Source organism: Neoarius graeffei, chromosome 7 (assembly GCF_027579695.1).
Source record: "Neoarius graeffei isolate fNeoGra1 chromosome 7, fNeoGra1.pri, whole genome shotgun sequence".
Lineage (NCBI taxonomy): Eukaryota > Metazoa > Chordata > Actinopteri > Siluriformes > Ariidae > Neoarius > Neoarius graeffei.
In genome coordinates, this window is record NC_083575.1 from 66,471,024 (window position 1) to 66,701,632 (window position 230,609).

General features: G+C 42.6%; 5 protein-coding genes and 1 long non-coding RNA gene across 10 annotated transcripts; 3 read left to right on the forward strand and 3 right to left on the reverse strand.

The window, feature by feature from the left end:
- The first annotated feature begins 30,463 nt into the window (after positions 1–30,463).
- opn3 (opsin 3) lies at positions 30,464–53,796 on the forward strand. Its single transcript, XM_060924818.1, has 5 exons — positions 30,464–30,782; positions 37,398–37,717; positions 52,979–53,230; positions 53,434–53,554; positions 53,651–53,796. The coding sequence occupies exons 1-5, from the start codon at positions 30,464–30,466 to the stop codon at positions 53,794–53,796; spliced, it is 1,158 nt and encodes a 385-aa protein (XP_060780801.1).
- Positions 53,797–56,790: 2,994 nt separating this feature from the next.
- On the reverse strand, positions 56,791–85,662 carry LOC132889594 (kynurenine 3-monooxygenase). Its single transcript, XM_060926261.1, has 12 exons — positions 85,341–85,662; positions 84,371–84,419; positions 83,995–84,082; positions 83,616–83,781; positions 79,966–80,037; positions 72,235–72,356; positions 65,521–65,668; positions 64,538–64,595; positions 64,130–64,212; positions 58,939–59,040; positions 58,792–58,851; positions 56,791–57,936 (listed from the first exon to the last, which is right to left on the reverse strand). The coding sequence occupies exons 1-12, from the start codon at positions 85,467–85,469 to the stop codon at positions 57,784–57,786; spliced, it is 1,230 nt and encodes a 409-aa protein (XP_060782244.1). The 5' UTR covers positions 85,470–85,662; the 3' UTR covers positions 56,791–57,783.
- Positions 85,663–91,924: 6,262 nt separating this feature from the next.
- On the forward strand, positions 91,925–178,736 carry LOC132889596 (phenazine biosynthesis-like domain-containing protein 1). Of its 5 annotated transcripts, none has more exons than XM_060926265.1 (10): positions 92,542–92,585; positions 116,406–116,465; positions 131,359–131,458; positions 140,102–140,200; positions 140,281–140,390; positions 153,674–153,703; positions 153,848–153,936; positions 154,218–154,393; positions 169,486–169,548; positions 178,313–178,736. In XM_060926265.1, the coding sequence occupies exons 3-10, from the start codon at positions 131,398–131,400 to the stop codon at positions 178,423–178,425; spliced, it is 741 nt and encodes a 246-aa protein (XP_060782248.1). In that variant the 5' UTR covers positions 92,542–92,585; positions 116,406–116,465; positions 131,359–131,397; the 3' UTR covers positions 178,426–178,736. The 5 variants fall into 5 exon arrangements, with proteins under 5 accessions (XP_060782245.1, XP_060782246.1, XP_060782248.1 ...); XM_060926264.1 differs by lacking the exon at positions 92,542–92,585 and adding an exon at positions 108,018–108,103; XM_060926267.1 differs by lacking the exons at positions 92,542–92,585; positions 116,406–116,465 and adding an exon at positions 131,082–131,261.
- On the reverse strand, positions 132,004–154,448 carry LOC132889597 (uncharacterized). Its single transcript, XR_009655074.1, has 3 exons — positions 154,296–154,448; positions 153,801–153,885; positions 132,004–132,443 (listed from the first exon to the last, which is right to left on the reverse strand). It is a non-coding gene; the product is annotated as an uncharacterized LOC132889597 (long non-coding RNA).
- On the reverse strand, positions 178,675–212,913 carry LOC132888900 (DNA replication ATP-dependent helicase/nuclease DNA2-like). The gene is made up of 13 exons (XM_060924992.1): positions 212,612–212,913; positions 210,739–210,930; positions 210,344–210,574; positions 206,011–206,127; positions 205,779–205,888; positions 205,486–205,595; positions 202,134–202,355; positions 196,510–196,703; positions 192,274–192,363; positions 190,546–190,747; positions 190,136–190,225; positions 183,107–183,289; positions 178,675–179,732 (listed from the first exon to the last, which is right to left on the reverse strand). Exons 1-13 carry the CDS (start codon positions 212,911–212,913, stop codon positions 179,670–179,672), a joined length of 2,106 nt encoding a protein of 701 aa, XP_060780975.1. The 3' UTR covers positions 178,675–179,669.
- Positions 212,914–213,680: 767 nt separating this feature from the next.
- LOC132888901 (uncharacterized) lies at positions 213,681–228,133 on the forward strand. The gene is made up of 4 exons (XM_060924994.1): positions 213,681–214,181; positions 227,316–227,567; positions 227,771–227,820; positions 227,890–228,133. The coding sequence occupies exons 1-4, from the start codon at positions 213,681–213,683 to the stop codon at positions 228,131–228,133; spliced, it is 1,047 nt and encodes a 348-aa protein (XP_060780977.1).
- The last annotated feature ends 2,476 nt before the right edge of the window (positions 228,134–230,609 follow it).

Below are 230,609 nucleotides of genomic sequence, written 5' to 3' on the forward strand. Positions count from 1 at the left end.
GCGCTAACCACTACACCACCGTGCCGCCCAAATCTATTTTTTTTATTTTAAATCCTTAACAATATTCCTAATAAAGCTTTATCAGTTTAATATTATCAAAAAGTACTTAATGAAAAATAACCTTTGATTCAGAAACATTTACATTTCTCTTGGAAACAAATCTCAACCATAGGCCTTTCTCAAAATGTCTTTAAGACAATCAAAATCATATAGTCAAGCATGTCTAAATAATATATATGTCTCAAGATATTTAAATATTGTAGCAGTTTACAACCCCAGATAAAAAAAAGCTGGGATGATATGTTGAAATTGAAATTAAAACTGCAAACAATGATTGGTAAATAAGCTTTGACCTGTATTAGATTAGATTAGATTAGATTAGATTAGATTAGATTAGATTAGATTAGATTAGATTAGATTAGATTAGATTAGATTCACTTTATTGATCCCACATTGGGGAAATTCACGTTACAGTAGCAAGAAAAAGTCATACAACAGAGCAGCACATTATTTGATGTTTTACCTCATTAATTTCAATTTTGATTATTGTCATCTTTGTCATATTTTTTGTTACTAAATGCATATATATATATATATATATATATATATATATATATATATATGGTGGTGGTGGTGTAGTGGTTAGCACTGTTGCCTCACAGCAAGAAGGTCCTGTGTTCGAGCCCAGTGGCCAGCGAGGGCCTTTCTGTGTGGAGTTTGCATGTTCTCCCCGTGTCTGCGTGGGTTTCCTCTGGGTGCTCCAGTTTCCCCCACAGTCCAAAGACATGCAGGTTAGGCTAATTGGTGGCTCTAAATTGACCGTAGGTGTGAATGGTTGTTTGTCTCTATGTGTTAGCCCTGCGATGACCTGGCGACTTGTCCAGGGTGTACCCCGCCTCTCGCCCATAGTCAGCTGGGATAGGCTCCAGCTTGCCTGCGACCCTGTAGAACAGGGTAAGCAGCTACAGATAATGGATAGATGGATGGATATATCTAAAATTAGGTTCGAAGTTATTTGAACTCGTGAATCAAGCCATTAAAAAGTATCTATATTTCTAGTTTTGGACTATCCTCAAGACTTTTGCATGCAAACTGCTAATTCAGGCCATCTACGGTATGAGTAGATTGTATGCCAGTCATTCATTAGAAAGACCGAAGACCAGCAAAGGCAGCAGTCACCAAAGATTTGTCACATGTCTGGTTCACCGTCATTCAGGGTTCCTGGGTGCCAAGCGTTTCACAAAAAAATTTTAATTAGCAGTAAGAAAACTAAAGTCTCTTTAAAAAGAAGCGGGCCAAAAGAGAAACAATTGCTTCTGTTCATGTGTCAGTTTGTGTGCCAGACAAAGCTGATTAGAGTGGCTTGAGGATGTATTACAAACACATTTATTTTACTTCTGGGAAGCTTTCCAAGAGAAACAAAGCAAAGAAAATCTAAAATACAGTGGGTTTTATTGAGAAACTATGAACTGTTCATCTGACATGCCAGGATTGAGAATCTACAGATGCTCTCATTATAAGCAACAGTGGATTTTTTTTCTTTTACACTGTGGGAAAATATCCAATTAATCAATACCTTTTTTTAATGACGTGCAATACATTGTTTTTCTATTCAATCCACAACCTGTACATATTGCTTGATTTTCATATAGTTTCTGTTAAGTGTATTTATGTTCATTTGGTACTGTATATATTATATTTATTTATTTATCACCTTTCTTAGCTCTCAGGTATTTGCTAAGTAAGTGCTGTGGGGTTTGTTGTTGTTGTTGTTGTTTTGTGGGTTTTTTTGTTATATTTTTGTCTTAATTTTTTGCACCTTTGGGACTAACACAAAAGAATATGGTTAGTTTTTTCTTTTTTATCAGACATCTAGTTTTAGGTTTGTTTACCTGACATGTTTCGACGTACGTAACTGTCATCTTCCTCAGAGTGTCACCGGATGTTGTTGGTGACGCATCTTATCAGCTGATGTTTCCAAAGGCGTGACCTTCCTGTCTGGTTTGACAGGTCGGTCACGCCTTCTACTGTCTGTTCGTCCCCTGCAAAATGGCACTCCAGGTATGGGAGAGCATGTATGCTCCCTCATCCTGGTTGATGGTCCTCGGGCTTCGCTTTTGGATCTCCATGGCCTCCCTGATCCAGCGCTGATGTTTATTATCTTCTGTGCGGATGACTCTGGCATTCCCCCAGTCCATAATGTGATTTTCTCTTTTGCAGTGATCTGTTATGGCTGACTTGTAATTTTCCTGTTGTGCCTTTTCTTTTATTGTTTGGGTTTGTCTTGTAGCTGTCTCCTTTTCGCACTCTTTCTTATGTTCATTTTTCCTTGTGGTGAAGCTCCTTCCTATCTCCCCGATGTAAGTTTTATTGCATGATTGGCATGGAATCTCATATATGGTGTTGAATTTGTTATCCGGATGTATTCTGTCTTTGGGATGAACCAGGATCTGACAGAGTGTTGTGTATGGTTTGACAGGTGTGTTAATGTTGTGTTTCCTCATAGCTCTTTGAATGCATTCCGTTATTCCTATGATGTATGGTAATGTTACTACTCCCCTGTGTTCTTGTTTGTTGCTTTGTTTTTTCTCTTTCTTCTGTGTTTTGTTGTTCTTGACCTGTTCTGCCCCTTTGGATATTGCCCACTGTGGATATTGACATGCCTTCAGAGCATGTTGTATATGTTGTTCCTTCTGTTCTTTGTCCTGTGGATCTGCAATTATTGCTGCGCATTCATGTAATTTAGAAATATAAAAAGAAAGAGTGTGAAAAGGAGACAGCTACAAGACAAACCCAAACAATAAAAGAAAAGGCATAACAGGAAAATTACAAGTCAGCCATAACAGATCACTGCAAAAGAGAAAATCACATTAGGGACTGGGGGAATGCCAGAGTCATCCGCACAGAAGATAATAAACATCAGCGCTGGATCAGGGAGGCCATGGAGATCCGAAAGCGGAGCCCGAGGACCATCAACCGGGATGAGGGAGCATACATGCTCTCCCATACCTGGAGTGCCATTTTGCAGGGGACGAACAGACAGTAGAAGGCGTGACCGACCTGTCAAACCAGACAGGAAGGTCACGCCTTTGGAAACATCAGCTGATAAGATGCGTCACCAACAACATCCGGTGACACTCTGAGGAAGAAGACAGTTACGTACGTCGAAACATGTCAGGTAAACAAACCTAAAACTAGATGTCTGATAAAAAAGAAAAAACTAACCATATCTAATATAAGACATAATGAACATAATTGAGAGGTAACACAAAAGAAATTTCATTGCGCCTTAACAGTGACAATAAAGTGTTTGAATTTGAACTTTTCTGCAGTGCAACAAGATATGACTTACATAGATGTACAAGTAACTGTCACTAATCACTGTATCTGATTATGTTTCAACAACTTGAATGCAAGAATCTCCTCATATAACCATTTTAAGTTGGCTCTGGAACTTATTCAGGGAACACTGAGCACTAGGTAGTAATGCACCCTGTATGGGATGCCATTCCATCACAGAGCACCATGCACACACATTCACACACTCATTCATACCTAGGGGCAATTTACCATAGTCAAACCACCGACCTGCATATTTATAGGAGGTTGGAGCAAATCAGAGTAAATACAGATTTACTCAATGAAGGGTAATGTTAAAATAAAATGTATTTTATTCATTATCAGTGACAAACTTTTTCTCCAGCCACAGCTCTCAGATCAACTTTTTAATCATAATACTACAAACTATGAGCAAGAAAATAAAACTTATTCTTTGCATGCTAGATGATCATTTTAAGCTCCTAAATGACCCTAAATAATACATCTATCCTCAATTCAACCCAGCCTCGTTTGTGTATTTGGAGCTATCCTTATTGCCTCTGTGGGGAACCTTGAATTTTGATGCTCTACCGCTACCTACTGGTAAGATTTTAGAATAGAATAGAATAGAATAGAATAGAATAGAATAGAAAGCCTTTATTGCAAGGCCGGATTAGCTATATGGGCCTGCGGCACAGTGCCCAGGGGCACTAACCACTCACAGCCAGTGGGGGGGGCACCACATGACAGAAACTTTAAAAATATTTTTCGTGAATGTTTGTACACTTAAAATGGTTATACACTTGACATTGTTAAATAGTCATATATAATTCATTATGAACACTAATTTCATAAGAACAACAACAATAATCATAATTCTGAGAAAGAGTGTCCTATGTGACCATTAACCCCCCTTTCCTCAACCTGTCAGTTGAGCCAGTCCACCTACGGTGAAATGCATCAATTTTTTAAAAACCGCGGTAGAAATGAAAAATGGACAGACATCAATTGAGTGGTTGTGCGAAGAGAAAATTAAAAAAAGAGAGAGACTCCAGGCGTGTAGCTGCAATTAAAAATGTTCCAGTGTTAGATCGTTTTTTTTATAAAAAACATCGACAACTGCTGTCACTACCAGCGTTGAAGCCGAAGCTAGTGAAATCAGCGATGCTAGTGAGGGAGATGGCCCTGCTAGCACTAGCCGGGGAGATGCTACAACCACAGCCAGTGTTAGCCGAGGGGTCGGCGACGACGAGGATCCCCTTGAGACATACAAATATATGCTGCTCATTTTTGAATAAGACATTTCAATATGCCTACATGCATATCGTTGGTTGTTTGCATTGGCTTAATACGGCACTCCTTTATTGTCATTATACAAGTACAATGAAATTTAAAGCTTCACCATACAGTGCACACATAAATACTAAAATAGACATAGGAAAATATGTACAATGAAACTAATATAAAACTACTACTAAAAAACTACTACTAAAAAAAAAACCTACTGACAACTATACCTAAACTGTACATAAACTTGTGCAAGTCCCTGAAGGAACACAGGTGCATAACAGTAACAGGGTTGAGAATAAAGTGACTAGCTGCATCAAGTGATAGAGATAGCATTGGCATGTACAGATGCCTATTTTCAGTATGTAGGCAACCCCCCCCCCCAAAAAAAAAAAAGATGATCTGACTTGATATGATAGTGCAATAAGACAGTTTACAGATAGCTATGATATTAATAGTGCAAATATGACCGTTTACAGTACTTAAAATGACAAGAAAGTGCTCAAACAACATACAAGGAATAGGCCAAATGAAAAGTTCAAGCTTGAAAATTATTGTAGAATATATGCTGAACACCGTCTTTTGAGAGAAACTGGAAATTTCTTCATAACCATAAATACAGTGGGGCATGCTATCTGTCCCTGTTGGTTTGGTCCCTTGGTATTATGGGCAGACAGATGACGATATCATAGCAGTTCAGGAAATGGTCCTGAATGCCAGAAACCTCATATGAGGGCTTTGTATACTATGAGATCAAGGCAGCATTTTTAATGGTGACTGGATGGTTCAGGGCTGAATTTGTGGTTATATAGCTCATGTTTTTGAACAAAGTGATGAACCTTGCAGTGTTCTACAAAAGTCAGCCTGCAGAATGTTCTCTACTTTGTCCAGCACACGATACTTCCCTACAGGATACTATGAGCTACCATTCAATTACTGAATAAGTTATTTATCTGTCACGGTGCCAAGGCACGTGGTATTCCTGTGTCAAAGCAGAGATGAGCCCACTGGGTGACAGATCATCACCACAGCCTAGAAATGGACTAGAAGCCCAATCCTGCTATGACATACCATTCCACTAAGAGGGTTTCATCTTCATGGGCACTTATCAAAGATGTGCTGCTCCAGGAGGTATATACTGTGGTATACATTTAATTAAAAATGAAACAAACTTGTGAGCATATACTCAGACAAAAACACTTAGCTTACTAAATCTATACATGTTTATTATTGCGAGTCTCCTGAGGCAACTTGTTTTTCTGTAGCTAATGTCAGATGAGGGACACCACTCCAACCTATCCCTTGCACTGGCTTGGGCAACTCCAGTGACTGGGTGTTTTTACCTAATCCACATGTCTTTGGACAGAAACTGGAGCACCCAGAGGAAACTCACACAGACATAGGGAGAACATGCAAACTCCCATCAGCTGTGAGGTTCGAACCTGGAAGCTTCTTGCTGTGAGGGAACAGTACTAACCACTGCATCACCATGCTATGGCATAGCATGGTACATATTCAGCACCATGACAATACAGTAAACATCAACAGTTTTCTGCATCAAAAGGCTATTTTGCAGGTCAAATAATACACAATACATAAATATTACAACTGGACCTGGGATTTGAAATATGAGTGCATGTTTGGTTTGAGCATGTCTTTGTTTAAACTGCCAGTGAACATTTAGGCTACAGCACCATCTGCTGCCACATAAGAAAATAAAACATAAGTATGAACACAAGCACAACCTCACTTTCATCTAGATTATGGATTATCTCCTCGTAATTGATCATTATTTCTCCCAGTGTCTCCATCTTAACAAAACCTGACACTAGTACAAGAAAAAACTCTAAGAGCATGTCCCAACCCTTATGAAAAACAACATGCTGTGTGATTTTAAGGAATTCTATAAAATAAATGCTCATTTTGAAGTGAATTAAATAAACACATAGCTGGTAGTTGCTGTTTGTTCAACTTCTAATACATGTAACTGAAACTGGGTCTTACTGCCATTGACTGTAATTTGTAACAAACTCCATCCATCCATTATCTGTAACCACTTATCCTGTACAGGGTCACGGGCAAGCTGGAGCCTATCCCAGCTGACTATGGGCGGAATTTGTAACTTATGATGCCTTATTAATTTGTGATTAACATAAAGTTACATGCAAAATTCCTGATCGGATTTCATATTCATATGATACACCCTGGAAAAGTCACCAGGTCATCACAGGGCTGACACATAGAGACAAACAACCAGTCACACTCACACCTACACTGCAAAAAAACTGAAAACTGAATTTGAGTAGAAAATTCCTTAATAGTATTGAAATTATCTTACTGCATGGACAGATCATTTTACTTGATAAGACATCTTTGAATAAGTTGGTTATAATTTACAGTGGTGCTTGAAAGTTTGTGAACCTTTTAGAATTTTCCATATTTCTGCATAAATATGACCTAAAACATGATCAGATTTTCACACAAGTCCTAAAAGTACATAAAGAGAACCCAGTTAAACAAATGAGACAAAAATATTATACTTGGTCGTTTATTTATTGAGGAAAATGATCCAATATTATGTATCTGTGAGTGGCAAAAGTATGTGAACCTCTAGGATTAGCAGTTAATTTGAAGGTGAAATTAGAGTCAGGTGTTTTCAATCAATGGGATGACAATCAGGTGTGAGTGGGCACCCTGTTTTATTTAAAGAACAGAAATCTATCAAAGTCTGACCTTCACAACACATGTTTGTTGAAGTGTATCATGGCACGAACATAGGAGATTTCTGAGGACCTCAGAAAAAGTGTTGTTGATGCTCATCAGGCTGGAAAAGGTTACAAAACCATCTCTAAAAAGTTTGGACTCCTCCAATCCACAGTCAGACAAATTTGTGTACAAATAGAGGAAATTCAAGACCATGGTTACCCTCCCCAGGAGTGGTCGACCAACAAAGATCACTCCAAGAGCAAGGCATCTAATAGTCGACGAGGTCACAAAGGACCCCAGGGTAACTTCTAAGCAACTGAAGGCCTCTCTCACATTGGCTAATGTTAATGTTCATGAGCCCACCATCAGGAGAACACTGAACAACAATGGTGTGCATGGCAGGGTTGCAAGGAGAAAGCCACTGCTCTCCCAAAAGAACACTGCTGCTCGTCTGCAGTTTGCTAAAGATCACGTGGACAAGCCAGAAGGCTATTGGAAAAATGTTTTGTGGACGGATGAGACCAAAATAGAAATTTTTGCTTGAAATGAGAAGCATTATGTTTGGAGAAAGGAAAACACTGCATTCCAGCATAAGAACCTTATCCCATCTGTGAAAGATGGTGGTGGTAGTATCATGGTTTGGGCCTATTTTACTGCATCTGGGCCAGAACGACTTGCCATCATTGATGGAACAATGAATTCTGAATTATACCAGCGAATTCTAAAGGAAAATGTCAGGACATCTGTCCATGTACTGAATCTCAAGAGAAGGTGAGTCATGCAGCAAGACAACGACCCTAAGCACACAAGTCGTTCTACCAAAGAATGGTTAAAGAAGAATAAAGTTAATGTTTTGGAATGGCCAAGTCAAAGTCCTGACCTTAATCCAATCCAAATGTTGTGAAAGGACCTGAAGCGAGCAGTTCATGTGAAGAAACCCACCAACATCCCAGAGCTGAAGCTGTTCTGGCGTGGAGGAATGGGCTGTAGGACTGATCAACAGTTACCGGAAACATTTAGTTGCAGTTATTGCTGCACAAGGGAGTCACACCAGATACTAAAAGCAAAGGTTCACATACTTTTGCCACTCACAGATACGTAATATTGGATCATTTTCCTCAATAAATAAATGACCAAGTATAATATTTTTGTCTCATTTGCTTAACTGGGTTCTCTTTATCTACTTTTAAGACTTGTGTGAAAATCTGATGATGTTTTAGGTCATATTTATGCAGAAATATAGAAAATTCAAAAGGGTTCACAAATTTTCAAGCACCGCTGTAGGTGTGAATGTGAGTGTGAATGGTTGTCTCTATGTGTCAGCCCTGTGATGACCTGGCGACTTGTCCAGGGTGTACCCCACCTCTCGCCCATAGTCAGCTGGGATAGGCTCCAGCTTGCCTGCGACCCTGTAGAAGGATAAGCGGTTACGGTAATGGATGGATTATCATCATGTGGCATGGTGGTGTAGTGGTTAGCACTGTTGCCTCACAGCAAGAAGGTTCTAGGTTTAAGCCCAGCGGTTGATGGGGGCCTTTCTGTGTGGAGTTTGCATATTCTCCCCATGTCTGTGTGGGTTTCCTCCAGGTGCTCCAGTTTCCCTCACAGCTCAAAGACATGCAGTTAGGTTAACATGGGGTGGCCTTGGGTTGAAGTGCCCAAGAGTGGCGGCGTGCACATACGCAGTGGCTATGATGAACTAAATTTTGTTGTACATTTGTGCAGTGACAATAAAGACATTCTTCTTCTAAAATTTTTAAAAAGGTGACTTCATATCCGTATTCATAGTTGGAAAACCTGTGCCCAACACAAAAGCCTTTTTACTCACACACCTTTTGAATGGCTTTCAAAGTAATACAGCCTAATGATCTTTTCACGATTGCTGGCTGGTTGTATGAGAATCCGTGACCTGGCTGCCTTAGTCCCAATGCATGACCCGCATTCATAAATATATATGAATCAATAAATCTAACATGGGGCGAACCTGTGAAACACACAGACAGTGTGATTTGGAAAAAGCTGGCCAGTTTTACTCACAAATTATGTTTCTGTATTGTTAAAAACCCAACTTCAGTATATGGTCAGTTATGTTATCTGAAGTCCTTGAATTCAAGTTGTATGCCAAGACTGTAGCCTTATTTCTTGATCCACATCTGGTCATGTTTAACTACATCAAACTAATTGTACCTAATGAGCAGATCTGTGTGGTTTGGAAAAAATCAAAATGCAATTTGTGTCATGGGTATTCATGGTGGAAATTAGGTTTGTTTTGGCACAGCAACTCTGGCTCAACTCAAGTGGGAGTGAACACCTATTGGTATCATTACATGAGCTGCTAATTGGTCAAATATGTGACCTGTTAATATTATAAACAGGACTGAGATTTTCCCATTAAACATACAGTTAGGAAATAACTTTTTATTACCCTGAAGCAAAGACTGTTCTTTGGCACTGAATGATGTATGATTAAATATGATCTTCCTTCCTTTTATATATATATATATATATATATATATATATATATATATATATATATATATATATATATATAAAATCTGAAACTTTTTTTTTTTGCTCAAAAAATATTTTTTACTAAAAAGTCTTTGTGGTTTACATCATCGCAAATAAGCTCACTTTTTTTTTTTTGCAAAACACAATTATTGGGTTCACTAAGTATAATGCATAATACTGTGAGTTCACATGACATACTGTATGTGTACTGCTTTATTCCCTACAACAGTAGCACAAGAATTTTACTGTATTCCTGGAATATATGTGACAATAAAGAAATTGTAACTTTACAATTCTTTAGCACAGAGATTCCTCAGCAGGTAATACTGCTAATTGGTGACAGGAACAAAATTAATTCAAGTCATTTGTTCAATGGCCACACATATGTAGAGTGCTTTTGTGAACTCCTGTAAACCTAAGCACCTTATCTTCTAAAGAATCTGCATGTCCACAGCAATCCCATGCTCTGGATGCAGGATGGAAAACACAGAGAAGGATTCAGTTAAGAAATCTAGGTCAACAGTCTAAATGTTTTTACCATTTAACACATTTTTCCCCATCCTAATTGAGAGTCTAGTGCTTATTCCACTAATACAGTGAAAGTCTTCACTAAGACCTTGTCATCAAGGCAAGAGGCAGGCGGATGTAAAAGCAGTAAAGAAAGAGTTTACTCAGAAAAAAAGCAGGGTCAAAAAAACAGGCAGTGGTCAGTTGAGGCATAAACAGGATATCAGAGGAAAGAACAACAAGTCCAAAAACATAAACTAAGTCATAACCAAAATCTCAGCACAATAATCAGAAGGCTTAGTAAAGCCAAGCAAAGCTACACTAAGCATTTACTTCACAATGAACATGCGAACTGAACTGAAAGTCCTTAAAGCATATACGCAGAGCCATGGCCTCACTTTCATTTATAAATGCCTTGAGACCTCAAGAATGGTACAGGAATAGTTTTAAGCATTAACAATAAATCTAATATAGTAATTTTTATGATTAAAGTGATTCATATAGGTAGCGGTCTGAGTGAATGACCTTGACGTCCATAATGTCACAGCAGGAAGTCTATCGGTCTCATCGCCATTTCCGCTATACTAAAACACAGAGCTGACTGCAACTACGATCCTCCATTTTGAGCTAATTTATCGCCATGCCATGTAGAGGTGCTGCTGGCGGGTGCAGCAACACGACAGAAGGTGGATTTACGTTGCATTTGTAACAGTGTGGTACGTAAGTTTAGAAATTTGGTATTTGACCGACTACGCCACCTAGGGTGGGGGAAGGCCCCTAGGAACCTCAATATCACACCAATGTATTACAAAAACAGGACACAGGTTTGAAAGACACTCTTAGGCCAGAGATATGTTCACAATCATATTTATTAAAATCACAAGTTATGCAATAATTAAAACACTATTCACAGTTCACGAAATTGACAACAGGCACAATGTGCAAAATATGCAGATAGGCTGGAACGAAGAACCAGGCTGTCAGGTCAGCTTGGACAGACCCTGAGCCACCATGGGAATCCAAATTAACAACCAATACGATACAATAAACACATCACAAGGACATCAAACAAACATTTGAGGCTGTGCCATACAGGGGCATCACCATAACACTCCAGGGCGCGTATGGCCCATTCAACAAAAGGGGGGGATGGGAACAGAGGGAGCCAGGTGACATACGCACGTGGCACACTGGGGACAAGGCTGCTCTCTGCTGTTATATTGCTATTAGAAAGGGGTAAGAAGAATAATGAGCTAGGGTCAGAGTTGGGGCTTACCACAGGCAGCACGGAGGAAAGGGACAGCAGAGACCCTGAAAACACCACACATGAAAGAATAAACACAAATTAAGCAAATAAGCACTGCAAGAGAATATAAAAATCACCAACTGTGCACGCAGCAAAGGAAACGTGAAGGACTTCCACCACCTGGAGACCGGCTGCTCTGGACAGAGCTCCCAGTACCTGCCCAAAGAAAGAGAAGAGAGATTGAGCACAGGGTAATAGTCAACAATGTTGGCTACCAAATCTCCAAACCGAGGGAAAACGAAATACTTATCCTATGCAGCAGAGAGCTAGCAAAGAGTTGACATGGACATACAGGACCAGCAGAGGAGGGAGTGCAGCCGCCCTGGTTGCCACACCTGCATACAACCACTCACTACTAATATGCTAACCCACACACACACACACACACCTCACAGACACTCAAGAGCAATTAGCTGGTGCATGCAACACCAGAGGCACTACACAACCCCAGCCACTAATCACCAGACAACAGAAAGTAAATCAAAACACAGACAAGACGTAAGTAAATTAAATCACACAAAAACACAAATACATAATCGCAAACATAGCCCGCGTTAATTGTGAAAACAATAAAAATCAACTCATAGACAGGGGACCAGACAGAATAGCCAACGCAGAGATGGAATGGCTGCCCCAAACGGACGTGGACCAACACAAGATGGCAACGGAACAGCAACTTGCCGTCGGTGTGGGAAGCCGTGGCGAGTGTACGATTCCATCGCAGATACCGAACGATGCTAAATGAAAACACGCTCACTGATTGACGAGACCGACACAATTAGACCGCTCGCTTCAGCTGGTTCCGGTGTCGTTCAAGCCACCGCTAAGGCTTGCCCAGACCTCGATCATAAACCTCGACTAGACCAAAAAGAACACTGAAGGCAAAGAACCCCTGGCAACACTACTCCCAGCTGAAATGGGAGACTTCACGCCAGCCACCACACAGGTGCACTGGCTACAATGCCACAGCGGAATGAGAGGATCCTACGGCACTCAATACTGACTTTTTATCAGAATAAAAGTCGCGCCAGTACTCCCCTTGCTTGTGGCTCCGCCAACCACAAACCTGGAATAATCATGACTCAGATTGAGGGGTGTAACCCAATCGGTCACACATTCATGGCCAAAGAATGTTCAAACTGCAAAGATTTGGATGCATTTTGCGAGAAGTTCACAGACACATTGGGCAGCTATGAAGTTGTCTCTCCTCTGCTCTCTGCACATTTTACTGAAGACTTGTACAAGACCTCTGATCTGTTGAGGAGTGTTGGCTATAAGCCCGTATTGAAAGAGGGTGCAGTACCAACAATTAAAGAAAAAAAACTACAAGAAAAGGAAAGTATTTATTTATTTTTTAAAAAGAAAGTGAGTTCAGTTGCACCAGTTCTCCTGGAGTGAGACGAGGGTTGTTGCTAAAGCCCTGGACGGGACGGGATGGGACATATCACTCAGGCAGTGACCTCCCCACGGTTGTTGCTAAAACTGATGATGTCTTGTTCCGTCCCAGGTTTTAGTAATTGCCTGAGCCGAGCAGTAATGGCGGAGTACACAGTATGAAGAAAACAGTGAATGAGTGAAGCAGCTGTCTTATTTCTAAACTGGATATTGCTGCCATCTCGCCCTTACATGGAAGAAGTGAATGAACGGAGAACTGAAAGTCAGATTGTTTCAAAAACAATCGGTCACAAGATCGGCCTTCAAGAAGCGAGAACACAGACGGGTAAGCTCCAACTCTCCTTTGGATATAAAACAACACATTGTTTACCTGCATTTAGATTAATACATGTAACTTGTATTGTGTGTTTAAGTTACCAGTATAAGATGATTTAATTTGCTTCAGAATGTGATTGTCTCAGTTCATCTGATTATTTAATTAGCCTTTTACGTTTTATCAGTGAAAATGCATGCATGTTGCATAAGTTATAACACCTACCGGTATCTTGTTTTAATGAGAGTCAACCCACAATCAATGAAGTCAAATCAGTCTGAGTTGAGCAAGTCAGTAACGGTATTTCTTACTTTCACCATAAATTTTTATTGATATGACTTTGGTCTATAGCTGTCAAAGGCCTCGGCCTTAAAACCGGTTCCCGCTGTGACGTCACACACTCAGGGCTGGCTGGCTCAGCAGGGCAGCTCGAATGCCAACTTTGCAGTCGATTTTAACTCTCAAAAATATATATTTTTTATTCCCATTTATGCAGCATACAAGAGTCAAGGATGGAGATACTACCCACTCAGAAATGTATTTAAAAATAAAGGTTCTGCATTTCTGCTTTAAATACTTGAGTTGTGATTGTGGCTGTGATCAGGAACAGGTAGGTGTGTGTGTATGTGTGTGATTAGAACTTTGAGAATGGTGAGATGTAGGGTGGATGGGTGCTGTAGCCCATGACAGACATATTTGAAAGCCACTGTGAATGCTGGGAAAGGGCATCTTGAGTGCTCGTAGGTGCAGGTGTGACAGACCTTCAAACTATAACTGTTGGCTTGTTGTTCAATTATTTATCTTGAAGCATATTAAGCGCTGCATCAAGAACCATCATTCATCTATAGCTGATATAACTACATGGGCTTAGGATTACTTTGGCAAACCTTTGTCAAACACTACAATACAGAGTTACATCCACCAATGCCAGTTAAAACTTTACTGTGCAAAAGTTAGCCTTATGCTAACTGTGTCCAGAAGCGCCATCGACTTCTCAGAGCTCGGACGCATCTGGAATGGACCATCACACAGTGGAAATGTATATTGTGGTCAGATGAATCAGTATTCCAGGTCTTTTTTTTTTTTTGTCAGAAATGGATGCCGTGTGCTCTGGACCAAAGACAAAAAGGACCATCCGGACTGTTACCAGCAACAAGTCCAAAAGCCAGGATCTGTCATGGTATGGGGTTGTGTCAGTGCTCTTGGCAAAGGTAACTTACACTTCTGTGATAGCAGCATTAATGCAGAAAAGTACACTGAGGTTTTGGAGCAATGTATGCTTTAGACCTGTTTGCTGGGGCAAAATAACACCTGAATCGCTTCAGTTCTTGGTGTCTTCAATGTTGTGAGAAATAATGGCAACATTATACATTCCCTTACAAAAAAAGAAGTTTATTCAAGTGTGCTTCTAGTACACTTCTTTTAAACTAAAAATAAGAGGGTATGCTTTCAGTTTACTTTTTATTTACTTATCAGAGATATACTTAATAAAGTTATACATAAGTATACTTGGCTTATACTGAAAAGTATATAGAAAAGTCAAAGTATATTAAGCTTATACTTAAACTTTTGATCAAGATATACTTAACAAAAGTGTAATAAAGTATTAAAATATTTGTGCCTTATGTTTAAGTGTACTTGCCCTGTAGTTGCGCTTATCCTTTTGATAGAAGCCTATAAAATACTTCTTTTTCACACATATTGGCTTCTTTGTGATATACAGCAGCATGTTTAAACAAAGCACTTAAGTTGTCTACTGATAGTGTGCATGAGGTAAGGGTTAGGGCTAGAAAACTAATAGTATATCTAGAAGGGTAATTGCAGTATACTTCAAAACTAAAAAGTGGACTAGATGTATATAACCAGTAACTAATAGTATATTTTCAATAGGCTATAAAGTATACTTTTATAAACTAAAAAGTGGACTAGAAGTGTGTAACGAGTAAACCAATAGTATATTTCCAGTATACTACAAAGTATACTTTAGTAAACAAAAAGTGGACTAGAAGTATAAAACAAGTAAACCCATAGTATATTTCCAGTATACTATGAAGTATGCTTTTGTAAACTAAAGAGTGGACTACAAGTATAGAACTAGTAAACCATTAGTATGTAAGTTTACTTGTGGTATACTTGCAGTACAAAATAAAAAATATTAGTTGTATACTCAGAGTTTACTTCTCTTAGACTTAAAGTATACTTTTTATAAACTAAAAATAGGCCAATTGGGTCCCAAGAAGTATTAGATTAGTTTACTTACAAGTATACAGTAGGTACATTGATATCAGTATACTTGTTACACAAAAGTATACTTAAGGAAATATACTTTACTTAATATACTTAATAAAATGAACTTGAAGTATACTTCTTTTTGATAAGGGGTGGTAAGTGCTTTATCATCCCAACTTTTTTTGAAATGTGTTGCAGGAATTGAAATTGATGTTTATTTTGAAAAAAAAAATCATGAAATAAACATCAAATAATGTGCTGTTGTATTGTTTTGAGTGCAATACAGGTCAAACATTATTTATAAATCAGTTTTTATTTTTAATTTCAATTTCAACAAACTGTACCAACTTTTTCTGATTTGTAAATCAGAAAAGGGCAGCAGGCAATTGTATTCTTTCGAGAGCATCTCACATCTTGAAATACAGTGGTGCTTGAAGGTTTGTGAAACCTTTAGAATTTTCTATATTTCTGCATAAATATGACCTCAAACATCATCAGATTTTCACACAAGTCCTAAAAGTAGATAAAGAGAACCCAGTTAAACAAATGAGACAAAAATATTATACTTGGTCATTTATTTATTGAGGAAAATGATCCAATATTACATATCTGTGAGTGGCAAAAGTATGTGAACCTCTAGGATTAGCAGTTAATTTGAAGGTGAAATTAGAGTCAGGTGTTTTCAATCAATGGGATGACAATCAGGTGTGAGTGGGCACCCTGTTTTATTTAAAGAACAAGGATCTATCAAAGTCTGATCTTCACAACATGTTTGTGGAAGTGTATCATGGCACGAACAAAGGAGATTTCTGAGGACCTCAGAAAAAGTGTTGTTGATGCTCATCAGGCTGGAAAAGGTTACAAAACCATCTCTAAAGAGTTTGGACTCCACCAATCCACAGTCAGACAAATTTGTGTACAAATGGAGGAAATTCAAGACCATGGTTACCCTCCCCAGGAGTGGTCGACCAACAAAGATCACTCCAAGAGCAAGATGTGTAATAGTCGATGAGGTCACAAAGGGCCCCAGGGTAACTTCTAAGCAACTGAAGGCCTCTCTTACATTGGCTAATGTTCAGGAGTCCACCATCAGAACACTGAACAACAATGGTGTGCATGGCAGGGTTGCAAAGAGAAAGCCACTGCTCTCCAAAAAGAACATTGCTGCTTGTCTGCAGTTTGCTAAAGATCACGTGGACAAGCCACAAGGCTATTGGAAAAATGTTTTGTGGACGGATGAGACCAAAATAGAACTTTTTGGTTTAAATGAGAAGCATTATGTTTGGAGAAAGGAAAACACTGCATTCCAGCATAAGAACCTTATCCCATCTGTGAAACATGGTGGTGGTAGCATCATGGTTTGGGCCTGTTTTGTTGCATCTGGGCCAGGACAGCTTGCCATCATTGATGGAACAATGAATTCTGAATTATACCAGCGAATTCTAAAGGAAAATGTCAGGACATCTGTCCATGAACTGAATCTCAAGAGAAGGTGGGTCATGCAACAAGACAATGACCCTAAGCACACAAGTTGTTCTACCAAAGAATGGTTAAAGAAGAATAAAGTTAATGTTTTGGAATGGGCAAGTCAAAGTCCTGACCTTAATCCAATCGAAATGTTGTGGAAGGACCTGAAGCGAGCATTTCATGTGAAGAAACCCACCAACATCCCAGAGTTGAAGCTGTTCTGTACGGAGGAATGGGCTAAAATTCCTCCAAGCCAGTGTGCAGGACTGATCAACAGTTACCGGAAATGTTTAGTTGCAGTTATTGCTGCACAAGGGTGTCACACCACATACTGAAAGCAAAGGTTCACATACTTTTGCCACTCACAGATATGTAATATTGGATCATTTTCCTCAATAAAGAAATGGCCAAGTATAATATTTTTGTCTTGTTTGTTTAACTGGGTTCTCTTTATCTACTTTTAGGACTTGTGTGAAAATCTGATGATGTTTTAGGTCATATTTATGCAGAAATATAGAAAATTCAAAAGGGTTCACAAATTTTCAAGCACCACTGTAGGTGTGAATGTGAGTGTGAATGTTTATGTGTCAGCCCTGCGATGATCTGGCGACTTGTCCAGGGTGTACCCCACCTCTCACCCATAGTCAGCTGGGATAGGCACCAGCTTGCCTGCGACCCTGCACAGGATAAGCGGTCCATTTGTACACAATCTGTCTGACTGTGGATTGGAGGAGTCCAAACTCTTTAGAGATGGTTTTGTAACCTTTTCCAGCCTGACGAGCATCAACAACGCTTTTTCTGAGGTCCTCAGAAATCTCCTTTGCTTGTGCCATGATACACTTCCACAAACATGTGTTGTGAAGATCAGACTTTGATAGATCCCTGTTTTTTAAATAAAACAGGGTGCCCACTCACACCTGATTGTCATCCCATTGATTGAAAACACCTGACTCTAATTTCACCTTCAAATTAATTGCTAATTCTAGAGGTTCGCATACTTTTGCCACTCACAGATATGTATTGGATCATTTTCCTCAATAAATAAATGACCAAGTATAATATTTTGGTCTCATTTGTTTAACTGGGTTCTCTTTATCTACTTTTAGGGCTTGTGTGAAAATCTGATGATGTTTTAGGTCATATTTATGCAAAAATATAGAAAATTTTAAAGGGTTCCCAAACTTTCAGACACCACTGTAATACATGGCGTTATTCCCCAGTGTTCTCAAGGTTCTCCTCAAACATGAGAAGAGAAAGTCCTTAGTGTGGCTTCACACATATACACACACTTGGATTTTGAAAACGACATTTCTAATGGCCACAATGCCCAGACTGTTTTGGTGAGAGGTTTCAAATATGTTGAAAGTTTGTTCACTTTGTTTGTGCATTAGTGTCATAGGTTGCCTCTGTAGCCCTGGTCATTATTAAATTCAAATACATGTAATTATTTTTCTCATCACTTTCAGTGGAGTCCAACATGAAAGTATATGGAAGAAAGCTTGGATACAGAGACAGGGTTACACTGAGTAATCAGGTTACAGCTTCTTTCTCTCACATCCTCCCCCCCTGTACGGAAATGTGAGCCACCGAGTGCATTCATTCACATGCTTGAGAGGGAGACAAGAGGATTAGAGAAGCCTCTTTGAGATGATTTAAAAAAATGTTAACTCTAATTTTGTAACAAAACAAATGTGGCTAAGACAAACGTAGACAAAAATGGTTGTTAAACTTCTGTCATTATTACAGTTTATAATTAACATTAGATATTAAAGGAAGTTTAGAGTTATTGATTCAATTAGTAAACTATATTAAATGCCAAATGTAATGGCTGAGGTGTGGATTTATACATCTTAAGGATATAATACACATTATTCTATTCACATTCACTGGCTATGAGCAATCACACACTCTGATTGGCTACTCTACTCCTAGGATATCAGCTCATATACCATGAGTAGAGAAAAACAAAATGGCAGGGTGTGTTGTTCAACTGAGGATGAAATAAAAACTCTACTTGAAGACAAAACCCAAAAAAATACAAAAAAGGAACAAAACATGGAATGAAAATATTTGATGGTAAGAACGTATCTTTTTTATTTTTCAAGAATTATTATTATTATAGCATTTTTCACAAATTGCTACTGTCATTTCGCTGGTTTGTTTACATTCTAAGCAGAAATTATTTTGTCAGATGTTTTGTATAAAGTTTTTATTTATCGAATTTGCAAAAAATAAAAATAATAAAAATGTTCTGTTTCTCAAAATCCAGTGAATTTGGATAGAATAAAACAGTTATTCCACTCAATCTCGTCGTACAGGGCTTATAGCCAACTCGGTGCTACGCGCCTCATCGGCTATCAGCTCATGTATGACTTGATTTCATGGAATAACTGTTAAATATATACAAGAAATATTCTAAAACATGAGAAAAATTCCTATTCCTATTTTAAAAAATTCCTATACTGTAATAGTGCAGATGTTATCAGTGGTCAGTTTTCAGATATCCTCTTGTATCCTCCCTCAAATTGAGTCCTGGATATTATTCAGTATTTAAATGAGTTCAGTAGTCATAGTACAGTAATGTACTAATGTACCTTAGCAGTCAATATGTTCATGTGTGTGTTTGTTTTTTCATCACAGTAAAATAGTAAAAGTGGTGTAGTAGAGAATAGACATTAGACCTTCTCATGAAAACATTAAAAGTACAGATTTTATCATCACTGTGTGCCCAGGAAAGAAATATTATATTCATTACATGTCCTCACCGGCACGGTGGTGTAGTGGTTAGCGCTGTCGCCTCACAGCAAGAAGGTCCGGGTTCGAGCCCCGTGGCCAACGAGGGCCTTTCTGTGCTGAGTTTGCATGTTCTCCTCATGTCCACGTGGGTTTCCTCCGGGTGCTCCGGTTTCCCCCACAGTCCAAAGACATGCAGGTTAGGTTAACTGGTGACTCTAAATTGACCGTAGGTGTGAATGTGAGTGTGAATGGTTGTCTGTGTCTATGTGTCGGCCCTGTGATGACCTGGCGACTTGTCCAGGGTGTACCCCACCTTTCACCCGTAGTCAGCTGGGATAGGCTCCAGCTTGCCTGCGACCCTGTAGAAGGATAAAGCGGCTAGAGATAATGAGATGAGATGAGACATGTCCTCACATATAACCTTTCCATTTCAGTTGATCTGAAGTACATCGTTTTATGTTCCTTAAATGCTTGGCCTTAATATAGGGTTCACTGAGGCAACGCAAAAAGGATGAAAGGGTTAGTCGGGTGTTCAGCTGAGAGTCACACACCGCGCATACTTCATAAATGTTTCATCAGAAGTACTCAGACCTCCCCAGTGGATTGCTGCACACACTTAAGTAGTCTGAGAACAGCTGTAAATGGGAAAGTGGAAGTGAAAGTGGGAAAGTTTAACATTTAATTACTTATGTGCCTACAAATTGTGCGCTCACAAGATCAAAAGATTAATTAAGTTTAAATACCGTAAAATACCAAATAATAGCCGAGTTCCAATTAACCGCCGAGTTCCCTTTAACGGCCGGGTGTACGCGTGTGTTGTGACAAATAAAGGCCGGTTCCGAATACTCGCCGGGGTCTAAAAAAAAAAAAAAAAAAGCGTCCGAACGTTCTATCTAGAATCTTGAGGCCCAGCACTTTTCTGGTTTTCTGGTGTTTAAACGATTTTGCATTGCATAGTTTTCTACCGAAACAATATGAATGAATGAATGAATGAATGAATGAATGAAATTATTTCTATAATACTGTTTACAACATTTTGTTACGTGATAATAAACATGCCATTTCAATGTTATAATCTTGGTCTACCGTAATATTTCTTGAGGAATGCAACTCCGTAACTTTTGACAGATGTCTTAGCCAATTACGTTTGACATGGGTGTGTGGGATATCACTTACGTCATCGAATGAGGAATACCCCTTTGGGGTATTCACCCAACGAAAACCAGCGTGTGTGGTGACATTGAGGACTGCGGGTTTCCAAGATTGGACTGCTGCTTCTGTTAAACGACCTAAATTGCCGAATGCATGCGTCAAAGCACACACTGAGTTTTATTAAAGACCTTATACCATTTCACTTGCCCTTACCCATTCGGATCTGGAAGACGCTTTACAAAAAAGGTGAGAGCGTTCTAACATGCATTTCAGTCTGCTCGCGGCCAATCTAATCCAAGCGGCCTTTTCAACAAGTAATCTGTCGTGCAAGTTGGGCAGAAGCACGCGTCAGGCAGGCAACATGTAGGCCTACAAGTCAGTAACCTATTCAACTAACTTTCATCCGAACTTTAAGTTTTCTACGGGGTCGAGCCACCGTACCAACTCACTCGGGGAATAGGCTCATATCGGCCAAATAGGGAGACGTCTTGGAGAGAAACGTGAGAATGCAAGATGACAGTATGTAGCCACTGCAGGTCACTTATTTTTCAGCATAAGAAAAAACCCTTTGGTTTGACACTTCGCACCCTAATTATGTTGCTTCAACGTCGCGCCCTCCATGCAATTTCAGATTGACAGACATCGCGAAGCGCAAAGGGTGGAGGCTGCATGGGTGAGGGTGATAGCAAGTGACCATAACTTTGCAGAGTAATTAAATCACAGTGCTGCGCACAGACAATAGTGTGGTTTCTTGATTATTTTGTAAAGCATGCACTTAACTAGTCATTAACAGGAAAAGGTGTGTGATTTATCCTTTATCCACCCCGACTGTGCCATGCGAAGATGCATTCTGCGTCTTCAAAATTCCCCGAAGTCGGCACCGTGCTATCTGTAATCTAACTCTAAACAAACTGTAAGTTATACTGGTTAAAAGTAGGCCTATCTGAGAATGATTTTTTCCCCGTTTTGAGGTAGATTTTGGGGAAGGTGTTTGTGAAGAAGGAATTAATCGCCTGTTCCAAATAGCCGCCTAGTCTCTAATACGCGCCGGGTCTCTTACGCGATTGAGACAAATAATAGCCCGGGCTATTATTTGGTATTTTACGGTATATACACTGATCAACCATAAACTTAAAACCACTGACAGGTGAAGTGAATAATATTATCTCATAAAAGCACACCTGTCATTGGGTGGGATATATTAGGCAACAAGTGAACAGTCAGTTCTCAAAGTTGATGTATTGGATGATGAAAAAATGGGCAAGTGTAAGGATCTGAGATACTCTGACAAGGGACAAGTTGTGATGGTTAGTTGACTGGGCCTGAGCATCTCCAAAATAGCAGGGCTTGTGGGATGTTCCCGGTATGCAGTGGGTAGTACCGAACAAAAGTGGTCCAAGGAAAGACAACCGGTGAACTGGCAACAGGGTCATGTGTGCCCAAGGCTCATTGATGCATGTGGGGAGCAAAGGCTAGCCCGTCTGGTCTGATCCCACAGAAGAGCTACTGTTGCGCAAAATATTTAGTGGCCCTAAGCAACATCCTTCTCCATCTTTCAGGGTCTGCTTCTACGTCACAGTGGACCAGCGCAGATACATGAAATATAGACACACTTTATTACAAACTTCAGTTCTTATTCATCATCTTACCTGCTGTCATAATATAGATCACACCACATCAATATCTTGCATTATTTATTTAAGCCAAAACTGAAACTGTGATGAATACCAAATGGGTAACTAAATAGATAAATGTAGAAGATGAAAGGCAGAAGAGAGACTTCAGTAAAAAGAAAAAAGCCCTATATGTGATTTTTTTAAAGGGAAAAAAATTATTTATATGGCTATATATTACACTGTAAAAAATTTTATGGGCGGGTGTTGATTGAACATAGATTTTACATATCATTTGACTCAGAAATGTAATTTTCACTTACAACCAACTAAACCAGGTTGGCCTAATACACTTTCTCTCATTGTGATATCATGTTGAGCTATCAAGAATTTTAACATCCAAATATCAAAGATATCCTTGTTGATAGAACTAGCTGCAACCTGTTGCAACGCTGCATGTTGGTATCCTTGTTGGTAGAACCAATGACGCATATATACACGTGCTGTATCACTGTAAAAAAAAAAAGTGACCATCTCAACTTAAATTTTCTAGGCAACATGATGCAAGAGAATTTTGTGTTCAGATGGTCAACAACAAAAGGTAAGTTGGTTGAACTCAAATTTAAACACGAAAATCCTTCTTAAGTCAACAAGGATTTCTGAGTTGAAATTTGAGTTCAACCAACGTACTATTTGTTGTTGACCATCTCAACTCAAAATTCTCTTGCATCATGTTGCCTAGAAAATTCTAGTTTACTCAACCTGTCTCAATTACTGTTGACCTAACAAGGATTTCTGAGTTTAAATTTGAGTTCAGCCAACTTACCTTTTGGTGTTGACCATCTCAACACAAAATTCTCTTGCATCATGTTGCCTAGAAAATTTAAGTTGAGATGGTCACTTTTTTTTTTTACAGTGTAGGTCATTCTCCACCATTTTAACGCCACTTTAGTCTAAGGTGAATTAAACCCCTTTTAATTCATAATAGTGAAAACATAACACTGACTGGGCGGCACAGTGGTGTAATGGTTAGCACTGTCACCTCACAGCAAGAAGGTAGTGGGTTCGAGCCCAGCGGCCAGCAAGGGCCTTTCTGTGTGGAGTTTGCATGTTCTCCCTGTGTCTGTGTGAGTTTCCTCCGGGTGCTCCGGTTTCCCCCACAGTTCAAAGACATGCAGGTTAGGTTAATTGGTGGCTCTAAATTGACCGTAGGTCTGAACGTGAGTGTGAATGGTTGTTTGTCTCTGTGTCAGCCCTGTGATGACCTGGCGACTTGTCCAGGGTGTACCCCGCCTCTCGCCCATAGTCAGCTGGGATAGGCTCCAGCTTGCCTGCGACCCTGTAGAACAGGATAAGCGGCTACAGATAATGGATGGATGGATAACACTGACTGCCATAAAATATTTTATTAGTAATAAGTGGCATATCAGGACATTGATTTGTTTGATTTTGTAGTCAGAGTGAGAATATTTGGCACAGTGAGAACACACACTCCGCTTAGACTGTTGTTATAGCTTCCACACAAGTTCAAACGAAGGACACATATTAATGTAACAGTGTGTTTGAGTTTCAGTTCTCACCCCCTGCTCGGCCTCCTGCCTGACCCCCTGCAAACAAAGCCATAAAACACTCTATACAACTTCATTACATTTAAATGAGCAGACTGAACCCCCACTGACTCCTACATGCATGTTGTTTGCACATCTGTCATTCTGACACTTCAATATTTAATTAGTGTTAAATCAGTGATCAATAATGAAAATCTGAAGCGATCCAAAACACCAAAGAGTAACAGTTTAAAAGGAACTCTGTGGCAAGACTGATAAATAAGGAAAAACACGATAGGCCGTACTGCTATACGAAAGTACTGCACGTGGGGATCCTGCACAATGTGCAAATGGAGTACCACTAACGTCCCAAAGTGACAAGTTAGTTCCTGTTTTCACCGATATTTTTCTTCTTCACCCATCCAGTGTGTTCTGGGTTGGGTCCCTTTCTTAGAGTTTCTTGGCTCAGTAAATACAACCAGCTAGCCACTCCTCTACTACACTGCTTTTGGTCATGGACAATTTAGAGTAGCCAATTAACCTAACTGCATGTCTTTGGAGGAAACCCACGCAGACACGGGGAGAACATGCAAACTCCACACAGAAAGGCCCCTCAACAGCCGTGAGATTCAAACCCAGAACTTTCTTGCTGTGAGGCAACAGTGCTAACCACTGCACTACTGTGCCACCCATCTCACAACAACAAGAACAACATTTATTCATATAGCACCTTTCAAGGAACCCAAGGATGCTTTACATTGTGGTTACATTATGGCCTGGATTAACATCTATTTCCTCACCAGTCTCTCTCTCTCTCTCTCTCTCTCTCTCAAAAAAGACACAGATGATCAAAAATTATGACAGAGCTTTGCTGAATACTTGATTCTGATTGGTCAGTTGAGGCATTTGATGTTCTATTATTTCTGTATAACAGACCATTGCTATGAATAACAGACCATTGCTATGGACCACATCATAGGCAATACATTCATTCTTTAAATCAATAAAATCATTTGAAATCAATATTTTGTGTCAAATTATTGATTGCTTTCGTAAGTAGCCATGTAACAAGCAGGATAATGTACAACAAGCCGGTCATTATGACAAAATAAACCCCAGGAAGTTCTCCTGCATCACCTTGTCAGGGTTTACTTTGCGGTAATGACTGGATCACTGTACACTATTCTTTACATAATGCACAGCTTCTGATCAATCAGATTTGAGCATTCAAATGTACTGTGATATAAAACCATGTAAAACCACGTGGGTACTTCTGGTGATGTAAGAGTGTCATGTTATCTGTCATAAGTTTTAATTCCATAACGACTTACATCATCTGCTCTTTTTTTTTTTGCTGCTAACTGTATTCAAGTTAGCACGTTTTACAGATGTTTGACAGATGTATACAGAAGATACACATTACAGCCAAAAGTATGTGGACACCTGACCATCACACCCCTATGTAACCCACTAATGGGCCCCAGCCCAGTGGTTGAGAAACACTGCAATAAAATGAAACTGAGGCACATCTAAGCAATTTAATAAATAAATAAATAAATAAACTGTTCACCTAAATAGACCAAAAGAATGTAGAAGCTGTAACAAAGCATGAATTCTCAATGTTGGTTCTTGACTTACAAAGACTTTGCATGAAAACTCAGTGTATTTGCAACAGTACGTTTTCTGTATTTGTTAGCATAACAGCAAACCTTGCCTATTAGTTTCAAATAATAATATGCTTTAAAATCAATAACTCAATATTCTGGGGGTTTAAAGGGTTAAATATGCATAATTTCATTTTTAAGTCAGGATATTTTATAGTGCTTTAGTACTTTTTGTTCAAATTAAAGGAACATAAAGTTATGTACAGTACATGGTTAAAAACAATCACTTCCCTGCATCTTAAAAAGGATGCCAGGTCCTTTTAATTCTTAATTGAGGTGAGTGGTTTCAGAAATTGAAATGTATTAGCCTTAATAATCAGTTAACACTGAGTTAGTGACAGTCACATGTTTGGGGGCAGTGCGCTGTTATATTCTGCTATAGTATAGCATTAATCATAGCAGGCTTGTAGTACTCGAGTCTGACTCGTGCCCTAATTTTAAGGACTCGTGACTTGACTTGGACTTGAGCACTGATTACTCGGACCCGTGAATTAACTGCATTCAGACTTGTAAATTGGAGATGACTCTGATTTTTTACTTTATTTTTGTAACATGCCATAATAATTTGGCCTAAGATATTTATATCTACATTAATTTTTATACTAATTTGGTGCAAGAGAATGCACATTCATTTGTTTATACTTCATGTTCAGGAACAAACTAACATTAATGGCACTAAAATGCCTGGAGAGAAGCCCCTAGGATTGTCTGCTTTGCTTATACAGACTTCTCGTGCAGTGGGGAAAAAACGCACTGCTATGTGTTCCATATGTAGAAGAACTATCAAGGGCAAGACTCCACCCAGAGAAGTAAGTGACATGCTATGTTCATTGCTCTGTTGATAGCGGGGTTTGCTTGCTGACCAATGAACTTAGCAAGTGTTAACCCTCTCTCACGTTACAGTATTTGCCCCGTTGATAGCGGGGCTTTTGTCGGACTCAACTCGGATCAGTAGTGGACTTGACTTGCATCAATAGTGGACTCGACTTGGACTCAACTCGAAATTTTCTTTAATGACTTGGACTTGACTCAGACTTGAACACTGGGGACTCGAGACTGGACTTGGACTCGAGGTTTAGGGACTCGACTACAACACTGAATCATAATATGTACACTTTAGAAAGACTGTAACAGTCTATTACTATCGTATTATTACAGTCACACATATCACCACCTAATATGTGCTAATAACAAATTAGCACATATTACAAATTGGATCAGCCATGGCCTAAAGGTTAGAGAAGCAGACTTGGGACCAAAGTGTCACCGGTTTGATTCTCTGGACCAGCAGGAGTGAATGAAAAGCACTTTCCCTCTACATGCATGGCTGAAGTGCCCTTGTAGTGCTGCCCACTGCTCTGGGTATGTGTGTGTTCACTTGTGTGTTAACCCAGATGGGTTAAATTCAAAGGATCGTAATTTCCCCTCAGGAAAAAAATAAATAAAAATAAATTAAAAATAAATTAAAAACGCAATAGTATCCTGTTCTGCCAGCACTACTATAAATTATTAATCTGTTCCTGGTACTTGATAATTGTCTCTTGAACAAATGCATTGCAAGGAAAACAGTTCAATGCAATCACCTTCCAAGACACCTAGTTCTCATGGGTATTGGGTCTTTATATAGATCATGGCTCGATGCATAGAATAGCTAGAATAGCTCACTGTACCTAATCCTATAGATATTCAGCTGGACTGAGAGTCTGACTACATCGAAAAATATGCATGAATCAGGGATGAGAGTGGGTGGTCACCAAAAAAGCAGAAAACAAGATGGCGCCCGAAGCTGGGGGTCTGGGAGGGATACCCCCCCAGGAAAATTTTGAAAAATAAGGCCTTACAAACCACTTTTCCTGCAATCTGAGCTGTAGTAGATACAAAATCTATTGTCTTTTTTATATATTTACATGAAAATATGTTTCAAATCAATAGGAGTATTGTTTGAATTCAAAATAATATCACATTCTACATTCAAGGGTATGGTTATAATTTATGATCAACAAAAATGACAAACTAAATTCACATTAAATGTAAGTTTTATTAATTATCAAAATGTTCATATATTAAATAAAATTTCTTAGGGAGAAAAGGTCAGTCACCCTATGTCCTCATTAGTTGCATATGATTTCAAAGTCTTTTGAAATATTTAAGTTTTCAAAACTGTCAGCATTAATTCAGATTTACTGACCATCATATACATGTTCAATGTATTAAATCAAATGAATGCTAAGTTTATGGGATAATGTCTATGTACACTTTATACAATTATTTATAGTTCACAGTCACTTCTCATTTTCATTTAATCATTTCAACTTCTTCTTCAGCCTTTTGGCCAAAGACAAAAGCTTGTCAGTCCTCTCTCTGTTTTTTATACCAGCATCGATTTCACGTACCTTCGCTTCGTCTCGCTTGTCAATTGTATTCGGCATTTTGAGTAAAAAAGCCGATACGAAAGAGAAACGTATTTTTGAAGCGCACCCATACGAAAAAGAACAGTAAAGAACTTATAAGAATTTACCACTGTCTTAGTAGTAAATCCTTATAAGGATTTATAAATAAATATATATGCCATGTATGATTTACTCCTGAAAGTGGCCCATTTTGCATTTTCCTCATACAAATTTTTTATGAAAATCTAGTATGTATGAAGTGAACATTGTGCATGGTTTTTATAGATAATGTGTATGATGAATTACACCGTCTTTGTATGCTTCATGTAATGTTTGTAGTTTTAAATTATATTTTACAGTTTAAAATGTACATGCCTTTTATATGTAAATCCAACACAAACATATGTGGATTTGCATATAAAAGGCATATACATTTTAAACTCATCTCATCTCATCATCTCTAGCCGCTTTATCCTTCTACAGGGTCGCAGGCAAGCTGGAGCCTATCCCAGCTGACTACGGGCGAAAGGCGGGGTACACCCTGGACAAGTCGCCAGGTCATCACAGGGCTGACACATAGACACAGACAACCATTCACACTCACATTCACACCTACAGTCAATTTAGAGTCACCAGTTAACCTAACCTGCATGTCTTTGGACTGTGGGGGAAACCGGAGCACCCGGAGGAAACCCACGCGTACACGGGGAGAACATGCAAACTCCACACAGAAAGGCCCTCGCCGGCCCCGGGGCTCGAACCCAGGACCTTCTTGCTGTGAGGCGACAGCGCTAACCACTACACCACCGTGCCGCCCACATTTTAAACTGTAAAATATAATTTAAAACTACAAACATTACATGAAGCATACAAAGACGGTGTAATTCATCATACACATTATCTATAAAAACCATGCACAATGTTCACTTCATACATACTAGATTTTCATAAAAAATTTGTATGAGGAAAATGCAAAATGGGCCATTTTCAGGAGTAAATCATACATGGCATATATATTTATTTATAAATCCTTATAAGGATTTATCCTTATATTTATAAGGATTTACTACTAAGACAATGGTAAACTCTTATAAGTTCTTTACTGTTCTTTTTCGTATGGGCAGCGACGATGAACATGTGCAAGTTTCAATAAAATAGAACGATGCGGGTACTTTTGTAAGAACTGTTAAGATTGGCTTTTGTTCTCTCCCACACTCTTGTAAGAACTGTTATGATTGGCTATCATGCTCTCGCCAGCGATGTTTTGGCCAATTACATTGTAGATAACACGTATTCTACCGCGAGACTTAGCGAGACTAAAGATGGCGAAAATGTAAACATGTAACATCGTCGTACGCTTGAGTATCACGAAGGAACATACCCCAACCCCCCTCAATGAAAAAAACATATCAACGGATTTGGCATAATGTCGATTTTCGCTCAGAAAAAGCGGAAATCCACCGAAAAGTGGAAAACTCTCATCCCTGATGAATTTTGATTTGCACATGACCAAGTCTGAATAATCTTGGTCCTGCTGAAAAAATGTATTCATAGACTCACTGTATCGAGAAGGCATGCACATGATATGCAAGATCATATCCTGTTCATTTCAGACATTAAAATGATCATCATAGAATTAGATATAAGAGCAAACAAAAATACTTTTCTTTTTAATTTTCAGTTTTCTCCAATCAGTTGCAGTATTTTTCTTTCAGGTCAGAAATAGGCATTCCCTCTAATCTCTAACAAGGAAAAAATGAAGAGCTGATCTACAGAATCCGTTATAAATATACCATCATAAATGTAATTTCTTTCCATGATTCACCACTCCATTTTGAATACAGACTAAAAATATGCAAGGTTATAATAGGCAATAGAAAAGCTGCTAAGACAATGACATCCTGTGACTGTATAAACATAAAGTCATGAGAAAAGGCCAGCTAATTTGCAGCCACAGAATATGTCCCCACGCATAATAAATAGTAATATTATTAATTCAAGTTTATTTGATTGTTTGTCAGTGCTCACATGTACGGCTGAATGCTGTATGAATATACGCTGCAACACTGTAAAATCAAATCATGTTATTTTGGGAAATGCTATAAATTATGTATGGTCTGTAACAGAAGAGCATGCACATCAACATCTCAGCTCGTGTGCATCCAGTGTATAGTGAGCTGTGCAGCCAGAGGACAGTTGGATGGTGATGAAGGACAGCCGAGTGAGGAGTTTCACGCATACTTTGTGTTAGGTTTCCCCAAGCGGTCACCAATCCAGCCAGCAGTGGCACATCAGAATGGCAGACACAAAATGACTCCTGCAATGACTCCTCTGAATGACACCGGGACTCGGATGCATGCAGACACCTCCCTGTTCCCTGTTGGGATGTACAAACGTCTCACCTTTACTATCGGAACCATTGGTGTGCTGGGTTTCTGCAACAATCTGCTTGTCCTCACACTTTACTACAAGTTTAAGAGGCTGCGGACGCCTACCAGCTTACTTCTGGTGAACATCAGTGTGAGCGACCTGCTGGTGTCTGTGTTCGGGACCAATTTCACCTTGGTCTCGTGTTTGGAGCGAGGATGGGTGTGGGACACCACCACATGTGTGTGGGACGGATTCAGCAACAGTCTGTTCGGTTAGTCATGATGTTTTGTTAACTTTTGGAGAATACAGAGAGATCTGTTTAGATGAATATACCCAGTTTCCAGCATGTCAGTACCATACACTCGCAGAAAAAAATGGTGCTGAACTATACCTTTCTTTGTGCCTTTAATATGTATCTTTCATCTGGAAAATGTGGACATATTATAGCCTAACATAAACTATAGTAGGTAAGGTACATAATTGGACTGTAATTACATTTAAAAGTAAAGCTTTACATTAAAAGATAAATGGTACAAACACTGTAAACTTGAAGTTACCACCCCAGGAACAAGGAAGGATACTGGTTAGTACTCCTATTTTCTGAGAGTGTAGAGGTACAATTTTTATGTGCAAAATTTGTAACTGAAACCCATTTAACCACATCTCATGCCATTCAGTATAAGAGGGCTACCATAGGACCACCTCTGAGCAAATATTACTTGACCCAGTCATGGCGGTGTATCTGAAACTATACTTGTAGCTACTATGCCAGTTTTGGGTGGCAGAGTGGTTTTAGTGGGCTCTGGTGCCCCTTCACATCTCCAGGGTCCTTGATTCAATCCTGACAAGTTATGGTCTGTTCTTCTGTCTTGCCCAGTGTTCCTGGCTCCAGATTCACCATAACCCTGACCAGGATGAAACAGCCGCATTATTCTTATGTCAATGATGAGACCTTGTGATATAATGTACTGCACAACTAAGCTATTGACAGATATTAGATTTTAGCCTCCAATCTACCATCATGACCAGCTGTCACTCTCTCTCTCTCTCTCTCTCTCTCTCTCTCTTTCGTATATCATCAGATGGGCAACTCAATGTTGTGCAGCCACGCCATCGTCTCTGGTCCTAAGTCGAAGAGGCCAGCTTCTGAGGGTGGGCTGTATAGGGGGCAACCGGTGATTATGTGCTCGGCAGTCTGTTCAGGTTCGCCACACTCACATGCCGCACTGTCCAATAGGCCCCACTTCTTCAGAGATGACTTGAAGTGGCCGACCCCAGTGCATAGACGGTTCAGCGAGGTCCACAGGTGGCATGGCAGGTCTTTTCCTTTTACACCACCTCCTAGGTCCCTGATGTATCATTGGATGCGGGAGGGCCCAGCTGTCTCCCACGTCTGTTTCCAGGATGCTGCCAGCCAGGTGTCTCTGGACAAGTCCTCAGGGATAGACTGTAGCGTCTCTTGTGCTGCCTTGTTGTAGGGATGGTGAGACTTGAACCTGCCTGGTGGAGCCGGTGTTATTGTGGCTTTGTGCAGGATGTGCCAGTTGTACTTCTGGGCTTTTCTTGCCAGGGTGAGGGTAGCTGCATCCTGTCAGAGACTGGCCGGGGCGATTCCAACAAGGACTGGCAGGTGGGACACAGGGGTGGGTTTCAGACAACCAGTTACTATCCGGAGGGCGCTGCTGATGGCAGGATCTACCTTGTTCGCGTGTGGACTTCTGCTCCAGGTAGGGGCACAGTATTCGGCTACGGGTGGATATGCGTGGATATGCGAAGGGTCTGGGGGGAAGCTCCCCAAGTCGAACCCGCCAAACGGCGGATGAGCAAGACCCTTGCTGTTACCTTGGCCTTCACTTCATCCAGGTGTTGCTTATAGGACAGTGTCCAATCCAAGCATACACCAAGGTACTTGGGGGCTTGCTGGAACTCTAGGCGGTTGTTGCCAACATACATATCCAGTTCCCTTGCTTCCCGATTGCTGAGGTGGTATGCTGCAGACACTGTCTTGCCCACGCTGAGCTGAAGGTGCCACTTCTGGAGGGAGTCTGCCAGGATGCCCATGTTTCGGTTGAGACCATCTTCCATCACCTTCCATGTTGGGCGTCAAAGCATGATGGCCAAATCGTCCGCATAGCAGTACTTGGTAGATATTGTATCCGGCAGGTCGTGAATGTAGATGTTGAACAACATTGGTGAGAGGACGGAGGCTTGCGGGACACCGTTCTTCAGCCTTCGGAACCTGCTGGTCTGGCCATCGCTGGTCTGTAGGATAAAGCTACGGTTCGATAGCATCTCCATGATGAACCTCACCATGTGCCGGTCTGGGATTGTTCTCAACAGTTTCAGATGTAGTCCACGGTGCCACACGGTGTCATAGGCAGCTGTCAGGTCCAGGAATACTATTCCAGCTTTCTCGTTATCCTGAAAGCTGTCTTCGATGTCCTGAGTGAGTAGGGTTACCTGATCCACTGTTGACCTGCCTTGGCGGAAGCCGGTTTGTTCCGGTGGGAGTTGTGGGTCCACCACTGGCTCAATGCGGCTGTGAATCAGCCTCTCCAGGATCTTATATGGGACACAGAGCAGAGAGATGGGCCTGTAGGACTTCGGCTCTTCAGTGGGTTTGTTCGGCTTTGGCAAGGCTATGACAGAAGCATGGCGTCAGGTCTTTGGAAGCTTGGACCTCCGGAAACATGCTGAGAAGAACTAGCATAGCCAGCAAGATGTTCTTTCACTTTGGTGTATGACAAACTCTGGGTGGATATTGTCTCGACCTGGTGACTTGCCTGGCTTCAGTTTATTAATTGCTGCACTTAGTTCGGCTGCTGTGAAGTCTCCTGAGAGGTTGGCATCGACGTTGGCTGCCCTGGAGAGAGACGATACCTCACACGAGATCAGTCGTGTGAAGTTTTTGTCTGCAGCTGGGAAGCAATGGCATCTGCTGTCACTTGACACCTGCGGGGTGTTGTTTTTCTCCTTGAAAGCAGGTTGATGGTCTGCCACGCCTTCCGGCTAGAATGGGTGAAGTCGATAAATTCCACTACTTCAGTCCACCTAGTCCTTTGGGTGTCGTCCAGCTTCTGCAGTAAAATTGTTGCTGTTGTGTCCATTTCTTCCCTGGAGCTCGCCTGCTGGTGTTGGCGCAGCAGGTAGCTGCACTCCTCATCCCAGCCCGGGATATAGTTCTTGTTGTAGCCACACAGGATGTTGTGCTTTGCTGCCCTTAGGAGGACTTTACAGTAAGCGGTGTATGCAGCGTCCACATCAGCTGCTTCTGGGTCCAGCAGACCAGCAGTTCTTCTTTCCGTTTCTGCCATAAACAACTTCCAGTTCACCTTCCTGAAATTCCATCTCCTGACCGGTCTGCCAGCTAGTGGCTGTACCAGCGATGGTACTTTGATGGATGGCCAGTGGTGTGAACGAGGGAACCTGCCCAAGACACGTCTCTCCAGTTTCAGGTCGTTACTGTGGCATACGGCGAAGGCCAGGTCTGGGTTGGTGTAAGAGTTCCAGCGTGCAGAAAAGAAGCTTGGGGGCTCTTTTGGGTCAAAGAGCAGCAGTGCTTCAATGTTAGAAGCCCACTCACTCAGCGCTTCACCATCATGTGAGGTGTGGTTGTAACCCCAATCTGTATGTTGGCAGTTGAAGTCACCTGCATAGATGGCGGGAGCAGGCACAGGTGGAAGTGATGATACAGTCAGCGCTGTTGGTGGGGGCTTGTATACATTCACAACAGATGTTTCTTGGATTTGGGTGACCAGCCACTCAATGTTGCAGCCAGGTGGAGAGTGGCTGGTGGCTGACCAACTTAATCCTTCCCGGACAAAGGTTGCCATTCCATGCATCTTGCTGTGGATGGACCCAGCGAGGAGGAACCCAGGCAGCTTGAGGTTGTCATCAGAAACGCAGTGTGTCTCTTGCAGGAGAACAACTGCCACTTTATTGGAATCGGCGAGATGTCTGATGACTTCGAGTTTGGTGATGGTAAGGCCCTCGACGTTGAGTTGGAGCACTGACAGGCCTTGGTTTTCGACGGTAGGGGTATCCGCCCATCCTAAGCAGGACGTTCTCTGCCTTGGTCTTGACCTTGGCTTGTACCTTGGTCTGCCAGCTCGATGATTCTTCGGCAACATTAGTTTCATGAGTTGGTCTTGCACCATTTCTCACTACTCGCAGGGGAGGCCGTGTAGAGGCTGTCGTCTTCAGTCACTGATATTGACTAATATTAAATTACCAGCAATATATATACACTGCCTGTCCTTGCCCTTTACACAGCAAAATTCCTCTAGATTCCTTGAATCATTTAATGATATTATGTACCATAGAGGGTGAAATATCCAAATCCCTTCATATCTTTGTCTGGGGAATATTGTTTTTAAACATTTTAATAAGTTTCTCATGCATTTGTTGGCAAAATTGAGATCCTCAACACATCTTTGATCCTCAAAAACTAGCCCTGTGTCCGAAATTGCTCACTCATTCACTACTCCCTAGCCCCTATATAGGGAATTACTAAATAGGACTACCGTATATAGTGAGCTCACTGGTAAAATGAAAAAAAAAAAAAAACGCTTTCGGACACTCATCCATCGCGCTGGTATTTATGTCATTACTGTTGCACAATTAAAATGTTCCAGATCAGCCGGCTGGTGGGTTTTCAAAATAATAAATACATGCATGTATTTTTGTGATAAATCCATATTATACTGATCATATTTCCCACATTAATCAATACAAAGTGCCTGCATCTTTCAGGTTTTTTAAATCAAGGCTGAATACTTTCTTCTTTGCTGCTGCCTTTTATTAAATCAAATTTTAGACTTTTAATTTGATTTCTTTCAGCTCAACCGCAATGCATGATGAGATATATTGCTTTGGTTAGTGACCATCGTTGTATACTACTTTTCGTGATGCATTGTGGGATACTTTGAGTGCATTATATAGGGTGTAAATAATCCTCACTAAGGTTTCGGACAGCACTACAAAATGGCGTCCTTGCTATATAGTGCCCTATATAGTGAGTAGGGAGCGATTTCGGATACGGTAGGCCTTTTCAGGATACTGATTTTGTTTCAAATCATGATTACGATAACCTGTTGACATCAGCTGTTTCAAATCACATCATTATTTAATTGTTTACTCATTACTAGCCCTAAACTGCCCCATCACAGCTGTTTTGGGAATGTGTTGCAGGCTTGAAATGCAGGAATGGATGTATATTAACAAATGAAATGAAGTTGATCAGACAAAACATGAAATATATTGGGTTCATACTGTCTGCAATGAAATACAAGTCAAAGTAAATTTAGAAAATGATGCTTTCTTTTTTTATTTGTATTTTCCACACCATCCCAACTTTTTCTGATATGGGGTTGCACATATTGTGATCAGAAGATGAGCTGGGTCTAGCTTTGACTAAAAGGGAAAGCCAGAAGCTAGGCATGAGAGCATCCTGGTATATAATTCATCTCCCAACCCTACCATGAACCTGAGTGATTGCCTTGGGGATGATTTTCCATAATTCTCTGTGCCAGGGAATGCTCCACCCCCACATATATGCCTTTACCTAATGGAAAAGCATTAGATATGCCTGACTACATAAACAGATTTTCAACCTAAGCTGAGAAGAAAATTAAGACTGTGTCTGAATCCTGTACACCAATTGGCAGGTGTTTGGAATAGAAGATATCTACTCCTAATGTAGTCTTCATTATTCTACATTCTGATAAAGAATACATGTTGAAGTTGACATGATGGATTATGATGAAGCAAAAGTTCACTTCAGGACTGGTGGGCCAAGCCAATCAACTCTTTATAGGTCATTAAAGTAATGGATTTTACTGGTATCCACTGCAGCCATAAGGAGAAGGGTTCGTTGGGTGTTCTTTGAATAGACTCTTCAAAAAAAAAAAAAGGAAACTCTACAGGTACTTACTTTTGAGGTTTTTTACTTTGTCCCTCTGGTCTAACCTTTAAATGTTCTATACAGAACTGTAAAACAGAATGTTTTTATATCAGGAAGGATTCCAGGTAGAATCATATTAGTCAGCTAAGAACCAATAACTATCCAATGGAGTCTTGAAGAGTCCTATTTTCTAAGAGTACAGTTAAAGGTTTTAATTCAAACTCTATTACTACGTTTACATGCACAACATAGTCCAGATTTTGCCCTTATTCTGAAAAAGACAATATTCTTATTAAGCTGTTTACATGGCTAATGAAAATGAATATTCACTAATATTCCCATTTACATGCAGCCATGCATACTTCCAGCTTTGAAAACTGTTGTCTAGTTGGTTTGTGTACAACACACAGAGCTGACCGTAAACAGTCCAGAGGCTGTGTGTTGCAAACTGCCGTAAAAAAACCCAATTGAAATGCAAATTCAGACTGCACAATATACATGTTCAAAGAATGCTGCTAAAACCCCAATAATATCAGCATATCTCATGTGTTAATCAGAAAATGCTAAATTCTGAATAAGGCCAAATTCAGAATATCCAAGCAGAAATGCTGTTTACATGACCCATATCAAATTCTGAATATTGTCATATTCATTTCTGAGGATCACAGCAACATAGTTCCAACCTTAGAACCTGCAGAAGTCTGGTTTGCAAGGCCATTGTAAATCATACTGTTCCCAGGTTGTTCCTCATTGTAGCACTCTGCCCCTATACTGTGCATCATGTAGTCACAATCTGTGGTTGACCATATGTAATGTCAATCAAATAGCCTCATCCTGTGAAAGTAGGCAGTTCTTGGCCATGAGTGATGAAAACTGGAAATCTAGCAAAAACTAGAAGTATGACATGCAGTGCAAGGCTTCCAGTATCTGATATGCATCAGATTTCTTGTTGAACCCATTCTGGCCTTTATTTATCAATCACAGGTATCGTGTCCATCATGACCCTATGTGTCATGGCATATGAACGCTACATTCGAGTGGTACATGCCAAGGTCATAGACTTCCACTGGACCTGGAGATCCATCACCTTCATCTGGCTCTACTCACTTGCATGGACTGGTGCTCCTCTCCTGGGCTGGAACAGGTACACCCTGGAGATCCACCAACTGGGCTGCTCTTTGGACTGGGCCTCTAAAGACCCCAATGATGCCTCCTTCATACTTTTCTTCCTCCTTGCCTGCTTCTTTGTTCCAGTGGGGGTTATGGTCTACTGCTATGGAAATATTATGTACACAGTGCATATGGTAAGAAACAAAACAAAGTTCTTACATTGACACAATGTTGGATTGCTCCATGCCTTTACTTTGATATCATAATCTATTTATATGTTCAATTCTGTTAGTTTTTCCACACCAACATTGCCAAACCATATCTTACAAACCATATCAACACATATCACTTATCCATCAAGGTTGCTGAAGGCAATCCCAGCTGACTTTAGGTGAGTGGCAAAGTACACCCTGGACAGGTTGCCAGTCTATTGCAGGGCTAACAAAGAGACAAACAATAATTCACACCGATGGGCAATTTAGAGTAGCCAGTTGACCTCATCTGCATGTTTTTGGACTGTGGGAGGAAATCAGAGCACCCAGGCAGGGAAAGAACATGCAAACTCTGCAGAAAGGCTCCAGTTAGCCATGAGGTTCAAACCCAGAACCTTCTTGCTGTGAGGCAACAATGCTACCACTGCACTACCATGCCACCGCCCAATTCAAATAAAGGGAAATTTTAATGTTACAATGTACAAAGATGTTCTAGATAACTGTGTGCTTCCACCTTTGTGGCAATGGTTTGGGTAAGGCTCACATATGGATGTGAAGGTCATGTGTCAGCCTACTTTTGGCCATATATCTGTCTGTCAAAACCAAATCCATCCATCCATTATCTGTAGCCGCTTATCTTGTACAAGGTTGTAGGCAAGCTGGAGCCTATCCCAGCTGACTATGGGAGAGGGTACACCCTGGACAAGTCACCAGGTCATCGCAGGGCTGACACATAGAGACAAACAACCATTCACACTCACATTCACACCTACACCTCCAGGTGCTCCGGTTTCCCCCAAAGACATGCAGTTAGGTTAACTGGCTATTCTAAATTGCCCATAGGTGTGAGTGCACAGAAAGGAACTGGCCACCTTACTGCTGCAATTCTGGCCAAGTCAACCAAACATGGTTCTCCTCAAGCCTGGATCAGTTTCGGCAGGGACAACAATGTTATTCTACTCATTTTTGCTTGCAGAATGTGTATACTATAGGCAGAATATTTTGTTCAGATCTGAATCTCCATGTTCAGATATGTCTTGAAGTTTATGAGTTGGTGTTTCAAATATAATTTAATTGTGTAAAACTTTCTTTTGGGGTGACATGGTGGTGTAGTGGTTAGCACTGTTGTATCACAGCAAGAATGTCCTGGGTTCGAGCCTAACAGCCAATGGGGGCCTTTCTGTGTGGAGTTTGCATGTTCTCCCTGTGTCTGCATGGGTTTCCTCCGGGTGCTCCAGTTTCCCCCACAGTCCAAAGACATGCAGGTTAAGCTAACTGGTGGCTCTAAATTGACCGTAGGTATAAATGTGAGTGTGAATGGTTGTTTGTCTCTATGTGTCAGCCCTGCGATAACCTGGCAACTTATACAGGATGTACCCTGCCTCTCACCCATAGTCAGCTGGGATAGGCTCCAGCTTGCCCGCAACCCTGCACAGGATAAGCAGCTACAGATAATGGATGGATGGATGGATGGATGGAAACTTTCTATAGTCTAAACCACTTTTCAGATGTATTCAGGTTACTGCAGTCCGTCCACCTGCACAGGGACAGAGACATTCTCATATACATGCACTTGTGTACTCATGAACATGCAACAGCACATCATATTTAATAAGATTCCTGATTCATCACTCCATTCATACAACCCCGATTCCAAAAAAGTTGGGACAAAGTACAAATTGTAAATAAAAACGGAATGCAATAATTTACAAATCTCAAAAACTGATATTGTATTCACAATAGAACATAGACAACATATCAAATGTCAAAAGTGAGACATTTTGAAATTTCATGCCAAATATTGGCTCATTTGAAATTTCATGACAGCAACACATCTCAAAAAAGTTGGGACGGGGCAATAAGAGGCTGGAAAAGTTAAAGGTACAAAAAAGGAACAGCTGGAGGACCAAATTGCAACTCATTAGGTCAATTGGCAATAGGTCATTAACATGACTGGGTATAAAAAGAGCATCTTGGAGTGGCAGCGGCTCTCAGAAGTAAAGATGGGAAAAGGATCACCAATACCCCTAATTCTGCGCCGGCAAATAGTGCAGCAATATCAGAAAGGAGTTCGACAGTGTAAAATTGCAAAGAGTTTGAACATATCATCATCTACAGTGCATAATATCATCAAAAGATTCAGAGAATCTGGAAGAATCTCTGTGCATAAGGGTCAAGGCCGGAAAACCAGAGGTGGGACAAAGTCGCTAATGTGCAAGTCACAAGTAAGTCTCAAGTCCTACCACTCAAGTCCGAGTCAAGTCACAAGTCAAGGCACTTTTGACCAAGTCAAGTCCAAGTCCAAGTCCTACCCAAGCCAAGTCGAGTCCAAGTCCAAGTCCCATTTTTTTCCAAGTCCCTAACAAGTCACCATTTATTCTACAGGCAATCAACACATTTTTGATCACAAATGTATTACCTCTCCACACTGCAGTGTATGTCCTCCTTTTCCAGTCACCTTGGATAAAAATGTCTGCTAAATGTAATGTCAATGATTCATAGAGGCAGCACAAGTAACTACAGTACACCCATTCTTTTCCATTTTAAAATGTTTTAGAGCTTGTGCCCCAAGACAATCAAAGAATCTCAGAGGAGACAATGATTAGTTAGTTAACGTTAGTAAAGCATCCTAAATTTTCAGTGAGTTTAGTTTGAGTGAGTCAGTGTACATCTGAGGCTAAGGGTGTGAGAATGAGTGAAAGTATGACCATTTCCTTAAATTTTTTATTGGAAAATTAGTGAGAAATTAAAACAAAATTCTAAACAAAACTAGTACTGGTACTGTGTAACAAAAATCATTTTCTTTTCATTTCATTCATGTCATTTTTCACATAAAAATGCTTTTCATGTGCATTTTAAGACATGAAACTCAAAGTCCAAGCTAACAGATGATCTGTGTACTTTTAGAATCAAAGAATGGTTTTCCTTCTGAAGTTAGGCACTGTCCCAACATACAACATGACATGCCTTTAACACAATACAACGTGACTTGAGTATGTTTCTGTGTGTGAGAGAGACCAACTAACTGACAAAATTCCAGAAATATCTGTTCTCCACTACTGAGAGAGGGATGTTGCATCCAATGACCAAATCTGTTAGTATTGAATTTGTGATGGCTTTTTGTTGTGGGTGGGTAGCATTGTACTGTCTGTCTTTTGCAGTAAGGAATCCAGAAATGGACGGCTGCTCTGTCTCACTTGGGATGATCTTGTTCTTCAGATATTCTGCAAATCTAAACAAGAAAAAAAAAGTAAAATTAGTAGGCCTACTTGTTTTCTGTTTTTAATCATGTAGACATTAACATGCTTTTATCATTTTCAATATCAAAGTCTGAGTTCATTTAATCCGAACATATTTGTTTATACACAGTATAATGTTTAATACAACCCAGCCAGGATGTTCCCTTAAGCAGTTTAGCTAGACCACAATGCATTCACTAAACACTCGCTAAAATACCGGTAGCCTCAGTAAACACAGAACGTTGTGACGATGTAGCCAGAATCAGAGTCCTCTAGGGCTCTGGCCAGAATGTGAGAATGAAGCCCTGGCAACATTCTAGAGAGCCGTATAATAAAGTAGAATAAACAGTTGTTGTGAATTTCAGAATGTTCAGCGGAATCCTCCAGATCCAAGTTGCGTGCTTTTGGCGAATTTGGTTTCTCGACAGAGACTAATAAATGCACTGGTAAAGCCACGCTATGTAAAGGCATTGTGTGCCCTGTCGTTTGGGTAAGACTGTGGGATAATGCTTCGCGTCGGAGTAGGCTACACTCCAATCTGTCGGGATGTACTGCGCTATAAAACGTCAGCTGAGCTTACATTTTACATAGCCCAAATGGCCCATTATTCACATTGCCTACATGACACCAGAGAGAGGAAGAGAATAGAATTGAATGTCTCTGATGACACGTAATCCCAGCACTAATAACACACATCGCACAGCGTCCATGACTTGGTGCAGTACGTAGCAAACAGTTAAACACCTGGTTTAACTTGCATTGCTAGTCATCTCGTCTCGGTGGTTTAAATGCCTTTCATGACGAGCACTGACTTTCCCATTGCAAAGAGCGAACTTCTGTTTTACATACTTAGTTTGCAGTCTGGGTAACTGTTTATTTGATTCACGTTTTATCCTTTGCTGTCCGGTTCTTATCATAAGTCTGTGTCGTTCTGACCAGAGCCTTTATAACAATCTTGTAAACTTTCTCTGCTCTGACCAAATCACCACCTTCTGGCTATGCCTTCCCAATGTGTGTTAACTGGTAGCCTAGTCCACATAACCTAACACTAGACTGAACACAAAAGCAATCCAAAAAAAAAAAAAAAAAAATCTACTTCACTATTTTATATTCAGCAAAGCAAAACAAATCCTTGACAGCGTTAATACATTAACACATTCCACTTCTAGCCACCAACTAGCCTGTACAGATTCTTGCTACCTGGCTTTGTTACTTACTTGTCCTTATGCAGCCTCAGGTGACGAGCGAAGTTTGATGTGGTTGACTGGCTGTCCGAAATTGTGGCTCCACATGTTCTGCACGTAGCAATGCGTTTGTCATCTGTATTGGAGTGTTCTTTAAATCCAAAGGAAATTACGCGGGGAATCATGTTTTTATCCGTCCGTTCATCATTCAGCGTCCTCGTTGCCCATCACCGTTTGGTTTTTCATTTGAACCAGTTGAAGTGCTTGAGCAGGGCCGGAGTGGGCCCTGTTTTCACTCCGGGAGTTTAATTCACATTCAGGCCACTTTGAAATGGAGGAGGAATTTGAGTACATTAAAAAAGATAAAACAAATAACTGTTCTTTCACAATGCTTTTTATTTGGTTTAAATTCAGGTAGTGACAATGTATGTTGTTCGTCGTTCTCTGCATTACTTTAGGGTTAATAAAACTTCCATTACGCGGTAGTTTAATGACCACAAACGTAATGCAGAGACCGACGAACGATTTCATCTAGTATGAGACGGGGCTCCACTTAAAATTGGATGGTGTGTGGCCGCGTGTCTAATCCGCATATACATTTATCTGTGTCACCAACATGTCCCAAAGTTCCTTAGTGAAAATATTTGAAAACACATCCAAAGGACATGCATCTTCAGAAATCGGCATCTTCGGCCTGGGTGTGGGAATGAACTTTTACGTCGGGGGCGAAATCCAGCTGACTGCCACTCCAAATAGCAAAGCAGCGAGTATGGCTGATTGTTTCGTGTTATTTAAGACGAATTACACAACACTTTTTTAGTCACATAGTCTTAAAATAACGAAAGCACCCATCTCGCGTGCATTTGAACCAATGCTTGTGCATTACATGCCGCATACGCCTCGAAAATAATGGCAAATCAGCAATGCTGGGTACTCAGCAACCGGCAGATAAAGCGTGAGGGCGCATTAGGCAACTCAAACATGGTTAAATGAAATGTAGGCTAAAGCAAGTGTTCGATTCTGCTTAGAATATTGGCATACGCATACACCTCTTCTAAGTTATATATTTAACAACAATTATTTAACATCAAATATGACTTCTAGGCCTGTGTGTTCATAACCACAATGTGCGCACGCCTGTGGAAATGCACGGTGTGACAGCGAGATGAAATAGGCTGGATGAGGAAATAACGCGCAACAGCACATTTGGGACCTGTTCATCTAAAATTGTTAATAACTGGGATGTAAAGCAATGTCCAGTTCTTCTTAGAATTAAGACATACACCACATCTATACCGTGTAAATTGCGAGATTTCACATGACATCAAAAAGCTGAATTGACATCGCAAACTATCGACACATTATAGGCCTAGCATAGACTGATAAAATCGACAAACAGGGTTATCATGCTCCATATCTTTCGTAACCTACCAGCTGGTCTTGAGAACATATCTGTCAATTTGGCACATTTTGCTGCCACCTTTTTTAAGCTCCGCCCTTTCGGTTCCACCTGGCCTCTTTCTGCCCTCCATCACTGACGCGCGCTGTTTCGCGCCAATGTTGTTTAAGTTCCCCGCAATACAGAGGAGGAGTCTTGGACCAAACCAACTGCAATAGAGGGGAGGGGAGAATTTCCTTATTTGGTAGCGCCTATTTAATCTGCTGCGATGCTGTCGGCGTCTGGGCTGCCATGTGAAAATGGAGAGCGCAGTTGAATTGATGATTAATGCAAGAATAAGATCAGTGACCAAAATTAGTGAAAATTATTTTCCCCATGCTCCAAGCAGGCCACCATTGATGGTTTGGGCCGGGGATGGTCCCGGCTAAATATAGGGCCACCCCGGCATTGTGCTTGAGTGACACCTAGTGCTAGTGGATTGAGTTGCCGTAGCCTAGGACAAGGAGCTACACCGCATTCAAATAATAACGAGTGTACTTGGATTCAAAATCGGGGGGGAAGAATATTTATACCTGATACGCCAAGTCATTGCAAGCTAAAACTGTCAAGTCCAAGTCAAGTCTCGAGTCAACAGCGTGCAAGTCCGAGTCGAGTTGCAAGTCATTCCTCATCTAGGGATTTCAAGTCTCAAGTCATCAAAATGGTGACTCGAGTCTGACTCGAGTCCAAGTCACATGACTCGAGTCCACATGTCTGCGGAAAACCATACTGGGTGCCCGTGATCTTCGGGCCCTTAGACGTCACTGCATCACATACAGGCATGATTCTGTATTGGAAATCACAAAATGGGCTCAGGAATATTTCCAGAGAACATTATCTGTAAACACAATTCACCGTGCCAGCCGCCATTGCCAGCTAAAACTCTATAGTTCAAAGAGGAAGCCGTATCTAAACATGATCCAGAAGCGCAGACGTCTTCTCTGGGCCAAGGCTCATTTAAAATGGACTGTGGCAAAGTTGAAAACTGTTCTGTGGTCAGACGAATCAAAATTTGAAGTTCTTTATGGAAATCAGGGACGCCGTATCATTTGGACTAAAGAGGAGAAGGACGACCCAAGTTGTTATCAGCGCTCAGTTCAGAAGCCTGCATCTCTGATGGTATGGGGTTGCATTAGTGTGTGTGGCATGGGCAGCTTACACATCTGGAAAGACACCATCAATGCTGAAAGGTATATCCAGGTTCTAGAGCAACATATGCTCCCATCCAGACGACATCTCTTTCAGGGAAGGCCTTGCATTTTCCAACATGACAATGCCAAACCACATACTGCATCAATTACAGCATCATGGCTGCGTAGAAGAAGGGTCCGGGTACTGAACTGGCCAGCCTGCAGTCCAGATCTTTCACCCATAGAAAACATTTGGCGCATCATAAAACAGAAGATACGACAAAAAAGACCTAAGACAGTTGAGCAACTAGAATCCTACATTAGACAAGAATGGGTTAACATTCCTATCCCTAAACTTGAGCAACTTGTCTCCTCAGTCCCCAGACGTTTACAGACTGTTGTAAAGAGAAAAGGGGATGTCTCACAGTGGTAAACATGGCCTTGTCCCAACTTTTTTGAGATGTGTTGTTGTCATGAAATTTAAAATCACCTAATTTTTCTCTTTAAACGATACATTTTCTCAGTTTAAACATTTGATATGTCATCTATGTTCTATTCTGAATAAAATATGGAATTTTGAAACTTCCACATCATTGCATTCTGTTTTTATTTACAATTTGTACTTTGTCCCAACTTTTTTGGAATCGGGGTTGTAATTTCAGTTACTTTTACATTTCCCAGGGTATTAAAATACAGAGACTGAACTATTCCCACTGTGCTGGAGAGTTTTTCTGCCTGATTAGTGTGCGCTTATAAAATATCTTAATGGCTAATAGAAAAAGTCAGGAGCCAGATAGTCTCTGAAGCCAAAAGTGAGCCACAGTACGCATGGAATAACAGACACAATGAAAGAGGGAATTTTATAAATAAACTGAACACTAAACTTGAATGAACGGCGGAGCAAATTACAGCTGTTAAAAAGACACCTGCACACAAGAAAAGTCCTCATTAGTGTACACTAATCACAAATGGACCCTTTTACTCTGCAAACAGAACTGAAGGGAGTAGTGGCAAAGCATTAACCTAACACTCTTTGATCTACTCTTTTTTAAAGTACTACCCTACCACTAGGTGGCACGGTGGTGTAATGGTTAGCACTGTCGCCTCACAGCAAGAAGGTACTGGGTTCGAGCCCAGCAGCCAACAAGTGCCTCCCTGTGTCTGTGTGGGTTTCCTCTGGGTGCTTCGGTTTCCCCCACAGTCCAAAGACGTGCAGGTTAGGTTAATTGGTGGCTCTAAATTGACTGTAGGTGTGAGTGTGAATGGTTGTTTGTCTCTAGGTGTCAGCCCTGTGATGATCTGGCAACTTGTCTAGGGTGTACCCTGCTTCTCGCCCATAGTCAGCTGGGATAGGCTCCAGCTTGCCTGCAACCCTGTCCAGGATAAGCGGCTACAGATAATGGATGGATGGATGAATGAATACCCTGCCACGTAGTGGTTGGGTTTATTTGTTTGGGGGTTTGGTTTTATAGTTTTTTATTGCCAGTTAAAGGACAAATCAGATTTCACTGGGCAAATGTGATTTCAGCACAGACGTGAAGGAGGATGTCAATGCTAACTCAGGTGGAGAGGGCTCAGGTTAATTGAAAGAAACTTTAGCTCCTTGAACCTGAGCAGGGACTCTTTGATAAAACAGACTCTTTAGAGCATACAGACTCTATGGGGTCAGATTTGATTTGGGCGAACTCACCACCATTAGATTTTATGTATTTTTCTATCAGACCCACTGGGCCGAGATCACCAAATTTCATACATGAACATAGAGCACATGAAGTCTAGTTTGTGAATAAGAGGATGTCAACAGGATGTCACCAGATCAGTATTTTTATCAGCCAATATTGGTATTGTATTGAAAATAAAAAGGGGGATATATACGTATCCCTATCCCAAATGATCATAAAAGGTTAGAAAAATTGGAAAATATTTTTTAAAGGTTTGCCTCAAGCAGTGGTCCATTATAATTACAATGCTTATCATGGTAATTATTACTGTTTCTTGTCCTGAGCCAAAACTATGTGAGAAAGCAAGTACATGAAAACATGTGAGTAGCACTCCTACTAAAGTAAATTATTTCTTCCAAAACTATGAAATTTGAGCATCAAAATATCAAACGTGTATATAATAGAAGAAATGAACACTTGCACCTCACCACCTCTGAACTAAAAGCATATTTCTGACATTTTATACTTCCTGCATCCCAAATAATTTTGGCAAATCCCTATAAATGTGCTGTTTGAAAGATCATTAAGTAGCCAGTTTGATTTCTAAGAACCTTTATGAAGCAAATGAAAGCAAATGGGATCACCAGTGTCTCATTTCACCTACAGTGGTGCTTGAAAGTTTGTGAACCCTTTAAAATTTTCTATATTTCTGCATAAATATGACCTAAAACATCATCGGATTTTCACACAAATCCTAAAAGTAGATAAAGAGAACCCAGTTAAACAAATGAGACAAAAATATTATACTTGGTCATTTATTTATTTATTGAGGAAAATGATCCAATATTGCATATCTGTGAGTGGCAAAAGTATGTGAACCTTTGCTTTCAGTATCTGGTGTGACCCCCTTGTGCAGCAATAACTGCAAATAAACATTTCCGGTAACTGTTGATCAGTCCTGCACACCGGCTTGGAGGAATTTTAACCCATTCCTCCATACAGAACAGCTTCAACTCTGGGATGTTGGTGGGTTTCCTCACATGAACTGCTCACTTCAGGTCCTTCCACAACATTTCAATTGGATTAAGGTCAGGACTTTGACTTGGCCATTCCAAAACATTAACGTTATTCTTCTTTAACCATTCTTTGGTTGAACAATTTGTGTGCTTAGGATCATTGTCTGGCTGCATGACCCACCTTCTCTTGAAATTAAGTTCATGGACTGATGTCCTGACTTTTTAAAGGACATTTTCCTTTAGAATTTGCCGGTATAATTCAGAATTCATTGTTCCATCAATGATGGCAAGCTGTCCTCGCCCAGATGCAGCAAAACCGGCCCAAACCATGATATTAATACCACCATGTTTCACAGATGGCATAAAGTTCTTATGCTGGAATGCAGTGTTTTCCTTTCTCCAAACATAATGCTTCTCATGTAAAGCAAAAATTTCTATTTTGGTCTCCTCCGTCCACAAAACATTTTTCCAATAGCCTTCTGGCTTGTCCACGTGATCTTTAGCAAACCGCAGACGAGCAGCAGTGTTCTTTTGGGAGAGCAGTGGCTTTCTCCTTGCAACCCTGCCATGCACACCATTGTTGTTCAGTGATCTCCTGATGGTGGGCTCATGAACATTAACATTAGCCAATGTGAGAGAGGTCTTCAGTTGCTTAGAAGTTACCCTGGGGCCCTTTGTGATTTTGCTGACTATTAAATGCCTTGCTCTTCGAGTGATCTTTGTTGGTCGACCATTCCTGGGGACCAATTCAATGGTCTTGAATTTCCTCCATTTGTATACAATCTGTCTGACTGTGGATTGGTGGAGTCCAAACTCTTTAGAGATGGTTTTGTAACCTTTTCCAGCCTGATGAGCATCAACAACACTTCTTCTGAGGTCCTCAGAAATCTCCTTTGTTCGTGCCATGATACACTTCCACAAACGTGTTGTGAAGATCAGACTTTGATAGATCCCTGTTCTTTAAATAAAACAGCGTGCCCACTCACACCTGATTGTCATCCCATTGACTGAAAACACCTGACTCTAATTTCACCTTCAATATGGATATGGATAATGGATATGAATGTCATGGCAATATTTGGGCTTTCAGTAATTTCTTTGAACTGTTCTTTTTTCTGTGGCAGAATGTACAGCATGCATTTTTAATTAAAAAAAAAAACACTAGAATTTGGTGCGCAAGTTTTAATTTTCTTTGGGTTTTCTGAAATCAACACAAGGTCAAAATTAAACATACAGGGTCAAAAATTTACATATGGTCACTTAGATTATTAATTCAGAGGTGCTGAAACATCCAAAATCACCCAAAGGGCAGCACGGTGGTATAGTGGTTAGCACGGTCGCCTCACAGCAAGAAGGTTCTGGGTTCAAACCCAGCAGCCGGCGAGGGCCTTTCTGTGTGGAGTTTGCATGTTCTCCCCGTGTCTGCATGGGTTTCCTTCGGGTGCTCCGGTTTCCCCCATAATCCAAAGACATGTAGTTAGGTTGACGTGGGGCGGCCTTGGGCTGAGGTGCCCTTGAGCAAGGTATCTGACCCCTGACTGCTCCCTGGGCACCCTGGTGTAGCTGCCCACTGCTCTGAGTGTGTGCGCATGTGTTCACTGCTTCAGAAGGGTTAAATGCAGAGGATGAATTTCACTGTGCTTGAAGTGTGCATGTGACAAAGGTTTCTGCTTCAAAATGTTTCTTATTTTGCCAAGGCCAGATCTCTTAAGTTCTGTTAGTGAACATGACTGACTACAGCTGGTAGCTTCTCTATTCCTTCATAAAAAGGGTTTGTTTACAGCACTCATTGGATTGAACAACACACAATACAATGAAAAAGTTCAAGGAGCTCAGTGCAGATCTGAGAAAGAGGATCGCAGATATACACAACTCCGGAATGTCTCTTGGAGCCATTTCTAAACAACTGCAAATTCCAAAATCAGTTCACACAATTGTATCCAAGTTATTGCGAGGTGTAGTCACTTTGCCAAGCCACTTTGGTTCAAGAAAACCCAAACTGCTGTCACCCTCAGCTGAAAGGAAATTCGTTTAGATGGTCAGGAACAACCTGGGAATCACCATGGCACAGCCTTGCCATGAACTGGAAACTGATGGATCACTGTCTACAGGTCAGATTACCGTGGACTAAGAGGCTGCTATCCAAGAAATAACCCCCGCTCCAAAATTGACACCTTCAAGCTTAACTAAAGTTTGAAGCTGACTACATGGACAAAGAAAAAGCCTTCTGGAGGATAGCTGTATGGTCAGATGAGACAAAGATTGAGTTGTTTGGCCACAATGACCATCATATACAGAGGAACACTGTACCAGCTGGTGGTGGTGGTAGGATCATCATGCTCTGGGGCTGTTTTGCTGCCAGTGGAACTGATTCATTGCACAAAGTGGATGGAATAATGAAGGAGGAGGACTACCTCAGAATTCTTCAGCATAAACCATCAGAAACTTGAACATGACTTGGGAGTTACAACAGGATAATGAACCCAAACACGCATCAGAGCTGGTTGTGGAGGATAAAGCAGGCTAACATTAAGCTTAAAACAAGTCCTGACTTCATCCCTATTGAAAATATATGGATCATGCTTAGAAGTCGAGTCCATGCCAAGAAAAAAAAATTTAATTGAACTATTCCAATTCTACCATGGGGCGGCACGGTGGTGTAGTGGTTAGCGCTGTCACCTCACAGCAAGAAGGTCCAGGTTCGAGCCCCGTGGCCGGCGAGGGCCTTTCTGTGTCGAGTTTGCATGTTCTCCCCGTGGCCGCGTGGGTTTCCTCCGGGTGCTCCGGTTTCCCCCACAGTCCAAAGACATGCAGGTTAGGTTAACTGGTGACTCTAAATTGACCGTAGGTGTGAATGTGAGTGTGAATGGTTGTCTGTGTCTATGTGTCAGCCCTGTGATGACCTGGCGACTTGTCCAGGGTGTACCCCGCCTTTCGCCCATAGTCAGCTGGGATAGGCTCCAGCTTGCCTGCGACCCTGTAGAAGGATGGAGCGGCTAGAGATAATGAGATGAGATAATGAGATGAGATGAATTCTACCATGAAGAGTCGTGAAATATCCAACCAGAATTCTGCCAGAAGCTTGTTCATAGTAAGCAAAAAATATTTGGTCAAGGTGAATCGTGCAAAGAGACATTTGACCCAAATATTAGGTGTGCTGTACAGGGGTACTTGAAAGTTTGTGAACCCTTTCGAATTTTCTGTATTTCTGCATAAATATGACCTAAAACATCATCAGATTTTCACACAAATCCTAAAAGTAGATAAAGAGAACCCAGTTAAACAAATGAGACAAAAATATTATACTTGGTCATTTATTTATTGAGGAGAAATGATCCAATATTGCATATCTGTGAGTGGCAAAAGTATGTGAACCTTTGCTTTCAGTATCTAGTGTGACCCCCTTGTGCAGCAATAACTGCAACTAAATGTTTCCGGTAACTGTTGATCAGTCCTGCACACCGGCTTGGAGGAATTTTAGCCCATTCCTCCATACAGAACAGCTTCAACTCTGGGATGTTGGTGGGTTTCCTCACATGAACTGCTCACTTCAGGTCCTTCCACAACATTTGAATTGGATTAAGGTCAGGACTTTGACTTGGCCATTCCAAAATATTAACTTTATTCTTCTTTAACCATTCTTTGGTAGAATGACTTGTGTGCTTAGGGTCGTTGTCTTGCTGCATGACCCACCTTCTCTTGAGATTCAGTTCATGGACAGATGTCCTGACATTTTCCTTTAGAATTCGCTGGTATAATTCAGAATTCATTGTTCCATCAATGATGGCAAGCCGTCCTGGCCCAGATGCAGCAAAACAGGCCCAAACCATGATACTACCACCCCCATGTTTCCCCGATGGGATAAAGTTCTTATGCTGGAATGCAGTATTTTTCCTTTCTCCAAACATAACGCTTCTCATTTAAACCAAAAAGTTCTATTTTGGTCTCATCCGTCCACAAAACATTTTTCCAATAGCCTTCTGACTTGTCCACGTGATCTTTAGCAAACTGCAGACGAGCAGCAATGTTCTTTTTGGATAGCAGTGACTTTCTCCTTGCAACCCTGCCATGCACACCAATGTTGTTCAGTGTTCTCCTGATGGTGGACTCATGAACATTAGCCAATGTGAGAGAGACCTTCAGTTGCTTAAAAGTTACCCTGGGGTCCTTTGTGACCTCGCCGACTATTACACGCCTTGCTCTTGGAGTGATCTTTGTTGGTCAACCACTCCTGGGGAGGGTAACCATGGTCTTGAATTTCCTCCATTTGTACACAATCTGTCTGACTGTGGATTGGTGGAGTCCAAAACCTTTAGAGGTGGTTTTGTAACCTTTTCCAGCCTGATCAGCATCAACAACACTTTTTCTGAGGTCCTCAGAAATCTCCTTTGTTCGTGCCATGATGCACTTCCACAAACATGTGTTGTGAAGGTCAGATCCCTGTTCTTTAAATAAAACAGGGTGCTCACTCACACCTGATTGTCATCCCATTGATTGAAAAACACTTGACTCTAATTTCACTTTTAAATTAACTTATAATCCTAGAGGTTCACATACTTTTGCCACTCACATATGTAATATTGGAACATTTTCCTCACTAAATAAATGACCAAGTATAATATTTTTGTCTCATTTGTTTAACTGGGTTCTCTTTATCTACTTTTAGGACTTGTGTGAAAATCTGTTGTTGTTTTAGGTCATATTTATGCAGAAATATAGAAAATTCTAAAGGGTTCACAAACTTTCAAGCACCACTGTATGTATCTTTTTGACCCTGTATGTATAATTTTGACCCTGTGTTGATTTCAGAAAACCCAAAGAAAATTAACTTGTGCACCAAATTCTAGTGTATTTTTTTAATTAAAGATGAATGCTGTACATTCTGCCACAGAAAGAGAACAGTTCAAAGAATTTACTGAAAGCCCAAATATTGCCATGACATTCATGTCACTGTATGTAAACTTCTGACCACAACTGTACATAATTATGATACACACCACCGTCAGGATTTACACTTGCCACGTGCACGTACTAACTGGGGCAAAGAGCGTTTTATATTTCATGCGGCCACTGACTGGAATTATTTAGATATTACTGTAAGACAGCCTTCATGATTTCAAATCATTCCTCAAATGAACTTAATTTTTAATAAATATATATTTATATATTACATATATTTTAAATAATTTTCAAAATATTTCACTCTGTTTTTATTTGTAGAATTCTTATTCATATTATTTATTAGATCGATATGATTATACATGTGCAAGACTTCTCTGAAAAAACACCACAGTGATGAGAGCCTCCTGTATAAACATTGTTATGAATAAAAAATGAAGAAAGTAAGCCAACACAATGTTTAACAGATGCTTACTGATGGTATGATCACTTCCAGCATTTAAGCTGAGATACTAAATTTTAGAATACTCAATTTTTAAAAAAGCAGTTACCCTGTATGATGTGCTTGGTGTGGCATGATCGCCTGGGAACTGTGTACAATCTAGTTTTTTTTTCTCCTCTGTTTTCATGTCACCTTAATTAATTCATTCCTAATTCTCTCAATTTCTTCCTGTAGCTGCACTCCATTGAGGATCTGCAGACAGTGCAAATCATTAAGGTCCTACGCTATGAGAAGAAGTTGACTACCATGTTCCTGCTAATGAGTTTCTGTTATCTTCTGTGCTGGACACCCTATGCTGTGGTATCCATGCTGGCAGCTTTTGGCAAGCAAAATGCCATCTCACCCACAGTTGCCATCATCCCCTCATTTTTTGCCAAGTCAAGCACAGCTTACAACTCAATTATATATGGCTTCATGAGCAGGAAGGTGAAGGAAGTAAACTCTACACTTTACACCTATATTTGAGATTTTTGAGTAAGAAATCATAATGTGGGAATATACAATGATGCACAAAATTCATATTGTGTATATAGTATCAACATTCGTATGTCATGAATCAATTAAATATACAGAACAGTTTTCATGCGTCACATCTCTTTATCTCTCTGCATGTGTGTATTCTTTGATAGTTTCGGCATTGCATGTTGCAACTGCTGTGCTCCTGCCTGGCCCACCTGCAGTGCAGCATTAAGGACCACCCCCTGACTTGCTGCAACCAATCAGTACGCTCCGTCGTGATGTCACAGAGTCATGATGACAGCCTGGCCCACCAGCAATGCAGCATTAAGGACCACCCCCTGACCTTCTCCAGCCAACCAGTACACCCCACTATGATGCCACAAAGCTGTGACAACAGGCCAAAGAAAAGGGTGACCTTCAACTCCTCTTCGATTGTTTTTATCATTGCCAGCAATGACACGGACCCTCTGGACATCAACGACAAATGTAGAGAGTCATCAGAGATCAGTGTGATTCAAGTCCGACCCCTCTGACCCCTCAACAAGTACCCAAAAGTATTGGAGCACCAAGGCCGATTCTTTTATTTTTGCAATACAATAAAGACATTTGGATTAGAGATGAAAACATGCATACAGTGGTGCTTGAAAGTTTATGAACCCTTTAGAATTTTCCATATTTCTGCCTAAATATGACCTAAAATATCATCAGATTTTCACACAAGTCCTAAAAGTAGATAAAGAGAACCCAGTTAAACAAATGAGACAAAAATATTATACCGGGTCATTTATTTATTGAGGAAAATGATCCAATATTACATATCTGTGAATAGCAAAAGTATGTGAACCTCTAGGATTAGCAGTTAATTTGAAGGTGAAATTAGAGTCAGGTGTTTTCAATCAATGGGATGACAATCAGGTGTGAGTGGGCACCCTGTTTTATTTAAAGAACAGGGATCTATCAAAGTCTGATCTTCACAATACATGTTTGTGGACGCGTATCATGGCATGAACAAAGATTTCTGAGGACCTCAGAAAAAGCGTTGTTGATGCTCATCAGGTTGGAAAAGGTTACAAAACCATCTCTAAAGAGTTTGGACTCCACCAGTCCACAGTCAGACAGATTGTGTACAAATGGGGGAAATTCAAGACCATTGTTACCCTCCCCAGGAGTGGTTGACCAACAAAGATCACTCCAAGAGCAAGGTGTGTAATAGTCGACAAGGTCACAAAGGACCCCAGGGTAACTTCTAAGCCCATGTTTACATTAGACCGTATCAGCAGATCATCAGATTAACGTTTTTAAAACGATTAGTGTGCACACAGCAACACCAATACACGATTTGCGTGCACACAGCAATACCAATACACGGATACGCTCGGCTCCGCAGGCATCCTGCGCTCCAAATCACTCCGCCCTGAACAGCAAGTGCCCTCTGGAGGGTGCGCACTCTGGCCTTGCGCAGCTCACAGAGCACATGAGTGAAGTGAACAAGCTGTGATTCGGGACTGAGCCGCTGTGTGTGTGATCCCAGCGCATATCACTTACCACTTGCAAGTGGAAGGATGGCAAGCCTAAAGACAATCATAACTACACAATGGGCAGTATTTGCATCAGTATTTGCAGTATTTTCATACTTTTATACTCTTTAATGAAAGGTGATACAAGGCGGAAGTCCGCGCCGTTTTTCAGCAGTCGCATCACATGACCAACGCCAGCGAATCAGGAAGGTGGATGTCACAGTGACGTTGTCCAATGAGACGCCAGCTAGAGCTCAGCACAGCGTATCCGCGTATTCTGAATGTTTACACAGCACCAGAGCTGACACGATCTGGATTGAATACGTGGACGCTGGCGGATTCCCGTTTCCCGGCGTTTCCAGGCGGTTTAATGTAAACGGACAGTGCATCCGCGAAGAAAACGAGACAGATACGGTCTAATGTAAACGTAGCCTGAGCAACTGAAGGCCTCGCTCACATTGGCTAATGTTAATGTTCATGAGCCCACCATCAGGAGAACACTGAACAACAATGGTGTGCATGGCAGGGTTGCAAGGAGAAAGCCACTGCTCTCCCAAAAGAACACTGCTGCTCGTCTGCAGTTTGCTAAAGATCACGTGGACAAGCCAGAAGGCTATTGGAAAAATGTTTTGTGGACGGATGAGACCAAAATAGAAATTTTTGCTTGAAATGAGAAGCATTATGTTTGGAGAAAGGAAAACACTGCATTCCAGCATAAGAATCTTATCCCATCTGTGAAACATGGTGGTGGTAGTATCATGGTTTGGGCCTGTTTTGTTGCATCTGGGCCAGGACAGCTTGCCATCATTGATGGAACAATGAATTCTGAATTATACCAGCAAATTCTAAAAGAAAAGGTCAGGACATCTGTCCATGAACTGAATCTCAAGAGAAGGTGGGTCATGCAGCAAGACAATGATCCTAAGCACACAAGTCGTTCTACCAAAGAATGGTTAAAGAAGAATAAAGTTAATGTTTTGGAATGGCCAAGTCAAAGTCCTGACCTTAATCCAGTCGAAATGTTGTGGAAGGACCTGAAGCGAGCAGTTCATGTGAGGAAACCCACCAACATCCCAGAGTTGAAGCTGTTCTGTACGGAAGAACGGGTTAAAATTCCTCCAAGCCAGTGTGCAGGACTGATCAACAGTTACCGGAAACATTTAGTTGCAGTTATTGCCGCACAAGGGGGTCACACCACATACTGAAAGCAAAGGTTTACATATGTTTGCCACTCACAGATATGTAATATTGGATCATTTTCCTCAATAAATAAATGACCAAGTATAATATTTTTGTCTCATTTGTTTAACTGGGTTCTCTTTATCTACTTTGGGGACTTGTGTGAAAATCTGATTATGTTTTAGGTCATATTTATGCAGAAATATAGAAAATTCTAAAGGGATTACAAACTTTCAAGCACCACTGTATGAGACAATAGATCAGCTTTATAGATTTCAGATTTCCTCATATTTATATCTAGATGCGTTAAACAGACCACCTAATTTTTCTTTAGGTGAGCAAAAGTATTGTAACAGGTAGTCTTAATGTAAATAACAATATTTGGTAGCATATCCCTTGCTTGCAATAACTGCATCAAGTAAGAGACCCACTGACATCACCAAACTGTTGATTTCTACTTTTGTTCTATTAAATTCCGTTCAATTTAGTTTTATCTGTATAACAGTGGACATCGTCACAAATCAGCTTTACAGAAATATATAAATTCTGGATGTAAATTTTACTAATATGTATTTATATATTTATAGCTAAATCAGCAAGTCAGAGGCAGCAGTGGCAAGGAAAAACTTCCTGAGACAACATGAGGGAGGAACCAGACTCCAAAGGGATCCCGTCCTTATCTGGGTGAAACTGGAAAGTGTGATTATAAATATTTGGTGTCTATAACTCTATGCTGTATAGTCAAAATGTGCAATCGTATAACCAGAAAATTCATTATAGTTTTAACATGAAGTCTATTTTGAGGATGAATGATAACCAGGAAACAACAAATGGTGAGCACAGTTAGCCAGGCTTTCATTCTTCGTAAACAGTATGAGGGATCAGCTTTAATGCATGAAAATGCTACACAAACACAAAAGGTATATGGTCAGAGACAAGCAAATGGTGGAGGGAGGTCTCCTGGCTAAATTATTGGTAGAATGAATATGCACAAGTACAAATAATCAAGCAGTGATGTAACATGTTGGATAGTCATACATTTTTACCACAAGAGAGCAACACAGGTTATATGCAGCAAGTATACATATAAAACATATTGGCACATTAGGAAATGTACTATAAATCTGAAATATAAAAATATCAATTCTGTAAATTGCTCTGGATAAGGGCATCTGCCAAATGCCATAAGTATAAATGTAAATGTATTCCAAACAATAAAAAGAACAGATTAAATGTCAATACTGTGAATTGAGGGAAATTTCAGAATGTATTGTTCAGACAGAAATGGATAATTTTATAAACATGAAAATACATATTCACTATGCAAACATTTTTTCCTGTATGTAAAAGTGATTCCTAAATCAATCCATGCAAGCATTAACATCTGGCAGTGCTCTGGAATTTGAACTCTCCAGTTTTCTACTTATTAAGAAAGAAATTTAACCTTATTCACCATAGTTAACTCTAATCCCATGTTTGATAAAACATGAATGTGCAACTATATCTTCAAGGTCAGGAGACCTATCTGGTCTGAACATAATTTCTCTCAATATGTTTTCTGATTTATAATCAATTGTTCTAATGACAATTACTGCTCTTCAATAAGATTAAACCCAATTCAGCTCTTACGGTTTTTGTTTGTTTGTTTTTTCCATTCAAAGTCTTATTAAAACACCATCATGGGTTTCGTTTTTGTTTTAATCTCAATAGTACCAGTGAATTTCTGTAATCCAGTTTTAATGAGGTTACGGATATCATAGGATTTGAAAGTATGGAGAATGACCGGGGCATCCTGAAATCTCTTCCCCATTCATTTGGGGAATCTTACTTTTGGAACCAGTTGAGGGTCAGAAGTCTTCTCAATAGATGCTTCACAGAAAAGCTGGGCTTTTTGGGAATGTACCGGTATCTGATAAGAAGATAAATCACTCCCACTGCAGGTATTGTCCCTAAAAGCAATAGGCCCCAAGTAATCACCTGCAAAGAACAAGGATGATCTTACTGCCATGAAGTATCAGATTGTTCTTATTGCTTTACAAAAAAAAGTAAGTGAAAATGCAGGCAGAGATGTATCTAATATTTCTCACTGAGATTACAATAAAATTAAGAGGAGATGATAATGGCTTTGCAGAGCATTTTAAACTAATCATAATTTTTGTTCATTTTTGGATAATGGACTTTTTTTGAATAATACTTTTGTTTAGAATAGAATAGACTAGAATAGAATGCCTTTATTGTCACTGTACAAATGTACAACGAAATTTAATTCATCATAGGACAGCAAAGCCGCTGCGTACGTGTACACTGCCACTTTTGGGCACTTCAGCCCAAGGCCATTCCATGTTAACCTAACTGCATGTCTTTGGACTGTGGGGGAAACCGGAGCACCCAGAGGAAACCCACACAGACACGGGGAGAACATGCAAACTCCACACAGAAAGGCCCCCATCAACCGCTGGGCTCAAACCCACAACCTTCTTGCTGTGAGGCAACAGTGCTAACCACTACACCACCATACTGCCTTTGTTTGTTTTAAGTGAAGAGCATTGAGGAGTCTATGCAGTTAAGGCAAATGGCATCTGCCAGACATTCTCTTCCACAAGTTAAAAAAAAAAAAAAAAAAGTCTCCTGCTCTCAGGGTTTCGAGCTGCTTGAACACCTCTGTCAGCTTCCACTCACTCTGTCGCTCCGAAAGGGTATTCATGATAATGAGGCTTTGCAGAATTGCATTACAGTAGCAACAAAGACAAGATGTCGATACCAACCACCCCACTCTCAAACCCTCCATTGCCGAAAACAAACACACACACTTCTGAATGGTTTGGGGTTCACCTTGTTCTGCCATTGCCAGCGGATTATCGCTTCATGATAGGGTGTCCGAGTAAAGGTAACCTGAAAGCAAATTAGCTCCAAGATGACTGCTGTTCATTAAACAGAAATACTTTTTTGAAGAAGAAATTTAAGTACTAAATGGCTTACCATTGTGTACAATGGGATTATTGTTTTTGGCATGATAAAATGGAGCGCGTTGTCTAGATATTTACGGAACAGAAAGTACTTGGAGTTCACATGTGCTCGCATCTAAGACACAAGAAAAACTGTTAGTACAATACAAAATAGCATGATGCCAGATGTTTTATTCAAAGCATTACTAAAAGAGCAAAACCACACAGACATACATTGGTCAACAGTTAATTGAAGAAAGTTAATATATCGACTTTTCCAACCTAATATCACCCAGACATTGTCATACTTGTATTGTAGAAGAATGTACAGTAGATCAGTGTTTCTCAACCACTGGGTTGCAGCCCATTAGTGGGCCGCAAAGTGCCATCTAGTGGACCACGAATTTTTTTCAAGTTTGAAGCCAAATACTAAATAGTTCAGGATGTCATAGTGTCCCAAATCCAGTAGCTGGTTTGAAGTACACCTTTCAAGTGGAATAAATACATTTGTGGGTAAATTAAAAACAACAAGTCTTTATTATTGTCACATTCCTCCTTTGCATTTAACACCCCCTGCCCCCGCATGCACAAATACACACATAATAAATAAATATGTTTGTGGGTAAATTATATGGATCTGTGATGCCTGCTGAAAGAGAAGAGCAGGGAGGATTGAGAATCGAACAGCTGTGGTTTGTTTACACCCGATACTAAAACTTGTAGCATCCTGGCAACCATTGCAAAGACGTGTACAAAGCCCAGAAACTCCTATTTACCTGGGCATAAATGATACAAGATTTATCTTCTAGTGCCCTGATCCCCAGATCTTTAGCGCAACTACATATAAAAAGTTGTACTCCTCCATGCTCTTCCAGGTTTTCTTGTGTGTGTCCGTGTAGAATGACATCTGCAGCACCAGGTAGTGTGAGAGGTCGGGGATACTCAACGGATGGATAATTTTCCAACCCATAATGAATGAATGAATGAATGAATGAATGAACGAATTAATAACTTTATTTAAACATGATAAGTTGATCAGTAGAGCTGGTGGGGTTGTGCATGTACAGATACAAATAATTACAAATATAAAAGATTAAAACTAAACACAATCTTAAAAAAACCCTTAAAATCTGTTGATAATCTGTTAATTATCTTCATTTTAAGTTAATTAATAGTATGCATAACTAATGTCTTTGTATTTAGTTCTGGCTACAATAGGATCAAAATTTGTTCTACTAATGTCAAATTTAGCAAGTAAATTTTTCTTTCTTTGGAAAAATCCTTCTTTGTTAACGTGTAAGGCTCTAATCCCATTGAGTGGTTGCTATATCCACTTCTTTTAAGTATACTTCTTGGTTTTAATAACTTGCTTGTTTGCTGAAGACAAACATGGCAAGAAGTTCTTGCATTCATGGACCAGACTCCACTTTTGGATCATTAATCCCTTTTGACTGAGAATGCCCTGCATGCATGGTTTTATGTTGGCTTCTCACACATCCATACAGTTTTAAATACAATAACTACAATTAAAAACAGTATGTTTTTATTGCATTTATTTAATTCCTGGGCTCCCATCTGTAACAGGGAGTGATGTTGCATCCCATTAATCTCATCTCATCTCATTATCTCTAGCCGCTTTATCCTTCTACAGGGTCGCAGGCAAGCTGGAGCCTATCCCAGCTGACTACGGGCGAAAGGCAGGGTACACCCTGGACAAGTTGCCAGGTCATCACAGGGCTGACACATAGACACAGACAACCATTCACACTCACATTCACACCTACGGTCAATTTAGAGTCACCAGTTAACCTAACCTGCATGTCTTTGGACTGTGGGGGAAACCGGAGCACCCGGAGGAAACCCACGCGGACACGGGGAGAACATGCAAACTCCACACAGAAAGGCCCTCGCCAGCCCTGGGGCTCGAACCCGGACCTTCTTGCTGTGAGGCGACAGCGCTAACCACTACACCACCGTGCCGCCCGCATCCCATTAATACACTTTACAATAGATTATTAGATTCTAAAAGAACAGATGAGCCAAAATAATTGGGGATCTTTTTTAATGGGCCCTGACTCATTAGGAGTATGAATAGGTGGGCCTCAAAGCAGAAAAGTTTGAGAACCCCTGCAGTAGACATAAAAGCTACACATCCCTGTTACAATTGCAGGTTTTTGTCATGCAAAAAAAAAACCCTAGATAAATCATTCAAGGTTTTTCCACCTTCAATATGATATAGTAACCAACTAAATTCAAGTGAAAAACAACGAGATATTTCTAGGAAAAAAGGGGGAGAAAACAACCCCTCAACTGATCAATATCTTACAACAATGAGATCCTGTACAGGCTTGTAAGCTTTCTGAAAAATAGCTTCAGTAGTTTGATGAAACCATAAGATTTCAAGAAAATCCTACAGAAATATCTCATCTCATCTCATTATCTCTAGCCGCTTTATCCTGTTCTACAGGGTCGCAGGCAAGCTGGAGCCTATCCCAGCTGACTACGGGCGAAAGGCGGGGTACACCCTGGACAAGTCGCCAGGTCATCACAGGGCTGACACTAGACACAGACAACCATTCACACTCACATTCACACCTACGGTCAATTTAGAGTCCCCAGTTAACCTAACCTGCATGTCTTTGGACTGTGGGGGAAACCGGAGCACCCGGAGGAAACCCACACGGACACGGGGAGAACATGCAAACTCCGCACAGAAAGGCCCTTGCCGGCCACGGGGCTCGAACCCGGACCTTCTTGCTGTGAGGCGACAGCGCTAACCACTACACCACCGTGCCGCCTACAGAAATAGCTGATCTGGTTAATCAGAAATCACTTAACTGATGATAAATGTATAACAATTACTTTTGAACATGAAGTTGAATGTGATTGGTGAAATCTGAGCATCATCTCATACTCCATTGTGAAAGGCTGTGCACACTTGTGCAACCAGGTAATTGTGTTTTTTTTTAATTTATTTATACACACACACACACACACACACACACACACACACACACACACACACACACACACAAAGTTTCTATCGATTTTTCACTTGAATTTTCTTGGTTGCTCTATCACCTTCAAGAAGGAAAAAAATCTGACATGATTCATCTTGGTGTTTATATCACAAAACCCTTCAATTTTAACAGAAGTATGTATACTTTTTTTTAGATCCACTGTAAGAAAAGCTCGAGTCAACATTTGTCCCGAACCATAATTGTATTTACCATTTATCTGAGTTTTTATTTTGTATATTTGCAATCATGACCCCATGTTGTTGCTTTATGTTGTAATATTGCAAGGTTTCCTGAACTGCTATGTTTAAAGTATCCCTTTAAGCAAGACTGAGCAGGTCTAAAAGTATTACAATATTCCGGGATGCATACAGTGGTGCTTGAAAGTTTGTGAACCCTTTAGAATTTTCTATATTTCTGCATAAATATGACCTCAAACATCATCATATTTTCACACAAGTCCTAAAAGTAGATAAAGAGAACCCAGTTAAGCAAATGAGACAAAAATATTATACTTGCTCTTTTATTTATTAAGGAAAATGATCCAATATTACATATCTGTGAGTGGCAAAAGTATGTGAACCACTAGGATCAGCAGTTAATTTGAAGGTGAAATTAGAGTCAGGTGTTTTCAATCAGTGGGATGACAATCAGGTGTGAGTGGGCACCCTGTTTTATTTAAAGAACAGGGATCTATCAAAGTCTGATCTTCACAACACATGTTTGTGGAAGTGTATAATGGCACAAACAAAGGAGATTTCTGAGGACCTCAGAAAAAGCATTGTTGATGCTCATCAGGCTGGAAAAGGTTACAAAACCATCTCTAAAGAGTTTGGACTCCACCAATCCACAGTCAGACAGATTGTGTACAAATGGAGGAAATTCAAGACCATTGTTACCCTCCCCAGGAGTGGTCGACCAACAAAGATCACTCCAAGAGCAAGGTGTGTAATAGTCGGCAAGGTCACAAAGGGCCCCAGGGTAACTTCTAAGCAACTGAAGGCCTCTCTTACATTGGCTAATGTTAATGTTCATGAGTCCACCATCAGGAGAACACTGAACAACAATGGTGTGCATGGCAGGGTTGCAAGGAGAAAGCCACTGCTCTCCCAAAAGAACACTGCTGCTCGTCTGCAGTTTGCTAAAGATCACATGGACAAGCCAGAAGGCTATTGGGAAAATGTTTTGTAGACAGATGAGACCAAAATAGAATTTTTTGGTTTAAATGAGAAGTGTTATGTTTGGACAAAGGAAAACACTGCATTCCAGCATAAGAACCTTATCCCATCTGTGAAACATGGTGGAGGTAGCATCATGGTTTGGGCCTGTTTCACTGCATCTGGGCCAGGACGGCTTGCCATCATTGATGGAACAATGAATTCTGAATTATACCAGCGAATTCTAAAGGAAAATGTCAGGACATCTGTCCATGAACTGAATCTCAAGAGAAGGTGGGTCATGCAGCAAGACAACGACCCTAAGCACACAAGTCGTTCTACCAAAGAATGGTTAAAGAAGAATAAAGTTAATGTTTTGGAATGGCCAAGTCAAAGTCCTGACCTTAATCCAATCCAAATGTTGTGGAAGGACCTGAAATGAGCAGTTCATGTGAGGAAACCCACCAACATCCCAGAGTTGAAGCTGTTCTGTATGGAGGAATGGGCTAAAATTCCTCCAAGCCGGTGTGCAGGACTGATCAACAGTTACTGTTGCAGTTTAGTTGCAGTTATTGCTGCACAAGGGGGTCACACCAGATACTGAAAGCAAAGGTTCACATACTTTTGCCACTCACAGATACGTAATATTGGATCATTTTCCTCAATAAATAAATGACCAAGTATAATATTTTTATCTCATTTGTTTAACTAGGTTCTCTTTATCTACTTTTAGGACTTGTGTGAAAATATGATGATGTTTTAGGTCATATTTATGCAGAAATATAGAAAATTCCAAAGGGTTCGCAAACTTTCAAGCGCCAATGTATATTGTATTGCTTTAGAAGTTCAATATTAAAATCTTTCCCTGCACCCTTCAATGTTTATTTGTACACTTTTAGAAACTCCTAAATAAAAGCTCATTGTGTGATATCCATTGATTAAACCAGACACTTGATTTTTTTACTGTAAATTCATTACCTGTGTGTACAGCTTATGCTCCAAATATATACTATAATTCCACACTATATAAGTTTGCAAGAAAATAAATCACCTCTATGTAATTGTACATAGCCAAATCAGCTATGGCGTGGTCAGCAGCGACACGGACTCGTGTGTACTCCAGGAGAACAGCAGCTGCCAAAAAAAATAAATAAATAAACAACCTATGTACAACTGTTTACTATTTCTCTGTCAAACAGAATTGCTGAGAACTCTTCATAGCAACAACATGCGCGATCCAAATGACACCTACAATTAAAGTGCAGCTTCGATGAAGTTGACCACATGATTAATGTGTAAATAAGCAAGGTCTTCTCACTAACTGATGATTTTATACAAAAACTTGAAATTAGTCTGAAATTTAAACTTAGAATGTTAATACTGGAGAGTGAAATGTTATTTACTGTTATTTAAAAAAAATCAGCAGCATGTGATAAAGTGCAGAATGAAACAGACTTACAAAAGTCTTCATTAAACTGATCCATAATCTCATCAAAAACAAGGCAGTCCTCAAAGCCCTAAGAGACAAAGTTAGATAATGAAAAATAACTTGAGCATGAACAGATTACAAGTTTCTGTTACCGAATGATCACATTCTTGTTAATAAATGCATCTTTTTTATGCAAGAGTTTATATCCTGTTTTGGATAAACTCACCACTTCAGAATTGTGGATATGTGGTGCTTGAAATTTGAACATTTTAATGTAATCCTGCTTATATCGCAAAATAGTATTACAACCTTATTATTTCATGATGGTTTACAAATACAAAATAACTGTATTTAAGAGCATTTTCCATGTTTTCTGATGAATCCAGTATAACCATAGCAAATCATCCAGAGCATTTTAACATAAAACTTGTGTTCTATATGGTCTGTGGACAGAAAAGTACGTTGTACTGTACATCTTTGTTACTTTTTATGTTCCTTTCTTTGGCAACATATGAAAATGTTTTGATTACAAGTACGATTAAGAAAAAAAATATGTGAAAATGAAATACAATACTAGACAGGGACACTCTAACGAGTGCAAACCCCGCCTTTTCCCTATTAAAATACATTGGGCGAAAATTTCGAAGTTCTGCCATGACCTTGACCTTTGACCTTTGACCTCCAAAATTTAATGGTTTCCTTCCTGGGTGATTGGCAACACATGTACAAAATTTGGTCCAAATCGATCCATTGGTTCTTGAGATATCTTGCAGACACACAGACAGACAGACAGACAGATACACACACACACAGACTGACGCAGGTGAAAATAATAACCCCGCCGACTACTGTCGGCGGGGTTAATAAAGACCACATGGACAATAAAATGCTTTTTCAGACTATGGTTCAAAAGCTGAACAGCTTATATACTATAAAAAAGGTTAGTAAATTATACAGCGGCATAAATCCGTCACCACTGCCTCATACTTCCAACTGTTCTCATTTGTACTCACTGCGTTCATGCCCTGCCCATAAAATGGCACCACAGCATGAGCAGCATCCCCCATTAAGACACATTTATCATTCAAATGATAAGGAGAGCACTTCACGGACACCATGGCCTGGGCAGGCAGTTGGAAAAAGTCCCTCTTTAGAGCATCACTGAAATACACGATACACAATGGTAAGGATTGTGAACTTAACTTCCTAGTTCTTGCCAAATTCATTTCAATAATTGCAGAGAAAAATGCCACAGCTTTTCATAAACACTGTAAAAGCCAGCACACGCACACACTTTGTTGGCCAGATTTACAATGTTTGTGTAATTTTGCCAAGGACATCATTAACCCTGTTCTATGTGGGGCAATGGTTCATGCAAACCTATGAACTGTGCATTGGTTTTGTTGATTTTTTTTTTTGTAAATTTCTGGATATAAATATCAGAGCATCATATGAAAACCGATCAGGAATTTTGCATTTAACTTTATGTTAAAGGGATAGTTCGGGATTTTTGACATGAATCTGTATGGCATCCCCATCAATAGTGTTGTGCAAACACACTGACTTACCCCTGACAGCATCCTGTGAGTCCAGTTCTTGTCCAGTTTTGATCCAGACGAAAGTAGTCCGGCAAGTTTGTTGGGGTCACGAAAGTAAAACGTTTTTCGTCTCAAAACAGTATGTGTTCAAAAGAGTGATATATTTGCATCACAAAACCATTGCCAAATAAAAAGTCAGACCTTGAAATCGCTTGGCACTATTTTCTCTCCCTTCTTATCACTGCGCGCTGCCGGCTTCATCCAGCTGCGGCTCCAGCTTCAAGGATAAGCTGGAGCCGCATACAGTAAGTAGGAGTCCCGGCGGGTGGTTTGTATTCGATTCGTTTATATCCCGACCTTGTCAGCTGTCACATTTATGTTCATGGACCCGGTAAGCTGGTAAATAATTTTTTTTTTTTTCTTTACCAAATTCTAACAGAAAACGAGAGCGCCCGAAAGGGAAAACTGAGCCGAGCCGCCTCACGGCTGTAATGCAAATTGCTTTCCTCCTCAGTATACAAGTGCGCTTCCATGGCAGGGAAAAAGAAACTACCACTGCTGCCTATGTAGTGCCCTATTTATACAAATAGGAGTCATTCAGGATTCAGCCATGTTTTTGCTCCGTGTCATGGCTGAATCCTGAATGACTCCTATTTGTATAAATAGGGCACTACATAGGCAGCAGTGGTAGTTTCTTTTTCCCTGCCATGGAAGCGCACTTGTATACTGAGGAGGAAAGCAATTTGCATTACAGCCATGAGGCGGGTCTGTTTTCCCTTTCGGGCACTCTCGTTTTCTGTTAGAATTTGGTAAAGAAAAAAATAAATAAATATTATTTACCAGCTTACCGGGTCCATGAACATAAATGTGACAGCTGACAAGGTCGGGATATAAACGAATCGAATACAAACCACCCGCCGGGACTCCTACTTACTGTATGTGGCTCCAGCTTATCCTTGAAGCTGGAGCCGCAGCTGGATGAAGCCGGCAGCGCGCAGTGATAAGAAGGGAGAGAAAATAGTGCCAAGCGATTTCGAGGTCTGACTTTTTATTTGGCAACGGTTTTGTGATGCAAATATATCACTCTTTTGAACACATACTGTTTTGAGACGAAAAACGTTTTACTTTCGTGACCCCAACAAACTTGCCGGACTACTTTCGTCTGGACCAAAACTGGACAAGAACTGGACTCACAGGATGCTGTCGGGGTAAGTCAGTGTGTTTGCACGACACTATTGATGGGGATGCCATACAGATTCATGTCAAAAATCCTGAACTATCCCTTTAATCACAAATTGATAAGGCATCATAAGTTACAAATTCCGCCCATAATCAGCTGGGATAGGTTCCAGCTTGCCTGTGGCCCTGTACAGGATAAGTGGCTACAGATAACTCATCAGTTCTCTCCTTTTAATAATACTGAGCTTCATTTATCAAAAATGGATGTGAACAGATTAGTAAATCATTTGCAGGAGCATTTACACAAGAAATATGGTTCATGAAAATCCAGTTACAGTTGCAGTCAGAAGTTTACGTTCACAGACATGAATGTCATCATGGTCATGAGTGTCGTGGCAATATTGTGCTTTCAAGGATTTCTTTGAACTGTTCTTTTTGTGGCAGAATAATTGTACAACATACATTATAGAAAAAGAAAAACAAGAATTTGGTGCATAAGTCTTAATTTACTTTGGATTTTCTGAAATCAGAACAGGATCAAAATTATACATACATGGGTGCAAGTATAACATTTTCAAAAACCTGAAAAGTCTGACAAAGTCAGATGTGCATGGCGCAGCCATGCGGGGGGGGGGGGGGGGGGGGGGTTTACAAAGGGGGGTGAGCCCCCTTAGGGCTCGAAAAAAATTTAAATTACAAGTTAAAATGGTTGTCTCTCATGCAATCTCATGCAAACATTTATAATATTAATAGTTATATGATTTGCATATTCACATCAAATGTTTAATACATTTCATCAATTCATCTGAAATAACAATATTTCACGTACAAGGCTTGATATTTCAAAACATCTAGCAACTACTAATTTAAATGTTGAAACAACCATTTTTAATATGCTTCTGCTGTGATACCTTTTTTACAATATATACACAGCTTGAGTTAAAATAAGGGGCCACATGTCTTGATGTCCTCAGAAACTCCTGGATTTTAGCAAATAACAAGATTCAGCTTTTTTCATATACAAAAATATCTATATTTTATAATCCATTACTGACTACAAATGAGTTTTCAACCCAACAACCACATTAGAAAAGATGATAAAAAAGCTAACAAACTTATTTCAAGATGTACCTTACTTTTATTTAATAATTGAAAGGTAATCAAATGTGTAAAAAAAAAAAGTTTATAAAAGCAGATACTTGTGATGAATAACTTCAATTCTAGAAGAAAGCACATTGCAGTTGCACATCACACAATGTCAGATGACAATTTTAAATCACCAATAAATGTTTTGAATTCACTTATTACTATATAGCACAAAAATCAGAAAAGTGATTAGTCTTATCGGCGTGATTTTTAAGTCCCTTCTTCCCGCTGGAGCCGTACTTGATAGTCTTTGAACAGCAGTCACAATACACAACTCCCGGGACATCCAATTTTCTCAGCCACATTCCCCATTTGTCACCATTTTTGTCACATTCGCTTAACCATTCCCATCTCCATTTATTTCTAGACATCTTTTCTAATTCTTTTGTATTGGAGCCTTCCGATAAAAACTTCATTTTGACATATTTTGATCAGCAACCAGAGGCAAAGCACTCGGATCTGTTGCAAGGGAGGGAAGCGAAATAAGGCTTATTATAAAAGCTGAAGTGAGCCAATCAAAAGCACCATTCTAACTTGCACCAAAAGAAACAGCAACTCATGGGAATAGCTGTGTTGATTTGGTTGAACAACGTGCTACGTGCTTGAAACATGATATCACACATGTATAACACCGTGAAACGACGGGCTAGTCAGGACCGCTCATTGGTGAGCGGCGTATAAATTGAATGAGGTTTGTGGCGAAGACTAGATGAAAAGATTTGTCTCGTGCAGAGACTGTACCGCGGTAACCCGGTAATATGCTGAGAGTGAGACAGTGAGAGGGCCACCCCCCCCCCCCCCCCCCCCCCCCCCGAAAATCTCAACGGATTTACACGATTTGGAAAAATGACTTTTTCAGAACCAAAAAAAACGGAGCTTCCGGCACATGCCGGAAAACTTGCACCCATGTACATACAGGGCCAAAGATATACATACAGTACCTCTAATATTTGTTTCAACATCTCTTAGCAAGTTTCACCTGGACCAGACACTTTGTGTCCATCAACAAGCTTCTGGTAGAATTATGGTTGAATATTTGACCACTCTTCTTGGCAGAATTGGTAGAGTTCAATTAAATTTGTTTGTTTCCCAGCATGGATCTGACTTTTAAGCAGAGTCCACATATATTGAAATCAGGACTTGTTTTAAGTTTAAAGTTAGCCTTCTTTATCCATTCAACAATGACCTCTGATGTGTATTTGAGGTCATTGTTCTGTTGGAACACCCAGTGGTGTCCAAGTTTTATTGTTTGAAGTTATGCTGAAGAATTCTGAGTCAGTCCTCCTTCATTCCGTCCACCTTGTGCAAGGCACCAGTTCCACTGGCAGCAAAACAGCACCAGAGTATGATGCTACCACCACCATGCTTAACACTTGGTAGTGTTCCTCTGTCCCTCTGGTCATTGTGGCCAAACAACTCAATATTTCCTCCAGGAGTCTTTTTCTTTGTCCATTTGGTCAGCTTAAAACTTTAGTCAAACTTTGGATCAGGAGCTTTTTTTCTTGGACAGCAGCCTTTCAGTCCATGGTGATGTAAAACTTGCTTGACTGCAGACAGTGTTCCAGCAGCTTCCAGTTCATGGTAGGTGTAAAGGATTTATTCTTGACCAAGAAGGCATTAATTTATTTTGTGATTGTAAAGGATTTATTCTTAATTGTAAGGATCTATTCTTGATCTCAGTTTAACCAAGACTGACATGTGCAAATATTTTGTGTTTAATCTTATGTGGAACATTCCATTGCCCTGTGCTATCATATCATATCATATCATAAGAACAGGCTGTGCATCAAATATTTTGTGTTCTATCTTAAGAATAGGCTGTGCGTAAGAAATGGCCTTTGATATCTGTCTGAACATTCTGTCAGAACAGTCTGCTGATATGAAATGTGTAAGAACATTCTGCTTATTATTGATGTCCCCACTCAGGGCCAAGGTTTCACTCACACATACAGAAGGTTCTGAAATATCAGTTAAGTGACCGTAGCAATATGATCACTACAGCCTCTCTCTCTAGCATGCATTCTTTTCTCAGTCAACATTGAGCAGAACTGCTGATAAGTGCTCACAGACTGACCCAGTTACAGATATCAACAATACACACACACACACACACACACACACACACACACACACACACACATATATATACACACACACACACACCACATCCATATAAAGCCTGCTGTAGTCTTTTGTCTTTCGGTGAAGCTGTGAATAAAGATGGTGAAACTAATTTCTGGGTTCCTGTCTGTTTCACGATTCGCCCCAGAGCTCTGGGTGACACGAAGGGACCGATCTGCGAGAGGGTAATCGCTCCGGTTGGGGCAAGAGGAAGAGACGGTGAATCTCTGACCTAACAGTAGGCCTGCACCTAGATGGTTCCTGGGTTGTTCCCTACCATCCAGCTATTTTCCTCTGAGGTGAGGGGAACAGATTGGGTCTTCTTCCAATAACTTGTACTTACATAAAATTGTTTGATCTCATGATCATGGAATCTGCAGTTGTTTACAAATGGCTCCAAGAGACATTCCTGAGTTGTGTAAATCTATGATCCTCTTTCTCAGATCTGCACCCACCTCCATGGACATTCTTATTGTACTGTGAGTTGGTAAATCCAATGCGTGCTGTCAAATACACCTTTTTATGTTGGCACATAGAAGCTATCAGCTGTAGTCAATTCTGATCACCACTAATATGAAGTTAAGATACATGGTGTTGGCAAGTTAAGACATTTTAGAACTTTCAGTGCCACTGAATTAATAATCCCAGTGGCTATACATAAATTGTTGAACCTGTATGAATAATTTTGACCCTGTGTTGATTTCAAAAATTGCAAAATAAATTAAAACTTGTGCACCAAAGTCATGTTTTTTTCTATTAAAGATTATGTTGTACAATCATTCTGCCACAGAAAAAGAACAGTTCAAAAAAATCATTGAAAACCCAATATTGCCATGACATTCATATCCATGTATGTAAACTTCTGACTGCAACTGTAGTCTGCAAAATCTTTTGTATCCTATGAGAGATCCTGAGTTTGTGGAAATTTACATAGAATTAGACTCAGAAATGTGAAACTTGATTAAATAGCTTCAAATTGTATAAGTGGTACGAGTTACTGCACTTTTATACAAGTTAGTTCTGGTCCACTAATTTGATTAATCAGGTAGTACTCCAAGAGTGTTATATTTATTATAACCACACTGGGATGTTTCACTGTGTGCATCACTCCACTTGTAGGTGTTCTCAACCCAACATTCCACTTCCTAGTTTGAAACGGTTACTACGGTACAGTAGCGTTAGGGACATCATCAGCGGACATGGCAAATGATAATTTTTAGGAGTATAATTTTGGCTTTAAATATGAAAGCTCATCAGATGAAGATGAAACGGAAGAATGGATGGATGTCAATTTCACCAGAAGCACCCTTAACAGGAATGGGCAAATCAATGTAAGCTAGCTGGCCAGCTTGCTAACATGCTAAAGTGGGTGAGGTTTCTTCAGGATCTATTTCTGTTAGCAAAAATAAACAGAATATTTGGCCATATTATGTCTGAAATATCAGTTACTCAGTATTAATTTAATTCAGTTTGGATTGTGAAAACTTTTACACTCAAGTCTACTAAAATACTGATAAGTGAAGCCCAATGTATTCAGCCCCTTTGAGCCAATGTTGAATTAACCACCCAAAATAACCCAGTGATTAAAAAAAAAAAACAATAAATTCTCTCTCTGTAATTGTTCCAAAATTCCATTTAAAATAATAGCAAATCAAACTTATTTTAACAAATTTCTTGTGCCATGTTTTGATGCAAACAAGTCAGACAGCAAACTAAAGGAGAGAGAGACTGAACATTCCTTACACTCCTAAGAGTGGGATGGAATCTGGGAAGTATTTCTCAAAGAAGTGCATCAGCTCATCGCCTGTGGTAATCTTCTCAAACTCCTCAAATGGCATGAAGAGTGTGCAGGTGAACGTTTTGTCCTTTAAAATACAGGATAAACATGCTAAGATCTTTGCTATTAAGACATGAAACATAGCACATGTAGGATGTCCTACATAAATTTATACCACAGTGCAGTAGAATGCTCAAACCTGATTGGTCAATAGGTATGTATTACTTTCGTATCACAGCACAGGTAGTAATAAATGATAGGTAGAAAAAGAAAGAAAGAAAGAAAGAAAGAAAGGCGGAAAGAAAAAGAAAGAAAGAAAGAAAGAAAGAAGACTTTATTCATCACACACTTGTGAAATTACTCTCTGCATTTAGCCCATCTGAAGCAGTGAACACACACATGCGCACACACGTGACACACATACCCAGAGCAGTGGGCAGCCATGCTGACAGCGCCCAGGGAGCAGTTGGGAGTTAGGTGCCTCGCTCAAGGGCACCTCAGTCCAAGGTCATCCTATATTAACCTAACCTGCATGTCTTTGGACTGTGGGGGAAACCGGAGCACCCAGAGGAAACCCACACAGACACGGGGAGAACATGCAAACTCCACACAGAAAGCCCCTTGCCGGCCGCTGGGTTCGAACCCAGAACCTTCTTGCTGTGAGGCGACCGTGATATATATATATATATATATATATATATATATATATATATATATATATACACACACACACGTTTCAGAGCAATGTTGCCATCCAACCAAAATCTTTAAGGAAAGGCCTTCCTTCTTTCAGCAGTTTGGCACCAACTTGCTTTCTGCACATATTAAAACTGTATGGCTCTGTAGTAAAAGAGTCCAGGTGCTAAACTGGCCTGCCTGCAATCCAGACCTGTCACCCATTTAAAACATTTGGCGCATTATGAAGCGCAAAATACAACAAAGGAGACCCCAAAGTGTTGAGCAACTGAAATTGTACATCAGGCAAGAATGGGACAACATTCGTTACTAAGCATGCACCGATACCGATACTGGCATCGGCATCGGCCCCGATACTCCACTAATATACTCATACTCGTACTTGTCAAACAGTTGCCGATACCATGAACCGATACCAGTGCCGATCCCATGCGCCGATACCAATGTTCCCCGCAGCGCTTTTTGTTCCATTCGAGAGAGAAAAAAAAACTGAAGCATTGTTGAGCTCAGGCTTGAGCATAATATGATAGGCTATACCATGCGCCGATAGTGTTCCGTGAAGCGCCTTTTGCCAGCGTCCGTTCGAGGAAAAAAAGCCTCTCCCAGGAAAAAAATTGTAAATCTCAAGCATTGAGCGTAGGCTAATTTCGTCAGAAGACAAAAAAAATTGTTCGACAACAACCCATTTTTCCATGACGAAGATGTGTTTGCGTAGTCATGAAACAGTGCCGTCACAACATCTTTCCCCAACACTGTCATTTTAAACATCTCTCCACACTCCACTCCCTTTCGCTGCCATACGCAGATAGGCCTACGCTAAGATCCCCAACGTTGTCCTTTTTTAATGTTGGCTATTCGCCTAGGTAAGGGTTTTGTAGGACAGGCTACTCACTAACAAACAAATGAAAATCGGATTTTTGTATAGGTGAATCCAACCGGCAGAGTTTTTAAGTACGAGTCCAACCGGGAGAGTTTAAGAGTGAAGAGTGAGAGAGAGAGCTTTAAGAAATGGCTGATTGAGTTTTCCAACTTGTTTCAGTTGAGGGCAACGCTAAGACCAAGGAAATTGACGTCCCATCTACAGGTATGGAGCTCCACGAGCACGGGACGCGATGTTGCGTTTGGTTGTAACGGCTGAGTCTTCTTCTCTATACACTCGTTCATGACTAGTTGTCTCCCTCTGCTAGGTACTGAATGTCAGTGCGCACAGTTGTAGTGGGTGGTTGCGAGCATTGCGGCGGCCCGCGGGTGTTAGATTATAGATATGTAGGTAGCCTATATTTTAATAACATCAACAGTATCGGTAGTACTCGGTATCGGCAAGTACTGAAATGATAGTACTCATACTCGTATCGGTTTTCACAAATGTGGTATCGGTGCATCTCTATTCGTTACATTTGGCCTGAGTCGGGTGGTGGAGGTATGTGGCAGGGGGGGCGCGGCCAAGCGGCAGTCTGTGAATGGAGGGCGGGGTCGGGGAAGGTAAGTGGCTAAGTCATTCCACCTGCTGTCAATTAATGTGTCTCTGTTTGTCCCAGGGATGGAGCATAAACAGAGAGAGAGAGCAGAGAAAGGGAGCTCTCTCCCCGACCACAATGCATGTGTAAGTGAAAGAAAGCTGAAAAGCCAAAATAAAAGTTTTTGTGTAAACAACAACTCTCGCCTGCCATGCTTCTGTGCTCCACCCATATCAGGAAGTGCTACACTTACATATTGTGATCCGGGGCATCAGAAGCATTTTTAATGTGCGTGTGTGTGTGCGGGGGGCGACACACTGGTGGGGGGTCTGGGGGTCCTCATCTCATCTCATTATCTCTAGACGCTTTATCCTGTTCTACAGGGTCGCAGGCAAGCTGGAGCCTATCCCAACTGACTACAGGCAAAAGGCAGGGTACACCCTGGACAAGTCGCCAGGTCATCACAGGGCCGACACAGACACAGACAACCATTCACACTCACACCTACGGTCAATTTAGGAGTCACCAGTTAACCTAACCTGCATGTCTTTGGACTGTGGGGGAAACCGGAGCACCCGGAGGAAACCCAAGTGGACATGGGGAGAACATGCAAACTCTGCACAGAAAGGCCCTTGCCGGCCACGGGGCTCGAACCCGGACCTTCTTGCTGTGAGGTGACAGTGCTAACCACTACATAGAGCCCTGCACTCCCGCGGGAGTCCCGCGGGACCCGCCGCAAAGCAGTGCAGGACAAATTTTGAAAGCTCATTGCGGGCGCGGGCGGGAGCAGGAGTGCACAATGCGGGCGCGGGCAGGAGCGGTGATAAGCTGCAGTCCCGCTAACTAAAAACGTGTTTAAAATAAAATTTATAAATTATTAATTTATGTCTATCGTATATAATTTGTGCTGGATATTTTATTTGGCATTAATAAAAACATTTTAAGATGCCTAAATTTGCAGAAAGAGTCAGATTGCCATTGATCACCCTAACGGGCGATCCTTTGATCACTCTAATGACTCGCCGTTCACACCCAGCCTCCAGTGACCCACACTAACATGATGCCTCAATGACACCTTAGATGAGCTGGTCATCAGAATTCTGATTCTGATCCAGGAGAGGATAAATATCTCTCGTACGTTTCCGATTCCTTACCTCTTCCGTGTTTGAGATCTCCGATCATGGCAGAAGAGCAGAGCTCCTCTACTGAAGCTCACAGTGCTTCAAAAGTAAGTGCTGCTTTAAAAAGAGGTACATTTACCGTTAAAAAGTCAAGAGTCCTGAAATCGGACATTTGGAAATCATTCTCACTCGTGTACGACGCGGAGGGAAATCAGCTGCCCTTTGCTTGCTGTGATAAGTGCCAAAAGGTTCTGACATACTAGGATATTCTAGTTAGAAATGCTTTACAAATGTAAACTGGGTTAGCCTAATGTTTTGTATGGCTGAACAATAAATATACCAAATTTCCACTTGGAATTACGTGCTCGCCTGTCTTTTTTTTATTGTTCATTATTATTATTATTATTATTATTATTATTATTATAGACACTGACGAAGGCAACAGCCGAAACGTTTGTCTCCTTCTGCTGCTAAAAACAACTGAAAAGAAATGTAACTAAAAGAATAAGTTCAAGAGTGTGATCCATCTCTCCTTTCACACTAATTATTCATAGGAGACGCACCACGGGAGAACGCATACTTAAATGATTAGCCTACTTAAATAATTATTATTATTAGGTCTACATGTTGCCATGGCACGGTGGTGTAGTGGTTAGCGCTGTCGCCTCACAGCAAGAAGGTCCTGGGTTCGAGCCCCGGGGCCGGCGAGGGCCTTTCTGTGTGGAGTTTGCATGTTCTCCCCGTGTCCGCGTGGGTTTCCTCCGGGTGCTCCGGTTTCCCCCACAGTCCAAAGACATGCAGGTTAGGTTAACTGGTGACTCTAAATTGACCGTAGGTGTGAATGTGAGTGTGAATGGTTGTCTGTGTCTGTGTCAGCCCTGTGATGATCTGGCGACTTGTCCAGGGTGTACCCCGCCTTTCGCCCGTAGTCAGCTGGGATAGGCTCCAGCTTGCCTGCGACCCTGTAGAAGGATAAAGCGGCTAGAGATAATGAGATGAGATGAGATGTTGCCATTTCAACATTCCGAATTCAGAAACAAGGTAAATAATAACAAACGTGAACGTGAGCTGTAGATATTTATGCTCAAATCCACTCAAAGTAGGGGGCGGGGCACCATCACGCTGTGTCAAGACAAGAACTTTCCTGAGAAATAACGCGAACGTCTGCATCATGCGGGATTTGCGGGCGGGAGCAGGACAAAATATGGCAGGCGCGGGCGGGAGCGGGACTGAAAATCATAATTCTTTGCGGGAGCGGACGGGAGCGGGACTGCACAATGCGGGCGCGGGCGGGAGTGGGACTGAAAAATCCGACCCGCGCAGATCTCTACACCTCTGGCACTACACCACCGTGCCGCCCGGTCTGGGGGTCCTCCCCCAGAAAATCTTTAATTAATTAGATGCCATTTCCTGCATTCTGGTGTATTTTTAACAGGTTGTTAAACACCTGATTTTACCTACAAAAGTCACTTCATTCAATGACTATTTTAGAGACTCAACAATAAGTCCTCATTCAACTAGTCCATATATTCATCAGCCTGTTTTTAAACCCACTGCTATGCCTAAGATAATGAGATGAATGTGACAATTTATCACCAACAATGACTTTATGGGTGCATTTTACTTTTTATTTTGAGTTTCCTTTTTTATTTAGTTTTAGATGTTACACAACATGCCACTGGGCCAAGCAACAGTGACACTGTATGTTTAAAAATAAGAATATTCATAATTTCACACAATGAACAGGCATGACATGGCATCATGCAAACTTCATAACACAAAATCACACTGTGTCAAGCAACGGTGACGCACAAAAAATAACTTCACACAATGAACAGGTGCAATTTTGTTAACCACCAACAGTGACTTCAGTGGGTGCATTTTACTTTTTCCGATTTATAACAAAAATGACATGACATCATGCAGTCTTCATAACACAAAATTACAGTGTCAAGCAATGACACATAAAAGATAACTTCACACAATGAACAAGTGCAGTTTTGTCAACCTACATGCAATGGTGGTACTACAGTAACATTTACAGATTAGTATAACAAATAGATTTATAGGCATAACTCTTTCTTACATTGGTGCCACCACAATTTCTACCACTTCATAACTTTTATCCCCCTTTCCTTCACAATCCACCTGGAATAACATCCATCTCTCTCCACTGCTTTCCTTTCTACTATTCCTTCCCCATACACTGATTTCTCATGTTACTTTCCAGAAAACTGGTAAAGACCAGACAAAACAAGTTCTTCAAATCACAACAGGGAATCAATAAATATCATCAGAGCAGACTTGACCTCATTCTTGGCATTACAGTAAGGTCGGCCTACTGGGTTTGAATTAAATGACAGCTAATATTAAGCTAACTGATACATCTCCTAACATTGTCTAGCCAGCTAACTGCACTAACATTTCCATCGGGACAAAAGCAAACCTGTCCTGTGGGGAAATTTTGACTGACTTTCCGCTTCTTTGTAAAGAATTTCCTTATGTCCATTGTGTCTGGGGAGGGAGCAAATACTGCAAACAATTCATCATCAACCAAGAATACCCCATTAGGCTAAGCTTATTTCATTGTTTAGTTGAACATTAATTTAACGTGGCCTAGGGTTAATTTTGAGGGCATATAACAAAAGAATAAGGTTTTAGCAAAAGCTAGACATTGTGAGGTGGCAATGGGGCTGACGTCACTTCCTCCACTTTTGAGCAGCTACACCAACATTTCTCTGCTTGCGCTGAGATTCACTCACATGCGGGGAGTTGTTGTAGGTAACGCCCGGAAAACCCGGAGTGGATTTTCAGTAGTATGTGTATTCTCTTATCGATCAAGTGGAATGGATTCTTTCACGAAGCAATAGAAACGGCACTGGGTGAACTAATATTGTATGTTAAATGTGGGGGGGTCCAAACAAAGAATTATGAAATGTGAAGGGGACATGTCCCCGCCATATTCAATGGTGGTGACGCCCATGTTGTGATCCCAATAACACCTTTACTCAAATTCAAAAGCAACACATTTAGTGCATGCAACTGGAAGAAAAAGGGTCTTCTAAAACAAGTAACTACATAATGTAGAAACAGGAAGATAGAATAATGCATTTTAGTATAAATACACAGGTGATTATAGGAAATCTCGTGCATGCTGATTGGTCGAGACATTCGGACCATTTCTTGATAATCACCTTGAGTGATTTGATAAAATGGCGGCCGATCGCTTCGTCACCGTAAGTGTGGAAGAATTACAAATTATGAAATACTGTACCTAAAAGCACTAAAGATGCTACAAAGTTTGGTTTAAAACTATTCAAAGGTAAGGTGGAATTGTGATTTATTTTATCTATTTCAAAACAAAAGTATTTTATGCAATTCATATAGATAAGTGACACAAGTTTGCACGTATTACATTTGCGTGCCACTTTTGAAGATTTAAATAATTTAATCCCATTTTTTTTAAATAATCACCTGTGTATTTATACTAAAATAATTATCCACCTCAGGTTCAGTGAATATCAGTGAATAATAACCTCGACTACTTATTGGTTATTTTTCACCAGTATTCACTTCACCTTCGGTGAATAATTGTTAATTAATGGATTTTAATAGCATGGCAGATATTCTGTAACAAAATTAAGCTTTTGGGAAAATCATAATAAGCACAAGTGATAAAGTGAGACCATAGAGTTTCAAGTATCCCAGGACCCCAGCATTTCCTGAATACATTATTTCAGGTTTTGAGAACTAAGGACAAAATCAACATAAATACTTTTCATTTTATGATGCTATTGTTTGTTTGTAAAACCAAGAAAACATAATGGTTATTACTTGTTGGTTATAATCATTGTTATCATCTAGTTTTGAAAGGAAAAGCTAGAATGTCGATTTTTGGCTGATATATTTGATACAAGGGCGGCACGGTGGTGTAGTGGTTAGCGCTGTTGCCTCACAGCAAGAAGGTCCGGGTTCGAGCCCCGTGGCCGGCAAGGGCCTTTCTGTGCGGAGTTTGCATGTTCTCCCTGTGTCTGCATGGGTTTCCTCCGGGTGCTCCGGTTTCCCCCACAGTCCAAAGACATGCAGGTTAGGTTAACTGGTGACTCTAAATTGACCATAGGTGTGAGTGTGAATGGTTGTCTGTGTCTATGTGTCAGCCCTGTGATGACCTGGCGACTTGTCCAGGGTGTACCCCGCCTTTCGCCCGTAGTCAGCTGGGATAGGCTCCAGCTTGCCTGCGACCCTGTAGAACAGGATAAAGCGGCTATAGATGAGAAAAAAAACTCTATAACTGTAACGTTTGTGTCAAATCTCTGGTTTCTGTCAAAAAGTCCTTAGTGAGCAAAAACGTATCTTGAAATCACTTTATGGAACACTTGAAAAAGAAGATTCCCCAAATGTAATCTATATAATTTACACTTACCATGTTGGGGAGAGCTATCATCATGAATGTGTTCCTGGGCCAGATATGAAGAAAATTAGGCTCCATTGCAAACTGAACACAAAGAGAGAGGATGGACAGGATAAACTGTAAAAGTAATTACCTAAAAAATGTATACATACAAATGCATAACACTATTCTGTGTGCCCTTACTGCAAGAAATATTGTACACTGTTTGATACCAAATATACATTGAGACTATGAGACCATTACAGCATGGGGCTAAGTCTAAAGGTTCTTTCATTTGTATTAAAAATGGAGAACTACTTTGTTCAATCTGCAGATTCCCCCATAACCTTCAAGAACTCCAGCTTCCTCAGTAGCTTTATCCTTCAAGGTGTGAGGGTTCTGACCCCCCCACACACACACACACCCACACACCCACACACATTACCACTGGACTTTGCCACGATCCACAATCCAACCCCCCCCCCACACACACACACACATCGAACTGCGCACTTTACTTTCCACACCACTAGTGCAATTTGTACACACCACACTGTGCACTTTACACTCCACTAGTGCAATTCTGTTGTTTACATTTTACACTCCATTATTGCAATTCTTAAAGCATATATGCAGAGCCATGGTCTCAGTTTTCGTTTATAAATGCCTTGAGACCTCAAGAATGGCACAGGAATAGTTTTAAGTGTTAACAATAAATCTAATATAATAATTTTATGATTAAAATGATTCATATGGGTAGCGGTCTGAGTGAATGACCTTGACATCCGTGACGTCACCGCAGGAAGTCTATCGGTCTCATTACCATTTCCGCTATACTAAAACACAGAGCTGACTGCAACTCCGATCCTCCATTTTGAGTTAATTTAATCCCCATGCCATGTAGATGTGCTGTTGGCCGGTGCAGCAACATGGCAGAAGGTGGATTTACGTTGCATTCATGGCCCAAGAATGTTCAAACTGCAAAGATTTGGACGCGTTTTGCAAGAAGTTCATGGGCACATTGGGCACCTACGAAGTGGTCTCTCCTCTGCTCTGCACATTTTACTGAAGACTCGTACGAGACCTCTGATCTGTTGAGGAGCGTTGGTTATAAGCCCGTATTGAAAGAGGGTGCAGTACCAAAAATTAAATAAAACTACAAGAAAAGGAAAGTATTTATTTTATTTTATATTTTTAAAAAGGAAAGTAAGTTCAGTTGCACCAGTTCTCAGCAAATTCAATCCAAGGTCAGACCGTTTAATGCTCAGAGATATAAAGAAAACACCAAGAGCTGTGGCAGGATCTTAAAAGAACTATGCATAAATGAATGCCCTCAAACCTCAATTAACTTAAGCAATGTTGCAAAGAAAAGACAAAATGAAAGACTGATAAACTCTTACTGAAAACATTTACTTCAAGTTATTGTTCCTTAAAGCCAAACAAAACCCAAAAAATAAACTCCTTTAGATTGACCAATAATATCCATATAAGACATGTTCAAGTGTTCACTTGTTCATATTTGTACCTGCACACTGTGTACAAATTTTATTTTAAAAGAAGAACAATGTCCCTGGGCGCCGCCATCTTACTCTCTCCGAGATTCAAATATCGCACCCCGAGTATAAATCGTGACGTCACCAACACGCTACATGATTTACCAAAGCTAGTAGAGCATGGGGACCCGTTGCTTCTAAATTGTGTAAACAATCCAAAAGATGCCCGAGTGTCAAGAGTTTGGGTGAAAATAAGCCTGATCATTAAATGCAACATGCTTGTGTTTGTTTTTATTCACTGAGAAAAGTGATATTTTTAGATTCAGTGCAATATGTATACTGTGCCTACTTATTCAGGTGACATTGTGCATACCTAACAACCTGTTTTCTCTTTTTCTTCCCCCCCCCCCCAAACCTGTCCCTCTATAAGTTACATGTCGGTCCTGGGATCAAGATGCTGACCTCTTCTGCTCCTTGGACCTGCCTGATTCATCCTGGTGTCCTGTGTCTGGTTGGAGTCTCATCACATCGCTCCTGTGGAGGGCGGCCCCATATGGACAGCTGGGGGTCGTGCCTGGAGGACGCTCTGGACTCTTGCAGTGGTGCTTTTGTGGCTGAGGACTGCAGTTGACTTGCTGACTTTAGGACGACGGTTGTCGCGAACAGTTTTGCGCTCGGGTTTCCGTCGGTGGGGGGTTTATAGCATCAACGAAGCTGACTTTATGTTAGGACTGGTTATAGTCATGTTGTCTGTTGTTGCCCGGATGGGGATGGGTTCCCTTTTGAGTCTGGTTCCTCTCGAGGTTTCTTCCTCATGTCGTCTGAGGGAGTTTTTCCTTGCCACCGTCACCACAGGCATGCTCATTGGGGATAGATTAGGGATAAAATTAGCTCATATTTTAAGTCGTTCAAATTCTGTAAAGCTGCTTTGCGACAATGTTTATTGTTAAAAGCGCTATACAAATAAACTTGACTTAACTAGACTGCAAGAATCATGTTGCTATGGCAACATGATTGTTTGAGTATCTGTGTCAGTACTGCGTATGCGTCAACTAGCCAAGGGAGATTTAAACTTCATAAAAGTGAAGTCCGTTGATTCTCGTATTTTGTTACCAGTATAAAAAATAAAATAAAAAAATTACATGGTTACAGAAAATTTCTGATCAGATTTTTAGAATTAGGAGCCTTTGTCACATATACATTACAGCACAGTGAAGTTCTCTCTGCATTTAAGAAGCAGCCGCCTTTATTTGTCACATGCACATTCAAGCACAGTGAAATTCCTCCTCTGCATTTAACCCATCTGAAACAGTGAGCATGCACACACGCACACACACACACCCAGAGCAGTGGGCAGCTATGCTACAGCACCCAGGCAGTTGGAGGTTAGGTGCCTTGCTCAAGGGCACTTTAGCCATGATACAAAGTGCTGTTCATTCACTCAACTCCCCTCACATTTTTCCTGCCAGTCCCAGGAATCAAACTGGCGACCTTTTGGGCCCAAGGCTGCTTCTCTAACCTTCAGGCCATGGCTACCCCCTCAGGCCCCTCATACCAATTGTCAGATGCCATACTAATTGTCATAACCCATCTGAAGCAGTGAAAATGCATGCACATGCTCAGAGCGAGAGAGAGTATGAGAGAGAAAGTAATGCCCTGCGATTGGTTTTTAGAATTAGAAGCCTTTATTTGATGGCTCTGTGTAACAAAGGTAAACGGCTTTCTAGTGTGCCATTAAGGTCATGGCTGGATATCCGGTTTCAGTGCAAATAGTTGTGGCCAGGTAAGCCTATTTTTTAGTAATATCATACTTTTTAAAATGGATAAGTTGTTATAAAGTTTTATTTTTAATTTAAATGTGCAGAGGGCACATCAGGGCACTTGCCGTGATCTGCAAACAGCATTTATTTTTGGGTTTTGTTTGATTTTAAGATGGTTCTACAGGTTACTGAATTACAGTGTGCTCGTTTTTTTTCTCCTGATTTACTTTTTGGGAACAAATGACCACATATTGAAATCTAGTTTTTTTTTTTCCACCTGAAGTTGGTTAGTTGTTTTTAGAAGTTGCTGAAGATGTGATAAGTGTTATTTAGGCCTTGATAGATAAAAACATAGAACTGAAGTAGGGTGTACTTTCTTTTTCCCCATGACTATAAATGTTACAGGACTGAGTAAGAAGCCATCACTTACATCACCATTTCTTGGAGGTATAGTAAGCTCAAGGTATCCATGTGGGATGTAAGTTTGGCTGTAATCAAACCGACTGCGGCGTAAAAACTGCTTCCTTGTGGCAGAGAAGGCACCATCACAGCCCACTATGAGGTCTGCCTGGATCTCCTTTTCAGTACCATCAGGCCTGCGACAAGTTGCCAACATAGCATATCAATATCAGATTCTCCGAAATTATATTAATTACACAGAGTAAATGTATGTGAAAATGTGGTAACATGAATTTATGACAACATTTTTGCATGAGTGCAGTGTCTCAGGGAAACTGTGGGCATCTTTTTAAACAAAACAGCTTTATGTGAAATGTGAAAATGAGAAGATGGGTAAATAATCTGTTTACCCAAGGAAGGTCATGTTCCCTGTTTCTGGACTCCAGTCAAGCAGTTTATGGTTAAAGTTCAGTTGTGTGTTTGGATATGCTTCAGCCGCTGGAATCAGAGAATATTTGTTTAAAAAAAAAATCAATAAAAATTGTTTCACATGATGGTACAATTCAACAAACGTCTCAGTAACACACCCTTGCGTCATTGTGTACAAGTTTTACAAACTTTACAAAAATCACATAACAATACATCTAACACTAAACCAGATTGCTCATATTTACTGTAAGTACTGATATCCTTTGAAAATACATGAACCTGAATACATAACCCCAAAATACTGCAGGTACCCCAGTAATTACACCAGTAAAAGAGATATGATGCATGTGAGATTACCTGTTAGCAGCTCCTTATTGAGGTTGGTTCTGCCTACAGAAAGGATGTACTGAAAAGAAACAATATGACATTTAAGAAAAATAATAATAATGAAAACAAGAGATGGTTCATTTCTCCATAATAAAGATGATGGCATAGCAAACAGAATGGGGATAGCAAAACATTGCAATGACAAAAAATATTTCCGAATGAATGTAATAAATGCTGCCAGAGTACAAACTTTATTTCCATGTTCCAGTTTTTTCTTGTGCCTTTGATTTAATAACAATATTAAATGTGTGAGAAGTCAAGCAAACGTGAATACAAATTGACCAAGACTGACTGTAATATTAATAAATTTTTGTTTTTCATAATCATTTGTTGACATGAAATGACAAAATCTCCAATTAAACAGACCACATACTGTATTTATGACATGCCTCAATGAAAGCGGTCCCTAATAACTTCAAAAGAGTGGGAGTTTCTCGTGTTCTTTACTTTTACACAGAGTGAACTTTATCCTGTGTAGACAAAAACACTTTGCCTAATGTACCGTGTCTCAATACAGAACCTATTATTCAAAGCAGGAGTGCAAAACTTACACTTCAGTCATTTGTCTGCTTATGAACACCGGATTCAACTCAGTAATTAATTACCAGGGTTTGTGTGTTTTGTTAAAGCAGACAGAAATCACTAAATTTGTTGGACTCCAGCTCTGCAAAACCCAAAATGTGCACCTTTGGTTTAAACATTCACAGTCCAGGCTGAAAAAAGAATGTGAACCTTAGTTTAATGATTTTTTCCCCCTAAAAGCTAACTGTACTCAGGTATTCTAATCAACAAGAGAAGACTGGAGTTGTGAGTCGCAGTTCCTTGCTTTATTAAATGCACCTTTTTCCTCAAGAAAGAGGTCAGTCATGCTCTAATTAAAATAAAATCATAAAGATGCATAAATCTGTGCTGTGACAAAGTAATGTTGATACTGGCCTACCTGACCTTTCTTTCCATATGGTATGGGAGAACGTTTTCCATTCACACTGTGGATCATACGAGCATGCATTGGGATGCCATTGGACACAATCTGTATTTGACAGACAGCAAAACACTGAACCCAATGCATATCTGGGCAATTTTTCAAATTTTAATCTAACAAATATGGATTTAAACAATTTTAGCTGACCTCATATAAACTAAATTTAGTTCATCTTAAATTCAGAGAATGGCACATAAACACAATAAATGAGAAAATAAATTATGGAGGAAAAAGAAAACAAACTGCGGCTGTCCAAAAGTACTTCCTCCACTGGTGAGGACTAGATGCTCAACTTATTGTCCAGCGTCTCCAACTTTTTACACACACATGCAAAAAATAAATAAATTAATAATAATAATAATAATAATAATAAAAAAGTTGGGGGGCGGCACGGTGGTGTAGTGGTTAGCGCTGTCGCCTCACAGCAAGAAGGTCCGGGTTCGAGCCCCGTGGCCGGCGAGGGCCTTTCTGTGCGGAGTTTGCATGTTCTCCCCGTGTCCGTGTGGGTTTCCTCTGGGTGCTCCGGTTTCCCCCACAGTCCAAAGACATGCAGGTTAGGTTAACTGGTGACTCTAAATTGACCGTAAGTGTGAATAGTTGTCTGTGTCTATATGTCAGCCCTGTGATGACCTGGCGACTTGTCCAGGGTGTACCCCGCCTTTCGCCCGTAGTCAGCTGGGATAGGCTCCAGCTTGCCTGCGACCCTGTAGAACAGGATAAAGCGGCTAGAGATAATGAGATGAGATGAAAAAGTTGGGACGCCGTGTAAAATAAATAAAGAAAAACAGAATGCAATGATTTGCAAATCTTATAATTCACAATAGAAAAATGTAGTGCATATATATATATCCATCCATCCATCCATCCATCCATCATCTGTAGGGTCCCAGGCAAGCTGGAGCCTATCCCAGCTGACTATGAGCGAGAGGTGGGGTACACCCTGGACAAGTCACCAGATCATCGCAGGGCCAACACATAGAGACAAACGACCATTCACACCTACGGTCAATTTAGATCCACCAATTAGTCTAACCCAGGGGTGTATCACCCGCGGGGGATGCGTACGTTTCATCCCCCCCACTTTTGTTGAAACACAATTTCATCCCCCGCACTTTTGTCAGATTAAAATGACATCATTATTAAAATTATACAGCTACTATAAAATGTGTAACAAGGAAGTAAACTATTGCCATAACGTTAGACAAAAAACAGCCACGCAACGGACTCAAAACAGTTTTTCTCACCCGACCAATCAGCCCCTTCGCAGTAAACGTCATTCATACGTAAGAGGAAATTGCGCGCGCAGCCTGGACTCAAAAAAGACTCAGCGACGGTAGAGACGAGAAGAAATATTTGGAAGAAATGCCTAGTTGTTGTGTTGTCGGGTGTCAGAATCGTAGCAGTGATGGGTTAAAATGTACAGAATTCCAGCAGGATCTCACCCATTCCAAAATAATCGCCAACGTCTATGGCTACAAGCCATCAAATGTGTAGACTGGGATGAAAGCACTATGCGCGGGTTTGCAGCAACCACTTTATCACAGGTAAGATCAGGCTATTTATTAAATCTTTCTTTTTTATTCTTTCTAGTCTTCGTTTATTGATGTAGCAAAATACTTTGGTAACGTTTGTCTGATTAGCTGGGTCATAGTTACACAATGCAATGAATATTGTTAGCATGTTAACTTAGCTTTGCATGCAATTTTGTTTGTAAGAGAGGTCTCGCTTGACTCAAGCAGTCCAGATTTTGTGCCATCATTATTTGTGTATGCCGAAAATCACAATTTTAAAGCAAGGATGGAAAGGTAAGATTGTGTGCCCTCACTCTAAAAGCCAACTTACACTGACTGCTCTAACCTAGCTCCCGCCCCGTTCAGTTTCATTTCTGGTCTCTGCCTCTCGCTTTTTACGCAGCTCTGATTTCTCTTAGCTGCACTCTTTACACTATCATTCCTTTCATTCCATTACCTCCTGCAAATTGCTGTTTAGTGTTGGTATTTGCTGTTGTAGCTAAAGCCACATTGCCATCACGTCACTGGCATAATTTGATTAAAACAATTTCAGTGTAAAACACGTTCTGTACATGCCCGCACATAACATAATCATATGCGTCTAAAGACTTGTAGGCACGAAGTTTTTCGTGGGTGTACACTGAAGTCTTGTCGATAAGGTACGAGTATATATCTGGCCATTGTATACCAGGGAACTTACTAACATCGTCCGTCCACTCTTTAATTAAATACGGATCCGGTAGGCGATGTGTAGCCTGGGCCCGCCCATCCTAAGCGTGACGCAACACGAGGGCCTGTTGCGAGCTTAGTCTGGCCAGGCAAGCCATCTACAGCTCTTCCAAGCTCCAGAAAAATCGGGAGCCAATCAACTTTGAGCATCTCCAACGGCCCTGGGTAGAGGTGTGTTCAAGGCAGTGACGTAGTAGAACTGCGACCGGAAGCCATAGATTGTTTACAGAATCATGCTGTATTGAAAGCATTCAACGGGAAGTTTTCATTGAAAACGGAGCAAAGAGCAGCCCTGGAGGTATTTATTGAAAAGAAGGACGTTTTCGCCTTGCTCCCGACCGGCTTCGGTAAGAGTTTAATCTACCAGTTAGCCCCGCTAGTAGCCAAATGAATGGGGCTCAGCGAGAATCTTATCGTCGCGTCACATACGTCAGAGGAAAGAGTGATGTGATTGGTTTAAGCTTCATCACAGCCTTTTCTGGCTTTGACCAGTAGCAAACTGAGGCATTTCAGGGAGGCGGGTCAACCACGGGCTCTGGGAAACGGTTGGGCTGAATATCTTGGCCAAACCAATAGCTCGTAGAGCTTTGAAGTCGCGTTAGCCAGACTAGGCGATGTCCACTTGTTAGAGTTAACTTATTTTTGTAGCATTCTCGATCTTGTAACGACAATTCTTTTGCATAATCTGACAGCTCATAATGCCGGTCTATGGGCAGCGCCATTGTTTCTGAGTCCAGGCTGCGCGCGCATCCTAGCAACGGTCGGTTTGTTTACAAACATGCGAAGGGGTGAAAGCGCTCAATAATACAGTATCTGTCTGCAGAGCCAACACCAGTTTTACCGCTCCTGATTCACCGTTCCAGGTTTGACGTCGCATGCGGTGCTTACTGTGCCTGGCTCTGCAGACAGACCCTTCTCAAAGCGCTTGCGATGCCGTCGTTTAAACAGTTGTCCCAGGCGCCATGCCCTAAAAGATTGTGTTAATTTCCATAGGACTATTAATGCTGTCCTCTTTTGTCGTGCAATATTGACAAGGATGCAGAAAAGGAAAAGGCAGGGGACGATTGACTCCTTTTTCAAGAAGACCCAAGTAAGTTGACTATATTACCCCTTGCTCCTCCTACTCAAGCGAGTAGGATGCTTCTTTGCTTTGCTCCTGCTTTCTTAATCTTTATTTCTATACTTTACTTTCTCATTGAATTTCCACTATTTTTTTTCTTTTTTTTTCTCATTTTATTTTTCATCTTTATAAGCTTTTAATTTTAATTTAGTTTCCACTTCTTTTTTTTTTTAAATGCCAGGGAGCAAAAAATCCTGCAGAAAATGCATGGAATTAGAACAGAGGATTTCTATTCTGGAATCAAAGATTAATGCTCTGCCAAAGACAGACGAATTAAAAGCGATATCTCAGGAAAGGAGTACAGAAACAGTGGCTGAGAATGCAGAGACTGCACTCCGACAGACTGAGGACATTGCAGATCAAGTGGAAGAATCCATAACTCAAGCTTTGCAAAATGTGAGTACTGAAAACTGGCAAATGATGGGTGCTAAGCCCAAAAACAAAAACAGAAGAGTAATTACTTCAACACCAGCTCGTTCTACAAATTACAATAGGATCTACAATCCTATGGAAAATCCACAGCCCATAAGGCTTCAGAACAAATTTGAATGCCTCAGGGATGTGGAAGAGGATTTGTCAAGCGGACAAACACATAGTAAAAAGAGATCACACCAAGATCGAAGAGCTGTGAGAAGAGGCAAAAAGCAGCTCGTAACACCACCTGATCCCACAACCCTTGTTCTTGGTGATTCCACTGTAAGACAATTAAAAGGTTATGAGATGATTATTTGTTGTCTTCCAAATGCATCCATCTCTGACACCAAAGACAGCATTTTGAAACTCATGTCCGAGCATAAAACTATTAAACATATTGTTGTGCATGTGGGAGCAAATGATGTTTTCAGAGAACAGCTGTTTGTCCAAGATGATTTCAGAAAACTTTTTTCTGAGCTCTATAAGATTGGAATTCAATCTTTTATCAGTGGCCCACTCCCAGCGAGAGGAAGTTTTGCTTTTTCTCGACTCTTCAGTCTTAACACCTGGCTTGGAAAAACTTGTTCTTCATTTGGTATGAACTTCATAGACAATTTTAATCTTTTTTGGAATCGTAGAGAATTTTACAAGCCAAATAGCACTGAACTCAGCTGGATTGGAGCCAAAGTCTTAGCAGACCACTACAAACTTGCAATCTTTTCTCAGCCAGCACCGAGGAAAACAGTTGATAAGATGTCGCAGACTGACATAGTTACAAAGCCTAAACAATCATCTTTGCAATCATCTTTGCTGTCATGTCATATCATCAGAAATATGTCATTATGTTATGATTTACACACACACATACATCTGAACATTCCATCAGAACAGTGATGTAATTAAAATGTGACTTGCTCACACACACACATACATAGACACAGATATCAAAATGATGTCACACACACCCATAGACACACACATGCACACATTCATGCACACACACACAGATATCAAACAAGTGATGTCATTTACACACAGATAGCACTCGTATATAATAACCCTCTGTATTCTTGTCTAATTGAGGGGGAACTTGTGAATAAAGATGTGAACTACATTGGGGTTCCTGTCTTTCTTTGCGACTAACCCCCCCAGACGTCTGGGTGAGACGAGGGCGGGGGTCCCGAGAAGTAATTTGACCGTATCCGACTGGGTGAACCCCAACATAGCGAGTAAATTTTTCTTTCGTAGGAAAAATCCTTCTTTGTTAGCGTGTAAGGCTCTAATCCCAGTGAGTGGTTTTTCTAGCCACTTCTTTTGAGTGTACTTCTTGGTTTTAATAACTTGCTTGTTTGCTGTACACAAATATGGCAAAAAGTTCTTGTGTTAATGGACCAGACTCCACTTTTGGATCATTAATCCCTTTTGACTGAGAATGCCCTGCATGCATGGTTTTATATGTTGGCTTCTCGCACATCCATACAGTTTTAAACACAATACCTGCAATTAAACAGTTTGTTTTTATTGCCTTTATTTTAAGTCAAGTTTGTTTGTATAGCGCTTTTAACAATAGACATTGTCCCAAAGCAGCTTTACAGAATCTGAATAACCCAAGACATGAGCCAATTTTATCCCTAATCTATCCCCAATGAGCAAGCCCATGGCGACGGTGGCAAGGAAAAACTCCCCCAGACGACACGAGGAAGAAACCTCGAGAGGAACTAGACCTAAAAGGGAACCAATCCTCACCTGGACAACAACAGACAACATGACTATAACATTAACAGTTTTACAGGGTTCCTGCGGGGTCTAAAAAAGTCTAAAATTCAGAAAGTTAAATTTTAGGCCTTAAAATGTCTAAAAAACACACATATTTTCATCCCAGGTCTAAAATTTCATTTATCCAAGTCTAAAATTCTTACATCCGCTCAGTCCGTTCCTAGAAGTGCCTGCAAAACATTAATAAAAAATGTGCCGGTTGCGTTGTTGTCTGCCTGCTAAAAAACTTCAATCACCGGTGATCGCAGCAAGTATGCAACGGTCCAGTTTGTCCACTACGCCTACCATAGTTCTACCTTCTAAGTTTCCGCCGAGTTTATGCAGTCTGTGGCAGTCAGAGAAGGTTAGCGGTTGTGTTGGCAGTGCGATGAAGAGTGTGGATAGCGTGTCGAATAATAGTGAGTAAAGAGGTTCACATACTTTTGCCACTCACAGATATGTAATACTGGATCATTTTCCTCAATAAATAAATGACCAAGTATAATATTTTTGTCTGATTTGTTTAACTGGGTTCTCTTTATCTACTTTTCGGACTTATGTGAAAATCTGATGTTTTAGGTCATATTTATGCAGAAATATAGAAAATTCTAAAGGGTTCACAAACTTTCAAGCACCGCCGTAAGTATGAAAAACGAGAATGTTCTGCGAGCAATAGGCTGAAGCACAGTATCGCTAAAAGGAGCTGTGTTGGGCTGGAACGGTTGGTTAAATAGCCGCTCACATTAGCGCGGAGAGCTTTCACACCAAGGGTGCCCAATTTGGGGCCCGGGGGCCAAGTTTGGCCCATGTTCCGTTTTTTTTTGGCCCGCCTCATTTTTCCCATCTGTGCCCGCCCATCAGTGCCAGGTCTGTGCCAGCCGCTGGGAATTTCTGTCCCAACGGCTCTGAAGAGTTGCCTGCAGCTCACTTTCTGACCACAGTTTTATAAGGGGGACAAGGGGGCGCTGTTGAGTTGCTGGCTCTTCTGCCTGTCAGCAGGCTCATGACACAAGCGAAGAGCAGAGGTTACAATGGAGCGCTGTGTTAGGCAGTGGCACACGGATAAAAGAAAATTCAAATATAGTTGGCAAGATTATTTTTTTTCACGGAAATCGATTCCTCGGCAGTGTGCCTTATCTGTAGACAGAGAGTGGCAGTTTTGAAAGAATACAACATCCGTAGACATTATGAAACAAAACATTTAACTCAGTTTGCGAAATACAGTGGTGAAATAAGAAAGCAGAAGGCTAGCAAACTGTTAGCCAGGCTCAGTGCCCAACAACGCACATTACTGCAGCCGTCATCTGCTCAAGAAAATGCAACTAAGGCCAGCTAAGATCAGCGCAATGATAGCGAAATCTGGGAGATCTTTGTCATGTGGAGAGTTTGTTAAAAGTTGCCTGACTGTGGCTGCAGAGACTGTGTCCCCGAGCCAGACACGGGCCTTTTCGCAAATTAGTTTATCATGGAACACAGTTACCCGCCGCATCGAGGACATGGCTGAGGATCTCAGAGAACAAATCGTTGGTAAAGCATCCAGATTTACGGCCTTTTCTATTGCTTGCGATGAGAGCACCGACATATGTGACTATGCACAATTGATGGCGTTTTTGCGCGGAGTCAGTGAGGATTTTGAAGTGACACAGGAGCTGGCTGGCCTTGAGACACTTTCAGGTACAACACGAGGGAAATGGTGTGTTGTGTTCTATATTGCTCAGTTCACATTGTCCAATTCCATACCTAATACTCAATCTAATTTCACATTCAGTCTAAAGTAAATTCTCTCTGGTTTCATAAGTTGGGCAATCCAGCTGGTTTCAAATGGCTTAAAAGGCACAGTGTTACAAGGGCATGTATTATTGCTCAATTCACATTTTAGTTAATTTTTAAATAGAATTGTATATTTGGTTGTCCTGGACCTTATCCAACTGTTTTCAACTTGTTCAAGCTACCAAAGCACTTTTTGTAATATTGAGGTATTTCACTCACTTGACCAAGTCATGTGATGCTGCCATTTTGGACGGCATGGCTCGAATCAGTTTGAATGCGAGGAAGGCGACAAACGAAAAACATAAAAGAAAAAGGAGCGAGATGCAGAAAACACCTTCACTATCCAGCGACATAGGGCATTTACAGGGCGAGCAGAGGGAGAGGTATTTGCAAAAATTGAGGTTAGCAGGCTTAGAGAACGACGTTTACCTGCTTCCACCAGGATTGTTCACTGACAGCTAAGATTTGTTCACACTTTCATATACTTTCGATCCTCAGGATAAACAAAATGTTATTAAATGTCATTGAAATAACTTCTTAGTCTGTTGAGACATGGCCCGTTATAAGTTTCTCCTTTACTGTATTTACTAGTTTACTGAGCGCGCTCCGGGGCTGGCTGGCGCTAGCTAGCTAGCGCGCTCCGGGGCTGGCTGGCGCTAGCTAGCTAGCTAGCGCGCTCTGGGGCTGGCTGGCGCTAGCTAGCTAGCTGGCTGGTGCTAGCTAGCTAGCTAGCGTGCTCCGGGGCTGGCTGGCGCTAGCTAGCTAGCTGGCTGGCTGGCGCTAGCTAGCGCGCTCCGGGGCTGGCTGGCTGGCTGGCTGGCTGGCGCTAGCTAGCTAGCGCACTCCGGGGCGGGCTGGCTGGCTGGTGCTAGCTAGCTAGTGCGCTCCGGGGCTGGCTGGCTGGCTGGCGCTAGCTAGCTAGCGCGCTCCGGGGCTGGCTGGCTCAGTAAACTAGTAAATACAGTAAAGGAAAAACTTGAGACTGAAAGGTTTTAACAGTCATCCAAATGACTGAATGTAAACATTGCTACAGTAACATACTAGGTACTATGATGTTGACATTAGCTAGCTTGCCGTTCAAAATGGTGGACACCGGGGCGTCACGTGACCCTGTGACGTCAGGTGAAAAACCTCAATAGTCTGAAATGTTGCTTTCCTTTCAAATATGTTTCTACCTCTTAAAATAAGCCATGTGGATGTTCTGTCATCTTCTGAAATTAATAAAGGTAGGCCTACTATAAATATAAAAAATATGTGTTTAATTGCTTTAAACATTTACATTTGAGTTTAATGATCTTAGCCTATATAAAAATGACACGTTTCAATAAAATGTAAGGTAACATAATGTGGACGTTCGTTTTTTTGGCCCGCGGCCCACCCACAGAATTAATTTTTGGCCCATTGTAGAGAAGAATTTGGACACCCTTGCTGTAGACAATCTTAGCATGCACATTACATGTCGTCAACGTTACCATGACAACATGGAGCGCATGAGTCCAGTCAGCGTATTCAGCTTTCTAACAGTGCTCTTTTTTTTTTAAAAATATATTATTCTCTCCCCAATGGTGTGTCTTTCCTGGCTTTATTATTTAGTATTTATTAATTTTGCATTCATATTTTGCAATGATTTTACACCTCTGTCTCAAATGGCCCCTGTTTGCTCCGCTACTGCTTAAAAACCTGCTGTCTCCCTTGTATACCTCTCGCAAGGTATGACTTTACCAATGAAATCAATCGCTGCCGCCTTGCGTGAGTTTGCTGTGTAACTGGAAGCAAGTGTGCTACGGGGCTACTATGTATGTTTTAACTATTAGTTTTAAAAGATGTGTATGCATTTTTACTGTTAATATGATTGAAATGGTTGCTACAGCAAGTGGAGGTCTGCGATGCTGTGGTTTGCAGCATGGGGTTCACATGAGCAATCAAGAAAGTCATCATCTGACAACAGTGCATTATATAATAACGCTGTTTTATTACCAGAACACCACTAACCGAAAGTTTAAATGAGTTCTGTTGCAGTTAGGGGAAAAAAACAAACCCCTACAGACTGCATTTACTGCACAAATGCCCTTTATCACTCTATTGTCTTGTACTTTTGTTGCTATGTGACATAATGTACTAATGTTGTACTAATGTTGCCATATGACATAAATAAGCACACAATCAGTTTGTATCCCTGATAGTCAGTTTACCAATACAAATTACTTTGTTTTGAGAATTGAACTCGATTGTCTGTCTTTTTTTGGGAAGGGCGGGGGTAGGGCAGGTTGTAATGCTTCGTGTTGGTCTAAAAAAATTTTCATAATGGTCTTAAAAAGTCTAAAAAAGGTCTAAAATTGAACTTACTGAATCCTGCAAGAACCCTGTTTTAACATGAAGTCAGTTTTATTGATGTTATAACTGTTCATTGATGGAAACTTGAGTGCAAAACTGTTCATGACAACCGCAGTCCCAAAGTTAGCAAGCCAACTGTAGTCCTCAGCCACAAAAACATTACTGTAAGTGTCCAGAGTGTCTTCCAAGTGTGACTTCCAACTGTACATATGGGGCCATCCTCCACAGGAGCGATGTGATGAGAATCCAACCAGACATAGGGCATTCAGGATGGATCAGGCAGGTCCGAGGAGCAGAAGAGGTCAGCACCTCGATCCCAGGATTGACATGTAACTCAGAGGGACAGATTTTTTTTTTTGGGGGGGGGGAGAAAACACAGGTTGTTAGGTATGCCCAGTGTCACCTGAATAAGTAGGTACAGTATACATTTTGCGCTGAGTACAAGCAGGGACTCCGGCAAAACTAACTCTGACAGCATAACTAAAAGGATAGAGCCAGAAGGTAACACAGGCATGAAGCATAAAGCAGCCAGCCACTACACCATCAACAAACTCGAGTGAGCAAGTGAGTGGGGACTGACAGCATCCATACATCCCAGTTTACCAAAACACTCTGTCTGAGGACCCTCCAGATCTACACCTTTACCTCATAAACACCATTAACAAAAGGCTTGACTAAACAAGATATGTTTTCAGCCTAGACTTAAATGCTGAGACTGTGTCTGATTCCCGAACAGTACTTGGAAGGCTGTTCGATAACTGTGGGGCTTTGTAAGAAAAGGCTCTGCCCCCTGATGTAGCCTTCACTATACAAGGTACCAGCAGATAGCCTGCACCTTTTTGATCCAAGTAGGTGTGGCGGGTCATAAAGGACCAGAAGTTCACTCAGGTACTGTGGTGAGACCATTCAGTGCTTTGAATGTCAATAGTAGTACTTTATAATCAATACGAAATTTGATTGGGAGCCAATGCAGTGTGGATAAGACAGGGGTGATGTGGTCATATTTTCTAGTGCTAGTAAGGACTCTTGCTGCTGCATTTTGAACTAACTGGAGCTTGTTTATGAATGAATGAATGAATGAATGAATGAACCCTTTATCATCACTGTTACCAGTGAAATTGACCATCAACCTGTCCTTACAGAGGGGGAACAGGACAGGAAGACAGGGATAAAAGAAAAAGAAACACAGTAGTAACATGAGGAAAGATGAGGAAAAAAGAACCCCCCCCCCCCCACAATGTCCTATCAGGAGTACAGTGTGGGAGCATTTAAAAACCTCCGCACAAGCACACAATAACACAAGTACACTTTAAAACATGGGACTTGAGGGGGGGAAGGAGGGGGCAATCAGGGGTGGGGGGAAGGGGTAAGGGGGTAGGAGAGGAGGTAGAGGTAACCCAGCGCAAGCAAGCAGCCGTCCGCTCCTGCAGCCATGCAAGCGGCGCTGGTCACGCACCCACTTGTCACACTGGGGTTGAAAAACGGCGACCGCAGAAAATTGGGGAAGGAATGCGAAGAATGCGAGAGTGTCTCCCAGCAGTGACCTTCTGGGGGAAATGTTGTCCCAGCAACGGCCTTGATCGAGGCCGGTGCTGTTCAGGGAGCCGAATGTCGATAAGATAGAGATTGTTTGGTCTTTCGAACAGACGCAGTCTTTACACGTCCACACCACTCGTCCATATCTGTCCATTTCATCCATATCTGTCCATTTCTGTTCAATTCAATTCCATTTGGTCTCCGAAATACTTATTCCTTGCAAAGCCGAAAGCGTCTCCAAGATGACAACCCTGTTGTGGTTCAAGTTCTGCCACAGTCTGAGTGCCGACAGCTTTGCCCACTGCTCCAATCATATCGGGCAGCTTTGTGGGGCTTTGAACAGCTGTCACCGTTGTCTGATTTCCTCGATATACCAGGGCAATGCCTAATCCAATCAGCAAAAGTCTGGTAATCATGGTTCCGAATAGGTAGATATTGTAGTACACTCATGAAATGTATGCATAATTCACCTTCATAACTGTGTTTGTTACAGCATTGCCATGCAGGTTTTGCTCAGCTGTTTGTTACAGCATTATCATGCAGGTTTTGCTCAGCTCTTTGTTAAGCACTTGTTTATAAAATCACCGTCTGGGGGGAACAAGATGGCGTCGTAGAGTGAGCAGCACTGTTCGGCAGCTCCAGTGGCTATCTTTATCTTTTTTTTTATATAAATACATGTTTGTATAAAAGACATACGAAATAACTGCGAGGGAGGTACCCTAATATGAACCTAGACACTTATTTTGGACAAAAATCGACTATGGACAAAAAATTGATGAAAAAAAACGAAGAATACTCCTGCGAAATCTAGCCTGAGAGGTGAGCAAATGACGGCAAGCACTATGGAACCTAGCATTGTCCAGGCTTTGGATAATTTATCAGATAATCTCACGAAAGCTATCGACACGAAAATCTCCACCGTACTAGATGCCATTAAAGAACAGACCTCACAAATTCAAGCTGTTGCCACACGCATCGAAGAGGCTGAAAAACGAATCCTCGATGCTGAGGAAGTGGCCATAGCCTCAGAAGCTAGGATAGCATCACTTGAAAAGCAGGTTCGTGATATGCTTGAACATGTCGATGACTTGGATAATCGGGGTCGCAGGTGTAATGTGCGTGTCGTTGGCTTACCAGAGGATTCAGAAGGGAAAGATCCAGTGAAATTTTTAGAAACATGGATTCCCGAACACCTCCAAATGACGACGAAAGGCAACCGCGTAAAGCTTGACCAAGCTCACAGATCCATCGCACCAAAACCCGGCCCGAATCAGCATCCAAGGCCACTGATTTTGAAGTTCCACAACTTTTGAGACAAACAGCGAGTAATGGAGGCGGCAAGGCGGCTAGGTTCCCGTGATCAAGATGGCTCTACATCCAGGGAGCCCAAGATCTCCTTTTTCAACGACTTCTCGGCTGAAGTGGTACGGAGGCGCAGGGTATTTGATGATCAAAGACACGACTGAAGAAACTTAACGTGGCATATGCGTTGCTCTATCCGGCTACTTTGAGGGTGACATTGGATGGAAAACAGACGAGATTCAACTCTCCTAAAGATGCCGCATTACTTGTACAGTCGCTGGAGGAGGGACGCAGAGGTAACGTTAGGTCGAGCCAGAGCAATGAGTCTGAGGATGATAAAGTGGACACTGATTAGCCTGGTAAATTTGTAAGTAGTACCTCCCTGCTTAACGTTAACGAAAACTCGTATATTTTATTTGTCTAGCCACTGTGAGTGTGCTGAAATGTTTTTTTTTTCTTCTTGGGTGTTTTTTTTTTTACTATTCTTATTGAGGGTTCTTTTGTTGTTGTGTAGGCTAAAAGCACCTCAATAGTGGCTTTACTTATGGTGAGAGATGAGGATTGGATGGCAAGCTATTTAAGCTGGCCGAGGATGACGTTTAGAGTTCCCTGCAGGTTAGGTAGCAGGGATATCCCCCGTGAACTTTTAAGTTGGACTTGTTTTTCTTTGTTACACTATCAGCAGTGTTTCTCTCTTGGCTCAGTGAATGCATTATGTTTGTTTGTTTGTTTGTTTGTTTGTTTGTTTGTTTGTTTTATGACACATGCTCAGTATAGGTTATTATTTGTGTAAGCTTATGGTTAAAGTCAGACAATATGTCAAATGATAAATTGCGCCTCTGTACATGGAACATAAAAGGGGTTCATAATCCTGTTAAAAGAAGAAAAATTTTGACCTTTTTGAAAAGAGGTAATATTGATATTGCTCTCTTACAAGAAACGCACTTAAATGATGAAGAACATTTAAAACTGCAGCGGGGAAGTTTTGCACAAGTTTTCTTCTCTTCATTCACTTCAAGGAGTAGAGGGGTAGCTATATTGGTAAAGAAGAACTTACAATTTTCAGTACTGGATTGTGTTAAAGGGCGGCACGGTGGTGTAGTGGTTAGCGCTGTCGCCTCACAGCAAGAAGGTCCTGGGTTCGAGCCCCGGGGCTGGCGAGGGCCTTTCTGTGTGGAGTTTGCATGTTCTCCCCGTGTCCGCGTGGGTTTCCTCCGGGTGCTCCGGTTTCCCCCACAGTCCAAAGACATGCAGGTTAGGTTAACTGGTGACTCTAAATTGACCGTAGGTGTGAATGTGAGTGTGAATGGTTGTCTGTGTCTATGTGTCAGCCCTGTGATGACCTGGCGACTTGTCCAGGGTGTACCCCGCCTTTCGCCCGTAGTCAGCTGGGATAGGCTCCAGCTTGCCTGCGACCCTGTAGAAGGATAAAGCGGCTAGAGATAATGAGATGAGATGAGATGGGATTGTGTTAAAGATAAATGTGGCCGATATGTTATTGTTAAGGGTGTTATACAGGGCGTGACCATCTCTATTTTGAATGTATACTATCCTCCTGCTCACCCTTCGGACTTCATAACAAAAGTGTTTTTGGGGTTTTCTGCTATTCAGTCAGATATTGCCATTGTAGGTGGGGATTTTAATTGTTTATTAAACCCAATGATGGACAGGCTCCCCCCTAAAGCTATGCCTCTCTCACCACAAACTAAAGCTCTCAGTGCAATTTGTGAGGAACTTGGATATGTAGATGTTTGGAGAGCTCTTCATACTACTGATAAAGCATATACTTTTTTTTCTGCTCCCCATGGCTGTCATACTAGAATTGATTACTTTTTTCTATCAAGGCTCTCTTTGCACAGAGCTCTGTCCTGCTCTATTGGCAGCATCTTGATTTCTGATCATGCTAAAGTGGTTTTGGATCTCTCCATTAAAGGAGTGAATAGTAGGGTGAGATGCTGGAGACTGAATACATCTATTTTGAAGGATCAAACATTTCTTGATTACTTCACTACGGAATTTGGGTATTTTTTGACTACTAATTCCCAGTCCACAGATAACTCAGCTTTACTTTGGGAAACTACTAAAGTGTTTGCTAGAGGGTTAATTATTGCTTTTTCAGCCAGTAAAAGAAAACAAAAAAGGGAGAAGCAAAATAAGTTAATGGTGGAACTCAAAACTAAAGAAGAGGCTTATGTAGCATCCCTATCCCCTGTTATTGTGGCAGAAATAAATGCAATAAAAATAACCTTAGATAATCTTCTAACACAAGATGAAGAGATCAAAATTCGATTTATTAGACAAAGGATGTATGAACATGGGGACAAACCTGGAAAGTATCTGGCTTATCTCACCAAGAAGAGAGCGGAGTCACAAATCATTGCAGCCCTTGTTGATGCACAGGGCAATCTCATATATGAGAATAAGCTTATTAATGACACTTAAGATATTTTACCATAATCTTTACACTTCAGAGCAACCATGTGGTGTATCTGTATTGATGGATAATTTTTTTGCTCCATTGGAAATGCCCACTGTATCACCAGAGGATAAGCTTATTCTTAACTCCCCTGTTTCCAGAGAAGAGGTGATTAATGCTATAAAAGTACTACAGAATGGGAAAGCCCCAGGACCTGATGGGTTCTGTGTTGAATTCTATAAAGAATTCTCTGGCTTATTAGTGGATCCATTGGTTAGCATGTTTAATGATGCATTCTCAAAAAACGAATTGCCCCAGACATTAAGAGAGGCAAATATCTCTCTCATTCTTAAAAAAGGGAAATGTCCAGAGGCATGTGGCTCCTATAGGCCCATATCCCTTCCAAATGTTGACAGAAAGATTTTGGCAAAAGTTCTGGCCACACGCCTTGAGGGTTTATTACCAAAGATCATAAAGGAGGATCAAACCGGATTTATTAAGGGACGAAACTCTTCTAACAATGTCAGGCGTCTTCTGAATATCATTCAAGTTTTTAAAAGATGGCAGATTGATGGTTTGGTGCTTTCTCTGGATGCAGAGAAAGCGTTTGACCGAGTTGAATGGTCTTATTTATTTTACTGTTTAGACAAATTTGATTTGGGAGATAATTTTATTAGATGGGTTAAGGTCCTATATGATAACCCTCAAGCAGCTATTCTAGCTAATGGTATCAGGTCTGGCAACTTTTCTGTATTTAGAGGTACTAGACAGGGTTGTCCCCTGTCCCCCCTTCTTTTTGCCTTGGTCATAGAGCCATTGGCAGAGGCCATAAGGACAACACCTTCTATTCATGGTTTAAAAATAGACAAGATAGACCATAAGAAGTCTTTATGCAGATGATGTCTTGATCTATGTTGCAAACCCGGAAACATCAATACCCATATTACTCAATGTTATTGACTTGTTTAGTAAATTTTCTGGATATAAGATTAATCTGACAAAATCAGAAGCCATGTCACTTGGGAGTCTTGAGTCAGTTCCTAATGTGCTGCTGCCTTTCCCCTTCAAGTGGTCCCCAGGGGGCTTTACATATCTAGGTATATTCATAACCCCTGAATTTCAACAAATGTACAAAGCCAACTTTGTCCCACTATTTGAGAAGGTGAGACAAGATCTGGAACGTTGGAGTTCATTACCAATCTCCTGGCTAGGACGCATTGCTATGATCAAAATGAATACTTTGCCTAGATTACTGTATATCCTATCCAAATGATTCCAATTTTGTTTTCAAATGCAGTTGTGAAAAAGCTAAATGGCTGGCTTAGTGCATTCATTTGGAGCAAACGCAAACCCAAACTAAAGATGACTACCTTGCAGATGCCGCATTCTGAAGGTGGGCTAGATTTACCGAACTTTAGAAAATATCACATATGTGCCCATATGCGATATATTTATGACTGGTTCTTTGTCGACAACGGGTCTGTCTGGTTAGATGTGGAAACTTCTCTATCTAAATACCCATTAAGGGACTTGTTGTTCATCAAAAACTTTAAAACAATTAACTCTGTGATAATATTATCACCCTCAATACAATTAAGGCATGGCGACTAGCCCGTAGGCTTGAAGGAAGGTCAAAACTAACATCAATTTACACCCCCATCTTGAACAATCCTGATTTCCAACCAGGATTGATGGATGCTGGCTTTAAGCTTTGGAGTGGCTATGGCATATATATGTTAAATGATCTATTCTCTAATAAGACGATAATGTCATTTAGTCAACTGGTTGAGAAATACAATATTCCCAGACAGCATTTTTTCCGTTATTTACAGATAAGACACTATATATTACAAAGTACAACTCTCACTGATAACTGTGAAACATCTCCCCTGGAGAGAGTGCTGTTTGGAACATATGGGATGATGTCTATTAGACTACTTTATGGAGCTCTGCGCACACTACCAGCTGTAGGCCTACAGGAGCTTAGAGAAAAATGGGAGACTGAGCTCTCTGTTACAATAAGAGATAATGAATGGCATGATATGTGGACCTATGCTAAAGCAATTTCAGTTTGTAACCGGGTTAAATCAATACAGTTCAAGATTTTACATAGAATGCACATATCTCCTAACCGCAGACATATGTTTAATCACACTTTGTCACCAATGTGCCTCAAATGTAAAACAGAGATTGGTACTTTAACTCATTGCCTATGGTCATGTCATAAACTGTAGAGCTATTGGTCAGATGTTGTAATGGAAATGGAAAAGATACTGGGTGTGAGGGTAGAAATGGAACCTATGTCTCTTATTATGGGTCTTCCAGGCAGATTTGTGATGTCAAGGAATCAGAGACTTTACTGTATTCTAACATACGCAGCTAGAAAAAATATTCTATTGCAATGGATCAGTGATAAGGTGCCTATTATTAAGGGTTGGCATGATGTATTGTTTGGCATGGTACCTCTAGAATATCTTACATGTGTAATACACTCAAAGTCAAACCAGTTCTTTAAGGTTTGGGAACCATATCTGAATTTTTTAGACCCGGATGTGTCTGATATTATGTTACAAGGATTTTTTGAAAGGTAATAGGAAATTGCTTGATGCTGTGTAACTGTCATAACTATGTTTTTGTAATAATTATTGTTTTGTGCATGTAGCTGAGCCGTGTTGTGGTTGTGTGTTATGTTTATATTTGTGTGTCTTTTCTAAAGTGAAAACCAATAAACATATTTCTAAAAAAAAAATAAATAAATTCACCGTCTTGAATGTTGTGCTTCCGATAATAGTTGCGGTCCCTTTAAGGAACCTGGTTATGTTTTGACACGCTGCTTTTCTGTTCATGCGCAGCGCCATGTTTGAGATATACGTAGTGTTAATAAAAACGACTCACGGCTCTGAGTCTGAAATGTGAGAAGTTGTCAGTTTTCTCATTACAAATGCAACTTCAACACTGGTGACCCCGACGTATCCAGAACGACATGGCCGCCAACGCTGTGTCTCTAAAGCTCCCCGAATTCTGGGAATCTTCGGCGTCAGCGTGGTTCGCACAGACTGAGGCACAGTTCGCCTTGCGTGAGATCACCGCCGATGACACTAAATATTACTACGTGGTGTCTGCCCTCAGGAGTTCTACTGCATCGAGAGTGGTGAGCCTTCTTAAACGTCCTCCTGCAGAAAGGAAATATGATACACTGCAGGAACATTTACTTAAAACGTTCGAGCTGTCTGATGCTGAGAGGGCCAGCAGGCTTTTCTCCCTTCAAGGGCTGGGTGACAGCAAGCCCTCCGAACTCATGGACAGAATGCTCGATCTGCTCGGTGAACACAAACCGGATTTTCTTTTCCTGCACCTTTTCCTGCACCAACTGCCTACTCAAGTGAGGGCTGCTTTAGCCAACACTGCCATCACTGATTGCCGAGAACTGGCGGCAGAGGCTGACAAATTTTTCCTGGCTAGTCAGCAGCACTGCGCAGCCGCCCTTCCTGCAGGTGCAGTGCCAGAAACGCCAAATGACCACATGCTCGCCGCAGCAGCAACCCCTCATCGGCAGCAGTCTTCAGGTTTATGTTTCTACCATGCCAAGTTTGGCCCCAAGGCTAAACGATGCCGTTCTCCGTGCAGCTTCAGTGGAGTGGGAAACGCCAAAGCCGGCGCCCACTAGTGGCCGTGAGTGTCGGCCATGCTGGCAGGCTGCTCTTCATCCGCGACTCCATCTCCGGCCGACGATTCCTCTGCGACACAGGGGCACAGTGGAGTCTACTACCTGCCTCACAGTTGGACGTGGTGGCTGACACTCACGGCCCCCCCATGGAAGCCGCCAATGGCAGCCCCATTCGCACATACGGCACTAGACACGTTGAACTGTGTTTTGGAGGCCAACGATTTAGCTGAGACTTTGTTACTGCCAAGGTTGCTGTTCCCCTCCTAGGGTCAGATTTTTTGTGTGCATATGGACTGTTGGTGGATGTGAAAAACCACCGCTTGATCGACGCCGTCACTTTTTGTTCTTATGCATGCACGCTCAGTGACTCTGACTCCATACATCTCTCTAGCATGCTGTCTCTCACGGACAGTTTCCAGCGGCTGCTCGCAGAGTTTCCAGCACTCACGCAGCCCACCTTTTCTGCCACTACTGCCAAACACGGTGTGGGGCACCACATCGCCACCACTGGTCCGCCTGTGTATGCCCGCGCGCGACGCCTCGAGCCGACCAAGCTTGCTGTGGCAAAGGCGGAGTTCGAGGCCATGGAGCGCCTAGGGATTGTTCGTCGCTCCAACAGTCCTTGGGCCTCTCCCCTGCACCTCGTCCCCAAACCTGGGGATGGCTGGCGGCCTTGTGGAGACTACCGATGACTCAACGACGTGACAACGCCTGACCGCTACCCAGTTCCACACATACAGGATGTGTCAGCTCACCTGGCTGGCAAGGTCATTTTTTTGAAGGTGGACCTAATCAGAGGATACCATCAGGTGCCCGTACGCCCCCTTGACATCCCGAAAACAGCAGTGATCATGCCATTTGGTTTGTTTGAGTACTTGCGCACACCGTTCGGGCTCAAGAATGCAGCTCAAACTTTCCAACAGCTCATGGACTCAGTGTTACGGGATCTCCCCTTCGTTTTCGTATACCTTGACGACATTCTCGTGGCAAGTTCATCGCTTTCTGAACACCTGTCACACCTTCGCGCACTGTTCGAGTCACTCAGCGAGCATAGACTCATCATCAATACAGCAAAGTGCCAGTTCGGGCTCTCCACCATAGACTTTCTGGGACACTGAGTCACAAGGGACGGGCTCGTCCCTCTTCCATTAAAGGTGGAGGCCGTCGCCGCTTTCCCACGCCCAGTCACAGTCAAAGCCCTACAGGAGTTTCTGGGCATGGTGAACTTTTACCATCATTTTCTCCCCAGGGCCGCCCAAATCATGCGACCCTTGTATGAGGCCCTGAAAGGCGGCAAGCCTAAGCATGCTGTGAACTGGACCCCGGACAGAGGTAAGGCCTTTGTTGACACTAAAGCGGCCCTGGCTAAGGCTGCCATGCTGGCCCATCCTGCCGCCTCTGCCCCAATCACATTTACCACAGATGCCTCGGACTACGCGGTGGGTGCGGTTTATGAACAGTGGGTTGGTCACACCTGGCAGCCTCTTGCTTTTTTCAGCAGGCAATTGCGCCCCAGTGAACGGAAGTATAGCACCTTCGGCCGGGAGTTGCTTGGTGTGTACCTCGCCATCCGACACTTTCGTTCAATGCTGGAGGGGCTCCGGTTCACCGTTTTTGTGGACCACAAGCCACTGACTTTTGCCATGTCCGAAGTCACTGAGCCATGGTCTGGCCAGCAACAGCGGCAGCTGACTTACATTTTCGAGTTCACAACAGACATTGCACACGTTGCTGGAAAAAGCAACCATGTCGCAGACTGCCTCTCCCGTGCTGTTGCAGGGGCAGTCCACCTTGGCCTGGACTACAGCAGCATGGCAGCGAAGCAGGCCACAGACCCGGACGTGCAGGCTCTCCGGTCATCCGCTACGGGACTGCGACTGCGGGAGGTATCATTTAATGATGCTGGCACCACCCTGCTTTGCAACATCTCCATGGGCCCTCCTAGGCCTGTCATCCCTGCAAAGTGGAGGCGGCCTATTTTTGATGCCATACATGGTCTTTCACACCCAGGGACCAAGGCCTCACAACGGCTGGTGGCAGCCAAGTTTGTGTGGCATGGACTTAAAAAGGATGTGAGGGATTGGGCGAACACCTGCGTGGAGTGCCAACGTGCCAAAGTCCACCGACACACCAAAGCTCCACTACAACAGTTTGAGGTACCGGAACGACGTTTCGACCATGTGAACATTGACCTGGTCGGCCCACTGCCTCCCTCACAGGGTTACACTCATTTGCTGACTATGGTCGACAGGACCACGTGGTGGGCAGAAGCTGTTCCACTGTCATCCATAACATCGGCTGACGTAGCACGGGCATTTATTGGCACTTGGGTATCCCATTTCGGCACCTCCTCAGACATTTCCTCAGACCGCAGCGTACAGTTTACGTCTGAACTTTGGAATGCGGTCGCTGAAAGCTTGGGAGTTAAACTCCACCGCACCACAGCCTACCACCCCCAGAGTAATGGCCTCTGTGAGTGTTTTCACAGATCAATGAAAGCCTCCCTGCGTGCCAGTCTGAAGGACAGCTCCTGGGTTGACAAACTCCCATGGGTCATGCTGGGCATCAGGACAGCGCCAAAGGAAGACCTCCAGTCCTCCTCGGCAGAGCTGGTCTATGGTCAGCCACTGCACATCCCAGGGGATTTCGTCCCCAGCACCACGACCCCTTGGTCAGCCACACTCCAGCGTTCTTCCCTTTTGGACAATGCCAGGCTGTTCGCGCCGAAGCCTACCTCCTGTCATGGTTTGCCGAACTCTCATGTCCCCAGTGGTCTTCAGTCAGCTGCCTATGTTTTCATTCGCGTTGATGGTCACAGAGGACCACTCCGCCCACCTTACGAAGGCCCTTTCCATGTTGTGGAGGCAGGGGACAAGCACTTTGTGGTAGACATTGGGGGCAAACCGGAGAGTGTGTCCGTGGATAGTCTTAAACCAGCTCACCTGGATCTAGCCAAGCCAGTCGAGCTGGCCCAACCCCCAAAACGAGGATGACCTGTGGCTAGGCCCCCAGTTCCCGATCCTCTGCCATGCCACGTGGGGACACTGCGGACGGCCACTCAGGAGCCGATTCCGTGTTCCCCCATTCGGCGGAGCTGCTGTGGACGGTTGATTCGTCCCCCACATCGTTAATTTTTTTTTTAAATGTTTCTATTAGGGTGAATTCTGGGGGGACGTGTGTAGTGCACTCATGAATGTATGCATAATTCACCTTCACAACTGTGTTTGTTACAGCATTGCCATGCAGGTTTTGCTCAGCTGTTTGTTACAGCATTGTCATGCAGGTTTTGCTCAGCTTTTTGTTAAGCACTTGTTTATAAATTCACCATCTTGAATGTTGTGCTTCCGATAATAGTTGCGGTCCCTTTAGGCTGCTGGGCCATAGAACGCTACACGTTCACGTGAAGAACCGGACCCTGGGCCATTAAACTTCATGCTTGGATGTTCACGTGTTGCGTCTGTTCTACTTTGACCGAGTAACCAACAATATGGACTCTTCGGATGACGACGATTGCCTCATTCTGCTTTTACTGAGACAGAGGAAGAGAAAAAGGAACAGAATTTGGAGCCGAGAACACTTCCTTCTGAGAGAAACCCGTGGTGAATTTCACCGAACATTCTATAATCTGCTTGACAATCCCGATGAAGAACTATTTTTCAATTATACCATTCAATTATATTTTTTCTGAAGTTTTCCCCTGAAAGCATAGAGTTATCTCCCTAGACCCGTTCTGATTGGCTGGCGCGGCGGTGACCGCATGCATTGACTGGAATTTCCATCTTCACGCCTAGAAAAAAGTGTGCATGTTCATTTCACGTTTCACGCGTGAAGTGTGCAGCGTGCAGCGTGCAACGTGAATGCCGTTCTATGGCCCAGAGCAAGTCATGCTACGTTTGTCCACTTTTCTTTACACGCGTGTAGCGTGTAGTGTGCAGCATGCAGCGTGCAGCGTGAACCTTCTATGGCCCAGCTGCCTTAAGGAACCTGGTTATGTTTTGACACGCTGCTTTTCTGTTCATGCGCAGCGCCATGTTTGAGATATACTTAGCGTTAATAAAAAGGACTCACGGCTCTGAGTCTGAAATGTGAGAAGTTGTCAGTTTTCTCATTACAAATGCAACTTCAACAATATCTTCAATGTCCTCCACAGACGTTCCGGCAGGACAGGTGGGTTCCCCCGAACCCAGAAACTGTGTCAATTTTGTTAGGAGACCAGTTTATCAAATCCATGCTTTTTTAGTTTAGAAATTCAATGCGGAGAGAGTCTCTCAAAAAAAAAAAAGGTATAGGCAGACAAGACGAAACAGAGCACAAGCAGGAAAAAAAGGAGAGGAGAGCAGAGAAATGCGACCGCCTTCCGTGAGAGCACTTATTGGAACATCCAGACAGTAAGGCATTACAATAATCCAACCTGGAGGTAACGAAAGCATGAGCTAGTTTTTCTGCGTCATGTAGTGACGACAAATTTCTTATCTTAGCAATATTTCTGAGATGAAAGAAAGCTATCCGGGTAATGTTATCAATGTGAGTTTCGAATGAAAGACTGGGGTCAATAATCACTCCGAGGTCTTTTAGTGCTGCACGTGAAGAAACAGAAAGGCCATCCAGAGTTACTGTGTAATCAGAAAACTTACTTCTAGCTGTATGTGGTCCGAGTGTACAGGTAAGTACTTCAGTCTTGTCAGAGTGTTGCAATTCGGACGGGTGGGTGGAGCACAGAAGGACGGCAAGCCAGAACTGAGTTCAACAAAATCTCTTTATTTGGACACTTTACAGCAGGGGTCACCAAACTTTTTTCTCTGGGGGCCACATTGTCGTTCCTGACTGTAATGGGGGGCCGGGGTCGGATCAGCTATATAACATAGAATTGTATGACCCAGACAAATATAACCACCAGCAGGTCTCATTGTGTAGTAGAGATTACTAGCCTGGCACAGCCATCCACACTACTATATCCACACTACTATATCAACACTTGATTCCTGGCACATATTTGTTTATCTTTACTAGTGGTTTGCAAAAGTAGTAACCGAGTCTTCACACTTTGTTTTAATTTGAAATATCACAGATATTCCATTTATTTATTTTCTAACAAAAATAACATCAAAGCTGTCAAGGTAATAAACATCTGCCTAGTTGAGGTGATTGACACTGGCAAAGGTGAGTGGAAAATTATAAATTGTAGGTAGACCTGTTGATATTATTAATAATATTAATAATAATTGTGTGCAGCACTTAATAAAGGTCAAATAAATAGGCCTATAAAATAAATACATTTTTAAAAAACAGTGAAATTATAATAATATGAGCAATAGATCAATAGATCACAGCAGTTGTGCTGTGTCCTGCACGTCATTGCTCTCATCCATGGCCAAAGCAAAAAACTCGAATTCTGACGCTTTCTCATTCAGCTGGTCATACACGTTGTCCCCCAAATCTTCGGTTCGCCTGGTCATAGTAGGTGCGGAGAGACTCACTGCGTTGAGCGCATCCTTCTTGTCGGGACACACCTCCTCGGCCACAGCAAGCATGCATACTTTAACAAAGTCCCCATCAGTAAACGGCTTTCCATGGGTAGCTAGTAGGTGAGCTACCTTATAGCTAGCTCGGACAGCAGCCTGGTTGATCTGGGTTTGGCGAAGGAATACATTCTGTTGTGCAGCCAGTCCGCATTTCATCCTCCGAATCCTGTCTTCTCTTGTTTACCCTCGCAAACTGCGTCGTCACTATGAAACTCTTTGTGGTGGGTTTTATAGTGACGACGCAGATTATATTCTTTGAAAACCGACACACTTTCTTTACATACAAGACCAACTGCACGGTCCTTACACTGAACGAAAAAATAATCGGTGTTCCACTGTTCTTTAAAAACTCTGCACTCTGTCAACTTTTCGCTTACCGCTAGCCATTTTGCTGTCCTGAACACTGACAGTTCTCTGTGCGTGCGCTGCCTGTCACTGCTTGATCGCGAGCATATGACGAAAATTCGGAAAATATGAATAGTTCATTTTATAACTAAATATCAATTTTAATTAATAAAATCAACAAAATACAAGATGCAAACATGTTATTATTTGCCTGTGGCAGTTCAGAGCAGGTGGGTGGAGCACAGAGGATGGCAGGACAGAGATCAGGTTCCAATTGAGTATTTATTTTCACACTTTGCAGTATAAACTTTACTCAGACATACACACACAACGAGTGTCGGTTCTGGGAAGAGCTCCTTCCGCTCTCGCTCTCCCTCCTCATATAGGGCGCGGTCACTGGGAAGACACACAAACACAGGTTAATTGCTCTCAGGTGAAGTGATTCTGCCACTTACCTTCCCTGACTCCGCCCTCCTGTCACAGACTGGCGCTTGACCACACCCCCACTGCCACATACCCCCACCGCCCAACTCAGGCCGGGTGCCCGTCCGGCCTGCAGCCAACTCCCCCCCCCTTGACGGGAGAGGAAGTCCGCCACAACCATCTGCGCCCCGGCCTGTGGACCACCTTGAAGTTGAAGGGTTGGAGTGCCAGATACCAATGGGTGATCTGCGCGTTGGCATCCTTCATGCGGTGGAGCCACTGGAGGGGCGCATGGTCCGAACAGAGGGTGAAAGGGTGCCCCAGCAGGTAGTAACGGAGGGCGAGGACCGCCCACTTGATCGCCAGGCACTCCTTTTCAATCGTGCTGTAGCACCCCTCACGCACTGACAGCTTCCGACTGATGTAAAGGACCGGGCGGTCCTCCCCCTCCACCTGCTGGGACAAAACGGCCCCCAGCCCTCTGTCCGACGCATCTGTCTGTAACATAAAAGGGAGAGAGAAGTCAGGGGAGTGTAAAAGTGGCCCCCCACACAGTGCAGCCTTTACCTCAGAGAAAGCCCGCTGACACTGCTCTGTCCACTGGACCGGATCTGGCGCCCCCTTTTTAGTGAGGTCAGTCAGCGGGCTGGTGACGTCCGAATAATTAGGTATAAACCTAGGATAGTAGCCAGCCAGCCCCAGGAACTGTCTCACCCCCTTTTTGGTCTTGGGCCTCGGGCAGGCCGCAATCGCTGCTGTCTTATTAATTTGGGGACGCACCTGCCCGTTGCCCAAGTGGAAGCCCAGATACCGTACTTCCACCCGCCCAATCGCACACTTCTTTGGGTTGGCAGTGAGTCCCGCCCGCCTCAGTGACCTAAGGACGGCCCTCAGGTGTTGCAGGTGCCGCTGCCAGTCATTACTATAAATGATAATATCATCTAAATACGCGGCCGCATAGGTGGCGTGGGGCCGGAGGACCCTGTCCATCAACCGCTGAAATGTAACGGGCGCCCCAAACAGCCCAAACGGAAGTGTGACGAACTGGTGTAAGCCGAACGGTGTGGAAAAAGCCGTTTTCTCCCAGGATAATGAAGTCAAGGGGATCTGCCAATATCCCTTTGTCAAATCCAGTGTCGAGTAAAAGCGAGCCATGCCTAGTTGATCGAGCAGCTCATCAATACGAGGCATTGGGTACGCGTCGAATTTAGACACCGCGTTGACTTTTCTATAGTCCACACAGAACCGGACCGAGTCGTCGGCCTTGGGAACCAAGACCACCGGGCTGCTCCAGTCACTGTGGGACTCCTCGACAATGCCCATTTCGAGCATGGCCTGAAGTTCTTCCCGAACCACCTTTTTTTTTGTGTTCGGGTAGCCTGTAAGGGCGGCTACGCACTACCACCCCCGGGGGCGTCTCTATGTGGTGTTCTATGAGGTTAGTGCGACCGGGCAGGGGCGAGAACACATCCGAAAACTCGGCCTGCAACTGGGCGACCTCCGTGAGTTGGGTCGGGGAGAGGTGGTCTCCACAGGGGACCGGAGAGGTACGTGATGCCAATGTTCCTTTTTGAACCTCCGGCCCCAGCTCCGCCTTCTCCGGAACTACCAACACCAACACCACGGGGACCTCCTCGTTCCAGAGTTTCAGCAGATTGAGGTGGTAGATCTGTAGCGCCCCACCCCTGTCTGTTCGCCTCACCTCATAGTCGACGTCCCCGACTCGCCGTGTGACCTCAAAGGGCCCTTGCCACTTGGTGATCAATTTGGAGCTCGACGTGGGCAACAGTACGAGTACTTTATCTCCCGGTGTGAACTCTCTAAGGCGCGTACCCTTGTTGTACAGGCGGGCTTGCCGTTCCTGGGCCTGCCGCAAATTCTCCTGAGTTAGGTGGGTGAGCGTGTGGAGTTTTGTGCACAGGTCCATAACGTACTGAATTTCGTTCTTACTTTGTGAAGGTCCCTCCTCCCAATTTTCCCGCAGCACGTCCAGGATGCCGCGCGGCTTATGCCCATATAATAATTCGAACAGGGAGAACCCCGTGGAGGCTTGGGGGACCTCTCGCACTGAGAACAGCAAGGGTTCGAGCCACTTATCCCAATTACGTGCGTCCTCACTTACGAATTTCTTAATAATATTTTTGAGGGTGTGGTTGAACCGTTCCACTAAACCGTCCGTTTGTGGGTGATATACGCTGGTGCGGATCGGCTTAATCCCCAATAACCCATACAGTTCGCGCAGTGTTCGTGACATAAACGTAGTGCCTTGGTCAGTCAGAATCTCTTTCGGGATTCCAACTCGGGAGATGACGCGGAAGAGTGCCTCTGCAATACTGCGGGCTGAGATATTGCGCAGAGGCACTGCTTCCAGGTATCGCGTTGCATAGTCCACCAGAACTAATATAAAGCGGTACCCTCGTGCTGACCGATCTAATGGCCCGACGAGATCCATCCCAATTCTCTCAAACGGGGTCTCGATTAACGGTAGAGGGCGCAAAGGCGCTTTTGGAATGGCCGCTGGATTTACTAACTGGCATTCGCAGCATGCCGTACACCACCTACGGACATCGCCGCGAATCCCCGGCCAATAGAATCGGGCCATTATTCGGGCTAGAGTTTTATCCTGCCCTAAGTGTCCAGCCATGGGATTAAAGTGAGCCACCTGGAATACCAATTCCCAGCGGCTCTTTGGAATCAAAAGCTGCGTGACTCGCTCTTTAGTTTGAGTGTCCTGCGTCACTCGGTATAATCTATCCTTCATAATTGCGAAGTAGGGGTAGGACGGGGTGGCGTTTGGCGGGAGCGTTTGACCATCGATTACTCTCACTTGGTCAAACGCATGCCGCAGAGTCTCGTCTCGCGACTGCTCTAATGGGAAATCCGCGAGGGATTCCCCAATAGAGAGGGGAGGAGCCGGCGGCTCCTCACTCTGACGCGGAGATGACGTAGACGGCTCTGTGACAGCTGCTCCCGCCAAAGCGACACCGGGACCTCCCCCTGTCAACTGGCAGGACCCACTCTCTACTAGGCGCGTCATTAAACCCCGAAATCCCGGCCAATCAGTCCCCAAAATTAAAGAGTGGGTAAGGCGAGGATTAACCGCCGCCTTCACTATAAATTTTTCCCCTCTGAAAATAATGTGGACCGACACCAAAGGGTAGCGGTGAACATCCCCGTGCACACACAACACCCTCACCCCTTGTGCTCCCCCCAATGCCTCGTTTTGAACCAGACTTTGGCGAATTGAGGTCTGATTACAACCAGAATCCACCAACGCCTGATATGTAGCCCCTTGGATACTCACTGGTATGCGATATGCTCCAGCCCGATCGAGGGTGGCCTCTGGCGCGTCGGGGATCCGAACCACCGTGCCCACTTCCATTGTCGTGCACTGCTGTTGAAGCTGGCCCGGCTCCCCGCAGCGCCAGCCAACCGGCCCGGGCTTTCCCTCTGCACCGGTGATCTGGGGTTCACTCACCTGAGGTGGGTTAGAGACAGACACAGAAGGGAGAAACGGGAGGGCACCGTGGGTGCGGCGGGCCGGCTGGGGTGGGGCCGGCCCCCGCCTCCGCGGTGGGGGAATGGGGCGAGGATGGGACACAGGAGGAGGGAGAGAGAGAGAGAAGAGGAGAGAAGAGATGCCATCTGCCGTCCTGCCGCCAAGACAGCCACCAAATTGTCCTCCGCCAGCTCGACTGCCTGATCCAGCGACGCCGGGCAGTGGCACCGGACCTACTCCGCAGTTCCTGTTGGCAAGCGAGCGACGAACTGTTCCAGCGCCACCTGGTCGAGGATTTCTTTGGCGTCGCGGTTGTTGGCCCTCAGCCACTGCCAGCAGGCGTCCCGGAGCTGCTGGCCAAACGCGAACGGCCGGCCGACTTCCTCCAAGCGCAGCGCGCGGAAGCGCTGGCGCTGCTGTTCTGGAGTGCACCCCACACGCTGGAGGACGGCCCGGCAGAGGTCCGCGTAGGCCAGCCGGCAGTCGGCGGGGAGCTGTAGCGCGGCCAGCTGTGCTTCTCCCGTGAGCAGGGGGAGGAGGCGCGCCGCGCGCTGCTCCATCGGCCACCCCGAGGCTTCGGCGACTTGCTCAAAGAGCGTGATGAACGCCTCGGGGTCATCCTGCGGGCCCATCTTGGTGACAGTGAGGGGAGACGGGCCCGCGGTAGGAGCGCTGGTGGACCCCGCCGACGCAAGGAAGTGCCGGAACGCCTGTCGATCTTCTTGTTGGGCCAACACCAGGGCCTCGAACCGCTCTTCTTGCTCCTTTCGGAGGGTGAGTAGCGCCTGGTGCTGGCTTTGCTGGGCCATGGCAAGGGCGTGGACCAGTTCAGCAAACGGGGAGGACTCCATGGGGCTGTGAGGCTGCTGTGCTCCAGGTTCCGGGTTTCAGCACCACTGTGGCAGTTCAGAGCAGGTGGGTGGAGCACAGAGGACGGCAGGACAGAGATCAGGTTCCAATTGAGTATTTATTTTCACACTTTGCAGTATAAACTTTACTCAGACATACACACACAACGAGTGTCGGTTCCGGGAAGAGCTCCTTCCGCTCTCGCTCTCCCTCCTCATATAGGGCACGGTCACTGGGAAGACACACAAACACAGGTTAATTGCTCTCAGGTGAAGTGATTCTGCCACTTACCTTCCCTGACTCCGCCCTCCTGTCACAGACCGGCACTTGACCATGCCCCCGCTGCCACATAGCCAAAAAGCAATTTAAAAAAATAGGCCATGACCACTTTTGGGGATTGCCTCATAGGGCCGGTTCCAGTGGTGGGGGGCAGAGGGGCTGGGGGGCCGGTCAAAGGGGGGTGGCGGGCCGGAGTCGGCCCGCGGGCCGTAGTTTGATGACCCCTGCTTTACAGTGACGTTATTCTCTCAGCCATGCATGCACACGCGCGCGCGCACACACACAGGTCGTCTGGTTGGGGCAGTGTTGCCAGATAAGAAATATGCAAGTATCGTACCAAAACCTCAAAATTATCATTTTTTCTGAGAAATTATTGTACACAAACAAAACGCATACAATATAGTTATTTTAGCTGTATTTTAATTTCCAAAGAATATTACTTAAATTTTTAAACAGTAATTCGCAATATTCCCGTAGTAGAGGGAAAACTATGACACAAAGAGAAAGTAAATGCACAATTACCGTAAGACTAGAAAGATTCGAATTCAACCTCCAGGTTGCTGTCGTCATCCGATGCCACGCTCACTTGTGCAGATGTTGTTGGTTGGGTAATCCTGTCACGGTAGAGATTGGATGCCGTCATGGACCGCAGCATGGTGTTCATCGGTTTGAAGGCATGGCACCCACCAGCATTCCTCACACACTCTGATGTGTGCACAAGTCCATTCAGAGTGTCTGTAATGAGCCGGTTTCGTGATTTTGTTTTTATGAGATTGACTTTGGAAAAACTCGCTCACATGATGCATTGGACTGGGGAAACACAAGCACATCCAGGGAAACACAAGCACATACATCTGTGTACATGGGCGCCGCCAGGGGGGGAAGTTAGAACAATTCTAGGGGCCCAGCACTACCATGGGGCCCTTTAAGGGGCTGATAATATGCTTTTAATGATTTTAATAAGACTTTTGAAATAACAACAATGCAATATTCCATCTGGTAAAATGAGCTAATTGAACAAGGTTGTCTATTTCTTGAGTTCTTCAACATATTGTCATTTAACCCTCCCCCTTTTGCGAAATGGTACGGTCCAGTTCTGGTAGAAGCACGATGCGTTAAATCTGTGTGCTGATCAGTGCAACGCTACTTGCTGCTGTGTCGCGGTGCAGCAGCCAGCCAGCCAGCAGTGGAGTGCGTACAGTCTATGATCGCTAAATATGAAGAGTGGCTGTCAAAAACGTAAAGAAAGGCAGCTGAAAGCTGAGAGGGACCGGAGAGGCAGGCAACTGGTCACTCAGTTTTTCCCAAAGAAAGGTAGCTATCGCTCACGTGTGTGTTCAAAATATTAGCGAATGGTAAATGAACAGTATGAACGTGGTTGGATTAGCCTATCAAGAGAACACTTTTACAGTTTGTACAGTGACATTTTTTCTATTTTAATAACTGAACTGACTTGTGTGATAAACAAGATGAAATATTACGTTATGTTGGTGCTAATAACTAGTGCTAATAACCAGTTTCATAACTAATGGGGTGCCCTAAATATGCACAGATTCAGCCTCAGGGGGACCTCCGCCCTACCAAACCACTGAACCCCCCTTTGGAGAAGGAGGTAATCAGCAATACAGCCCATAAATGCTTTAGGATTGAAGTTTTTAATGAGCGAGCGCCATATACAGTTTGCTAGATTAAAGTGTTGCTAATAACAGACACCAGTCAAGTGTTTGACATGGTTACATGTGTGGAATGTTCACACGTTCTAAACCATTGGTTTCAAATTGAGGAGCTGGAGAAAGCGCAGCACACATAAAAGAGGGATAGAGGTTACAACATATGAAGAAATACGTACGTAATTGATCAAATTGAAATGTCACTCAGTGTCACTTTGAAATAAACTTATAATAAGATGTTTCCTGTCTTTTATGGGTAACATTTGTACCAATTGTCCTAGCACAAGAAGGCATGTGGCAAAATCTTGAATTTTCATTTGTGATTGTAAATGCACCAGAATTAGTCACTGACCAGTTTTCATCTAGTCCCTGGTAGGTTAATACATAAAATGCAATAACAAAGTCACAAACTCAAGGTCCATGGGCTATCAAAAGTCAAATAATGACAATAGTGCAATTGTGACGAGGGTGGGCAAAGTTGGGGGGCCCAAAATTCTAATCTTTCATGGGGCCCAAAATTTCTGGCGGCACCCCTGTCTGTGTATGTCTTTTGATGGCGCCTGAGTGGAAAGCCTGCGAAATGATTCTTGAGGGTCAGAGAGAGAGGGATGCATGTTTGGACAACCAACTGAAAACTTTGAAATTATCGTACATTTCAGATTTTTTCCCATTATTGATCGTACATCGTACAGAGGGCAAATCGTACAAATCGGCTTATCGTACAAATACGACAATTATCGTACATCTGGCAACACTGGGTTGGGGAGAGAGCTCTCTTCCTCTGCTCTCTCTCTCCTTATATAGGGCGCGGTCACTGGGGAAGACACACAAACACATGTTAACTGACATCAGGTGCAGTGATTCTGCCACGTACCTTCCCTGACTCCGCCCTCCGGTCACAGACCGACACTTGACCACTCCCCCTGTCACGGAGTGAGCCGTGACGCTCGCGCGCACACACCTTTACACACACACACACTTCTCACGCAAGCGCACAGGCAGCAATGTTCAAACATCTTGGCTGACCTGTCGCTGTGAGTTGCACTTCATTTCCATTACTGTTTTCTGTATGGGTATTACTGGTTTTCAAGCATTTCACACTCCACCATTTGCCATAGTTTCTAACGAGAGCAGCATTTGTTACGAGTGCAGGGAAAGGCCTACCGGCATTCTAGTAACATTTGTTTGGCTCCACTCATATGTAAAACGCATCACACATTTCTAAGCATTTTCATCTCCCATCTGTTAAGCATTGTCTATGGTCTAGGAAACACACGTACAAACCGGTTATTTTTAACGTCAAGTTTATTTAGTTCTAGCATTTTTATAACACAAAACAGTTTTCAGTAACTCATCACGCAAACTCCACATACTTCCGGTTTGTTGCGAGAAACCGAGGGACTGTACCATTGGCTTGTTATGGAGGGGTTTCGCGGGTGTTTGGTAGAACGGACTATTTTAACGGGGGTGTTTTACTGGTGTTGGGGAAACATGTATTTTACTATGCACTGAAGGGTTTTTGGTTAATGAAAATTATTTTGGATGTTTGTATATTTTGTGGTTGTTTTTTTAAATTGTTATTTTGTATTTAGGATGTCATTATTTAGTTGATTGATTAATTTTGCAATTTGGGCTCAACTGTGGGAGGGGCTGCGGGTATGTAAGCTCTGCAGTAGCTCCAGAGCCTCAGTTGCGGTTGGAACTAGAGTCCTGCACTCCCGCAGGACACGACGCAAAGCAGTGCGGCGCGGGACAAATTTTGAAAGCTCATTGCGGGCGGGCGGAAGGGGGAGTGCACAATGCGGGAGTGGGCGGGAGAGGTGATAAGCTGCAGTCCCGCTAACTAAAAACGTGTTTAAAAAAAAATTTATAAATTATTCATTTATGTCTATCATATATAATTTGTACTGGATATTTTATTTGGCATTAATAAAAATATTTTAAGATGCCTAAATTTGCGGATGTGGTCTAATCTCGCGTACGTTTCCGATTCCTTTCCGCTCTTCCGTGTTTGAGATCTCCGATCATGGCAGAAGAGCAGAGCTCCTCTAGTGAAGCTCACAGTGCTTCAGAAGTAAGTGCTGCTTTAAAAAGAGGTATATTTACCGTTAAAAAGTCAAGAGTCCTGAAATCAGACATTTGGAAGTCGTTCTCACTCGTTCACGCCACAGAGGGAAATCAGCTGCCCTTTGCTTGTTGTGATAAGTGCCAAAAGGTTCTGACATACAACGGCCATAAATCAGGTACATCAGGCCTGAATCGCCATGTATGTACTGTCTTAAAAGCACAACAATTGTTGGAGTTCAGAGGGAACAATGCAAAAGTGACAGATGCGTTGAAGGCAAAGACCGTGGAGAAATGTGTTGATTTTGTTGCTGCGGACCTCCGCCTGTATGACAGCATCACTGGTCGGGGATTAGTTCAGTTAGCCCAACACTTAGTTAACACGGCAGCCACAATAGGCAAATTCGATGTGCGAGATATTCTGCCCCATCCAACAACTGACAATAAACGAGACCATCCGAACACATCTGAAAACATTGTGGTTTGAACTGTGTTGGTTCAGACCAAGTTGGTACTACAGCTTTGGGAAACAGTCATTTTTTGGATGTTAGTTAGTTCAAACTTGCATCGTACCATATTGGTTTAATGCTAACTTGGTTGGTTATTTGGGAGATGCACCCCTGAATGTGAGCTGTAGATATTTATGCTCAAATCTGCTCAAAGTAGGGGGCGGGGCACTGTGCACACTGTGTCTTTAAATTATATTAATTTCTTATAGGCCTACTTGTATTTCCTGGAATGTAAATGTGAGGAGTGACATATAAACTATGTGCAATGTACAATATTCTTAATAACCACTGTAGATTTTGGTAGGTGTGTTGGGTATCGGCGGCACGGTGGTGTAGTGGTTAGCGCTGTCGCCTCACAGCAAGAAGGTCCTGGGTTCGAGCCCCGGGGCCGGCGAGGGCCTTTCTGTGCGGAGTTTGCATGTTCTCCCCGTGTCCGCGTGGGTTTCCTCCGGGTGCTCCGGTTTCCCCCACAGTCCAAAGACATGCAGGTTAGGTTAACTGGTGACTCTAAATTGACCGTAGGTGTGAATGTGAGTGTGAATGGTTGTCTGTGTCTATGTGTCAGCCCTGTGATGACCTGGCGACTTGTCCAGGGTGTACCCCGCCTTTCGCCCGTAGTCAGCTGGGATAGGCTCCAGCTTGCCTGCGACCCTGTAGAAGGATAAAGCGGCTAGAGATAATGTGATGTGTGTGATGTGATGTGTTGGGTATCTCTGTAAAGCCTCAGCTGCGCATGCCGCCTGGCAACGCGCACCCTCGCTACGTGCGCTAGGTGAAGGATCGGTCAGTGGAGAGCTCAGCTAAGCTCAGCATGTTTAATTCCCCAAGCCAATGACAAGAACTTTCGTGAGAAATAACGCGAACGTCTGTATCATGCGGGATTTGCGGGCAGGAGCGGGACAAAATATGGTAGGCGGGAGCGGGACTGAAAATCATAATTCTTTGCGGGCGGGAGCAGGACTGCACAATGTGGGAGCGGGACTGAAAATTCTGTCCTGCGCAGACTTCTAGTTGGAACGTCTTGTTTGAAGGTACTGTGGTTTGGCTGACTAATAGTTTTGTTCAGGGTCTTTTTGATTTAGTCTGGCAAACTTGAAGCCTCTTTATTTTTGTGTTTTCTTATTTTGTTTGTATAGTTTTCTTTTTGGCAATTTGAACCTTTGGTTGGCGCACTGTATATATTTGCACTATTTTAAGAAAAGTTTTGAAAATAGAAAAAAAAAAATACATTTTTGGAGGAAGAAGTTTTCCGGCTCTCTGTCTGCTCCACCGCCGTCCATCCTTGCAACACCCCCGCTGCCACACAGAGTTAATCAGAAGGAAGTTAATAAGCATTCAGTGTCTAATGTCCTTTAAACATTCCTCAATTCTATTAAGCTGGTGTCTCTTATCTGGTTTTGCAGAAACATACAACTGTGTCATCAGCATAACAGTGGAAACTAATAAAATGTTTATGAATAATATCACCCAGAGGTAACATGCAGTATATAAAGAAAAAAGCAGTGGAACCAAGACAGAACCTTGTGGAACACCAGACTTTACCTCAGTATGTCTAGAAAAATCACCATTTACATCAACATTTCATGACTATCAGGGTGAGAGCCACCGGTCAAGAGTCGTTCATGCTCCTTACTGCTGCACACTTGGGCACTGGGACGATGGAAGATGTCTTCAGGCACACTGGCACCACAGCCTGGGAAAGGGTGTTAAAGATGTCTGTCCACACCTCCGTGAACTCATGTGCGCAGGCCTTCAGGACCCTCCCCGGGATGTTGTCTGGTCCTGCTGCCTTGCGGGGGTTGACGCGCTGCAGAGTCCTCCTCACGTCATCTGCTGACACAGTGAATGATGGTAGCTCACCCTCTGGGATAGTGAGCCTAGTGCAGGTAGGGGGGTCGGCAGGTTCAAAAAGGGCATAGAAGGCGTTGAGGGCATCTGGCAGGGATGGGTCCTGAGGACACTCAGCATTCTTCCTGTTATAGGCTGTGGTTGCCTTTATGCCTTGCCACATGCTCCGAGGGTTGTTGGATGCAAAGTGGCCCTGGATTTTGTTAGCATGTGCTCTTTTTGCCCATGTCACACCCGCTTGGAGGTCTCTCCTCACCACTCTCAGTGCCAGTGCATCTCCAGACCTGAAAGCTGTATCACGTGCTCTCAGGAGACGCTGAATCTCACCATTCATCCATGGCTTCTGGTTGGGATGTATGGTGATGTTCTTGGTGGTGGTGACGTCATTGATGCGTTTCTGGATGAAGCCGGTGATGGCTGAGGTGTACTCCTCCAGATCTACACCTTCACCAGTGGTAGCAGCTTCCCTGAAGACCCACCAGTCCATCCGCTCAAAGCAGTCCTCCAGTGCAGGGACTGCTGTGCTGGGACATGCAGTGATGGTCTTCCATGCTGGCTGGTTGTTTTTCAGCACAGGTTGATGGGCAGGGACCAGCAGGATGGAGATGTGATCAGAGAAGCCCAGGTGGGGCCGTGGCAGCGCAGCATACGCACCCTGCTTGCTGGTGTAGACCTGGTCCAGAGTATTGCCTCCCCTGGTTGCAATGTCTATGTTCTTATAAAACCAGGGCAGGCAGTTCATCAGGCAGCTCCGTCAGCGCCATGCCGACATGTGTGCTTGGAGGAATGTAAACAATCAGCAGCAGCACTACCGTAAACTCCCGAGGCAGTTAATGTGGGCAGCACTTTTTCATTTTTTATTCTTTATTTATTATTATTTTAAACTTTGTGTGGAAATGTGTGTCTGTTTGTATTTATCATGTATGCTACTTTTGCAAAACAAATTGCCCTTTGTGGGACAAATAAAGCATTGCTTACTTACTTACTTAAGTGACATAAACTCCACAGATTCAGAGCAATGCTGGCTTACCAGGATGCAGTTTGTGCACCAGTTCTTGTTGATACAGTGGTGCTTGAAAGTTTGTGAACCCTTTAGAATTTTCTATATTTCTGCATAAATATGATCTAAAACATCATCAGATTTGCACACAAGTCCTAAAAGTAGATAAAGAGAACCCAGTTAAACAAATGAGACAAAAATATTATACTTGATCATTTATTTATTGAGGAAAATGATCCAATATTGCATATCTGTGAGTGGCAAAAGTATGTGAACCTTTGCTTTCAGTATCTGGTTTGACCCCCTTGTACAGCAATAACTGCAACTAAACGTTTCCGGTAACTGTTGATCAGTCCTGCACACCGGCTTGGAGGAATTTTAGCCCATTCCTCCATACAGTACAGCTTCAACTCTAGGATATTGGTGGGTTTCCTCACATGAACTGCTCGCTTCAGGTCCTTCGACAACATTTCCATTGGATTAAGGTCAGGACTTTGACTTGACCATTCCAAAACATTAACTTTATTCTTCTTTAACCATTCTTTGGTAGAACGACTTCTGTGCTTAGGGTCGTTGTCTTGCTGCATGACCCACCTTCTCTTGAGATTTAGTTAATGGACAGGTGTCCTGACATTTTCCTTTAGAATTCGCTGGTATAATTCAGAATTCATTGTTCCATCAATGATGGTGAGCTGTCCTGGCCCAGATGCAGCAACACAGGCCCAAACCATGGTACTACCACCACCATGTTTCACAGATGGGATAAGGTTCTTATGCTGGAATGCAGTGGTTTCCTTTCTCCAAACATAATGCTTCTCATTTAAACCAAAAAGTTCTATTTTGGTCTCATCCGTCCACAAAACATCTTTCCAATAACCTTCTGGCTTGTCCACATGATCTTTAGCAAACTGCAGATGAGCAGCAATGTTGTTTTTGGAGAGCAGTGGCTTTCTCCTTGCAACCCTGCCATGCACACCATTGTTGTTCAGTGTTCTCCTGATGGTGGACTCATGAACATTAACATAAGCCAATGTGAGAGAGGCCTTCAGTTGCTTAGAAGTTACCCTGGGGTCCTTTGTGACCTCGCCGACTATTACACGCCTTGCTCTTGGAGTGATCTTTGTTGATCGACCACTCCTGGGGAGGGAAACAATGGTCTTGAATTTCCTCCATTTGTACACAACCTGTCTGACTGTGGATTGGTGGAGTCCAAACTCTTTAGAGATGGTTTTGTAACCTTTTCCAGCTTGATGAGCATCAACAACGCTTTTTCTGAGGTCCTCAGAAATCTCCTTTGTCTGTGCCATGATAAACTTCCACAAACATGTGTTATGAAGATCAGACTTTGATAGATCCCTGTTCTTTAAATAAAACAGGGTGCCCACTCATACCTGATTGTCATCCCATTGATTGAAAACCTGACTCTAATTTCACCTTCAAATTAACTGCTAATCCTAGAGGTTCACATACTTTTGCCACTCACAGATATGTAATATTGGATCATTTTCCAAAATAAATAAATGGCCAAGTATAATATTTTTGTCTCATTTGTTTAACTGGGTTCTCTTTATCTACTTTTAGGACTTGTGTGAAAATCCGATGATGTTTTAGATCATATTTATGCATGAAATATAGAAAATTCTAAAGGGTTCACAAACGTTCAAGCACCACTGTATAAGCACAGAGTCCTCTACCACGGCTCTTCCCTGATCGCGGTCGGCGCAGAAGAAAAGTAGTCCATCCAGGTGGTACACGGAGTCTGGCATGTTGTCGTTCAGCCAGGTCTCGGTGAGCAGGAAAGCACAGCAATTCCTCATCTCCTTGTGGAAGTTCAGTCTCAGCCTAAACAGTTCGATCTTGTTGTCCAGAGAGCGGACATTAGACAGGAACAGAGTTGGAAGAGCAGGTCTGTTGTTAGCCCCCTCTTCTGCCTCCAGGCTCACAGTTGTCTCCTTGCGCGCTGCTGCTTTGTTTTCCTTCGTCTACTCTCCTTTAGCAGCCCAAAATGTTCTAATGCTGCCTTGACATCTGGTTTCAGTCCCACATTCAGGTTCCCCAGAATAATTAGGTCCTGTGCGCTGTATTTCAGCCTCAGTTTGTTGCAGGGCTCTACACTAACTTTTTTTTTTTCAGGAGCACACGTGCTCCTAAGTTAAAAATTTTAGGAGCACAGGGAAAAAAATGGGGGCACAAGCACAAGTAGGTTTTCATTTTAAAGGTTTATTGCAGCGCAAACCTTAGACACACCAACACATAAAACGCAAAATGAGAATGAATGAATGAACGAATGAATAAATGAACAAACAATAGCTAAACAGAGAGCAGAGCTCAGCAGAGCTAACAACATCATCAAGGACAGCTACCACCCTGGCTCTGAGTTCTTTGACTTGCTGCCCTCAGGCAGGCATTACAGGTGAATCAAAGCAAGGACCAACAGACTCAAAAACAGTTTTTTCCCACAGGCCATAACCACCTTGAACAATTAGCCTTTTTCACATTACTTCACTTATCCGTTTTCAGCCTTTTGAATGGAAGAAGAGGTATACGGCGGCAACACATGTTAACAAAACTGTGTCATTCACAGATAAGATTGATAATAATATTGTGCATTGTTGTTTATCATTACGTATTGTTAGCGACCATTCCAGTCACCTATCTGCCTTGTTTTGGAAAGGAAGTTTACTGACTTTCTATGGTTGCTACTTGTTAGCCAACAGATTAGCATGCCGCCTCTTCTTCCATTCAAAAGGCTGAAAACGGATGTGAGGTTCTTCTGCAAGTGACGTAATGTGAAAAAGGCTAATTACATGCACTGACTGATGCCACATCTGGCAGGTGCAACAATGCACCAACAAGGACCTAAAAGGACAATATTCTCACACTTACCTGATACAGTGCAATACTTATTACAGTGCAACCTCACAGAGCAACTTTTTCGTTTTTATAGCTTTTGTATATTTTATATTTCTACACTTTTACATCCATACCCAATACAATACAATACCAAATACAGTGCAATATCCTGAGTTTTGTAGCTGAACTGAGTTTCTATAACTAATATGCAATTAACATCTGCAACTCAACATGCCCAGTTGTATATATATTCTTTGTTTTTCTGCTGTGTTGTGACATGCACCATTTGTATATACTGTATATTATTTGTTTTTCTGCTGTGTTGTATGTTCCCATCTAAATGTTTGCACTGGGGTGTGTGCTTTCCATCTCATTATATAATTTTCCCGCACCTTCTCCCATCGTTGTAGCTTTTTTCACTACACTTTCTTCCTCGTCTGTTCTTTTATTCTTGTTTGCACCATCATTGCTTTTAAAAAACGCTGTTATTCTCTGCATAGCGAATATATTTCTCAGCTCGGTCCGAACCAGCTCTCAGTTGAATGATCTGATGAATCCCTAAAAAGCACTTTTCCCACCTAATGCCACACCCACAGCATACAACCGTGGGAAAGAGGGGCAATCACAGAAAGATGAGTAGAAAACGGGAAATGTTATGGGGGATATTTATTGTGATAGTAGGCTATTGTTGCGTCAGCACAAAAGCACCAGACTCAAATTTAACTGAAAGTGTTATTCAGTTGCCTAAACTTATTCAAGCTACAGACAGAGAAGAATAAAAATGCTGAAATCTCATGTCCCGGTAAAACGCGCTAGCATGGCAGAACGGCAAAAAAAATTTAACTTTTTCACTCTCCCCCCCGGCTACCATGGGAACCACTGCAGTGCAAGACAGAGGCAATGCACGCAACTACAGACAGGGATCAAGGCGCGGGCAGAACACACACACACATACACACACGCTTACAACAATACAGGCCGTTACTCATTACACTATATTAGGTAGGCTATCCAGCACTGGATTTACATACTTTGCAGTTTAATGTTTGATACATTTTAGAATGTTAAACTCGTCATGTCTGTGCTCAGTGCTTTCCTAAATTGTCGGCCGCAAGAAGCCCTCACACGAATGTGCGTTTTTTTTTCATCGTTCGCATGCCGAAAAATTCGCTCGCAAATGCAAGTGAAATGTGCGCACTGAAGAGCCCTGGTTTGTTGCACGAGTTAATAGAAAAGGTGGGAAGGGGTCGTACACTAACTGGGAGCCGAGAAGCCGCTGCACCACTGTGCACCGCCATCTTGTTACAATATGTGTTACTGTTTTCACAATGAGGTTTTATGTGCTTTTAGAGCTAGCGATAACGTTGCAATAGCTATGCAGTCTGGTTAGTCAAATGACTTTCTATGGATTTGCCCACCAAGTTGCCATAGCATTGTCCATGGCTAATGTTAACACATAGCTAGCTAACTTGGACACTCTTAGTTAACGTGTAAAAATGGAGTTACGCTAACATGAATAACATTAACTTATCTGAAGTCCTTTCAGAAACATTTTAGCATAATCTTGCCAAATAAACAGAATGTAGAAATCTTTTTTTTAGTAACGTTAGCTACCCAATATGATTTTGAGTTTGAAAAGATTTTGCTAGCATGTCAGGTGGCGCTTCACTGACTACCTAGCTTAACATTAAACCACCATGATTCCACAGGCAGATTCATATGTGCATGAATACAGACACTTGCACATGTACGCATGTGAGACCTGTGAGATGGACAGTATTGTACTAGTCAGCCACAACAAACTGCTGGAATTTTTTGTTTTGATGTCAGATGATGGTCTTGCACTTTTTTGTCTTGCTTAAAGCAGTGTTGCTGTTGGGCAGCTATTAAGTTCGAGGTGTGGACCTGGGTTTTAAGCAGGTTGGATTGTCATTTTTATTTTCGGAGCAAGCTGCATTTATAGCTATTCCAGTGTCTTCCTGATTAACATACACATACATGTGTGCACACACTGCCAGAGCTGGGTCAGAACACTACCATGCTGCTTTGTGGGGGTGGGGAGGAGTGTTACAATAAAAAAAAGAAAAGAAAATAACAGTGGCTCTTTTTTAGTTCAGTTGTGTTTCATTTTTGTAGGTGCAATTAGTTTTAAGTGATCAATCTAATTAAATCAGTCTCATTAATAATCTCATTAAATCAGTCTCATTGATAATCTCATTAATTAATACCATTAATTTTGGTGCTTAATAATAAATTACCAAACAGCTAAATTATGGTATATTCCAAATTATTATGATCACTTACCGTATTACATAACTCATATGCACCTTGGAATTCTTTTGAGATTGGGCTACTTCAAAAATATTAGGCACAACAAATAAACACACAGTTTCAATAATAATTGAATTTATTATAACAAAGATAAAAATGAGTAATGGCAGTTGAAATATATACAAACATGATATATAATTGATGAGCGTGTGTGTGTGTGAGAGTGTAGGGGGAGGTGACCACGTGTTTCTAAGTAGAACAAAAGAGTTAGCTTTAGTTGCTAGCTAAGATGTGTTTGTGTGTGTGTGTGTCCACGTGGTGGAGGCCTAGCTTGGTTGCTAGCTAAGACAAAGGAATGTTATCCAAGTAGAACAAAGGATTAGCTCTGTTGCTAACTAAGGTGTGTTTGTGGGTGTGAGGCCTTGTGACCACGTGGTGTAGGCCTTGTGGCCTAAACAAGAGGTTAGCCTAGCTTGCTAATGAGACAAAAGAATTAGCCGTGTGTTGCTAGCTAAGCTAGCTTATAACACTACTAAATCCACTGAAATCTTGATGAGGTCAAAATATGTGTAATAATGAAATTAAGGGTTAGAAAGGAATAGAGGAAAGCATGCAAAAGCCTATCTATTAAGCAATTGAGAGATCAAAACAAAATAGAACAATCAATTCAACACCGAGTGTCTACAGTGTACACAAACAATTCCTGAGTTTAATTCACACTCCTTAATAAAGCTAATTCCTAAGACTAGTTTTGCCCAAATGCCAGTCTCTTACTTCAGTATCTTGCCTTGACACAAGATTATGAGGATGTTCCGAAACTTTCGGAGTCCACAGGAGCACGTGAGTCGCTTCTGTAGATAGCAGAGAATTCTTGGTCTGACGCTTGTAGTTCGTGGGAAGAAAGTCTCTGATCAAACAATGTGCACAGCGCTTTTGGTCAGAAGGAATCGGGTCGCTTCTAACTTTTAATTAAACTGCTTTGGGCTGCAGTCGTACGTACTTATAATAGACAAACAAAACCGGCTGTAGCTCAACCGAGAGAGATATAGCACGATTTAAGTAGTTCTACCGTGGCCAAGGGTAAACAAAAAGCATGTTGAATCGTTTTCTCAGGAGAAAGACGTCCTTATCTTGGGGGCTCTGACGAGCGGTCTCTTTGTGTCCATGTGAGGAACTCACGAGGCGCCAAAAGATGAAGTCGGAAGTGTTGCTCAGTTACTTATGCCTTCATTGAGGATGTGACGTAGGTGATCCCGCCCCGGCGTGACGTAGGCCATCGCAGAAGTGGGTTGATGGGATTTGTAGTTCTTAGGCGGACTGTGGTTGCGTCACTTATAGGCTCATGGAGGAAGTGACGTAGGTGATCCCACCCCGGCGTGACGTAGGTCAACGCGGAAGTTGGTTGGTGGGATCTGTAGTTTCTTAAAGGGACTGTGGCGTTGTACTTACATTTTGTAACATTCTTCCAAGTATTTATTCTACAGGTTCTACAAGCTCTTCAATAAATCCAGTCAGCTGCTTCAGAGGCATTAGATTTTGTAAGCGTTGTGGCAATAATACAACAATGCATTGACAGAAAATGTACTTTTGATACTTATTTTTAAAAAGCAAATACTTCAGTACTTTAACTTAAGTAAAAATTTGACTGTACAACTTTCACTTGTATTGGAGTAACATTTGACCAGTGGTATCTGTACTTTGATTTAAGTAATGAAGTTGGGTACTTTGTCAACCTCTGGTTATTGGTCACTAAACTGATTTTTGGGCCAATCTTTTTGGTCACTTGGTCAGACATTAAACTGAATGCAATGTCAACCCTTACCTACACTGTGTTTGAAGTGGACCCAAGCCATGCCACTGAAATGTCCCACAAAGCATAACAGAGGCACAGGTGTTTTCCCTTTCAGATAAAATTTTGTATACATTGTCATGAATGGGCCAGTGCGTGTATAACAGAAAATCCAAAATGAGAGGATATTACTTCATTCAAGTTCAGTAACAAAATTTTATTGGTCATTGATTCATGGCGGATCTGGAGCCAATCCTGGGAACACTTGGTGTGAAGCTGGAATACATCTTGGCTGGAATACTAGTGCACTGTAGAGAACCAAGCACACCCATTCTTTATGTATGTGAGCTCATACACTATGAAAGTTAGCACTCTTGGTTTCTTCAGTGTGTTCAGCTGCATTGTGATGTTACTTTTTTTTCATTTGCATGTGCCTCCGAGAAAAAACATTTCAGTCTTCACCCTCACCATATTATTTATTTATTCATTCATTCAGTTGCAGAAAGCGTATAAAACAAAAGCTAATTCCAATACTACAGTGGTGCTTGAAAGTTTATGAACCCTTTAGAATTTTCTATATTTCTGCATAAATATGACCTAAAACATCATCAGATTTTCACACAAGTCCTAAAGGTAGATAAAGAGAACCCAGTTAAACAAATGAGACAAAAATATCATACTTGGTCATTTATTTATTAAGGAAAATGATCCAATATTACATACATCTGTGAGTGGCAAAAGTATGTGAACTTCTAGGATTAGCAGTTCATTTGAAGGTGAAATTAGAGTCAGATGTTTTCAATCAATGGGATGACAATCAGGTGTGAGTGGGCACCCTGTTTTATTTAAAGAACGGATCTATCAAAATCTGATCTTCACAAGACGTTTGTGGAAGTGTATCATGGCACGAACAAAGGAGATTTCTGAGGACCTCAGAAAAAGCATTGTTGATGCTCATCAGGCTGGAAAAGGTTACAAAACCATCTCTAAAGAGTTTGGACTCCACCAATCCACAGTCAGACAGATTGTGTACAAATGGAGGAAATTCAAGACCATTGTTACCCTCCCCAGGAGTGGTCGACCAACAAAGATCACTCGAAGAACAAGGCGTGTAATAGTCGGTGAGGTCACAACGGACCCCAGAGTAACTTCTAAGCAACTGAAGGCCTCTCTCACATTGGCTAATGTCAATGTTCATGAGTCCACCATCAGGAGAACACTGAACAACAATGGTGTGCATGGCAGGGTTGCAAGGAGAAAGCCACTGCTCTCCAAAAAGAATATTCCTGCTCATCTGCAGTTTGCTAAAGATCACGTGGACAAGCCAGAAGGCTATTGGAAAAATGTTTTATGGATGGATGGGATCAAAATACAACTTTTTGGTTGAAATGAGAAGCGTTATGTTTGGAGAAAGGAAAACATTGCATTCCAGCATAAGAACCTTATCCCATCTGTGAAACAGGGGGGTGGTAGTATCATGGTTTGGGCCCGTTTTGCTGCATCTGGGCCAGGACAGCTTGCCATCAATGATGGAACAATGAATTCTGAATTATACCAGTGAATTCTAAAGGAAAATATCAAGACATCTGTCCATGAACTGAATCTCAAGAGAAGGTCGGTCATGCAGCAAGACAACGACCCTAAGCACACAAGTCGTTCTACCAAAGAATGGTTAAAGAAGAATAAAGTTAATGTTTTGGAATGGCCAAGTTAAAGTCCTGACCTTAATCCAATTGAAATGTTGTGGAAGGACCTGAAGCGAGTTGGAGGAAACCCACCAACATCCCAGAGTTGAAGCTGTTCTGTATGGAGGAATGGGCTAAAATTCCTCCAAGCCGGTGTGCAGGACTGATCAAGTTACCAGAAATGTTTAGTTGCAGTTATTGCTGCACAAGGGGGTCACACCAGATACTGAAAGCAAAGGTTCACATACTTTTGCCACTCACAGATATGTAATATTGGATCATTTTCCTCAATAAATAAATGACCAAGTATTTTTTTGTCTCATTTGTTTAACTAGGTTCTCTTTATCTACTTTTAGGACTTAAGTGAAAATCTGATTATGTTTTAGATCATATTTATGCAGAAATATAGAAAATTCTAAAGGGTTCACAAACTTTCAAGCACCACTGTAGCGGTATAAAATTACATGTAGCTAGCCCTTTAAAATTACATGTAGGTGTCCCCTGTCAACACGTCAAGCTCAAAGTCAAAGTTGAGGCATATTCTGCTCGCACAAACACCATGTTGTCCTAATTTTGATGAACAATCCATCTACACATCCTAATACAGGAATCTTAGGGACATCTCAGGATCACTAATGGAGATTCCAGTATATACTGTTGATGCATTTACTAATTTACCATTTAAAGGAAACCCTGCTGCAGTTTGCCTTTTAGAGAATGTAAGTAATTTAGTATTTTTGCATAACAGAAAAAACAGCTAGACTACAGTCTATGTAGGCAGTAGGATTTACTATGCAATGTTTATTATGTATCCAGGAACTGAAAGAGGAGCTTTATCAGAAAATAGCAGCTGAAATGAACTTGTCCGAGACTGCATTCATCACAAATCTGAAACCAACAGAAGATTTTTGTTCAGGTACTCAACTCTGCAAGACTGAAAACAATTAATTATTTGCTTTTAAAGCTGTCATGTGGGGCGGCACGGTGGTGTAGTGGTTAGCGCTGTCGCCTCACAGCAAGGAGGTCCTGGGTTCGAGCCCCGTAGCCGGCGAGGGCCTTTCTGTGTGGAGTTTGCATGTTCTCCCCGTGTCCGCGTGGGTTTCCTCCGGGTGCTCCGGTTTCCCCCACAGTCCAAAGACATGCAGGTTAGGTTAACTGGTGACTCTAAATTGACCGTAGGTGTGAATGTGAGTGTGAATGGTTGTCTGTGTCTATGTGTCAGCCCTGTGATGACCTGGCGACTTGTCCAGGGTGTACCCCGCCTTTCACCCGTAGTCAGCTGGGATAGGCTCCAGCTTGCCTGCGACCCTGTAGAAGGATAAAGCAGCTAGAGATAATGAGATGAGATGAGAAGCTGTCATGTTTGTATAATATTTTACAAATGGGTATGGGTTTATACATACATGGGTTTAGACGTACAATTTATACATAACCACAGGTTTATACGTGATTATCAGGGACTGAGGGTAGCTGTTGAAGCAGGCAAACTAGCTGTAACCCGCCTATAAGGTAAATGGACACTGGACCAGATTAGTCTAGATTTGCAGGGAGGGGTAATTAACTGAGTTGGACACCACCACGAGTAACTAGGGCACAAAGTTAGATTATAACAAGATAATTGTATTAACATGAATTTCCAACATTTCACAACATCAACAATCAGACAATGAATGTAATTTCTGGTGCACCAAAATAAAATATTTCCCCAAAAATATAAATCTCCATTCAGTTCAGTTGTCTCCGGAAATCCTTTCCTCAATCCTACCACGCTGACCGCAGGCAGACGAATAACTCAAAGGCTTCCCAAAGTCCAGGGGTTCATCACAGGTGGCTCGCCATCCCTCTCGTCAGGGAGAGAATCGATCCAGCTCAGGATCCAGAATCCAGGGTTTCCAAAAAACCTAGCCGAGAAGATAAAAGTATAACAACAAAAAGATCATCAAGGCTTCTCCAACTCTTGCTTGCTGAACTGTTTTCTTTCTTTCTTTCCAAAATTTAATTAACAACATTTCACTTGCGTTTCAACTCGGTTCTTTCATTCCCTCTGGAGCAAAAAGGCAGAACTTAGTTCATTTTACACCAATAGGAATTAACCATTCCTTCTGAATCTATGAGCGTGTTTATGACGTTTCTGCTCACAAACTGAAAAATAGACATCTGCGTTAAAATAAAAGGATGACTTAAATATGAAATGGCGAATATGGAAACAGAAGACAGGAAAATACATAAATTGTTATTGAAAGGAAATAATCTAATAACACCTAATATCCCAATGGGTTACATAGCATTTTCCAAACTATATTTAAATTCAGAATAACTTTACGCAAACCTGCTTTTGTCACTGTATTTCCCTTGTGCATAATCTGAGAAACAGAGGTGGAAAGTAACAAATTGCATTACTCGCGTTACTGTACTTGAGTAGCTTTTTTGTGTACTTATACTTTTTCAAGTAATTTTTAAAGAGTGCACTTTTACTTTTGTATGTTTTCTTTTAAGTAGTGTACTTCGGTACATTTTACATCACAACTGTTACTGAGTAAAAAAAATAAATAAATAAAAAATAAAAAAAGGCTAAAACAGAGAAGGGGAAATGGGTTCTGGAAATGAATCACGGGAAGGACAGTTGTCGCGCGCGCGAGTCTCACACAGACGATGGCGGACATGCACCGGCGCTTTAAGGGGGGGGCTTCGGGAGGCTCAAGCCCCTGGGCCACAGCCAATCAGAGGCCTTGTAATATTAATAAAATAACAAACTGTCGGAATCGTGGGCCTACATTAATGTACGGATAGAAATAAGGTTAGAAATAAATGAGCGCACAGTAGCCTGCTGTAAGAGACATGGTGGATGTGGTTCGCGAAACGAACACCCACAACTGTACCAGAATAAAATGTAACAAAATGTAACGTCACGCACGAAAGCGCGCCAAAGACTGCAGACTACAGAGACACAAATTTAGAGGCTTTGAAAGATGAAGCGTTCACATGTTAGCGGGGCGCATAAAAGGAAAAAAGAGAGATGCAGGTAATGATAGAATCGTTGCCTAAAGTCACAGACTTTTTTAAGGTAAGGATCACCAATCTGTTCAGAATATCAGCTACTTATCAGTTATCAGCCTACCAGCAGCTAGGCTATGTGCAGCTAGGCTAGATATGCTATGATCTGTCCAACAGTAAAATAAATCAGTTGTGATTTGAATATGTGTCGTGTGATTTGAGTTATAATCCTGTTAGTATAATAGCATATTTCGATGGGGATAATAAAATGTCTAAAATGGCATCGAAGAAATTGATGAAAAGATTGTAGCCTATAATTTTCACAGTTCGGGCAGCAGACAGAGTAAGCATACTGAGGGGAATAGCAATACAAAGCTAGCGCAGATCCACATTTCTCGCTAGCTGTGTTGGGTGTGTTGTTAACCCGTGTGGATTTAAGTGAAATACTTGAGAAGTTCTGTGGTCAAGACAATGTTTTAAGGTAAGGACGCTTGATTATTAATGTTTGCCCGCCGTGGCTTGTTGTTGACGAAAGGCCCACATGATTTTGCCTTATGCAGCTACTGCTAGCGTCATGCTTTGAACTAGGTTAAGCTCATTTGCGCTAAAGGATGGGTTTATTGAAGGACTTTGATGTAGCTAGTTTCTTTTTTAAAAATCTTATGCTCAAAACAGTATGCCCGTGTTCATCATGTTTAACTTTTTTCTTGATGGAGTGCGTGAAATATTGTTGCAAGTGGTATTTCGATGCAGTCATGTCAAAAAGGCAGTTGAATGCACGGTCTTATTCAAGGAGAAAGAAGACTTGCATGATGCTTGAACATAGATCGGTAAAATAGACCCTAGTAGGACTTGGTTTTGTGTATTTCGGTCTGTAGAGTTATGAGTTTGGCCGCTGTCCATGGTGTTTATGTTTCATGTGGCTGCCAAGCCAAGTACCTTCATCATCATCATCATGTTCCCCTGTCAAAAGTTAAACTCTCTAGGGGTGCTTCTGCTGTAGCAGTTGCAGCAGTTGCTCAAAGTTTGATTTGTCCATCATCATACGTTTTATCTGTTGGGTGTCTATGCCCAGCAGATTTTCCCATTTCGTCCATTTGTAACCATTTTTGTCAAACAGGAGCTGCTTTTGCACTTGGTTATTGCCCATCCGGCAAACGTGAGCAATATATTTTAGTTGTTGTACATAGCAGGCAGGGTTTTTTCTAGAAAAATTTAGTATGAGGGCACTCACCATGGCGAGGGGAGCAAAGCGGGGGGGTGCCGGTTGTCCCCCCCCGCCGTGCAAAGCCTTTGAAAAATGCTCCAATGGGACATTCTGAGGCTATCTGAGAGGGAAATTGTAACAAATTGTCTGTCAACATTGAAAAAGAAAGAAGTACTCTTCTTCTGCCCCGGACAGTCTTTGGCTTTCTTCCGCTTCGTGCCGCGGGATGACATCTTTAAATGCCCAAGTGTCAACAAAAACAACTCGCGAACTACTTCTGTCAAAAGCTCCCGCGCCGGTGGGTGAAAGGTCATTCAGTCTCGAGAAATCTCGCTCTACAAGTCAGCTGACCTTGTCAGTAACCCATGTCAAATCTCGCGACAGCAGCCGCGACAAGTAAACAACATGGCGCTTCAGTCTGGAAAACGCCAATTTGGATTGTTTTTGCACCGTCTGGCGGTGTATCTACTATGATTGGAATATTTTTGGAGCAATTATAACGTATTTGATGATCAGACACATTGTCACGTAGTGTTGCTGGGATGTTTTCACGGAGTCGGTAAGGGGGCGCACGCCGAGAGTAAGAGGGCGCAGCGCCCCTATTCCCCCGTTTAGACGAAAGCCTGGCAGGATAGTTTTATATCCTCGGTTCCTGTCAGTTTCCGGAGGTCAGCATTGGACATCTTGTAGCTCCAGTCTATATCTTCATTTGTAGTGTTCTTTTGGTCAGGGGCATTCTTTCGTTTATATCCACCTTTAATCATTTTCCTTAGGAAGCCATGCCACACTACCTCAATTTTGTGAATTTCACTGGATGATAGTTGCCATGCCTGTGTGCTGTACAGGAGGCGAGATCGAACGCATGCCACTAGGAACTTTATACGGGTTTTTAGTAGTATTCGGTGGTCGGTTAGAATGTGTTTCAGTTCATTCCATTTCATGAATGCAGCACTTATCCTAGCATGCAGGAAGTGTGAGGATTCATCACAGTTGTTGACATTATAACCAAGATATTTAAAGGTGCGGACGTTTTTAATATTAGTGCCGCCAAGGGAAATGATACTTGGTTTACATTTGATATCCTCATTGACGTTAAAAGCCATTGTTTCTGTTTTGACATATGATATTTGTAAACCAAAGCGGGTGTAGGTCTTATCATACAACTGAAGAATATTCTGAAGCTCCTCGATGGATCCAGCGAGTATGGCCTGATCATCTGCGTATAGAATCTCTGTTATGCAACCCTCTCCTGATGCTCGTGCTTTCGTACGCATTTCTCTTGTGGATACCTCATTTGGAATGCAATATCTGAACTTGAAGCCTGTATCTGGGTACAGTTTTGATATCTCATGCTGTGCAATCCTGACAACAAAGTCCATATAGATATTAAAAACTGATGGCGATTCTAGGGCACCTTGTCTTGCAGTGAATGTTTGTTTTCATGCCGCCGAGCTATTTTTATGTATTTTATTTTTTAAAAGGACTTGTCTGTAGGTGTGTGTGTTTTTATGTTTACAACACATAGGTCTACATTAGCGCATGCGCGCTTGTGTGGTTATCTCTGGCCATGCCCCTGCGTGAAAGTTACGCAGTATCACTGTCCTGTCCGTGGTAATAATCAGAACTGGCTCTGTAATGATAATGCGCGCGTTCTTCTCTCCCTCTGTGGTCGGATGTGTTGAGCGATGTGAGCGTGGGCCTTGCGCAACTACGCTGAGCCAAACGTAACCTATTGTAGGCTTCTAGGCTAATTACGCACTTACACTGTAAATGCTTGACACGTATTGCAAATAAAATAAGAGTGTTTTCCTGGCCAACGGTAAGGGTAGGGTTGACAGGTAGCCTATGAGGGGCCTAGCCCCTGGGCCACGGGTATTGATAAAGCGCCCCTGCGGACATGGAGGAGACCGAGGAACCTGTGGTGGACGACCCTGCAGAAAATGCAATTTCTTCCAGTAATGAAGTGCACCCCTGGCCCTACATACGTGATCACTTCAGCTTCGTAGAGAAAAGGGGTGACAGTTTCATTATGCAATGCAGATTATGTGTGCTCAAGAAGACAACCATTGCGGCATACAAAAATTCGACGTCTAATCTGCGCAAGCATGTTGAGGTAAGTATTGTCATCATAATCACAGGCGCAGATAGAGGGTGGGACGGGTGGGATTCGTCCCACCCAGATTTAAATTCACTTCGTTCGGTCCCCCCCACTTATAGGGAGGAAAAAACGTCTATGCTGTCTTTCTTTGCATAAGGCAAACCTCACGGAAAAATCAAAAGACTAATTACCATTTGGTTTATTGAGGTGCACAGCAGTACATACATAGTTGCAACAACTCATATAAAACAAAGACTGATATTCGGTTGGTTGAGCTGCGCAGACTGCACAGGTTGCGAGCTCGAGCTTGGTTGCTATGGTTTCCCACAACAAGTTTGACAGGCATATCGGGGTTGGGGTTGGTTTGCTGGCAGCTTTGTCCCCCCCAGTTTTTTGTCCCCCCCAGTTCAAAATACATATCTGCGCCCCGATCATAATGTTTCCTTTCCATAGTAAAACCGACAATAGGCTGGTTATATTCCAAAAATAGTGGATGGCATTGCTAATGTTGAAGTAGCAACCTGTTGGTACTGTAACATAACGGTAACTAGTCTGTTATTCGGTTGGCTAATCATGCAAGCAAGTTAGCTCGCCAACCTGACGTGATCAGTCCTCCTACATCCAACAGGCCAGAAAGGAATACTAAGCAAAACAAATAATGTTTGAATTGAATTGTTCAATAACACACAGTGCACACAGGCAAGCTACGAGATTTCGGTGCAACATTTCACTTTCATATTTCATGTACAATGCTTTGTGTGTGGTCAAGGCGATGTAAACAACATGACTGTGTGTATTGACCTTTTTTGTTTGTCTCAGTTTTAATGCAGCATTATCCTAAGCATTCAATTTGATACACTTCCTTTAAATAAAACATCTGGGTTGAGATGTACATATATCCTTGTTTCCTCTTCTTTTTCATTTTTGCACAACACAATGGAGGCAGAAAACACCCATTGTTAAAAGTAACGTTTTACTTTTACTCAAAGTACATTTTAAATGATCTACTCTTTACTTTTACTTGAGTAGATTTTTTGTCTGGTAACTTAAGTAAAATTTCATCAGAGTAACAGTACTTGTACTTGAGTATAATATTTTAGTACTCTTTCCACCTCTGCTGAGAAATAATCCAAATTCAACTGCAATTTGAATTTACAGCCCTGATTCAAAAAAAGTTGAAACGCTTTGGAAAATGTCAATGAAAACAGAATGCAATGATTTGCAAATCATTTTCAATCTACATTCAATTGAATACAATACAAAGACAAGATATTTAAATGTTCAAACTGAAACTTTATTGTTTTTGTAAAGATGCACCCATTCTGAATTTGATGCCTGCAGCATGTTCTACAAAAGTTGGGACAAGAGCAACAAAAGACTGGGAAAGTTGTGGAATGTTAAACAAACAAACCCTGTATTTAAAACATTTTACAAGTAAACAGGTTAATTGGTAATTGGAAAGGCTCAGTTGTTTGCAAACAAGGATGGGTTGAGGTTCACCACCTTTACCCCTTTTGGACCAACAGGGAGCAGGTTCTTGAACCAGTTCCATTCAGGACTCTTTGAACCTTGGTGCCAGCTAGCAAACTGGCCCATGTTTTCACCAGTGTTGAATGAAATTGTTGTAATCAAGGATGCTTCGTGAACATAGGGCGTTGCACAATTCACAACAGGAGTAAACAGTAGTAGCAAGATGGCAGAGCGCACTGATTACCTGTAAGCTTTTGTTCTGTTATTGCAGATATTCATTTTTGGTCCATTTTTTTCTGAGGATGTATTATTTTCTGTTGTGTTCTCCATTGCTGTGCTCCACTTCCTCTGTAAGCTAATGACATGCCAACTGATGTCATCACGGTTTGCACTGGTAAAACCATCTATATTTTGGCAGCTTTTCAGGTTCTGATTCAATTTATTTTTTGTCGAAATGCTCTGAATGGTTCAAAATTTGGTGCACAAATAAGAACAGAACTCGTTTGTTTGAAAAAGAGTATCTGTGAAAAACTGTGTGGGCAAATAGTCCAACAGTTGAAGAATAATGTTTTTCTCAGTGTAAAATTGCAAGGAATTTAGGGATTTCACCATTGACAATCCATAATATCAAAAGATTCAGAGAATCTAAAGAAATCTCTGCATGTAAGGGGCAAGACTGAAAACCAACAGTGAACACCTGTGACGTTCAAGCCCTCACGTAGCACTGCATCAAAAACTGACATGATTGTATGAAGGATATTACCTACATGGGTTCGGGAACACTCCAGTAAAGCACTTTCTGTAAACACAGTTTGTCGCTGCATCCATCATACAACGCATAAGCCATACATCAACAACATCCAGAAACACCACTGAATTCTCTGAGCCCGAGCTCATCCGAGATGGACTGATGCAAAGTGAAAAAGTGTGCTGTGGTCTGACGAGTCCACATTTTAAATTGTTTTTGGAAATCATGGATGTTTTGGCCACTGGGCTAAAGAGGAAAAGGACCATCCAGATACCAGCACAAAGTTCAGAAGCCAGCCTCTGTGATGGTATGGGGGGTGTTACTGCCCATGGCATGGGTAACTTGCACATCTGTGAAGGCTCCATTAATGCTGAAAGGTACAAACAGGTTTTGGAGCAATATATGCTGCATCCAGATGATGTCTTTTTCAGGGATGTCCCTGTTTATTCCAGCAAAACAATGCCAAGCTACATTCTGCATGTTACAACAGCATGGCTTTGTATTAAGAGAGTGCAGGTGCTAAACTGGCCTGCCTGCCACCCATTGAAAGTGTGAGGTGCGTTATGAAGTATAAAATACAACAACTGCGACTGTTGAACAACTGAAGTCATATACGTATCAAGCAAAAACAGGAAAGAATTTCACTTTCAAACTTCGGCAATTAGTGTCATCAGTTTCCAAATACTTAGAGTGTTGTTAAAAGAAGAGGTGATGTAACCGTGGAAAACATACCTCATCCCAACTTTTATAGAATGTGTTGTAGGCATCAAATTCAGAATGAGCACATGTTTACCAATAAATAAATAAATAATTTGGGTTTTTTTTAATGAAGGATTGGGTTCGGGAACACTCCAGTAAACCAAGTTTTTATTTATGTTTAAGCAGCATCCCAACTTTTTTGGACTTGGGGTTGTATATGGTATTGTGCACAGTTATGTACAATGGATATCAGAATGAAAATGCAAAACCCCTCTCATATTGCATTTATAATGTTTAATAGGTCTGATAATAATAAGTATGTATAATAAATGGTCTTTTCCAGGAGCAAGGTTTGGCTTACGCTGGTTCACCCCTACACATGAAGTCAACCTTTGTGGCCATGCAACACTGGCTTCAGCAGCAGTGCTCTTTTACAAGAAAAGTAAAAGTGTTTTATTTGTAACACTTTGAAAATACACTCAGCAGTGATAAATGCTATAGCAAAGCTCTATTATTTCTCAGAAAACCCCAACTCTGTGGTGGCCTTTGAGACTCTGAGTGGAGAGCTGTTGGTGCATCAGCGCGGTGAATCACTAGTGATGGTCTTCCCTCTCAATAAACCAGAAGTTCAGGTACAGCCACTGAAATATAGAGACCCAAAAAAGTATTTGGACAATGTACCCACTGGTAAACAAAATTTTTTAGTTTATTTCAACAATTGTTTGTTTCAGGAAAAAAAACTAGATAGAACTCGACGCCAACGGCGTCGATGGGGATGCCTCCGCCTGGTAGACTACATGCCTTATTAAGTTGTGATTTGAGGATGGACATTTGACCTCACAGTAATCTTGACCTGTGACCTTTTAACCTCAAAATCTAATCAGTTCATGTTTGTCCCAAAGCGCACAAATGATGAAAGTTTGGTGAAATTCCTTTCATTTGCCTTGGAGTATTGTGTTCACAAGGTTTTCGGACAGACATTTGACCTCACAGTGGCCTTGACCTCAGACCTTTTGATCTCAAAATCGAATCATTTCATCTTTGTCCCAAAGTGCACAAATAGTGAAAGTTTGGTGAAATTCCTTTCATTAGTCTTTGAGATATGGTGTTCACAAAGTTTGGGGATGGACATTTGACCTCACAGTAATCTTGACCTGTGAACTTTTAACCTCAAAATCTAATCAGTTCATGTTTGTCCCAAAGCACACAAATGGTGAAAGTTTGGTGAAATTCCTTTCATTAGCCTTTGAGATATCGTGTTCACAAGGTTTCGGGACGGACGGACGCACGCACGCATGGACGGACGGACAACCCGAAAACATAATGCCTCCTGCACCTTAAGGTGGTGGAGGCATAAAAATGCACAATATCAGAACCAAGAAACAAAATCTTAAGGCTGATGCTTGATAAAACATGAACCTACTTAGTTCATAGAGAACAAAACAGTATTTCAACTCTTGGGCTTAATCCAGTGTACTTTCTTGGAACATGCTCCATAACTTATGTTATCGCTTCCCAAACTGTGGTACGGATACCCCTAGGGGTACGCGACGTGATTGTAGGGGGTACGTGGGAAGAAAAAAAATTATGCAAATAGCAACGAATATAGGCAACGTAATACAACAAATAAGCAACCTGCCAATCAGTCCCAGCACTTTACTACGCATGCACACAAAGTTAGGCTCGAAGATTCTCCCTTCAACTGAAACAGTTGTTGCTAGGCAACCAACACGAAACTTCAGTCAGTTTAGTTACATGTCACTTTGCTGCTATGGCAATGAAACGTCGCTGCTAATAAAGAACGAACAAACACGAACATGGACAAATGGCTGAAAAGAGTAACCCCCCCCTCCACAGAGACGCCATCGGCTCCTAGGCCTACTATCGGGGATGCCCCTGTCGATGACAGCAACCCAGATTTCTCTTTGGTGGATCAGGGTGCTAGCAGCAGTAGGGATGCTGTTGCTCATCAAGCTACTAGCATGGCTTGTGCCGCTGACGGTGACTGTGAGTATGATGACCCCCCTGACATGAGCAAGCATATGGATGCAGAAAGGACGACATCAGAAAAAAGACACAAATATGATGAGAACTACATTTCATTGGGGTTCACTTGTATTGGTACTGGCTCGTCTATTCAGCCACAGTGCGTTGTATGCACAAAAGTGTTATCTCACAACTCAATGAAACAGTCACTCTTGCGCAGACATCTGGAGACGAATCACCCTCACTTGAAAAATAAACCACGGGAGTTTTTTGAAAGGGAATTACGTGGGCTTTCTACCAGTAAGAGCAGCATAAGAAAACCAGACACAATAAACAAGAAAGGGTTAGAGGCATCTTACAGTATATGGTGAGCTACCGAGTAGCCCAGACTGGCAAGCTCCGCAATATTGTGGAGGAGTTTTTTCTACCTTCTGCCGCAGACGTGGTTGGGGTAATGTTGGGGGAAAAAGGCAAAAAGTGTCACAGTCCATGCCTTCATCAAACAACACCGTTTCTCGGCGTATCAGTGCCATGGCTGGAGACGTTTTAAAAACAGTTACTGCTTCGCATACGAGACAGTGAATTTTATTCACTACAGCTGGATGAGTCAACGGACGTGGCCGGCCTGGCACAGCTCCTGGTATATGTCCGTTATATCCATGAAGGGTCAGTTAAGGAGGACATGCTGTTCTGTAAACCACTCGAAACAAGAACAACAGGGGAAGACAGCTTCCGTATGCTGGATACATTTGTGACATCGAATGGACTTTTTTGGACTAAATGTGTGGGCATCTGCACAGATGGCGCAAGGGCCATGACAGGGAGGCACAGTGGAGTGGTCACGCGCGTCCAAGCGGTTGCTCCCGACGCCACTTGGGTGCACTGCAGCATCCACAGAGAGGCTCTGGCTGCCAAGGGCATGCCTGTAAATTTGAAGAACGTTTTGGACACAACTGTAAAAATTGTGAACTTTGTTAAAGCCAGGCCTCTGAACTCTCGCATATTTACTGCACTCTGCAATGAAATGGGCAGCGACCATACATCTCTTCTACTGCACACGGAGGTGCGCTGGTTAGCAAGGGGGAAAGTATTGACACGCGTCTTTGAATTAAAGGCGTCGTGCGGTAATTTCAGCAATCAGGCTATATCATGTGTCAAAATGTCGGGTTTGGTGGGTTATTCAAGCCCCTCGGTTTCCCGCGATCTCAGTGTCACGATGCGCCTGCTACAAGCATTTAAAGTTGACGAGCACAGCCAAATTTAGGCAGCCAGCCGTTAACTAGGTCAACTTATGTGTGACGTCATACCAGTAACCTCCCTTGGGTGATGCTGGCCTGTCGCCATGATTTCTCTATAGCGTGCGTTTACCAGAGTTGTTTACATTGCGAATTTTGTGGATTTATTCAGTTTGTGGATAGTTTTGAACACTCAAAACACTATGAAATGATGTATTAATATTCTGTGATACAAAATGCCTAATCGGTGTATTGTGTTTGGCTGTAACAACGAACACTGAACACTATTTGTGACTGTTGTTATCAATGGATCTGATTTCAAGGTCATGGCTAGGTATTGATAGAAAAAAAATATTTTTTTAAAACACATGTTTTAAGTGTTTCTATGTATCAATCATTAATTGTACAAAATGATTTTCATACATTTATGTATTTGTCATATCTTTCTTTGTCACATGAAGTGTTGTCTTGATAACATATGTGGCACATAATTTTAGCAAATGGATGACAGAAGATTAATTGAAAGATTTATGCCACAGAGCTGCCTTTAACTAATAATTATCGCTTATTACTGACAATTGTACGTTTACTAAACAATACAATACAAAGCTCAATACTCCCAGCCTATAACATACTGAATATCAAGTTAAAATCAACCGCAATAAAAGGAAAATGATGAAAACTGGAATATCAAGGGGTCTACTGTATCAGAAGTCCCACTGCATTTCACGAGATCGCAAGCTGTCAAGTTGCTAGAATTCAATCTTTCTAGCTATACTTTCACCCCCTACAGCTATCAGTATTACACATAATCATAGATTAAATCACACAGCATTCTAATTCAAGTGAAAATGGTCTTTAAAAATACACACAAGTAGTGATTTAGTCAGAGAAACCAACCAAAACAAGTCTTCAAGTCGCCGGGCTTCTTCATTCTCGTCTTCGTTTCTGTCGTCGTCAGAACTGTCCTCATTTTCTTCTGAAGATGAGCGCTCAGGTTCAAATCTGTAAGGCTGGATACCACCAGGACAATCAGCTGTCAAAATCTCTACTTGTGGGCCATTTTCTTCTTCTGTATCGGTAAAATCAAAGCTAATTTCCTCAGCATCGCTCCTATTTTCTGGTGTGTCCGCCATTGCAACTGCACCGAGTGGTTACTGATATGACGTCACGCAGCTGTTCCATTGACCGAGAGGGGGCGCTGCGAACGCGGGAAATTTCAAGTGATGGGTATGACCAAATAAGGACCGATTACAACCGCGGGAAGCTTTTGAAAAATCGACGGTCAATTTATTTCGAATCTCGAAAGCATTCTGGTGCAGAATAATACGACTTTTATCGCCACTGCGTGACGCCTTTAAGAGATGAACTTAAAATGTTTTTTGTTGACCAGACATTTCGTCTGTCTGGCAATTTGCATGATGGAGAATTTCTTTCACGACTAGCTTATCTCTGTGACATTTTTTCTCGGCTGAATGAACTTAATCTTGGATTACAGGGGCTCTCCGCAACCATCTTTAATGTGCGAGATAAAATCGAGGCAATGATCCAGAAATTGAAGCTCTGGATAGACTGCGTGGGCAAAAACAAGACAGAGGCCTTTCCGTTCTTGCATGATTTTCTGTGTAAAAATCACCTCAGTCTGACAGACGGCATCAAGCACGACATCACAACACATCTCAGCGAGCTGGCTGCTGAGCTGCGCAGGTACTTCCCCGACAGTGACGAGTCGGACAGTTGGATTCGACATCCTTTTTCTACTGTCCCTGCTGCCCTGCCAGTATCTGAACAAGAGAACCTCATTGACATAGCATCAACAGGATCCATGAAAATTGATTTCAACCACAAGCCTCTTACAGATTTCTGGATAGGATTGTGCACAGAGTACCCTGAACTGGCAACACGCGCTGTCAAAAAATTAATGCCCTTCGCAACTACGTATTTATGTGAGAGGGGGTTCTCATCTCTGATGAGCCTGAAAACTAAATACTGGCACAGGCTGTGTGTAGAAGACGATTTAAGGCTGAAACTTTCTCCGATTCGACCAGACATAAGGGGGCTATGTGCATCCTCTCAAGCACACCCTTCACATTAACCTGGATTTCGGTCATGTTTAATGAACTCGCTCCGGTCACGCCCCCTCTCAAACTCGACGCAGAGCTCCACAGGTTTGGTTATGTTCTTAACAGGCTAATTAGTTCTTAGTCTTAGTTCTTGTTTCTTATTTCTCATGCCTGTTCATCTGTAGTTGTATTTAATATCTGCAAGCTAGTTAATAAAACTCTGCTCCCTAAGAGTTTCGTGTTTTTATTTCTTGTTGTGCATGGGGGGGTACGCGGTTGGAGATGAAATGCTTCAAGGGGTACGTGATGTAAAAAAGTTTGGGAACCACTGATGATGACATAAGTCTTATGTCATCATCTGTACCAATTTTGGAGCTAGAGATCATAGGTTGCTGAAACTAACAGGCTAGCAATTATAAATTAACAAGTTGACGATGCAACTCTGTGAATTTCACCTGGAGAAATATTACCTGATACTACCGGTCACACAGGTTCACTTTACAAATGAGTAGCATGTGTTCCATACAAAAATAAACTTTACTGAAACAGATCATGATCAGTAGGCAATAAAAGCATATGGCTATAAGAGTCAAGAAGTTGGTATGATGGAATAAAAATTATAATAAAAAAAACAAAAAAAAACCACACTCATGTCGAAGGCTATGACAGTACTAAGTAGGAATACAGGTTAAATTATTATTATTATGATTATGGCAGGGCAGAGGCTTACCAGTGGGGAGGCACACTGCTGGGAGGGAATGTGCCAGAAGACACCCCCCCCCCCACACACACACACACGCGCGCGCACACAGCGCAGTGCAGCTGATGGTACACAACACCCAGTGACACCCAGATTCCACTACCTTCAGTACTCTGCTGCAAAACAAAGTGCCAATTAATAGTAATAATTATCCCATTTGCATAAATGGCCCCACCTACAAGTGAGCATACAAAACCGCATGAGCTCCAACACTTACCTGTACACTGTGCCGCAGTGACTATACCAGAAGGCTGTGAAAATTTCTGGCAAATGGAAGGACAGTAGGCTGCATGGTTGTTTTTCATTGCTCATCTGCACTATTGGCTCCCTGAAATGTTGCTAAAGTCTCCAAATTGGTAACACTGATTCAGTTTTCTCGTCTCGTCTTGTCTTCTTTCGGTTATCCGGGGCCGGGTCACGAAGGCAGCAGTCTGAGCATGGAAGCCCAAACTTCCCTTTCCCCAGACACCTCAGCCAGCTCCTCGGGAAGAACACTGAGGTGTTCCCAGGCCAGCCGAGAGACATTCAGTTTTTTTTATATCAAAATAAATGATAATTTGTGCACCAAATTTTTTGGGGGGGTGTGGCAGCAGGGGCGTGGTCAAGCATCAGTCTGTGAATGGAGGGCAGAGTCAGGGAAGGTAAGTGGCAGAATCACTGCACCTGACGTGAATTAACCTGTGTTTGTGTGTCTCCCCCAGTGACCGTACCCTATAAAAAGGAGAGAGAGAGCAGAGAAAGGGAGCTCTCCCCAACCTGGACACTTGTGTGCGTGTGTGCATGTGTGTGGGCGAGCAAAGTAAGCCGCTGAAAAGCGCAAAAATAAAAGTGTTTGTAAGAACTCAGTTCTGGCCTGCTGTGCTTCTGTGCTCCACCCACCTCCAACTATTTCTACAGTGGTGCTGAAACCCAGGACGGAGCACAGAAGAGAACAGCCTCATGGAGTCTTCCCCCTTCAAGAATCTGGTCCATGCCCTCGCCACAGCCCAATAGAGTCAGCACTAGGTGCTGGTTGCCCTCCGGAAGGAGCAGGAACAACGGTTCGAAGCCCTGGTGCTGGCGCAGCAGGAAGATCGCCAGGCGTTCCGGCACCTACTCGCGTCGGCGGGGTCCACCACCGCCGCGGACCCGCCCCACCTCACCCTAATGAAGATGGGTCCGCAGGACGACCCCAAAGCCTTTCTCGCTCTTTTTGGGCGAGCAGCAGAGGCATGAGGTTGGCCGGTGGAACAGCGCGGCGCGCCTCCTCCCCTACAGCTCCCCACCAACAGCCGGCTGGTCTACGCCGACCTCCACAGGGCCGTCCTCCAACGTGTGGGGCGCACCCCGGAGCAGCAACGGCAGTGCTTCCGTGCATTGCGCCTGGAGGAGATCGGCCGGCCAGCCATTTGCGTCTGGCCAGCAACTCCAGGATGCATGCCGGCGGTGGCTATGGGCCGACAACCGCGATGCTGAGGGAATCATCAACGTGATGGAGACTTCTGGAAGGAACAGCGGAGTGGGTCCAGTGCCATCGCCCGGCGTCGCTGGATCAGGCCATCGTGCTGGCGGAGGACCATATGGTGGCTGTTCCGATGGCAGGACAGCATGTCTCCTCTTCTCCCCTCTTTCTCTCTCTCTCTCCCCCCTTCTGTTCCTCGTCCTGGCCCCATTCCCCCACCGCGGAGGTGGGGGCCGGCTCCACCCCAGCCGGCCCGCCGCACCCGCAGTGCCCTACCGTTTCTTACGTCCTTGTCTGTGTCTCTTCCCCCCCCCTCCCCTCAGGTGAGTGAGCTCTGGAACACCGGTGCAGAGGGAGAGCCTGGGCCGGTATGCTGGCACTGTGGGGAGCCGGGGCACCTCCAGCATCAGTGCTCGGCGATGGAGGTGGGCACGGTGGTCCAGATCCCCGACGCGCCAGGGACCGCCCTCGATCGGGCCGGAGCGTATCACATACCGGTGAGTATCCAAGGGGATGCGTATCAGGCTTTGGTGGACTCCGGCTGTAATCAGACCTCAATCCACCAAAGCCTGGTGCAAGACAAGGCATTGGGGAGAGCACAATTGGCGAAAGTGTTGTGTGCACGGGGATGTTCACAACTACCCTTTAGTGTCGGTCCACATTCTATTTTGAGGGGAGAAATTTAGGAGTAAAGGCGGCAGTTAATCCTCACCTTACCCACTCGATAATTTTGGGGACTGATTGGCCGGGATTTAGGGTATTAATGGCACATATAGTGAAGAGTGGGGCCTGCCATAATTTAGCGGGGGGAGGTCTTGGTGTGACATTGGCGGGAGCAGCTGTCACAGAGCCGTCTACATCATCACCGCGTCAAAGTGAGGAGCAGCAGGCTCCTCCTCCCTCTCTCGGGGAATCCCTCGTGGATTTTCTGTTAGAGCAGTCGCAAGACGAAACTCTGCGGCATGCGTTTGACCAAGTGAGAATAATCGATGGTCAAACGCTCCAGCCAAATGCCACCCTGTCCTTCCCCTATTTTTCCGTCATTAAGGATAGATTATACCAAGTGACACAGGACACTCAGAGTAGGGACCCGATAACACAGTTTTTGATCCCAAAGAGCCGCCGGGAATTTATATTCCAGGCACCTCACTTTAATCCCATGGCCGGACACTTGGGGTAGGATAAAATACTAGCCCGAATAATGGCCCGGTTCTATTGGCCAGGGATTCGCGGCGATGTCCGTAGGTGGTGTACGGCATGCCGCGAATGCCAGTTAGTAAATCCCGTGGCCATTCCAAAAGCGCCTTTGCGCCCTCTGCCATTAATAGAGACCCCGTTTGAAAGAATTGGGATGGATCTCATCGGGCCATTAGATCAGTCAACACGAGGATAATCGCTTTATTTTAGTTCTGGTGGACTATGCAACGCGATATCCAGAAGCAGTGCCTCTTCACAACATCTCAGCACGTAGTATTGCAGAAGCGCTCTTCCGCGTCATCTCCTGAGTTGGAATCCCCAAAGAGATTCTGACTGATCAAGGCACTACGTTTGTCACGCACACTGTGCAAACTGTATGGTTTACTGGGAATTAAGCCTATCTGCACCAGCGTTTATCACCCACAAACGGATTGGCTTAGTTGAATGGTTCAATCGCACCCTCAAGAACATAATTAGGAAATTTGTAAGCGAGGATGCACACAACTGGGATAAATGGCTCGGGCCTCTGTTATTTGCAGTGCGAGAGGTCCCACAAGCCTCCACAGGGTTCTCCCCGTTCGAATTATTATACGGGCATAAGCCACGTGGCATTCTCGATGTGCTGCAGGAAAATTGGGAGGAGGGACCTTCAACAAGTAAAAATGAAATTCAACACGTTATTGACCTGCGTGGGAATTCACACCGGGAGATAAAGTACTCGTGTTGTTGTCCACGTTGAGCTCCAAATTGATCGCCAGATGGCAAGGACTCTTTGAGGTCACACGGCGAGTCGGGTATGTCGACTATGAGGTGAGGCGAATGGACAGGGGTGGGGCAGTACAGATTTACCACCTCAATCTGTTAAAACTTTAGAACAAGGAGGTCCCCGCAGCGTTGGTGTCAGTAGTTCCAGAGAAGGAGGAGAAGCCGGAGGTTCAAAAAGGAAAATTGATATCGCTCACCGCTCCGGTCCCCTGTGGAGATCACCTCTCCCCGACCCAACTCACGGAGGCCGCCCAGTTGCAGACAGAATTTTCTGACGTGTTCTTGCCCCTGCCTGGCCGCACCCACCTCATAGTACACCACATTGAGACGCCCCCGGGGGTAGTAATGCGCAGCCACCCTTACAGACTGCCCGAACACAAAAAAAAAGGTGGTTCGGGAAGAACTCAAGGCCATACTCGAAATGGGCATCGTCGAGGAGTCCCACAGTGACTGGAGCAGCCTGGTGGTCTTGGTTCCCAAGGCCGACAGGTCGGTCCAGTTCTGTGTGGACTATAGAAAAGTCAACGCGGTGTCTAAATTCGATGCGTACCCAATGCCTTGTATTGACAAGTTGCTCGATCGACTAGGTACGGCTCATTTTTATTCGACACTGGATTTGACAAAGGGATATTGGCAGATCCCCTTGACTCCATTATCCTGAGAGAAAATGGCCTTTTCCACACCATTTGGCTTACACCAGTTCGTCACACTTCCTTTTGGGCTGTTTGGGGCACCCGCTACGTTCCAGCGGCTTATGGATAGGGTCCTCCACCCCCACGCCACCTACGTGGCCGCATACTTGGACGATATCATTATTTATAGTAATGACTGGCCGCAACACTTAGACCACCTAAGGGCCGTCCTTAGGTCGCTGAGGTGAGCGGGTCTCACAGCCAACCTGAAGAAGTGTGCGATTGGGCAGGTGGAAGCACGGTATCTGAGCGTCCACTTGGGCAATGGGCAGGTGTGTCCCCAAATCAATAAGACAGCAGCGATTGCGGCCTGCCCGAGGCCCAAGACCAAAAAGGGGGTGAGACAGTTCCTGGGGCTGGCTGGCTACTATCGTAGGTTTATACCTAACTATTCGGACGTCACCAGCCCGCTGACTGATCTCACTAAAAAGGGGGCACCAGATCCAGTCCAGTGGACGGAGCAATGCCAGCGGGCTTTTTCTGAGGTAAAGGCTGCACTGTGTGGGGGTCACTTTTACACTCCCCTGACTTTTCTCTCATCCTTGCAGACAGACGCGTCGGACAGAGGGCTGGGGGCTGTTCTGTCCCAGGAGGTGGAGGACCGTCCAGTGCTGTACATCAGCCAGAAGCTGTCGGTGCATGAGGGCAGGTACAGCACAATAGAAAAGGAATGCCTTGCCATCAAGTGGGCAGTCCTTGCCCTCCGCTACTACCTGCTGGGGTGCCCTTTCACCCTCTGTTCGGACCATGCGCCCCTGCAGTGGCTCCACCGCATGAAGGATGCCAACGCGGGATCACCCATTGGTATCTGGCACTCCAGCCATTTAAGTTTGAGGTGGTCCACAAGCCGGGGGCGCAGATGGTCGTGGCGGATTTCCTCTCCCGTGGGGGGGGGGGGGGTCTGTGCATGGAGGGCGGAGTCAGGGAAGGTAAGTGGCAGAATCGCTGCACCTGACGTGAATTAACCTGTGTTTGTGTGTCTCCCCCAGTGACCGCGCCCTATAAAAGGAGAGAGAGAGCAGAGAAAGGGAGCGCTCCCCAACCTGGACACTTGTATGCGTGTGTGTGGGCGAGCAAAGTAAGCCGCTGAAAAGCGCAAAAATAAAAGTGTTTGTAAGAACTCAATTATGGCCTGCCATGCTTCTGTGCTCCACCCACCTCCAACTCTTTCTACAGGGGGGTTTTCTACTAAAGATCTATGTTGTACACATTAATTAGTGGAATTGCATTTGAAAACAAACAGTAAATAATAAAAATACAGTAAATAGCCCTATTCGACAACTGTAGTAATCCATATTATATCAAGAACCGCTCAACTAAGTAAAGAGAAACGACATCCATCATTACTTTAAGACATGAAGTAGAATCAGTGTTTGAATCAAAGTTTGAGCACCCAAATTTTGTAAAAATTGAGGACAATACTCAGCACAAGAAAAAGTAAGGGAGCCCTCAACGATCCTTGACAAAGAAGAAAAACAAGATCAGCAAAAGATCAAGACAGGTAATTACCAAAAACAAGGATGATCATTGGTGTGGCCTTTTGCAGATGGAAATCATTGATGAGGGCTCATCAATGTTTTCAAAGTGACACTGAATTGGACTTTTTCTGTTGGACTGCTGAACTGAGCCTACTAATCTAAATGCAAATCTCTCATATACACGTGCATAGGTGCAAGTTTGCTGCAAATATTTTACTTTTGTAAAAGGTATTCACTAATATTCAAAAATATTCATCTACAATAAAACTCTACCACAACACGGAGCACACTGAGCTATTTTGCATGGAAGTTTTTACACACTGAATAACTAAATACAATTTCTAAATATTTACTTAAAGTAAAAGGTGACGGGCAACTTGATATGGTTATAGATGACGATGACATCATTGTGGAAGTTACAACCCCAAAATTGTAAAAGTAAAATTCTGTAAAAGTTGGGATGCTGTGTAAAGAAAGCACAACTTTATTCATCACACACTTGCGAAATTCCTCTCTGCATTTAACCCATCTGAAGCAGTGAACACACACACCCAGAGCAGTGGGCAGCCATGCTAACAGCACCCAGGGAGCAGTTGGGAGTTAGGTGCCTCGCTCAAGGGCACCTCAGCCCAAGGCTGTCCCATATTAACCTCACCACATGTCTTTGAACTGTAGGGGAAACTGGAGCACCCGGAGGAAACCCACACAGACGCGGGGAGAACATGCAAGCTCCGCACCCGCCGGCCGCTGGGTTTGAACCCAGAACCTTCTTGCTGTGAGGCGACCGTGCTAACCACTTACACCACCGTGCCGCTAGTGGTGTAAGTGGTTAGCAATGTAATAAAACATAAATAAAAACAGAATGCGATGATTTGCAAATCCTTTCTGACCTATATTCAACTGAATACTATCCAAAGACAAGATTTTTTTAATGTTCAAAATTGATAAACTTTGTTTTTGGCAAATATTTGCTCATTTGGTGATGCAGTGGTTTGCACTGTTACCTCACAGCAAGAAGGTTCTGGATTCGAACCTCATGACTGACAAGGGCCTTTCAGTATGGAGTTTGCATGTTCTCCCTAGGTCTGTGTGGGTTTCCTCTGGGTGTTCCGGTTTCCCCTACAGTTCAAAGACATACAGGTTAGGCAAAATACCCAGCCACTGGGTTTGTACAAAACAGTGCATACTTGGTGCTGGTCCTAAACCCAGATAGATTTGAAGGCCCAGTGTGAGATCGGTGTGAGCTAAACTGGTTATTAACCTTCTAAAAATAAAGTCTCCAGATTGTGAATTTGATGCCTGCTACATGTTCCAAAAAAGTTGAGACAGGGGCATGTTTACCACTGTGTTCCATTACCTTTTCGGTAAGTATTTGGGAACGGAGGACATGAATTGGTGAAGTTTTGAACATGAAATTCTCAGCTCAGTTGAGCTCGGGTCCAAAAAATTCAATGGTGTTTCTGGATGTTGATGTTTGGCTTTTGCTTTGCATTTGGAGCTTCAGCAATGAACTGTGTTTACCAACAACAGTTTTCTGAAGTGTTTCTAAGCCCATGTAGTAATATCCTTTTTACAGTCATGTTGGTTTTTAATGCAGCGTCACAGGTGTTGAACGTTGGTTTTCGGCCTTGTCTCTTACATGCAGAGATTTCTCTGGATTCTCTGAATCTTTTGATGATATTATGGATTGTCGATGGTGAAATCCTTAAATTCCTTGCAATTGTACATTGAGAAACGTTTTTCTTCAACCATTGGACTATCTGCACACGCAGTTTTTCACAAAGTGATGAACCTTGCCCCATCCTTGCTTGTGAATGGCTGAGCCTTTCCAATTACTGGTTAACCTGTAGAATGTTTTAAACAGCTGGGGTTTATTTTTTGAGCATTCCACAACTTTCCCAGTCTTTCGTTGCCCGTCCCAACTTTTTTAGTGTTGCAGGCATCAAATTCAGAAGGAGTGTATATTTACAAAAAACAAATAGTTTGAACATTTAAATATATTGTTTTTGTATTCCATTCAATGGAATATAGGTTAAAATAATTTGCAAATCATCGCATTCTGTTTTATTTACATTTTTCACAGCATCCCAACTTTTGTGGAAGTGAGATTGTGCACTATGGGCCCCTGAGTCCCACTGTACATTGTAATACATGCTTGGACAGGGAAGGCTGAGAGAGAGGCATTCAGTTGGTTGTAAATCTGCAAGCTCACCACTAGATGCCAAATCCCAAATAATGTACCTTGAACATAAGCCTTTAGAACTGTTAATTTTCTGTGTGTCTATATTTTACATATAGGACAGAAAGAATTTTACTGACATTCTTAAGGTAAGTTTACCTTTGCATAATATAATGTAAATCACCACACTCAGAGTTATAGTCTTGCTCAAAAGCTGTTTTGTTTGTAAATGTGTTTTGAAAGTACCTGAAAATACAGTCTAGATTCCCATAGCTATTTTCGTAACTTCACAGGCTGCTGTGGGAGATTTGCCTATTCAAGAGGTGTGTTACTGTAAGACAACAAAGGAACTGCTAGTGTGTTTGCTTGATACATGCGACAGGTACAGGAGACTCTAATAAACAATGAAAAGAGAACTATGTACAAGATTATTCTGTTCACTTTAATACATCATGTAGTGGAATCTAGTTAAAAATTCACATTAAATTATGATGATGATGACGACACTATTTGGCCATGAAAACTGCATATTATTTAAATCAACACAGTTCTGATGCACAGTTTGCAAATTACATATTTGTTCTTCAAAAAGTAGGCAACTCTATTTCCAAAAATATCCAGACTTCATTATGAACGATAATAATCATTATCATTTGGTTAAAGGTCCATGCTCACTTCCCTGAGGCCGATGACCGAGTCTCTGCTGAAAAGTGAAGACAGTGGAAGGATCAAGAGCCTTACCATCACAGTGAAAGGAGCACCAACGTCACAGCTAGGATATGACTTTTACTCCCGTAACTTTGCACCGTGGGTCGGAATCCCTGAAGATCCAGTGACTGGTAAACTCGTACCCCTTACACTACTGCTCATAGGGAGTTACACAGGGACAAAATCCTGTCATTGTCCCCAGCATGCAAAACACCATCCCCACAGGCTCCCTATCTGAATTTAGTCTCATTTCATAGGCATGTCTTTTGTGCTCTACAATTTTTTTGCAATTGTATATAAACCAAATTGGTTTTCAGTATTGCACAAATTGCAAATGTCTATACATTAGTTCTTTATGCAATAGTCATTCAACACTTTCAGAACATTTTTTTTAACTTATAAACAGAAGTTATATAATGAAAACTTTTATAATGCTACACATTGCTGGAAGATACTAGATACTTTATTTACTAAAACACTGCAGCTATTTGGCTGAATTACATTTAAAGCTCATAGGCAACGGTTTAAATTTTATGCACATTTGAAACTTTATATGTTAAAAAATCCTCTGTAATTTTCTTCTGGTCCCAAGAAGTATTGTTAATAAGTAATAATTAAAACTAGACTGCATTTCTGCAGAGAAAAAGCAAAAAGTGTGCTTGCTGAGCTATAGCAGAACAGCTATCATGTTAAAAGCTAGCATGCCAACATGCTAACAACTACCATGCTAACAGTTAGCATACTAACATGCTAACAGTTAGCATACTAACATGCTAAAAGCTAGCATGTTAACATGTTAATGCTAACATGCTAATAGATAACATGCTAATAGAGAACATGCTAACAGCTAGCTTTCTAACATGCTAATGATTAACATGCTATTTGTTAAAATTCTAACACTTTAAGGCTAATATGCTGGCAGCTATCATGCTAACAGCTAACAGGCTAACATTGCTAATGGCTAGTATGTTAACTTCTAATATGCTAACACGCTGAGGGTGACATGCTAACAGTTAGCATGCTAACATGCTCAGGCAAACTCGCTAACCGCAAACATGCGAACTTTGCATGCTACCATGCTAATCCTAACATGTTAACAGCTCTCATGATAACATGCTAATTGTAATGTAATAACATGCGCGCTTCGGCAGCGCATTGATATCTGAGCTCCGTATCAATGCGCTGCCGAAGCGCGCAGAAGGTGTTAGTACGCCTGTCATTACAGTCAGGCCTGGCGCCAGGAACAGTTTACTAAGGGGGCAATTAGAAATCGCAAGGGGGCAAATATTTTTCATATAGTGTGTAGTAGTGATGGCGGTCTGACAACGTGTTTCAAACAATTAACTGCGCCAACCACAAAACCACGGCCCCGAAGGTTGCTTTAGTACGGGAAAATCATGTGACATATTACCAGGGCAGTTGCGCTTTATCAACACCCGTGCCCACCTGTTAACCCTCCCCTCCAATTTTCTCACAGACACGCGTTACAACCGGAAAGATGCCAAACATAAAACAACACACACAAACCTACAGGCAAGTCCTTTACATTTAAAATACATACAAATAGCTCCGCGGCATGAAAACAAAACTTCAATGCAAGTAAGGTACTTGGCTCGGCGGCCAAAATCATAATTTAAAAAAATCAACAAACCCCGCGGCTGCACCAGTAATAGCCTTCCTGACTCGCACCGAGTCAACGCTAACCACTTAATTCGTGATCCCAGTTTAGGTGTGTAGGGGACAAAACACTCTGAAGTGATGAATTTTCACCCCCGCTGCATGGGAGGTGACGTCAACGACACGTATTCTTACGCTATTTACGCACAAAGCGGACCTATATGAACACATACACCAACATAAACGGAGATAAACTTAGCCTACAAAGAAAGAAAATGGATTCACAATATTGTGATTGAATTCGTTTAATTCGGAGGGGGAAAGACTACTCCCGTAAACTGACTACATATTACAGGATATTGCAGAGACAGTGCACTTGTAAGTGTACATGTAAAACCCCCGCCCGCACGACCCCTCCCCTTGTCCTTATCACAGGTCTGTGTGTGCGCGGCTGCGTCAGCATTTCACACATACACCCACAATAACTAGTAGTCCCCAGTAGTTAGGATTGATACATATGTCTAAACAGGGTTAATATTAAATTCAGGCTTTTTGAAATAATCCTACCTTAATACAGTTGAATTCTACAATTGCAACGTAAGAATCATAACAACCAATCAGACTTGTTCTACCATGCCAGTTTTAGTAGTGATTTATGTGAAATGTATTTTTGTGCAATGCGCAACCACTTAATATTTTGTATTTGAAAATGCAAATTAATACGTCTATAATACATTTTATTTTCATAAGAAAACAATTAAGTGATCTGAGTCTCCGTTGAGGGGGCAGGGCTGTAGCCACGAGGGGGCGACGCCCCCTTTCGCCCCCCCATGGCGCCGGGCCTGATTATAGTGTGGACTTTCCATAGCATAGAAAATCGCTACGTTTCAATTTGTGTAACTGAACTTGTTTCATATCACTGGTCATATAAACCTATGTAAACAGGAAAAACACGGGAGAGTTTGGTCGCATCTAACTACAGCCCCAAAAAATACCATTGGCCATACTGAGCCTAGCTACATTGCTAACAGGAGTGACAGCGCGTCTGACTGACTGGGAGGTCACGCAAAGCTCGGAGAGGTACGGAGCAGCTCGTCTCAATTCAGATAAGAGCATATTTCATTATGGAAGTACGGTGGACTGTTCCTTTAAGGCGCCTCAGTTGTTTACTTCTTTTTTTCTTTTAAAGATTTTTTTTGGCTTTTTTCATCTTTATTGGATAGGACAGTGTAGAGACAGGAAATGAGCGGGGGAGAGGAAGAGAGAGACGGATCGGGAAATGACCTCGGGTCAGAATCGAACCTGGGTCCCCGGATTTATGGTATGGCACCTTATCCACCTGAGCCACGACTCCCCTCAGTTGTTTACTTCTGATAAAGTCAATGAGTTTGACGTTGGTTGCATCCTTGCCTGGCCAATCTTCTTCCATCTCATCTTTGCATGACACTGTAAGCTTGCAGAGCAGGTCTGTATCGGCAGCACTGGTTAGCTGATGAAGCTGTTGCTGAATCTCCCACTGCAGATCTTGTAGCGCAGCCATCTCTGGATACCTGAAGTCCGTTGCTCGACTGGATCTCTCTCTCTCTCTCAGGAAACAGGAAATCAGGATCCCGTAGTTCTTGGATGATTAGCGCCCGTCCACCAAGAGCGCTAATCCCGGACGAGCCCCCAAATTTGTTGCCTCCCTAACTTGATAGCCAGGGAGGCTGCAAGTCCTCTGTCTTGCCTGTGGTAAGAATAAAGGAGATGCATGTTGCGCTGGTGGGCGGCGCGGTGGTGTAGTGGTTAGCACTGTCGCCTCACAGCAAGAAGGTCCGGGTTTGAGCCCCATGGCCGATGAGGGCCTTTCTGTGTGGAGTTTGCATGTTCTCCCTGTGTCCGCGTGGGTTTCCTCCGGGTGCTCCGGTTTCCCCCACAGTCCAAAGACATGCAGGTTAGGTTAACTGGTGACTCTAAATTGACCGTAGGTGTGAATGTGAGTGTGAATGGTTGCCTGTGTCTATGTGTCGGCCCTGTGATGACCTGGTGACTTGTCCAGGGTGTACCCCGCCTTTCGCCCGTAGTCAGCTGGGATAGGCTCCAGCTTGCCTGCAACCCTGTAGAACAGGATAAAGCGGCTACAGATAATGAGATGAGATGTTGCACTGGTGTTAACTTCACGGCAGCAGGATTTATTCTTCCTGTTTACATGTGTTTCAGCACTTCAGGTATCAACATGTCTACAGAATTGTTCAAGCTTATGGCCTGAGCTTCATGGAGCCTCTGCATGTTCATCTGCTTCACAACACTCAGTTATTCAACTCAGACACATTAAAAAATCTTATAAATTTTTGCCAGCATTTCTAAAGAGAATAGCATTAATTTTACAGCATGGATAGCGATAACGACAGTGTTCACAGCGAAAGCAAGTTTTACTACCCTGAGGAAGAAGAAATAAAAGAAAACATTTCAGGAGAAAGCTAAAAGCCTGCAATTTGCCAACACTGAGCAAAAACATGGCTGAATCCTGAATGACTCAATTTTGTATAAATAGGGGACTACATAGGCGGCAAAATGTAGTTTTTCCTGCCATGGAAGTGCACTTGGATACTGAGGAGGAAGCAATTTGCATTACAGCCGTGAATGAGGATTCAAAATGGCAGCTCGGCTCGGTCTTCCCTTTCGGGCGCTCTCGTTTTCTGTTAGAATTTGGTAAAGAAAAAAATAAATATATTTACCAGCTTAAGGTTGGTCCGTATGGTGAAATACCATGACCTCGGCCTTGAATACCGACCTCGGCCCAGAGGGCCTCGCTCAGTACTTTCAAGACCTCGGTCATGGTATTTCACGGTACAGACCGCCCAGCTGGTAAATAACATGTATGAAACGGATTCATTAATGAAACACAAACACATTCAGTACACCCACAGGTGGTTTTGGATAAAACTTTCTTCACACACTATTTTGCACTATTCTGCACTACCTCACCTTAACAGCTATTAGTTTATTGTTTATACTGTTTATTTCATGTTTACCTGCTATACCTCAAATGCCCTTGACTGTTAGTCTAGGTCTATTTCTTATCTAGTGGTGTTTATACTGTTTATATTGTTTATTTCAATTATTCTACTTTTATTGCATTGCCTGTTTGCACCGTGGGTCAGAGAGGACTGAAATTTCATCTGTGCTGTATGTCGTGCATGTATAGCATATTTGACAAAGTTGACTTGACTTAGATAGATAGATAGATAGATAGATAGATAGATAGATAGATAGATAGATAGATAGATAGATAGACTTTATTTATCCCCGAAGGGAAATTAGATCGTCATAGCAGTCCAGTAAATTTGAATACAATAAAAAATACAATGGAATAAAATAAAGTACTGAGGTCAAGAGAATAAAAAACAAGATATAAACAAGATATACACATACCTTAAATAATATACTATGAATATGTACATAGAATGTGCAATAGGATGCGAATATTGCAAAAATATGATATATAATATCAATACGGATAATATTCCCACGTCACATGTCCCATAGTAAACACTAAGTATACGTTATACTTAGTGTTGTGCATGAACGCGTTCAAAAGAACGCGTTCATTGAACACGCTCGTTTTTCCATGAACTTTGAACTGAACGCAACAACTTTGTAATGAAAGAACTTGAACGTGAATTCGTTCAAATTATGCGACATGAACGACAAACATGAAGATGAACGAAACATGAAACCTGATGAATCGAGTGGCACGTCTACTTGCAAGATATTTTACGTTCTACGGACTTCACTGTCGGTGTGACGTTGTTGTCACTCACTGCCCTGAGGTGCCGCGTGTGTGCAATGCATCATGGATAATGTAGTGTGAAGCCGGAGATAGTGGATGGCTCTATGATTTACCCATGATGCAGCAGAGCAGAATAGGCGTAACCCAGCGTTCCCTAGCTACAGGGAGCAGACAGCGCGCACACCACAGCCGGCGCACACTCACAGCAACATGGCCAGTGAAAGTTCAAGTAGCGGCACGGAGAACACAAATGAGACGGATTCTCCTCATGGTTATTTACAGCAATTTTACACAATTTCACACAGACTCAGATGGTAAAAACCTTACCTTTCTGTGTAAGCTCTGTCCACCTTCTCTGAAAAAAACAAGTAAGAACATCGACAACGTTGTTCTCAAATTTGAAACGACACATTGAGTTGAAGCATTTGTCCAGTTTCAAAGCATATATGCAAGTCCTCGAGGATCAGAAGGGAAAGGGCAAGAAGATCCCCTGCCAAAATCCCAAAATCCAAGTCACACTGCCTGCAGCCTTCAAGAGTACCACTGTCTCCCAGCAGCAGGTAGATAAACTGATTATTGACTACATTGTGGAAGATTTACAACCACTAAGCAAAGTTGAGAAACCCTCGTTCATCAGACTAGTTTATTAGAAGTTACTGTTAGTTGAAACTGAAAGCATTTGTTTGAAGTCACGTGTAACGTTTTGGTGCAGTGGTTGAGTCAGTGAAGAATTCAAAATATTTTGTCCTTTTTCCATATATAGTATGTACAATAACTTCCATTTTGTGTGATAGAATATAATATCTATAATATGTGAGTAGTTTTGAGCTAGAATGTAGCATATAATTTTAGTCTTTATTTTCATATCCCGCCTAAAAGTAAAATGAACTGAACTTTGAACTAGTTCAGAATTAAAACTGTGAACTATGAACGTGACCAGTTCACTTTTAACATGTTTGAACTGAACTTGAACTAGTTCAAAAAAAGTGTGAACTTGCACAACACTGGTTATTACTATGTTATATGTAATGCAGAGGGTGACAGGTAGAATTAGTCCAGATGTGTGATCATGGCTCTAACAGAGGTAGATGAGTTGTAAAGTCTGATTGCCGTGGGTAGGAATGATTTCCTGCATCATTCCTTGGAGCAGCGGGGTTGAACGAGTCTGTTGCTGAAACTGCTCTTTAGCTTGTCCAGTGTTTTGTGGAGGGGGTGAGAGGGGTTGTTCATGATTGCCAGCAGTTTTGTCAGAATCCTGCCCTCCACCACCTCCTCCAGGGTGACCAGTTTAGAGCAAACAACAGACTCTGCCTTCCTGATCAGTTTGTTCAGTCTGTTGGTGTCCTTTGTCTTGATGCCCACACCCCAGGACACCACAGCAAAGAAGATGGTGCTCGCCACAACAGACTGATAAAACATCTGCAGCATCTTGTTGCAGACATGAAAGGACCTGAGCCTCCTCAGGAAATAAAGCCGGTTCAGGCCCTTCTTATAGATGGCCTCTGTGTTAGTGGACCAGTCCAATTTGTTGTCCAGTGTAACACCCAGATACTTGTATGAGGCCACCATATCCACATCCATCCCACTGATGCTGACTGAAGACGGCAGGGGCTTGTTCCTCCTGAAGTCCACCACCATCTCCCTCATCTTCACATTCAGCTGCAGGTGGTTCTCCCCACACCACTTCACGAAGCGGTCGACCAGGTCCCTGTACTCAGCCTCCCCCCCCCACCCTCAATACACCCCACAATCGCCACGTCATCAGAGAATTTCTGCAGATGACACGACTCAGTGCAGTACTTGAAATCTGAAGTGTATGTGGTGAAGAGGAAGGGGGACAGCACAGTTCCCTGAGGGGCCCCAATGTTACTTATCAGACGACCAGACACACAGCTCTTTAGTCTCACAAACTGTGGTCTGCCCATCAGATAGTCATCAATCCAAGTGACGAGGGGAGCACCCAACCGCATGTCCTCCAATTTAGCCTTCAGTAGTCTGGGCTGGATGGTATTGAAGGCGCTGGAAAAGTCGAAGAACATGATGCGGTCTGCAGTGTCGGGTTTGTCCAGGGAAGAATAGGCCTTCTGCAGCAGGTAGATGATTGCGTCATCAACCCCGACATGGGGCTGATATGCAAACTGCAGGGGGTCTTGTGATGGGCACACCAACGGTCTGAGGTGTGCCAGGACCAGTCTCTCCATTACCTTCATGATGTGAGAAGTCAGTGCCACCGGCCTGTAATCCTCCAGTGCAGTAGGACGAGGTGAGAGTCAGCAGCGGGTTGGAGGTGACAAGGGTGATGCAGAGAGGTGTCTGCTGCAGGAGGTGGTGGGGGACTGGGGGGACTTTGGGGATATCCTAAGGGCGTGGGGTGTGAAAAGGTTCTTGGTGAGTGTCTGCGGGGGGGAAGGAGGTAAAGGTGGTGGGAGGAAGTGGGGGGGTTGTTGCTTGGAGGATCAGTAGGGGGGCGGCTGGGGGAGGGGGGTTGGAGTTGAACCTATTGAAAAACATGTTCAGCTTGTTCGCACGTTGTTCGTTCCCCTCAGCTGCACCCCCACCTCTCCTCTGGAAGCCGGTAATCTCTCTCACCCCACTCCAGACATCCCTGGTGTTATTTTCCTCCAGTTTGTGTTCCAGTTTCCTTCTGTAGTTGTCCTTGCTCTCTCTGCTGCTGTGTTTAAGCTCTCTTTGTACCCATTGTAGTTCTGCTCGGTCCCCGATCTGAAGGCCCTCTTCTTCTCATTGAGTAGGGCCTTCAGGTCGCTGGTTACCCACGGTTTGTTGTTTGGGTAGCAGCGGACCTCTTTAGTGGGGATGGTGTTGTTAGGACTAGGACTGTTTTGGCCTCTAGAGGCCGCTGTTATTTCCTTTTTGTGTCATGTTTATTTTGGCCTCTAGAGGCCGCCACTGTTCCTGTGTTTTGTGTTTGTGTTAATTGCCTGTTTAGTCCTGATCATCTTCACCTGTGTTCAATTTAGTTTGTGTATTTATACCCCCTGAGTTCAGTCCTCTTGTCACGGAGTCTTTGTGCTGTTATGTTTATCTCCAGTTTCCTCCGTACCGTGTTCTTTATTTTGCATTTTGCTTTTCTTTTGGACCTAGTAGTTACTGTGTTTTTTGGATCTTCTGAGCTTTGGTATTTTTGCCTTTTCTTTTCTGTTTTTTGGCTTTTGTTTTGTACTTTTGGATTTTTTATTTTTTCCCTTATATCTTCTGAGCGTTTTGGTATTTTTACTTTTTGGATATTTTTTGTACATATTGTAAATAAACCTTTTTGATACTTTTTCTACTTCTGCCTCACGCCTCTGCATTTGAGTCATCCCCCTGGTGGCCGAGTGGGGGTTTGCTGGATTATCACACCAACGAACCAGGTTCGAATCCCAGCAAAACCCTAACAGGTGTTGTCAATGCAGAACCCAATGTACTCCGAGACACAGTCAGTAAGGCCATCAATGTCCTCACCGTGTGGCTCATACAGAGCCTCCCAGTCTGTGGCCTCCAATGCTCCCTGCAGTGTTTCCATGGCCTCAAGAGACCATTTCCTCACTGTCCTCACCGTGACCAGGTGCTGCTGAATCACAGGCTTGTATAATAGAGAGAGCAGGACTAGGTTGTGGTCTGACCTGCCCAATCGTGGCAGGGCAGTGGAGCTGTATGCATCCTTAACATTTGCATACAGCAGGTCCAAAGTCTTATTTTCATGGGTGGTGCATGTAACAAACTGGTAGAAAGTCAGGAGTGTGGATGAGATGGAAGCATGGTTAAAGTTCCCTGTGATGATGATGATGACTGCCCCGGGATGTTTTGTTTGTAGTTCGGCAGTCACAGTGTGGATGACGTCACATGCTGCCTCCGCGTTTCCTGATGGTGGAATGTAAACAGTAATGGCGATGACACTGGTAAACTCCCTCGGCAAATAATATGGACGAAATCCGATGGCGATAAGCTCGATGTCTGGGCTACAGACCCACTCTTTAACAGAGACGTGCCCGGGGTGACACCACCTGTTGTTCATGAGCACGGCGAGGCCCCCTCCTTTCTTCTTACCGGTCGCAGTGGTGTCTCTATCTGCTCAAACTGTCTGGAAGCCGGGAATGGTGATGTTAGGGTCCGGTATCTGTTCGTGCAGCCACGTTTCCATAAAAGCACATGATACTGGACTCCCTGTACTCCCTCTGTGTCCTTACGAGCGCTTCCAGTTTGTCCACTTTGTTTGCCAACAATCTCGCATTTCCAGTGATAACTGCGGGAATGTAGGGCTTAAACTTTCTCTTCTTCCTCCTCCGTTTGAGCCCCGCTCTGCAGCCTCGCTGCCTCCGCTTTAGCTCCTTGGGTACAGTGGGTCTCTCTCCGGGCAAGAGGGTTGGGTACCTCAGAGCCATCAGCTGGTCGCGGGTGTAAACAATGCCAGCGATATTGCAGGCATGGCTCCCAGTGATCCGAAGAGACCCGAATGCAAATAAAATGATTAAAAAGTGTCCTATCCACTTGAAAAGCATCTTGCTGTATGTTGTGATCAATGCACAGTGCAAGAATAGCAAAAATAGCACTAAGAAACAAAAAATACTCAATAAAAATACAAAAAACTAACAAATACCCAGAGCTGCTATGACAGGCTGCCACTAGGACGGCGCCATTTTTTTTTTACTTGACACACTACTTGGTTAGCGCTGTTGCCTCACAGCAAGAAGGTCCGGGTTCGAGCCCCGTGGCCGGCGAGGGCCTTTCTGTGCGGAGTTTGCATGTTCTCCCCGTGTCCGCGTGGGTTTCCTCCGGGTGCTCCGGTTTCCCGCACAGTCCAAAGACATGCAGGTTAGGTTAACTGGTGACTCTAAATTGACCGTAGGTGTGAATGTGAGTGTGAATGGTTGTCTGTGTCTATGTGTCAGCCCTGTGATGACCTGGCAACTTGTCCAGGGTGTACCCGGCCTTTCACCCGTAGTCAGCTGGGATAGGTTCCAGCTTGCCTGCGACCCTGTAGAACAGGATAAAGCGGCTAGAGATAATGAGATGAGATGACACACTACTTAGCATTAGTCAGTTAGCATACACATCCGTCTCTCCATTCACATCAAACTCTCCCTACAACTTGTTACTTTGGCTCATGTACACAACTAATCCTTGAGTCACACATTCAACTCTTAACATGTAGCATGTACACCTGATTAAATGTATATTTACCGACCTGTGGTAAGAATAGAGGAGATGCACGTTGCGCTGGTGTTAACTTCACAGCAGCAGGATTTATTCTTCCTGTTTACACGCAAGTCCTATTCTACCACAAGCGCGATGCTCCACCTAGCGGTCTGAACATGCCATAGCAGTGTAGTGATGTGAATGATGAAATGAACAAAAATAAATGAAAAAAAAAAACATCGTCTCATCTTGTCTTGTCTCGATCCGCTTATCCGGGGCCAGGCCGCAGAGGCAGCAGTCTGAGCATGGAAGCCCAATCTTCCCTCTCCCCAGACACCTCGGCCAGCTCCTCGGGAAGAACACCGAGGCGTTCCCAGGCCAGCCGAGAGACATAGTCCCTCCAGCATGTCCTGGGTCTTCCCCGGGGCCTCCTCCCGGGGGACATGCCTGGAACACCTCCCCAGGGAAGTGTCCAGGAGGCATCTGAAAGAAATGCCCAAGCCACCTCAGCCGATTCCTCTCGATGTGGAGGAGCAGTGGCTCTACTCAGAGCTCCTCCTGAGTAATTGTGCTTCTCACCCTAAGGGAGCATCCAGCCACCCTGCGAAGGAAACTCATTTCGGCCACTTGTATCCACGATCTTGTTCTTTTGGTCATTACCCAAAGCTCATGACCATAGGTGAGAGTCGGAACGTAGATCGACTGGTAAATCAAGAGCTTTGCCTTTTGCCTCAGCTCCTTCACTACGACGGACCGGTAAAGTGATCGCATCACTGCGGAGGCTGCACCGATCCGCCTGTCGATCTCACGCTCTATCCTTCCCTCACTTGTGAACAAGATCCGAGATACTTAAACTCCTCCACTTGAGGCAGGACTTCTCCACCAACCTGGAGAGGGCAAGCCACCCTTTTCCGGTCGAGAACCATGGCCTCAGACTTGGAGGTGCTGATTCTCATCCCAGCCGCTTCACACTCGACTACAAACCGCCCCAGTGCATGCTGAAGGTCTTGGTTTGAAGAAGCCAACAGGACATCATCATCTGCAAAAAGCAGAGATGAAATCCTGTGGTTCCCAAACAGGATTCCTTCCGGCCCCTGGCTGCACCTAGAAATTCTGTCCATAAAAATTATGAACAGAACCGGTGACAAAGGGCAGCCCTGCCGGAGTCCAACATGCACTGGGAACAGGTCTGACTTACTGCCGGTAATACAAACCAGACTCCTGCTCCGTTCGTACAGGGACTGGACAACCCTTAGCAAAGAGCCCTGAACCACCCCCCACAGAATACCACGAGGGACACGGTCGAATGCCTTCTCCAGATCCACAAAGCACATGTGGACTGGTTGGGCAAACTCCTATGAACCCTCGAGCACCCTATGAAGGGTATAGAGCTAGTCCAGTGTTCCACAACCAAGACAAAAACCGCATTGTTCCTCCTGGATCCGAGGTTCAACTATTGGCCGAATTCTCCTCTCCAGTACCCTGGAGTAAACCTTCCCGGGGAGGCTGAGAAGTGTGATTCCCCTATAATTGGAGCACACTCTCTGGTCCCCTTTCTTAAAAAGAGGGACCACCACCCCGGTCTGTCACTCCAGAGGCACTGTCCCCGACCGCCACGCGATGTTGCAGAGGCGTGTCAACCAAGACAGCCCCACAACATCCAGAGACTTGAGATACTCAGGGCGGATCTCATCCACCCCCGGTGCCTTGCCATTGAGGAGCTTGCAAACCACCTCAGTGACTTCGGCTTGGGTAATGGACGAGTCCACCTCTGAGTCATCAGCCTCCGCTTCCTCAATGAAAGACGTGACAGTGGGATTGAGGAGATCCTCAAAGTATTCCTTCCACCGCCTGACAATGTCCCCAGTCGAGGTCAACAGCTCCCCAACCACACTGTAAACAGTGTTGGCGGAGTACTGCTTCCCCCTCCTAAGGCGCCGAACGGTTTGCCAGAATTTCTTCGAGGCCGACCGATAGTCCTCCTCCATGGCCTCACTGAACTCCTCCTAGTTCTGAGTTTTTGCCCCCGCAACTGCCCGAGCTGCAGCACGCCTGGCTTGCCGATACCCATCAGCTGCCTCAGGAGTCCCGGAGACCAACATGGCCTGATAGGATTCCTTCAGTTTGACGACATCCCTTACATCCGGTGTCCACCACCGGGTTTGGGAATTGCCGACCTTGCAGCCACAGCTCCGAACAGCCGTGTCTACAATGGAGGTAGAGAACATGGTCCACTCAAACTCAATGTCCCCCGCCTCCCTCGGAAGCTGGGAGAAGTTCTCCTGGAGGTGGGACTTAAAGACCTCCCCGACAGAGTGCTCGGCCAGACGTTCCCAGCAGACCCTCACCATATGTTTGGGCCTGCCAGGTCTGTCCGGCTTCCTCCTCCGCCAGCGGATCCAACTCACCACCAGGTGGTGATCAGTTGACAGCTCAGCCCCTCTCTTCACCCAAGTGTCCAAGACATAGGGCCAGAGATCAGATGAAACGACAACAAAGTCGATCATCGACCTCCAACCTAAGGTGTCCTGGTGCCACGTGCACTTATGGACACCCCTATGCTTGAACATGGTGTTTGTTATGGACAAACCGTGACTAGTACAGAAGTCCAATAACAAAACACTACTCGGGTTCAGATCGGGGAGGCCATTCCTTCCAATCACACCCCTCCAGGTGTCACTGTCATCGCCCACATGAGCGTTGAAGTCCCCCAGTAGAACAATGGAGTCCCCAGTCCGAGCACCTCTCAATACCTCTCCCAGGGACTCCAAGAAGGCCGGATATTCTATACTGCTATTCGGCCCGTAGGCACAAACAACAGCAAGAGCCCTCTGCCCAATCCGAAGGCGCAGAGAGGCGACCCTCTCGTTCACTGGGGTAAACTCCAACACATGGCGGCTGAGCTGGGGAGCTATAAGCAAGCCCACACCAGCCTGCCACCACTCACCGTGGGCAACTCCAGAGAAGTGGAGAGTCCAGCCCCTCTCGAGGAGCTGGGTTCCAGAGCCCAAGCTGTGCGTGGAGGTGAGCCCGACTATCTCTAGCCGGTACCTCTCAACCTCCCGCACAAGCTCAGGCTCTTTCCCCCCAGCAAAGTGACATTCCATGTCCCAACAGCTAGCCGCTGTGTTCGGGGATCAGGTCATCGAGGCCCCTGCCTTCAACTGCCGCCCAATCCACACTGCACCAGCCCCCTGCGGCTACCTCTGTGGGTGGTGAACCCACAGGAGGTCGGGCCCACGTCACCGCTTCGGGCTGAGCCCAGCCGGGCCCCGTGGGCAAAGGCCCGGCCACCAGGCGCTTGCATACGAGCCCCAACCCCAGACCTGGCTCCAGGGTGGGGCCCTGGCTGCGCCATACCGGGTGACGTCACGGTCCTTGTTCCTTTAATATCCATAAGGGGTTTGGTGAACTGCTCTTGGTCTGGCCTGTCACCTAGGACCTGTCTGCCTTGGGAGACCCTAACAGGGGCGTAATGCCCCCGACAACATAGCTCCTAGGATTATTCAAGCACACAAATCCCTCCACCACAATAAGGTGGCAGTTCTAGGAGGGGTGAGGGGAAAAAAAATAAAATGAAAAAGATAATTTAAAAAAAATTATAGTAGGGGTGTCTGTTTTTCTCTTATCTACTTGTACATTCAACTTTAAGCATGAGCGTCGCCACCATTGAATGTGAAGGGGAAGTGTCCCCTTCACATTTCATAATTCTTTGTTTGGACCCCCCGCATTTAACATAAAATATTAGTTCACCAGGTGCCATTTATATTGCTTCGTGAAAGAATGTATTCCACTTGATCGATAAGAGAATACACATACCACTGAAAATCCACTCCGGGTTTTCCGGACCCCCCGCCAGTGCCCCCCTCCATTAAAAATGCTTCCGATGCCCCTGACTTTAAGTCATAGCTAATGTTCAGGCCTAAAACTGTGACACTGTTCACTGTCTCTAAGGACTTACCATGAACTACTATCGGCTTGAGATCAGGTTTGTTCTTTGCAAAGCTAATCCTGAGTTCCTTGCATTTGGTTTCATTCAGCTGAAATCCTTCAGAGCTAGATTGACTGGAAATAGTGTCCACAACAGATTGAATGTTGCTCTCCTGGCCTTTCTCTACTACTTCTGAGATTGTGGTGTCGTTTACTTATTTCCACATGTTGATCGGTGCATCGAGGTCGTTGATCATAATGAGAAACAACCAGGGGTCTAGTTTGGTCCCCTGAGGGACGCTGGCAGACACCGAATACCATTCAGAAAACCAGTCTTGTGCTAATTTGACACGCTGCTTTCGGTCCATCAGGAAATCGACAATCCAGCTCTTGATCTGCATTGGAATATCATATGCCAAAAGTTTCCTAGCCAGTATGTTATGGTCAATTAGGTCAAAAGCTTTACAGAAATCAAACAAAACCACTCGGATCGTGGCTCCGTTTCCAATGGTGCCAGTGTACCAATTATGCAACATGCTAATGAGCGTATGCGTGGTAAACTAAATTGGTGTTTGTCAAATTGGTCAAACAGGTCCAAATTGGTGTTTGTCAATCTTCTGCAACACCGCTGGTATGACGTACTCTTCAACCACATGATCCTCTGTGATCATGGTCTAACTTTGATTAAAAATGCCTTCTTTCTAACTGTCCCTGTCAGCACAGCTACCAAACACCTCACATTCTGATTTTTTTCTACTTTTCCTAAAGGCTCTGCACATACAGTCCTCGCTGCTTACTGGTCTGAGAAACTGGGAAAGAAGAAAATGTTAGGTAATGAGACCTAATGATCTGTATTTTGGTTTGTCAAAAACCAAAATATGTTTCATACCCATCTTCTTAGTAATATAATGCCGTTGTTTTCTAATTAATGTAACTTTTCATCAGTTTAATTCCCTAAAATAAATATTATAATGGTGTTCTACAAATTCCACCACTATCTACAAAAAATAAATTGTAAAATATTTCCATTTATTTAGGCCCCTCAGTGAAACATGGATTCATTCATTACCCTTTAGAAAGTGCTTTATTTTTTATCCTGGTCAGGGACATAGTTGATCCAGAGCCTATCCTGGGGACACTGGCCACAAACACCCTGTATGGAACACCAATCTTTAAATCCTAGACAGTTCTGTACTCCCTTTAAAAATACATACGGGGCATAGGGTAATGCTTCACTGTTAGCTCTTGCTTAGGGTGGATCACATTAATGAAATTAGATAAAACATAAGAAAACCGCTGAGAGTAAAATGACCATTACTGATTAATAAAAACATGAGGCCCTGAGCAAATGCAAATAAAGGGAAAAATAAATACAAACCCCATTTCCAGAAAAGTTGGGATATTTTCCAAAATGCAATAAAAACAAAACTGATTTGTTAATTCATGTGAAACTTTATTTAATTGACAAAAGTACAAAGAAAATATTTAATAGTTTGACTAAGCCTGACCAACTTTGTTCACATTTACAAAATATAATTAAGTTAGAATTCGAAGACTACAACACACAAAAAAAGTTGGGATAGGCATTATTACCATTGTGTTACATTACCTTTCCTTTAATACCATGTTTTGTTGTATGGGATCTGAGGATACCAATTGTTGCAGTTTTGCAATTGGAATTTGTCCATTCTTGCTTGATACAGGACTTCAGCTGCCCAACAGTCCGGGGTCACCGTTGTCTGATTCTCCTCCTCATGATGCGCCATACATTCTCAATAGGAGACAGATCTAGATGGCAGCAGGCCAGTCAAGCACACTCGCTCTGTCCATGAAGCCATGCTGTTGTAGCCCATGCAGAATGAGGCCTGGCACTGCCCTGCTGAAATAATCATGGACTTCCCAAGAAGAGACGCATTGATGGAAACATATGCCCAGGTCAGACGGCAGGCTGCAACTAGGTTTTCAACTACTTGTGTCTACCTGCGATAACAAAATCACAGGTAGACAAGACTGGTCTTGCGTTGACACAGATAATGGCAGTGTGTTGCAGAGGGTCTTTAGTCAAAGCAGGTTGACACAAGTGGATCACGATCTGTTCGCATTTCAGCTGCGATTCGCTTCTCATTGGTGCAAAATAGTAGGTTGACGCAGGTAGAGGCAGGCGGTCGTGCAACACTTGAGCGACCAATCGCGGGTTGAAGCAGTTTGGAGTGTGTGGAGAAGGAGAGGAAGGCAAAAAAACACGTTCACACAAACTCCAGGACTTCCACAATACTCATAGTTTATTAACTTACTGCAGCAAAATTCTCATAGTTAGTTTCCCAGTATTAAGCAAAAGCGTTAAAATATAGAGTTGAAATGACTAAAAACTTGATTTAACTTTAGGAAGTGTTAAATTAACACTGCAGAGATTGGGACAAAATAAACACCAGCATTGTGTTAAAATTGACTCTCTCAGAGTTGATTTAATACTATAAAATTTGCTGTGTACACTTCAACCTTACCGTGCCTGGTTAAATGGCTCTATCAGACGAACATTTTTTTTTTTTTAACTTTTGTCACATGTACACTTCAAGCACAGTGAGATTCATCCTCTGCATTTAAACCATCTGAAGCAGTGAACACACGTGCGCACACACCCAGAGCAATGGGCAGCCATACTACAGCGCCTGGGGAGCAGTCAGGGGTTAAGTACCTTACTCAAGGCCACCCCACGTTAACCTAACTGCATGTCTTTGGACTGTGGGGAAAACTGGAGCACCCGGAGGAAACCCATGCAGACACGAGGAGAACATGCAAACTACACACAGAAAGGCCCCTGCCGGCCACTGGGCTCGAATCCAAAACCTTCTTGCTGTGAGGTGACAGTGCTAACCACTACACCACCCAAAATACAGTGGTCCTTGAAAGTTTGTGAACCCTTTAGAATTTTCTATATTTCTACATAAATATGACTTAAAACATCATAAGATTTTCACACCAGTCCTAAAAGTAGATAAAGAGAACCCAGTTAAACAAATGAGACAAAAATATTATACTTGGTCATTTATTTATTGAGGAAAATGAGCCATTATTACATATCTGTGAGTGGCAAAAGTACGTGAACCTCTAGGATTAGCAGTTAATTTGAAGGTGAGTCAGGTGTTTTCAATCAATGGGCTGACAATCGGGGGTGAGTGGGCACCCTGTTTTTTTTAAAGAACAGGGATCTATCAAAGTCTGAACTCCACAACACAGGTTTGTGGAAGTGTATCATGGCATGAACAAAGGAGATTTCTGAGGAACTCAGAAAAAGCATTGTTGATGCTCATCAGGCTGGAAAAGGTTACAAAACCATCTCTAAAGAGTTTGGACTCCACCAATCCACAGTCAGACAGATTGTGTACAAATGGAGGAAATTCAAGACCATTGTTACCCTCCCCAGGAGTGGTCGACCAACAAAGATCACTCCAAGAGCAAGGTGTGTAATAGTCGGTGAGGTCACAAAGGACCCCAGGGTAACTTCTAAGCAACTGAAGGCCTCTCTCACATAGGCTAATGTTCATGAGCCCACCATCAGGAGAACACTGAACAACAATGGTGTGCATGGCAGGGTTGCAAGGAGAAAGCCACTGCTCTCCAAAAAGAACATTGCTGCTCGTCTGCAGTTTGCTAAAGAGCACATGGACAAGCCAGAAGGCTATTAGAAAAATGTTTTGTGGATGGATGAGACTAAAATAGAACTTTTTGGTTTAAATGAGAAGCATTATGTTTGGAGAAAGGAAAAACACCATTCCAGAATAAGAACTTTATCCCATCTGTGAAACATGGTGGTGGTAGTATCATGGTTTGGGCCTGTTTTGCTGCATCTGGGCCAGGACGGCTTGCCATCATTGATGGAACAATGAATTCTGAATTATACCAGCGAATTCTAAAGGAAAATATCAGGACATCTGTCCATGAACTGAATCTCAAGAGAAGGTGGGTCATGCAGCAAGACTAAGCACACAAGTCGTTCTACCAAAGAATGGTTAAAGAAGAATAAAGTTAATGTTTTGGAATGTCAAAGTCCTGACCTTAATCCAATGGAAATGTTGTGGAAGGACCTGAAGCGAGCAGTTCATGTGAGGAAACCCACCAGCATCCCAGAGTTGAAGCTGTTCTGTACGGAGGAACGGGCTAAAATTCCTCCAAGCCGGTGTGCAGGACTGATCAACAGTTACCGCAAACGTTTAGTTGCAGTTATTGCTGCACAAGGGGGTCACACCACATACTTTTGCCACTTACAGATATGTAATATTGGATCATTTTCCTCAATAAATAAATAACCAAGTATAATATTTTTGTCTCATTTCTTTAACTGGGTTCTCTTTATCTACTTTTAGGACTTGTGTGAAAATCTGATGTTTTAGGTCATATTTATGCAGAAATATAGAAAATTCTAAAGGGTTCACAAACTTTCAAGCACCACTGTAGAAGTCACATGTTCCCTAAACATTACTCGAGTTGAGGAGCAAAAAGAAAAAGGAGCTCATTAAGAAACACCCATTTCCAGCAAGGTGCACGGCTCAACTAACAGAAAACACAAGCCCAAGCTGATGACGCCGCCTCTCTAGGCAACACAGCATGTCTTAAAGGCACACTTCAAAATTTCAATTGTTACAATGTCTGACCGGGCGGCACGGTAGTGTAGTGGTTAGTGCTGTCACCTTACAGCAAGAAGGTCCAGGTTCGAGCCCCATGGCCGGCGAGGGCCTTTCTGTGTGGAGTTTGCATGTTCTCCCCGTGGGTTTCCCCCACAGTCCAAAGACATGCAGGTTAGGTTAACTGGTGACTCTAAATTGACTGTAGGTGTGAGTGTGAATGGTTGTCTGTGTCTATGTGTCAGCCCTGTGATGACCTGGCGACTTGTCCAGGGTGTACCCCGCCTTTCGCCTGTAGTCAGCTGGAATAGGCTCCAGCTTGCCTGCGACCCTGTAGAACAGGATAAAGTGGCTAGAGATAATGAGATGAGACAACGTCTGACCACAACGAAGGATTTGGCGCAAAACGCTTGCGTCCACTTGCCACCCGACTGATCGCAGGTCACAGCATGCACCTTTCTGCCCTTTGACCTGGGCAATATCCTTCTCTAAAATCCCAACATACGCCTCCGCATCAATGGTACCTTCAAACACATGCAATGCACCCCATACCATCACAGATGCTGGCTTTTGCACCACAAACTGAATGCATAGCTGCCAACATTCTGAAATTGTAAATAGTAATACAAGGTTGGGTACTGAGTCTTGGTGGGGGGTCGGGGGGGCAGCCCCCCCGCCGCCGCCGCCAAAGCTTTCTAGCAAAACTACCCTGAAAAATCACACCAAAACCAAAACCAAAACAAAATAGTTTTACAAAATTTATTCTACAAACTAAACTATCATCTTGCATTAATTTGCAAAGTTCTTTTCAACAATGGAAACAAATTTACCTGGAACTAGAATACATGTATAATCAAAGCAATTTGGCACAGATCAAACATAAAAGGAACCTCTTGTAATCAACACCAAACATAAAAATGCCTCAAAACATGCTTGGCACAAAGTGAAACAGCTCAAAAAAGTGTCAATTTCAACTTGCTTCTTCACATGACTACAAATCAAACAGAACAGAATCAACAACACACCCCGGGCATCAAATCGTGCCCACCAATCACAACGCAAGGTTTTTGTTTGGATTCTTTGGGCGGGCTTTTGCAGGAGTGACGACAAGACTGCGCGACGCTGGAGAAAGCGCTATTGAACAGCACTCGTTTGACTCCGCTTTGGAATCAGTTTTAGAAGAATTAGGAGTTTTCGTTGAAACATGAGCAGGAAGAGGCTCTCCGCTCATTCCATGATCGCTGAATCTTCACCAAAACACTTGACACTCCAATGGTGTCCCTCTCCACATGCTGTTTGTTTACCCCATAGACATATAAACATGGGCGGCACGATGGTGTAGTGGTTAGCGCTGTCGCCTCACAGCAAGAAGGTCCTGGGTTCGAGCCCCGGGGCCGGTGAGGGCCTTTCTGTGTGGAGTTTGCATGTTCTCCCTGTGTCCGCGTGGGTTTCCTCTGGGTGCTCCGGTTTCCCCCACAGTCCAAAGACATGCAGGTTAGGTTAACTGGTGACTCTAAATTGACCGTAGGTGTGAGTGTGAATGGTTGTCTGTGTCTATGTGTCGGCCCTGTGATGACCTGGCGACTTGTCCAGGGTGTACCCCGCCTTTCGCCCGTAGTCAGCTGGGATGGGCTCCAGCTTGCCTGCGACCCTGTAGAAGGATAAAGCGGCTAGAGATAATGAGATGAGATGAGACATATAAACATAGACACCGCATTGAGCTGGTGGCCCGTTGCTGGGATACGTCAGAGTGTCCGCCATATTGGATGTGGCAAATCTTCCCCGTAAACCAATGCAAGTAAATGGACTGAACTTCATAAAGCCCCTTTCTACAATAATATTTAACTCGATGCCTTTTATTCACCCATTAAGACACACACGTATATATTTGAGAAACAAACAGGCATCAAAACAAATAACTTTTAATGTGATGGTTATAAATAGTGTGCGAAATACCCTGTACACTTAGCCTAGTAAACTAGACCCACCCGCCTAGCGGCCAAAAATATTTTTGCCTAGCGAGTGGGTCTAGCCTCGCACCATATAAACAAAAACACCCCGGGCATCAAATCGTGCCCGCCAATCACAACGCAAGGTTTTTGTTTGGATTCTTTGGGCGGGCTTTTGCAGGAGTGACGACAAAGCTGCGCGACGCTGGAGAAAGCACAACAGGAAAGATGGCTACGGCTAGTGAACAGCGCGCATTTGACTCCGCTTTGGAATCAGTTTTAGAAGAATTAGACTTGGAGTTTTCGTTGAAACATGAGCAGGAAGAGGTTCTCCGCTCATTCCTTTTCAAGAAGGACGTTTTCGCTGCTTTGCCGACCAGCTATGGCAAAAGTCTGATCTACCAGCTGGCTCCGCTTGTAGCCAAAAGGATGGGGCTAGTTTGTGCAGTACGAAGAATTAATAAACAGCTTTGAAACATTACTTTTTGATTGTTTCTTATTTTCCCGTTATTGTAAATTTAAGGGAAATTATTTCACCAAACACCACTAAATAAAAACTCTCAAAAACAGTTTAAGCAAACCCTTGAAAAACACTTGAAAAAAATAAGTGTGTATGTTAAGTATGTGGTACAGACTCCAAACTTGTGGTCATTATCTCCAAACTTCTTAATATCTAGAACCTGTTTATTAATTAATACGCATTTTGAAAAATTATTTATTTCAAGGTCTCCTCCACTGCGCGCTCTGACTACGTCACAGTCACTGTTGCGCTGATTGGTCAGAGCGTTGGCCTATACGCACAGAGACAGTTTGAAAGACAGCAGTTTGTTCCTCCCACCCCTGTCGGAAATGTCTACGGATCGAGGTCAGACTAAATATTCACATTTAGTCTGGCTTGCCAGGCTACTGTACACTGCAAACTAGCGACAGATACGTGATCGATAGCTCAGGTAAGCTAATCAGTCAGCATACCGTAGCAAGCTACCAAAACCTGAGGCCACAATAACCAACCTACAAGACTGAATATGATAAATGATGGAAATAGTGGAAAAACTGGAAATAGTGAATGAAAATAAAAATGTACGGTTTTATTTATTGAGTCACCACACAGACCTACTCTCGTTGAATAAAGTGAGCTTAATGACTGCCAAACTGAGTTCGGCCAGGTTCTAACGTCATACCAAAACAAAATACATCACCGATTCCTTCACATTCAGAAAGGTTAAAAACGTTCATCATACGTTCAAAAACGTTCATCATAGTGTGGCACTGTATTATCTAATTCTCACTGCTTATAACTATACACCTACCCGGTGGAGATGAGCTGGGAAACTGAAGACTGAAGGAACAGTATTGAAAAGTATTTTTCCAGTCTCACCTGTGAAAGGTAATCCCATGTGATCTCGTTTGGACGGTAAACCTGTTGGTACAGTTAAACGCAGCACATGAATGAGGCGTCTTTATTCTCGGCTACTGTCTAGACGCTATACCAGAGACGGTTGAAGAATCTCCACTTTGCCCCATCCAATATGGCGGCGAGGATGACGTATGATTCTACGCAGAAGGCGGAGTCTATGTTTATATGTCCATGGTTTACCCTCCCCCACTGCTTTCTGTTGCTCTGACTACGTCACAGTCACTGTTGCGCTGATTGGTCAGAGCATTGGCCTATACGCACAGAGACAGTTTGAAAGACAACGGGTTCAAATACGAATCCCACCGGTGATAGGCTTTGAAAATGACCCATGAAAATTGGCAAAATTGTATTTTATTGTAGTAAATTCGTATTTTCGTAATCAAAACGACAAATCGTAATAAATACGATTTATTCGTAGTAGTTGGCAGCTATGTGAATGGTCACGTTCACCTTTAGCACTGATAACTCAACATCTGGTTTTCCCGAAAACAAGCCAAAATGTGGACTCTGACCACAGCACACATTTCCATGATCTTTTGGTCTATCCAAGAGGAGTCTGGGCCTAGAGAAATCGGCAGCATTTTTGCAAAGAATTGCTGAACGCCTTCCTCCTTGCAAAACATGGTTTCAGGTTGCATTTTTGGATGCAGCAGCGGACTGTGTTATGCGACAACGGTTTTCCAAAGTACTCCCCAGCCTATGTGGCTATATTTGTCACAGTAGCATGATGGTTTCTCAGGCAGTGCCACCTGAGGGCTTGAAGGTCATGTATATTCAACAATGGTTCTCCGACCTTTACACACCAAGAGGTCTCAGAATTCCCTGAATCTTTTCACAATATTATGTACTGTAGATTTTGAAAGACCTAAATCCTCTGCATTGAGACATGCTCTTTTTTTTTTTTTAATTGACTCGCAATTATCTCACATTTTGGCACAAGGAGTGAGCCATGACCCATCCTTGCTTGCAAAGACTGAGTTTTTGGTGCATGCTCCTTTTATACCCAATCATGATACCTTCACCTATTACCCGTTAACCTGCTTATTGTGGAATCTTCCAAAATGGTGGCACTTTAACATCCTATAAACTTTTAGGTCTTATTTTGCCTCTTATTTTGTGTGTGTGGGGCAGGCATCAAACTAACTTTATGTTTACAAAATACAATTAACTTGGTCAGTAAAACGACTGAAAATCTTTTCTTAGTACTTTTGTCAGTTTAATAAAAGTTCACATGTATTAACAAATCACTTTTTTTTAAACTGCATTTTGGAAAATATCCCAACTTTTCTGAAAACGGGGTTAGTACAACAAACCATTTGAGAAAAATCCAGAATAACTCAGTTGTGAACAGAAATTCATAATACAGAGAGTTCAATTATGACTTATTTTAGAGATCCAAAGATGGAAGGCATTAAGATATTTCTTCAGACTGGTGAAACTGACTTTCGCCCGTAGTCAGCTGGGATAGGCTCCAGCTTGCCTGCGACCCTGTAGAAGGATAAAGCGGCTAGAGATAATGAGAGGAGATGAGATGGTGAAACTGAAAAAACAACAATGCTCCCAATTATTCACAACTCTGCATGCTTTGGTTCTTGTTTGTGTGGCAGCCTACCAGTGCTCCAAACGTGGTGGAGAACTCGAGCTGGAACTGAGAGGAGACAACAGAGTCGACATCGCTGGCCGAGCAGTGGTCCTCCTTCAAGGAATCCTCAAACTTTAGAGAAACTGCTATAGAGCTCACAATGAAAATATTTAGCCATACACTGTATAGTCCACTGTCAAATTATTGCAATCATATTCACTGCAGGCTAATCTAGTAACTAATCATAGGAACCATGTGTGGTGGTGGAAGAACAGTTTATTTTTCAGAGAAATCCAATTCGTTAGTAATGACAAAAGTTTGTAATTAGAAACTTTAATATCTTTATTAGAGGAAAACATACAAAATCTCACAAAACTATTTACATACAAAATACTTTGAATATCTGTTAAAAAAAATCCTCTTAATAAAAGCATATGAAAACACAAAAACTGGGGTTTAAAAAAAAGTCAGTTATTAACCATGAGGTATTATAATGTAGCATCTATTTAGCAGTCCAAACTCTCATTCAGGCTCAGAGAAACTCTGTCTTTAGGGATCTTTAACTCAATGGGAGTTGGTGCTAAGAAGCTGCAGTGCGAGTCCACTAAATGTCACATTTTGATGCAAGGTAGTGCCTCATGAGCAGCAGCGGGCAGCTGTAGTTCAAGTTAAGGAGAACAAGGTATTCAGTAAGCTTTTAAGACCTGTTTAAATGTGCTTCTTGGCCTACAATAAACATGCAATTTCAAAACAGACACCATATTCGTGTGACACACAATAACATACGCAGCCGATCACACTAGTTTCTTCATTTACGGATTCTGTTTACTTTTTTCCTGGGCTAGAAATTCGCTCCCACCTTAGGCAGATGTCAACAAGTGGTGGCATCGGCTGGAGAGAAGAGGAAGGTTTGTCATTTCAATTAAACCATTCCAGAACAATTGTTTTGTTTTTGTTTTTTTTTAAAAAAGGGCCACTTGAAAAATGGTTACTTGACCAACAGTTAGCCTACATGAAAGTGAATGGTAATTGGCCTCTCAATTTCAGCTGTAATACACACAGTACCTTCTAGTACATGGTAAAGACAACCCTGATTAACTCAATTATATTCAAATTGGACTTAAACTCTACAGGAGCCTTAAAGAAGCAGGGAAAATTATTCTTGCTGTAATTTAATTGAATTTTATTCATCACCAAACACAGCAAAAGTTTACCGCGTTGGAAAAACCGTTGTTCTAAAATGACTAGAACGAGCGCAGAGCCAAGGATATCACGTTCTGATCAGAATAAAGGATATCATGTTCTCTTGCTGCATGTGAGTGAGAAGTTTCTCCAGTGGAGTGTACAGGCGCAGCGCAGGAGCTGAGCCCAGCATCAGCAGCTTATGTTTGGCTCTGGTGATGGCCACATTCAGCCTTCGCCAGTCTTTCAGCAGCTCTCCCACACTGTAAAAAAAAATAGTTGAGAATACTTGAAATTTCAAGGCAACCGTCTGCATTAAGAATTTTATGTTTTGCCAACGATGTGCCCATGATAATCCAAACTATGATAAAACTTATCTTTATTAAGAATTCTTAATTAAGTCAATTTTCAATTCCTCATTCTGCCAACATAGATTTCTCTTTTTGCTGAACAGTGGCATTCACAGTAGTGCAAAAAGGCAATTGAGGTTATCACAATTTTTTTTTTTAGATTTTTTTGGGGCTTTTTTCATCTCTATTTGGATAGGACAGCGTAGAGACAGGAAATGAGCGGGAGAGAGAGAGACGGGGAGGGATCGGGAAATGACCTCAGGTCGGAACCGAACCTGGGTCCCCGGATTTATGGTATGGCGCCTTATCCACCTGAGCCACGACACCCCCGAGGTTATCACAATTTATCATTAAACTATACATGCCTTTTTTCATTGTTCTACACAATTACAAAACTTCAATGTTGAAATAAAGTTTTTAAAACCCACGTCGTGGTTGTGGCTCAGGTGGATAAGGCGCCATACCATAAATCCGGGGACCTGGGTTCGATTCCGACCCGAGGTCATTTCCCGATCCCTCCCTGTCCCTCTCTCCCGCTCATTTCCTGTCTCTACACTGTCCTATCCAAATAAAGGTGAAAAAAGCCCCCCCAAAAAGTCTGATAACCTCAATTGCCTTTTTGTACTACTGTGAATGCCACTGTTCAGCAAAAAGAGAAATCTATGTTGGCAGAATGAGGAATTGAAAATTGACTTAATTAAGAATTCTTAATAAAGATAACAGTTTTATCATAGTTTGGATTATCATGGGCACATCATTGGCAAAACATAAAATTCTTAATGCAGACTGTTGCCTTGAAATTTCAAGTATTCTCAACTATTCTTTTTTTTACAGTGCAGCTGACACACAGACAGGCAGGCAGAGAGAGAGAGACAGACAGACAGAAAAAAAAATCTGACTGGCACATTCAACAAACATCAATAAAAATAATGTGGTACTGCAAAGGTGCTTAAAGGAGAACTGAAGGCAAATTTTTTTTAATCATCAAAATTCTCTCATTTTATTAAATATAGGAATGCATTTTTGATAACTATTTTGTCACTGCTATAGCAAGTTATGAGTGAAATATGCTCTGTAATATCAGTCCATATGTCAAAGCAATGGCCGTAAACAAGATTCATTGAGACCTGTGCGAGACATCGTAGGACGGAAGTAAAACGTACAGCGGAAATCAAAGTGACCAACATCTGCCAACGTGGTCAAAAGACGTGTGCGCACTCTTTCGAATGCTGATGTAATCAAGTTGTTTGTTTTGATAGCAATCAGGAAAGTTTGGAAAAAAAAAAAGTAGGCAGTAATCGTCATTTAAACTCATTTTTGTGCAGTATTTCATTTGGAAGAACAGTTTCCAAAATGGCAGCACTGACACTTCACGTTTCGAAGTCTCGCACAAGTCTCGTCAAGATCGCACAGATAAGCGACGCCTGCCGTGGACCAAATGAACTAAATTCAACATGGCTAGAAACCGAATAGGCTGAGAAGTATAATATTTAATTGCAATTAGTTGCCAATACGAGTCATGATATAAGGTTACTAAAACTGAAAACATAATTGAATAACACTTTAATTAAGAAATAAAGCAAGTTTAATGACTTCAGTTCTCCTTTAAAGCCTTTACCTACTGTGTAGCATGACACATTACCACAAATAAGATCCAACATGTTTCTCTGTAATGAGTAGTTTTATTTTAACTTTACAACACTGAAGCAATACAGTGAAACGTAACTCCAGGTATTTGCATACTACAGATATGTTACATGAACTGCATAAGTCAGTCTTTCTTTTCTGAAACAGGATTGCTGTTCTCCTGTCTTAAAGGAAAACGTGCTGAAATTTGTCCATTGTCACTTGCCCAGACCAGCTTGAAAAATCTGAGTATACCTTTAACCCACTAACTTTATACTTCATTCATTTTCCTTCTGGGAGCCGCACTGGAAACAGGCTGAGATGATGAGCCCAGACTTTATCCCAGCTATAGCTTCCACCTACTTCTGGGAGATTTCCAGATGTTCCCAAGCCAACTATGTGATATAGCCAAGAGACATCATCATAAGGTGCCCAAACATCAGCTGGCACCTCTCAATTCAGAGGAGCAACAGTTGGAACTGGAGAATCTTCTGGTTTTGTCCATATCACACAAACGAAGCTCAGCAATCATGCAGAGGAACCCATTTTCCACCGCTGATACTAGCAACCTTATTCTTTCAGTCAGTACACACAGCTTGTGACCACAGGATATAGACCGACCCAAAGATTACTGGTGTTAAATCAATATAATGTTAAATATGCAAACAAACAAATAAAAATTACTGCCCTTCAGGATCTCACAAACATGCTGACCCAAGCAAAATCTGAGTTTGACACCCATGTTGTATTGATATTGCAGTGGTTTAATTTGTCATCACCACAAAATTAGAAGTATTACAGCTTAAAATGCTTTCTGTCAATATCATCTCAGGAAGACTGTATTGGGAGATTTTAACATATTTTGGCTTTCCCGTATCATCTCATGCCTACTGGACACCTCTCAGGCCTTGACTGCAACTTGAATAATTAGAATAAATATTATAATAAAAATAAATGGAGGTAACTGTCTCCACTGGGAACTCGAGAGTCAGAGAGATACCATAGCCAACCAATAAGTTTGGTAGAACCCCTACTGTGTGATAATGTTGGCCTTACATTAACGAGTTCATACCTTTCCATCTCACACACTCACTCAGACTGTTTCCAGGTCAGTGAAGTGACTTTCCATTTTCCCCCAAATTCCAGTTTCCAGGAGTCTGTCTAGGACAGTGCGCACATGCCTGCCATCTAACGGACACTGCATCTAACTTCCACCCTTCAGCTTGCAGGTAGTGAACAAACAATATGGCTCCAAGTCACCATTTCAAGGTGAGCTTGCTTAAATTGCATTTGTCTCATTTTAAAAAGGTTACTTTGGCTTTTTAAAAAAAGAAGTGTCTGCAGAATTAATGAAATGTAGTTCTACATACCTTAAGCTAACTGTTTGAACAAAAATATACTCAAGTGCAGAACGTGCTGGACTTGCCTTCTAGCATTCATTATAAAAGAAACCGTCTTCAACTGAAATTAAAGTTAAAAAAGTAAATAAGCTATAGTGAGTTGCACTGGAAGGGAACTGATTGCTATTTAACTTTTTATATGACTGCTGGTCGACACCAAGTCTGTCTAAAAGTCATACAGTAACACGCCATTACAAAATTATCCTTATGTAATGCAGGCTCACATACTGCTCTATACGCCAGATGGGAATCGCTACTTACGTTGCCCTCTGTGTGACTCCTGACAAAGGACACAATGATGACGCTCTTGTCCCGACCCTGATACTTGTCCACAGTGTTCACCTCCACGGCTCTGAAGGATTCTTCTTCCAGCAGAGCGGTGATGGCCTTGAGTTGTTGCCGGTATGGAGCGATGACCCCAATGTCACTCGCCCTGCAGCCGGCCTGAAATGTCAATAAAACTTTATTTCTGTTTTCGTCAAGTTTTTAAGTTCCCGATACAAAACCAAAAAAAAGTTTGCCTCAATGTTTATTTTATGCAGGTGAGGTGTAGTGTTTAGACCAGCACAAATACAGTGGGGCAAAAAAGTATTTAGTCAGCCACCAATTGTGCAAGTTCTCCCACTTAAAAAGATGAGAGAGGCCTGTAATTTTCATCATAGGTACACTTCAACTATGAGAGACAGAATGGGGGGAAAGAATCCAGGAAATCACATTGTAGGATTTTTAATGAATTAATTGGTAAATTCCTTGGTAAAATAAGTAAAAATAAGTCAAAATGATCACAAGAATGGTGAGCAAAAATCCCAGAACCACACAGGGGGACCTAGTGAATGACCTGCAGAGAGCTGGGACCAAAGTAACAAAGGCTACCATCAGTAACACACTACGCTGCCAGGGACTTAAATCCTGCAGTGCCAGACGTGTCCCCCTGCTTAAGCCAGTACATGTCCAGGCCCGTCTGAAGTTTGCTAGAGAGCATTTGGATGATCCAGAAGAGGATTGGGAGAATGTCATATGGTCAGATGAAACCAAAATAGAACTTTTTGGTAAAAACTCAACTTGTCGTGTTTGGAGGAGAAAGAATGCTGAGTTGCATCCAAAGAACACCATACCTACTGTGAAGCATGGGGGTGGAAACATCATGCTTTGGGGCTGTTTTTCTGCAAAGGGACCAGGACGACTGATCCGTGTAAAGGAAAGAATGAATGGGGCCATGTATCGTGAGATTTTAAGTGAAAACCTCCTTCCATCAGCAAGGGCATTGAAGATGAAACGTGTCTGGGTCTTTCAGCATGACAATGATCCCAAACACACTGCCCGGGCAACGAAGGACTGGCTTCGTAAGAAGCATTTCAAGGTCCTGGAGTGGCCTAGCCAGTCTCCAGATCTCAACCCCATAGAAAATCTTTGGAGGGAGTTGAAAGTCCATGTTGCCCAGCGACAGCCCCAAAACATCACTGCTCTAGAGGAGATCTGCATGGAGGAATGGGCCAAAATACCAGCAACAGTGTGTGAAAACCTTGTGAAGACTTACAGAAAACGTTTGACCTCTGTCATTGACAACAAAGGGTATATAACAAAGTATTGAGATGAACTTTTGTTATTGACCAAATACTTATTTTCCACCATAATTTGCAAATAAATTCTTTAAAAATCAGACAATGTGATTTTCTGGATTTTTTTTTTCCTCATTTTGTCTCTCATAGTTGAGGTATACCTATGATGAAAATTACAGGCCTCTCTCATCTTTTTAAGTGGGAGAACTTGCACAATTGGTGACTGACTAAATACTTTTTTGCCCCACTGTATATAGTGTACAAGCCTTGAAACCGGAGCAGTTGCCATCCAGTTTCCAGTTGAAATCAAGGGCTGTGTTCAAAATGACATTCAATTTTACTTTAATAAATAAATAAAATAAAATAAATAAATAGAGACACACCCACACACAAAACTGTTATGGTATGATCAGTCTCAAATAAATCCTGTAGGTAACTGCTAAATAGCTACTGTAGTTTGGGGTTTCGTTTTGTTCTTTAAAAAAAACACTCTTCTAGGCTGACAAAAACTGAAAAAAGAGCATGCACATTATAACCAGCACTGTTCCTACAAATGTCAATGGTTGTACCAGCCAACTATCTAGTATATCCTACAGGCACTCTGTTCTCTCCCTTGGTTGTTTTCACTTATCCATTAAGCTGCCACCTAATTTGTTTTTGTTCACCAAACAAAGCACAATAAAATTCATTAAAACAGAAAAATTCCTGTTTATTCTCATTAATGAGCTACGTGCTGTGTTCTATTTAAAGGTCATAGCCAAGGGTCGGAGGTGGAACATAGAATATCAACTTTATTTTCGAGAAGAACAACCCACAGGGTTCCTACACATTTTCAAATTTAAAATTCCAGATTTTTTCCATACTCAAATTCTCAGGTTTGGAGACTTCAGCGAACAAACAACTACTCATATATTTAAAAGAATTACTTGAAAATCAAACATGTACTCACATTATGACATACCACCAAAATGCATACCATATTTAGCTTGGCCTAAAATTTGTATCAGTGCCCTGTTTTTGTCATAAATATATATACACATTACACAAAATACAGGATGCCACTCTGACGCACACTTCAAGACATTAAAACACAGGTGTGTGAAGATGTCAAGCACATACAGGATGTCCCGAAAAAAAATGTATACACACTTTTAAAATCACTGTAAAGTACTGTATGTGTTTATTAAAATCCATGTAATTTTCAAAGAGTAATAGAATTTACAGACATTTTATTATTTAGTCACCGCCTGTTCTCAAACTGACATCCATTCTGGTCCAGTCACTGCTGACAATGCAAATCACATTCAATTCTCTTGGTATTTTTGGACATTCACTTTCAGTGACTGTTGCAGGTCTCATAGCGTAGACTATAAACATCAGTTAGAGGCAGTGATAAAACAAAGTGATGTCTGTAAATTCTATTACACCTTGAAAATGAAATGAATTTTAATAAACACCTACTTCACAATGATTCAAAGTGTGTATACATTTTTTCAGGACACCCTGTATGTTGTGCGCACACACAAGTTTACTGAAGCTTCTAATTTGAAAACAGTCATTATGGCATTTTTTGTATTTACTATTGTGTTTTATGAAGGCCCTGTGTTAGTTCCACTGTAGATCACATTTTGTCCACATACCAAGAGATGGCAGAAGTGGCCGAGACGTGGCCACCCTAACCAGTATGTAATGGCTGCAGTGCCCTTGAGCAAGGCATTTAACCCCACATTGCTCCAGGTTGTAACCATGTTGTACCCTGTAATAACTGTAAGTGGCTTTGGATAAAAGCGACAACTAAATGTAATGTAATTATAATAATAATGTAATAGCAGCATTGTTCAGTTTATATGTATGTTTGTGTACACAGCCTTCATATTTTTGTTGGCAGGTTTTTTTTTTTGTCTTGGGTCGCTTGTTTACAGGGTCCATGTGCCTTATTTTTCTAGCAAATTCTGGCAACACTGCCAAATAAGCCATAAGCATTTTTACACTGACTGGAGCTATGATGTGTGTTCACGCGTGTTCAAGAGGCGTTTTGTAGCAGGGGGTTTTCCTGCGTCTTGTCCAAAGTCTTGCAAGAAGCAAGCAGGTTCAGGGGGTGTGGCGGAGCGCATGCCAGTACAACAGAACACCCGTTTCCCTCCCTCCGCATTTCAACACATTTCTTTGGCAAAATTCAACTGAATGTCGGAATGTTGAGCTTCATTTTACTATGTAGCAGCAAAGGTCTGGAAACACAAATATTTCTCCATACCCTAATTTCCATTTTCCATACTTTTCCAGACCTGGAAAATACTAAAATCAAATTCCATACTTTTCCATACTGCGTAGGAACCCTGAACCCAAAAAGCGAATTCAAATCTTCCTGGTGTCTAATTTGCACCCTAAAATTGAATAAAACGGTTAAAATATACTGGTTTGTGCAATTTCTGAAAGTTTGTTTACATCTCACTTATGCGCACTTTCACCGCCAGGGGACCGTCGTCGTGACGTCATTCAAGGCAAACAGACCAGGAGCAGTTCTGTACGGACTTTGGTCGTGAGAGGTTGTGTAAAATGTCTGAAAGCGATAGCGATTTTGAAGTAGGAACTTTCCAAATTGAATATCGAGAGGGGAAACCATATATGTATGAACCTACGGCTGTTGCGAAGCAATCGGTGCATGTGGCTCACTGGTTTGACCGTGCTGATTGCGGTGACCCCGGACCTCAACAAGACTCGCGCCCAAACGATTTATACTGATAGTTATAAATTCTTACTTTCGTCGTAATACAAAATAAGAGCTCTCTTGAAGAATAATTAAAACCACACGGGCACACACAATCCCTATAATATAAAGCGGATTCATTTATATTGCTAATATAATACATTGCTAATAGTAATACAAGAATTATACCATTTATAGCCGACTCTAAGTGAGGAAATATCCCTTTTGTCTCATTTCCACAATGATTGTACAGGATCCCTCAGGATTCTTGACTTGTCAATTGCAAGCAAAGGTAAAAATGTTTACCTCCAATCTTCTTTTTGCTTGAGCGTCGCTGCTCCGTTTCTTCTTTGACTGCTTTTGTGTTCGAATTTTGTTGGAACAGCGTTAGGTTTGAGCCTTCTCTGTCCGACACGGACACCTAAACTCTCCAACAGATGGGGATTCTTTAAAAATTAATCGGAGCACAGAGTGGCATATTTACCCGGCTGCCAACCCTCTTGCTTCACACGCACAATCCACTCTCTCCGCCTCTTCTCCTCTCTCAGAAAAAGGTAAAAACTTCTTCCTGAAACGGTCCCGTTGTTACAGTTCACTGCACAACATAAGGCATGGGTTTTCTTTGGAAATTCCCAAACGCACGTCTGCACTCAAACTGAACGGCAATGGAAACAAACGGAAGTGGACTCAACTCCAGTGGTTTGTTTGCCATGAATGACGTCACGCACCGAGTGGTCACGAAAATCGCCAAGCAGAAATTTGCCACGATCTGCGCCAACTTATTTTAATTATTACTTATTAACAATACTTCTTGGGACCAGAAGAAAATTACAGAGGGTTTGACATATAAAGTTTCAAATGTGCATAAATTGAAAATCGTTGCCTATGAGCTTTTAAGGCAAAAAAACAAACAAACAAAAAAAAAAAACCACGCATTCATAACTACCGTGAAGTCCTTTTCTGTTGCTTCATCATATTTACAACGGCACAAAAATAAAGCAGTCTCAGGGTGTATGTCAAGCGTATGTGAGCATCAGGGTTTCCCACACTTGAAAGGGAAGGACTTGGACACAGGATTCCACTCTTCTTGTATTTTATTGGTTTTCAGTGGAACTGACGTTAGAATCAGAAGTAGAATCAGAGGTAGAATCAGAAGTAGAAGCTAGAAGCTTGGAGCTTGAAGCCGAAGTTAGAAGGTGAAAAACCTTTAAACATACAAACATAAAATAAATGTATGAATAAATGCCTGTTTTTCTACAACAAAGCATGTATGAATAAATGCTTGTTTTTCTATAACAAAACCCAAGTTAATTAGGCAACAATATATAAATATTTATGTATAAGGTAAATTAGGTATATTTTAACCATTTTTAATAATTCAGGTAATATGTTGCTGAACAAATATAAATGAACAGAAAAACAGTTTTAAACTAAGAACCATTTTAACCATTAGCCCTTTCACAGGCAGTTTGTTCACTTTAACTGAAGATCTTTTACTACACGCCACTGATAAAGAAAGTTTAAATCATTAAACCAATCACAGGTAAGGAACAAACATTTCTCATGCCCACGGATTACTGCGAGCGCAGCGTTTGCATATAAATAAGTTCAGTGGGTTTACCGGTAGCCTTTTTTGTCCTTTTTTCCCCTGATGTGCTGTAAAGTTTGTGTTAGTAGCGAATTCTCTTTGCAGCTGCTGCGCTGCTGCTTCGTTACAAACTGAATGTTAATTCTGCCTAGCGTTCTAGAATGACCGCTGCCCTGCTAACTAGCGTTGTGATTGGCTGCCCTGCTAACTAGCGTTGTGATTGGCTGCCCTGCTAACTAGCGTTGTGATTGGCTGCCTGTTCAGCGCAGCGTTTCAGCGTAGCAGGAAGTGGCGGAGGCAGCTGTCAATCATGTGAGCCTGCGTTCAGGCACTCCTTGTGGCAGATCGCCGCAACAGTGTATTCAGACCAGGATAATTCGATAGTTCACTTGCTTTGGTCCGAGCCAAATGTTTTTTTTATTTTTTCATTTTGGTGCGGTTCGCTTTCACACTGTACATTTTAGTAAGCGGACCAAAATCTGTCAACAAAGCCACGCGCCCTGAGGTCGTTCAGCTATTGGTCAGAGACGACACGTGCACAAAGCGTTAAGTTCAAAAGTAGTCACGGAGGATAGCGCTGATGAGCGCACATCATGTTGTGACAGTTCTGGCTCTTCACGCAAGTCGCTAGTACCGCCACTTTTTGAAAGAATGTCCCTGATTTTAATGTAGGTCTGATGGAGTTTCTTTACTTTTAGCCGACATTGTTCCGCGTGAACCCCTTCTTCATTTTCTCACTGAATACAGCAAATATGTCGGCATTTTTGTGTGTTCTCTCCAAAAGCTCAGATATGTGGACATCTGCCCATATATCCACAAGGGTACGCGTTTCTTCCTCGGCCCATGTTTGCCCCCTACTCATTTTTTTTACTCGCCTACCACTGGTGACTGAACGACTGTTGTAAGGTTCCCTTGACAACCGAGAGTGTTTGCACTTTGCGGTGGAGTGTCAAGACTCTGTTTCCCATAATGCTCGACAAACGACGGAAGCTCCTGAGGTACAAAAAAGCAAAACTGTCAGATTAGGTCCGGTCTGCTTTCACACCTCCAAAAGGTCCGCGCCAGGGTTCCTTTGGTCCGGACCGAGTCCGACCTTGCAGCTCGGTCTCGGTCCGCTTGTTTGGTCCGGACCAGAGCTCGGTGGTTTGTATTCAGACCAACCAAAAAGGTCCAGACCAAGGGAAATTTGGTTCGTTTGGTCGTTTGGTCCGGACCAAACAACGTAGGTGTGAATACACCCTCAGTCTGTGTACTTCCAGAAGGAAAGATATGTAGTATACAGCACTGATCTCGAGCTTACAGCATTACAAGTACACCATTTTGAACACAGCCAAGCACATCAGATTCAGCTAATCAGGGTTTCTGAAGTCACAAAATGGGTGACACCGGTATGCCAGATTACGGGATCTGCTAGAGGAAGACTGACAAATGCTAACCTTAAGCAGCAGGCTAATGAGAGCATGCACCAAGATGGCCTCTGTGTGATTACTGACTCCACCCTTCTCCACCGTCTCTAGGGCTGGAACCTGCAGTGACAAAGAAAAGAAGGCTTCAAACACTAAAAAGTCATCTAAGGGGGACAGTTGGCTCAGTTTGGGAAGAGATGCCTCTCAAATGTCTCACAAAAAAGGGCAACACTAAATAAGGAGGAGAACCCTGACTTACAAAAGTGTCTTCTAATAATTAGACTACACTAGATTTCTGTGCACGATGCTGCTGGTGTCCCAAAAACAACCCCCCCCCACCCAAAAAAAAAGCCAAATGTACTGTAAAAGGGTCTAAAATAATCTTGCCTGACTTTAATACATCGGGTTAGCAGGTCAACAACAGAGGAAGTCAAGCAGACCTGTGATGTGTCCAGAAAGCAGACGGATTTTTGAGGATCGAGCGCAGCGTGGACCCAGGCAGTGTACTGAGGCTGACACACACACAGCTCACTCTCTAGTGCGGCCATGCAGGGCAGCTGCAGCTGAGCATTGGCAGTCCGCTCCGAGCCACACTCCAGCCTGCCCTCATACATCAGAGCATTGCTCAGGGACATAATCATCCTGCGGCACAAAAAAAAAAAAAAAAATTGGATATATTATAGGCAAAGGGTTTACAACAGCCATACAGGCGTATTCATCTTGGTGTACACCTCTTCAACTGATCAGAATTCTGATCAATCGCCGATATTTAAAAATCGAAAGGAATATTTTAGCACTCTTTCTTCAAACGTAGTCAATTCACAAGAAAGGAGTCTCTCACCCTCACCCTTTGTTGCCAATAAATTTCCATACTCTTGCCTCAAAATATATTCAGTTTTGGTTTTTTTTTTTGGAATGACACGCAGACTTGTCAGTGTGGTTTAGAACATGATATGACTTGTAATCAAGTGCTGGGTGACAGGATGATGTATAATACTCAAATCATGACAAATAATGTCAAGACACACTTCTTAAATGTTACTAGTTTAGCCAATACAATTACTCACTGGCCACTTTATTAGGTACACCCATACACCTACCGTTTTATGCAGTTCTCTAATCAGCCAATCCTTTGACAGCAGTCCGATGCATAAAATTATGCAGATACAAATCAAGAGCTTCAGTTAATGTTCACTTCAAACATCAGAACGGGAAAAATCGTGATCTCAAAGTGTGACTTTCACTGTGGCATGGGTGCTGGTGCCAGATGGACTGATTTGAGTATTTCAGAAACTGCTGATCTCCTGGGGTTTTTACACGCAACAGTCTCCGGAGTTTACACAGAATGGTGCGAAAAACAAATAACATTGAGTGAGTGACAGTTCTGTGGGTGGAAACAAACGCCTTGTTGATAAGAGGTCAGAGAAAAACGGCCAGATTGATTTGAGCTGCCAGGAAGGATGTAGTAACTCATAAAATCACTCTGTACAACTGTGGTGAGCAGAAAAGCATCTCAGCATGCAAACAGCAGAAGACCACACTGGGTTCCACTCCTGCAGCCAAGAACAGGAATCTTAGAATCAAGAACAAGTTCCTATTAAAGTGGCCAGGGAGTGTATAGCACTGACTGTCTCCAATGAGGGAAAATTAAATTTAAAATTGAATTCATTTTTCCAAAGGTATTTTAAATGACTAGATCCCAATCTGATAGAAAATCAATACAGTTCTATAAATTGGATCCAATTTCTACATAGTGTAAATTTTACTGGTCATGCACAACCAACGAAACTTTACGTAGTGGAACTTCTCTTTCCAATATCGGACCTATCGGCTTGGAGAACCAGAATCACATTTGCACCTCTAGTGCAAGACTAAAGATGCCAACATCAGATACCATATCTTGGCTGATCGATTACATTTGTCTCCCTATAACAACCCCATTAAATATCTCTACTGAAGATGTAACAATTATGATTGATGTCAATTTCATTTCACAAGCAAATAAAATTATTTAATCAAGTTATTGGTTAAATGTAGAAAACACACAGATGTGAATAGCAATGTATCATAATATCTAATTAAAATGTGAACTAGAGATAAAACACATCAATGTAAACATTGCTAGAATCAAAAGATCCGTGTCTAATGGCAAAATACACGTTTCCCACCTGTTCATCCTGTACTGGACATTTAGCTGAACAACAGCCTGACTGTGATGCTCGAGACGCTTGAACAAGCTCTCATCCATGCCCAAAGCCCTGGGAATATTTACAAAATATAGCTGTTAAACTCTTACCATTCTTGTAAAATTAAATAAAATTTTACGAAGCTTCAACTTCCTAGTTGAACTAATTCTTTTATGTGCAATATATAACTGCTACTTTGTAATGACACTGGTTCACACATCTGTAATTAAAAAACACCCCACAACCTGTTGAACAGATGCAGTACTGTGTACTGGTTACGTTTGTCTGTGTGCGCACGTGCACAATTTTTATTTTTCATATATATAATCCAAAGTTACACTATAAATCCACTCACTCATTCTTTTTTCAAAATGCTATAAATTCATTCATTTTTTGTCTGTTTTTAAAACAAGAGAACATGCTGTAGATATATAATATCAGGAACTTTCATCATACAATTTATAATAAAATCAAATAAGTTATATAAAAAACACTTAAATAACATTCATTCATTCATGTTTAATCTTAGGGGCGGCACGGTGGTGTAGTGGTTAGCGCTGTCGCCTCACAGCAAGAAGGTCCTGGGTTCGAGCCCCGTGGCCGGCGAGGGCCTTTCTGTGTGGAGTTTGCATGTTCTCCCCGTGTCCGCGTGGGTTTCCTCCGGGTGCTCCGGTTTCCCCCACAGTCCAAAGACATGCAGGTTAGGTTAACTGGTGACTCTAAATTGACCGTAGGTGTGAATGTGAGTGTGAATGGTTGTCTGTGTCTATGTGTCAGCCCTGTGATGACCTGGCGACTTGTCCAGGGTGTACCCCGCCTTTCGCCCGTAGTCAGCTGGGATAGGCTCCAGCTTGCCTGCGACTCTGTAGAAGGATAAAGCGGCTAGAGATAATGAGATGAGATGTTTAATCTTACATTTTAAGACTGTCCACCACAGAAAACAACTAACTAAATAACAAATGACCAGTTAGTTCAATTCTTCAGAACCATCAAAAGTATTCACAACCAACATTTGCAAAAGTTATTTGTGCTCAAGAAGCTACACAAGCAAACAAAACTCCTCGCTTCAGGGCGCCGCCATGTGGGATAATGTAGAACGCCGACCGAACTCTGATTGGTCAAGAGGAAATGTCGCACTCGGCCAAAAAACAGGTGTAGCGCCTATCGCGTTTTGGAGAGAAACTACAATTTGCAGCACATATAAACAAGGAAATATAGCGATTTGGCATGAAACATTAATGGAGCTGTGAATAGGCGCAGTACACAGCAGAATAGCACGATGAACTCTTTTTTTTTTTTTTTTAATTTGGCGTTTATCACGTTTTGGAAAAGAGCTCTTCATTCAATTACACAGATACACACAGTATATTTTATTATTCTTTTCTCCTTCCCCCCCACTACTTTACAGTACTTTTGACAGGTACAATATTTCTTTATTTTACAACCCCAAATCCTAAAAAGTTGAGACAGCGTAAAACAAATAAAAACAGAAATGCGATGATTTGCAAATCATGGAAACTCAAATTTCATTAAAAATAGTACAAAGTTAGTTTATCAAATGCTGAAACAAAAATCATATTGTTTAAGAACATATGCTCATTTTGAATTTAGTGCTAGCAATATGGTTCAAAAAAGTTGGGATGGGGAAAAAAAAAGACTGGAAAATTTGCGTAATGTTAAAACAAACAAAACTACACACACGAATGAGGTTAATTGGCAGCAGGTCAGTAACATGATTAGGTATAAAAAGAGAATCCCAGAGAGGCTGAGTCTCTTAGAAGTAAAGATGGGGAGGGGTTCACTGCTCTGTGAAAGACCGCGTGGGCAAACAGCGCAACGATTTAAGAATAACGTTCCTCAACATGCAATTGCGAAGAATTTGGGGATCACATCATTAAAAGATTCAGAGAATCAGGAGAAATCTCTGTACGAAAACCAAGACTGGATGCTTGTGCTCTTCAGGCCCTCAGGCGACACTGCATTAAAATCAGACACGATTCTGTAGTGGAAATCACTGCACAGGCTCTGGAACATTTCAGAAAACCATCGTCTGTGAAACCAGTTCATCACTGCATCCAAAATGCAAGTTAAAACCATGTATAAGCAATATCCAGAAACATCGCCACCTTCTCTGGGCCCGAACTCTTTTACGATGGACTGAGGCAAAGTGGAAAATTGTCCCGAGGTCTGAAGAATCAAAATATTAAATTCCTTTTGGAACTCATGAACACTGCGTCCCCCAGGCTAAAGAGGAGCGGGACCATCTGGCTTGTTATGAGCGCACAGTTTAGCATCACAGCCAGGATTTGTGACAGTATCGAGGTGCATTAGTGCACATGACCTGGGCAGCTTGCACAGCTGGGAAGGCATCATTAATGCCGATTGATATAAACAGGTTTTGGAGCAACATGCTGCCATTCAGACGACATCTTTTTCAGCAAGACAATGCCAAACCACATGCTGGAGGAGTCTGTGTGCTAAACTGGCTTGCCTGCAGTCCAAACCTGTCCACCACTGAAAACATTTGATGCATTATGAAGCGCAAAATACGATAAAGGAGACCCTGAACTGCTGAGCAACCTAAAATCTAAATCAGGCAAGAATGGGACAACCTTTCACTTTCAAAACTACAGCAATTGATCACCACAATACAGTGTTGTTAAAAGTAGCGGTGACGCAACACAGTGATAAATATGCCCATCCCAACTTTTCTGAAACATGTAGCTGGGATCAAATTCAAAACGAGCATATATTTTTCTCAAAAAGATTTGTCAGTTTCAACATTCGATAAGTTGTCTTTGTACAATTTCTGATGAAATATACAGTTTCCATGATTTGCAAATTAATCGCATTCCATTTTTATTTAGTTTTACATAGCGTCCTAATTTTTTTGGAATTGGGGTGTGTTTTACATCCTATTGTATGTTGCGCTCAATGTAACTCACAGAAACAACAAACTCCTGGTGTGTAAAAGCAAACTTGCCCAATAAAGCTGTTTCTATTCTAAAACATCATTCAGTTATCTTTCCAGCACATCCTCTTAATGTTACATTGTCTTTATATGAATATCTGTCGGTTCAATATTGAAAATTATTACACATACGAGCCACTTTTTCCATGGAATAAAAACTATTCCCTTCTAGTGGGTTTACTGATGGCATACAATATTATCATATCGCTTATCCTCCAAGTATTACGCCACTCTCCCCAATGGAGAATGAGCGTGCAATATTGTTATATTTCACGTTGTCAAGACAACACGACGTCACACTTCGGAGCTCATGCGAAGATCCAATGACAAAACTTTTCTGCTGCGCATGCGCAGAATAATTTCTTTGTCAGCCAGGAGAGAGAGAGAGAGAAGACAGGGTTAATTCAGTGCTCGGTTTCAGTACTAAATAAATAAAACTGAAACTAAAGACATGCTGAACACCTGAACGGCTACCAGAACTTCATTATATATTCTTCACGCATATTTACAAGAGAAAAACATACCAACGGACATCGAAAAACTGGAAAAGAGAGACACGGAGGAGATGTAAAACTTCCACGCTAGCGAGTGACTGACGGTTTGTATGCAAATATGGCTTCATTAAAAGTGTAAGATTTAAAAAGAGAAAGACACGCTGAATACCTGAAAGGCTACCAAAACTTCACTGGATATTCTTCATGCATATTTACAAGAGAAAAACAGACCAACAGACATCGAAAAACTGGGAGCGGAATACATAATAGCGGAAATATTGTCCAAGTTCTACTTGCAGGTGAGGAAAAGTGACGGAGAATTTTACAAGAGGACTTCACTCAGCAAAGCCCTTTTGTTTTCAACAACTGCAATGTAACAATTAACGAATACCAAAAGTAACTTTGAACTTGTGCTGTCAACCTGTATATAGTACGTGACTGTACATGTACACTGGATTGACAGAACGTTGAATTACATTCGATCAGAATCAGCAGTCAATATTGGCAAGTTACCCCCCCCCGTTCTTAACTTTTTGTAAAATCTATAATTGTTCCATTGAATGTGTACGTATAATAATAATAATAATAATAAATAATAATAATAAATGACTGGCTTTTTGGTGGTATATCAGATATATTCCATTCAGCTCGTCTTCAACTGGTTCAATATCATGCTAGCTGAATAGAATATACCTGATATACCACTCAAAGCCAGCCAATATTATTTAATTATAAACCTATAAATTCATATACCTGGCCTCAGCATTTTGGACAATGGGAGGCAGCTGTTGGTGATCTCCTACAAGAACAAACCGCTGAGCATAGAAGAGTGGTCCCAAGCACACAGGCTGGCTTATCTGAGACGCCTCATCCACAATACAGAAATCGAAGCGCTGTCGGCTGAAGATCGGGTGGTTCACACCCATACATGTAGTGGCTACAACAAGCTGAAGAGAGAAGGATGAGAGCTTTACTTTTAGGCAAGACGTTTACAGACAAGTTACAGCACCTCATGTCAGTGACCTTCTAGAAAGGAATGCCATCCTATCCTATCCCAAACAAGTGAAATAAACTGCGAGTCACCATCTCACCCTCCAATTTTAGTCAAACACACTCCGCCTATCCTTTAATGTTGCACATTTAGCAACATCCCAGAAGTCAGAGATGTACTGCACTTTAAGGTGTTAACAGAGTAATTCAAATAGGATATTTAAAGGGGAACTGAAGGCAAATTTATCAAAATTCTAGTTCTCATTTTTTTTTAATATAGGAATGCATTTTTGACAGCTACTTGTCACTGCTATACCAAGTTATGAGTGTTTGAAATATGCTGTGTAATACTGTATATCAGTCCATGTCAAAGCAATGGCTGTAAACGAGATTCTCTGAGACCTGTGCGAGACATCGTAGGACAGAAGTAAAACGTACAGCGGAAATCAAAGTGACCAACATCTGCCAATATTCCCTGTATCCAAAATTGCTCACTCGTTCACTACTCCCTACATAGGGAATTACTATATAGAGGACTATATAGTGAGCTCATTGGTAAAATGTAAAAACGCTTTCAGACACTCGTCCGTCGCGCTGGTATTTACTTCATTACTGTCGCACAATTAAAACGTGCCAGATCAGTCAGCTGGTGGGTTTTCAAAATAATAAATACATGCATGTATTTTTGTGATAAATCCATATTATACCGAGCGCATTTCCCCACATTAATCAATACAAAGTACCTGCATCTTTCAGTTTTTTTTTTTTTTAAATCAAGGCTGAGTACTTCTTTGCCGCTGCCTTTTATTAAATCAAATTTGAGACTTTTAATTTGATTTCTTTCAGCGTGACCGCAATGCATGATGGGATATATTGTTTTGGTTAGTGACCATCGTTGTACACTACTTATCGTGATGCATTGTGGAAGACTTTGAGTGCACTATATAGGGCAAGGGTGTCCAAATTCTTCTCTACAATGGGCCAAAAATTAATTCTGTGGGTGGGCCGCGGGCCAAAAAAACGAACGTCCACATTATGTTACCTTACATTTTATTGAAACGTGTCATTTTTATATAGGCTAAGATCATTAAACTCAAATGTAAATGTTTAAAGCAATTAAACACATATTTTTTATATTTATAGTAGGCCTACCTTTATTAATTTCAGAAGATGACAGAACATCCACATGGCTTATTTTAAGAGGTAGAAACATATTTGAAAGGAAAGCAACATTTCAGACTATTGAGGTTTTTCACCTGACGTCACAGAGTCACGTGACGCCCCGGTGTCCGCCATTTTGAACGGCAAGCTAGCTAATGTCAACATCATAGTACCTAGTATGTTACTGTAGCAATGTTTACGTTCAGTCATTTGGATGACTGTTAAAACCTTTCAGTCTCAAGTTTTTCCTTTACTGTATTTACTAGTTTACTGAGCCAGCCAGCCCTGGAGCGCGCTAGCTAGCTAGCGCCAGCCAGCCAGCCAGCCCCGGAGCGCACTAGCTAGCTAGCACCAGCCAGCCAGCCCGCCCCGGAGTGCGCTAGCTAGCTAGCGCCAGCCAGCCAGCCAGCCAGCCCCGGAGCGCGCTAGCTAGCGCCAGCCAGCCAGCTAGCTAGCTAGCGCCAGCCAGCCCCGGAGCACGCTAGCTAGCTAGCTAGCGCCAGCCAGCCAGCTAGCTAGCTAGCTAGCGCCAGCCAGCCCCAGAGCGCGCTAGCTAGCTAGCTAGCGCCAGCCAGCCCCGGAGCGCGCTAGCTAGCTAGCGCCAGCCAGCCCCGGAGCGCGCTAGCTAGCTAGCGCCAGCCAGCCCCGGAGCGCGCTCAGTAAACTAGTAAATACAGTAAAGGAGAAACTTATAACGGGCCATGTCTCAACAGACTAAGAAGTTATTTCAATGACATTTAATAACATTTTGTTTATCCTGAGGATCGAAAGTATATGAAAGTGTGAACAAATCTTAGCTGTCAGTGAACAATCCTGGTGGAAGCAGGTAAACGTCGTTCTCTAAGCCTGCTAACCTCAATTTTTGCAAATACCTCTCCCTCTGCTCGCCCTGTAAATGCCCTATGTCGCTGGATAGTGAAGGTGTTTTCTGCATCTCGCTCCTTTTTCTTTTATGTTTTTCGTTTGTCGCCTTCCTCGCATTCAAACTGATTCGAGCCATGCCGTCCAAAATGGCAGCATCACATGACTTGGTCAAGTGAGTGAAATACCTCAATATTACAAAAAGTGCTTTGGTAGCTTGAACAAGTTGAAAACAGTTGGATAAGGTCCAGGACAAATACAATTCTATTTAAAAATTAACTAAAATGTGAATTGAGCAATAATACATGCCCTTGTAACACTGTGCCTTTTAAGCCATTTGAAACCAGCTGGATTGCCCAACTTATGAAACCAGAGAGAATTTACTTTAGACTGAATGTGAAATTAGATTGAGTATTAGGTATGGAATTGGACAATGTGAACTGAGCAATATAGAACACAACACAACACAACACAACATTTCCCTCGTGTTGTACCTGAAAGTGTCTCAAGGCCAGCCAGCTCCTGTGTCACTTCAAAATCCTCACTGACTCCGCGCAAAAACGCCATCAATTGTGCATAGTCACATATGTCGGTGCTCTCATCGCAAGCAATAGAAAAGGCCGTAAATCTGGATGCTTTACCAACGATTTGTTCTCTGAGATCCTCAGCCATGTCCTCGATGCGGCGGGTAACTGTGTTCCATGATAAACTAATTTGCGAAAAGGCCCGTGTCTGGCTCGGGGACACAGTCTCTGCAGCCACAGTCAGGCAACTTTTAACAAACTCTCCACATGACAAAGATCTCCCAGATTTCGCTATCATTGCGCTGATCTTAGCTGGCCTTAGTTGCATTTTCTTGAGCAGATGACGGCTGCAGTAATGTGCGTTGTTGGGCACTGAGCCTGGCTAACAGTTTGCTAGCCTTCTGCTTTCTTATTTCACCACTGTATTTCGCAAACTGAGTTAAATGTTTTGTTTCATAATGTCTACGGATGTTGTATTCTTTCAAAACTGCCACTCTCTGTCTACAGATAAGGCACACTGCCGAGGAATCGATTTCCGTGAAAAAAAATAATCTTGCCAACTATATTTGAATTTTCTTTTATCCGTGTGCCACTGCCTAACACAGCGCTCCATTGTAACCTCTGCTCTTCGCTTGTGTCATGAGCCTGCTGACAGGCAGAAGAGCCAGCAACTCAACAGCGCCCCCTTGTCCCCCTTATAAAACTGTGGTCAGAAAGTGAGCTGCAGGCAACTCTTCAGAGCCGTTGGGACAGAAATTCCCAGCGGCTGGCACAGACCTGGCACTGATGGGCGGGCACAGATGGGAAAAATGAGGCGGGCCAAAAAAAAACGGAACATGGGCCAAACTTGGCCCGCGGGCCCCAAATTGGGCACCCGTGATATAGGGTGTAAATGATCCTCATTAAGGTTTTGGACAGCACTACAAAATGGCGTCCCCACTATATTGAGGTATTTCACTCACGTGACCAAGTCATGTGACACTGCCATTTTGGACGGCACGGCTCGAATCAGTTTGAATGCGAGGAAGGCGACAAACGAAAAACATAAAAGAAAAAGGAGCGAGATGCAGAAAACACCTTCACTATCCAGCGACGTAGGGCATTTACAGGGCGAGCAGAGGGAGAGGTATTTGCAAAAATTGAGGTTAGCAGGCTTAGAGAACGACGTTTACCTGCTTCCACCAGGATTGTTCACTGACAGCTAAGGTTTGTTCAGATTTTCATTTACTTTCGGTCCTCAGGATAAACAAAATGTTATTAAATGTCATTGAAATAACTTCTTAGTCTGTTGAGACATGGCCCGTTATAAGTTTTTCCTTTACTGTATTTACTAGTTTACTGAGCGCGCTCCGGGGTGGGCTGGCTGGCTGGCTGGCTGGCTAGCTAGCGCTCCGGAGCCGGCTGGCTGGCTGGCTAGCGCTCCGGAGCCGGCTGGATGGCTGGCTGGCTAGCGCTCCGGAGCCGGCTGGATGGCTGGCTGGCTAGCGCTCCGGAGCCGGCTGGATGGCTGGCTGGCTAGCGCTCCGGAGCCGGCTGGATGGCTGGCTGGCTAGCGCTCCGGAGCCGGCTGGATGGCTGGCTGGCTAGCGCTCCGGAGCCGGCTGGATGGCTGGCTGGCTAGCGCTCCGGAGCCGGCTGGATGGCTGGCTGGCTAGCGCTCCGGAGCCGGCTGGATGGCTGGCTGGCTAGCGCTCCGGAGTCGGCTGGATGGCTGGCTGGCTAGCGCTCCGGAGCCGGCTGGATGGCTGGCTAGCTAGCGCTCCGGGGCCGGCTGGATGGCTAGCGCTCCGGAGCCGGCTGGATGGCTAGCGCTCCGGGGCCGGCTGGATGGCTGGCTAGCGCTCCGGAGCCGGCTGGATGGCTGGCTAGCGCTCCGGGGCCGGCTGGCTGGCTGGCTAACTAGCTAGCGCTCCGGGGCCGGCTGGCTGGCTGGCTAGCTAGCGCTCCGGGGCCGGCTGGCTCAGTAAACTAGTAAATCCAGTAAAGGAAAAACTTGAGACTGAAAGGTTTTAACAGTCATCCAAATGACTGAACGTAAACATTGCTACAGTAACATACCAGCTACTGTTGTTGACATTAGCTAGCTTGCCGTCCAAAATGGCGGACACCGGGGCATCACGTGACCCTGTGACGTCAGGTGAAATACCTCAATAGTGAATAGGGAGCGATTTCGGACGCAGGGGTTGTCAAAAGACGCACGCGCCCTCTTTCGAATGCTGATGTAACCAAGCCGGAAGTTTTGTTTGTTTTGATAGCAATCAGGAAAGTTTGAAAAAAAGTAGGCTGTAATTGTCATTTAAACTCGTTCTGTGCAATATTTCATTTGGAAAACAGTTTTCAAAACGGCGGCACTGACACCTGGCTGACACTTCACGTTTCGAAGTCTCGCACAAGTCTCATGAAGGTCGCACTGATAAGCAACGCCTGCCGTGGACCAAATGAACTAAATTCAACATGGCTAAAAACCAAATAGACAGATTAAGTATATTTAATTGCAATTAGTTGCCAATACGAGTCACGATATAAGGTTACTAAAACCAAAAACGTAACTGAATAGCACATTAATTAAGAAATAAAGCAAGTTTAAAAATGACTTCAGTTCCCGTTTAAGCAACTGCGCTAATTTAAAACAGCATGTGTGTTTAGATACAGGCACAACAGTTTAGCAACATACATTAAGCAGGAAGTTGTTGCCCCCCCCAATAAAAGTACATCAATTTATCAAAATGCATAGTATGTTGCATAGTATGTTACATTTTACTTAAGAGGCATGAACACAAAGGCTTTTCAGATTTTTGGCTGTAATTTCCACACTACTTGGGTAGCCTGCATTGTGTGTACCTCTTTATTATAGAGATCCTCCAGCTGGTCAAGAGTGTTGATTTCCCTGGTCCGAGTCTGCTCCTCAGTGAAGGGCAAGATGTCACGGTGCACTTTATGAGTTCGGCCCAGGCGCAGGAAGCCAACTTTAAATTTCTTCAGCTTCAGCAAAATGTTGTCTACTGCAGAATGCGTGTAGCTGGTCAGGAGCACAGAAAAGCCACAGGCGTGCAGAATACGCACCTAAAAAACAAATAGATATGGAAATGAAATTGAATGTGATGAGATATCTATTGATCTATACTCTATCTACATTCACTGGATATATGAGCAATCGTGCGCGCTGATCGGCTACTCTACTACTAGGATATCAGCTTATATACCGTGAATAGAGGAAAACAAATTGGTGGAGCACATTAAGTCAGATACATCACTTTGTTTTTAGTATTTAAAAGAAACAAATAGCTAAAAGAATATACCCCCCCCCCCCAAAATCTCCGTTCCACACTCCAGCCCAGTTGGTGGCAGTAATGCACCTTTATGTTGACTTGCCAACCACCAAAAAACCCTAAAGAAGAACACGGCAGAGCGTGTTGCTGAACCAGCCGAGGATGAAATAAAAGCTCTACTCGAAAACTCCAAAATAAATATGGAATGAAAGTATTTAATGGCAAGAACATGTCTTTTTTTTATTTTTCAAGAATTATTATAGCATTTTTCACAAATTGCTACTGTCATTTTGCCGGCTTGTTTACATTCTAAGCAGAAATGATTGTCAGACATTTTTGTACAGAGTTTTTATTTATCGGATTTGCAAAAAATAAAATGCTCCATTTCTCAAAATCCAGTGAACGTGGATAGAATAAACACAGTTATTCCACTCAAATCTCGTCATACATGGCTTATAGCCAACTTGGCGCTATGCACCTAGGGTTGCCACCTGTGTCTGACAAAAATCCTGGACATTTCGACCATCCAATCGACCTTTTTGCTTGTAAGCAACGGCGCCCTTCACACATCTAACCCAAGACAAAAATCGCCCTTCTACGCTGAAACTGTATTGCTCTAATTAGTAAAAATGACGCTTTTGCTAGTTATTTGTTTAGTTAATTGCTTTACATAATATAGCAGGTCTTCAGTAGCCTGGCAAGCCAGACTAAATGTGAATATTTAGTCTGGCCTCGATCCGTAGACATTTCCGAAGCAGGTAGGAGGAACAAACCGCTGTCTTTCAAACTGTCTCTGTGCGTATAGGCCAACGCTCTGACCAATCAGCGCAACAGTGACTGTGACGTAGTCAGAGCGACAGAAAGCAGTGGGGGAGGCCTTGAAATAAATAATTTTTCAAAATGCATATTAATTAATAAACAGGTTCTAGATATTAAGAAGTTTGGAGATAATGACCACAAGTTTGGAGTCTGTACCACATACACTCATTTTTTTTCCCCAAGTGTTTTTCAAGGGTTTGCTTAAACTGTTTTTGAGAGTTTTTATTTAGTGGTGTTTGGTGAAATAATTTCCCTTAAATTTAAAATAACGGGAAAATAAGAAACAATCAAAAAGTAATGTTTCAAAGCTGTTTATTAATTCTTCGTACTGCACAAACTAGCCCCATCCTTTTGGCTACAAGCGGAGCCAGCTGGTAGATCAGACTTTTGCCATAGCCGGTCGGCAAAACAGCGAAAACGTCCTTCTTGAAAAGGAATGAGCGGAGAGCCTCTTCCTGCTCATGTTTCAACGAAAACTCCAAGTCTAATTCTTCTAAAACTGATTCCAAAGCGGAGTCAAACGCACGCTGTTCACTAGCCGTAGCCATCTTTCCTGCTGCGCTTTCTCCAGCGTCGTGCAGCTTTGTCGTCACTCCTGCAAAAGGCCGTCCAAAGAATCCAAACAAAAACCTTGCGTTGTGATTTGATGCCTGGAGTGTTTTTGTTTACATGGTGCGAGGCTAGACCCATTCGCTAGGCAAAAATATTTTTGGCCGCTAGGCGGGTGGGTCTAGTTTACTAGGCTAGGTCTTCAGTATTTTGGTTTATTTCCAACAGTTTTTGGTTGTGGACACCTGGGGGCAGTAGTGGGCACAGGTAAAAGGGGAATACATAATTAAGTTCTGTTTGTTTGCTTATGTGGAATAAAAATAAATAATCTAATTTTTCATTGTATCTAAGAATACCTGAATGTAACAATGTAAGGCGTAGTGTCAAACAGCTTACCTGATTGCTTAGAGTGTGGTGTGTGCTTTGCTTGTGCTTGCCTGTGCCTCTGCTGCTCTTGGCTAAACAAATACATAGGAGGACATGTAACTGATATAACTGGGCACATACAGGAGTATGTACTACACTACACTATTTCATTTAATTCACCAAAACCTTACCTAATCTTCCATTTATATTTGGTGTTTTTCTTTGCTGCTGCTATGAGTCCTGGCTGATTTTCAATGAATGTCTTGAACTCAGTACAGGACAACTGAAAGTTTAGCCTAACTTGAAGCTCAGCCTTCACCATTGCAACAGAGAGTCTGTTTCTTTTATCAGTCCAAGCCGGTTCCAGGCTAGCACCAACTCTCTGCTGGGCCAGAGGAAAGAACCGCTTACGTCAGCGGGGGGGGCGGAGTTGTTAAGACCAACAACAATAACAAGACCATGAAAGATCGCCATTTTTAAGCGCCGAGAAGCAGCAGCTGTACAAACGCGAAGTCATCCAGTATTATTATTATTGTTGTTGTTGCTGCTGCTTCTTCCGTGTTTTTGCTTTGATATTCGCGCCAAGGTTTATGTAAACGTAGCGCCGTAACTGACGTATACAGCGACGTAACTGATGTATACAGCGACGTAATGACGTATTCAGCGACGTGATGACGTGACTCCGCTTAGTGGCGCTTAGCACGGGCGAGCTATGGAAAAGCAAACTGGTTCTCAGCTGGCTCGCAAGTTGAAATACACATTTTGCCCATCATGTACAAAAAAACGGGACATTCAGTGTCCCGGATTTTTTTTTTTTTTTCCGGGACAGACCATGAAAATCCGGGACAATCAGGAAAAACCGGGACAGGTGGCAACACTATATGCACCTCGTTGGCCATCAGCTCATGTACGACTCAATTTCATGGAATAACTTAAATACGGGGGGGCTGCAAAAGTAGGTATACAGTAATGAAAAACAAAACATTCACACAAAACGAAATTTGATCATGAAAAATGAAACCTAGCAACACTATTATAATACTGGCAATACTGGAATAACCCTTACTGTATACTTATTTTTGCAGCCCCCTGTATCTATATAGTACACCCACACAGATTTTATAGGGTTTATAGATGATGCGTCATTAACTGGCATTAGTGGTCTACGCCAGACGTAAACAGTTTCTTACCAGAGTACAAATGGTAGTAGTTTTCCCAGTACCAGGCATTCCAACAATAAGTGTGTAGTCTTTGGACAACAGTACCTTTTTCATGGCCTGCTTTTGAGGTTTGTTGAGACCTAAGAAGCAGAATACAATGCGTCTCAATGCTTGACAGTACAGGAATATCATCCCAATTCGACAGCAGCTTAATCTCTCAGAAATTACAATCTATGGTAAAAACAGTAATCACTTAAAAATAGCAGTAGTAAGAGTTTAAGAACCAATCCCAAGTCATAAAACAAGAATATAAACCAAGACACCTTTCAGAATGTTGGCTACGGTGTCCTTGGCCTCTCGGGGCAACACACTGCTGAGGTTATCGATGAATTGAGGAGGCTTAAACTCCACAATGAGCTGTCTCAGCCTTTCACTGCCAGACAAATCAATTAGAGAGTCAGAGCCACTACAGACCACAGTAAACATGTCAATCAAGGAGTGCAATTATTATTCTTAAAAATAACAGTAATCAAATCAATGTGCAAATATGCGGACCTGTTCAGCGAGTTCTCCATCAGCATGGAGAGGTTTCCAAGATGAGTGCTCAGGCCCCCAGCGCCCTCATCCTGATCCAGCCGGAATACCATATCAGCGGAATTCTTTGAGAGATTCCTAAAACAACAAGGACATGAAAAATTATTACTATTAAGAGCGTGTTTAAATTTATAAACCACTTTTCTCAAACGCAAGGTAAGATGTTAACAGACAAGAGTATCAGGAGGCGATAGCTCTAGGTGGGTTGGAGCACAGCTATTTAAGGGAAAATTCCAGGATTTAAAAAAAAAGCCCACACAACTTGAGCCCTATTTTCCCATCTCTTGAGGTCCAAATATTTACTAGACACAAAAACAATTGAAATCAATCCAGTATGGAGTCAGAAATGCTATAACCAGCAACTGCAAAATGGCTATACAAGGAAATGGCTACAGGGAAATCATCTATGTCAAAGTAAACTGCTCGTGTCTGACAACATGGAAAGGATCCCTACAGAGATACGCTTGTGTCAGTTTACCTCAATAACTGCAAAGAAACGATAGAAAATGACCGGTTCTATAGCCACTGTTTTACTTTCGTCTTCTACTGGTCTCTGACGCAGCACACCGTTCAGTGCCTGTAGTTGATCATCACGTGGAACGGTTTTCAAATGTTTACAAAATGGATCCTTTCCATGTTGTCAGATACTCATTCATATTGTCATGAGCTAAATATTCAGGAATTACCTTGGACTTCTTCAAAAATTCTGTGTGACTTCTTTAGAGAACATCACAAAATAACCCTGTGTGATAAATTGATTACAGGAACTGAATGCAGTGCTGCATCAGAGACCAGAAGAAGAGCAAGGTAAAACAACGAGTGTGGAAAGAGTCGCTTTCTGCAGCTTCTTTACCGTTATTGAAGTAAACAGACACAGGTGTATCTCTAAGGATTCTGTCTATGTTGTCAGACACTTGTGCTCTGAGAGCACAATATCCCCCGCTGGCAACTATACCATAACTCTGGTAAAATGCGACTGAATTGAACGAAATTACTATGTGCATTACCGACATAACAAAGAATCCTGTCAAATTACATGAAATTCCTCCAGAAATTGTGAGGGAAACTGATTTCAGAAAGCAAGCACACCTTGAAGAAATTACCAAAGTACAAGTTTGTTAATAATCAAGGGCATAACTGTGGTAAAAGTTTCCCAAGTTAAATTAAATTTCAATATGCATATAACTGTCACAAAGCCTTTTGCCAAGTTTGGGGAAATTCCTTCACTAGAGATGAAAGTGGAGCAAAGAAAAAAAATCCTGAACTTTTGAAAGTCAAACTAAGATTTGGGGAGGGGGATGGCCCCCGAAAATTTTTTAATAACATAACATGCAAAACCCTGCATGCTCTAGTGCATTTTAGTACTTATTTTCACTAAAACAAGTTAAAACTTTTAAGCCTTTTTCTTTCATGTACATTAATGATTAATGTCAAAAATATCAAATTTAATTCCCCTAGTTAATGAGTAATTTCAGGAGTGCATTTAGAAAATGCAGTGATTTTCCTGGCTACACAGTTCATTACTTTAAAAAAAAAACAGACAGCTGAAGGTAAACTCAGCAAAATCCCAAAACAGTTCTGTTAAAAAGTAAAGGTCTGTTAGAGTTTCTAAAGCTTTCAGGTTTCAATGTTGGGGACATTGAGCCTCTTATCAATCTTTTAGTAGAGTTGTGCGTTTGCAGAAGCTAAAGTGAACTAAACATTTCCAATTCATATTTATGCGAGTTGAAGCCAATTGTTTACATTAGTTCGTATTGTCTGTAAATTTAAACACACCAATTAATACCAAATTTCTCATGTAAATCAGGGGTGTAGCTAGGATTTTTCAGGGTGTGTGTGTGTGTGTGTGTGAGAGAGAGAGAGAGAGAGAGAGAGAGAGACAGACACACACACACCGACTGGCAGCCTGAGTGCATTATGTAACAAAAAATAAATTACCATTGCTAGTTTTAGGCAGCTTAGAAACCGGCTCTTCCATTATTGCTGTTTCTTCCACGTTTTCTTGATGTTGTGTTCTAGAAACGGCACTAAAACTTAGCTTCGAAGCCACAAAATGCAACTTTGATGGAAAAAATGTATAATAAATTGCTTACTTCTCTTCACGTTGAAAGAAGGAGGAAATATTTGCTTGTTTTGACATGGCGAATTATTAACACGAGGAAATACTCGTAATTCGCAACTAAAAAGACTGCAGCTACACTGGCAGCTTGAACATGCTTTCTAGTGCGATTGTGTTGCACTTGCACAGAACAGTGTCAGTCTTGCGCGCCATAGCTCATGCACTTGAAGGCGCGTCTTGGGCGTGCGCGCGCCTAACGAGCTCCGGCACGCGCGCCGTTAACAAAGAACACCTGTCTTTAATCAATGAACTATGTTTGGGCTATTGAAGGACTGCGCCCATGCAAGGACGATGCAAAGTATTACACTGCGTCTAGGAACACGAAAAATCCGAAAAATAAAATTTCTCCATTCGGGAAACCGGAGATTTTCAAGAGTCTCGTCAAATATCCGGATTTCCGGGTAAATCCGGAAGACTTACATCTATACTTCACAAATTGTGAGAGGAGTTGATTTCAGAACGTACACCCTCATTAAATTGTCAAAGTTACTTAATCAAGGATCAAAAGTCTGGTGAAATTTTCACAAATTAAATTAAATCGTAATATGCATATTACCATTATATAACAAGGCCTTTTGCCAAGCTTCAAGAAATTTGTCCAAAAATTGTGAGAGGAGTTGATGTCAGAAGGCAAGCACACCTTCATGAAATTGTGAAAGTACAAGGTTGTTAATTAAGGGCCACAACTCTGGTAAAATGTGACTGAACTGAACAAAATAATACACGTACTACCGACATACAACAATGCCTTCTGCCAAGTTTTGTGAAATTCCTCCACAAACTGAGATTTCAGTTGATTTCAGAAGGAAAACACACTCATGAAATTGTCAAAGTGTAATTTTGTTAATCAAGGGCTGTAACTCTGGTAAAACGTGGCCAGATTTAACAAAATTACAATATGCAAATTACCAACATATAACGAAGAACTCTGCCAAGTTTCGTGAAATTCCTCCAAAAATTGAGAGAGGAGTTGATTTCAGAAGGTGAGTACCCTTCCTGGGACGGACGGACATCGCCACGACATAATCCCACTTTGGGCCTTTTGTCCAGCGGAGAATAACAATATTATGAGCCGGTCAGTGGCAAAAACAAGCAGTTTACTTTGATGCAGATGATTTCCCTGGAGAATTATATTGTTTTGCAGTTGCCAGTTATAGCATTTTAACTAAATACTGGACCACTTTCAAATTATTTTTTTTCCCAAGTACATACTTGGACCCAGAGAAATGGACAAAACAGGACCCAGGTCAAAATATCCCAAAATTTTCCTTTAAAGGAACAGTCCACCGTACTTCCATAATGAAATATGCTCTTATCTGAATTGAGACGAGCTGTTCCGTACCTCTCCGAGCTTTGCGCGACCTCCCAGTCAGTCAGACGCAGTCAGACGCGCTGTCACTCCTGTTAGCAATGTAGCTAGGCTCAGTATGGCCAATGGTATTTTTTGGGGCTGTAGTTAGATGCGACCAAACTCTTCCGCGTTTTTCCTGTTTACATAGGTTTATATGACCAGTGATATGAAACGAGTTCAGTTACACAAATTGAAACGTAGCAATTTTCTATGCTATGGAAAGTCCGCACTATAATGACAGGCGTACTAACACCTTCTGCACGCTTCGGCAGCGCATTGATATCTGAGCTCCGTATCAATGCGCTGCCGAAGCGCGCAGAAGGTGTTAGTACGCCTGTCATTATAGTGCGGACTTTCCATAGCATAGAAAATCGCTACGTTTCAATTTGTGTAACTGAACTCGTTTCATGTCACTGGTCATATAAACCTATGTAAACAGGAAAAACGTGGAAGAGTTTGGTCGCATCTAACTACAGCCCCAAAAAATACCATTGGCCATGCTGAGCCTAGCTACATTGCTAACAGGAGTGACAGCGCGTCTGACTGCGTCTGACTGACTGGGAGGTCGCGCAAAGCTCGGAGAGGTACGGAGCAGCTCGTCTCAATTCAGATAAGAGTATATTTCATTATGGAAGTACGGTGGACTGTTCCTTTAAGGCTTTATAGGCAGAGGATTGGGGAAAGTGATTGATGTGTCAAAGATGATACCAAACAGATATGAATGGTTTAATATAGACCTTGGCATCAAAACAGACAGCCTAAAATAAAACACCTTTGAGTACATAATAATGAGATTTAAGTCAATCAACTAGAATGCGACTTACTTCTGCAAATAACATGTCACTCCTGTGTTTGTGATCTCAGTGATGTATCCAGTGGCTAGACCAATGAACCTGGAGTCCTGGTCACTGACCACCACCCTGTCCCCGACTATCAGTGTGATTAGTGCAAGTTCTCCTTGTCTGCGCTTAAAGTGGTGCACATACACACCACCACAGAGAGCAGTCACGCTGCCTGCCAATACCATGTTCCCAACACAGCCACCATTCTTCTCTCTGAGGAACAACAAACGTTTAACTGGTTGGTTAGCAGCTGTCACTTTTCTATAGCGCATTTCCAGATCTATACAATAGATACATTATTTTCCCCTCCTCTCCATTTACAATTTTATTTTTTATATCCATAAAGATGACCGCATTTCCTTTGTCTCTATGCCCACCTCTCCTCAGCAGACTGGAGCCAGATGTTCCGACAGCTTCCCTTGTTCACCATGGTGAGTGCCTCCAAGCTACAGAGCAGTAACCAGTGGCTGAAGTACTGCAGGTGAAGCGGGTTCAGATGTTCACTCTCAAGCTGTAGGAAAGCCTGAGGATCTTCAGAAGGACATGCATCTGGAGCCTTCTCCACAGCTCTGGACAAAGAAGCAGCACATAAATCCAGAAAAAAAATCTCAAAAAAAAAAGTTTAAGTACGCATGCTTGACAGAAGCTCTCATCACCACCATTTTCAACCCATCAGTGACACAGTCCACAGTCGCTTTAATGCATTTGGCATTTGAGACCATCAAACAGTAAATAGTAAAAAACAGTAAATAACCCTTTGACAACATTAGTAATCCAGATTATGGCAAGAACTGCTCAATTAAGTAAAGAGAAACGACAGTCCATCATTACTGACATGAAGAAAAAAAAATCATTGAATATCCAAACTTTTTACTGGTACTGTGAAAGACCACGAGAAAGAGAGAGAGAGAGAGAGAGAGAGAGAGAGAGAGCAGCACACGCACCCATCTTACTGTCTGTATTATCCATTTATTTTCTTTGGAGTTGCTGCATCTCATTTCACTGCACCTTTGTACCTCCTATGAATATGCATGGGGTGGCACGGTGGTGTAGTGGTTAGCACGGTCGCCTCACAGCAAGAAAGTTCTGGGTTCGAGCCCAGCGGTCGCCTTTCTGTGTCTGTGTGGGTTTCCTCCGGGTGCTCCGGTTTCCCCCACAGTCCAAAGACATGCGATTAGGTTAATATGGGACGGCCTTGGGCTGAGGTGCCCTTGAGCGAGGCACCTAACTCCCAACTGCTCCCTGGGCGCTGTTAGCATGGCTGCCCACTGCTCTGGGCATGTGTGTGTGCTCATGGCTCACGTGTGTGTGCATGTGTGTGTTCACTGCTTCAGATGGGTTAAATGCAGAGAGGAATTTCACAAGTGTGTGATGAATAAAGTTGTGCTTTCTTTTCTGTTCAAAAGGCTCGGCACCCTATCGTTTTCTTTATATAAACTTTGTTATAGATTTCTATTTTATGATTTCTACATGATCGAGTAATGAACCTACAGTCTGAGAGCTCTACACAAACACACTGAACTTTACAATAGCTGTATGCATGTGAAATGGAAATAAATCGACTAAGGCAGGAAAAACCATTTTGGATAAAATTATTGTCCGTTACAAGTAAAAGTAACAGATAACCAAACTTAATAATAAACTTAATCAATAACCAAACTTCAACTCAGTGTGTGATCATTTTATGTTGCAATTCACAACTATTCTATAGTTTTCCTTTAAAAAAAAATTTATATGTGAATTGTAACATAAAATGCCCAACCCACATGTTATGGGTCGACTTGCACATCACTATCCTGGGAACAATGGCATACACCCTCACAGGTCAACACACGCATGCACAGAAAAGTAAATTAGGAGGAGTCACTAGTAGGGCTGCACGATTATGGAAAAAATGATTTTGCCATAACTATGCACAGACTTGTCCGATATGGATGATTCTGGCATCAAATTATACATTTTTGACCATGTAGAATCCAAATCTGGGAGAATAAAATCACTCAGAAGCTTACTTTTGCCTTATTCTTGGCCTTTTGTAAAATAGTCCACTAACGTAGCTAGCATGCATGTTTGTATAGACTGTAGCAATAATTATAGTTTGGGATGTAGGGTGTAGCAGTAGAGGTAGAGGATGTCCTCGTCATAGCAATCAGTGTTCTGCCTCTCCTTCAAGGGATTGGTCTGCACCAGTTGTGGGTGGCCTTTGGCCAAGGACGGAACCGGAGATGGATTCCTGTACATGACCTGCACCTCTCTTTAGGACTGGAGAAGAGCAAAGGAATACTCTTCTTCCATGCCTTCACTGGTTGCGATGTTGTATCAGGCTTCCGCAGCAAAGGGAAGAAGTCTGCATGGCAAACCTGGGACGTGTATGCTGAAGCTTCTGATGTCTTTGCCAAGCTCAGCCAGTACCCACCAACAGTAGATGATGATGATCTGGAGGTCCTGGAGAAGTTTGTGGTGACAATGTATGACAGGTCCAGTACAGTTGTACGTGTTGATGATGCCAGGCTGGATATGTTTGCTCGAAAGCAGAGGCCATATGAAGCCATCCCTCCAACTCAAGCAGCACTACTTCAGCATGCAAAGCGCGCTGCCTATCAAGCAGGCTGTATATGGAGTCAGTCAACACTGCGCCAACCAGAAACACAAAGTCCTGCTGACTGGGGATGGACAAAGAGTGGAGACACATGGAAGGTCTTTTGGACAACGCTTCCACCTATTGCCGAGAGTTGCCAACAGCTGACCAAATATGGATGCAAATCTGAATGCCGTGGAAGGTGCAAATGCTACCGATTCAGTCTCACCTGCACCGGACTATGTAGCTGCAAATGTGAGGACAAGTGAAACCATGCAGCTCACTGCTGGGGTGAACAGTGCATTTGTGAGCTCTGTATTTGACTCATTGCACTCTGCAGTGACAAACATTGACCATAACTAAACATTCCAGTTGTGCATTTAAAAATAACAAATAAATAAAATAGTTTGTAGGATATGTTCTGGTCTATGTACATTTTTCATCATATTTTTGCTAGAAATGGCAGAAAGGAGCTCCCTAGATGGTTAAGAGTGGGATTTTTAGATTTCTCATAGTCAAAAACCTACTTTTAGACACCAAGATCATTCAAATCGGTCAAAGTGGCCAGATTATATCCCATTTTCAAGTCTGCAGCAGCGGCCATCTTGAAAATAAGCAGCCATCTTGAATTTCAGATGGCCCACATACTTTTTCAAAAGAATAATGTCTAAGGAGTATTTGTGCCAAGTTTGGTGCTTGTATCACCATTTGAAAGATTGTTTCAGTTATCTGCTACACTAAATGGCAGGAAAAAGGAAGGGACTCCAGGCATTGATCAAAAGGGCCACGCCAGATACACAGTGGATGCACTGCATTCTACACAGGGAAGCGCTGGCCTCCAGACACCTCAGCCCCGAATTAAACGAGGTGTTGACAGCAGTTGTGGATGTGGTCAGTTTTATCAAAACAAGACCCCTGAAAGCGCGACTCTTCTCCGCTATTTGTGAGGAGATGGGAGCAGACCATACCACTGTGCTGTTTCACAGCGAAGCGAGGTGGCTCCCCCGAGGCAAAGTCTTGTCGCGCGGCTTTGAGCTCCGAACGGAGATCCGGGTGTTTTTAGAAGAAGAGCGCATGTATGAGGCAGTGGCCAAATTTGGCGATGAACTGTTTCTGATGAAACTGGCTTACCTCAGCGATGTATTTGCAAAGCTGAATGAATTAAATTTTCAGCTTCAGGGAAAAGACAAGTACCTACCTCACCTGGCTGACAAGATCACTGCTTTCATCCGAAAGCTGGAGGTATGGGGGAAGCGCGTTGATCAAGGACATACCGAAATCTTCGAAAATCTCACTGAAGTCGCAGAGCGCATCGATTCTGGTGCCACCGCAGTGATCCCGTGTATACAGCAGCACATCACGGCCAGAGGCGCCGCTAGAAATCTTGGGCCCTATGAAAGATTACAATTTAGGGCCCCCCCGGTAAAATTTTCAAGCTCAAGCAACTGAATTTGAAGTCTGTTTTTGGCTTGCACTTCTACTTTACTATGCATGTGATCAGCTACCTAGCAAGTTTAGGTGATACAATTATTTGGTATATGAGCATTTTAAATGCAGAACTGTCAGAATTAGACTGAATAGACTATTGCTTTAAAATGAAAATTCCATGATATATATTGAAGATATGTATTTTTTCTTTTATGAGCAACTATTATTAGGCCATTCAGTAGCCTATGGAGTTCATCTCATCTCATCTCATTATCTCTAGCCGCTTTATCCTGTTCTACAGGGTCGCAGGCAAGCTGGAGCCTATCCCAGCTGACTATGGGCGAAAGGCGGGGTACACCCTGGACAAGTCGCCAGGTCATCACAGGGCTGACACATAGAGACAGACAACCATTCACACTCACATTCACACCTACGGTCAATTTAGAGTCGCCAGTTAACCTAACCTGCATGTCTTTGGGCTGTGGGGGAAACCGGAGCACCCAGAGGAAACCCACGCGGACACGGGGAGAACATGCAAACTCCACACAGAAAGGCCCTCGCTGGCCACAGGGCTCGAACCCGGACCTTCTTGCTGTGAGGCGACAGTGCTAACCACTACACCACCGTGCCGCCCCCTATGGAGTTCATTCAATCCAAATGTTTGTGTTGAGAGAAACTGCATGCATCACTGTATCAGTATGGATTTATAACATTCTTTATGCACATTATGGATACTCCAGAGCCCTCCAGCAAACATCATCAATAATCAGGATTACAAAATGTATTCCTTTGTTTCCTCCATTTATTGACAATGTGTGTGATCAAATGTATGCCTTGATGAATAACTACACTAGTTTTTTGATACAATTACATAGTGCACTGCGAGAAATCCACTAAGTGTTTTTGGTTTCTTTTAGGCATCACACATTTATTAGAAAACACAGCAAATGTTCAAATATTCAAGTTAAATACTTAGCAACAGTATCAATAAATCCACACATGAACAATAGCAATGATATCTATGACCACAGCTAATGTGCAACATCTCATCTCATTATCTCTAGCCGCTTTATCCTTCTACAGGGTCGCAGGCAAGCTGGAGCCTATCCCAGCTGACTATGGGCGAAAGGCGGGGTACACCCTGGACAAGTCGCCAGGTCATCACAGGGCTGATACATAGACACAGACAACCATTCACACTCACATTCACACCTACGGTCAATTTAGAGTCACCAGTTAACCTAACCTGCATGTCTTTGGACTGTGGGGGAAACCGGAGCACCCGGAGGAAACCCACGCGGACACGGGGAGAACATGCAAACTCCACACAGAAAGGCCCTCGCCGACCCCGGGGCTCGAACCCAGGACCTTCTTGCTGTGAGGCGACAGCGCTAACCACTACACCACCGTGCCGCCCCAATGTGCAACATATTAAAGTTAAATACAATCCACACATGAACAATGGCAAAACATCTTGACTTAATTAATTATACAATAAAGATACCTATGAAAAAAGGTGATTTTTTTTCACACACAGTGTGATATCCGGACTTCATAATTCATCACACCTGCTCCTGCTTAGCAACTTCTAGACTGTACAATCTGTTGCGCACATAGAAAAACTGACAGCTGATCTAAGCTGCGCTAATAGCGGCGCTGTGCATACACGGAGCTACACATTTCACGTGTCCCGCGCCCAGAATCAGACTGTACCATTAGTAAAAAAGGGTGGAGGGGTGAAATGACAATATCATAAATAATTCAAGAAAAATGTTATAGCAAATCATAACCATGTATAATTTGCATATTTTAACAGATGAAATGAACTATTTTATTTCAAAAACTTACACAAGGCAATAGAGTGCTTCGAGGTTAGCGCGAACCCAGTGGCGGCCATATTGGAAGTCAAAGGTTGCTGTGTCAGTGCATTGTTGTTGTTCAGCGAAGCAAAAAGGGGTGCCGAATACGTGTGTCATTGTTGGCTGTAGTAGCCAGGGGGAAAAGGGTGGCAAAAGCTTCCACAGACTCCCTAAAGTCGTGACTAACCAGGGAATTGCAGCACAGGAGAAAAGCGAGCGGAGGAGACGACAGTGGCTGGCTGCCATCAACCGATCAAATTTAGGACAACTTGACTGTATCCGGATTTGTTCTGATCACTTTGTGACAGGTAGGTTAAATTGTCTTGAATTTCATAGTTACTAAAATAAATGTGATACAAACTATTATCTTTTCTATGTACTTTCAGCAATGATTAATGGATATATTTGTCACATTAGGTAGCTTATGTCTACTGCAGTGCATTGTTGCACCAAATGGCATTTAAGATCTAGGCCTAGTAATGTTTATGTACACATGCTTTAGTTCACAAAATGGACTTGGTGAAACACTAGATAGTTCACAAGATTGATGTATGTCACATGCGGCAACAAGCTGGGGTCAGCTTTCCATTCCTTCTCACTAACAGTGTATGGATCAATGACCAAATTTCAGAGGGAACTAAATTTCTGATTTTATGAAATCGAAAGGTCGTCTCGCTTTAATAGTGAATCTAACTGGAATAAAAGGCTTCAATTTGCTAGAAAGCATAAAGATTGGACTTTAGAGCAATGAAAAAAGGTCATATGGACTGATGAGTCCAGATTCAGCCTATTCCAGAGAGATGGGCATATCAAGGTAAGCAAGGAAGTGCATGAAGTGATAAACCCATCATGCACAGTCCAGTGTTATGGTGTTGCTTCAATTGGTAATGTTTAGGCCCAGCAATATTTATGTGGCAATAAAATAAAGCCAGATGACTACCTGAATGTACTGAATGACCAGGTTATCCCTAACAAAAAAGAAGTTTATTCAAGTGTGCTTCTAGTATACTTCTTTTAAACTAAAAATAAGAGTATGCTTTCAGTTTACTTTTTATTTACTTATAGAATAGAATAGAATGCCTTTATTGTCACTATACACATGTACAATGAGATTAAAGCATCTCCAATAACAGTGCAAACAGCGTGTAGAGAGAGAGGAGAAAAAAAGGGGGGAGGGTGTAAGGGGGGTAAGGTGCACAGTCCTGAGGTGTATGTGTTGTGTTACACATTGTGGAGTGAGGTATTGCTCATTGCACATTATAAAGTATTGCATAGAGACAGTCACATTATAAAGTATTGCACATTATAAATTATTGCACGAGAGAGTCGCATTATAAAATAAAATATTACACATTATGAAGTGCCCTGTGATGACCTGGTGACTTGTCCAGGGTGTACCCCACCTTTCGCCCATAGTCAGCTGGGATAGGCTCCAGCTTGCCTGCGACCCTGTAGAACAGGATAAAGCGGCTAGAAATAATGAGATGAGATGAGATGAGATGAGACATTATGAAGTATTGCAAGGTAAGGTAAGGTGCACAGACTTGAGGTGTATGTGCTGTGTGTAAGGTGCACAATCCTGAGGTGAATGTGTTGTGTGTAGGGTGCACAGTCCTGAGGTGTATGTGTTGTGTGTAAGGTGCACAGTCCTGAGGTGAATGTGTTGCATTTCACATTATGGAGTGAGGTATTGCACATTATAAAAGTATTGCACAGAGAGAGTCATCTTATAAAGTACTGCACATTATAAATTATTGCACGAAGAGAGTCACATAGTAAAATAAATAGACTATAAAGTCAGAGCATATCCGAGTTCAGGGCGGTTATGGCTTTTGGAAAGAAGCTGTTTTTTAATCTATTTGTCTTTGCCCTGATGCACCTGTAGCGCCTCCCTGAGGGCAACAGGTCGAACAGATCAAAGCCAGGGTGGGAGCTGTCCTTGATAATGTTCTTAGCTCTGCTAAGGCAGCAGGAGGTGTAAATGTCCATCAGGGAGGGGAGAGGGCAGCCAGTGATCTTCTGTGCTGTCTTAACTACCCTCTGGAGCCTCTCCCTGTCTACAGCAGTGCAGCTGCCGTACCATACTATAATACAGTACGTCAGCAGGCTCTCGATGGATGAGCGGTAGAAGGTCAGCAACAGGTTGGAGTTTAGGTTGTACTTCCTGAGGACTCTGAGGAAGTGTAGCCGCTGCTGAGCCTTCTTAATGACTGCTGTAATGTTTACTGACCGGGAGGTGTCGGCGGAGATGAGGACGCCGAGAAACCGGAAGGTGTGGACCCTCTCCACATACTCGTTGTTGATGTAGAGGGGGGCTAGGTCGGTGCTGTGCAGTGTTGTTTTTGGCAGCCATTTTTTATTTAGTTTTAGTCTTAGTCTTTTGGACGAAATGCTTATTAGTTTTAGTCACATTTTAGTCAATTCTATCCTTGATAGTTTTGGTCTAGTTTTATTCGAAGAAAACTAAAAGAGTTTTAGTCCAGTTTTAGTCATTCATTTTAGTCGAAAAAATAATTACTTTAAAACATTAAATTAGGCTAATACAGAGATAGGAAATTGTAATCGAGGTTGACAGGTTGTGCATAACATACTCTCTACATAAACGTTGTCTAGTGTGCATGCTCTCTACATAAACGCTGTCTAGTGTGTATACTCCATTGTTCACAGACTCGTGTTTCTGCCTCCGTTTAAAGGAACAGTCCACCGTACTTCCATAATGAAATATGCTCTTATCTGAATTAAGACGAGCTGCTCCATACCTCTCCAAGCTTTGCGCGACCTCCCAGTCAGTCAGACGCAGTCAGACGCGCTGTCACTCCTGTTAGCAATGTAGCTAGGCTCAGTATGGCCAATGGTATTTTTTGGGGCTGTAGTTAGATGCGACCAAACTCTTCCACGTTTTTCCTGTTTACATAGGTTTATATGACCAGTGATATGAAACAAGTTCAGTTACACAAATTGAAACGTGGCGATTTTCTATGCTATGGAAAGTCCGCACTATAATGACAGGCGTACTAACACTTTCTGCGCGCTTCGGCAGCGCATTGATACGGAGCTCAGATATCAATGCGCTGCCGAAGCGTGCAGAAGGTGTTAGTATGCCTGTCATTATAGTGCGGACTTTCCATAGCATAGAAAATCGCCACGTTTCAATTTGTGTAACTGAACTTGTTTCATGACATGTTTCATGTCAACGTCTTCCACGTTGTTTTTGCTTCGATATTCGCGCCAAGGTTTAAGCAAACGTAGCGACGTAACTGATGTATACAGTGACGTAATGACGTGGCTTCCCTTAGCACCACGAGCTATGGAAAAGCAAACTGGTTCTCAGCTGGCTCGCAAGTTGAACGAGTTGTGAACCAGCACCAGCACTGGCCCTGAACCAACCCTGGAACTGATTTGGTGGAAAAGGGGTAACAGTGTCTAGGGAACATTACAATAGTGGTTTCCCATTTCCTTCTACTGGATTATGATCAAGGTTTTCTCCTCTCAACTATTCACACTCACATTCACACCTATGGACAATTTAGAGCCACCAATTAGCCTAACCTGCATGTCTTTGGACTGTGTAGGAAACCCACGCAGACACGGGAAAAACATGCAAACTCCACACAGAAAGGCCCTCATCGACCGCTGCGCTCGAACCCAGAACTTTCTTGCTGTAGTACTAACCACTACACCACTGTACCGCCCAATGATCATCCATCCATCCATCCATTATCTATAGCCGCTTATCTTGTTCTACAGGGTTGCAGGCAAGCTGGAGCCTATCCCAGCTGACTATGGGTGAGAGGCAGGGTTCACCCTTGACAAGTCGCCAGGTTATCGCAGGGCTGACACAGAAACAAACAACCATTCACACTCACATTCACACCTATGGTCAATTTAGAGCTACCAATTAGCCTAACTTGCAAGTCTTTGGACTGTGGAGGAAACCCACGCAGACACTGGGAGAACATGCAAACTCCACACAGAAAGGCCCTCATCGACCACTGGGCTCGAACCCAGAACCTTCTTGCTGTAGTGCTAACCACTACACCACCCAATGATCATCTACAAACTTTTATTTTCTTCCTTTAGTGCTATTATAATGGCCTCGGTGCATGCATCACTTCCTTGTTTTGTGTAAAGATGGTTCGATATTTCTGGTCGGTATGTGGAAGTGCCGGTGTTATGGCTGAGTCCATGAAGTTCACAAGGTGCCTCTTGGAATTACCGAAGTTTACTGTTAACAATGTGCGTCGTATCGTCAGAGCATCAGGCACAACGCCGCAGAGTAAACTTGAAAAGGGTTTCAAGTTCTACATTTTGTCTTACCTCTGCAATTTTGAAGGTAAGTCGCTGATGCTAACGTTAATTCTAGCTAGCCTGAGATGGCAGCCTAGTGATGTGACTGTTATCTTTTGGTCACGAACCAAACTGTCCTGGTTCAGTTGAACCATGTTACTAGAAATGCCTATTTTGTAATGTGTTTGTACAACCCCGATTCCAAAAAAGTTGGGACAAAGTACAAATTGTAAATAAAACCGGAATGCAATAATTTACAAATCTCAAAAACTGATATTGTATTCACAATAGAACAGGGGTGTCCAAACTGATCCATAAAGGGCCGTGTGGTTGCAGGTTTTCATTCCAGCCATGCAGCAGCACACCTGATTTGGCTTATTCAATCAACTGACACACCCACCCTTTAATCAAGGGTGGGTGTGGCTGCAAGTATTTGACTGTGTGAAGACAGTTCAGTTGACAGAATGAGCCAAGTCAGGTGTGCTGCTGCATGGCTGGAATGAAAACCTGCAGCCACACGGCCCTTTATGGATCAGTTTGGACACCCCTGCAATAGAACATCGACAACATATCAAATGTCAAAAGTGAGACATTTTGAAATTTCATGCCAAATATTGGCTCATTTGAAATTTCATGACAGCAACACATCTCAAAAAAGTTGGGACAGGGGCAATAAGAGGCTGGAAAATTTAAAGGTACAAAAAAGGAACAGCTGGAGGACCAAATTGCAACTCATTAGGTCAATTGGCAATAGGTCATTAACATGACTGGGTATAAAAAGAGCATCTTGGAGTGGCAGCGGCTCTCAGAAGTAAAGATGGGAAGAGGATCACCAATCCCCATAATTCTGCACCAACAAATAGTGGAGCAATATCAGAAAGGAGTTTGACAGTGTAAAATTGCAAAGAGTTTGAACATCTCATCATCTACAGTGCATAATATCATCAAAAGATTCAGAGAATCTGGAAGAATCTCTGTGCGTAAGGGTCAAGGCCGGAAAACCATACTGGGTGCCCGTGATCTTCGGGCCCTTAGACGGCACTGCATCACATACAGGCATGCTTCTGTATTGGAAATCACAAAATGGGCTCAGGAATATTTCCAGAGAACATTATCTGTGAGCACAATTCACCGTGCCATCCGCCGTTGCCAGCTAAAACTCTATAGTTCAAAGAAGAAGCCGTATCTAAACACGATCCAGAAGCGCAGACGTCTTCTCTGGGCCAAGGCTCATTTAAAATGGACTGTGGCAAAGTGGAAAACTGTTCTGTGGTCAGACGAATCAAAATTTGAAGTTCTTTATGGAAATCAGGGACGCCGTGTCATTCGGACTAAAGAGGAGAAGGACGACCCAAGTTGTTATCAGCGCTCAGTTCAGAAGCCTGCATCTCTGATGGTATGGGGTTGCATTAGTGCGTGTGGCATGGGCAGCTTACACATCTGGAAAGACACCATCAATGCTGAAAGGTATATCCAGGTTCTAGAGCAACATATGCTCCCATCCAGACGACGTCTCTTTCAGGGAAGACCTTGCATTTTCCAACATGACAATGCCAAACCACATACTGCATCAATTACAGCATCATGGCTGCGTAGAAGAAGGGTCCGGGTACTGAACTGGCCAGCCTGCAGTCCAGATCTTTCACCCATAGAAAACATTGGGCGCATCATAAAACAGAAGATACGACAAAAAAGACCTAAGACAGTTGAGCAACTAGAATCCTACATTAGACAAGAATGGGTTAACATTCCTATCCCTAAACTTGAGCAACTTGTCTCCTCAGTCCCCAGATGTTTACAGACTGTTGTAAAGAGAAAAGGGGATGTCTCACAGTGGTAAACATGGCCTTGTCCCAATTTTTTTGAGATGTGTTGTCATGAAATTTAAAAATCACCTAAGTTTTCTCTTTAAATGATACATTTTCTCAGTTTAAACATTTGATGTGCCATCTATGTTCTATTCTGAATAAAATATGGAATTTTGAAACTTCCACATCATTGCATTCCGTTTTTATTTACAATTTGTACTTTGTCCCAACTTTCTTGGAATCAGGGTGGTATTTCTGATGGAAGTATCAGGCAAAAATAAGGCTAACGAGATAACAGTGAGGGCCCACTGCTACAGATGTATAAAGAAAACAGATACGCCACTCCAGCGGAGAGTAGGACTAGTTAAAATGACATGTTCAAAGTTCTGTTGAACATGTTCAAAAGTTAGTGTAGCAAGCGTTCTAGGTGGGTGGAGCACAGAAGCATGGCAGGCCAGTACTGAGTTCTCAATAACTCTTTTATTGTCAGCTTTTCAGCTTCTACACGTTTACTCATATACTTATACACACACGCCATACACACACACGTGTTCTGGTCGGGAGAGAGACCGCGCTGCTCTCGCTCTCTTCCTTAAATAGGGCGCGGCTCCTGGGAAGACACACAAACACAGGTTAATTCACATCAGGTGTAGTGATTCTGCCACTTACCTTCCCTGACTCCGCCCTCCGGTCACAGACCGACGCTTGACCACGCCCCCACTGCCACAGTTAGTTCAACACAAGTTCTACCCTTTTTACCCTTGCTCTTACTTTGATAACCATAGGCAAAGATGTTGGTAGCCAAATGCAGCTGAGTGGGAATCATTAGCAGGCTATTTGGTCTATAGCAGACCTGGGCATTTTACGGCCCGCGGGCCGCATCCGGCCCTTTGGTTCATTCTGATCGGCCCGCGTAAAGTTAATTAGAAATTACAAAATAAACGTATTTTCTAATTTTACCTCATGCATGGACTGAATGTGCATTGCTTTTATTTTGAAGTTGTGTTCAACAAAAACGCAATGCGCGCGACATGAACGTGACATGAAATCCCACGAAACCTAATCCCGCGATAACTACTTCCGTAATTTGTCCAGACCAACCACAAACTTGTATGTCATCCTTCAAACGGTCCAGCCAATCACATAGTGTGATGTCACCAGCAGGCGCCGGAGCCCGAGCCAATCTGTAGATCTGATACCTACACCGAATGGACTGATGATCATCTGTCAGCTGTGCTTCGCATCTCCGCCTCAGACATTCAACCTGACTTTGATGCACTCGTTAAAGGGGAACATAGGGCAATATATAGAGTAAATATAACAATAAAACACACAATGACGAATCTTATTCAAGACTTACAAAGGTTTTTTGTTCTAAGGTTGGAAAGTTATAGTGTTCGAGCAAACTATTTCCGCAGTTTGAACAGCCCGCCATGATATTAATTTTATCCAATCAGAATGCACCTTAATTTTCTCTGTGTAACACTTATGACGTATGTATGTGCCTAGTTGTAAATAGTTGTAAATAAACAATATGGCTCATTGAGGTTGGAAATACCTGTTTCTGCCTCTTGCAACGATTTTTCAAGTCCACAGGTGGCGCCTATCTCATTGCAGCAAATAAATTCTGCTGGACTCGTGAGCAACTCCACGTTACATTTTCCGCACGAGCACCACGCCGTGTCACCTGCACGCAGACGCTCTGCCCCACGCTCAGCATCAGTATCGGTCTCATCCTCGCCGTCGTCCGAGCTTTCTTCTCTTATTTCGTCATCACCGGAGTCGAGAGTACCTCTCCTAGGTTCAAACTGGTACCCTTCTAAGCCATAGCCTGCTTGCAGTGTGTCTTGCGGGATCTCTTCGTACGATTCGACAGAGCTGTCGCTTTCACTTGATGCGCCCGATGCCATGATTACACGAGTTCCACTAGTGCAGTGGGTAGGGCTGACGTCACGGTCTTTTAAAAATGGCGACTCTTGTGCGGTTTAGCGTATCGACTATTAATAAAGTATTATATTTACAATTACCAAGATATTTCGTTGTTTTCTAGTACATAAATTTGATAGAATACTTATGAATACGGGGCGGCACGGTGGTGTAGTGGTTAGCCCTGTCGCCTCACAGCAAGAAGGTCCTGGGTTCGAGCCCCGGGGCCGGCGAGGGCCTTTCTGTGCGGAGTTTGCATGTTCTCCCCGTGTCCGCGTGGGTTTCCTCCGGGTGCTCCGGTTTCCCCCACAGTCCAAAGACATGCAGGTTAGGTTAACTGGTGACTCTAAATTGACTGTAGGTGTGAATGTGAATGGTTGTCTGTGTCTATGTGTCAGCCCTGTGATGACCTGGCGACTTGTCCAGGGTGTACCCCGCCTTTCGCCCGTAGTCATCTGGGATAGGCTCCAGCTTGCCTGCGACCCTGTAGAAGGATAAAGCGGCTAGAGATAATGAGATGAGATGAATTCTACCATGAAGAGTCGTGAAATATCCAACCAGAATTCTGCCAGAAGCTTGTTCATAGTAAGCAAAAAATATTTGGTCAAGGTGAATCTTGCAAAGAGACATTTTACCCAAATATTAGGTGTGCTGTACAGTGGTGCTTGAAAGTTTGTGAACCCTTTCGAATTTTCTGTATTTCTGCATAAATATGACCTAAAACATCATCAGATTTTCACACAAATCCTAAAAGTAGATAAAGAGAACCCAGTTAAACAAATGAGACAAAAATATTATACTTGGTCATTTATTTATTGAGGACAAATAATCCAATATTGCATATCTGTGAGTGGCAAAAGTATGTGAACCTTTGCTTTCAGTATCTAGTGTGACCCCCTTGTGCAGCAATAACTGCAACTAAACATTTCCGGTAACTGTTGATCAGTCCTGCACACCGGCTTGGAGGAATTTTAGCCCATTCCTCTGTACAGAACAGCTTCAACTCTGGGATGTTGGTGGGTTTCCTCACATGAACTGCTCACTTCAGGTCCTTCCACAACATTTCCATTGGATTAAGGTCAGGACTTTGACTTGGCCATTCCAAAATATTAACTTTATTCTTCTTTAACCATTCTTTGATAGAATGACTTGTGTGCTTAGGGTCATTGTCTTGCTGCATGACCCACCTTCTCTTGAGATTCAGTTCATGGACAGATGTCCTGAAATTTTCCTTTAGAATTCGCTGGTATAATTCAGAATTCATTGTTCCATCAATGATGGCAAGCTGTCCTGGCCCAGATGCAGCAAAACAGGCCCAAACCATGATACTACCACCCCCGTGTTTCCCCGATGGGATAAAGTTCTTATGCTGGAATGCAGTATTTTTCCTTTCTCCAAACATAACGCTTCTCATTTAAACCAAAAAGTTCTATTTTGGTCTCATCCATCCACAAAACATTTTTCCAATAGCCTTCTGACTTGTCCACGTGATCTTTAGCAAACTGCAGACGAGCAGCAATGTTCTTTTTGGAGAGCAGTGACTTTCTCCTTGCAACCCTGCCATGCACACCAATGTTGTTCAGTGTTCTCCTGATGGTGGACTCATGAACATTAGCCAATGTGAGAGAGACCTTCAGTTGCTTAAAAGTTACCCTGGGGTCCTTTGTGACCTCGCCGACTATTACACGCCTTGCTCTTGGAGTGATCTTTGTTGGTCAACCACTCCTGGGGAGGGTAACCATGGTCTTGAATTTCCTCCATTTGTACACAATCTGTCTGACTGTGGATTGATGAAGTCCAAAACCTTTAGAGGTGGTTTTGTAACCTTTTCCAGCCTGATCAGCATCAACAACACTTTTTCTGAGGTCCTCAGAAATCTCCTTTGTTCGTGCCATGATGCACTTCCACAAACATGTGTTGTGAAGGTCAGATCCCTGTTCTTTAAATAAAACAGGGTGCTCACTCACACCTGATTGTCATCCCATTGATTGAAAAACACTTGACTCTAATTTCACTTTTAAATTAACTTCTAATCCTGGAGGTTCACATACTTTTGCCACTCACAGATATGTAATATTGGAACATTTTCCTCAATAAATAAATGACCAAGTATAATATTTTTGTCTCATTTGTTTAACTGGGTTCTCTTTATCTACTTTTAGGACTTGTGTGAAAATCTTGTTGTTTTATGTCATATTTATGCAGAAATATAGAAAATTCTAAAGGGTTCACAAACTTTCAAGCACCACTGTATGTATCTTTTTGACCCTGTATGTATAATTTTGACCCTGTGTTGATTTCAGAAAACCCAAAGAAAATTAACTTGTGCACCAAATTCTAGTGTATTTTTTTAATTAAAGATGAATGCTGTACATTCTGCCACAGAAAGAGAACAGTTCAAAGAAATTACTGAAAGCCCAAATATTGCCATGACATTCATGTCACTGTATGTAAACTTCTGACCACAACTGTACATAATTATGATACACACCACCGTCAGGATTTACACTTGCCACGTGCACGTACTAACTGGGGCAAAGAGCGTTTTATATTTCATGCGGCCACTGACTGGAATTATTTAGATATTACTGTAAGACAGCCTTCATGATTTCAAATCATTCCTCAAATGAACTTAATTTTTAATAAATATATATTTATATATTACATATATTTTAAATAATTTTCAAAATATTTCACTCTGTTTTTATTTGTATAATTCTTATTCATATTATTTATTAGATCGATATGATTATACATGTGCAAGACTTCTCTGAAAAAACACCACAGTGATGAGAGCCTCCTGTATAAACATTGTTATGAATAAAAAATGAAGAAAGTAAGCCAACACAATGTTTAACAGATGCTTAATGATGGTATGATCACTTCCAGCATTTAAGCTGACATACTAAATTTTAGAATACTCAATTTTTAAAAAAGCAGTTACCCTGTATGATGTGCTTGGTGTGGCATGATCGCCTGGGAACTGTGTACAATCTAGTTTTTTTTCTCCTCTGTTTTCATGTCACCTTAATTAATTCATTCCTAATTCTCTCAATTTCTTCCTGTAGCTGCACTCCATTGAGGATCTGCAGACAGTGCAAATCATTAAGGTCCTACGCTATGAGAAGAAGTTGACTACCATGTTCCTGCTAATGGGTTTCTGTTATCTTCTGTGCTGGACACCCTATGCTGTGGTATCCATGCTGGCAGCTTTTGGCAAGCAAAATGCCATCTCACCCACAGTTGCCATCATCCCCTCATTTTTTGCCAAGTCAAGCACAGCTTACAACTCAATTATATATGGCTTCATGAGCAGGAAGGTGAAGGAAGTAAACTCTACACTTTACACCTATATTTGAGATTTTTGAGTAAGAAATCATAATGTGGGAATATACAATGATGCACAAAATTCATATTGTGTATATAGTATCAACATTCGTATGTCATGAATCAATTAAATATACAGAACAGTTTTCATGCGTCACATCTCTTTATCTCTCTGCATGTGTGTATTCTTTGATAGTTTCGGCATTGCATGTTGCAACTGCTGTGCTCCCGCCTGGCCCACCTGCAGTGCAGCATTAAGGACCACCCCCTGACTTGCTGCAACCAATCAGTACGCTCCGTCGTGATGTCACAGAGTCATGATGACAGCCTGGCCCACCAGCAATGCAGCATTAAGGACCACCCCCTGACCTTCTCCAGCCAACCAGTACACCCCACTATGATGTCACAAAGCTGTGACAACAGGCCAAAGAAAAGGGTAACCTTCAACTCCTCTTCGATTGTTTTTATCATTGCCAGCAATGACACGGACCCTCTGGACATCAACGACAAATGTAGAGAGTCATCAGAGATCAGTGTGATTCAAGTCCAACCCCTCTGACCCCTCAACAAGTACCCAAAAGTATTGGAGCACCAAGGCCGATTCTTTTATTTTTGCAATACAATAAAGACATTTGGATTAGGGATGAAAACATGCATACAGTGGTGCTTGAAAGTTTATGAACCCTTTAGAATTTTCTATATTTCTGCCTAAATATGACCTAAAATATCATCAGATTTTCACACAAGTCCTAAAAGTAGATAAAGAGAACCCAGTTAAACAAATGAGACAAAAATATTATACCGGGTCATTTATTTATTGAGGAAAATGATCCAATATTACATATCTGTGAATAGCAAAAGTATGTGAACCTCTAGGATTAGCAGTTAATTTGAAGGTGAAATTAGAGTCAGGTGTTTTCAATCAATGGGATGACAATCAGGTGTGAGTGGGCACCCTGTTTTATTTAAAGAACAGGGATCTATCAAAGTCTGATCTTCACAATACATGTTTGTGGAAGTGTATCATGGCATGAACAAAGATTTCTGAGGACCTCAGAAAAAGCATTGTTGATGCTCATCAGGTTGGAAAAGGTTACAAAACCATCTCTAAAGAGTTTGGACTCCACCAGTCCACAGTCAGACAGATTGTGTACAAATGGGGGAAATTCAAGACCATTGTTACCCTCCCCAGGAGTGGTTGACCAACAAAGATCACTCCAAGAGCAAGGTGTGTAATAGTCGACGAGGTCACAAAGGACCCCAGGGTAACTTCTAAGCCCATGTTTACATTAGACCATATCAGCGGATCATCAGATTAACGTTTTTAAAACGATTAGTGTGCACACAGCAACACCAATACACGATTTGCGTGCACATAGCAATACCAATACACGGATACGCTCGGCTCCGCAGGCATCCTGCGCTCCAAATCACTCCGCCCTGAACAGCAAGTGCCCTCTGGAGGGTGCGCACTCTGGCCTTGCGCAGCTCACAGAGCACACGAGTGAAGTGAACAAGCTGTGATTCGGGACTGAGCCGCTGTGTGTGTGATCCCAGCACATATCACTTACCACTTGCAAGTGGAAGGATGGCAAGCCTAAAGACAATCATAACTACACAATGGGCAGTATTTGCATCAGTATTTGCAGTATTTTCATACTTTTATACTCTTTAATGAAAGGTGATACAAGGCGGAAGTCCGCGCCGTTTTTCAGCAGTCGCGTCACATGACCAACGCCAGCGAATCAGGAAGGTGGATGTCACAGTGACGTTGTCCAATGAGACGCCAGCTAGAGCTCAGCACAGCGTATCCGCGTATTCTGAATGTTTACACAGCACCGGAGCTGACACGATCTGGATTGAATACGTGGATGCTGGCGGATTCCCGTTTCCCGGCGTTTCCAGGCGGTTTAATGTAAACGGACAGTGCATCCGCGAAGAAAACAAGACAGATACGGTCTAATGTAAACGTAGCCTGAGCAACTGAAGGCCTCTCTCACATTGGCTAATGTTAATGTTCATGAGCCCACCATCAGGAGAACACTGAACAACAATGGTGTGCATGGCAGGGTTGCAAGGAGAAAGCCACTGCTCTCCCAAAAGAACACTGCTGCTCGTCTGCAGTTTCCTAAAGATCACGTGGACAAGCCAGAAGGCTATTGGAAAAATGTTTTGTGGACGGATGAGACCAAAATAGAAATTTTTGCTTGAAATGAGAAGCATTATGTTTGGAGAAAGGAAAACACTGCATTCCAGCATAAGAATCTTATCCCATCTGTGAAACATGGTGGTGGTAGTATCATGGTTTGGGCCTATTTTGCTGCATCTGGGTCAGGATGGCTTGCCATCATTGATGGAACAATGAATTCTGAATTATACCAGCAAATTCTAAAAGAAAAGGTCAGGACATCTGTCCATGAACTGAATCTCAAGAGAAGGTGGGTCATGCAGCAAGACAATGATCCTAAGCACACAAGTCGTTCTACCAAAGAATGGTTAAAGAAGAATAAAGTTAATGTTTTGGAATGGCCAAGTCAAAGTCCTGACCTTAATCCAGTCAAAATGTTGTGGAAGGACCTGAAGCGAGCAGTTCATGTGAGGAAACCCACCAACATCCCAGAGTTGAAGGTGTTCTGTACGGAAGAACGGGTTAAAATTCCTCCAAGCCAGTGTGCAGGACTGATCAACAGTTACCGGAAACATTTAGTTGCAGTTATTGCCGCACAAGGGGGTCACACCACATACTGAAAGCAAAGGTTCACATATGTTTGCCACTCACAGATATGTAATATTGGATCATTTTCCTCAATAAATAAATGACCAAGTATAATATTTTTGTCTCATTTGTTTAACTGGGTTCTCTTTATCTACTTTGGGGACTTGTGTGAAAATCTGATTATGTTTTAGGTCATATTTATGCAGAAATATAGAAAATTCTAAAGGGATTACAAACTTTCAAGCACCACTGTATGAGACAATAGATCAGCATTTCAGATTTCCTCATATTTATATCTAGATGCGTTAAACAGACCACC

Coding starts and splice junctions, on each gene's coding strand:
- opn3 (XM_060924818.1), top strand. CDS start 30,464: ATGACTCCTCTGAATGACACCGGGACTCGGATGCATGCAGACACCTCC. Junction 30,783..37,397: donor ATTCAGCAACAGTCTGTTCG/GTTAGTCATGAT, acceptor TATCAATCACAG/GTATCGTGTCCATCATGACC. Junction 37,718..52,978: donor TTATGTACACAGTGCATATG/GTAAGAAACAAA, acceptor TTCTTCCTGTAG/CTGCACTCCATTGAGGATCT.
- LOC132889594 (XM_060926261.1), bottom strand. CDS start 85,469: ATGCATTGGGTTCAGTGTTTTGCTGTCTGTCAAATACAGATTGTGTCC. Junction 65,669..72,234: donor TCCATCCCACTCTTAGGAGT/GTAAGGAATGTT, acceptor CGTGTATTTCAG/TGATGCTCTAAAGAGGGACT. Junction 59,041..64,129: donor CTATGTACAATTACATAGAG/GTGATTTATTTT, acceptor CTTGTGTCTTAG/ATGCGAGCACATGTGAACTC.
- LOC132889596 (XM_060926262.1), top strand. CDS start 92,228: ATGCAACTAAGGCCAGCTAAGATCAGCGCAATGATAGCGAAATCTGGG. Junction 92,586..140,101: donor TGGCCTTGAGACACTTTCAG/GTACAACACGAG, acceptor GGTCTTTTCCAG/GAGCAAGGTTTGGCTTACGC. Junction 169,549..178,312: donor GGGAAAGAAGAAAATGTTAG/GTAATGAGACCT, acceptor TTTGTGTGGCAG/CCTACCAGTGCTCCAAACGT.
- LOC132888900 (XM_060924992.1), bottom strand. CDS start 212,913: ATGGCTTCATATGGCCTCTGCTTTCGAGCAAACATATCCAGCCTGGCA. Junction 210,575..210,738: donor CTCCAGTCTGCTGAGGAGAG/GTGGGCATAGAG, acceptor GTTGTTCCTCAG/AGAGAAGAATGGTGGCTGTG. Junction 196,704..202,133: donor AGGATCTCTATAATAAAGAG/GTACACACAATG, acceptor TTCTCTCTTCAG/CTTGTTGTAGCCACTACATG.
- LOC132888901 (XM_060924994.1), top strand. CDS start 213,681: ATGGCAGGAAAAAGGAAGGGACTCCAGGCATTGATCAAAAGGGCCACG. Junction 214,182..227,315: donor CTTTCATCCGAAAGCTGGAG/GTATGGGGGAAG, acceptor TTCTTCCTGTAG/CTGCACTCCATTGAGGATCT. Junction 227,568..227,770: donor ATGGCTTCATGAGCAGGAAG/GTGAAGGAAGTA, acceptor ATTCTTTGATAG/TTTCGGCATTGCATGTTGCA.